Below are 288,358 nucleotides of genomic sequence, written 5' to 3'. Positions count from 1 at the left end.
TCATTAATAGTAAGTAGAAATGAATTTTAGATATACTCTTTTTCTTTAATTCTTACAAGAGCATCACCTTTTCTTAATTAGCCTCATTCTGTAGAAGAGACCAGCCTGGGTGCTGTGTTACATAACTGATTTTATTCTTTCAAATAAGATCTTTAATCTAAAGCAGACTGACCTGGAATGCCGCAAATACTACATTTTGGCTTCAATTTCCTAAGTGTAAAGATTTATATAGCTCATCCACAGATTTAAAATAACACTCATCACAGGGGTATAGTGCCAATATAATTAATATGTATAGAGATTATATTATGATAAAGAATTCAAGCAAATGAAAGGATGCAGGAAAATTGATGGCTGGGTATCTAAGCTGTCATGGTGGTAAAAGGAAACATTTCTCATATGCCCTCTTAGATTAATATGAGTTTTTAGCACCTTCTTCCTGACACTCACTGCAATGAAATTTTTCAGAGGTGGTTGTTAATTTTCATATTTAATTTATGAAGTGTATTCAGTCGTAGTTATGGGCTTGCTGAGTGTTTTATCAGACAATAATTATTTGATAATCTTAATTACTGGAGAAATCTCTAAAATAAAAATAGAAATTAATACTCCCAGGCATCATTGGCTTCATCCCACATCACTGAAGGAACGCTCATTTCTTTCTTCACTCCTCTATGGCCTTGAATTTTCTCCTCTGTCTGTCAAAGTATGTCAAGACGATTGCACAGATGGCATAAGCTAAACAGCAACACAAAGCATTTACTTGAGCTACAGAAAGCATTTCAAGGAGAGTTATAACAATTCCGAGAGGCTGGTTGCATAGGCAATTGCCTTAATGAACGGTAATTGAGGTTAGAAGACACAAGGAGAAAAAAGGTGAGGCCCAGAGGGCAGAAGGGAGACCTCAAGGGAAATTTGGGGTTTCTTCTTAAAATTGTTTTAATTTCCTTTGTCCTGAAACCCTGCAATATAAAATTGTGCTAATAATATGTCCTTGAACCACACAGAAACATTACCACAACTCATGGGGTATTATTATTGAAGAATAGAAACTGAAACATAGAGGTTTGCTTAGAGAAAATATGAATGACAACGTTCATATTAGCTATAGATCCGCTAATAAACAAATGCTACACTTTTGTTTTTAATTGAGAATTACTTAATATTATTAGCAGACTGGGTGATACCTGATGCATTTGATTAATTCTAAAAGAATTTTTTGATATAGTTTATATTATAATATATCATATTTGGATCTAAAAGATACTTATTTTTCTATTAAAATTAAAATGCCTGGGGAAAAATCAACACACAAAGAGATGATTAATACTTTTGTATCTCACATACTGAAGTTGACATTTAGCCTGTTTTTTATAATAATGAAAGCAAAAAAATAAATACTAAAGGTGAAATACTCAAGAAGACTCTAATAGGTACATTGCATTCACATGAAAATAATGACTAAGAAGTCATAATGTACTGAGAAACTTATGTTTATATATTTAGGAATACATATATATGTGTGTGAGTATACATATACATATATGTATGTAACAACCATTCATGTAAAAAGTAGCTATAAATTTAAAAGAGAGTGAGAAGAAGTATATTGGGGTGTTTGGGGGGAAGAAATAAAAGAGAGAAATGGTAAAATTAAACTATAATCTCAATAAATAAAACAAATAATTTTAAAAATTCAGATACCTGTAAGATTTTCACATTAATAGAAGATGAAAGATGTTTTGCTGAATTAGAAATCAAGGATTTAGAGGCTTGTTTTTCTAGTCAATCTTGTGAGCTGGGACATCGCCTGTAATTCACAAGATAGTAGAGTACAGATTTCCTAAACTTCTTCTCAAGCACAAAGCAAGCTTGAGATGGACTTGCAAGTCTCTGAAGGAAGGATAGAACTACCAGGTAGCCTTGGGGAATAGAATTTGACAGCTAAGTCATTTTAAACACTAAAAATGATAACAGCAATGGCCTCAAAAAAGAAAGAATTGGTTCACTGTCCTTGGCTGTCTCCCAGTCTCCTCTGCCTGCACTGCGTATTTAGAATTCTCAAAGTCACATCAAGGTCTCCATGATCTCCCATTAACCCCTAATGCAAAGGTCCTTGGGTGATCTATGACCCCACATCGACACCATCAGTCAAGATCTTTCTTCTGAGCTCAGACGCCTACACCCAATCGGTTCTTCCCGCTGTCCAGATAGAGTGCTCTAAAGGAAATTCAAGGACAGCATATTGAATTTACCATTTGCCTCCAACTCCAAACCCATTTCTTATCTGGAAGTGTCTGCCACATCAGAGAAGTAAGAGTGCTAGCTTGTTTGTGGGTGTAGATATAGGTTTCAGCTGGAATTAGGCAGCTTCCCTCCCTCTCTTCAATTGTTTTTTTTTTTTTTTTTAATCTCATTCTTTAATCTTAAAGGTATTTCCATCTCTTCATCTGTAGCACATCTGCCAGGCTTGTCTGTGTTAGCCTTTCCTCCTAGAAGCTTCCACCTCACATCTTGCCGGTCACTTCTTCCACTCTACTTAATGCTCCTATAATTCATCGCTATAAAAAGGAAAAAATAAGTTTTACTAAAATGAAGATTTATTTCCCTATACTATACACACAAAAAAAAATTTAACAAATGTTCTCGCTGTTGTACTTAAGTCACACCCCCACCACTTTTTCTCACTGCCTTCTTCTACAAGTCCACTTTCTATGACTGGGCCCTGGAAAGCCATGTGATCTCGTGTATCAACACTTGGGCCATGATTTAGCCTCCATCGGCCTCTGTGGCTTTTTTCATGACTGTCTAGCCTTTTTCCACCGATATGCATTTTTCAGACAATAAATCAATTAATTTCTTTTCATAGGAGTATATTTGGGGATCTCAGATTCAGTGAAGTTTATTTCTATTAATCTTGTGTTCCCTTCTTTTTCAATTCTAGTGCTTGTCAAGTGTCTCTTTAATGCATTTGTGAGATCATGTCTGTGCACTGTTGACTCATCCCATTTCCATGCTTCTTGTCCATTGAGGCAAGACACCAAGTTTTCTTTATTGGCTTGATTCTTGACCAGGGCAAGGAAAACAAGTGCAGAAATAAATGAGGAAAATGAGAGAAAACAAATGACGGTGTATGGTCTTCTGGCAAAATCAAGCATGTATGCATCACATGAAAAGACATGATTAAATTCTATTCACTCATAAAATAATGAAGTCTTGCTACATACATTAACATGGTTAAAATCAGTGACCATCAGGTTAAGTAAGTGGAACTACAATCAGAAACACACAGATGAATGGCATGACTTTCCCTTTGCAGAATCCAGAAAATCTGGTCTCAAAAACCTTGAGAGTGGAATGCTTGATCACAGAGGTTCAGTAGAACATGAACAAAGAGGGCTTTTAAAATACCAAGAGCCATAAATTGTGGTTATGTAGATAAAAAAAAATCTGTTGTTCCTTTAGTCAATAAGGTTACCACAGATAATGATAACGTCCTATGTAACTTTGAAAAGCTAGAAGAAAGGGCATCTAACCTTTTCACTACAGAAACATGGTAACTATTTGAGAACATGGGTGGCATATACTTACCTCAGTTTGAATGTGCACATTCACAATGCATGGATATCATACCATAATCATAAAATGTATTATTTTAGTTTGTTGCTGAAAAGAGAACATTGATAGAAAGGATGTGGAGGAAGGGAAACACTTGTGCAGTGGGTTCAGGAATGGGAAGTAGTGTAGCCTTTAATGGACATAGTACAAAAGTCACTCAAAAAAATAAAAATAGATTTATTTAATGAGTAATCCTGGTTTATACACATGCTTTAGAGAATTGAAATAAGTATAACCACAAGATATTTGAACTCCTGGGTTTCATGTGGTGTTATTCATTAGTAGACAAGAGATAGACACAGTCTAAATGGCCATCACAGGTGAATGGGTAAGGAAACTCACACAAACACACACAGACACACAAACATACACATACCAATGCACACAGAAACCATTAAGAGAAGGAAACCCTGTCATATGCTACAATAAGGAACACTGAGGTTCACACACTAAATGAAATAAGACAGATATAAAATATCTGCTATAATAGAAAATGAAAGACTTCATTTTCATATAGATGATGTATATGAGTAGTTGAGCTTCTAAAAATAGAAAGACGAATGGGGATTAGTGGAGTTATGTTTAGGATATATGGAGCCTCTGATTCACAGGATGAAAAAGTTCTCAAGATTCATTGAGCAACAATTCATATATCGTTAACACAATTGAATGGTCCATTTAAAAAAAGCTAGGATGATTTGTGCTTTGTGTGTACAGCACCATGAAAAAAGGTTCGAAAATTGGAACAATGGACTGTGAGATGGCTTAGTGGGGGAGGCACCTGTCTGTAAGCATGGTGACCTCACTTTGATCTGTAGGACCAAGGTGGTGAAAGAAAAGAATCAAAGTTGTCTTTCCTCTGACCTCCATATGTGTGCTTCAGCACGCACATGCCGCCCCCCGAACACTCACACAATAAATACATTTTAAAACATTTTCAATGGAACTTTAACAATACACTGATGTATTTACAGCTCACGGTTTTAGAAATGCAACTTTTATATGGTTGGGCTTAAAATGTCACATGAACTGATTTGCTACACAAGCATTCATTGCTAAGAACTCTTATTTATTTGAGCAAGCATCCTGGATCTCTTTCTCTTCTTTAACGGTGCATATAATCATAAAAAATAAAACAGCAAGCATTAAGTTCAGGGCTTTTCTAACTTCACAACATCCAACAAAAATACGTTTAGCAACATTTGCATATGTAAAGCTAGAATTTAGCTCACCATCTATAGAGGCGAGGGGAAAGCTGTGGAAGAAAAGATTAAAAATAGAAAATAGCAGAGGGCAAAGGATCCTTGAGAGGCATTAACAAAGAGAGTCTCTAATACAAGAACTAGACTAGACTAGAAAGTTTAAAAGGTCACAGAGGTTACTCTGGCTTAGGCTAACCATCATGGGCGCATTCTCGGAGGCAGCAAAGGAAAAAGACTTTTGCACTAAACAGGTTTGAAGTCTTGTTTCTTATTTTAGCTTGAAATCGCATCCCCCTCTGTGTAGGAGAATTCTTCTCCTATGTTTTATAATGCATCATTGATGTTCCACCAAGGGAAGAACAGAATTAAATCAAATTCTAAAGCACAGTGTGATGTAAACTGGGAGATTCATTTGTAAATTCATTTTAAAACAAATAACAGCATTTAAAATAAAAATTGGTTGCTAAAAATTACACAACTTTACAATTCAGAGGAAAGAAACCAGCACTAGAAAGTTAAAATGTGTCTTAAAATGTATGTTAAAACATAAAATTTATGTGTTAAAATGTTGCATAAGGGGGTTTTCATCTAATTCTTAGATAGTTAATAATAAAAACCAATTTCCACATTTAACTGAAAAGAATAAAGCACAAAACATCCAAATGTAAATGAATTTTTTTCTTTTAATAAGCAGATAAGAGTCACTCAAAATCATTGGACACCGGACAAAGAACTATCGGCAACTCAGATTAGCATGTAGTCAATGCCAGTTGCTCTTAAATATGCACTATCATATACGTAGACACACACACACACACACACAAATATTTTATAAAAAGCCATCCAAATGTCATGGGTCTAGGAAAAAAAATGAAGAGTTGGGCCTATCATTTAAACACAGCTGTCTGCCAATTTTGACTACAGTTATATTTAGCCAAAAATTTCCTCTTCTCCACTCCTTAGTTAAAAATTATAACCAGCTGGAACTATATCAATGCTAAGCTGCATGCCAAAAGAGAGAAAAGATGAAACTGAACAACAGCAAAACAAAACAAAGGGTAAGGAATTCAACCTAAAAAAAGCTGAGGCTGGCTTAGTCAATAATTGCTACAAATGTGATTTAGAGACAACTTAGACAGGTTCCAAGTCTCCTTTGCACTGTCTTCTGAAGATTTCTGCCCAGACTATGTGCTCCACTTAGAAAGCTACACTCACTCTCTCACAAAGGAACTCACAAAGAGCAAATGCCTTTGTTGAGATGAAAAGATCAAAATATACATAGAATATGCATAAATATGCATACAAAATAATAAATATAAATATAATAAATAAAAATATACATACAAAATAAGCATACAGCATAGATACTCATATAAGTATACGGCACTTGGTATTTTGTTAGGACATCAGCATCTCCACCCCTATCTAATGCCAGCATTTCTAGTTAGGAAAGTGCCATTCCTGACCTCTCACCATGAAAAATAATAGAAAATTCAGATGGGGGCATCATGTGGTACTCTACACTTACCACTCAATGCATGTGTCATATTTTTCTCTATTCACTAATTTATAAATTCCAGTAGAGTGGACTCCTAAAAGGTAGGGTCTGGTATATCTTTCTGTCATGCCAAATAATAAATCACTCATTTTCAACATGTTGTTTTAACCCATTCCTCCTTCAGGATAGAAAGTAGCAGAACAATTTGTTTTCTTCTCAATCTTGTCCATTTTGGTGATAAGTAGCCTCTGTTCATGGGTAAATCTTGGCTATCCTTAAGGGCTAGCTTTACTCTAAAGTAAAAGAAAAACTGCCTTCCATCCAATACAGGAGCTGCGGCTACAATGTAGAAAATTAAGAACACTATACTTTATCGTCATAGTCCACATGCCCTACATTTAAGAGTTTAATAATATTTGTGGGGGGGAAGCCCAGCACAATATAAGCCTTTTCCTGGAAATATAATTGTTCATTTCATAAAGCAGTTAGCATTTACAAGCAAATGGTAAGCACTCCTATAATCATTTCCCTTTCTTTCGAATGTGAAGAGAGATTACCCAAAAAGGTTTTGTATGATAAATCAGGAAAGTATTGAGGATCAGATTACAGAAGGAATTCCAATCCTTCACATTCTCCATCATGATCTGTAGGTGAGAAGGTGATCATTCCAAAACTGTGTTTTGTCAAAATCTGCAGTTCAGTATGTTTACCTGTGATACATGGGTAAGAACAACAACCACTGTGGAATGTGTTTGTACAACTCTGAAGTAGGAATCCATGTGAATTCCATAGCCACAGTGGGAGCTCAACACACACTAATTGTTGAAGGAACTAGTTATCTTTGAGATGACCAAGAGGAAAGAGTGGTATATGAAATGTCACAAGATACAGTCATGAGAAATTTTGTCTCTGTACTAATTTTCAAAAGTTCCATCGTTTCAACTCTTTAAGAAATATTTAAATCAAAAATAAACTATGGAAAATGGTTAACAACAAAAGATCTTAGAATGTGAAATACTGTTGAAGCCACATAAAATAGGATAAATAAAGCTAAGTAGGGCAGATGCATTGTTTTTTGTTATATACAGTATTTGTTCGTGCCCTGAAATAAATGGCAAAGAATTTTGCATTTTAAAAGAAGGAAGATTAATAACACTACGTGATTTTTCTAAATGTACATAGTATCAAACTGCTCCTTCAATATGTGTCTGCTGGAGCCCACAAGTGCCATACAGCTGACAGACCAATAGGCGGATCCACGGAAAGTGTATACGTACACATCCACGTGGAGAACCCACAGCAGAGTCATGGGAACACTTGTCTTTTGGAAAAATCTCTGTCAAAACTGTAAAAACCTTGTGAAGCTATGATTCTTCCCTTCAACATGGGATTCATTCCCAAAATACCTCAGCAGTATGACTTCTTTAGTAAAGGCAAAGGAATGACCTTCCAGGAGGCCTTAGAGTGATAACATTCACTCTTTGTTCCAATCATCAAATTTATATAGAATAAATCCCCACAATTACCTTTGCTAACAGACCACACAGAAATTTCAAAAGGTTAGGAAGACACCACCCTTACCAGCCAGACAGGTCTGGGTATGAGTGAGTCCAGAGTTCAGGGACGTTTAGTAAGGTTTTCTAATGGTTCGAAATATAAAGTATTCCTTTTTCCCCTTGGATGCAGGCTCTTTCCTGGATGATGTCACCCCCTTCCTGGAGTGTGGCTTTGTCAAGCTGTACCTGCCCTCTTTGTGATTTTGATATGCATATTATCATTGTCGTTGCCTATGGAAATTTTTAAACCATGTCTGGAAAAACTAAAAACCTGGTGGAAATGGCCCCTTCTTTTTCTTCCTCTTTTTTTTTTTTTTTTTGTGATTATATTTTCTATTTTATTTTTGAGTTGATATAAATACAACATTCTTCCTCCTCTTTATTCTCTTCAAATCCTTTCATATACCTCATCAGCTGTTCTTCAAACTCATGGCCTCTTTTTTCACTGATTGCTATTTCATTCATAAATATATACATTTACACATAATTGATGACAAAGTCACAGGTATTTTAAAGTCTGTCTGGAGCAATAGGAGGAAATGCTGCACTAGGGTTATATATGAGTGATATTAAACTATATCTGGTGGCACATGTCTGTAATCCCAGAACTCAGGACACTAAGGTAGGATGATTACAGGGAACATGAGACCAGCCTGAGCTATGTAGTAAGACTGTGTTTCAAAAAAAAAAAAAAAAGAAGCTGCTTTGGGCCTATTGCAGCACAGAATAGGGCAAGTGGTAATTCCAAGCAGATAAAGGAAGAGAGAGTAAACAGAGTCAAAGAGAAGCCATGTAGCTGCCGCAGTAGACAGATGCCAGACGCTGAATGGAACCTTACCTGTAGGCCACAACCATGTGGTGATACACATATTAATGAAATGGGTTAATTTAAGATATAAGAGCTAGCCAATAAAAAGCATGAGCTAATAGGCCAAGCAGTGCTGTAATAGTACAGTTTCTGTGTGATTATTGGATCTGAGCAGCTGGGAAATGAACGAGTAGCCTCTGCCAACAGGATGGAGCAAGGGATTCTATTTTCATTAATACTTAATTTGGGGTTTTTTTTTTTTGAAACACAGTCTTTTTCTTCCTCTTTTATTGCTGTTTCTTCACTCAAGAAATAAAGAACATGGAGAGGTAATATTCATGAGTTGATTTATTCCATTTACCCTCAGATCCAATTACCCAGGTTTTTGCTTGCCACAGCGAGATTTTTTGTATACTAAATACATGAAAACATTTAATAAAAAAGAAAATATTAGCGTGATCCTTTTTGTTCGTGCATGATTATGACTCAAACTAGTCTAGTTGGGTGCTGAGACTGGTTCTCAGAACTCCCAATATGTGTCTCTCTATCATATGCTAGTGAATTTCTCAGACCTTACCAGAGAAGCGTCTTTGTGCAGTAGGTGGTAGCTAAGGCAGAAAATCATTTTATATCAAAGCACAAAGTAACAGTGGAGTGGTCAGAAACAAATGAAACGTCTATGGCAACTCGTAGCTATCACTGGCCATCTCAGAAGAAGACCTGGAATGTTGTAAGATATAGATGCCAGGGAGGAACTGAACAAAATGTTATCTTCTGTTCATGAGAAGACCACTGAGCCCCTGAACTCATAGCATCTGTGGTAGCTTGCACAAGAAAATCAATCCAGTCAACATTCTAGTATAGAGTAAGAAGGGATTGACTAGCCCTACACCTAACTGAGGAGCCATGGACAGTTGATGGTCACAGGGGGGAGGGAAAGTCAGTTTTCTTTAAGAGTATGGCCCTTGGTAGGTCGACCATGATCCAGTAGACAGATGCTTACCCATGAATATATGGGCAGCACACATTGGACTAGGTACCTTATTTAGAAAACAAAAAGGGGGACGCAGTTTGGGGTAGTAATAGGAGTGGACCTGAAAGGAGTCAGAGAGAACAATAAGTCATGCATATGATCAAAAGACATTGTATGAAATTCTCAAAGAATTCATAAACCATTGTATTAAAAATGAGGAATATCTCTAGCTGTTCAGTAGTATTTTCCAAACTATTGATAATGTTGCTCACTCTGCTTATTCAAAAGTAATGCTATACCAATACAAAGGTGGTAGTAACATGCATACATAAATTCATTAGAAGGCTACAGTCCAAGTGAGGGGTTCTGTAGATAAAACCCCTATATAATCCATGACTCTAGTAGATAGATAGTAATACTAAGGGAATGCTAAAATTTTAAAGTTTAAGTTCAGTTCTACTAAGTGCATGATCTTGGGAAAGTCATATCGCCTCTCTAAGTCTCTGCTTATTTATGTAACAGATGAGGACTCTGATGGGTCACGTGAAGTTTTTCTATTTATAAACGTTCAGGTGCTCACTCCTGGGCAGAGGATGAGAACTGTGTGAAACAGCTGCTGTCACTCAGTATGGAAGAGGTATTTGATAATCTTCAAAGACTCGGGAATATGCAGTCTAGTCCTAAACTCCTTTGCCTTCGATTTCCTAATTTCAACAATGGATACAGCAAAAAACTGTCCACAAGTGCACATTTCATGCACAAATGTAAGCAATGGATTATTTTTAAGTATATTGGGCCATTAGAAATGTTTAACAGAGCCGGGCGGTGGTGGCGCACGCCTTTAATCCCAGCACTCGGGAGGCAGAGGCAGGTGGATCTCTGTGAGTTCGAGACCAGCCTGGTTTACAAGAGCTAGTTCCAGGACAGGCTCCAAAACCACAGAGAAACCCTGTCCCGAAAAACCAAAAAAAAAACAAAAACCAAAAAAAAAAAAAAAAAAAAAAAGAAAAGAAATGTTTAACAGGAATAATTGGGGAAATCTGTACTTAGAGTCTTTTTAAAATGCTATTCTAATAATATAGTAGCATATAAATATTGTATGCTCCTATACCAAAATTTTGAACAAGTATCAATCTGCTCAGTAAAGTAAGATGTGAAATGAACATTCACTCATGAAGTCCCAGCATTAGCATTTCTATTTGCAATTTAATGAAAGATCATTTGGATTTATGAAATGTAAATAAGAGGAAAATTTAGTTCACCTCTTCTCCTTCCAACTCGAGCTCATCTGTTTTTAATCTGTCTTTCAAGTACAAATGTTCATAACAAATGAGAGGAATGATCCAGACATTGCCACCACACTTCTGTCTTTGTGAAAATTTCCAGGCTGTGGATTAACCATTGAACTGTTGGGACAAGCCGACCATGACTACTTTGAGAAAGTCTTCTTTTGGATGTTACTTATCTTCATGAAATCATTAATTTAATCATTGTCTTAGGCCATGTTCTATTGCTGTGAAAAGACACCATGACCATGCCAACTCTTATAAAGAAAACCATTTAACTGGAGCTGGCTTACAGTTTCAGAGGTTTAGTTCATTATCAGCATGATAGGAATCATGGCAACACACAGGCAGATATGGTGCTAGGAAAGGAGCTTAGAGTTCTACATCTAGATCAATAGGCAGAAGGAAGAGAGAAACACGGACCTTGGTATCAGCTTTTGAAACCCCAGAGCCTATCCTCAGTAACACACTTCCTCCAACAAGGCAATGCCTACTGCAACAACGCTATACCACCTAATCTCTCTCAAGTAATGTCATTCCCTAATGACCAAGCACTCACATCTATGAGCCCATGAGGGCCATTCATATTCAAACTAACATAACCATCAATTTCACATGAAATTTGAATGTTAATCATTAATTTGGAAATAATTTCAAGATTGACTTTGTGTCATAGCAAGAGCAAGTGAGCACAAAAGCACAATTGTTGCGGGAGGTTCTTCCGCTCCTCCAGCCAATAGCCGCTGAGATACCAGCCCATTGGGGCGTGGTCTCTCTCCCTTTAAAAAAGTGGCCACTTCCCTCCTCGCTCTCTCTTTGCTTCCTGCTCCGTTTCCAGTGACTAGACTCCTTCCTGATTGCACAGAGGGCTGTTGTCTGGGACGGTGATCTGTAAGTTTTTTCCCCTTTTAATAAATACCACCCTATTAATCATAATTCCAAACTGGTGTGGGATTGTTTGTGACTTACGCCTTCACACAATGATTCAAATGATGATGATACACACAAACACATATGCACACATCTGTACACAAGCATGTACACACTTATATATGTGAAGATATGTATATATATATACATGCATACAGACATACATATATATACACACATATTCAAGTGTACACACACATACACTTATTTATGCAGACATACATATACACACATGAATACATCTTATAAGACTAGTTTCTCATTTGTATTCAGTCTTGTAATATGCTACTGTCATAGTTTGGTTTTTATTGCTATAATAAACACCATAACCAAAAGCAACTTGGGAAGGAAAGGGTTTATATGCTTTACAGAGTCCAGGCAGGAACCTGGAAGCAGAAACTGAAGCAGAGACCATGGAAGAATGTTGCTTAATGGCTTGCCCATTCTTCCTTTCTTATATGTACCAAGACCACGTGTTTAGGTACAGCACTGCCTACAATAGACTGGCCTCTCCCACATCAATCAGCAATCAACCAATCCCCCACAGACTTGCCTACAAACCAACCAAACAAAATGGAGGCATTTTCTCAAATAAAGTTTTCCTTCCTGTATAACTCTGGCTGGTGTCAAATTGAGGAAAAACAAACAAACAAACAAACAAACAAATAAATAAATAAATAAATAAATAAATAAATAAAACACTATCCAGCACAGCTACTGAACTCTCACAATTGTAGAAATTTCTGTTTGGCTTATACATACAGCAATATGTATACACACACAACAATGTTTGGCAGGTGGATATTTGTGCTGTGTCATTTGCTAGTTGTGTGTTTCAGTCAAATAAATTAACTCCTCTGAGCCTCAGTAATTCTTCTATATAGGGAGGGCAATAATTTTATATCTACAGCACAGGATGTGTGGAATATATCTAATATGTCAGAACATATCTTTAATGCATAAGGCTATTCTCTCTTTTCCACAGAAGGTAACTGCTGAGAACATAAATTGATTTTCTCCCCATTAACTGCATTTATTGCTTTTGTGTATAACTTGTTACCACTTTCGAAAGTAGAGTCGAACATTGTATTTACTAAGAGAGGAAATAACTAAGTTTAAGCTACCCTGCTAACTCTGCATCATCATGAGAACTATATTAATTATGATTGGTAGAAAGAGACTAAAATAATGAAAGACAAGGACTCTAAATTAAGCAAAATAGTTGAAGTTCCAAGAGACAACTAAAAAATGCACTTGATGCAAGAAGGAAGCGGGTATTAATGTTATGAACAGAGACCTGGAAGGATGTTACACAGATGTTTAGCTATACTGTTGCAGTATGACAAAATGAACATAAGAGCACAGTCGTCAGGACTGAGTTAGGTATGAATACAAATTATTTACTATGAATAATAATTAGAGCTGTCAAAGTCAGGTATTGGATGTCCTTTTGGTAAACACACTGTAGAGATGTCCCTCCATGGACGGAAGCTGCCCTTTATTTCAATATATATATATATGTACACACTATGATAAAATTAATTGAATCAAATTATAAAGTTGTCCTTGTTATTCTATGATGGATGGCATAGCGAACTATGAAAAGAGTCACTGAGTCAAATATGTTGCCTCTGAATATTAGGCTATTCTGTGTGGCTGTAGCAGATTACCTAGGGTTGGGGAGTTCACAATAAGTACACTTTTCTTTGTCATTGCCCTGGAGGTAAGAAATTTCTAGATCAAGATACTGCTTGCATTCAATCAAAGATCTTAGTTGTATGACACAAATTCTCTGCCTAGTTCTTTCCTATAACGGATCACTTGAAGGACACATCTATTGAGGAAATCACTATGACCATACTGTAGCCATGTCTTTAGTCATAGAAACACCACAGGAGTTACACCTGATGCTGGGTTCCAGGACCCTAGGTTCCATGCCCAAACATGACCATCTTCCACAAAGTCTGCGGTTTGTCTCATGGGTCCCAAAACAATACTCCATTCCCAGACCTCCCAAAAGTCCTAAATTAACAAGGACATCAGCCTCTGCATCTGTCACTCAACCCCTTCCCTGTTAGGTCAAACTCAGCCAAGGGAACGTCTTCGCTCATGTGATTTCTTTTCCTTTATTTCCTTGCCCTTGTACAACCTCCCTCCCCCAAAGATCAGTTCTGGTTCTAGTCTCTAAATGAAAACACAGGACCAAAGATTTTGTTGAGTGTAGATTTAGGGAAGAAATATAAAATGATAGTGTACAGGTTATATATAATATTGACAAAGGGAGAAACTTATTTGGTATCAGCTGTCCTAAATTCCTGCTTCTCAATTTTTCCCCCTTAAGAGGAAGGCAACTGATAATTCAAATACACTCACACTGTAATTTCACAGAGACTTTCTTTCATGCACTATAGAAACAGGCCATTAAATTTGCATGTCTAAAGGAACATTTTGGTAATTGTCTTGCTTTAATACAGCTAGCATATCTGTCTCCAAAACCGCAGAAAAAGGGAGGACAAAGTAAATGATCCAGTTTGATTTATACGTGTATAGAGCCGAAGACACCAGTTTCTTTTAACAGCGTTATCTGTGTCACAATCTGACTTTGCAAAAGAAACAGTACATTCCTCCTTCTTTAAGGAGCTTGTCTGCTTGGTATCTGTTGGTTTCCAATTGGAAAGTAGAAGCAATTTCCAGAGTCTCCCTTGGAAAACTACAGAAAAAAAAAAATCAGAATGTAAAATCCTTAGTGCTAACACTGTATCTCATTAGTCTAAAATTATTTTAACCTTCCGGGTTTCTATTTGGTAATTTATGAAGCTTGATGCAAACCTCTCCCTATAAAGTCTCTGGTGCCCTCACCTCTGAATCAACAGGATGGCAGGCTGCTCTCTGTTTCCTACTAAGGTCCACGAGTAAACAACAGCATGCCCTCCTTGCACTCAGTCAAAGGTCTTAGTTTTCTGAACCACAAATTCTCTGCCTAGTTCTCCCCTAAAATGGATCATCTGAAACACTTGAAAGACGCATCTGTTGAGCAAATCACAGGAAGCAGAAAGATGACTCAGCATGTAAAGGTATCTGCCACACTAAACATGATGATGACCTGAGTTTAATTCATGGTACCCACATGAAGGAAGGAGAGAACCTACACACACACACACACACACACACACACACAATAAAAAATAAATTTTAAACTAGGTATTTGGTGGCTAATATGTCATTTTTCTGTCACTACAGCAGATATCTGAGCTAATCATCTTATACGAAAGATGGTTGAGTACGGCTCATGGTGTTAGGGATCTGTTCCATAGGACATATGGTAGAACCAGACTAGAGAGCAGAGCCCATCACCAGCTGGTTGGAAAGGCAAAGAAAAACAATGGAATGGTCAGATCCCCAAATCACTTTCAGTGGCATACTTTCAATGATGTGAAGATCTCCAGCTAAACCCTGCCTCTTAAAGGTGCCATCACTTGCCAAAGGCGCCATGCCAGGAAACAAGCCTTTACCACAGGGACCTTTTGCTGACAGTATCCGAAATAAAATTTCATGCTGTTTTTTAATTTAAAAAATGTTATTATCTAAACCATAAAGAACTTCCTGGACCTAATTGCAGATATGTTTTCATATCTGTTTCTTTTTCAGAGAAGGAAAAGCAAGAACTTACATTAGTTTCCACTATCCTATTCCCATGCAGTTGCATTCAGTAAAACATTTATTGTTGAACCACATGTTTTTACTGCCTCTTGATTCAAAATGTACATTGTGCTAAAGTAAGTTCTGTTGCTGAAACTGTACAAAGCCCAGCCTCTGCTTTCTACCTGGTTTATCAGGGAGATTTGCAGCAGGTTTATCCAGAAGCAAGCTTCCCAGGAACACCAAGATTCAGTTTCTGAAGACACAAATTCTACCTAAGCTTTCAGAGATTCTACCTAAAGTTCCTCCCACAGCCTTTTCTTGGAACCAAATGAAGATAGTGGGTTGAAAAATGCTAATTATTTTAATCAATGTATTATAGTTTCTAAATAGGTCTTATTTGTAAAGCGTATAGCATCCTACCAGCATTGTAGCTTCTACTTTGGAAATAATTTGTATGTATTGTCTCATTTGATTTTCAAAAGAAGCCAGTGAAGAAAGCAAAGATTATTGATACTATAAAAAAGCTGGGATGTAGAATGAACCAGCAGCTTCCTCAAACTTTCACAGTTGGCAAATGGCCACCCTAGGATTTAAGATTGTCAGTCTAGATCTGACATACATTTCCTGTCTTTCTGTCATAATTTTTTTCTCAATTTGAAATTGTGTACAATTATTAGGCACTATTTTTTTCCTTCTCCCTAAACTGATGTGATTATGTACTGGAGTCTTATAACGTTGCCGGAGCAACTTTCAAGTTAAGCATTAATTTCAGACAACTTATTAAGAAGACGTAGGAGGAAGGAAATTAAGAATTAAGTTGGCATATTATTTAAAATGTTGATTTTATATTAAAAATGTCATGCATAAAAATTTTAGAAGATAAAACTGATGTCACATTTTTTATAATCAAATAAGAAACTTTGAATAGTTTGGCAATGAAAAACGAAAGTTGTATTCTGACTATGGCTCGTGTTAACTGGAGAGGATGGGAAGTAACTGTGTATACAGGAGTAGTAGCTACTTAAAAATTAAGAACTGTAGTCAAGTAAGAGAGAGGCTCAGCAGTTAAGAGTCCTTGCTGTTCTTCAAAGGGACCTGAGTTTAGTTCCCAAGACCCAAATCAGGAAACTCACAACAACCAGTCACCTGTAACTCCAAGTCCAGGGACTCTGACACCTATTGGCCACCACAGGTACCTGCATACATGTGTTATGCACACACATAGCCAATACACATAGAGATAAAAATAAAACCTGTTTCCAAAATGAGGTTTGACAGTCATGATGCGCTTCTGAGTTAAGGAGGGACTTCTCATGTGCTAACTGGCTAACAGCTTTGTGATTCTCCTATTTCCCATTTGATGTTACTTTAGTTCCTTCTGGAACTTAGATTAGCAAAGAGAACCATGGAGTCACTCCTGGACCAAGTCAGGACCAAGAACCTCATCACCACCTGCCAGGAATGTCATAGCTGATAGACTGCAGCCAGTGTCCTCTCTGGGAACTGTCCACACCTGGCTGCAGGTGTCTTTCTCCCCCACAAAAACAAACCCTTGCCTGAGGGCCACACAGTGATGGATGTGGTGAAGAGCAGATAGAAAAGCTAAGGCCTGAAACTAAGTTTGTGAAAATCTCAAAGGCTGATTCAGAAAATCTTCCAGTAGAGTCAAGCCTCAGTTTTGATCTCAGAGTATGCCAGTCCTTCATGCTTTGACCTGTATTCCATGCTTCTTTAAATATTTATTTCTAAAACATATTCTTCCATATAGCAGCATGCTGCTCCATGTCTCAGACTGTTTCCAGGAAGCAGTTATATGACCTAGGACAGCTGCCTTTTAAATCATCCAAATCCCATGGTGTGGATTTGACCTTGGCTCAAACAATAAAATAAGTGGGAAAAAAAAATAGCAAGATTCAGAGTACTTAAGGGCAGCAACAAATGTTGGTGAGATCATCAAGGTTCTCAGGGTCAGAAAGGAATATACAAAGGTAATTCTATAAGTTATAATCAAATGTCAGCATCAGAAGAAAAAGAAAATAAGGTCACTAGACCTGGCTGCCCAAAATGAAGGCAAAGCCAGAGCCATGTCACTCAAGTGGAGAGGTGACCTCATGCAGGGGTATTTTCATGGATTCAGAGCTATTGTGTGTTAAAGGTATGACTCATATATAGTCCTGAAGCAAATGAGAAATATTAAAACTTGCAAACAGATTCAAGAATAATACACCAATCTTGTAGTTCAAAGAAACAGAAGAAAACAGCCTAGCCCACAAATGAGCTAGCGCTGATGCTGTCTTAGTTGTTTTCAGTGTGGGTCTCATCTCACCCCTGATTTTTATGGATTTCTTTACTTTTGCCTAAAAGTATTAGAAACTAAACATTCCTGAATATTCTCTTTATGTGATGACAAAGATAAAATATGAGGACATGGAACCAGGCTTCCACATGAGTCAACAGGTCTTTTAATGGTTCTCAGATTATTTAGTCTCCATGAGTCATACCTGAGAAGGAAAATTAGTATCCATGAATCATCCTTTTCTTCTTCGTAAAATGAAGGGGAAGTGTTGGACCTCACAAATGGGACACCTATAACAGAAGCTTTTCCCTACCAATACTCAAGGACCATAATAAATGACAGGGTAGAAGATTATAAGATGCAGAGGTCAGGGAGGACCAGAGTGAAACTGTATCTTCTAAATGTGACCAGACATCAACCCTCATGAACTCACAGCTCCCACCACCAACTGAAGAGCTATGGACAGTTGGTGGCTTCTACGGGAGGGAGAGTTGGTTTTATTTAGTGATGTGGCCTCTGTACATTGTCCATGGTCTAGTGGATAGACACACATCTATGAGTATATAAGCTACAGAAATTGGACTAAGTTACAAAAAAAAGAGAAAAAAACAGAGGACAAATTTAGGAGAGAAGAAGGATGCTATCTGGAAAGAATTAATAAGAGAAGTGGGTTTAACTATGATCAAAACATATACATGCATGAAATTCTCAAAGGACCAATAAAATATTTGTATATTTGTACCAAGTGACTCAGACATGTCATCAAGTTTAAATGAGTCATTACATGTCAAATTTACGCCATCAAATGTGACAAAAATGTTCATCTTTAATCTCTAAAAGAGATTTTTTTAAAAGAGAAAAAAATCAGGTGGGAGAGATATTTCAGTGATTAAGTATATTTACTTCTCTTTCAGAGATCACAGGTTTGTTTCCAGCATGAACATGGCAGCTCTTAACTATCTGTTACTCCCAGTTCCAGGAGATGCTCTCTTTTGGCTTCCATAGAAACTCTACAGTGTACATGCATACGTGCAGTCAAACATTCATACACATAAAATTAAAAATAGCTAAAATTCAAAACAGCCATTTTAATTTATGTCTCAAGAAATTCCAGAACACACTGAAAACATTGTAGGATTAACTGTAAAAGGCACCTTCATAAAAGATTAGAATAGTAGGAATTACTAGGTCAGACATATGGGAACAGGGAAGGCAAAATGCAAGTGAACAGGGATGACATTTGCAAATCATGGTTCATTCAAATGTTCATTTTAATCAGCAGGGTAATTATTTAAAAATCTAACCTAAGGGATTATAGTCTTGGGGCTTCTAGAACAAGCTCAAGGTAATCTGAAACATAAAAGGGCTACATCCTCAGAGATACAGCTCACACTGTAGAAAAACTTTAATATTTTCATTTTCTCTTTGGGTTTGCATGGATCATATCCTAGACTTCTGAGAGGCTTTATAGACAAGCAATCAAACTTCATTTGTCCGGGTAGTCCACAGGCCACAAGAATTAAAGGTGAACCAGAAGTGACAAAGAAACAGTCTGCAATGTTTCCACTGAAATAACAATAAATAAAAACTGCATAAACAAACAAACAAACAAATATGATGTGGGATTCTCCTCTGTACACTGTGAATATCATTGACTAATAAAGAAACTGCTTTGGACCTATAGCAGAGCAATAGGGGATCAGAGCTAGGTGGGGAAAACTAAACTGAATGCTGGGAGAAAAGAGGTAGGGTCAGAGAGAAGACATGTTGCCCTGCTGGAGCAAGATGGAACTTTTCCCAGTAAGCCACTGCCATGTGGAGATATATAGATTACTAGAAATGGGTTAAATTTATATGTAAGAGTTAGGCAATATGAATCTAGGGGTAATGGGCCTAGCAGTGGTTTAATTAATATAGTTTCTGTGTGATTATTTCTGGGCTGAGCAACCAGGAACCAAACAAGTGGCCTACATTCAATAATTGGAGCACTAGCGTGGGTAACTACATTCATAAAAAAACCTGAGAAAGAAAAAAAGTTCCACCATTTTGAAATGCCAGCTTTCTGGGCCATACTGCCAGTAAAAATTCTGACACCTTTAGAAGACCAAGCATTTGAATGTGGTTTGTGAGCAATGTGCTATGGCTTGCTTGGTGGCAACATGGACTGGCTTTGTGCCTAGAGATGGGGCAGTGTGCATGACTCTCAGAAGCAGCAAGCAACTCCACCATGCTGGGCTGCGTGGGGAAAGCAGGAACTTCCATATGTGCCCTGGTAATGCCTCAGCTTAAGTTCATAAGAAAGGCTTAGCATTTTAAGAAGTGCTTCTGGTCAGAAAATAATTATAAATATACAATAAAGACAAATTCAGATGAAAAAGACTTTTAAATGGGACACAGTGTTGGATAAATGTATATAGGCTTGGGAAAGAGAAGAAAAAGAATATAGATAGTTATAAAAGGAAGTAAATGATGTTTAAAAAGATAAAGTCTTTAAAGAGACAGAGTACAGACAGTCATAGATTAAAAGAAGTAAAGAAAATAAGCCACATAAAGATGTGCAAAGAAAATCTGGATTATGTATATTATTGTGTTTTCTTTGAAATTTTTGACTGTGAAAGAGCTAAGTAACCAACATATATACTTTAAAGGTATCTTGACTTCAGAATTTGAGTCTAAAGATTTGTTGATTTGGAAAAGAGGTTCTTGTTTATTGCCACAGAAGATGAGAACCGTGGATTGCTTCCAGACTAATATAGTTTGATGGACCAAGACCCCCTGAAGGTCACCTTGAACACCGCTCAAAAATTATTTTACCCAATAAACAGCAGGACACAGTTTGGAGAAGAGCTATGTCCATATTCCCGAATATTGTCTATAAATGTTTGTTTACATTTAAAGGGGGATATGCTATATAGATTTGCATTGGTATGGATCTTTGTTTATTGATACAAATGTAGGGTCAATTTTGTTATACTGTGTATATGTATTTCTGATCTTAATTAAGGTATTATGTTTATGCATCTCATTTAAAAATGAATGTATAATTAAGAAATATAGCTTAATAAAAAGTCATCTATAATAGTCAAGCTTGTAGTCATGTTAGTTAAATTTTCTAGATGGACTGATATGTATTTTATATTGATAGGCATTCTTCAAACCTTTCAAAGGCTACAGAAGATGACATTTAAAATGTTTTAAGAATTTAGGACTTTTCATGACAATGAGACACAGCTGCTCCTGGCAGCACCAATCTACTTCAATAGGATGATGGGCATTGAAGAGGCTCCTTATGAAGTTTGCTAGCCATTTTGGCAAGAAACTGCTCTTGCCTGGACTGCTTAAGTGGACATGCAGTACCCACAGAGATATGACTGCTGAACTTGCCTCAAGGTGAGAAAGGCCTTCAGGGTTCCTACTTAATGAAAGAGTCTGTGAGACATTCTGCAGGACACAGAAGAAAGAGACTAACAAACTGCCAATATAGGCAGACCTGTCTTTGAAATTTCCTGCTTCATGGAAAAGTTTGCTAGATACTATGGGCCTCTAGGCTGAAGATGGGTGCCCCAAACATGCAGAAGAACTTTGGGTGACTGTCAAGGTAGCGAGATGTCTATGTCAATTCTAGAGTTTTAGAAGTTGCTTAAAATGCACTTCCTGTTCTGGAGTCTTTGATGGAGTTAAAGAATAGATAGTAATGATATAGTTTTCCTTAGTTATGATAAAATAGAAAATAGATATAACTGTAATTCTTGCTTGATAACTGTTTTATGTAATATTACTATGTTAAAGTTAAAACCTTCCTTTTTATTTAAATAGAAAAGAGGAGGTGATGTGGGATTCCCTTCAGTATGCTGTGAATATCATTGGTTAATAAAGAAACTGCTTTGGGCCTATAGTAGAGCAATAGGGGAACAGAGCTAGGCAGGGAAAACTAAGCTGAATGCTGGGACAAAGGAGGCAGAGTCAGAGAGAAGACATGTAGTCCCATTGGAGCCAGATGGAACTTTTCCCAGTAAGCCACAGTTATGTGGTAATACACAAATTACTATAAATGGGTTAAGTTAATATGTAAGAGTTAGCCAATAAGAAGCTAGAGGTAATGGGCCAAGTACTAATTTAATTAATACAGTTTCTGTGTGGTTATTTCGGGACTGAGCAGCCAGAAACCAAACAAGCAGCCTTCATTCAACACAAATAAGTAGTGTTTAGTATACTTTTAAGGTATAATGGAATATATAAGATATAAATGCAAAATTGCAAACTATAGAAAAGCTATCAGGTATTTAAAAACATTCTCATCTTGAGCAATGAAAACAAAAGAACAAAGTGAAACACACACAAAAAAATAAAAAATTAAAGGAAACTCCTTCTAAAAAGACCCAACCATTGATTTATCATTACATTAAGGGTTAGGATCCCAATGCAGAAATTTGGGGACAGCACAAGCATTGAGACCATAGCAAGCATCTAGTGGAGAAGCATTATGAATCTGAACACTCTCCTAAGGCTGGGAAGACAGATAAATTGTATGATGAATTCTTTTGTATGAATGAGCATGAAGATGTGAATCCAGATCCCAGCACTGATGTGAAAAGCCAGGAAGGATGGTGTGCACTGAGAGGCTTCAGAAGCAAGAGACTTCCTGGGGCTCACCTACCAGGTATTTTATTCAACCGTTGAGCTCTAGGTTCTGTGAAAGATGCTGTCTCGAAGATAAGGTGAAGAATGATTGAGGAAGACATCTGTGTCAATCTAGGGCTTACACACAAGTGAATGAATGTGTACATGCACCCATACCTGTGCACCCCCACAAACATATACGTGTATACTTATCCACACATATAAAATAAATTATTTGCCTTTTATGTGGTATTTCATATGATATCCTTTCAAAACACATTTCCCTTTGCATATATATTACAATATTCATATAAATACTGGTAAGGTTACAGTACAAATGAAAGACTGTTTGTAAGATACTCCTGGCAACCACAATAGCCAAAGAAGCAAATAGGTCAGACCACCATTCTACCTCCTCTCCTTCAAAGCCAGTCCCCTAGACTCCCAAGGTTAGGAGCGCACTACTAACTGTGACATCTCCTCCCAATCTGTCCCAATTCTGAGGGAACTAAGCAGATCCTGACAGGGTACCCCATTTTCCTCCTTCCTGTAGAGCTCCTCAACATTATTCTTTCTAGCCCATCTTCATTCCTAAGTATAAGCACCCAATAGCAATAAACACATCCTAACAAAAACCCTCAGTGGCCACACCTGGCAGGGTCTCAGCATCCCCTATTAGGAAACACAGAACCACAACACTTCCCTTAAAACCAGAAAGTGCAACAGAAACTAAGGAACACAATAATCACGCCAAAAAAGATAAGATCAGAGATCAGCACCTAGAATTACAATCACCCCCCCACACACACAAGCTGAAATGTCAATATAAAAAACATAAACAATAACAATCATTACACTATGTCTCCATTAATGCCCAGCAACCCCATTACAGTAGTTCCTGAGAGATGCAATATACCTGAATCACAATCCAAGGACATCAAATAACTTTTCTCGGTGTATTAGAGGTACTAAAAGAGGAAATTAATTATTAAAGAAATCTATGGAAAAACAAACAGTGGAAAGAAATGAAGAAAAAGTTCAAGACTTGCAAATGGAAATGGATTCAATAAAGAAAACACAAACTGAAAAAGAAAACTGGAAAAGAAAAATTTAAGAACTTGAATAGGAAACTTAGAGGCAATATTCACAGAATACAAGAGATGATAAAGAGAATCTCAGTCACTGAAGAAAAATAAAAGAAAAAAATAAGTTGATCAAAAATGCTAATTTTAAAAGAATCCACAAAAAAAAATGCCAAAGAAACCTGGGACACTATGAAAAGACCAAGTCTACAAATAATGAAAAACAAAGAATGAGAAGAAACCAGGCCAAAGTCACATAGAACATTCTCAACAAAATCATAGAAGAAAATTTCCCCAACCTAAGGAAGGAGGTATCTATTAAGGTACAGGAGGTAAGAGAGCTGACCAGAAAAGAAATTCTACATGTCACATAATAATCAAAACACAAAATACACAGAACAAAGGAAGTGTATTAACAGCTCCAAGGGAAAAAGACCAAATGACATACAAAAGCAGACCTATTATAATTGCACCTGACTTTTTGATAGAGATATTAAAAGCCTGCGCATATGTTCTACAAACTATAAGAGACCACAGATTCCAGCCCATGAAATTATACCCAACAAAATTTCCAATCACAATAGAGGGAGAAAGACATTCCTTGATAAAACCAAATTTAGTTTCTATCCACAAATACAGCCCTACAGAAAACTCTAAAATGAAAATTTCACCTGAAGAGGCTAATTACACCCAAGAAAATACAAAGAATAAATATCAGACCTGCAAATTAAAATAAGAGGGTAGAATAATTGACACCAAAACAATAAAATAATAGGAATCAACAAACACTGTTCATTGATACCTATCACACCAGCAGTTCCAATTCCAATAAAAGGACACAGAATAACAGAATGGATTGGAAAAGAGTAGTCATCCTTCTGCTAAAGCCAAGAAACACATATTAGCATAAAAGATAGACATCACTTTAGAATAAAAGAATGGAAGAAGATATTCCAAGCAAATAGACCTAAGAAACAAACTGATGTAGCCATTTTAATATCTGACAAAATATACTTCACACCAAATTTAATCAAAAGAGATGGACTAAAACATTTCTAACTCATAAAAGGAAAAATCCACTAAAATGACACTTCAATTCTGAATATCTATGCCCCAAATTCAAGGACACCCACATTTTTAAAAGAAACATTGAAGGGCATCTAGGTTGTTTCTAGGTTCTGGCTATTACAAACAATGCTGCTATGAACATAGTTGAGCATATACTTTTGTTGTATAATAGGGCATCTCTTGGGTATATTCCCAAGAGTGGTATTGCTAGGTCCAGGGGTAGGTTGATCCTGAATTTCCTGAGAAACCTCCACACTGCTTTCCAAAGTGGTGGCACAAGTTTGCATTCCCACCAGCAATGGATGAGTGTACCCCTTTCTCCACAATCTAGATGCCCTTCAATGGAAGAATGGATGAAGAAAGTATGAAATATATACATATTAGAGTACTACTGAGCAGTAAAAAACAATGACTTCTTGAATTTTGCATGCAAATGGATGAAATAGAAAACACTATTCTGAGTGAGGTAAGCCAGACCCATAAAGAGGAACATGGGATGTACTCACTCATATTTGGTTTCTAGCCATAAATAAAGGACATTGAGCATATAATTTGTGATCCTAGAGAAACTAAATAAGAAGGTGAACCCAAAGAAAAACATATAGGCATCCTCCTGAATATTAACCTTCATCAGGCGATGAAAGGAGACAGAGGCAGAGACCCACATTGGAGCACCAGACAGAAATCTCAAGGTCCAAATCAGGAGCAGAAGGAGAGAGAGCACGAGCAAGGAACTCAGGACCGTGAAGGGTGCACCCACACACTGAGACAATGGGGATATTCTATTGGGAACTCACCAAGGCCAGCTGGCCTGGGTCTGAAAGAGCATGGGACAAAACCGGACTCGCTGAACATAGTGGACAATGAGGACTACTGAGAACTCAAAAACAATGGCAATGGGTTTTTGATCCTACTGCACGTACTGACTTGGTGGGAGCCTAGGCAGTTTGGATGCTCACCTTACTAGACCTGGATGGAGGTGGGTGGTCCTTGGACTTCCCACAGGACAGGGAACCCTGATTGCTCTTCAGGCTGACGAAGGAGGAGGACTTGATCAGGGGAGGGGGAGAGAAATGGGAGGCAGTGGCGTGAAGGGGCAGAAATTTTTAATAAATAAATAAATAAATAAGAAACATTACTAAAGTTTAAATCACACACTGAACTGGACATATAAATAGTGGGAAACTTCAATACCACACTCTCACCAATAGACAGATCATCCAAAAAGAAAACTAAACAGAGAAAAAATGGACATTATAAATCAAATAGACTTAACTTTTATCTCCATAATATTTCTTCCAAACACAAAAGAATATATCATCTTCTCAGCACCTCATTGAACAGTCTCCAAAACTGACCACATACTCAGTCACAAAGCAAGACTCAACAAACACAAGGAAATGGAAATAACTCTCTGTATCCTATCAGACCACCGTGTATTAAAGCTGGATATCTATAACAACAGAAAAAGAAAAAACCCAACACAAGTAAACTGAATAATTCTTTACCAAATCACCAGTTCTAGGCAGAAATAAATAAATTAAAGACTGTCAATTATATGAAAATGAATGCACAGCATACTCAAACTTATGGGACACAATGAAAGTGGTGCTAAAAGTTCATAGCATTAAGTATGCAAATGAAGAAATTGCAGAAATCTCATAATAGCAACTTAACAACACATTTGAAACATCTATAACAAAAAGAAGCAAACATACCCAAGAGAAGTAGATGTCAGGAAATAATCAAACTCAGGGTTAAAATTAATAATATAGAAACAATGAGAACAATACAATCAGTGAAATAGAGAGTTAATTCTTTGAGAATATCAACAAATAAACTGCTATCCAAACTAACAAAATCAGAAACAAAAAGGGGGCTCTAACAACAGACACCAAACAAATTCAAAGAATTATTAGATAATACTTCAAAAATCTATACTCCATAAAACATCATGGTATTGTCACAAAAACAGACACTTTGATCAATGAAATTGAAATGAAGGCCCTGAAATGAGATCATATACCTATGGACACCTGAGTTATAATAAAGAAGTAAGAAGTAGACAGTGAAAAAAGAACAGCATCTTCAACAAGCGGGGCTGGTCAAATTGGATAGCTTCATGTAAAATGATAACAAATCTATACATATCCTGTGGAAAACTACTGCAGATGGGTCAAAAACCTCAACATAAGACGAGATACACTGAATGTGATAGGCGAGAAAGTGGGAATTAATTTTGGACTCATTGAAATAAGAAATGACTTTCTGAACATAACACCAATAGCGCAGTCACTAAAGACAGCAATTAATAAACTACAGCTCATGAAACTGAAAAGGACACCATCATTCACGCAAAGCAGCAGCCTACACGAATGGGAAAAGACTTTTAGCACTACATAGCTAATAGAGGGCTAGTATTAAAAATATATAAAGAACTCAAAAACTGGACATCAAGAAAACAACACAATTTAAAAAATGGGGAGAGAATTCTTAAAAAAAAAAAAAAAGAAGGAAACTCAAATGGCTGAGAAACATCAAAAAAATCTCCAAATATCCTTAATCAGCAGTGTAGTAGTACAAAACTACTTTGAGATTTCATCTTAGACCATCCAGAATGACCATGATATATAAAGCAAATAGCAACTCATGCTAGTAAGGATGTGGAGTAATAGAAACACTCATCTGTTGCAGGTGAGAGTGCAAAGTTCTACAGTCACTATGTATTCATGGTACAGAAGGGTACTCTGCACTTTACCAAAGGTAAATCTAAACACCAACCCAGCTACGAACATATTGGTATGCAATGGTATACAATCTATAAGATATGCTTGTGCAATAATGGCACAAAACTATGTGAGCAATCATCCAATATCTGATTTGGCTAAGGACAACTCCATGAGATAGAACCTATACTCAACAACGCTTGGGTGACCAAGACCCTGAAAGGCCCTAGAGGAAAATGAAATACTACTGTTCTGCTAAAAAGAACACATCACACAATGACTTCTAACAAAATTCTGATATATTCATAGATCTATGTCTTGCTCAGCCATAATAAAAGAAGTTTCCTCCTGCACCAGATGGGAACAAATGCAGAGACCTACAGTGAGACAATATGTAGAGATCAAGAGATCTTGGAACACTCATCAAATTTCTCCCTTCATGTCTCAGGAAACTCTGTGAAAGAGGAGGTGGAATGAGTACCCTTTGTAGATATCTTATGACTTCCAGTTTGGGATTTTTAAGGGATTCCTGAGTATGAGAACATGTGTGTCTCTGCATTTTTATACTTTTCCTTTGGATTATTGGGGAAGTGGTTGTTTTGTCATATTACAATTTGTTTGATTTTATTTATTTTATTTTGGCATTATTCCTTAGATGCCTGTTTGTTTTCTAGGAAGAGACAGAAAGGGTGTGGACCAAGATTGGATAAAAGGTATAAAGGAAATGGGAGTAGTAGGGGAGAAGGGAAATCATAATCAGACTATATTGTATGAAAAATCTATTTCCAATAAATTAAAAAAGAAAACAAAACTAAAAGATGTTTCTATTCAACTTATATTATATCAGGCTTCTAATGCACATAAATTTATGCCCAGAAGTTTGCACAGCAAGGAAGAACACTTGTTGCTTTGCCAGAAGACACGAGTCCACTTAGAGCACCCGTGTCAGGTGGCTCACAGTGGCCTGCAACTCTAGCTCCAGGGGATCTGATGATGTCTTTGGACCTCTGTTGGCACCCATACTCAAGTCAAATACCCATACTGATGCAGTTGTTTTTAAGTTGGGGACACTGATAAACTGCCTATGCCTCAGGGTCAGCTCCCCACTCATGTGCTTACACACAGCACTAACCTGACTCGGCAGGAGATTTAATATATATATATGTATGTATGTGTGTGTGTATTTCAAATTATATATTTCATGTCTCATATATATATATATATATATATATATATATATATTAAAGAAGGACAAGAACTTGGTGGAGAGATGAATTGGGGGTGTGCAGGAGGAATGGAAGAGGCAGAGGGAGGATGGATATTATCAAGATACATTGCACCTTGTATACAATTTTCAAAGAATATTTTAAAAATAAAGGTAGAGGACAGACAGAATTTTAATTATCCTGAATCAGTTTCCTCAACAGTTGTGGGTAGGGGTTTTTTTGCTGAGATGAGTTAGGTTTCTGTATAAAAAGACTCAGTAATAACATAAGTTATTTGTCTTTTTGAGACTGGTTTAACTATCTTACTAAAATTATTCAATTTTATTTTATTTTATTTTATTTTTTTAAATTTTGACAGTTTCTCCTGATTATATGTTTTCTTTTTTTTTTACTTATTTATTTATTTTTATTCTTTTTTAATTAAAATTTCCACCTGCTCCCCATTTCCCATTTCCCTCCCCTCCTCCCAAATATTGCCCTCCCCCCACTTCCCTCCCCCTATCCCCACTCCTCTTCTCCTCCCCCCACTCCATTCCCCCTCCCTCTCGATACTGAAGAGCAGTCCAAATTCCCTGCCCTGCGGGAAGACCAAGGTCCTTCTATCTACGTCCAGAAAGGTGACCGTCCAAACAGGCTAAGCTCCCACAAAGCCAGTTCATGTATTAGGATCGAAACCTAGTGCCATTGTCCTTGGCTTCTCATCAGTCTTCATTGACCGCCATGCTCAGAGAGTCCGGAATCAACCCATGCTTATTCAGTCCCAGACCAGCTGGCCTTGGTGGGCTCCCAATAAATCAATTCCACTGTCACAGTGGGTGGGTGCATCCCTCGTGGTCCTGATTTTTTGCTCATGTTCTCCCTCCTTCTGCTCCTCATTTGGGCCTTAAGAGCTCAGACCGTTGCTCCAAATTGAGACTCTGTCTCTACCTCGATCCATCGCCAGATGAAGGTTCTAAGGTGATATGCAAGATATTCATCAGTATAGGATAGGGTCATTTCAGGTTCCCTCTCCTTAGTTGCCCAAGGTACAAGCTGGGGACATATTCCTGGACACCTGCGAACCCCTCAAGAGTCAAGTCTCTTGCCAACCCTAAGATGGCTCCCTTAGATAGGATATATACTTCGCTGCTCCCGTATCCATCCTTCCTATATCCCAACCATCCCAATCCTCCAAGCTCCTCCCATCCTCCCCTTCTCATATTTCTCATCCCATTTCCCCTTTGCCCCATGCCACCTCACCCGCAAGTTCCCAGTTTTTGCCCTGGAATCTTGTCTACTTCCCCCTCTCCATGCGGATGACTATATGATTTTCTTTGGGTTCACTTTCTTATTTAGCTTCTATAGGATCACACATTATATGCTTAATGTCTTTTATTTTATGGCTAGAAACCGATTATGAGTGAGTACATCCCATGTTCCTCTTTTTGAGTCTGGGATACCTCACTCAGGATAGTGTTTTCTATTTCCATCCATTTGCATGCAAAATTCGAGAAGTCATTGTTTTTTACTGCTGAGTAGTACTCTAATATGTATATATTCCACACTTTCTTCATCCATTCCTCCATTGAAGGGCATCTAGGTTGTTTCCAGGTTTTGGCTATTACAAACAATGCTGCTATGAACATAGTTGAACAGATACTTTTGTCATTTGATGTGGCATCTCTTGGGTATATTCCCAATAGTGGTATTACTGGATCTTGGGGTAGGTTGATCCCAAATTTCCTGAGAAATCGCCACACTGATTTCCAAAGTGGTTGCACAAGTTTGCATTCCCACCAGCAATGAATGAGTGTGCCTCGTTCTCCACAACCTCTCCAGCAAAGGCTATCATTGGTGTTCTTGATTTTAGCCATTCTGACAGGTGTAAGATGGTATCTCAAAGTTGTTTTAATTTGCATTTCCCTTATCGCTAAGGAGGTTGAGCATGACCTTAGGTGTCTTTTGGCCATTTGAATTTCTTCTGTTGAGAATTCTCTGTTCAGATCAGTGCCCCATTTTTTTATTGGGTTCATTAGCATTTTAAAGTTTAGTTTCTTGAGTTCTTTATATATTTTGGTGATCAGACCTTTGTCTGTTGCAGGGTTGGTGAAGATCTTCTCCCAGTCAGTGGGTTGCCTTTTTGTCTTAGTGACAGTGTCCTTTGCTTTACAGAAGCTACTCAGTTTCAGGAGGTCCCATTTATTCAATGTTGCCCTTAATGTCTGTGCTGCTGGGGATAAACGTAGGAAGTGATCTCCTGTACCCATATGTTGTAGAGTACTTCCAACTTTTTCTTCTATCAGGTTCAGTGTGTTCAGACTAATATTGAGGTCTTTAATCCATTTGGACTTGAGTTTTGTGCATGGTGATAGATATGGATCTATTTTCATTCTTCTACACGTTGACAACCAGTTCTGCCAGCACCATTTGTTGAAGATGCTCTCTTTTTTCCATTGAATACTTTTAGCTCCTTTATCAAAAATTAGGTGTTCATAAGTTTGTGGGTTAAAATCAGGGTCTTCTACTCAGTTCCATTGGTCGACTTCTCTGTTTTTATGCCAATACCAAACTGTTTTCAATACTGAGGCTCTGTAATAGAGTTTGAGGTCAGGGATGGTAATGCCTCCAGACGATCCTTTATTATATAAGATTGTTTTGGCTATCCTGGGTTTTTTGTTTCTCCATATAAAGTTGATTATTCAATTTTATTTTAAACAATGTGATTTTGTCCTTTTTTTATGTCTGAAAAATTCCATTGTGTACATATATATTATCCATTCCTCCCTTGTTAGATAACCAGGTGATTTCCTCAATGTAGCTGTTGTAAATAATAATAATCAATTTATCACCGATATGAAAGTATCTCTGTGGTGTGCAGAGTTGCAATCATTTGCATAAGTACTCAAGTGTGGTGTAGTGGTGTCATTTTGGCATCTATTTTTTCTTAGAAACTTCAATATTGATACCCATATTAAATACACCTGAGTTCTCTTCTGTTTATACCCTACCCATCCTCTGCTGTTTTCTTAATGACTGCCCTTCTGAATAGGAAAGAGAGACCCTCATTGTAGTTTTGATTGACATTTCACTGGTAGCTAGTGAAACTGACCATATTTTTCTTATTTCATTGGCTACTTGTGTTTTGACTTTTGAGAGTCATATATTAGCACATGTACTGATAGCTTGTCTGAGGTCTTCAGTTTAGTCTTTGTAGTTGTTTTAAACTATAAGTGTATCAAAGACCTAAATGTAAGGCTGCAACTCAGATTAGATAAGAAATAACCTCAACTGTTAGATAAGAGGGTATGAGGAACAGGTCAAGATGCAAGCACAGCAAAGAACGTGCTCAATAGGTTTCCAAGCCCTCAGGACATGAGGCCAACAAACGATGACTGGTACCTCAGGACATCAAAAAGCTGTTCATTTTTGTCATGGCTCTTATCAACAAAATTGAGGCCTAGGAAGCCAGCCACTTTTGTTTTCCTAATATTAGTTATAGAAGAAAAAGCAGGCTGATGAGAGCGGGGTTGACACCAGGCACTGAGAAAGGAAAATGCACTCTTCTAAGGAGTGAAGGGTTTGTCACAGCTACCCTGTCCCTCTCATGACTCTCTTCTTACTCTCTGTAACCGAAAGGACCTAAGAAAGGGAGACGAGGATTCTTTTTCCTAACCTCTATTCAGCTTGTGAATTCACACATGATCTTGTTTAGTGAGTTAGAGTTCTCCCACAGGTGAGAAGAACATTATAAGAAGGAGCATTCATTCATTCACACATTCATTCTCTCTTCGGTAGAGACTTAATAATCACTTTCATGAAAGGACCCAGAAAAGAACACAAATGAACTTACACTTCATCATCACACCACTTAAGAAGTTTGCACAGTCTAATCATTAATACATGCGCCTTACTAATTAAATGTTAGTTAAGTACAGAAATACTGCCAATACTAACGAAAACACACACAAACGCTTATGTGCCCTTATTAATTCAATTCGAAGCAAAGTGAATCTGTGAACCTATGTCCTATTTTAAAACATTGAGTCATTTATTTCCTTCAACTTCTGTTCTAAATATTGGTTACTCTTGCCATTTTATAAACATTCATTTATTTATTGTATGTGTAGGTGGGTGTGTTCCCACTTTGGTGCATATTTGTGGATGTCAGAGGACAATTTGCTAGATTTAGCTCTCTCCTTCGATTCTGCTGGTCCCAGGGATTGAACTCAGGTCATCAGATCATCAGTCTTGGTAACAAGCTCCTTTACCTGTTGAGCCATCCTGAATCTTACAGTCAAAAACTTCTTTCTATCTATAATGTTATCTTTCAGTTTAAAACTGAATTTTATATAAAGAGTCTGGGTGCTACCTTGATAATTTGAGTTACTTCAATTTTCTATTTTTTTCCTTTTTTTTTTTTTTAGGTTTATTGAGACTAAGTTTCTCTTTGTAGTTTTGGTACGTGTCATGGGACTCACTCTGTAAACCAGGCTGGCCTTGAACTCACAGAGCCTGCTTCTCCCTCCGGAGTGCTTGGATTAAAGGTGTGTGCCACCACCACCCAGCTGTTTTAGATCCCCCTATGAAAAGAAAGATGGTAAATGAGCTTTGAACTATGTCTGTAAGGTGAACATAAACATAAGACTCTCTTAAGCAGCTGTCTATTTGCTTTTATTAAACATGGTTTCTCTTCTAAATGTGTGTGTGTGTGTGTGTGTGTGTGTGTGTGTGTGTGTGTGTGTGTGAACTTATGGGCAGTATGTGCATACAGGTGTCCCCAGTGGCTGAAGATGGTATCCGATACTCTGGAGCTGGACTCACGGGCAGTTGTGAGTTTTGTGAGTATGAGAAACCAAACCCAGTTCCCCTTGAAGACAAACAAGTGCTCTCGATGACTGATCCACCTCTCCAGAGCCCAAATATAGTTTGTCCTGATGTTTTATGCTAGCAGTCCAGGTCTCTACACAATTCAGGGTTGGGTTCTTCTGGCTCTTTTGCTTTAGACCTGAGGCTCTTCTTTCCACCCTATAAATTCAGTAGTAACCCTTGTACCTCTTTTTGTTTGGCTTTATTAAAAGAGAAATTTCAAATAACTAGGTATGTAATAAAATTATCATTTTTTCTAGCCTATAGGATTATCAAAAATTATTTGAATTGGATCATCTGATAAAAAATATGAGTGGAGTCACAGAAATTAATCTTAAAATATATAAAGTTACAATGTTAAAAGATAAATGTGCCCTTTGTCCATAAATATTTCATAGCCCATAGCTGTAGATACTTCCATCATATGTTTCAATATTACTTTCTAGATAATTGAAAATGGTAGATATCTTAGCTATGTGACTACAAACCAATAATGCATTCTTTTAACACTTGCAACACCACATCATCTATTTTGATCATCAGTTTTTAAGACTGTGTGTAATAGTACCTGAAGGACTTTAATGCACGGTGTTTTGAGCTATACATAGGACATGATGTTTGATGATAGAGCTGCAGCTGGTCAGATGATGTTGCCATGTGTGGTGGTTTGAAAGAAAATGGCCACTAAAGAGAGTGGCATTATTAGGAGGTTTGCTCTTGTTGAAGTAGGTGTGGTCTTGTTGGAGGGAAGTGTCACTGTGGATGCATGCTTAGAGGTCTCATATATATCCAAAACAGGCCCAGTGAGACAGACCTCTTCCTATTGTCTGCAAGCCAAGATGTAGGAAGCTCAGCTACTTCTCCAGCACCATGTCTGCCTGCATTACACCATGTCTCACCATGATGATAACGGACTAAACCTCTGAAAATGTAAGCCACTCTAATTACATGCTTTTCTTTTCTAAGAGTTGCTATGGTCATGCTGTCTTTTCACAGCAATAGATGGAATCCATTCTCTTTGATATGTAGCCAGATAGTGCTTCACAAAACAAAGCACTGATGTCACAGTGCTCTTGGGCTAGCAGAGGTTGCCTAGGATTTTCAAGTTTTGGTGTTTTGATGGTTAAAGCCCTTTTAGGTCACTGAATTTTCCAAGAATGCATTATAGATTTACATAATTTTATTATCATGTGCTATATATCTAAATAAATAAATGTGAGTAATAACATTAAAATAAAACATGACAAGTCTTCACTATCATAGATAAATGATGCTTTTGTGGATATGGGGTCTTTTTTAAAGTGAACACATCCTTTCATCTGGAGAGGTAGGTCAGCCATTAAGAGTACTTCTAGAGGATCTGAATTTGCTTTCCAACATCTGTATCAGGTGACTCAGCACCCCTATAGTTCCAGTTCCAGAGGATCTGATAACCCTCTTCTGGCCTCCCTGGGTACCAGGACACATATGGCATACAATTACCCAGCCACACACACATATACACACAGAAATAAACAATTTTTAAAATAAAGATATCCACTGTGGAATTCTGTGTGTGTATAATGTATAACAAATATATAATAAATGTTACATATTTTGTATATTAATATATATTATATATAAGCAAAGTATGTAAATATTCTGCTTTACACTATTAATATGTGTGAATTTTGGTTTCATTGGTGATTCTTCTAAGAAATATATGAGTGAGATAAAGGGAATCTACATAGGATGTGAAGTACTTAGGTATTAACAACTCAAGAAATCAATCACCACGGATAAGGTGGAAGACCTAGGGAAAGAACAATTTTCTTACCAGAACCCTGTGAAAGCATGGCCAAGTGAGGCTTGCATAGACCTGCCCAGCAGAAGCCTGGCCCTAGGCAGAAACATACAGCAACTACCAATGGTAGTATAGCAAAGTAATAACAGTATAGGTGCCAGGAATAAATGACATTCTACAGTTCTGTTAGTGTTTCCATAGGCTAATTCAAACTCATATCCAGTGGGAGAGGTGACCCTATAGCAACCTCCCAATAGTTAGAGCAAGACAGGGAATAGATATAGAGTGATGATCACAGAAATGTGAACTTTGCAGCTTTAGAATGGCCATCTCATTAATAATTACCTACTATATGCCAGGCCAAGAGAATTCAACAGTGTATGAAATAAACACTCCTCCTCCCTAAAATTTGCAGTTCTATCATGAAGGCAAAACAAGCTAACATTTACAAAGTAGTTAGAAAGTGCCAGGCACTGTGTGCAGTGCTTGTATATATTGTCTTAGTAGGTAACTGGATAGCACCTACTTTGCTTCCTTTTTTTCTTTTGTTTATTCTTCTCTTATACAATACATAAAGACCACACTCATCCCAGCCCTCTCCTGCAGATCCACTTCTCCTCCATTTCCCTTCAGAAACAAGCAGGCCTCCCAGTGATAACATCCCAACTCGGCGTGACAAGACACAATAAGACTAGGTACAAATCCTCATATCAAGGTAGGATGAGGCAACCCAGTAGGAGGAAAAGGATCCTGAGAGTGGGCAAAAGAGTCAGAGACACCCTGAACTCCCCCTGATAGGAGTCCCACAAAAACAGCTCCAAAACTACAACTTGTGTACAGAGGACCTAGCACAGACTCATGCAGGATCCATGATTGCCGCTTCAGTCTCTAGGAGCCCCTATCAACCCTGCTCAGTTGACTGTGTGGGTTGAGTTCTCCAGGTACCCGGAACCCTTCTGGATTTTAACCACTCTTGTCTGACTGAACTGGGGCAGCAGCAAGGGACTGCAAACTGAAGCATCTAGATCAATCTGCAAAAAGCTATTTTGCAGATGAAGACAGGGAGTTCTTCGGCTGTGCTTCTTCTGATGAGAAAAGTGCTGTAATACCATTTAAGGACCGTTAAGGAAAAGCGGTTGCCTCTTCACCAAAAGACTGGAATGTATCTCTGAGTGGCGATGATGTCCCATTGTCTGCTCCTTTAACACTTAGCCCAGTTAGGCCAAACATCTTGTCCAAGGGACTCCTTGAGAACAGCAAGTTCACTTTAAGTCATGCTAAAGAGGTTGGAGGAATACTTAATCTTTAATGAGATATTACATTTTTTTTTCTACCAGAATTCCCAGACTCTAGCACAGTCACTAAAAGCCACTGTGAGATTCCTTTGCCTCTACTCACATTCTGAGTCCTCAGATAGATACAACATTCCCTCACATACACCACCCCCACTAGATACTGGTCCAAGGCTATAAATCCTTTCTCCTATCTTTTGGGTTTTCTTCACTCTTCCTATAAACCTCGCCTCCCCATCCTGTGGCTGACTATCGTCACATGGTTGCCCACCATTCCACCTCAATTTAGATGCCATGGTATTTCCTTCTCTCCTCAATTCTACTCTGGGAAGCTGTTAAAAATGTTAACTTTCCTACCCTGGGGTATTTCTACTGAATTAAAATAAAATTGTCCTTGGGCTTCCCTTGAGTACATTCTTAAATTCCCAAGAGGGAAACCCATTTTTCCTTATCAACAACATGTGTGAAAAAAGCCTGTGATATACAAATATCCCATAAAGGATCATGTCCTCATGACCCATAGTTTTTAGGAATCTGTTCTCTCTGCTAACTAGCCTACTGTTATTCTCAGTAATGCTTATCAGCTCTTAATATACTGTTTCTATTTTCCTTTCTTCCTTCCTTCCTTCCTTTCTTTTTTCTCTTTTCTTTTCTTTTATTATTTTTGGCTTATTTTGTTCTTCAAGATAGATTTTCTCTATATAACAGTTCTGGCTGTCCTGGAACTCATTCTGTAGACCAGGCAGGCATCAAATTCATAGAAATCCACCTGCCTCTTCCTCTAGAGTGTTGAGATTAAAGATGTATGCCACTACTGCGCAGGGATAATGTTCTTATACCCTGTACAGATTTGTCACTTTATTGGCTTAATAAAATGTTGGTTGATTAATAGCCAGGCAGGAAGTATAGGTGAGACAACCAGACTAGGAGAATTCTGGGAAAAGGAAAGGCTCAGACTGCAGTCACCAGACACATGCAGAGGAAGCAAAATGAGAATGTTGCACTGAGAAAGGGTACCAAATCACAAGGCTAGGCAAAAATTATGGGTTAATTGCAGTTGTAAGAGTTAGTCAATAATAAGCCTGAGCTAACAGGCCAAATAGTTTATAATTAATGTAAGCCTCCATGTGTTTCCTTGGGACTGAACAGCTGCAGGACCAGAAGGGATAGTAACTTGTAATTATAAATGGCACCCATTCATTTGGCAAGATTTTCAATATAAAGCCTGAGAAAATTTTAAATAAAAAAAAGGAGTCTAGACAGACAAAAGAATAGAGCCAAAACAGCTCCTTGGTAGTAGCATTGTCTCAGGTGGGCACTGTTTACTGGTGGCAAGCAAAGGCATTGCTCCTTTAAGAGAGGTTTCCTTACTCAGCATTAGCAACAAAAACCTTGCAGCTCTTTTAAGAAGCCCAGCCACCAAACATTTGAATGGTATTTATGAGGCTCTAGCAGCATGCTTCTTAGTGATAGCATAGACCTAGAAACTCCAGAGTTGTGAAAAAAGAAAAAAAAAAGTGGTTCCTGCCAGTACCTTAGCCATAAAGCTAATCTCTCAGGAAGTCAAGGAATGGGACAGATCCAGTTGCCAAAGTCACAAATTTAATCTTTGTCATATAGTTTAGCAGACCAAAGGCTCATGTGATCAAAAAAAAAAAAATGACATATACAGTAAAGGAAAAAAAGAAAAAGAGAAAAACCCTAAATTGTTTACAGTGTGTTTAAAAATACATATAGGCTTGGGAGAAAAAAAAGGATAGAGAAAGTCCTTTAAAAAAAGAAATATAATCGGGTGTCATGGCACATGCATTTAATCCCAGCACTTGGGAGGCAGAGTAGGCAGATCTCAGAGAGTCTGAGGCCCAGGCATGGTGGCACACACCTTTAATCCCAACACTTGAAAGGCAGAGGCAGGTGAATCTCTGTGAGTTTGAGGCAAGCCTGGACTAACAAGTGAAATACTGCTAGATTAACCCAACCTATATATTTTGAAAATGCCTTGAATTCAAAGTTTAAGTCAAAAGATATGTTACTTTGGAGAAGAGGTTTTGGTTTTGTTTCTGCAGGAGATGGAAGGCTGTGGATTCAATCTGAGTTAAGAAAAATCAGGTTTGATGGAGGAAGATCCCCTGAAAAATCTCCAACAGGAGTGGATGGCCTACATGATCCAACATTTCAGAGCCCCTCTGTTGCAGTTTCCTCTGAGTTCTACATCTAGAACAGCCTCAAGGCTGCTGGTTGAGATGATTTAGCCTCACAGAATACTCCAGTCAGAACTTCACCATAAACCTGTATTTTCTTTAGGTCTCCACAAGATTATCAGTGCTCCCAATTAGCCAGAAGCAGCCTAGAAAACTATATCCACATTCCCAGAAAATGGATTATAGATATTTGTCTTTGTTTAGAGTGTTGTTTAAAAGTTGTTATGGATAATGATCAGAAAAAAAAACTAAAAAAAAGAAAAGGAGATTAGATTCAGAGTCTTGTTTTGAAAAGAAAAAAGGGGAAAGTGCTATGGGATAATTTTTTAAGTGAGATATTCACAATTCAAGTATTAGGAAAACATGTGCACATGTTTGTGTCTAGTGCTGCCAGGAAACAGAACAATGAGAGAAGCACACATGGTTTCAGTATTGGCAGAATGTCAGGTCTTAACCCATGGCAGGGGAACTCTACCTTCTGTCACCAAGCTTAGCTTATTCTCTGTGGCATTGCTTCTTCTGGCTGCTGCAAATTTTACTTAGTGATGGATTTCGGTTCATAGTTTTTTGACTCCCAGTTTTAAGGTGAACCAAAGATCCTTTCAACTCTTTTATGGTAAGATAATGTAGCAGAAAATAATTTAGATGTCTCTAGCTTTGATTACCTTGGATCAGTAATTGTCTTTTGGAAGATAAATCATCACTGTTAGAAAGAAAGATTCTGTTAATAGAGAAGGAAGCAAAGCTTTCACATGGCTACCATACCTCACTCATTTGAGGTCAGATCAGTTTTCCTTTATAAATTAGGTACTTTATAATATATACACATTGGCATCTTATACACATTGGCATCTTTTTACTCATAGCTAGGTGTCTCCAAGCCACTGTGTATGATGCCCAAAACACCAGAAGTGCCATCTCTTTTAGTCCCCCCCCAACATTGTCACCCCAGGGCAGAAGTTGCAGCTTGTTTCTGATTGCTTCTAACAGTATTGATTTTTATTATGTTCTTCTTGGAGAGTTTATTCCCAGCAACAGAAATGTTATCTGGGTTTAGCTTGGTATTGAAAAACATTTACCCATCCCGCACTGTTGAGCCTCATTAACGAAGGGTAGAGATTGCTTGTAGTACGTTCTAATGGGGTTAATGGTAGAAAATCTACTTATAGTAGGTATTTGTTTGCTTACAAAGCATGTCCCTAAGTATTCTGGGATATATTAAGTTTTTCTGTAATAAACCACATTTTAAGCTCTGCATCTGAGTACCTAATTCAGAAAGTGCTACTCACAGCATGACCTAGAGCCATGGTTCTTAAAGTGAGGCTCAACCACTTTGGGGGTCACCTATCAGATATCCTGCATATCAGATGTACACTATAATTGATAGCAGTAGCAAAATTAGAGTTATGAAGTAGCAACAAAATAATTTTATGGCTTGGGGGTCACCACAACATGAGGAACTGTGTTAAAGGGTCACAGCATTAGGAAGATTGAGAATCCCTGGTGTAGGAACTCCAAGAGGCCAGAGGATTTGCCTCAGATGTGTTGTATGATAGTGATAAATAAGCCTTGGCTAGAGAGACTCTGTCTTAAGCCTAACATCCAGATTATTTTCCTTTGCTATGAAGCTGTAAATACATTGTTTTTCTATACTACAGAAAACATGATTGAACAGAAGTTACTGTGGGGGTTCTCAGACAGATAGGACTGGGTTAATGGTTTCTTTCCACACGCCCACCCAGTGATTTTCCTTGTCAGTTAGCCTGCTTGTCCTACAGACTTCATAGTATAGTATCCTGTAGATTGGATGCCTGATGTTTCTGTAGTACTGATATCCTGCCCATGGGGTATGCATTGCAGAAGCAGCAAGCAGCTTTGAGCTATCCCCTAGGATACAAGAAATACAGTTATTTAGCCAAATTCCAGAAAATTAGAGACTTTGGAAGTGTTCAGGTCTGCTTCATACAGAGGTACCTCACCACATGTCCAGCTAAGCTAATCTCCTAGGATACAAGGGATCCCTTTAAGGACTGGGATACTGTGGGCTGGCAGCCACCAGTGGAGACCCTGCGGTTTGCAGCCCTCTCCAAAGGCATACTGAAAATCTGGATCAGGTTTATGTTAGTGATGCCAACCTCATTACTACCAGGAAGGAAGAAGCTTCTCAAACAAAAGGGAGAGAAATTAGATTCTCTGTCATACCAATCCCAGAAGAGGAATAACAAGAAAAATTACATGGCACTTGAAATTTTGTTGTTTGGAATTTGCTACTTTTAAGTACCTTGCTCATCTATTTAAATCTTCAAAAACAACACAAGGCACAACACCCTCTTTTACTGAGAAATTTCAACGGTTCTGTTTTTGTTTCTGTTTCTTTTTTTCACTCCAATTAGGACAAGAACATCTAGAGTTAACAAGAATCAGAAAGGAATCTTGTTGGAAAAAAACGCCACCTTCAATAACTAGTTAGCAATACATAGGGCCATCAGAGCTTAGTTGCTACACTGAAAGTATTTATTTCATAGTCATGGAACTCCAGTGCTTGCCTCCATCCATGTAGTTGGCTTCTGTTGTCAGTGAAGCTAATGTGATTCCTTGATTGGGAGCTGTGTATCCAGCATCATATGCAGTACTTTGTGTTGGGAAATGTGAAGTTGGTGCTACTTAATATATCTGCAGAAGTTGTTCCATACTTAAGAATGTCATCTTCAATGATCTTAGGTGCCACAAAGGAGGAAAATGGAGCATCCTCACTGATGCTATAAGACTTGCTGGATTCTCTATAAGGAGCTCAGTGACTACAGTGACTAAGCTAGTCTTTGTTCTCCACTTTCTTCATCTGAAGCACATGATAAGGGACACCTTTACCCTCTCCCTCCTTTGTGGCTTCTCTATACTAATTTTTTGGATACCCAGAAAGATAAACTATTAGTGTTCACAGATGGAAGACCATAATTCGTAGAATTTAAAACCTCTCTGATTTGTTTCCCCATCACAACTGGACTATATCAAGTCCCTCTGTTTATAGCAGCTCGCTTCTAAGCTCTAGAGCACAAGGGCTACATCCTATTCATTGCCAAGATATTAGAGGAGGTCAGTGAGATTTTGTTGAATGAGGGCATCCAAAGGTAGATCTTTATAAATGCAGGTTGGCTGGTACCTGCTGTGTAACAGTTTTCTCAAGGGAGGAAGCTCAGTAAATCAGAATGTAAACAACTCAAAATAGCTTGAGGAAGTCCCTGAAGCTGATGAGATTCACTACACTCCAAACCTTCCAAAAGTGAGCAATAAAGACTGCTGAGGGTCCCTCTCAGACAAGACAAGATGCAAAAAAGTACTTAAGTTAAACCAAACTGCAAAGAAAACACTGAGACCAGACAGGCTGCCTAGAAACAGCAGAAACCAACAGAAATGCATGGAAGGAGCTTAGGTCATTGCAGTCCCTTGGAAAAAACACCTTCCAACCCACTCACCTGACTACAGGTTATGAAATATGCTACAGGTTTCAGCTTTTAAGAACCATCACCTATGCTGGGAAGAGGAGTCTTCTATGATGTGACTGCCTCTGAGTCATTTCTGCTCATCTAAGTAACCCTCACCCATATTCCTGTAAGTAACCACAATAAAATTTATTGGTTTATCAAAGTTAGACTTTGGTGGTATCCATATTCAGGTCTGTGGTGAGTAGATGTGTGTTGAATCACCCCAGGAGAATTCTTGTCCAACAATGGCACCTTAGAATACTTCTACTCTATTACCAATCTTTTCATAAATTATTTCTTCATTATAAAGAAATTAGCCTGATATTTTGTTTTGGTTGAATTTATTTTATTTTCCAAATCTACCATTTATCCCTCTTTAAATGAAATATCTTTAGTTTCAAATTCCTTGTCTTTAAGGCAAAATAATGTTGACTTTTAAAGAAGACATCCACAAGAATTACACTAAAATGAAATAAAATTGTTAAAAATTTTGCCTGAATATATGACAGAAATTTCTGCCATATAAACAATAAAATGTAATTTTATATTAACAAGTCATATTCATGAATAGTTTTTTGAATTTTCTTAAATTTCTGGTTCTTAAAAGTATTCATGCTCTACAGTTTAAATGGAAGCTTTCAGTTGTCGAACCATGTGGTTTCCATGGTGACACAGCTGCAAGGCATTCTGAGCAGACAAATTCCTTCTGAATGATCCAGAATTCAAACACAAGTTTGTTTCTGGAAGGTGAACTGAGTGAGATGAGTTCCTTTTCTCTTTTCCCCCAGTGAGGGTCAATGAAGAAAATCCCTGATCTTCTAGGGTTCTTCAGTATTTAAGTTCAGTGACTGCTGTAGTTCAGGTGAGACCTGGGAGAAAGGAGCCTATGAAAGAGGCAGACTAAAGTCTCATGCAATAGCCAAATTTATTCAGAGCATCAGACAATTTCACCCTGAGTCTTAAGAAAAATCACATGAACACAGTTCTCACAAGTTCAAAGCAGGACAAGCTGCACATGGCAAAAACATGCTTTCCCATGGAGGCATATAAATAAATAACAATAGGCAGTTGTAATGAATAATATAAAGGTAAACTCACTCCTGTCTATTACACTTTGGAGGGGTACGAAAGCACATGCCAAGAACAATTTTATGTTTTTGAGGAAACTGGGGTTTTAAGACTCTTGTCTTGCTTTCTTGTAGTTTTCCCACAAGCACTCAGAACTCCCCTTGCACAACTCCCCCCTTGCACAACCCCCCTTGCAAAACCCCCCTTGCACAACTCCTCCCTTGCACTACTTGTGTAAGACCCTCATCCCTTATTCTCAAAGGAACAAGAAGGAATTTTGTAGCAGAGTGTTTTAAAATCAAAAACACCAGGCTAGCTTCATGTTCCCAGAGAAGGTAATATCCTCCCCACTCAGGAAATTCCAAAGCACAAGGATGCCTGGCCACCTGGTGGAGACTGATAAAGTGTCCTGATGCAGGGACAGGATGACCTTGCTCTGAAAACAAAGAACAAGCTGACATAACAAGATGGGAAAGAGCGAAGACCTTGCACCAGTGCCAACCCCCCTGACGGCCCTTTAGGGCTTGTAGTTTTTACCTTTAAAAAGCTAACCCCGCAGAGGGGCACTAACTCCTCCCTACCTTGCTATGACTACTGAGTGCTGGTGATGAGTTCCGTGCTAGCTAGCTCGTATTTATACTTATAATAACAATAAACCTTGCTTTTTGCAGTCTAGATTTCTCTGGTTTCTGGTCGTCTCTCTGGGAGTTGTAATCTGGGCACAACATTTGGACTATATTTCTGATACTGGGTCTCTCTCTAATTTATGGACTATTTTTGAAATCTAAAGATCAAAGACATCAAGTTATCACTTTATTAATTTCAGGGTTGTGGTAAAAGCCAGGTAGCTTGACGTTCAACTCAAACCTGTTCAATATAGAACTATACGTGTCTAGTATGATAGAGTGGCTGTTTCCACACTGGTCATTTCATATCTTTTTACATGCAGATAAAAACAATCTCAATATCTGATTTTAGCGTGTCTATTGTGTATAAAGCCAGTGTTGTATATTTTGTAATTATTGTTTCATCAAAAAAAATCACAAAAATCTTACAATTTGAATTATATTAGTATTACCATTTGACAATGAAGAAATCATTAGAATCAAATAAATCACTTAAGGTTATCATCCTGTAACTCTATGCTGAACTCAAATCATCCTAACACCAAAATCAATGCCGAACCACACCAATTCAGAAAATTGCACGGATATGTTGAATATCTCAGTAGTCTTTAATTAACTCAAGGTTAATTATGCCTTATTCAAAACCTTATGAAAAGTATTTACGGGTAGATGAATGGGGGTTTAAAATCAATGTCCCTTTTCATGATGAGTATCCAGCACTTCCTTAATCTCAACACTTGACAGGTTAATGAGTCTCTACTTTACCATTATGTCCTGTCAAAAGAAACGTCTCTGCCTAAAGCTGAGAATACCAGTCTATGGGTCTAAATATAGGTATTTAGAAATAGTTAACACAACTGCTAAGCAAACCTCAGCTGTAGACTCTTCTCTAAGGTCTGAAATCTCCTCATCCACAGAGTTTTAAAAGGGTTACCACCAGGCATGTATTCCCTCCCATTGAATGAGCTTTAAATACATTTGGGAGGAGTTGGCTGTCTCTGGAACAGTCACACCACTATTGCACCAGGGGGAGTATCTTGTCTCGCCAGTTAGATTGGTGCACATAGGCCCACAGTGTGGCTAGAATAGTGCCACATCCCCCCCCCAGCAGACTGCATTGCACCTTACAGTGCTGCGAATGTTAGTTAGCAAGGAGATTCCAGCTCATTCTAAGCTTGATTTCTCTGGGCCTTGTATTCAAAGAGAGTGGTGACTTCAGCCACAGGATCTTGTTATCTAGTTATGGTGGACAACCAAGGGCAGTGGCCACAGCCTTTGTTGTATGAGGAGTCTCTGCCAGGTCTCTGTCATACACCTCATATGTTTATTTCCCAAAATGTAGCTAAAGTTAGTCAATATTTTTAAAGAGTTTTTTTGACCAATTATAATGCATTAATAGCAAACGTCTATATTATGGAAAATCTTTAAATACTTGCCATAAATTTACCTAGATTTACTCTGAAAAAATCATTTTAATAGAGAATAAAATTATGAACTCTTAATTCTATTTTTGTATCAATTTTTGTTTATATCACTTCAATTTTATTAATTATAAAACGCAGATATTTTTATTAAAGTACAGTCTAAAAGAGTGGTTGTCAGAGCCTGAAAAATATGTGGAGGAGGAAAAGATGGAGTCAGAATATTAGTATAGGAACACTCTTAGATATGAATTCTGTGTTCTCTGGTATCGTAAAATAACTATTAATGACAACAATTAATGTATATCTCAGGATACTAGTAAAACTTATACTAGCCACAAAAGAATATGGATAGGTCAGTTATTGTAATCTGATTATTAGTAAACTATTCATATATCAAAATATCATACCATATCCTACAAATATTTACAGACATCAATCGAAAATAAAAAAATTAGAATGCTAATTATTTACTAGATATCTTTTTGTATTGATTATTTAATGTATTAATTAGCTCAAACTAAACTTGTACAATGTATATTAATGCTATTTTATAATTAATTCATTATATACTTTAATAAGTAGAAGTCGTTATGCTTCTATTATGTGTAGGTTCTTCAAGGTATCCCCAGTATTACTGCACTGGCGAATTTTATGTTAAGTTGAAAGAGTTGTAGTCATTTTGGAAGAGGGAACCTCAATTGAAAAACTGCCCCTACCAAATTTGCCTATAGAAAAGACTATGATTCATTTTCTTAATAGATGGTTGATGTGGGAGGCCCCAGCTCACTGTGGGTGGTGCCACTGCTCGACTGGTGTCCTAGGTGCTCTAAGAAAGCAGGCTGAGAAAGCCATAAAAGCAAACCAGTCAGTAAGCAGCAAATTTCCCCAGCCTTTGCTTCAGTTCCCGCCTCCAAATTCCTGTGCTGAGTTCCTGTAGTAAGGGGTATGGACTGAGCATTATAAACTGGAATAAACCTTGTCCTTCCCAAGTAGCTTTTTGATCAATATCTTTTAGCATAGCAATAGACAATTCAAACTGACTTCATATTTATTTTCCATGCTTGCCCTTGTCACTGGGCACAATTAATTTCATGACATCTCCCATACACTGTGTTCTTTTTGATGCCTGCCTCCTGTACAATTCTTAAAGAGTCAACCTCTAAACTCCTGTCACTGTTGAAGTATTTCTTCTTCAAGAAGCAAAGGAAATGCCTTCTCTTCAGGCCTCCGATGAGTTCCTCCCCTCTTTGCACTCCACCTTATTCTTTTTATAACACTCTTGTGAGATCTCAGATATCTATTATTGATTTGTCTATCTTCCTACCTATGTATCAACCTACTATCTGTCTCAAGTTTCTTGAGAGAAGAGACCCCATCCTATTTATCTTTAAATTCCTAAAACCTGCTACAATATAAGCAAAAAATATTGTAACTACTTTTAAGAAACGTCTTGTTTTCTAGTGTGTGAAATGTAGCATATTTTCGCTTCCCTTTTGTAGGGGCTATTAGATCTAATTCCACAAACAAACAATTATAGCATTAGCCATTCTATCAGTGCACTGCGGAACTCTGTACTTCACTGAGATGGAACAGGTGTCTTCTTCTCTGGCCATCATTACCAAGTAGTTTCTCTGTTCAGCATGAAGAGAGGGCTGTGCTAGAGAGTCAGATGTTCTTAGGTGCTACCCAGTGATGCATTTGCAACATCTGGGTGCAACAGATTTTCTACCACCCATTTTCTCTTTTTTTTATCAAATGTATGCTTCATAGTGTATGTGTGTGTGTGTGTGTGTGTGTGTAAGTATGTAATTAGATAACTTCTGATATGTGCACCTTTCTAAAATCATCAACACACAGCACAGAGAAATAGTGTTTGTCTAACAAGCACAAGACACATTGTTTGGTCCACAGGAGTAGAGGAAAAAAACATAATGAGCATATCCATTAAAAAAATTTCCTTGTGATTCTTAATAATATGCACTAACTACCCCAATCTCTAATAGATCACTAATGCAGACTTTTTCCTTGTAACTGAGTTTATTTTTCTGTGGTTGCATATGTGTGGAATTATACCTATGTTTCCTTTTGGGGTTGGGGGCTTTCAACTTCTTGCATTCAATGTAATTGTTTAGAGATACACCCATGTTGCCATGCATATTAATAGGAATCTCTTAAGTCAGGTCTTGCTACAACCTACTGTGATATCTAGGAGAGGCCATATTTGCCTTTCAGATGAAAATGTTGCCCATATGACCTTCCATTCACAGTTGTGTTATTACCTGAACATACCCTCCTACCCTGTAAATCAGAATTCTTTTACAGGGAAGTCTTTTGAGATCTAAATGTCTAGATTTGGTTACATCTTTTAGAAAGGAGGATTTGAAAAGGCAATCTTAAATATGTAGAGAAAGAAAGTCAGTTTTGATCTGTTCAGTTGCCAATGTCTTCTAGGACTCTGTGCTTGTTGTTCTTATTTTATTACACCACATAGTACACAGTGAGGCCTTCATCAACCTCCTCTCTTCCAAAGGATCTCAGTGTCTGCCCATTTTCTCTGTAATGTAACTCTATTTCCTCTTTTTTCTCTTAGTCCATCAAGGCACCAGAAAATTTCCCCAGTCTTCTAACTAAGTGCCCTCAAGCAGACTCTTCCCATTGTCACCAGCCATGACTCATACCTTCCTTTCCTTGTATTCGGCCTTTATAGGAACATAATACTATCACTCATACACTGACAAAGAAAGTATATAATGCTTCAGCTAAAATAAGTTTTATTCTGGAATGTTCTTTCCTTTTCAGTACATTTTTGTAAACAACTATGCTTCCTTACACTCAATTTGAATTATTTTCCTTAGCTGCTCATTTTTGGTGTGCTCTCATATCAACCCCTGTCTGCTCTATTGTTATATATTATTGGCATTCTTGCACAATAGATATTGCATTTGTCATTTACAATGTAATAATGTTCATTTTAATATATCCATCAATTTTGTGATGAAATGGTATGGGTACAAATCTCTTTTCTGTGACTTAGAAGAACTTAAGCCATTGAGAATGCCTATAACGGATGAGATGGGCAATGAGTTATATTTCATCAGCATGTGTGCCATTCTCTCTTCTTCCTAATGGATGGAAATCTCCTGTGGTAAAGTACTCATCATGCAGACTCCATGACTGGTCATCTCCTCTAGACCAGCTTCCATCTTCTCCAGAATTATTTCATCCTTAAAACAGAAAGATAGAACGAAGTGACAGGGTATGTGATGAGTGTGACTGGGTTTAATATTTTAAATAGGACGAGCAGTCCATTGCTTCATTTCTTCCGTGCCTTGAAACGAAAATGCCACGCAATTGCTTCTTCAGCTTGATAGCATCTGGTCTGGGTATTTTTATGTTGCTGTGACACACACCATGACCAAAAACAACTTAAGAAAGAAAGGGCTTTTGGTTCCAGATAGAAAGAGTCCACAATGGTGGGGAAGGCACAGCACTGCAACAGGAACAGGAAGCTGGCTGGTCACATTTTCATCCACACACAGGAAGCAGAAAACGGACACAGAAAGTGGGATGAGGTAGAAATCCTCAAACCAGCCCCCAAGGCTGGTTCCACCATGCTCCAACTCCTGCCTTTTCTATAGCATCTTCAAACAGAGCCACCAACTGGACACCAAGTATGCAAATATATGAACCAATAGGGGACTTTTTTTATTCAAGCTATAACAGTATCCAACCTCGTTCTACTTTTAGTAATTACAGATTATCGATACATCAATTTATAAACTCCCTGGATGTTACCTTCAAACATTTATTCTACTTCAAGAAGAGGAAAGAAAGGTAAAGAAAGAAAGAAAAAAAAAAGAAACAAAAGCAAAAATTACATGACCGCCCAAGTTAAGAAATGAAACTTAACATTTTACTTTAAGAGTAATTAAAACATAACTCTGTGGCTTGGAATGATTAATCTAACTGACAATCTTACACTCTTTAAAAAGAGCACTTCTTAGACAACTTGTTTCTCCTTTGAGATTTCAATTTTTCATCTGAAAAACAAAGGGGTTTGAAGCAGATGATATCTGAAGTTCCGTTTCTCTCCAGGCCTCCATGAATCCGTGACTCTATAATATGTGCCTCGCAGGAATTCTGCAAGAATTAATGTTTTTGAAATAATTTAAGACCCAAGGATGAAAGGTTTTATGCTGGTGCCAAAAAACTATTTTTATGAAATGAGGCATGCCAGGGAAATCTGTTGTGCCCAGGGACAGCTGCTGTAGGTGGCTTCCCATCATTGCCTGTGTCCAACACAGTTCCCAAAACAGAAAGGCAAGGGAGAATTCCACCAGGAGGCCAGAAACGACAGTGAGTGGAGAACAAAGGCATTCCTGAAATTCAAACCCCAAAGCAACAGCATTCATATGGAAACTTGCCCCAGTGCATTATGAAAACCCTTTCACACTCAAGGTCGAGGAGTCCCCAGCAACCCCATGCAGTTCTGTATAACGTCTAGCCTCAACAGTGCAAACCTATTTGATGCTGCAATTATAGCTACCTATTTAACTAAAGTGCTTGCCCAACCTTTAATTTTTATTGCAAGACTACTTATACATTATTAATCTATTTTTTTCTGATTTTGCCTCAGCTAATAGACAATTAAAAAATCGCAATCAATGTATAATTATTCCATGACTGAGTACCAGGTCTGTGACTCATAACCAAAGGTTCTTTAGCCACAGTTTATTGTTTTAATTTTATTTTTTACATCATTGTTCCTCATTATTTGCTGAGTATAATGAATCATATAGCTCTTTAACAAAAGGCTGCAATGTTTTAGTCTAAGTGTTGATTGATGGTCATAACCTAATACGTAATAAGAAACTGAGCAACAATACTACAAGAGCAGGTATGAATTGCACCACACCATTGTTTTTTTATAATATATTTACTTTACGTTTAAGAGTGTCTGTCTGAGAATGGATGTATGCATGCAGTGCACAAGGAGGCCAGAAGAGGGTACCATATTCCCTAGAGCTGGAATTTCAGGTGTTCTGAGCAACCTGGCTGGTATGAGAGTTAATGGTATTTTGTTTATGTTTTAAAAAAAGAAAACTTGTTTGAAGATCAGAGTGTGGAGCAAGCCACACTAGTCAGCCATAGATGCCAGTCAGTGGTGGCACACACCTTTAATCATAGCACTCTGAAGACAGAGAACTCTGTGAGTTCTAGGCCACCCTGGGCTACGTGAGATTGAATCAGTCTAAAGGAAAACCAAGAGGTGGTGACTCACACCTTTAACCCCAGCACTAGGCAGAAGGATACAGGCACTTAGGATTCAATCTGAGCTTTCTTAGGGACAGCATTCTGTCAGAGGATACCTAGAGAGAGGATCGCCCTTTAGGGCTGAAGATTCGGTAGTGACAGGCTGCCCTTTTCTCTGATCTCTCAGCATTAACCCCTAAATCTGACTCAGGGCTTTTATTACTAAAACCAATTAGAAAGCACCCTACAACTGTAGGGAGCAGAACTCAGGGCCTTAGGAAGAATAATGTGCACTCTCAACTCCCACACTGTCTTCAGGTTCCTGCTTCCATGCTATGTATTGATAATAAAAGAACCATGGTGAGTCTGGGTCTGCTTCAGGAATTGTTATGCTCAGATTTTGAGAACCAAGACTGTACTCCATGGTACCTTCTATAGTTTTTAATTACTGTCATCAATGTCCAAGTGAAAATAAGGCTGCTTTTGCTTTAAGTTTATGGGTATAAAATTGTAAAGATATGAAAGTTCAAAATACATGAATGAAATGAACAAAAATATAAATAAATGAACTTCTTTTCACTGTTTTTCTCACCTAAGCTAAACAATGATGATAATTTTGCAAGGGTTAGATAAATCCCAGTAAGTTCTGATCATACAAACTCTGCCCAAAACTGCTACTACAGGATTTAAAAAAAATAAAATAAAAGGAAGTAGAATATGTGGTTATGGTAGAAGCTGAGTGGCAAGCGTGAGCATGAAAACTTTGTAATAAGTTAAAATTGTGACAATGGTCGTATTTAGGTATCATGGTCACTTTGTCATTTAAAGGACGACTGAACCTACTTTTGTGACTTTATTTCGGGAACAAGAGAAGCAATCAACTCAAGACATAGGTAAAAAAAATGACGAATATTGCAAATGATTTCTTTTAGCGACTTAATGTGTTTTGAACCTACCTTTGTACCAATGCTCATTCTGTATTAATATTACGGTTTGTGTTTCTGAGTGCCTATAATCTGCGCACAGTGATGACAGAGAATTCTATATCCATTGGCAATCTTATTTTATCATGGAATAGTTATTTTCCTCTTATAAAAATATTTTCTGATGCTTGTAAAAAAAGTTACAAGCTTTAAAAGAGACATATTTTAGTTTTGGTGCAGGTACTATTTACCAGAGTGGGTCTTTTTTTTTTTAAATGGCATCAAAAATATTTTCTGAGGGGAGATAGTATCTTAAGAGACAGGTGGAAAGAAAAGAGTAAATAGTGGAATGGGTTCGTTTGAGAGCAGGAGGAAGAGGCTGGAGGGAAGGCGAGAAAGATGATCAAAATAGAGGTATTAGATGTATGTATGGAAATGCCATAGTGAAACACATCACACTGTATGTTAGCTTGAAAGAAAATAAGGAAATACACTGGGAAGGGAGCTGTCAGAGAGAATGAGCACATTCTGCAGTGAGGAGCCCAGTGGATTAGAGCATCCCTGGGAATGACTTTCTCCAGATCAAAACCCTCTAATCACCTAGAAATAACAATTGTTGTCTTGTAAATATTGACCTAAAAGATAGTAGACAGGCAGAAATCAAAGGAATTTTATACGTTTTTGAACACATTTGCTTACTGTTTTTATCACATTTAATTTTTTTCCTAACATATGTATTACCCACTTTCAAATTTAAGCAGGCAATAGCACGAGTTTATCAGTGTAGGTTCATAATTAGCTAATGTATTGATACATAGTAATATGTAATAATATATATAGTTATGTTAAAAAGCAATATGAATGAAATAGCCTCCGTGTAGCAAGTACTGAAATCAAGGAAACCGTCCTGACAAACTAAGAAGGTGGTGATGGGCCCTGAAGGAAGCCAGCCAATTGCCTACTCAGTCACACAGGATTCCACAGATGAAGACCAGGGGAAACAATTGAAGAAAATGATCAAAATAGAAAATGGAAAAATGCAAATAAATTTATAAAAGTCCAGGGTTTGAGCAAGTAAAGCCAGAATCAACATGAAGACATGAGATGGGGGCATAATTTAGATAGAAAATTGCAATTTAAGAAACCAGGAATAGGGATTCCCAAGGTTACTGATAATTGGAACATGTGCTATTACGGTCAAAAAAAAAAAAAAAAGAAAAAAAAAAAGCTTCGGGTATTCCAGATATGACAAGAAAGCAGAAGGGATAATATGGAACAGAAAAATGACCCATAATATAGGGAAGGGAGCAGGAAGGTGAGTCATAGAGGAAGATGAATGGGACCAAAGCATGTTGGAAAATCTCATAATGTGTTCAATCCTAACTGGAACATCTTCATCAATACACACCCCTTCTCCGACAACCATGGGCAGGAGTATTTCCAGACATGGTCTTCTGGACTTGACATGGCTCTTGAAGTCCGGACCTCACAGCAGCTGAGGTTACCTGTAAAGATCAAGCCAATCAGAAGTTCAGCATAGATTTGGGAATGGCCCCACGCCTACTTGAGGAGCTGTTGGCAGTTGATGAGGGGAGGGAATGATAGTCTGCTTTGCAGCTGTGGTTTAGTCACTCAGGCTTCAGTGAACTACTACTGGCACCCATGTACATATAGGCAGCACTAACTGGACACAGTGGTTGGCATGTTAAACACACACACACACCACACATACACACACACACACACACACGTAGACATGAAGTTGGGAGTAAGATTTGTGGGGACAATATGGAAGGAGTTGGAGGAGAAGAATAGGTGTGGTTATAATCACAATGCTTTGTATACTAGATTCTCAAAGAAATAAATAATTCCATAAAATAATTCATTATTTTATATGCTAACTTAAAAAATTAAAAATAGTTTTATCAACTTTGTGTGTATCTACTTTAAATTGCTGACTAAGCAATTCATGTTTATGAACAAAATGACACTTAAAAACAAAAGAAAACAAGACCTATGTGATAGAAAAATTCAACAACTTTTGTGGGTGAATGCTCCAGTTTAATCATCAAGTTACATACAAGTTTCCAAAAGACTCTCCGACATATCTGTAATGAACGACACCATCAGCTGGCTTTTAAATGACCATAAGATTAAATCCATTAATCATTAAAACCTTTTAAAATAGCAACAAAAAAATTTATGTGGGCATAGTTAGAGATGACTCTGGTAAATGGAGATATTCTGACAGGTTTGATTTTACTTTAATTAGCAGTAGTCTATTCTATCACTTAATAAGTGGCCCAAACTGCCTGAAACCCCAAGAGCCAATTATGCAAATGATGAGATGAACAATATTCAATGTGTTCTTAAAACTACTTCTGTGTTGGATACAAGTTGCTGAAAATGATTCTGTTGCCCTGGCATTTAGTTAGCGCTCGCGGTTGGAGAGTTCTGGAGCTGCTGCTCCTCACTGCACTATGTCCTGGCCTTGTCGCCCTTCTGTCTTCAGCACCAGCGAGTTCGCGCCAGTGTGCACCACTCACATTATTCTGAACCAGAGATTCGGGCAGAGCATCTGTGTTGGACAGAAAGAAAGTTAATTTCATCATCGGGAGATCTTTTTTGAGCTGAAAAACAATCTTTTAGTCCCTCAGACATTAAGTGGTATTCTTGGAGGATTTGCTGGATTTTACAGATTTTTCAAAGCACCGCTTTTAAATGACAAGTCACCTTCAATAACTTTGCATTCGCGCTTGTAAAGCCACTCAAATGTAAAAGCGCTCATTCCATATGACGATGCTGTTTCATCTAGCCCACAGCCAAGCTCAGCCACGCATAGTATCCACTGAACAAATAACGAAATGTCAACCTTTTATGAAAATGGAAGCATCACAAACTGTAAGTCACAATTATTTCAGAATTTGGGATTTTCATAAAATTCATTTATCTGAAATTAACATATATTTTGAGTATCTAAATGTGTTGATGAAAAAATAATTAGTACTGAATAAGGAAAGCCAAACTTCCTAAAAGGACACATGAAATGTGACCTAAAAAACTGAAAGTTTTAATGGTTTATCAGATTTACCAACCCTTCTCTTGTTGATGGTCCTATAACGTGGCATGCCCATTCCAAAATACAACTCTGAAATAAAATGTAATCGCTAGCTGAATTTCCAATTTAGCTAGGTAATTATATTCTATACAGTTCATAGTATTGCTGAGAAGGTATTGGTATTGTTATTTTACCAATATTATGTATACATTGTATCCCTTATCTGAAATTTAACTGCCCAAGGTTCACCATATAACCATTCCATTGAGAATGTCGATACATATGTTATAATTGACCACATTTTTCACTTTAAAATGGATGTAGCTTGTTGTATATAAATTATCCCTTAACTAAATGTAAGACTTCCCAATAGGCAGAAACAAAAATCCACCACAGCAATGACAAAACACAGACCACAGCTCACTTCCTCTGGACTGGACAGGTCTTCTCTCGATTGACCCAGGATCTTTTATTTGTACTTCCGTTTTGGGCTTCTTATCTTGATTGACCAGCTCATTATACCTGGGTTATAAAATAAACTGTAGTTCTTATCATAACAAGCTAGTTCTTTTGGACAGTTATGGATTTTCATTTGTCTCATCAGTTTTGTGGGTTTGGAATCTTGGATCCAGGCTCTGCCACCTACCTAGTAGCTTAAGACCTTAAGAAAGTCATTTGTCTTCTTGAAGCCTCAAATCATTCACCTTAGTAAGAGTTAATAATATTGGTGTCTAGGATTTCTGTCTTTATGTGACAATTAAATTAAATAATATGGCATATGTAACATTCTTAACTCTTAAGAATGCTTCCATAAACAGTTATCATTGTAACCAACATCATTAACATTGTTATTGTTTTGTTAATAGACAACTTGGCTCATCAAGTGTTTTTTTTTTTTTTTAATTACTGAGAAATACAGTTACTGGTTTGAAAATGTCACAGGGTTGAGAAGTAGGAAACACAAAATATAGGATTCTTGGTGTTTGGATTGCTATAGGTATTTGAATAGATCCAAGGAATAAATAATGAGGGAAAGTCACAAGATCCTTACATTAAACTCCGTTTGATATTATTCTAGTCTCAGATTACCCTATTCTAAACCAATATTGTATGGCATCATGACATAAATAGACAGATGCAGTTGAAATAAGTTGTCAATTAGCTCCCAAATAAAGACATGGAGGCTTACTATTAATTATGAAAGTTTGACTTTAGCTTTGGCTTCTCCCACTAGCTCCTTAAACATAATTTATCCCTTTTCTATGCATCTATGTTTTCTCTCCGTGTTTTATAAGTTTCATTCATTCTGTATGTCCTCCTTTTCTGTTTCCTGTGGGTTTGTCTGTCTGGCCCCTGACATCTCTTTTTCTTTCTTCCTTTTTCTCCCTCCCTCAACCTAAGTTCCTCCTCCTACTTACTCTCTCTGTCTGAAAGGTCTACTGATACCTCCTCACTTGCTATTCGCCATTTAGCTTTCTATAAGACCAGTCAGGTGCCTTAGGAAGGTAAGGTAAAACAGCAACACATCTTTACATAATTTAGTAAATGCAACATATCTTTAAATAGTTAAAGAAATATTCCACAAAAGACAGGCATAGAAGGGAGAGGAGTAGCGGGTGTTTAATGGGAGAATTGGAAGATCCTTCATGTCTTCCATTTCAGTGTTTTAAATGGCACATTGTGCTACCTCAGTTTTAAGTCCTTTTTGAACAAATGGTGCTATAATATTTAATTTCAGCAATATAATTTCAACAATATAGTAGCTAAAGATTTATAATGCAAAGGGAGAATTTTGTATTTTTGTCTTTTAGAAAAGAACATTTAAACTAGTTGTAGTGGCGTGTACTTGTCTCAGTTAGTCGGAAGGCTCCAACTGGAGGATGCTATGAGCCCAGAAGATCAAGGCCAGCATAGGAAAAAGAGGGAGACTAAGCCTCAAAGCAAAACAAAATAGTGGACAAAGCAATACCAGAACAACAAAATCCTAAGTCAAATTTTAGCAGTTGTGAGGCAACAAAAGCTCCTAGATTCCATATAGACACCTAAAATCACACACACACACACACACACACACACACGTATATGTATATGTATGTGTATGTATATGTGTATATGTATATGTGACATAAAAATAGTTGTAAAAAACTGTCCAGGCCAATCAAAGAAGGCTAATGAGGATGGGGAAGAAGGAAAGAATACATGGACGGAGTCTGTTCAAAGTATATTATTTATTATATTAATACAAAAATAACCCTATTAAGCCTAGTACAATGAATATACACCAATAAAACAAAAATTACTAAATTTACAAAACAGCAATAAAGATTGTATAGTGTTCACATCCCCTCCTGCCCCCAGTCGGTTTGGGAGATAGACATCAAAGTAATAGGCACCAAAGAGCCCTCAGCCAGTAACTGATGGAAACAGATGCAGAGACCCACAGCCAGACATTAGACTGAGCTTGGGGAATCCTTCTTAAGAGACAGGAAGGATTGTAGTAGCCAGAGGGCTCAAAGACATCATAAGAAAACCCACAGAAACAACTAACCTGGGCTCATGGGAACTCACAGAATCTGAATTGACAACGAGGGAGCCTACACGGAACTGACAAAGGCTCTCTACATGTTATGACAGTTGTGTAGCGTGGTCCTCTTGTAGGACTCCTAACAGTGGAAATAGGAGCTGTCTCTTACTCTTTCACCAGCTTTTGGGACCCTATTCCTCATACTCAGCTGCCTTTACCAACCTCAATACCAGGGGATGTGTTTAGTCTTAGTGCAACTTGATATGCCATGTTTTGTTGATCCTGTCCTTTTCTGAACAGAAACAGAGGAGGAGCGGATTGGGAGTGCAGAGGGGAGGTGGGGAAAGGAATGGGAGGAGAGAAGGGAGGGGAATCTGTGGTCCAGATTTAAAATAAATAAATAAATTTAATTAAAATAGATTTTGTCATTTTCCTCAATTGTATAGTGATTCATGATCAATAATTTAAATAATTTTTATATAGAATTTGCTATAAAAGCCAAATATTGGGCTACAAATTGTGATGGAAAAGATATGAACATACTAATAAATTTAAAACTGTTTGGGGCGTTAGAAAAAAAGAATGCGTGGTGAAAACGATTTATTCCTTTTTACAGGCGTTATATTTTTCTCCATAGATATTCTCTCACCTTATTAATCTGAAGCTCACACAAGATTAAAGTAGGAAAAGCTAATGGGAAAAATATGAATGCCACTTTTTATTTATATAATTTTGCTGTTCCCTGCTCATGGCAGACACAGAATTCTTAGTTCATTTATATTGGTCTGGAAAAATAGCTCAATTCTCTTTCCTTTTCAGATTCAAATACCCATTTCGCCATGCCATTGCCCACTGGAAAAAAAATAAGGGAAAAACACTAAATTGCAACCTACAACAGCAACATCAAAAGAGTAGGTTCATGTTTACCTGATTTAGAAGCAAGCCTTCGGCACTGAGACTTCAGATTTAATTTGGCCTCGCAGTTTTATATAAATTATGAGCTAAAAACAGAATTCTCCTATGGTAAATTGATGAAGAAAACAGTTTTAAAGTATGCCACATGAAAACCGGCATGAAATTCAGATGTCAGCACCCATAATTAGGATTCATTGGAGTGCAGCCATACTAGAATTTTGCACATTACCCCTAGCTGCTTGGTGCCACAACCACAGAGCTGAGTCTTGTGACACAGTCCATACTCGGCACTCTAGGTCCTTGTCACTGCTACTTATATGACAGCTAATCACCTAAACACAGCTGCAACTCCACAGCATCCCTGTTGCCATGAGTAACACTTCATCATATTTTTTGTTGTTGTTTTAGGTCATGATAAACAGAAAGAAATAAAGCAGACTCTACATATTATAGTGTTATGGTGCAACAAAATGTGAGCTAATTCACTGTCAGCTCAGAAAGCAAAATAACTTTTTAAATCAGTGGTACCGAAGTGAAGTCAAAAGAATCAAATGTGGACAATTCCAATCTAAGCTCTCACCACATCTCTTAAAAAGCAACGATCAGGACAAGCAGGAATTTTGAGTGGATTATCTCTTTTCACCAGAGTCTTCATAAAAAAAAAAAAAAAGGCAGAAATAAGGACACAACTAAATTTATCAGTTCACTCTGCAGTCACTGAGGTAATCTATTTCCTGGTGTGGACTTGTAAATCATTGTGATGGTGGCAGCTGAAAAATACAAACATAGGGGAAAATTAAGATGATCAACTTTTAAAAGTATTTCTTTTATTTTTGAGATTATAATTACATCATTTCCCACTTGTCTTTCCTCCCTCTAAATCACACCATATTCAGCACCTTTTCTCACTCAAATTCATTGCCTCTTTTTTCATTAATTGTTGTTTATAGACACACACACACAGACATATATATTCCTAAATAAAAAGTATTCCTATTTAGATATATAAATGTATTCCTAAATACAACATGTTCAGTCTATATAATGAAAATTTTATATATATTTTCAGGGCTGACCATTTAGTACTGGAACACCAATTTAAAGACCCAAAGGATCAGGGGGTTTGCTGTGAGATTTTGTCCCCTAGAAATGGCTGACCCTGTAAATGTAGTCTCACCGGCATGACCACCTTAACATGAGCTGAAGAAGGACAGCAGCAATAGATATGGAAACAGGGGAAAGACAATGAAACCTCAACAGTACATGAAGATCTATAGGTAATTTAAATTCCTGAGAGTAAGAGAAAGAGTTTGCCCCAGGGAAGAACATATCAATTATTCTCAACTTCGCTGCAAGATCAGTTTCTCAAAGAGTTGAAAAGATTGGAAGTGGTCTCAGTAGCCAGTTTAAGAATAGGGTGAATAGCCGGGCGGTGGTGGCGCACGCCTTTAATCCCAGCACTTGGGAGGCAGAGGCAGGCAGATCTCTGTGAGTTCGAGACCAGCCTGGTCTACAAGAGCTAGTTCCAGGACAGGCTCCAAAACCACAGAGAAACCCTGTCTCGAAAAACCCAAAAAAAAAAAAAAAAAAAAAAAAAAAAAGAATAGGGTGAATGATCATACTGGTTTTCCTCGGCTCTCATGAAGTAAGATTTTACCCACATACGTCAATTATTTACTGTTGGAGGTCAGTGGAGAGCTTAACATGACTGAACCATTGACTCTTACCAACAATTCTGTAACACAAAAGTGAGGATATTTTCAAATGAGGCTGAGAAAACACTAACTCAATATTGCCTTAAGAGGAATCTAATGAGATGTAAGGGGACAACATATGTGGAATGCCAAGGCTTTGCTACTTATAAGTTTACAAAGTTTACAGAACTTTAAAATGCTTGACACCTGAATTATTCTGATGTTACTTGGCAGAAAAATATATGAATGTATGCTGTTATTGAGTCAGTAACATCACGAGCGAAAGTCCTAAGAGCTCAGCCATTGGATGAGTTGAGCTCAGATCACAGACTAAATCTTCTCTGAAGAATTATTCTCAACCACTGTTATCCAACACTAAAAAAGCTTGATGCCAGGTTTGCGTCATTTTCCTGTGGACTCAGCAATGCTCCTTAATGAACACAAAGAAAGACTAATACTTAGTTTGAAGTATATTTTAGTAATACTTCCACAGAAATTTGTTTTTGAGTCATATAGTGGCAAATGCTGTACATGTCTTGTGCTATCGAAAGTTAAGACAGTTATCTAAGCCTTCTTTCTTACACAAGTTGACAATGGTTTAAGAAATAGCTCTGAGTTAAAATGCAACTTCAGCAGGAATTTCCTGGCTATGATAAAAAGTATCTAGGAATTTTTGTGCTTCATAATCCAGTTAGCCTTGCAATTGAAAAGCTTTCATATAACCTCCAATTGGAAGTGACTAATCTGTATGTTATCTCATCTTACACGTTAAATACCAGAACAGGTATCAAATAGAATAAAGCAATACCTTCCGAGACACCAATGTGCTGAACTCAGGCTTTACACACTGGGTTTAAACAATGTATAAAAGGGTATTTCCTAAATTAGACAAAACCTAATTCAAGATCCCCAATAACTGATGAACATTAGCTATCAACTTGGTAAAACAGAACACTAAATCTGAACCCTGAAATGTGTTTTAAGCACCACTATAACAAATTACCACAAACTTAATTATTTCACAGTGTTATCAATCGTCTTAGAAGAGATTGTGTGAGGCCATCTAAATATATTTGTCAAAGTTTAATATTAAGAGTTTATGAAAGATGAATAAAGACGATGAAATGAAACAAGAGTCCATGGGGGAAAATAACATGATCCATGTGGCATCAAAGCAGAAGGGAGGCTATTGGGAGGAGGAAGGAGTGTAGTTAGAGAGGAGAAGGGGATACAGTAGAGGAGTGGGGGGAAAGGGCCAAGAAGAGCCCTTTTTGATATTAGAAGATAGAGCTTTATTGTGCTATTAAAATGACACAATGAGATCCATTATTTTACATGATAAAGCAATGCATGGAAAATTTTGTTTTGTCCTGTTACATAGAAACATACAATATCCTCAGATTTACCCAACGCATGTACTGCCTGTGCTTTAACACCAAAAAACAACTTTTTTTAGCAAGAAAAATATCTTCATGAAGATATTCTGAAACAAACTTAATAACATGTTCTAAAAACTGAAAAGCAAAAATAAACAAAGCCTGAAAATGTGCCCAAATATACTGTTCTTCCCCTCTAGGAATCTAGATGTATGCTTATACTTTGTAATGGTGTTTATCTATTCTGCAACATTAAGAGCAGTAGAAATTTGGAATGAAGTCAAACATACATAATTAGGGCATGGTTGAATGAAGGAAAGAAATTTGTTCTGCACAAAAAAAATGTTAAGTGATGACTATTTTTAGCATTATTGGTTATAGTTATATGCACTCTGATGATCTCACAACACACATATATTATATTGAGAAGAGAAATATAATTAAAATTAGTTCTATAAAATTGATTGCATTTTGTAGGGACAGTAAGGAAACAATAAAAAATATGGGAACAAAGTGGTGCATCCATAAACAAAGCTCCAGAAGCATTGTTGAGAAATGTGAAGCACTCTTTAAACACAAATGGAGTTTCCGTTCTCTAACTTTGCCTCACCTACTCAGTATACACCGCTCGAAAGTAGCAAGTTCTTCATTTGCTCAGGAAGATTCTAATTGTTCAGTAATTCTTTGGTGACTGTGTGCTACATGAGCTTGGCTTCTAACATCTTCCTAATCTCACATCTGCTCATTACTTCAGAATCTTTTTTTTTTTTTTTTTTTTTTTTTAAATCCTTCCCTTGAATTTACATGCTGGCTACAATAAATTTTTTTCAGATCTCAAAAACCATCAAGAAAGGAACCGGTTCCTGGGAGCACATGGTGCTCAAAACAAGATCATATAAACTGTTATCACCAGAAGGGCTACAGCTGGTGGCAGAGGATCAGCAAAGTCCAAGCAAAGATGGTGGAGAATACAGAGAATGAACGCAAACTGGATCATAAATGTATCATGGGCCACAAGGTCTAAACTTCAAAGTTACAGGTAACTTATCAGGACATTTGTGCTTCTGACATCTTTCTTGGAGTTGCCTAAATGTATCTTCTTTAAAGAGAGCACTTCTGAATGAATTGTGGAGCTATTGTTTTATTATATATTATTATTATCCCAAAATTACCTGAAAAATGAAGGCTTATGCTGACTGACTAGACATTGACTTCATTATGCCCAAGCCACTGTGTTACTTAGACTCTTGCTGCCTAATACCACGGAGTCTATGAGCAGAGCCAGGAACTGAGCCTTTAAGTGCCACTTTACTTGTGGAGAGACAGCAATCTGAGAAGACAGCAAAGTAGCACCTTAATATAATCTTCCATCTCATCCAGTCAATTGTATACAGAGAAAAAGAAGGAAACAATAGCAACAAATCACTCTGGAACTTAGTCCTGCTCTTCTGGTCACGTGATCCGTATTTCTGAGTGTGGTGATGTCTGTGTCTCTCTCATGATCACCTGTACACTAACCCATCATTCAGTGGATGAAGGCGAAGGCGTAAGTCACAAACAATCCCACACCAGTTTGGAATTATGATTAATAGAATGGTTATTTATTTAAAAGGGAAAAAACTTACAGATCACCATCCCAGACAACAGCCCTCTGCACAATCAGGAAGGGAGTCTGTCGCCGGAAGTGGAGCAGGAAGTAAGAGAAAGCAAGGAGGGAAGTGGCCGCTTTTTTAAAGAGAGAGACCACCCCCCAATGGCCTGGTATCTCAGCAGCTATTGGCTGAAGGAGCGGAAGGACCTCCCGCAACAAGTGGATGTGCGAGTTCACGTACTTCTTGACGTATTGGGTCTATTGACTTTCTTCCAGTGTCAGCCTTGTACTACTCCAAGAAAACCTGGTAGTTAACACAGAACAAGGAAACTATTAACAATGCGTGTGGTAAGGAATAATATATAACATATGTGTAGAAGTATGTGCAGATCCCCTTTCACAAAATAGAGTGCAAATGTGTTTTATAAGGCACAGTCCCATCCTTCTCCTCTCCATGTGGAAGATAAGCATAGAGAACATTAGTGCAATAAAGACAGCAATCAATTTTAAATCATTTCAGCAAAGGAAAGATCACTTCCTAAAGATGAGCAGGACAACTCAGCAGCAATGGTGCACACCTTTGATCCCAGGACGTGGGAGGCAAAAACAAATGGATCTCTGCGAGTTCAAAGCTGACCTGGTCTACAAGAGCTAGCCCTAGGACAGGCTCCAAAAACACAGAGAAACCCTGTCTTGAAAAAACAAAACAAAACAAACAAACAAACAAAAAAAAGATGAGCAGGACACAGGAGAGAAAGAAATTTCACTATAATTTTTATCCATGACTATTGATTTTACTCATGTCATCAAGACAACTAAAAATCCAGAGTCTTAGCCTACATGTTTTCTGGAGAAGTGATGTATATATACATGCAAACAGCTATGTGAAGTTTATTTACAAATATGTTTCCACTTGATTATGAGCTGATGTGACTTGCATTGTTTTTCCTGACTACAAGGCTAGATATCTCCCAAAGGTCATTTTAGAATTCTTCCGTTGACTGACAGTCTGAATACCAAGTGTTTGAATGTCAAACTTAGTCTGAGTTTGTCTGTTGTCTAATGTCAAATAATGTCTACTATTTCTGAAGAAATGTTTTCCCCAGCAAGAAAACTCTATTTGAAGCAAAGCCACAGATTTTACACAGGTTCGATTGAACCAGGAATCAAGGTCTTTCATTTCTTCTCTATTTCTACATTCCATGACGGACAAAATCATCAGAAAAGGCAAGGTAAAAATTACAGATAAGAGGCTGGAGAGATGCTGCATTTAGGAGTGCTTGCTGCTCTTCCTAGAGGACCCAAATTTGACTCCCAGAACTCATGTAGGATGGCTCATAACCACAGTAACTCCAGCTCCAGGGGATCTGATGACCTCTTCTTGGAATCACAGATATCTGCACACAGCCATACGTACCCATGCACACATACACACACACACACCACAAACATTTTTAATTAATTAAATTAAAAACAATTTTAGAGGATTGGAAGGGAAAGAGAGAGAGAGATTATGAAAATGTATGCTACTATTAAATGCATATATAATTTTTAAAATCATTGAAAATCATAATGGGGCAAATGGTTTTTTGATCTGACATTTCAAGATTAACAGTGAATTTTACCTTCTTAATAATATGTAGCAGTGTCAAATGGAAAGGTACTCAGAAATCAGTCACAAGTTTTAAGAGCAGGAATAGCCCATGTATGGGGAGGGTTGAACAGCAGAAACACTCCCCACAAGCATAAGTTATATAAAATAAAATAAATAATGAAATGGCGAAAGGGGGGGCTATTTTTATAATAATCCCATGCTTTTATTTCAAACAATATCAATGTTCAAATGTTCTTCCCCACTGGGTTAACCCCTCTGTCTGTGCCCTCTTCTCTTGAAATTACTTTCGTTTATACAGCCCTTTCTTCTCTCCCAAACAAGGGCATATATACTCAAAACTCTCCTACTAAAGTTCTCTATTTACAGTGATATGAGGATGAGTGCTGATATTTGATAAGGCAGCAGCGATAGGGAACTTTGTTAAAAAGCGGTATATCTATAGTAACACAGAATGCCTGTTTAACTGGAGTCTGATGCCTACTTCGATTCAAGCCATAGCTTTGTCAACTTTGCTTTTCAGACTTCAAATGGAGACCAGCCTTTTCAACTGGTAAATATTATTTTTCATGGTTTAGATGGCACATTCATAGGCATCTCATCTTGAAGGAACATTTCTCTGGGCACAGTGAGCACCACTGAAAGCCTCATTTGTCATTCAGTATAACCCAGTCTGAATATGAACTTAAGTTTATGAAGAAAATATTAAAAAATTTTTGTGATATGTCAGAAATGTACACATGAATTCACTCAGAAGAATAAAATATATTTTAGAGCAATTTGAATAAGGTTATGTTAAGCAGAAGAAAAGTGATTTCCTATCATAAAGAAGGAAGAAGGAAAAATATATAAAATATGTTATTTTGAGTACAAAACTGATTGACTTGCATTTCACTTGGATTTAAGAAGTAAAAATAAAAATAAGTTCAAGACACATGTCAATATGTGACCACTTCGTCCCGAACAAGAGGCTGTCTACTTAAGTAGTTGAAAACTTACTGTGGACAAAAACACAGGTAGTCTTTATGGGTTGATCCAGGAAGACTCCACACTGCAATATTATTTGGCAGAAGATTTTAATCTACATCCTAGCTATTCTTCATGTGACTTTATTTCAAGTAATTTTCCTGTCTTTATCACTTGCAGAACAATACCAAAGTTTGTGTTCTTGCATTCTGGGCTACTCTCAATCCTTTGCTATCAGACAAATGTGCAAGTCACCAAAAAATTAAAAAAGGTAGACCAAGATTCAAGCCGAGACCAACAGTTACTGTTCGTTCTCGTGTGGAAAATCCAGCAAACTAATGTAAGAACTCAAACTCCAGATTGTCTGAAGTCAAAGCTGGAGGAACCTTAGTAAGCATCTAGTTAAAGTCCACTGCTTTACACTTGCTTACAGATATAAAGCTGAAATTTAATGCACATGAATTGGTTTGGCCGTGATGATACAGTGGTAACGCAGGACTGGATGTTGATCAGTAAAGTAAAACTACATCTTGATTAACTGTTATTTTTCCTTAACACTGTCCATTTTCTACCTTTAAAAAGTACTATTTTGAGAGATGAGAATATAGGTCATGATATAAAGAGCTTGTTTTGGCATGTGTGATAGCCTGAACATAAGTACCAGTTACCATCACACACACACACACACACACACACACACACACACACCAGTCCAGTGAAAATGTCTGTGCTTACAACTCATGGGTCACTATGGTCTTCCCCCTTTAATAATATCTAGTTGAATACTTGTTATTCAAATGAAAATGGTGTTTAGTTTAGATTTTAAGCACACAGTATGAGTTCCCAGAATCTGTCAATCTCCAGCCCCCTCAATTCGGGGGTTACAATCGTGTGTTACCATGTCTACATTTTATGTGGGTAGTGTAGGTTTGAACTCAGGTCTATAGCTAGTGCACTTACCCACTGAGCCTTCTCTCCAGCTCCAAACCTATCCAAACCTCTGACATACACAAGATATTTTGCAGAGACTTCGTGTATCAGTAAGTTCTAGCTCATGTGATTATGAAAGCTAGGTTTTCCAAGAGAATAATACATTCAACATTATTTAAATAAATAAATTTTCTTTCTATCTTATTATAAAACTTTGCAAAAATGACAAAAGAAAATTAAAGTAATAAATAAATTATTTCTATTTTTTAAAATATATTTTCAATTCAGGAAACAGGAGTTCTTAAAACAAATCTGCTTCATCTAGAAAAATCTGCTCAGAGGTTGTTGTTAGCTGCCAAATATCGAAACATTCACACCATAACATGCCTCTTCCTAGAGAAATGTTGCTCTAAAACAAAACACACCCAAGATAAACTTCACACATGAAAACCAGCTCAGGGATGGAGCTGGCCCCATTCCCAGTCCAGTAAGAGTCCAGACTGGCCTAAGTCAATTACAGTGTTATCATTTCTAGCACTTGTGATTCATTTAAACATAGGCATGGGAAATAAGACTTACTAAGAACTCCACAGGGAGTCTTCTGGGAAAGGCGTCTTAACTCTTTGAAGACACATACAGGCTGAAGCAGTTTCTTCTTCCTCTGAATCTTGTTTCGTCTTTCTGCATGTCTTGCCTGTGAGTAACACCAGTGCAAGATGCCAACCCAGATGAGGGAGAGGACCTGAATTCCTAATAATGCCTTTGAATCTCTAAACCAACTAGCTCTGTGACTGTCGTTCTTTGTACTAACTTATTATGCATGTGAGATAAGAAATATCTTTATTAATTGAGCCAACTGCTGCTGGAAGCATCCAAAATATTGAAGATCAGCATTGTCTCTAAAATACATATATCTCTAGTCTAGATCTCTGGGATATAACAAGTCTTAATAATAGGTACTAATCTTAGGAGCGAACACTCCTTGAAACCACCACTGAAGGTTAAAAGAAAAAGTGGTAACAGGAAGCTCATGGTTCGTCTTGCTCACAAGGCACCTGCCAAACAAGTCCTGGGTGAAATGTCCTAAATGAGTCACATATTAGAATGAGTATACAGCAGAGAGTTGGGCTGGACAAGGCCAGAGAATGTAGGAAGATGCTGGGAAAATTTGTTGCCTGGTCTTTGCACTATTACCAATATCTTTTGGACCCATAGTTATACCGCATATAAAGCCTCCCACCAAAGATTAGGTTCTAATCTAAGTGAGGTACCAGAAAAGATGCTTGACTTGATGTGGCCCTCCATGCTTGCTTCTATTTTATTTGCTTGGCTAGAAAATGACCTCACAAATGACCTTAAATATCACTAGTTGAAAGTTACTGAACCCAGCAGCACGACTCTGTGTTCTCTTTTCCCCTGCCAACCAGGAATATCCACAATAAATATTAAATCTGAGCATCATACAAATTTTTGTTTTATAACTGGCGAGATTTCGAGGCTTGTTATAGTTGCTACTGTTACAAAATCAACTCGGCAGACTTGTGGATCTTGAGTTGAGTGTCAACCCTGAATATGTCAGCTAATGAGATTCAGGTTATAAATAAGGAAAGTGAGGGTCTGAGAATCAAGCATCTCACCCAGAACATCCCAGAAGTGAATTGTGGAAACACTCTGTATCTGCACCTCCCTCCCAAGGCTCTTTCAATAACAAACAAAAAAAAACCCACCAAAATAATTCCATTTGGCTCGAGGTCTTGAAAACTGATATTGACCACTAAATAAATGAAGGCTAAACATCATGATTATTGTGTTGTTACATATACATCCTCGAATACAGCTGTTCTTGGTTTTCTGTTAAGCTTTATTTTAAGACATGTTTGCAAATTATCATGTGATTGATATCCACTGGTGTCTGGTGAAGACTAGCAATCTATAGGTTGATCATTTCTCAACATATAATTCAGCTTTCTAATGAATCTCTGGCATATTTAACATTAGGTTTTCAAAAGTATCAAAACTAGGCTATTCCTCCTTCCTTTAAGCACTTTTTAAAATAGAATTGATACGTTTTATCATAGAGGGAAAAGCAATTTGAAAGTCACCTTAAAAACCAGGTTTTTCACTGTGAAATTCAAGTTGCAGGTTAGCAAGAAAGATGGATTGCAGTGATCTGTGTAGCGCTCTATTATGGCAAGAGGCATCAATGTAAACACAAATGTGTCAATATAAACTATATTAGTTTACATAGTAACAAAGGACATATGTGTAGACTACATATATACATACATCCATCTCTATCTACTGAGAGAGGCTAAAAAATGGTAATCAGCAAGCAAACAGCCAAACATTTGTTTATGATATAATTCTCAAAGCTACATAATCAAAATAAAAACATTCAAGACTTCTAGAAAAACTGGCTAACTCTAGAACTAGTCATGGAAAGATACAAGGTGACCCTGGAATATCTTGTAAAATGATAAAGTAACGGATGCTTTTAAAAAAAAAAAAAAGAGAGAGAGAGAGAGAGAGAGAGAGAGAAAAGGAGCATCCTATAACAATGGGGTATGTCAAAAGGACACAGGAGTCAAGAATCAAATGAAAGTATGATTGAGGGCTAAATTCAGAATAATTTGAGCAATCAAACAGTCTATAATTATAAAGCAAAATATAAAGAAATATATTTAGGCTTGTAACAAGGCAGATAAAAGCTAAATAGAATAATAGTGTGGAACAGACCGGTATCCTGAATAGAAGAATTTCAAATGATTTACAGACCCATCTTCGAGGGAGTGGTAGCTCTCCGCACCTCTGGAGTAGCTACAGGTAGCAATATAACTCTCAAAATATTGTATGAAATATGGTTAATGTCACAATGAAGAAAGCTGGTAAACATAACTCCAGGCAAGCAGTTGGGTTGACATTAGAAGTGGCATTTATAGAACACATCCTTGATGTGGTACAAAAACAGGACTTTATGACTGTGTTGGTCTTTCATCAAATTGTGTCTAATCATGAGGGAAATATCCCATAGTTCCCATTAGGAACTATTAAATTGACCCCATGAACTCTCCTCAAATGTTTCAAGTAGATCAATCAAAAGCAAGGACTGTCTGAGACACTGTCCCAATGAAAAGACACAAAAGGAAGCATGGCCACTAAATATAATGTGGATTTGTATATTGGTTCCTGGGACAGAAAAAGGACGAGTTAGAACCTGAAGAAATAACTATATTGAATATACTGCACCAACATAATAATAATGGTAGACATTAAATGATAATTCTAAGTCGACTTCCTATACTTTCTAAAATTTTCTACAATCTGAAGTATCTAAAATTAAGCCATTTTTATTTGTCATCATCAGTCACATCATCATTATAAACGGAAATTTTTTATTGTCACCTTTATCTTTCAATTCTGCATATATGCCTTTATCTTTCCAGGTGACTTCATATTGTGTATAGTTTTCACTTAACAGTGATTTATACCATGTATCATAAGTTTACAAGGTGTGTAAATATAAGTCATTCAGTTTAGCAAGCTATTATATTTCATTTTTAGTCAATTATGTATTGAACTCTTTCCCCCAAAAATATGATAAATCTATTAGTCAAGGAAATGAAGGAAGGAGAAAGAGAAAGCCAGGAGAGAATGATGATGACATACGTGTATATTATGAGAAGTGAGCAGGGTGGGTGTCTACTGTTGGGAACAGGGGAAACATGGTACACTAAGAAAGAAAATGCCCAATATCAGTTCCATCCTCAGTAATGACTCTGGATGTAGCCTGGAAGTCCCCTAATATCTCCACTGTCTAGGGCTCTTGTTTATAAAATGGAACAGGTAACTTACTCAATAGAGTCCATTCCCAAATCTTACTGTTTTTTTATTATATACACCTTATTGCTTTTAATAGAGCTAAACATTTTCCCCCACTCTCCTTCCTTCCTGCCCTCTCCTCTTCTACCTTCCCCCTGCCCCCAAGCTCTCAATTTACCAAGGAGATCTTGGTTTTTTGTTCCTTACTGCTGTTTTTCTAATGACAGTTTCTTAGAAAAATTTATGCGAAGAATATGACCAAGTATCTTTGATATAATAAAGGGAATCATTGATATTTTTCTAACAATTAGTATTTAAGATTCATTTATTTTGTGTATATATGAGTATTTTTCCTGCATGCATGTATGCATACCACATGCATGCTTCATACTTGTGGAGGTCAGAAGATGTCCTGCTTCCCTGTAGTTTGGAGTTACTGATGGTTGTGAGCTACCAGGTGAGTGCTGGGAACTGAACCCAGGTCCTTTGCAATAATGTGTGCTCTTCATGAGGAGTATTGCAAAGACAATGAGTTCAACTGAATGCAAGGAGTGTCAGTAACAGTGCAGTGATCTTCCAGGAAAATGGGAAAGGCCTTAGATATGAAGAAGTGAAACACAAAGAATACTGCAGACACTACGCCCCAGCACAGTCACCAGGACTGTGTCCAGGTTTATAAGGCTGGAGGTTTTCTGCTATCTTACATTCACAGTCCTTTAAATTCCAGTCCTTAAATGTTATCTTTTCTCCTAGACTAGCCTGTTTCATTCTCTGCCTTAGCTAAGGCATCATATCTAACAAAGAAAAATAAATATACAAAGTATCTGTTGAGAAGATAATTAGCTTGTTTGCGTGCTAGGATGTGGGCCCCTCTAAGTATCTAATGGAAAAGGGGTCCCTGGGTGTTGCCTAAGAAAGTGAGCAAAAGGATCCCTTGAGAATCTCTCTTCTCTATGGAAGTCATTCCACACTGGGAAAATCAGTTCACAATCAAATTGCACAACTTCTTCTCAGGATTTCTTCATCTTGTTTGTTTTTTGTTTTGTTTTGTTTTCCCACAACAAGAACTTTCAGAAGCTCCAGCAGGTTTAAAATTAGGCACGCACACACGTTTGAAACTGATGGGGTCTGCTGGTGGAAGTTCTTGGCCTTCACACTAAGGAACACCAAGCGCAGCATTGTGGGAGCTTTCTCTCTCTATGATGGAGATTTAGTGTTTTCCGCTAGTTCTGCAGTAAGTTGTCCCATGCCACCTAGCTCTTTTTCCTCGGGCGAAACCGCCAGCTGTGCCTCTGAAAGTTTTGCTTTTGAAATTGGGCTGACAGAAAAAAAAAAAAAAAAAAAAAATATATATATATATATATATATATATATATATATATATCCTAAACTAAAAGTCCTGAAGCAGCTGTGATAAAGAACAAGGGAGGGGGAGGGTGGAAAGGGGTGGTGGGAGAAGCCAGTACTAAAAACTTTTAGTCCTGAACCCCAAGCTTACAGAAAGTGGGTATAGTACGCTGCCTGTGTCACACACACAAACACGTGTGAGCACACATACACACACACTCCTATTGGTAAATGCCTCTTCCCGAACCTCCATAGAGATGAGAGGAGATCTAGAGAGCCCCAGTACTGGTATAGATGGGGTCTCTTGCAGGCCTCAGCTTAGGGCTCCTGGTAAGACGACCTGGAAAGTGTTGCAAGGAAAACCTTTTGTGGAATGTTAAAAATGCAGCATCATCCTCTTTACTCTCTTTTCTTTAGCCAAAAGACAGAATTCGAGGGCACAGGGATCTAAGAAGAGCTTGAAATCTGCCCTCTGGAGGAGGTGTGGGGCCCCTCCCTCCAGGTTCTGATGGCCCCTGCTCCCACGGGCCAGCAGCGCCTCCACCCTTTACCTCGTCCATTCACTCCAGCCAGAAAGAGAAGGAAAACAAAACTCTAAAAATAACTGTCAGCATCTTAAAAAGAGAAAAGCTTCGCTGCCACCACCACCCCCCTCTTCTACTCCCGCCCTCCCTCCGCGCCACGGGGCACATGTCTGCTTCTTACAACACCGCGAGGCACATGGTCCCAGTTAGACACCGAACCCCATCGGGACAGAGAGAAAATCCACATCTGTGGGACGCTCTGCACAGAACCGCCACCTCCAGCAAGGAAGGCCGGGGGGACTGCAGCAGCGACATGAAGAAGGGCTAGAGCAAGGGGACGCGGCTCATGCGGTGAGAGGCAGCGCGCGCGCGCCGGCCAGGGCGCGGGGAGGCCGGGGACACCGGGTGGGCCCTGCCACTCCCCGCAGCGCCCGCGGTCCGGGCCCCCCACGCGCGCTCCCGAGACTTGAGACTTGCCGGCCTTGCTGCAACTTGCTGCAGTGTTTGAAAGAGTAGTAAGAGCGCATGGAGGTGGGGCCGGGGGAAGACCGGGCGGAGCGGTTGCGGGGTGTGCGCGGAGAGGGGGCGGGGAGGAGGCGGTAGCAGAGGTGGGGAGGGGAGGCTGATCCCTGGGGGAAATGGGATGGGGGAGAAAGGGGTAGCCCCAACGCTTACACATGTCACATGTGCTTTTTAAGACGGCCGGGAGCGCCTGCGAGCTGGATCTGGTGGAGGATGCTGCGGCAGGTGCTTCGCAGAGGGCTCCAGTCATTCTGCCACAGGCTGGGCTTGTGCGTGAGCCGGCACCCGGTCTTTTTCCTCACCGTGCCGGCAGTCCTGACCATCACCTTCGGCCTCAGCGCGCTCAACCGCTTCCAGACCGAGGGCGACCTGGAGCGCCTGGTTGCTCCCAGCCACAGCCTGGCCAAGATCGAGCGCAGCCTAGCCAGCAGCCTATTCCCCATGGACCAGTCCAAAAGCCAGCTCTATTCGGACTTACACACCCCTGGGAGATATGGCAGGGTGATCCTCCTCTCCTCACCCGGGGACAATATTTTGCTCCAGGCTGAGGGGATCCTGCAGACCCACCGAGCCGTGCTGGAAATGAAGGTGAACCACAAGGGCTATAATTATACTTTTTCCCATCTGTGTGTATTGAGAAATCAGGATAAGAAATGCGTGCTGGATGATATTATTTCAGTGCTAGAGGATCTCAGGCAGGCTGCCGTCTCCAATAAGACAACAGCCAGGGTGCAAGTAAGGTATCCCAACACTAAATTAAAGGTATGCTCCTCCTGCATGCTTCTGCCACTTAAAGAGGCGGCACTTCATTTCTTGCCCTAAACAAGCAAAGAAAATGCAGAGGTCTCATCCTTAAGGCTCAGAAGCTATGGCTTCTTTCATTTCTGGAGGGGTGGAGGGGAAATGATGGGCAACTGAGCAAAGAAAATATGCAATGAATGGTACAACTAGATAAGAAATTCAAAGCCAAATCAAATACCAAAAAAAAAAAAAAAAGAAAAAGAAAGAAAAAAGAAAAGAAAAAAAGTTTCTGAGACCCTGCAGTTACATCTTTGTTCAGGGTTAATAAATCAGTGGATGGAAGGGGGAGGGGGGTGTCCTGAACAATTGGGGGATTTCTTTCCATAATGGGGCTCTATGTATTTCTTATTACTGATTACACATTCACCTGGTGCCATATCCACCTTTTCGCATCTTCAGCTTGGCTTGATTTTTCACATGGGTGGTCATGGAATTTTGCTGCCCTGTGGTTATGTCTGTGGGCTATGAGTGTGGTAGTGATTCTAGGAATTGTGTGTGAGAGGGAGAGCTTGCAGAGCAAAAGAAGTCGGAATTTTTCTACGAACCAGAACAGGGATGTGTGCTTAACTGATGCAATAGTTTGCTCAGTACGCCCTTCCTATCCCATAAAGTATCCTAGACCCAAAGAAGATTGATTGTAGCTGCCAAATAACAAAAGTAAAGAAAAAAGTTCTCAATCGGCAGAAAGTGCAAGGCATTTCAGCATTAAATTATTATGCCATTTGGACTCTCAAATAAAATTGTGTTACTCACTGAGATTCCTAAACTCATCCTACTCTGCCAGGACTAATATACTGCAACCAATGAGGCATGCAGTCTGCAGGTGACTGAAGTCTCAGGGAAGAATGTGACTTCCAAGAGACTCGCTGCACCATTTGTGGGCTTGACCCTGTTTGCGCTCAGAAGCTATTCCTCCAAGAACTCCCAAGACAGGTGTTTCCCAAGAAGAAAATGATATATGCGGGCTGTGTGTGTGTTCTTCTGTGGAGATAATAGAACTGTAAAGACCACTACAAAATATCGCAATGCCCATTTATTTATTTAACAGAGTCACCAGAATATAAAACGCAAATAAATTTCCTCAGGACTTTTAAGAGAAATTGTTTGTTTCCTGAGTCAAGTAACAATTTTGTGTAGTTGGAAACTAAACCTTGCCTTGCCTCCTTTGAGCATGGCACGCTGTTCGCAGGGATCCAGAAGCTGAGCCCATCTCGGCTTTACCAAACTGAGCAGCCCCCACTGAGGTCTAAGGAAAGCGGAAAGATGAGTCATTAGCTTACATTAGGTGAAGGGCTTGCCTGCTTTGTGCTAATGATGGAGCATGGTGGAGACCTGTGTTTGGGCAGCATGCTTTTCATTTCCCCACACCTTTGCCATCACCATCACTGCTTGCTCAGGAAAGGATGTGGTGGAGAGGTAGTCTTTCTCACCTACGGCCCTAACACAGCTTTTTGGTGTCAATCGTGTAAAGAAGGATATGAGCTGTATCATAGTTACTCTTCAGTATGGTTTTCCCTATCTAGACAAGCTTGCAGGTGATTAATATGTGCAGTTAATTAGTTGGGTCTCAATTGCCTTTATTTTACAGTACTCTCCAGGTAGAAGAGCTTCATCCAATCAGCAGCTGTGGATATTTTGTTTGGGTGGCGATGTCATCTTGACATTTGTAGTACCGATCTCTGTGGTATTCTTTTTATTCACCTAATGGTTATTAGTTGTGCTGTATGGTCTGTTAGGCACATGAGATCAAATGATGGCAAGATAACTGTTCTTACTTCCAGTGAGTTTCACGAGAGTAGACGTCAGCATTTTCATTCTCCAAGACAAGAGCAACTTGCTAGCACAGACTCTGCAATTGTGTGCACTCTTGAGCCAAAACATGCTGGCCTATGATACATATGTTGCCTATACGTTATGAGTGACTGGCTGACTGACTGGATGGCTGATGAACATATAGGCAGGACTCTATGAGAAATCATAAAGAAAAGGTGTGACTCATTACAAGCTTATTACAAGAGTAACAGAATTGGTCTGATACCCATAGAAGGGACAGAACTGTCACATGTGGACTGGTGTTCTTATTTAGCTGTGGTTCATCATTCATCTTTCCTCAAATGTGCTGGTTTGAGTCTGTGTTCATGGATTCAATGAGTGGAGGGGTTGTTCTTAAGATGTCCTGGAATAAATGAGCCTTTGAGGTATTCTGAGAACAGCAAATCTTCTCAAGGCTAGACATAATCTCACAGTCCTCAGGCAGTATGACACACAGTTCCATAAGTACCACAGAATTCTGCCACAGAGACTTCTGGGGACCTCAGGAGCAGAACTCTCTAGCAGAGAACAAAGTGAGATGACCTTCTGTTTTGATTTTGTATTGTTTTCGGATGGTTTTGATTCATGTGTGGCAATGCATCTCAAGGTGTATCTCCATGATGCTGGTACTCAAAAGTTTGATCGCTGTTGCTTTTAAAGACAAGAGGGGGAAATTTCACATGTACACTTCAGCTCTTTATTTCATTTTTGTTCTGCTCTACTTTACCACTAATCCTACCTCTGTCCAATATTAAAAACTTCTGTCTTGGTAAAATCCAACAGTAGGAAAGAATCTCAAGCTTAGAGAAATGGCAAGATAAGTAGTAGCAGGCGGACAGTGTGAAAAGGAACTGTCAATCACTTGGCTTCAAAGGGGCCGTAGGTGAGGGCTGGAGATGAATTGAAGATAGGTAAGCACTGACTGAGAGAGAAGTTGTCAAAAAACCTGAATTGTGGTGATCAAAGTATTAGAACAGCTGACTTGCCCTGAACTCAGGAAGGTTTAGATCTGGTGAACATAATAATCCTAAGAATGTGATTCAGACAAACGGGGTCACATAAATTGACCAACATGGAAGAATCCACCTGAGAGATTAAATATACCCAATGTGAAAAAAGTAACACTTAGCCTAGAATACTAGAGAGGTAATCAAATTGATACAGACTTTGAAAATACAGAAAAAGCTGTAAAATCAGAAACACACTATAAAATATGAATTCTGTAATCTTTACTTTGTACTGATCTCTATGGTGTAGCCACAAATGAGCACAAGGGCCATGCCATCCCTAACGACAATATTCATAGTGAATGCTTACTGACTAGTTTAGTAATCCATTCATTCAATGTCACAAAATTATCATCAACTTTTGTGACACGCTTCCATTTTAAGGATGTTATTTATATTTTACAGATGTCTCTAAAGTGTTTTAACCTCACAATTGAAAGACTCTTACCTTTAATATACACATTTAAATGTGTATATGCGACAGTCAGATATACAAATTAGGTAAAGCAGTACAATGTGGCTATGTGCATATACAACAATTAAATATAGACATCATTAGGTAAAGTAGTATTATGTGGCCAGACTGAATTTTTAAGCAAACTTCTTACATATTGTAAAACAATTCTGTTTTTTAAGGATCTGTATTTATGAGCTGATCCAGATTGTAATAAATGCTTTCGTTATCATTCAGGAAGCTTGAGTGGTTACAGATAATATTTCCCTGCTTCTTAGACAAGTCATCGTAATCCCACCTCTCTACCTGTGGAAGTGGCAGTTCCCATATAGTCCCAGTTCCTTACAGTAAAAGCAGATGTAGTCAAAGAGATCTGAGATTTGAGCAACTTCCCTACTACTAGAAAGGAGTAACTCAGATTGGATTTCTCTGCAACCTATCCTTCCCATTAAATTACACTCACTTCCATACATCTGTACACATTTTAAAATTAATATATATCTCAGCATACCACACGATATAGATATAGACAGGAGCAAAGATACACATTCTTGATCATCAATAGAAGACAGGGCTTCTTAAGTACATTCTTAAGTACATTATCTATTTTTGGAAGGTATTGCAGTTAATTAAATAGTTCCGATCTCAATGGAAGGGGAACTTGAGCCAACCTGAAAAGCTATGGTAAGCATTTTTCACTTCCACTCTTAATCAATTCTAAAATCATATATATATATATATATATATATATGTGTGTGTGTGTGTGTATGTATATACATACACGATTTTAGATACTGTGATTTAAGCTTACTTTCTGATTCTGCCTTTCAACAAGGGAGAAAAATTGCAACCATATTGTATATTCTCTTTCTATCCTAAAGGTTTCCAAATGTTATCTCCACCGTGTGTCATTTAGTATATATAAATTTATAAATTACATTCCCATTTTATAGGGAAAAGCCAAGGAGCTTCGGTGATTTCTTTGTGATCCTCAAGCTAGTGCATATACACAGGCCCAGATGTAAGCCCAGGTCTGTCTAGTTCCAAAGCCTCATTACGACACGCTATTGGTCTTATTTTCTGTACTGCTCTCAGTAACAATTAATAGTAGCCATTCTCATAAAGAAAGAAAGGAAGGAGGAAAGAGAAAGAAAGAAAGAAAGAGAGAGAGGGAGGGAGGGAGGGAGGGAGGGAGGGAGGGAGGGAGGGAGGATGGTAGGAAGGAAGGAAGAAAGGAAGGAAGGAAGGAAGGAAGGAAGGAAGGAAGGAAGGAAGGAAGGAAGGAGGCAAGGAGTGGAGTCGCCCTTCCTCAGCCATTTTTGCATCACTCCCCTTGCTTTCTGGGAGCGACTGGCTCAGAAGAAGAAGGCAGGATGACTCTCCAGTCCAGGAAAGCTCCTGCTGTCTACCTAACATGTCAGCTGCTACAAATTTAGAAAATTACTCCTTGGCACATGACTTCACCTTTAATATCATTTCCCCTCAGCTAAGAACAAACTGAAGTTTGGCTTTAAGACCAGCTAAAGGTGAGAAATCTGAAAGTGACCCAAGGTGTTGAGCCAGGGGCTTCTGTGTCAAGAAAACTTGGGCTTTTCTGGCTGACTCTAGCACCAAGGGGAAGAACAAAGAATTGCTGAGATAGCAAGAGCTAATTCAATGCACTTTAAATTGAGACCTATTCAGGAGACCCTGGTTCCACAGTGTTAATTCTTTGAAGACAGGTTAGTGACTGACTGATTACACCATCAATTTAGGTGTCAGCTTTTTTTATGTGGGAAATTGACAGAGCTAAGCCAAGAGATGGCAGGAATTCTTGTCACCCAGCAAAGTTCTCTTATTAGTGTTAGGCAACTGTTCCTACACATAATATGTGTTATCATAATGGATATACATTAGATTTGAGTGATACTATAGAAAAACACTGATCAGAGTTTCTAACTAAATTACTGTATATGCGTCCTAGCTACCATATCAAGAATTTATTTATTCATTAATCTGTGAGTACACAGACTGTGCTCAAACAGTCTCAGTATTGGAGCTTACCTCCTGCTCACTCGATGCAGCAAATACCTACTTTAAGTCAAATTAGATTATTACATTTTTGTGTACTTACACACATTACTGTTTTTCGTACACTGTGCTTTTTCACTGATATTTTTAATCATCATGCAAAGTACTAGATTTCAATATTGCACTTCGAGAAAAGTCTGTTGATGTTGATTCTTCTCTTGCATTTGCTCCCCACACCACATCTACTCTCTGGTGCTCTTCCCTCTGATAGAGTCCTTTCTCCTCTGTCGCATGCGTCTGCTCCCCACCCCCAACAGCCCTTTTCGCTCTCACAGTCTCCGAATTAGTTTTATACTCTATAGCATACTCACACCATCTTTAAAAATCTATGTGTGAGAGATATTGAAATTCTTGTCTTTCTAAGTCCAGGCCACCTTGCTTAGTACATTATTTTAGAGGAAGCTCTTAATGAAGAAATGAAAAACTAGATGAAAGGGAAGGGAGGGAGGGAGGGAGGGTCAATTTCCAACATTATTCTTCTTATTTCCTTACTCTTAGGTGATCTGAGTTGTTCCTTGTGGCTTCTAGATACCAGCAAGTAGGACTAGAAGGGGGGATAGAAGTCAAAATGGTGTGATAGATGGGCATACAGGGCCTGATGCCTCCCCATGCCCCCTAGAAAACACTCTTTGGACTCTTCTGCTACTTTCAGGCATAATTTGCCATAATGAGTTTTCTTTCATCATTTCTAATGCAGCTCTTCTTTACAATACATCTGGGTAACATCTGGAATTTTTCACCCACTGGCCTTTGCAGCAGGTTTGGGCCACATTGCTTTTAATTTGGTTTTAGAATTGATCAGTGTACGTTCCGATTGATTTCAGTTATGTTCAGACATTGATGGGTGTGCTCAATATAAATAATGTTGAAGATGACGTCTGAAAAATCACAAACTTCTAGATTAGCCCCCCTCCAAAATCGTAAATTATACTTCAGTCTTTTCTCTATAAGCTCTTCCGTGTTGAGATGTCTCTGTCTTAGTTCTAAGGTGGGCCTCAATGTTTTTGATCCATGACTTGAATTTAGGCTATAATGTATTTGTTTCAAATCAGAACTATTAACAGAAGATAGATCAGTGGAGGGAAACAGCCAGGGAATGTGTGGCAGCTTACCAGGTAACTATTCTACATTGAAAAGCCCTCGCCTCCATCATGTAAGGTTGGGCCAGTCACTTGGTGAAGCTTAAAGTCATTCAGCAAATCCTGAAAATATTGAAATGAGATTTACCCCTTTTAAAATGTAGCAGCTTTTCATGCTCTTTTACAGGTGCTGAGTAACGGTCTCAGTGCTGAACTCTTGTCTCCTATGTACACTAACAGCATAAGAGAAAGCAACAAACAGGAACCACACATGGGGCAAGAATCTCTGAGGGAGGTGAAACATAAAATCAAAAGGGAATGTGCTTTTTAACAAGAAATGGTAATCTGAGTTCCTCAGTGAAATCAAGACTCATTCTTTGTTGTGCTGAGCAATCCAGGCCTCTGAAAGGTACCTAACGAGCTGCACTAAAAAAAAAAAAAAAAAAAAAAAAAAAAAAAAAAGAGTTTCTGTTTATGCTTAGGATTGGGAATAGAGCAGACGGTGTTCTCTCTCAAAAGCTACCCTGCAAAGTAAGAGGACCCACCTATGATCCTGTAAGTCGCCCCTGCTGTCACAAAAACTACAAGCAGAGTGAGGTCTCTAAGCTCAGAAGCTGGAGATTTAACCAACTACTATTGGAAAATTTTAGATTGTAACACTACTATATACACAGTAGGCGGAGGTTGCTCGTTTGCTTCCAGGCCACCCAGACTCAAAATAATTACACAGGAACTGTATTAGTTAAAACACTGTTTGTCCTATTAGCTCAGGCTTCTTATTAACTAACTCTTACGTATTAAATTAAACCATTCCTATTATTTTTGTATTTTACTATGAGGCTTGTAGTTTACAGGTAAGATTCTGGGGTGGGCATCTTTCTCCTTTGGCAGCTACATGGGCGTCTCTCTCACTTCTTTTCTCCTCTATCTCTGCTTGGAATTCCCGCCTTGCTCTATTCTATGCTGCCATAGACCCAAAGCAGCTTTTTATTCAGTGGTAATAAAACATCTTCACAGCATACAGAGGGGAGTCCCACATCATACATACATAGACTTTTTATTTTCATTATTCCCTAAACAACATGCTTTAGCTATTTATGTGGCACTAACAGTGTGTTCGCTATTGTTAGCATTCTAAAGATGATTTAAAGCACATCAATAAAAAGCAAGAATAAGAATATATGCAGGAAGATGCATTTAGGGTCTGTAAATGCAGAGTTCCATTTTACACAAGGAAATGAGAATTGTGGATTTTGGTAATGGCCAGGGATCCTGGATTTATCTTCCATAGATTCTAAGGGAAGATTGTAGACTCTGGGTACTGAAAAGCCAGAAATGTATTTCAATCATTCCCACAGCTTCAGAAACCCTTGGTGCAGGGTGTTTGCAGCAGATGCAGGTCTCACTGAATGTTTAGAATTTAGCATCAAAGTTTAAACCACCCTTTGAGGGGCAGGATCTTTTAATGACTTAGAGACTAAGGTTGCTCAATTCTGGCTGTCAGTATTGACCGTAATAATGTGGTAAGGCACCTATTACATTGTTCAGGTAAAATTCAAAGCCATTTGAATACACATTCTCTCAAGTAAACATTGCGCCTGCTCAGTGTCAGACACTGTGTTGCCCACTGTGAGTTCAGCGGGAAATAAGTCAGATGTGATGCTAGCTGCTTGAGAGGGCCAAACATTACACATATAATTCATAATTATAGATTACCACGGGTGAAAACCACATGATATTGTAAGGGTAGGTATCAAGCCTTGTGGTGTTAAAAACTACTTTCTGAAGAAATGCCTGGGAGCTGAACTATGAATAGTGAGACGGAGTGTATATGGACAGGGTAACTTAGATGGTAGAGACAAACATTTGATTAGATCTTGGTGCTTTAGAAGCACTAAAAAAAAAAGGCCACCATGGGTGGAAATTTTAGAGTAACAGCCATGAAGGTGTCAGAGACATATTAGTAATTTCTTGAGATCAAGGTTTGTGATCACAGATTATCAAATATATGTATACAATATATTATGTTATATTATAATCTGTCCTTTCTCTGCCTTCATTAACTCTATGACTTGGAGTTCATTTTTAGTTTATTTATAATTCAGTTTTCTCACAAGAACCTATGCCTTAGCCGGGCGATGGTGGCGCACGCCTTTAATCCCAGCACTCGGGAGGCAGAGGCAGGCGGATCTCTGTGAGTTCGAGACCAGCCTGATCTACAGAGCTAGTTCCAGGACAGGCTCGAAAAACCAAAAAAGAAAAAGAAAAAGAACCTATGCCTTTTGGTATTGAGAAAATAAAATGAGTAGGTATAACTTTATGAGCGCTTCATAAAGTATAGTTCTCACCTGAGGATATTGTTAAAGATTCCTCTTCTGCTTCAGAAATCCAGCATGAGCTAAGATCACATGTTTAGCAAGCTCACAAAAGATGCTAAGTGTTTCCCTTTTAAGAAGCACGCTCTGAGAAGAAAGGGCAGAGGCTACTTCCTGAGGACCGTCCTGGGTCCAGCACAAATTCCTAACAAGTGCCATCTTATCCTGAAGACCTGTAGAACTTGCTCCATGGCTTTCTCGAGAAGCAATCACCAAAAGAAACAGCCCCTCTGAGTCCATGTCTAGACATTTACAGCACCTCTCCCTAGCTGTAGTCCTCACCATTGCCCTACTAAGAGAAGTGGGATAGAGCTCTTGAGCCTTTCACACTGCCCATCTGGAGCTCCCCACAAGCCCATCGTTCTGAATGTGACCTTTGCCTGAGGGTAAGAAAGATAAAAAAGGGTACCGTCATACTTGAGACTCTATGTGCACCTAGGTCTGAAAATTCCTTGAGGTTTTGATTTTCATGACTGTCTCAACAAAGCTAGCCTTAACTGCCCTGCCTATTCCTGTCTCCTGCAAGATTATGGCTCTCTGCACCAGCATGACTTACTTTCCATTCTCATTCTCTCTCTCTCTCTCTCTCTCTCTCTCTCTCTCTCTCTCTCCATATATATATATATATATATATATATATATGATTTTCGTTCAGTAAGCAAGTTGTTTTCATTCTCTCTTCTTTCAATCCACCTGAAGAGCTGCTGTATTTATTCATACATGTGACTCTTACCACACGTGTGTCACTTACTGTATATGTGACTCTTACCGTGTAACTCTTACTGTATGTGTGACTCTTACCGTACACGTGACTCCATTCTACCATGAACCGAAACTCAGGGACCCAGCCTTGTATGGTTAACTCTTCTGCCTGCCTCCTCACACCTATTTATTTATATACGCATCAATAACTAATGATCTGATGGCAATGATCACATACGATGAGCCAACAACATTAACATCACTTGGGAATCTGCTACAAATCCAGATCTGAAGACCTCGTTCTGATTTTGGTGAAACTCTGGCCCTAGACCTCAGCGAGTCCTAAAACTGCCTGAACCACGAATCTAGAGATTGAAGTATTGTCTGAGTATAGGGGACATTTAAAACACTTTTTAAATATTCTGTACATACTCTTGAGATAATGAGCAGCCAGGGCATTGTGATCTTGAAAATCTCTAGTATCTATCATAGAGTACCAAGGTTGGGGACCAATGTCATCTTCTCTGTCTTCCTCTTCATAATCATGGTCTCCACCATTGGCCTTCATTTCCTTTTGCCTACTGTATTTCTGTCTCTGCTTTTGCATCAATAACTTCTCAGACAAACTATCCTGCAAACCATGGTTATATGTCTCTCCCAAATGTGTTTTCCTTTAAGCAACCCACACAGAAACTGATGTTATTAAAGTCGTGCCTCTCAGCCACGACTACCGAGAACTTGTACTAAAATCTTCAACCTTACTTGTAGTATCGACCACATTGACTCATCGGCAGCGTAAAAGCAAAGTCAGCTAATGTTTCTGCTTTCTTACTTCACTCTGATGCTTTCTTTTGTTTGGACTATCTTTCACAGTGTCAAAATTACATGGCTCTGAAATGACAAGCCCCCAAGCCATTCTCCCCTGCTCCTGTGGAACATCACTAAGATATTTCGATACATACATAAAACACTTTCATGTACTTTAGGGAATTGTCATCTCTGTCTAATTTGCATTTTTGGTTTAAAGTGATTTTGTATGTGCCTAGTGAACTAATAGGGTTAGGAGACCTCTTTAGATAAATTAATTTGCCTGGAAGGATCTAGACAACAAAATGGAAGTTCCTAAGGTAAGCCCTCGGGGAAGGTTATAATAAAATAGGGAAAAGCTCATTCAGGTCAAGCTAATATCCTGCAGCTATGGGTAAGCTCTGAAGAGAGGTACTATCTGAAACTCACTGAAAATGACCTTCATGATGGATTGCAAGATACACAAAGAATAAACAATATAGTTTAATATTTGGTAAAGGAAGGAGTGCTAGAAAGAGAGAGAGTTACTTTGCCATTCATCTATGTGGCTTCAGCTCAGGAGAGACTGTAGAGAGAATTACATGTATAGAACCCTAGAGGGAATTGCCAAAGTTAGCAAACAAAAATATAGGACAATGGATTAAATTTTATATAAAAGATAGTAGGCAGACATGGTAAACACTGCATCTTCTGAATTTACAGAAGTACATTGAAGACTAGGCACCCAGTTGCCAGGACTAACTCTTTCTTCGCCATGTAAAGGTTTGAAGCCCCGGCTATGAAAACAGGAACAGGCCCTGCTTTGTTTTATCTCTTGCATTGCAAGGGAGTAGGAGAGTCTGGAGCTTTCCATTTGTTCTTATGGAAGAGCTGAGTCTAAGCCAAGGAACTGAAATTTTCCCAACCCAGTTCTAATGCTTGCTAATCAGTAACCATCCAGTGCTACGAAGGAATGCACGAAGTCTACTGGAAATGAGTAAAAGATGTTCTAAAACTTTCCCGAGCCAGGCGGTGGTGGCGCACGCCTTTAATCCCAGCACTTGGTAGGCAGAGACAGGCGGATCTCTGGGAGTTCGAGACCAGCCTGGTCTACAAGACAGGACAGGCTCCAAAACCACAGAGAAACCCTGTCTCGAAAAACCAAAAAAAAAAAAAAAAAACTTTCCCGAAATGCACATGTAAACTTCCGAAAGGACCACACTCTTACTCAGGCGGGGAAGTGAGCAAGTGAAATTTAAGCCACTCATAATATGACTCATTTACATATTTTGGTCTCCGGAAACCCTTCCGTTTCTTGTTCTACTTATTCTGAGAGATTCTACTGAGTAAAGATTCCACTTAGCCCAAACACCTCTTATTATTTAATAGAAATATGAAAAGATGAAAATGCTTTAAAAGAAAGGTTGATTAATGGAAAACATGTGATGGGTGTATATATAAATGAAATTTGTAGATGGAAAAAACTCACTACGCTCCACATTTCTAGAAGGATGGGGTACCAATTCTATCACTTTTACTAAAATCAAAGATGTTACATGCTATGAACATCTTTGCAACAATAGTAATGCATCATACTTCATTTAAAATGTGTCTTCCTTTCCTTAGGACTCTAAATGTCTTAAGGGGAGAAGCCATATCTTGCTCCATAATATTAAAGGCCAGTCTTGCATATATAAGAAATATTTCATAAAATGAAGTAAATGTAAATGTGTGTGTGTTTTTTAAAGAGGACTCTCATTGCATGCTTATTTGGGTTGCCTGATAGTCTTTATCATCCTCTTCTAACACCATCCTAACATTCCATGTGCAGCTCTCTTGTGGTACCCATGCCACCTGGCAAAAGTCCAGCTTGTCATTTCTCCCTTCCCATGACTCACCTTCCCGTACCACTAGATGTGTAGAATGATCACAGCACTCAGAGTAAGATAGATAAGGCATAGACTATATAACAGGCCACAAGTACAGGGCACTAGGTAGGACAGAGGAGGTGCCCGTAGGGATAGACACCCTGCTAGAGCTCCCTGAGGACCTGAAAGAAGCTCAAGGTCTGAACTAGTTTAATGACCCCCTTTCATAGATGGTACACCCTCTCTCAGGGAATAGCACATAAAGCCAATATTAGCAACTTGGTACTTGTTTTCAATTTATTCTTTCCAACCATTTTTTTTTTTAATCTTAGGCATTCTTTCTAAGGAAGTGGATTTCTTCTAGGCTGTGAAACTAGACACATTCCTTAAAAAAATGTCAGAGTATCTTTTCCTAAATGATGTTTAATCTTTATACTTAAAACTTGTTTGTTTGTCTTATACAGTGAGTTATCTTACTCACCAGACAATTCCCTGGTAGAATATTTTAGTAATTATAAGCTACAATGTTAAGTGCTATTCAATTCCAAACTTTCCCTGGGTTCAGGACCCTGACTATTTACTGAAGGCATTAAAGTTGTTGGAATTCCTTAGCAAGCTGACAGTGTACCTCAAAGTAGCCACTGCTTTATTAATGTGAATCCTTTGTCTTGGAGATTCAAATAATAATAATAGATAGCCATAATTATTATAATAACAACAATTAATGATTGAATTCTCCTAATTTCTTTTTGTTTGCTTGTTTGGTTGAGTTGGGGTTTTATAGTCAAGCCTTGAACTCATAACAGACTGGAGGATGACCTTGAATTTCTGATCCTCCTGTCTCCATGTGTATGCAGAAACTGTGGGCATGCCGGGCGGTGGTGGCGCACGCCTTTAATCCCAGCACTTGGGAGGCAGAGGCAGGCGGATCTCTGTGAGTTCGAGACCAGCCTGGTCTACAAGAGCTAGTTCCAGGACAGGCTCCAAAACTACAGAGAAACCCTGTCTCGAAAAACCAAAAAAAAAAAAAAAAAAAGAAAGAAACTGTGGGCATGCACCTCCACACCAAGATTCCCAGGTTAGTTTTTAAAATAATAAAGGAAGCAAATAAGAATCAAACAAATTTATGTTCAACTCCATTTTTTAACTTTTGTAATTTTTAAAGCATTTACTTCTTTATCCTTCAACTTTTCTGTATAAAAGTTAATTCTTTATTAATGCCCACCCTGCATCTAATTTCTAGCACTTAGTTTCTTTGTCAGCTTTGACAATTTTATTAATATAAACTTGTAATATCAATGTCACAGGATTATGAGGGAATCAAAGAAAAAGTCATTTACCATCCCCACTCACCAAGTCAATTTTTAAAATTCCACTTCTAACAATAGAATACATAGTTGTTATTATAGGGTAGATAACCTGTCTAATCCTTCTTATTTCCATAGTTTTGTAAGTGTATTCATAAAATCATTTTATCAATTGTACGAAAAGTTCAGTTGATAGAGCTACTATTCATTATAGCACACTTCTGGGGATTTTTTGTTTCTTTAATAGGAATAATGAAGAAAGCAAAATCTTCTGGCTCATTAATAGGGGATTTAAATGGAGAACATCTTTATATGATTTGAAAAGCTGCTTTTGTAAGTGTAACTATTTGTGCACATCAAATATAAATAGAGGTCAATAGAGTTCTGGGTAGCATTTTTCTAGGAAGAACCTTAGATAGCCATTAGGAAGACCTAACTTATTTCTAAACCAACTTCAAATGCTATATATATTTTTAAGGACCACACCCAAGCCTCTCAGAGTACCTCGTGGCTTACGAAACCAAGAACTAGTTTTCACTACCTTGCAGTTGGTGAAACTCAATGGTTCTCCAGAGAAATACTTCAGACGCTTTCTAGTGACCTGATACTCGTGGTCTCTCTTCAGATCCATGAAGTCAGAATCTAGAGGCAAGGAGTTGAGCACTGGTATTTTCACACACTTAAATCACTCTAGTGAACAATTAGATTGGGGAACTTGGGCCCAAAGAAAACTGACGCTTGCCCAGCTCTTTAGCAGACAAATTGAGAGGATAAGAAGCATTAGCAAGGGCCCAGAATTCTGCAGAAACCAAGCTTTATGTTTATCTTGGAGTTCCAAAAGGGGGATGAGTGCCCTGAACTTAGTGGTTCCACTTCCTTCTTGGGTAAGCTGCTGCACAGCATCTGTGTGGCTAATGGAAGTGATTCTGTCCTCTCACCTAATCTGAAACTGACTGAAGAAAATAGAACATTTTAATCAATTCGTTATGCACCAAAGATGCCCTGAATTACTCATCCCTGGGAAAGCATATCATCTGCACATTGAAAGGCATACTTGTTGCTTAGTGGATTTGTGTAGGGAGATTATTTTGCCAACTGTAACTGTTGGCAAATATACACCGTCCTGGTCATATGCACACATGTGATAATTCATGCGAGTTCACATGAAGCAGACCTTTGAGTTTTTATTTAATTGACATTAGCTCCCCAGTTCACCCCAAAATCATCTAAATCACACAAGCCTAAAGTGTCTAGTGTCTGTCACTTGGAAATGAATTCATGAATACTACTCATTGCTAACCTATGCTTTAACTAGCCACATGATAGGAGATAAAGAAATTTTTCTCTCGTGAAAGCTCGACTGGGCTAACTCTTGGCATTTTTAATTGCCACCTTGAGTATGGGACACTTCATTTTAATAATAAGATTTTAAATGGGACCAGGGTGGAGCTCAGTTGGTACCACTCTTGCTTAGTGTGCACTAAGGGCTGGATACAATCCCATCCTGACCGAGCACCACATGAGCAAGTAGGTGTATACCTGTAACCAGAGCACTTGGAAGGTGAGGAGGAGCAGAAGTTCAAAGTCATCCTATTTACATAACAAGGTCCAGGCTAGCAGGGACTATATGAGATCCTGTTTCAAAAGAAGAAAAAAAGAAAATGAAGTGCTACCAATTTCTATTTAAACAGGAATGAGGAGAAAATGTCTAGCCAAGTTGCACATTTTCCTTTTTCTCTTCACCTGTGAAAATCATCATGCAATCTTTATTCGGTGCATTTACTACTTTAGATGAGTAGCTAACACATACAGGTGCCCTGTCTTCACCAGGAGCTGATGGCTGCACATCAGCCCATCTTACAACAGCTTTTACAGGATGTCGAATTAAAGAAAATGCAAACTCATTAAACTGCAACGAATATTTAAGGTAGTTCAGCTACATAGGAGCATATAATCTAGGCGTTTACCTTGGGTCACAAGAAAGCCTCTCCATTCTTTTACCAGGGGCTCACAAGCCACACACTTGCACTCTTATTATTTTTTAGAAAAACAGCTCCAAATCACTTAAAGCAAGGGATGAAGGGATGGTTAGTTGGCCAAGATGAGCGATGTAGTGTTCACCACAAGTTGTTGACGATTGCCGCCTTCATGTTAAATACTTTATTTTTGGCAAAATCACTTAATGAACCTGATTCCATGGCCAAATTATATTTCCCAGAACCACATAAAAAGTGAAATTATCTCCTCTTCTGTGAACTAATTTCAAAATGTTAAGTAGTTGTGATTGCATTGAAGAAACAACATCTGCATCCTTGCATTTAAATATAGATCCACGATGCTTTACCTAGGAAACTTTGAAACATGTAGAAGTCCCCCCACTGACTATGTGATATCTTTCGTGAAGGATGTTAGTCCTCATATTTATTTAAAACAAGGTATTTCTAGTCATTCTTTCTATGGTAGGAAAAAACCCTATTTCTTTCCCTTGCATGTCACATGGTTTGGTGATATTCATCCTATAACCCCTCCCCACATTGTTCCACCTCCATATCATTAATAAGCACATTTTATTTTGGTATCTTTTTTTCTAAACTCTACATATGAGAGAAAGCATGTGATGCTTCTCTTTGGGAGTTTGGCTTCCATCATGAGACAACAATTGCTGGAACAATCTATTTCCTGTAAAGAATGTGGTTCTTTCTTGAACCATCCTCTACTAGGGATGTTGAAAATGTAGAATTATATTTCCTCATCATTCCCTTCACTGCCTAGGTAGTCTGTTGCACATGGACTCAGTGTTAGTATCTTGCACCTGCTTTCAGCACTTCATGTATAAAGACTTAAGTGGGGCACGGTGATGCTAAGACTTAGCCACATGTGGTATGTTGTCATTCCAGAGATTGGGGCATTTTCCCTACTCTGGCCTTTCTTGTCAGTACATTTACTTCAGTGAATAGCTTTTGTAATGAGCTATATATTCTATACTTACACCATTAGACATTCTGCATTAGGTGCTAATAGTCAAAAGTTAGAGGCTTTTGCCAGAAATACCCCATCTAGTCAAAAGGAAAACATGTTAGTGGGAGTTTAGAAACTCAGCCCCGTTGTTCCAGTGTTAGAGGTTAATCCAGAATGATCCAGAACACTGAGGAACACAGAGCAGATGCAGCTTCAGTTTCGGCTTCCTCAAGAGCTTTATAATCAAATTGGTTTTTGTAAAAGGGTAGAAAATGTCTTCCAAAGAGGCTTATTTCCATTGGTAATGAATGTTTTCCTTTCAAAACGTATTAATTAAAATTGAGGTCAGTGGAAATCTATTCTGTATAAGCAGGGAAATATTTTGCTGTGATCAGTTTCTCTGAAGGTTATGAAGTCAGCATAAAAATCCCAATAATTTTATAGATAGAAAAATGAATAGCAAACAGAAATTTATTATGGGTACAGACCAAGAAACATCAAGATGAAAAATGCAAAGGTTATTAATCATCCACAGGACCTGGCGAGGAGATTGTTTCAGAGTGGAACATTCCATGATTCCCCCGCAAAATCATCCAGCCTTTGGCTCTCCCCATAGTATGTGATGACTGCTGAAATCGCCATGACGTCATTTAATTAGAGAAGCTGAAGCATGTATGTAAGATGTCTTCTGTAAATTGTGATGTGTTCATGGTGGAAACAGAGAAGCTATGAAGCCTCAAGTCGGTGCTTTCTAAAAAAGGAGAGAGCGTAAAAAAATTAATTTCAGCTTGTTTTATGTAATATCTGGTTTCAAAAACATTTCTTAATGTCCACTTGACTGGCAAATCATCACTTTACCCCCACTCAGCAAATGAATAGTTTTTACACTTTTAATAAATGGTCACGCTGAATTTTTTAAATCAGAATGAGTAAAAAATTTCTACAAAAAAAAACCCCACATTTTATCAACTGCAAGGTTTTGTGATGTATTTTTCAGAGAATCCATGCTTATAAATCTTAAGTCTCTGAGCCTCTGTGTTAAGAAATATACTGTAGACAAGTGCAGATTTTCATATGGATTCTTTGATGCAACGTTGCGAGTACATTAAATAGTCAATCATCACAGGTGGGAAACATTCTACTTGACTGTCACATGATTCTTTTTTTTTTACATGTCTCAGTAATTTACTTCTCTGATTACTAATATTTACTTATTTCCTTTAAGATCAACACAGTAAAACTATGGACAGTGAAATCTCTTTCATTAAATATTTTAAAGGTAGAAATATTCATCAAGTCATGTGTGATGCAGACCCACGGAATTAGCTTTACTGTGCAATAGCTGTGTGTGCTCATAGGGACCAAGAATTACTCCCTGTCAGTTGTATCAGGCCTGGCTCTAGATAAGCACACATGAACCAACTTAGTTGTCTCTCAGCTCCATAAAAACAATGGTTTTTAACAATGGGAAACTGAGGCACAGAGAGTTACATAATTTGTCAAAGCCCATCCAAAGTGGATGGAGCCAGCAATTTATTTACTTTTCTCATTACTTCCCATGGGCTACCACATGGGTCTCTCAGTTTTACTTTGGATGACTCATACTGTTTCTAGCTATTGCTAATGGCTTTCGTAGGAAGCTCACATTAGAAGTTGAAAAGTATTCACCAGATCATCAAATTTTCCCACCCCAAGAACTAATAAAACTATGTTCCCTATAGCCTTTTTTTCCAAAAGTAATTTAGTCAGCTTTATTAAGTGAAATTTATGTGCACCCCATTTAATTGATCGGATTCCTGCCACTTTGCTTGGAATACTCATCTACAGAACTCATAATCCTGACTAATACCACGGCACTTCACTATTATAAAACCATTTCTCTTTATTATGATGTTTTATTGTTCCTTTTATCCATGAATGATATAGAATGACCTTAAATAATTCTTCTTCTTCTAATAAGTCATGCTGACTTCTCATTTTATGAAGGCCAGAGAGTCTACTGTGGCTTTGTAGTATATAAACCGTTGTAAAGAAGAACATACTTGTAGCTGTGCAGACACACCTTTCTGACACTCATTGAAATGGCTATCTAAAGTCCCCTAATGTGCAGGTGTCAATCATATTTGAAAACATGGCAATTAAACATTTATGGAGCCCTTCTTTTGTGCAAGGCAATAATGACTTGTGTATTTCCAAACCAATATGAAGTAGTAACCCAGCCAGCAAGGACTTCACAAGTTAACTGTCACACAGATGCAGTGAGTCTACAATGCAATAGATGCTCCATAAGGGATGTAGACACTGCTGTCCTACCTATGGTATCTTCTACTGCAGAGAGGTTAGAGGATAAGGAATCATTTTACTGTCAATTAAGACTTTTAGGATGAAGGGAGTTGGAGCTGGTTCTAAAACAAGACATTGGACTCGAGACAGAAAAATACAAGGAAAGCATTTGTGGTGGTGGGAGAAGCAATCTTTCTAGCATTCTTACATGGGTGGTAAAGCAGCTCTTTTATCTTCAGTAGACAAACAAAGGAGGTTGGTTTTACTTTTGTGAGATTATGTTGGGTGAACGAAGGAGCCTCAGAAAACCTTCAACTAGTTGTTTGTGTTAAGATCCTCAAGTATGCCTTGATTTAAGTGAACTCTAAATTGTGTGAGCTCTTTATTCAGACCAGGGTTTCTTAACCTTTATTGATCCTTGGAACTGGAAAGTCTTCCTTTGAAGGAGATCCAGCAGGGTCCCTGCCTCTGCCCATCTGACGCTGGTAGTGTTTCCTTCCTGCCCCGATTGAGGACAGGCAAAAACAAACCTGAAGATGTTGCCAGTGTTCTCTGAGGTATGAAATCACCCCCTGCAGAGCCTCTCTATTCTCATCCGGTGAACCCTCAGGAAATCCATTCCCTCAGATCTCTGTCCTTCCGTAATACAGACCTCGGGAAAGAATTTCTGGTCCCTAACCCAATTCTCGCATTTTGCCTGTGTCATCTCAGAGGGTATATGCCTGCCATGTCAAGATGATTTAGTCTACTTGGCAGGAGGCCAGACACCAATCTCTGCAGAATTTCTAGGACATCCAGTGAAAGCCACTGAGAAATACTCACAAATAACCTCTTTTCCCCCTGGAGAAAACCTCTCTAGGCTTGTTCACTTGTCAACATTGTACTCCTGTTTAGATTGAAAAGCCATTTCAATTGTAAATCCTGCTGGTGGGGGAAGCTCGGCACTGGGAAGACAGCACAGCTGGTGCTTCCTGGATGGTAAATGATTCATCCTCCTTATCTCGGAGAGTCAGAAAGGGCTAGTTGGGGTGCTAAATCCTCAAGGTAACATTGCAAACCTAGTCACCAGCACCTCAGTAAGGAGGAAAAGGCATACTAATAAATCACAGAGGCCTTCCTCCTCAGACTTGGAAGCCCTAAAAAAAAATGCTATTTACTAAGTTGATTTTCCCCAATTTAGTAATGGGCAAATTAGGTTATCCTGGGCTAGTCTCCTAAAACCCAGCTAAACAGAAGTGATCCTATATACACATTTTAGACGTCAGAATTGTGTCCCTCATATATATAGTTCGTTTTTCAAATGAAATATTTTGACTTCTCTAAAAAAATACTTTTCCTCGGGAACCAAAAGGTGAGCCTGGGATCCGGAGCCATCTGTCCCGGTGCAGTCTGGGAAACACGGCATTTGATTGGCTGCTTGTCACAGGTACTTTTTTCTTGGAGTTTCTGTTTTTACATTTGGCTTTATATTGTACAATTTATTTTAATTCAGATTATCTTTCTGTATGTTTTAAGTTTATCCTGGGTTTCACGCTATTCTGAAATCTCCTCAGCTTCTCTGGCAGCCTGTCTTGGACGTTCATTATCAGGCTTTTAGTTAACTAGTAATTGTAGGATATCTGTGTGACCCTTTGAGAAGAGATTCTTCTGCTCTTACCAAAATGCCCATTTTTCCATAATAATGAGATACAGCTGCAAATGACAGGGCCTGTCTGTGCATTAATATATATGTATGCCCTCTCTTAGTCTCTATAGGCTGCTGTGAGGTCATCAGTAGAGAAAGTGATTTAAACAAGCAACATTTATATCTCATAGTTCTGGACATTGACCATTCCAAGGTCAGTGTAGCTTCCCATCCATGAGGATCCACTTCTTTGTCAGTGGACTACTCTTTCTCTGTGTATGTCCTCACACAGTGGACGGGGTGAGGGTGCACCACCCACCTTGTGACCTAATCAACTCTCAAAGACCCATCTCAAAGACAAACATACATGAATATTAGAATTTCAACATACTCTTCCGGGGAGAGCAAAACTTTCAGCCTGCTCTCTGTTGTCTAAGCAAGGACCATTGGCTGTGTGTTGCAAATGAGAATGTTTTTATATGTAAACTTAGGGAACATGCATGTTTTATGCTAGCCTATTTTAACAGGCGATATCATATAATACAAAATCAAAGCAAACATTTCCATTGGCCAGGCTTTTCAATGTTTGTTTAGCTCTCCTGAGAGTAAATGTAGAGAAAAGTAAAAGAATTCTACACACAGGCAAGGCAATCTGTTATGGAGGTATTTCAAGCTTCTCAGTGATTATTAGGTTTACATCTAGGGAGGTTCCCTGACCCCCAGATCGTCTATATGGATACATCTACAAAAACTTAAATTCTCAACTGAAAACTGTTTGTACAACTGTAGTCTATCAGAAAAATAAATAAATATGCAAACACACACTGTAGTCCTTAGAGTAGGTCAGAAGGAAGAGGGAACATTCTAGCAAACAAAATCTTCCATTTCAGTTCAGTTGTTAAACTCTTTCTTCCATTAGAAGAACAAGAAGGGAAAGCATCCTGGTTATGAGACCCGTGAGCCCTGCAGCTCAAAATGCAGGCTCTGGTAATGAATCCCCGGCACTGCAAGCAATATCCAGCTTATGGTAGTGGTGTTCAGGGGCTTTATGAACACACACACGATTCTCTCCTTTAGATGGTAGTGATGACATGAGAAAGAGCAAAGTCTTAAACGCACAGTTGCCTTTAGTATTACCCCACAGAAGAATATTTAATCCAAATGACTTTCCATTTTATTGTGCTTCCTCTGCAAACATATTTGAATTTTATTTCATTTGAAAAGTTGACAAGCTGTATCATAAACCAGATATTGTCTTGCATATATTACAAGTAACAAAAAAGTTATAGGGGCCTTCAAATGACAGAACAATTGAGAAATATATGATAAAGATAAATTTAGAAATACACAATGGAACTAAATTAGAAATTTCTGGAGAAGGCCGAAATAAATGTCTGTAGAGAAAATGTAGTCTGTACAGTAAAACATGGAAATACTTAGCATTATAGCTAATAAAAAAAAGTTAAAAGAATCAACACATCCTATTAATTATATGTTTGATTGATTTCAAGTGAAATCAAGAGCTGGGAACATAGCAGTTTAATATCTGTCAGAATCCCATTCAAAGGAGAATAGAAGCATAGTTCCAATTTTGTAGAAAAGAGGCTTCCAAACAAGGCTCTTCTTACCTTCAGTTAATTTATTCTATAAAGAGCTGGATAAATGGCTCAGAGATTTAGAGCACTGACTCTTTTTGCAGAAGACCCTCCTTCAATTCCCAGAACCCACAGGGATGCTCACAACTGTCTGTATCTCCAGTTACAGGGAGTCCAACACCTTCTTCTGGCCTTCATGAGCACCGCACATACAGGGTACTTAGGCATGTATGCATGCAGGTGAAACACTCTCACACATGACATAAAATTTAGAAATAATTAAAAGCTATTCTGTAAAGAATCAGCTCCCAGAGAAATGAATGGGGAATTAGGTTGTAAAACCAGGTAATGTCTGGAAGTCAGTGACTCAAGAATACAAACTGAGAAGTGCCTCATTTGAAAGCAAAGATATATTAAAACAACTAAGTTCGTTCAAAGAAGGTCAGTTTTAGGATTTTGTTCTGATTTATGTTTTCTGAATACATATTTGTTTCCTAAAACTATTTTATTTGGGAAATTGATGACGTAAGTGTTGGAGGAGGGTTTGTTTTGTTGATTCCCAGCCACTCAGCTAGCTTAGCCCAGAAATAATCATACAGAAACTATATTAATTAAAACACTGCTTGGCCCATTAGCTCTAGCTTTTTATTGGCTAACTCTTACATATTAATTTAACCCATCTCCATTAATCTGTGTATTACCAAGTAGCAGTGGCTTACAAACAAAATTTCGGCATGTCTTACTCTGGCAGCAGCTCCATGGCATCTCTCCTTCAGTCTTTCTTCTCCCAGCATTCAATCTAGTTTTCCCCACCTACCTAAATTCTGCTCTATCAACAGGCCAAAGCAGTTTCTTTATTCATTAACTAGCAAAAGCAACACATAGACAGAAGTATCTCCCACACCAACTTAAGTCTCCATGTTTTTATTTTCAATGATTTTTTAAATGTTTACTTAAACAAATTGTGACTTTATAAGTCATAAGTCAACCAGAACATGTAAACCATCAAGGATATAGCTTTTTGCTTTTTTTTTTTAAACAAAGTTCTACTATGTAGTCCTGGATTTACTGGGATTCATTCACCACTGTGCCCAACTCTATAGCAAACATCATGATATAAACTTTAAACATCTTAACATATTTAGACATTCATTCGACATACGTTGCAGTGATAATCTCCTTTTGACCATAACCTATTACAGACCCTTTCTCAATGAGGTTTCAATTGCTGTGATAAATATCAGGGCCAAAATTAATTTAGGGACCAAAAGATTTGTAATTTTTTTGGAGTCTGTCATGAAGGGAAGTCAGGGCAGTAAGAAACTCAAGGAGAAACCTGGAGTCAGGAGCCAGAGAAAAGACCATAAAAGAATGCTGCTTACTGACTTGAACTCCATAACGTGCTCAACCTACTTTCCTATGAAGCCAGCAGCACAATCCCTACTCATAGTGTGCTGGCCCCTCCTATATCATTATTAATTAAATTAATTCCCCCATTGTACCCCCCTGGAAGCAATCTGGTGAGTATATTCTCTTCGGTTAGGATCCCTCTTTCCAGGTGACTCTAACTCATATTAACAAAACTCTTAACCACCACAAGCCCTAAAGGAAATGAAGATGCATTTGATCCAACACTACTCTTTAAGCTTCACTAGTTAATGGGTAAAATTCTCATCTATGGAATCACACAGACCAAAAGATTGCATTATGAACTTGTGGTGGTGGATGCAAGACCTGGAAGCTAAATACATCCATCAACGGTGTATCCCCAGTGACCTACTAATACAAACCTGATGATGCTTTCAAACTATTACAGCTTAAACATTTTAGATGTGGTCATTTCTTCTGAACTAGAAAAAAGAGTGGACTTGTACTGTAGTGAGGAATCAGGCCTAAGGAAAATTTTCTAATGCCAGAGGTTGTTAGTATAATTCATCTTCCAAAAAAAGATATTTTTAGAGATATGGCATGTAGCTGTCTCCTCTGTATGATTTGGATGCAGAGCTGATGGGAGCCAGTGGGTGAAATCTTTAGAATCCTCCTCTTCTCACATAATGGATGAAGAAGGGATGGAACGCAGAGTTGACAACTCATAATAAAGGATGGGTGTAACAGCAGGTCAAGGGAAACTCGGCTGTATGTCTATAAGGAATGCTGAGTATCCTGTAATGTGGGGAGTTGGGTAGCTTTTTAAAGGTTTAATATGGGAACATGGAGATGACTTTTTCCAGAAGCTGTGCTTAAAACCACAATTTCTTATTCTTACAACACTGTTGCGTTGACGGCCAATGATACTTTAGCTAACAAGACGTGATTTGCGAGGATTTTGGAATCCTCGCTTACCATTTGGAAGGCATCACAAAGTACATTTGGAGACTTGAACCTTAGTATTGTATAGGCCATTCATTTCAGTAGAGGACATTTTTAAGCACAATGAAAATAGGGGTTGATAAAACTGAGGCACATGGGTTTTACTTTTGCATGCTATTCATCAGCTATCAGTAGACTCTCAGGAAAAGGCAAAGGAATCAAAGCAAATAATCATGGCTGTCTCCCATTAAGACTTTAGTTTTTTAATGGGGGGGGGTGCTAGTTTTATTTTTGGCTGTAATTTGTTGAACTTGCTTTATATTTTTAAAGGAAAAAATAAGTATTGCTTTCAAAATGTTGAGTGATTTCTTTTTTAAGAAGCATAACTTTTCTATGAATTCCAATGGATAATTCTTAAATACTTTTATAAGGTGTCATATATCGCCTGTCACAAATCAGGTTTCTGTGTCTATCTAGGTTTCCCTCCTATCTTTATAATGCACATTCTATAGCTAAACTTTAATAAGAACAAAACCTGCATAGAGCTGTTGGGTAAGCCATGGGCTTATCCCTGGTAGAGACTTATTCTCCCATAGCAGTTATATAGTTAATGATACTAATCAAAGAAAAAGAGGCTACCAATAGAAGGGAGCTGGAGGGAGGAAAGAAAATTAGGAAGGTAATGTAATAATATCTTATTTTAACATGTAAAGAAAATTAGTTTTAAAAGAAATGCCCTATCTATAGAAAATATTTGACGAATGCAGGCTATTATTCCAAATTCTTGTGTCCAGTTGAGAAGTTATTTGTGAACTGCAAAAGGATGAGTATGAAGAGAAACATTACAGAATGACATGAAAATACCTTCATGGGGATGTGTTGTGTTAAAATTTGGGGGCAGAAAAAAATATCATTTTGATGTAGATGGGTCTTCTTTCTATATGTTGCTTTCATTGGTTAATAAAGAAAACTGCTTGGCCTGATAGGTCAGAACATAGGTAGGCGGGGAAAACAGAACAGAATGCTGGGAGAAAGAAGGCAGTGAGGCAGACGCCATGATTCTTCGACCCGAGACGGATGTAGGCTAGAATCTTTCTCAGTAAGCCACCACCTCTTGGTGCTACACAGATTATTAGAAATGGGTTAATCAAGATGTGAGAATTAGCCAATAAGAAGCTAGAACTAATGGGCCAGACAGTTTTTAAATGAATACAATTTGTATGTAATTATTTTGGGTAAAGCTAGCCAGTGACCGGGAGCCAGGTGGTGGTAAATGGCCTCCTGCTCCTTCTACATCATTTTTTTCTTATTTATATTAAAAATACTTCTATCTTGAAATTGCCATGTTGGAAAGAGGTCACTTGTTGGTTTCCGGCAGCTCAGTAGCTCAGACCCGAAATAATCACACAGAAATCATATTATTTAAATCACTGTTTGGCCCATTAGCTCTAACTTCTGATTTGCTAATGATACATCTTAATTTAACCCATATTCACTAATCAGTGCATCACCAAGAGGTCATGGCCTACCAGCAAAGTTTCGGCACATCTATCTCCTTTGGCAGCTCCATTGCTTCTCTCTGACTCTGCCTCCTTTCTCCCAGCATGCTGTTTAGTTTTTCCTACCTACTTAAGTTGTGCCCTATCAACAGGCCAAGGCAGTTTCTTTATTCATTAATGGTAATCACAGCATACAGAGGAAAATCCCTCATCCTTGCTTAGAGATACAAGCACAGAAACTAAAATATTAATGAAACTACGTAAAATATCAGCATTCAGCTACCAAGAGGAATGGTCCCTATAATAAGACTTTTGCTGGGCCCTGTAAAACAAAGCCAGGAAAAACAAGGATCCCACTCTATTCCTTTCTCCTGTACTCCCCTCCACAAATCTCTGCAGCTTTACATCAGGCATCCCATATGTTGGATCCAATTTTACTGTAGATTTTGGATCAAAGGTGTTTCTACCTCTGGTTTAAGTGGCACATCTTCTTTGGATCCTCTGGAACCCTATGTAACAGCCACAGTCCATATAAGCTTCATTTCCACCCACCTGCTACCAGAAGACAGACAGCCTCAACTTTATAAATAGTTGGCATCTGGAAACATGTTTTCATTTATGAATATTGTTATGAGCTTAGCACCTATTTTGGGGTGACATTTTGTAGAGTCACTGTACATAGACCAGCAATCACAAGCATTTGAGTTGAGAGTGATGATATTTTTAGGTTTGAGATTCTATCAATGTCTTGGTGTTCAGATGATTACCTTGTAGTAAACCTGTAGTGTATGCTCCTCCACTAATGGCATCAACTAAGACTAAGGAAATGCAGTCAGGGAACGTGTGCATGAGGGGTCACTTGAGAATGAAATGAGTAAGAAAGTAGAGTCTTAATGTTCTGAGTCAGGTTCTTTCTATTATGAAGTAAAAATGCCATTTCTCATTATAAAAGTGAATAATTAAATACTTTTATGAAGAATGAGTAATGTTTATCAAATGAGTTTGTCTCTCAGTTGGCATTAAGACACTGCTAATACTGTAGGCATAAAAAAGAACAGTTCACACAGGAAATTAGAATTTTGGCATAAGTACTATGAAAATTTATAAAATAACTATAGGAAAAGTTTTGAAGGGCCTTTGTGTGTTCATCTGTGTTAAAGCATCATTCCATACCTTCCTAACAGTGAATATCTTTAATATGCTTATCTCTCTTGATCTTTTCTAGTAAGACTGTGCTTCTCTAACCACACTCTTGAGTTTGTTTCCCTATAATATTAACTAAACCACTGTCTTAGGGTTTATACAGCTGTGATAAAAACAAATGACCTGGGGAAGGGAGGGTTTGCTTTATCTTATAGCTTGCAGTCCATCGTCTAGGGATGTGAACACAGGAACCCAAGACAGAAACCTGGATGCAGAAATTGGAGCGGAAGCCAGGAAGGGATGCTGCTTACTGGCTTGTTCCTTCATGGGTTGCCCAGCATCCTTTCTTACAGCACCAGGACAACTAGCCCAGGGGTGGCACCCACACAGTGATCTTGGATCTCCCATTTAAATTACCAATTAAGAAAAGTTACAAAAGGCTTACCAAGCTGGCACAGGCATTTTCCCAGTCAAACTTCCATCATCTGCAATGGCTCTAGCTTGTGTCAGGTTGACATAAAACTAGCCAGCACGGCTACTATTACTTTCTGTCCCACACATGGTAGAAAATCAGTATATGTGCTTGGCATGTCTCGTAAGGAGCTAGACCCATGACCATTGGCATGCATCATTCTAGTCTTCTGTGTGGCTCTATTTATTTCTAGCTACTGTTTTATGGTAACAAGCAAGCCAATGAGAAAAGTCAGTCATCTGATTGAAGTGCTGGGTTTTCTTGTCAGTTGTTTCTAATTAAGCACTTTGCTGACTGATACATTTACTACATTCCCTGGATGTCAGATATCTTCCTAAGGCTTTGAGTTACGCAAGACCTGGAAAACACAGAATATATTTGCAGGGTAGAAGGAGGAATCTGCAGAGCAGTGTTAGGACACGATGTCTCCAAGATCAGCCCAGCACATAACCTCCAGAAAAACAAACTGGGTCAGAGAATTGGTCAGAACGGGGCAACAGCAGTGAACATTCCAGTCCCTTTCTCTGTCCAGAGTGCTGAGCTGAATTTCTGCAGCACCTCTCAGCATGTCTAATGGACTCAACTTAACAGAGAGTTGCAGGGCAGAGGTGTCTTTCTCCAACTAGGGGTGAATTTTACATTTATGTTCATTTTGCATGGAGGCACACTGGACTATTCCTTGTTCTGTCATACTGCACTATATTGCAGTGGTGTCACTTTACTGATTGAATAACAATGAAGTCAGGAGTTGTTTCTTAAATGGCACAAAGGCGAGACTAAAACACAAAACCTACTCTATGTTTATGGACGTCGCCCTTATACACACTTCATGGTGGAGGTGTAACAGAGTCATTTTTTCCTGCCATGTAGAAATCCACAATTTGGAGGTCAGGACACGGATTCCAACTCAAATTCAGATATCTTTTCTAGATACATTATGAGACTAAGAAAAAGCACAAGTACAACCTTCTCATTAGAAATGACTTTTTCCCCCACTATTGAATCATAGACGTTTAGTATGGTGATTGAAAACAGCCAGGGACATTTTTGGAAACACAGAGGTAAATTATCTGCAGTCAATAATCTAAGATAAAGCCAGAGATGACAATAAGGTGTTCTCTGAGAGGGCTAAGCTGATATGGATATTTGTGGAGATCTCTTGTGCTTAAATTGGTGCTAGAGAGGTTTTAGCATCTCCCATAGGGTGAGTGTGCAACACGTCCTTTGATAGCCTTGCCACAGTTACTTTATTTAGCTGCCACTTGGTAAGAGGCAGATTTCTAGATGCTGGAAGTTAACTTTCTGGTTTGGCCTAAGAACTACTATCCTCTATTGCTGAGTGAATGTATCAGTCTATTTTCTTGCTGTTGTGACATCTGACACACAGCCACCTCGGGAGAAAGGATGGCTTCCTGTCACTCACAGTTTGAGGGCACACTCCATCACAGTAAATAGAGCATGGCAATGGGAGTTGAGGCAGATGCATCTACAGTCGGAAAGCAGGGAGAGATGTAAGGTGATACTCAGATTGCTTTCTCCATTTTACTCAATCTAGGACCCCGGCCCACCGAACGGTGTTGCTCACCTCTCTGCTCTGTTAAAGTTTTCTGGAAACATACTCATAGACACACTCAAAAGTTTGTTGCCATGGTGATTTTAATTCTAGCCAATTGGCCTGAAAATTAACCCTCACACCACGGGAGATAAATGTGAAGGGAGTAAAAATAAAGCAGGCAGTAATAAAATCGATATACCATTGTGAAAAATTAAGCTTTGAGCTTATTTAGGTACTTCCTGGGTGGATACCAGTCTCCTCTGTATATTCAATCCTATGAATTAGCTTTTCACTAAGTTGAACTGCTGCTGCTCTTTCATAGGAATTGGTTTTAAAATAAAACTTATCTCACCATAATCCATAGAAGCTGGTAATTCATAAGTAAAGACGTTGTCTTTTTTAGGGTTTCTGTTGCTATGTAAAAAAGTAAAAACCACCACAACCAAAACCAACTTGCCAGGGAAGAACTTAGTCAGTTTCACAGTCCATCATTCAGAAAAGTCAAGGCAGAAACTCAAGGCAAGAACCTGGAGGCAGGAACTGATGTAGAGGCCTTAGAGGATCACTCATTAGCATGCTACTCATAACTTGCTCCTCATGACTTACTCAGACGACTCTCTTATAGTACACAGCCTAGGGGTGGCATGGCTCACAGTCAGTTGAGCCCTTCCATACCAATCATTAATCAATAATAATAATAATAATAATAATAATAATAATAATAATAATAAGGCTTCATAGGTCAATCTAGGAGGGGTATTTTCTCACTTGAAATTTTCCCTATTCCAAAATGACTCTAGCTTGTGCAAAGTTGGCATAAAACTAGCAAGCACATGAATTCTGTGTGTATGGATTCTAGTAAAAGCTGATATTTACAATCAATATTGTATATTTTTATATATAACAAGGAAGTAATTTTGCTATTATGTGGTGGTAATAGGGATTGAACCCAGGTCTGGTGCATGATCGATAAGCACTCTTGCACTCAGCCATAACTAATCCCTAAAGGCATGGTTTTAAAGGCATTTCTGAATTCCCTTAAAGTACCTGTTATCTTCACTCATGTGTCAATAAAATGAGACCTTTCTTTTGTTATATGTTGTACAAAGTGGCAGGATGGTCGACCAATCCCAACCTCAGGCTTACAAGTGAGAAGGCTGAATTCTAAACTTGACTGCTTCTGTTATGAAATATATTGCATTATAAAATCCTCTTCATATCGTCCTGAAAATATGAATAAGAATAATACCTATATTGCAGAAATACCAAGGCAATTAAAGGATTTCAACATCTACCAAAGTATCTGGCATACAGAAGACACTTAATAAATTGGTTTTATTTTTGTCGTTCTTACCATTTTATAATATTACTGATAAAATACTCCTTCATAACTAGCTGCTCCTCAAAAATGTAACTTTTATCTATAAGTCCTTATAATTCACTAATTATACAGATAACCAAAGAAAATGCAATTATTTCTTTCTTCCCTTGATTTCGCTGAGATATATCATCCTTAAAGCTGGGTACCACTGAAGGCAAGAGCAAACTGCCTTAACAAAAGTGGAATGCTAGACTATGTTTTTTGCTACTTTATAAAAGAAAAGAATTCTAGGTGGGTAGTTAATAGGACCAGTTATCAAATTTCATGATGGAAGAACTACATCCACTGTAGTTAAAGATGGAGGAATGTAAGCAAAGACGTAAACATGAATGCAAATGAAGAGGATTGACAAACGTTCCTTATAAATCTGTGTAGAAGAGTGGTATGGCATCAGAATTATAAGATGGAATACTTATATCCCTGAAACAAGAATTGGAATCATATCATTAACTTTTTAGCTCATGAAGGTCCTTAACTATCGTCCATACTATATTACTCAAAATGATATGTACTCAGTCTGATGAGATGTTTTGGGTAAGTGTTGTGCAAGCATAAGAATTTGAGTTCTGATCCCAGAACCCATGAAAAACAGAAGCTAGTCATGGCTGTGAACATTCTTGTAATATCATAATATAGGGAGTGGAGGCAGGTGGTCATGGAGAATTGTTAGCTTATTTCCTGTCTAAGGAATAAGGTAGAAACTTACAGAATAGGACACCTGCTGTGCAGCATACACACACACACACACACACAGAGAGAGAGAGAGAGAGAGAGAGAGAGAGAGAGAGAGAGAGAGAGAGAGAGAGAGAGAGAGAGAGAGAGAGAGAGAAAGAGAGAGAGGTGATACCCATAGCCTCAGAATCACCTGTAGTGTATTAGAAATGCAGAATTGAGCCATATCTAAAACTCACAAAACCATAGTCTGCAGTCCTGCAGGACTTGCTGATTATCCTTCAAGAAACAACACCTGACATCATTGTTATTCAATCAGTAAAGTAGTACTACTGCAATATAATGCTCCCTTGAGTGAGAAATATAATTGTAAAATTCCTTTTCTAAATAATTTAAAGACAAAAAGGAAAAACAAGAAACATGCGTGCAAACACCAAGCCCCTACTAAGAGCTCAGCATCCATCCTGCGTTTGTCCTGCCATCCCCTCTCCTCCTCTCTAGTCACATGACAGACTATACCTTTCATGATAACCTTTTTCTTGCTTTCCTCTATGGTTTTTCTCTACTAATATTTGGCTAAATAGTATGATTGCAGTCATGCATTCTTGATCAATTGCATGAATGGGATTCTATGATATGTCACTGGTTCAGCTATGTGTTATTTATTCATGTTGATTTGCTTAGCTATATATAACTGATCCCTCTGCTTTGTTGTGCGCTTTTTCATCAAGTTATAATTTCAAAACCTGATTTTTTTTCTCATGTTTATGAGCCTTTATGTTCTTTGTTCTTTGGATATCTCTCTCTCTCTCTGTGTGTGTGTGTGTGTGTGTGTGTTTGCGTATGTATTTGTGTGTGTATGGTGTATGTGCCTGCATGTCTGTCTATCTGTCTGTCTGTGCCTCTGTCTCTATCTCTTCTAGCTAATTTTCTTATATCATACAACCCAGGACTACTTGTCTGAGCATGGTGTTACTGACAATTCTTCATCAGTTAGCAACCAATACTATGCCCCCAACATGCCTGTAGGCAAATCTGATCAGGACATAAATCGACATTCCTTCTTCCCAGGTGACTCCAGCACATATCAAGTTCATAATAAAAACCAACTAGAACAGTCGGTCAACCAGGTTATGTTCTCATGTGAGGAATGACAGAACTGTCACTGTCCCTAAGAGCCCTTTTCAAATGTGGCTTTAAAAAGATATGCTGGGTGTTCCTCTTTCAAAGGACATCAAAGTAAAAATTATAGCTCGAGTAATATTTTCATTTATGCTTACTTCTCAGTTTAAGTTGTCAACCAAGCCTTCCCTGATATTTCTAAGTCACAACAAAATTGGTCTTTACAGACAGATGAAAGAAATTCATTTTATAACACCGAAATTATACCTGATTATCTCCAAGCACCTGTGGCTTCGTTAATACCACTGTGGATAACTCAGTATCTCCTCAGGTCTCCTGGTCAAGTGTGTGGACAATTAACCCAGGAAAGATGTCTGTAACATCTTTTACCAAGGCTGGTACCACCTTCTGATATATTCTCAGCTTCAGTTCTGCATTCCTCACCGCTCACATTTTGTGTGTGTGCATATGTGCATGGGGTGCATGAATGTGCTTCGAGTGAACGTGCATGTGGAGGTCAGAGGTCAACCTCAGGCATCATTACTAAGGAACTATTCATTTTGATTTTTTGAGACAGGGTCTCTTAGTATCCTAGAGTTTGACAAGTAGGCTGGGGTGGCTGGGCTGTAAACCCCAGAGATCTGCTTGTCTGTACTTTCTCAGGTCTGGAATTATACGGATGTAGCATCATACACATCTTTTAACATGTGTTCTGGGAGTTGAATGGAGGTCCTCGTGCTTGAATGGTAAGAAGCCTACCAACTGAAATACTTTCCAGCCTCACATCTTGTGTGATTGGAAGAGAAAGGAATTAAAAAAAACCTAAAACACAGTTTTCATCTTTAGTTTTGCCTTTGCTTAGGCACCATGAGCAATATTCTTAGTTCAATCCCTGAGATTATGTCATCTCTAACCAAGCAAGGGGAAAAAGCACAAAATAAACCTGAGAAACAAAGAGGGGAAAAAGCACAAAATAAACCTGAGAAACAAAGAGTAATTTTCCATACTTTTAGCACATAGTTGCTTGTTCTAAGTATAACCTTTGAATACTATTTGTATAGACTCACAGTGTTCTTTAAATGTGTTTCAGTCTGTTCTCTGGACTCCCCATTAAGAGTTAAGTTCACCGGAGACGCTGTGGGTCAAAGGTTCTAGAGGTTGTCCTACTTTCTCTCCCTCGGTGAAACTCCTTGTGTTCGCACAACGTGAACAATGTTTTCAAGACACCACCAACCTTTGGCCTTCCATTTTCTGTTATACAGATCCATGACAACATTTTCTTTTTAAACTTCCTAAATTTCCTATTCTGAAAGGTCACAATGCCATGTCTGACTAAGCCCAAGCTTGATCGAAATGAGATTTTTAAAAAGAGGTGATGACAGGACAGACGTCTGTGTACATGTCCTTTATGAAGAAAAGGACCCCTGGCTTCTGGAGTCTGACTAATATTCTGCTGGTCCCCAGCTTTGTTGACTACATATTTTCATGCACCTGCCTGCCCTATTTTTTCTCTTCCTGTGGCACCATCACAATGCCCTGAGAAAAGTAGCTTCGAGACGTAGGGGGTTGTTCTGATTCACAATTGCAGGTTACATTCTACCTTCAGGGAAGACAAGGCAGGAACTTGAGCCAGCTAGTCACATTCATAGCCAAGAGCAGAGAAAGAAATTAACCCATTCACGCCTATTGATCACTTCACTTTCCCTACTCTCCTCTGCTCCTGGACTTAATCCCACATATTATCTATAACTGACTGGATCTTGCCCCTTCAATTAATGTAACCAAGACAATCCCTTCCAGACATGCTCACAGACCAACTGGTCTAGGCCCTCTCTCTGTCAAATGCTCTTTCTAGGCATCAAGTTGACAGTTCCACCTTGTATCAAGTTTACAATTAAAACAATCACACTGCCGCAAACTTCAATATAACTTCTCTGTGGAATCTCTTCCTCCTGTACCTTGTGCTTATTTCATTGGCTTCTCTTGCCATCTCTCCACTCACCTGTGCATTTTTAATGTCTCAGGAACCAAAGCCAATTACTTTGTCATGTTTCTCATATCAACTTTGACTCATTAACATTAAGCTGATATTGCAAGGACTGGAGAAAATTACCCAACAGCTGTGATCCTCAGCCTTGAGTGTACATCTGCTAAAGACACTGCTGAAGGATGGAGAGACAGACTGTTTCAGCGGTGTCCTAACCAGGTAGAGGGACATTCGCATAGTGGTAAACAGGAAGAGCAGAAGGACTGAAATTAATTCTAAATATCGCACAGGAAAATGAGGGTTTACAAATCAAGAGAAAGGATTTCTGGGTAAAAATCACAAAGCAAATCAAGGAGCAAGAGAAAGGATTTCTGGGTAAAAATCACAAAGAAGAAATGTCAGGAGGGCTAACTGAACTGACAAGGTAAGATTCTTAAGAGATGGTGGAGCATGAGGAACCCAGCCAGACATCTAGAATGATCATATGTTTGAGGATAGGATATTCTAGATCAACTAACTTTCGAGAATTCTTAAAAACAGCATGTTAGACATTTGTAAAAATCCTACAACAGTATGCATTAACATAGAAAAAGGGTCAGCTTTCAAACATTGTTCAGAACAGAGGCTAGGATACATACAGTTTTGTTAAGGACAGGATCTTTGTCACCACAAACTCAACTGACAGCTCAATACACCAGTTCTCACTGGATCTCATACCCTGAATTTCTGATTCAGAGAATCAAAAGTCAGTGAATTTCATATCATATTAGGTTCCCAGTTAATATTAAGGCTGTTGGTCCAGAGAACTTTGTTATACAGTGGATAAAATGCAGGGTTAGGTCATGCTAGGGAAGCCTTCTGCACCGAGCTGTATTCTATCCTTACAGGCACCTTCTGAAAACCACTATATTAGAAATATCTACATACTGTGGCATATTAGTTTCCCATTTCACAGTGACCAACCTCATCCTCATAATTTTCTATTATAAATAATAGAGTTTGTACTGTTGGTGTGGATTTGTGTCCTACCGTCATTTAGGCTGAAATTTCTGTAGTGTATTATATGAATGAGGCATGGTGTCTGAATGCATTTTTCTGCAATATGAAGAAATTCTTACTTATCTACCACAGAGATAATGTAGGCAAAGAATATGAAATAAGGTAAAATAACTTACATTTTGTACTTGAAATGCACTGTAGTATGCATGAATCATAGAGCATTGCGATGATGGAGCTAGAATTTGAGAAATTCATTAACTTTTTCTGTGATATATGAATGCAGATTCCTTGTAAGGCCAAAGGGTTCTGGAGGGAGCAGTGGTCTATGATCCCTGCCAAGGAAGCTCACTCTCATAGTCCATCAACCAGAACTTGCTTTTTTACTGGTCAAGACTTTTCATCTCTTAATCATCACTTGAAGAGTGAGGTGGTTAAGAAGTAAGTGTAACCTTTTCATTGATTGCAAAAAGAATTTGTTCTGATAAGGGATGGTGCCTGTGGCAATCATGTCTGGAGGAATGGAGCTGCTGACAGATGTGGAAAAGTCCCGGTGTGGTTCAGGTGTAAATGAACAGAACTGCATCGGAACAGAAAGGCAGTAACCCCGAGAATACCATTCCCCCCACCTCAGCACTCTCTTGGCCATGTATCTGAAATGGATCTGTGTAAGATTTCCAAATTCTGTTTAAATATTAGCACTCAAAATCTACAAGATCCTAAAATATAAATATTATTTTTAATAATTTCCCATCAGTCAGCTTTGTTTTGTAAAAGTATTAGCCAAACTCTTCTCATATAACCTTTGCTTTTCCAAACAAAGGAGAAGTGCGCAATAGTAGTCAATCGTTAATCCTTACATCTACCCTCTTATTCTGATCTCTCATGATGATGTCCCATACCAACTTTGACAACCGCATGTAGCTACCTGGTAATGTCTGTCCTTAGACATCTCTTTATTTACACATCATGATTTAGTTGTAAACCTATATTTATAGTTGGAAACTATATTTATAGTCTTCCATGGTAAAGTAGATATACAAGTTTGTATGAAATAAGTAATACATATACATATATATAATATTATACATATACATATATAATATAGAATTATATATATATGACTGAAATGTCAAATATAATGGAAAATTTTAGTCAGAACTCTAAAATATACCCAAGGTTCCTTTGGCTTTTGGAGTTTCCTTAAATGTTCAGTGACCATGATGCTTCATATATCATGTATGACTTTTCAAAATCTATTTCGTAAATAGCCATTTCCAAAGCTCCTGTGAGCAATCCCGCTCATGGGAAAGATGCGGCATCCACACCAGTCATTCCTGTTCAGTGATATTCTTAACAGTGATTTCTCGGGGACTGTTGTTGTCTGCTTTGTCTTCCTAAGGGAGAGTAGCACCTAATTGTAAAAGTTTCAGGGACAAATAAGAGGTGAGTGCAAAGTTATGGAAATCAGTGCAAAGGGATTTTTGCGAAAAGGCAGAAACCATGCAATTATGACTGACATCATTCCAATTACCAATTTTATATACAAATTTTAAATATCTGGGCCCCACCCATCTGCTGCGAACTTTCATGCTTTTCCGTTATATGTTAGTGTGAGGTGGCATTTCCGCATGTCAATATGTAGACTTTTCAGTAAGTCCTTACATCTTAATACCTATCATCACTGACACACTCTGTGAAGTTCAGGTCTGGGAGCTAGAATGGTTTGTAATCGGAGTCCATAAAACTCACTGTAAGTCCAAAGAAAAAGATGGAGGCCTGTGATACTTGATAAAGAGGCACAGCCAGCACAGTGTTTGTGGAGATATTTGCTGCTGCTGTTGAATGGAGGCAGGCACGCACATAGCTGATCTTAAAAATCAGGGCTGCAAAGATGACCACACGGGATGGAAAGAAGACAGACAACACAGTTTTTTTCCACAGACTCTGTGTTGCCCCAGCTTCCTGAAAGCTCCCCAAACTAAAGGCAACAAATTCTCTGAATGACAGTATTTCAGGCGCACAAGTTCGGGTCAATGGTATTTCTATAATGATGGAAGGAGGTTCTGCAAAGCACCTTCTACAAGATGCTCTGCAGCCATGATGCCGGCAGATTTCACACTTTGAAATTACATATGCTAATTGGAAAGACAATTGATTTCTTTATGTACTCAGAAACTGTCTTTTCTGTTCAGAACAACATATACCATGCAAAGAAAATACTTTTAGCTAATGAGACATACATGTCTCTTTGTTTAATAACTCTTGAGAAGGTTCGTTACAATAGACGATTATAAAACAAAACCACCACTCTTTTATTCTGCCTTTAGGGAGTTTCCAGTAAAGACAGAAAGGAAAACTTTAAAATATCATGTAATAATTAAAAATGTCATAGGAATGATACAGAAAATAGCCTAGTACCAGAGGAAATAGGTTTCTGTCAGCTTAAATTTATTAAAAAGGTTGCTTATTTCTAACTTTTCTTACTTTCGCATACAAGAAATTCTCTGGCAGAAATGCTGGAACTCTCATGCTCATATTGATCCAACTTGAAAATCTGTTTTATTTTCTCCAGCAAATGTATTAAGTTGTCAAATTGTTCTCCACACAATATGCCATTGTTTCATAAACAGGAGCTCTTTGTTTATTAATTTCTCATAGCTTAATTTTACTTCTTTCTATTCAAATTGTTCTCATGTCCATGTTTGGATTTTGGAAGTATTTTCTCCCAACCCAAACAAACATACACACATGTATGCACAGAGAAAGAGACGGGGACAGAGACACTGCCTTTCCTGCTTACGAGCCACCGTAGACTCAAGTGACCTGAATAAGCAGGCTGCCCATTTACAAGTAACTCTCACATATTCCACACCTCATCTTACACCATTTCATTCACCAATAGCCCCATCTTTCCAGATACCTGGTCATGAAACAGGAAATCCGAGCAGTCGCTTCTAACAATTTGCTTTATATTGCACCAAGAAGAATACATGTTCTTTTTTTGGATATTCATTTTCTTTTAACTTTTTTAAAAATATCTAAGATAACTTTTTTCAGAATGTGTCCTTACTATACACTAAGCACAGGATCCTGAGGAGACCTTCCTTCTGCGAAGAGAAGCCCCGTCAAGGACAGAGGAACTTCCTTATAATGAGATGCAAATTTCTCATTAAAAGGCAAATCCTTTTTTCTCAAAAGGCTGTACGGATACTACTTAAACTTGACTGGTGAGAATTCCCTGTTAAGAGTACTGGAAGAATGTTCCAATTAGAGACAATGTAGAGTCCAAGTTACTTTTATTTTAATGAATTAGAAAATGCCAGTGCATTTCCAGCCGAGAGCCAAGAGAAAATTATTCTGAGATAGCTCAGCACATGTCAGCCAACGGGCTGGCACCCATCTCCATTGCCTCTTTGTTTATGGCATGGAATAGTTCACTAATGAGGACTCTCTATGAGACAATACTAATTTGAAAAATTATTTTGTTATGAAATTTCTCAGTGGTATGCTTCTTACTTCTATCAGTTAGAGTCTTCTCTTTATCCCTGGAGAAGCATGTCCTCAGATGCTGATATAACTTAAATTTTTTCTTAACCTGAAGTCAGGTACAATGATGCATACTGGTAATCCCAGGACTCGGGAGGCTGAAGAAAGAGGAGCATAAGTTTGAGGCCATCTGGGCTGCATAATGAGAACTTCTCAGGGATTTAAAAAGAAAACGTTGAGCTTGGGATGTACCACAAGGACATATGTGAGGACCTGGCTTAAATACCGAGCTGTTATAAAAATTCCACAGGATTAACTGTTTGACCTGAATCTCAGCTTACATTTTCATGAACCCACCAGTATTCTCGTAACTCTGGAAATCCTCACTAGTCTCCTTGTTTCCAACATTGTGAGAGGCTTGTTTTTCAGATTACATGGTAGAGTATTTTCCAAGAGTCTCTTTAAAGACAGAGCACTCAAGTCAGAGTTCTTACCAGGGTACCCAGAAGAGAAAACAACAACAAAACACTATCTCTGAAAGTTAGAGTCAAAATGATTGAGAATAGCCAGGCGGTGGTGGTGCACGCCTTTAATCCCAGCACTCGGGAGGCAGAGGCAGGCGGATCTCTGTGAGTTCGAGGCCAGCCTGGTCTAGAAGAGCTAGTTCCGGGACGGGCACCAAAGCTACATAGAAACCCTGTCTCGAAAAACCAAAAAAAAAAAAAAAAATGAGAATAAAGATCATATGAATAAGACTTTATTTTTATGTGGTATGCAATGTTTGGAATAATAACTGAAATTATAAGTAATAAAATGATATCAGCATATATCAAATTTTTATTCACTGAGTAATGACTAATTTCCTGAGCAATAAAAAAGGGACCTTTTTCAACTTTTTCCTTTTCTTTTATGTTCTGGGGATTGCAACTAGGGCTTCATGCTTGCAAAGCTAGGGCTCCATTACTGAGCAACACTTCCATTCCTGTTTTATTCTTCCATCTCGTATTTCACACATTCAGTTAGTCACCATATTCTTTCCATTGGACTTTGTGAGCATCCCTTATAATATATACAGCATATATAACAGATAATACACATATGTATTATATGTCACATATATAAAAGACACACAGCAATGAAATATTTTGTGGAAACAAATATATTAAAATCAAAGTTTGCTGGAAATTATTCTGATAAAATGCATTTCTCTGAATAATCCAGTACAGTGTTCAAATCATGGAGCTCCAAGCACAAGGAGAAACTGATAAGTCCCTCTGATTTTAGCATACTCCATCTTATCTATGAAACTAAGATAGGTATTTTATCTTTTTGAGACATGATCTCACTACACAGTCCCGCACACTGCTGGGATTAAAGGTGTGCACCACCACACCTGACAAAATAGGTATTTTTAAAGGAAAGCGTGAGAGTCTCCTTTATGCCTTGTGTAATATTTAGTTACAGGACCTCCAATAGGGGAACTTTCTTTCTTTCTCTGGTTTTTAATAAATATATTTTTATTAAATTTACTCATTAATTTTACATCCCGAACACAAGTTTCCCCTCCCTCCTCTTACAACTGTAGAGTCAGATCTGTGTTTTCCGTCTTGCTTTCTGGCTTCCAGAACATTGCACAGACTGCAGATACTTCCTCTCTATGGAACCTGTCACACCTTGAAGGCCCATCTGTTCAGCACCTGGAATAAAGCAGATGGTGATGCTGACAGGTAGCTCTGATGCTAAATCCCAAGGGATCCTGGGATCCCTGTCATGGACGAGGGAAACATCCTAACTCTCTGAGTTCAGTTGTATCAGCATTGCCGGGTTTGCTCTGATAATGAGTTATCTTCCATATTTGTGCAGACCCAAGGCCTGGTGGTCACCCAGAGTGACTTGCAGAGGCATTTGAGCTGACTTCTTTAGGTTCCCCTTAAAACTTGTCCTGGAAACTTTCACTGACCTAGAAGCAAACTCTAGGTGGTAGTGAGAGCAAATCTCCAGGCCTGCATCAGGCCTGGTTTTGATCTTTCTCTCCTCACTTTAGCTGAAAATACCCCACATAAAGAACCCTGGAAACATTCTTTATATTGCAAGCTGGGCTGATGGGGGCAGAGTTATTGTCAAGCGTCGTGGTATTTTTAAATTTATTTTTATTAAGATCAGTAAATCACTCAGCCACCCTTAGCTAATTATATAGCAACTGTTGATAAGGTTTCACAAAACACACACACCCAGGATGCCAGCCCCCTTCAAATATCAAACTTGACTCTGATCATGAAGCATATGAGCCCTACAATCCCAATTGCTAACTGAAGAAGGACCAGAGCGTGTGAATGAAATTAGAAAAGCCCAAGTAGTAACACACAACCAAATGAGCATTGCAGCCCAAATTTCTTGAATTTAATTTCCAGTCACATTGCTTGCAGGACAAAGTGGCCACCTTTCCCACTGGAACCAGGTCCTGGGAGCTTATTGTGTACAGTGGATCTTCCTTCTGAAGGATAGGGAAGCAAGCTCGGTGCATTTCCTAGAATTTTATAAAAGAAGACTCGGGAGAATTCTTTATGCTGATGTTTTATGCTTTAAAAAGAACAGCAGTGATTACTGAAAAGAAGTATTGATCATCGGATTATGAGAAATTAAACTCCTAAAACTAAAGACAAATGGAAAGAGGCTATGGAGGTCAAAACAGAGGCTCCAGACCACATGCGTTAGGATGGGGTCCTAACCCTCGGCCACAGGGCAGATCGGTCTGCTAAAACTTGGCCTCGTTGTGATTATAACTTCCATAAGAATTGTTTTCAATCTGATGTAACTGTCTAGCTTAGTATTTCCTCCTACTGCTTAGAAATATAAATAAATCCAGTATTAAAACTTCGGAGTTATCCACCACTATTTGGGGTTACCCATCTGTTGCCACCGGTTGGATTTTTAAGGCTATTATATTTTCTAAGTAAATATGTGGATGCATGATCAAAAGGAAGATGGAATTTGTGAAGATTAATAACTGAAAAGCCTCACAAAGATACAAATTTAAACAAAAAAAAAACTAGGGAATTTTTCTGTGAACTATTCTCATTTAAACAATACAATGATATGAAATTTTGTCTTCTTCACTAAAGTTAGTAAACTGTTATTATAGTTTCTGACCTAGTGCCCAGCTTACAACACACTCAGTTTGATGTAGCCACTTCTCTGCTATATCAGACAAGTGACTATAGATGGAATAAAAACTACTTTTAGTGTTAACCTTTGCAGTTGGTGGCTACTTTTTCATTCCCAGCTGCCTAGACCACGAAATAATCACACAGAAACTATATTATTTAAATCACTGCTTGTCCAGTCACTTAAGCCTATTGCTAGCCAGCTCCAACATCTTTGGTTAACCCATTTCTAGTATTCTATGTTTTACCATAAGGCTCGTGGCCTACTGACAAGTTCCAGCGGCTTGTGTCTTTCCCCTCTGGTGGTTACATGCCGTCTCTTGACTCTGCCTTCTTTCTCCCAGCATTCAGTTTAGTTTTCCGACCTAGCTCTATTCTGCCCTATCACAGGCCAAAGAAGTTTCTTTATTCATTAATCAATAAAAGTAACACATATACAGAAAGACTTCCCACACCAGACCTTAAATAAAAACAACCAGAAAGAGATTTGTTTTATCTCTGAAGAAATAAAAAAGAGTAATTTATTTCTTAAATCTTTAGTGTGTTTTGGTTATTCTTTTGCAATGAAGCAAAATATCATTTTTTAAAAAAGAAAAACACATGTGCTTTGTTTTAGAGTGTTTTTTTAATTCAAATATCTACATGTTTTCATTGTAATGTTTACTTTTCTGAGGCATTGAAGTATTTCTCTTCCAGATAATATTTAAGACTGTTTTCTAAAATATACCTCACCAGCCAAGGAAAGGTTAATACAGTGGCAAAGCTAATCCATTACACTCTCTTTCCCCACGTTGAGAAAAATAATATTTAGCTCCCACATGGAGCTGCATGATAAGAGAATACCTACCACTTTGGCTTATCAAATGGCATTCAATTATTTTCATAATTGAGGCAGAATATCTTGGTCATAGTAAGGATCAACTGTAGGGATCTCATTAGGATGTATATCGCAGACCATAATTTCAAAGCCTGCCTGTCCTCTGGGGGATTACAAAGAAGAAGCAATTCAGTGGTGATAAATTGAACTTAATCAAGTGTTGCATCCTTTAGCTAGCATTTTGCTGACTGAGTTCAATAATGATGCCTCATTGTGAGTTTAAGGTAGTTAACTTTCAGATAGCAGAAGGACAGATTCAAAGGGGAAAATGTCAGAACATGTGGGGGAGAATTCTGAGAGAGTTAAAGAGAAGACAAAAGAGAGGGGGGAAGGAGAAATAAGTGATGAATCAAGAAAGAGATGAGAAGTGCATGATGGAAAGACAATTAAACTTTGAAGTCTGAATTGACTTGGTAAAGACCCGCGACTGGAACCCTTGTTTTATCAGAGGAATAAGGCACAACTAAACTCAATCACCACTTCAGATAAAGGCTGTATTCTTGACTTCACATTCGCTCACACAATCTCTATTTTTTTTTGACCTAATGAAAGGTACAATTCATATTTCCTGTCTCCATTAAATCAGAAATTTAGTGGAGATATATATTAACTATCCAAAAAGGTCTCTTTGAATGTACATTTAATTCAATAAATTTGAAAACAAAGTAAAAACAAAAATTATAAAACTGCATTTTTTAATTTCTAACATTACATCAAGATTACATGAACCAATGTCATATCTCCTAACAGCTTTATTTAATTTCATAATTCCAGATCCTTATCATTATAACAATTAGAGTTCAAAACTATATAAGCCATATTCATTTTTCAAGATGCTTTATGCATAGTAACTGCTCAGAAAGATAACTATGATTGGACCAAATAAAAAAACAGAAAGGGGAACAGAGTCATATGAAGATGTATTGCGAACTCAGTCAATACAGAGGTGACATTGAGAGCAAATTCGTGAGTTTTTTTTTTTGTTGTTGTTGTTGAGAAAATGCTATTTAGCCAAGTGCAAGGTCAGAACAGCTCAGAGACTAAGCATGTTAGGATTTTACCCTTAATAGTGGGAATCTACTGACACTTACCAGTAACTTTAAATAGAATGATTTACTCATTGTACCTCAGTGGGCAAAACTACAGTCCATCATGAAGAAGGCTGAAATGTCCTGATGAGCTCGTTGCTTAGAATTGGGGGAATGCTGGTTCTTGGTCCTCTTATCTCCTCCACTGCCATTCTTTTCAATGTAAAACTTGATGAAGTGTCACACCTAATTTATCCCTCTCATCTCAGACTACCTCTGCTCTGTTTCAATGACACATTTCTCTATTACTATTGTAGATAATTCAAGAGGGGTAGGTTTATAATATAAAATACCCTACAGATAAAATCAAAAATGACCTGGAATCTGTACCAAGTACAAACCAGGGCTTTTTTTTTTTTTTTGGAATGCTGGTGTGTGCGTGCATACCTTCTATGAGTCATACTGCATGCTTGTGGTTTTGCAGCACTTACACGGACTTTTGAGCCATCTTTAGTCCTGCAGTGTTTCTCGTGATTTATCCTTTTGTCATTGTATTTATGTGCTTTATTCCTGTAACAAAAGCATAAACTCTTGTAAGGGAGAAAATGTGTTTCCCTTTTATTTGTCTTTATCTTGTTTTACATACCCAACAATCTACCTCCCAGGACACTTAATACAGATATTTTAAGGTGTTGGAATGATTGGAAATCTGTATAATTCCCAACAACTCCTACACCTCAAAGAGGCAAAATTTTGTTAAAATGCCTTTAACACGCCACACGAGGTAGTTCTTGGAGAAAAAACACAGGTGTGGAGACATTTATTTTCAGAATGGTGTGTATTTCAGAAGATGTTTAAAAATATCTTTCTAAGGCTCACACAATGTTAGGTAAGATGCTTTAGAGGAAGCTGTGAGGAAGACAAATATGCATATGTTCATATATATATATGGTATGTGTGTCATCTCTGCTCTCCAGTATACAGTTCTATCACTGATGTTCTCTAGCAGTTCAGTCCTTTACAGCACAATCAAAGAAAGCTTCGGGGAACTACTCTACGCACTCTCTGTTTCATTTTCATTGCAGATTCTAGTCATTATGGATGTTCCAGAAATACAATGTACTTACACTCTTGTGGAAGCATTATACATACTATTGTTCTCTATGTACCTGGGCCAGGAAAAAATTTCATGATTATTCCTCTGAAAAGCCTTCTTAGTATTTCCTAGGCCAGATGATTCCTTCTTAATGTTCTCTTAGCACTTTATGTTAACCAATATCAGATAGGTAGGTATATAAATGATAGTGAGAAAATGATGATTTTGATGATGATAGATGATAGATAGATAGATAGATAGATAGATAGATAGATAGATAGATAGATAGACAGATAGACAGATGATACCCCTAAATACTTATTACTCCCACCTCAGTCTTCTATTCCATCCCATAGCCACAAAATCTCTGAAATAAATAACTACTGTTCAGCTCAGCACTTTATCCTGGGCCTGCCTATAATGAAAGTATATCTAGGTATCCACGTGGAATACCTAGACATGTTCACCACACTCAGGTCTTATATACATATCAGCATAATGTTCGAATTTTTCTCATTTTCTTAACTTCCCCATTGCTTAAATGATATTTACATTTAAATAATTTTTTATTAAAAAATATAAATACAGCATTATCCCCCTCCCTTTCCTTCCTCTAGCCCTTCCCATGTCCCCTTACTTTTTTTCAAATTATAACCTCTTATACTTTAATTTTTTGATACATACAAACATATATATATTCATACAATGTAATCACTACTGAGCCCATTTAGTGTGTTGCTGGTATATGTACATTGTCAATGTTGACCACTTGTATTGGATAACCTATTTGGGGACTCATTTCTGGAGAAGACAATTTCTCCCACCCCCAGTATTCCTTAATTGCCTGTAGGTTTTTGTTTAAGGATGGGGCCCCATAAGATTGCCCCCCTTTTATGTTTGTTGATGTTGTCCTTTTTCAGGTCTTGTTCAGGGTTATCATGGGTGAATACTCCCTGTCATTTCTAATGACACAATCTCACATCTGACTTACTGGTCCTTTGACTCATTGTCTTTCTGCTTTTCTCTTCTGTGATGCTCCCTAAGCCTTGGGTGCAGGAGTTATTGGGGATGTGCACCCCATGAGCAGTTGGTAGTTTTCTGTGATGGTCTCTGTTATTTACCAGAAACGTCTTTGATTTGGAGTAGGAACAGCTTACCTCTGGGTTTATGGATACATGGTTGGAATGCAGTTAGGAATGATGCTGGTCTAGTAACGTGAGACTCTATATTCTTCTCTAAGACCCATTAACTCACTAGCCCCCAAGTAGTTGGCTAGGTTTCTAGAACCAGGAGTGATTTCTTCCCTACTAAAAGGGCCTTAAATCCAAATAGATGGCTGTTGTTTACCATCAAGATATTAGTGCCACTATTGAGCCAGAATGGATATCTTGCCTTGCTGGTCGCTATCGTGATTTGGAGGCTATGTAGGACTATTGGTAATTTCCTTCTTCTGTCAGTATGTATGGAAAGTTCTGGAAATGCAAAAGTTAGTCCTTGGCAGGCTTTTAGAGAAGGTGAAGTTTAGATCATGTGTACAAGGTGCATAGTATTTCAGAAACAGGAGCTTATCTTTACCGTGATCAAAGGATGTTTTAAACTCTACTTTGAGGTTTCCCCTGTAGGTTGTCAGTATGACCTGTATTTCAACTCAGGTGCTAATAAACTAAGTGCCATATTTATTATAGGGCCTGTGGTTATTAACAGAATATTTTAAGGGAAAATATTCTTACTCCAAAAAAGGATTATAATGGCAAGGCTTTCAGTACTTCTACCAGACATAGGGACTTGCAGTATTCCTCAAGTGCTCATTTAGGTGGCAGTGAGCTCCCTTAAAGCAGGTCAACATCATAGCTATGTACTGTTTGATGTAAGATACTCGTCCTTGAGTAGCCGTTATGATTCCTTTGTGAACATTTTAGGTAAAAGAATAATTATACCACTTTTAATGGAGATGGTGGAATAAGATCACTAATATTAGCTACAGAGGAACAAAATATTTATTTTCATATCATATCCTAGTCTCATTAATAAAGATTTTAGAAACGGATTTGAACGAAAATTTTTAGAGTGTGGAAAAAAGTAGGGCTGGGAAGATGTAACCCTGACAACTGCGATGAGGAGGGATAGGGAGAGTGGGGAAAGAAAGCAGGAAGATTTAACAATGGAACAGCAAACAAGACAGGTCAACATGGAATTGCAGAAGAAGAGGGAGCCACTATAGAAAAGGATTGTCAATGCCCAGAGTATCTCAAAAGCATGTAGGCCAGTGTTGAATGGCAGAAGGAGAGGAAGCCTCTATAGAAAAGGATTGTCAAAGCCCAGAGTGTCTCAAGAGCATGCTTAGGCCTTGGCTTATATCCAAACAACAATGAGATAGAGAAAAGCAGAAGTTACTTTTTTTTTTAATAATACAGAAAGCTGACCGACCATGGTACTGAAGTTCTGAGAGTGACTGTACCAGGCGAGGAGAGGGGTGATCTGGGAAATATAAACACATTATAGTATTAAAGAGATAATTTTTTCCCTTCTTCTTTGCATAGATTTAGGTGAACTGGCCTTTCTAAGGGGTGATATCTTGTAAGGCCAGTTAATTGGAATAACTGTTAAGAGAGGAGACACTGATATGTGATGTTTTAATCTTTGGAGCATGTCTCCATCCAGGACATGAAATATATTTTATTCTTTTGATCAGAAGACAATAGCTTTTCCTCAGTGGGGCTAACAGAACCGTAATATCCACCATCAGATGCCCTCAATGCTTTGTAGCATTTGTTGTCCAAGGGTTGAATCCTTAAGATCACTTAAGAGATGGGTTGAAATTAGAAAATAGGTCATCACCATTTCCATCATGAAAATTCAAACTACTGTTCCTGAGAAGGGATTAGCATCTGGACTAGAACTTTAACCACACACTGACATATAGGTAGTGCTGCTTAGGAAAAGAATGATAACCAATTAGAGACAGAGATGGGAATATATCTCAGTGGTTGTGGAACTTGCCTTGCACATTTTAAACCATAAGTTCAATTATTCATACAGAGAGAGAGAGAGAGAGAGAGAGAGAGAACCAGAATTGTCTTCTGAGACCTCAACTCTCCATCCAAGACAGGACTGAGAACATCTGTACCGTTTGGCTTTGGCCCTGGACGAAATACAGAAATGGAACTGCTATCTTTAGGTTCCTCATCTTCCCTATATCTGTCTCCTGTCTTCACCAATATAATTTTCATTTGATACAGGTGGATAATGCTAGTTCTATTCAGTTTATAAATTCATGGGAACATTTAGCAGGAATGGAAAAAATCCATTGTATGTATGCTAATGTGTATTAAGCAAATACATATGGGAGAGCTGATTTGACAGGGATCTGAAGAACAAATGGCTTTTACTTCTAAAGAAATTGATCAGTTCCACTTCGGTTGCTGACTATTTACACACTAGAAAAAAGGGACACATTTCCTTTTGTTGTTATTTAAGACATCTTTCTGGAAATTACAGAAGGGAAGAGAAGTGGCTTTGTTCAGATTTAGAAAGTGATAACACTTCTTGTTGCTATGGAAATGAGTATAGGTTATGTTGTTTTTCCATTTTATCACAATAAGGCAGACTGATCTAGCTGGTCTTCTAACATGTATTGTCTTCACCACTGAGGAATCATTTGGTTTCTATTGCTATGATAAACTCCACGACCTAAAGCAATTTGGGAAGAGGTTTATTTCAGCTTTAGTTGTAGCTCATCTTGAGGGCAGGGTTGAATTTAAGGCAGGAATTTGGAGGCCAGAATTGATGCAGAGACCAGGGAGGAGTACTGTTTACTGACTGTTTCAGCCTGCTTTCTTATAAATCTCTGAACCTCCAGGCATAATCTCTCAGTGAACTGGATCTTCCCACATAAATCAATATCAAGAATATGTACTATAGATTTGCATCCAGACTTATCTGATGGTAGCATTTTTCTCAACTGAGGTTCATCTTCCCAAATAACATTAACTCTGTAAAGTTGAAAACAACAACAAAAAACCCAACCAAACAAAGAAAAACAAACGAACAGAAAACAGGATACCATTTAACAAAGAGTGGATCAGAACTTCAGAGATAATAGAAACTAAATTTTTTTTGCTTCACTTGGAGAAGAGACAAACCAGGAAACACCTGCTTATTTTAGCAGAAGTAGAAATTAAACTCCTATGACTTGGTCCTGTGCCTACAAACTTCTGTCTGTGCACATTTTAGACACCTGCTGGGAAGTGGAGAACAACTTTAAATGACTAAATGAATAAACAATATTATATAAATATCCCATGTGTTGCATACTAATAAGAACAATACTCAACCCTATCTGAGCACTAATCATACCTTATATTAACATATATGACCTTTGCAAGACCATAAAGGTTTTATGTTATGAACTATAGAAATGACCTTGGAAAGTAAAGCCTTCAATTGTGGTGTTAAGCAGTAATAAATCTTACTATGGACAATGAGCTTAAGACACTCGTGCTCCTTGTCCTGTTTGTGGGTGGAACCATAAGCATAGTAGGTGGCCACTCAAGTCTTTTCATATAGCCACCATTTTGCAAATTCTCTCTTTCAAGTACATTTACAAATTATCTCTAAGCATGTGAGCGTTGGAACCTGAAACAGGAATGAAGTTACCACCACTGCCTCTGTAGGTAGCTGTAACCTTATTTTTGCTTGTTTACTTTCTTTTGAACTCATTGGTGCCTTGAAGCTATGGCAGTATAACCCTTCCTCAAGAATAATGAAATACTTGCCTAGGACAACCAAAATGAAGATCCTCTGTCTTTGAGTCTATTAGTTGGATTAAATCATTTCAACCAATCTTGGGCCACTGACATGCTAACATGCTCTGTTAAAAATATTTTATATTCTGGTAGGTTAATATTTTGTTTTATTTCAGCAGCACAGAAATCTTGTGTTTATTGTTTTAGCCTTCCTCTGTGGAAAACAATCTGAACTACTACACTTTCTGAACTTAAAATATGACAAAAGGAATTGCATTTATTCTCTCTTTGGGGCATTTTAATGCTTTAAAGTCCTCATCTAAAAAATGACTTTTTTATTTTTCTTTAATCAAATACCTTGTAGGAAGTTGTTTTCTTATTACTTGCTTATTCCTTCCAAATATGAAACCCTGTGATGGAAAATCAAGATAAGTGATGGTTTCACTTAATCCTATTTTGTATTTACATTTAACAAGGGGAAATGAAACAAAGAAATATGTTAGGAAACAACTGCAATGGAAGTATTATGCAAAGAAAGAAACAAAATCCCATCATTTTTTAAAAACTCTTACTAGCTCTTTGGTATGCAGGAAGACTTACTCTTCATTAATAAAAGGCAGTTGACCATCTAGAAGTTCATAATATGCTTGCAGCATCTACCTCATTGAAACTCAATAAAATCTGTTTTACAATTGCCTTGACCAGGGGCTGTGCTGACAAAATTATTTCATAGTCATAAACTATCTGGATGTTAACCCAGTATCCAATGAAACAAATGCTCAGCTTGCTTCCTTACCCTATCAAAACATCATTGAGTAGTTCAGCTGTGCACAGTTGTCTACAGAGTATCTCCACATTCTTTTATCTCGGTGAGGACATCTTGGGTCTTTACTCTGAGATTAACTCTCCTACTGCTGTAGAGGTGTAGACTGGATGGAAGTAATTTGAAGGGTATAGAACAGTAGCTTTTAACACAAGCTAAAGAACCCAGGAATATTTCTCCTGCATCGCTGTCACTAAACAGAGCCCATGATGTGCTGTTTTATGGCTGGGAGACAGCATTGTGACCTATGATTTTATTGATTCACCTTGCAATAATTTACCTACTGGAGACTGCCTCTGCTGGCATTTTCTTATGCTGCATCCAGAATCTGAAAACCTGTAGGATTTCCTGATGTTTTGCTTCGGAATCATTCTGACCCCCAAAACCTTTAATCATAGTGCGCTAGTATAAGAATTCAAAAAAGTACATCAAGTCTTTCTCCTGAATACACTCACCCATATTTTCATACTGAACTACCAACCTTTCCCCTTAATGAGGCAGTGCTGCTGGAGCACTATTTCCTCTCTAACCTCACATCTCACCGCTCCCTCCGGTTCTTTGAGCATCCTGCCTCCTTTGCCTTCAAGCCTAATACATGTGAATGCTTCTTCACTGGCTGTCTTGCACTCACTGAGGCCCCCTGTCTGTTGTCACTAGTAGTGACTTATTGTCCTGCATGGGCTTGATGCACAGCGAATGATGAAAAGTAATATATGCTGGGGACATGATACGAGAAACTAAAGAGATTGGGGGGAAAAAGGGTAGTTCAAATTACCCAATTTTAGCAAAACAATCTCTACAATGTAATGTGATTAGTGGTTTACACGTAAAGGTGAGTTCACTCAACTAACGAGCGTTATGCAGAGACTGGGCTTGTTTAAGGCTTCAGGAAGTTATTAGTGAGCAAGCCAGGAAAGGTCATGAATCTCAGTGAGTGTGAGCTCTAATTGAAGATACAGAAAAGGAGCAATTGAATGACTATATACAATTATCTCAGGTAGATGTCATTAACAGGAAGCTCATAAAACAAGACAATGCAATGGCCTTGGGTAACAGGGTGTCCAGTGTAGGTTAGATTTAAATAGTTTGTTGTTGATGTTGCTGTTGTTGTTTTAAGCTAAGACATCCATAACAGGAAGTAGTCTTGGATTTAAGAAGAATATAGGGAAATATTCAAAGCAATGAGAACATCAGATACAAACCTGAAGATGGAAATAAATGTGATGTGTTCAAGGAGGAAGAGGAACAGAGAGAGCAGGAGGAGAAAAAGAGAGAGAACAGTAGGCAGGGTCAGAAGACATCTCTAGCTGTGGCCATCCATCATTCTGCAGTTCTGCCCCTGTTGCAGGCCTAGTGCAAGTTCAAACCAGTGGAGGGTTCAGGTATAGAGATGATGTGTTCTCATTTGCAAATGTCTGAGCAGGCCATGCCTACGATGTGAAAAGTACATTAAGGAACAGCAGAATCAAACCATGATTTAACTGGAGACCTGATGCTATCTTGTTTTGGTGACATGACAGCTGAGCTCAGCAGAGCACTGAAATAGAGCAACACTGAAGTCAGCATGCTACCATCCTACCATTTAAAAAATTAACCAATATTTCATAGCAATACTCACCTATACTCACAGAAATTTCAAAATTTGTGTGAGAAGTTACTATGAGTAATGAGGAGGCTGAGTCAAATTCCAGGCATAATTTTACCTGACAGGCTGCCTACATGAAGAGGAAGACAGTTGGAAAGGAGGGTCTACAGTTAAAGTTTCATATACGAGTCAAAGTGGTTTCTCTGCTTTGCCTCAATGAAGGTCTAGAAGGATTGGAGTTGGTGTAGATCTAAGTAGAAACTAACAGGCATGCCTTTTCTACGCATCCAGGCTCACTCATCTAGCAAATAAAACAGTTCTACCCATGACTAGTTAGATCTTAGCCTGCTGCTGAAATAACCAATGTATCGCACAAATAGTTGTAGGAACAGCATTACTGACATTCAGGTCTCTCCAAACTCTTTGTGTAGGTAGTTTTTTCATAGAGTTAGAAAGCTGAAAACTTTCTTCTATATCCTATAATCATCACTTCATATATTCATATCTCTTGTTGAGTTAAGAAAACTGGAGATGACACAGACAATGAACTACATTGAAGTTCTCCCTGTTAGTTCTCCCAATTAGAATGAGTTACATGGTACAACTCAAGTCACATGATCTTCTGAGTAGTATACAGCATTAACTTACCTGAGTATATTATGAGTTCAAGGAAGTTTCTCAAGAAATAGAATATTTGCTGCATTCATTCTCAGTTTCTCCTACTTAGAAGTATCTAATGATTGATTATCTAAAAGTAGGATGTTGTCATGCCCATAATGCATATATCTGGGTTTCTAAAGAACCCACTACTACTATCTGTAGTGGATAGGTTGGCTGAGCCAAGTGCATGTACATATTGTAACCATCCAATGGAGTTTTCATGTGGGATGGATGTCAAAACACCTCATTTATATTGTTCAGGTGCAGAGATTTAAACATTGACCAGTAATTCATTGTTATTTACTGAAATATAATGAGGGAAGATACACTGACGGCCTATCTTTTATAAGGTACTTTTATTTCTTTAAAGAAATGAATATTAGGCAACTTCAAAAGGAAGGTTGGCAGCTGGTCAAACTGAATAAATTTTGACTATCTAAAAATCTATACATCTTTAAAATTTTGATTTTTGTCCAGACATGTGATCAGCGCCTTCCTTATCCACTATAATCTCCAAGTAAGACCTGAGAGCACCTAACTGTCTGCACTGCTGCCAAAGATCCCTAGAGGTCTTTTTTTTTTTTTTTTTTTTTTTTTTTATAGAAAGGAGCTAAGACAGAACAACACATTCTTAAAAAGAAACAGAGCTTCTGGGATATGCCTTTCTCAGATGATCAGATACACATGTTTAAATAAAGACAGAATTTCAGAGCTATAGAAAGAAAAATTGAACCAAAACATTATGTCAGTATTTAGATAAAATACATCAAATAAGTGAGCAATTTGGATCTGGTGAGCAAACACAAACTATACCCACAGTTACTCAGTTCTGAGGCATGATTCACATCGCTTTCCTCAAATCTTGCCAACAATCTTTGCAAGATCCAATGGGTTTAAACAAGGAAACTTATAATCAGACTTTCAGTTTGATGTTATGCTTTTTACTTTTTATTTTTATTTCTATGGGTATTTTGCCTGCATGTATCTCTGTGCACAAAATGAGTGTCATGTGCCTGTAGAGACCAGAAGAGGAGCCAGATTTCTTGGAACTGGAATTATAGATAGTCATATGCTACCTTCTGTGTTCTGGGACTTGAACCTGGGTCCTCTAGAAGAGCAGCCAGGGTTCTTAACTGTTGAGCTATCTCCCCAGCCCCAGTTTAGTTTTAAGAAAGAAAAGAAATAGTAAGATTACAAAGATTCATTGCAGTAGTCAATACACCAAGGAGAACCCACAAATCAAATTGTTGTTAGGAAATAAGTTATTCATTTGGGTTTGGTCAAGTTTGGCGTCTTTCCTTCCTTCCTTCCTTCCTTCCTTCCTTCCTTCCTTCCTTTCTTTCTTTCTTTCTTTCTTTCTTTCTTTCTTTCTTTCTTTCTTTCTTTCTTTTTTTCTTGGTGGGTTTTTTTTTCCAGACAGGGTTTCTCTTTGTAGACCTGGCTGTCCTGGAACTAATTCTATAGACCAGGCTGACCTCAAATTTACAGAGATCCACCACTTCTGCCTCCTGGGTGCTGGGATTAAAGGAGTGCATCATTACTGTTCAGTAGTTTGGATTCTTAAGGTGGTTGTAACTATTTAGCATGAAGGGGAAGGTACACAGAGTGACTGTGATATCGTTCTCTTTCAATTCTCCAAGTTGAGTTTGCATTCTCTAAATATCTCCAACTTCTCATGTTTGCAATACATGCTGAAATATTGGGGACACTTGTGCATGTTAAAACAAAATGCAAACAATTGCCTCATATCTAGGTGTCTGGATTGAACAAAGTATCTCAAATGCTAACTAGATGCCTGGTAGTTCCATGTAAATACCTATGGTCAACACACTGGTCAGTGTTCTGCTGCCCTTGCCTACTGCTCTCTAGAGAGAACTGTTCCTTGCTTGCTAAGAATCAACTCTTTTATACCCTGTTGAGAACATGTTTCCTGACTCCATTCACACACAAACTACTTGTAGGATAAACTTTCTTTTGTGCCTACATCTCACCTGATACCAACAATGTATTCTCAGCCCTATAAATCATCCTGAAACTTACTTTTGGGCTCAACATTCTATCAGCTATTACCACCAAAGTGTGGAGACATCTTTGATAAGAATAATATTTCCAAATAGATTAAAGTTTTGTGATGGCGATCAGAGAGCACCCTCATTGGATGAGAATAACCGGCAATTCTAAGTGAGTGTGCTTTAAAGAAGGATGACTGCTTTGTTTACCCAATTCCTAGTATGATGGTCTTATCTACACTTCCTCAAGCTCAACACTGAAGCTTGGACACCATTTGGTGATACTATCTGAAAATTTTATCAGCTTCCTTTGAGAATCTACCTATAGGAGAAGATAAGACTAAGACAGATTCAGGTGTTGTCAGGGGAGGGGGAGATTGTGCAGACCCAGGAAGTGCTGGTACCACACGCAGGAAGTGTTTCAATACCACACTGGCTTTTAGAAACGTATTTATCCTGTTCTGAACTATTCACCTGACCACACAAATGTAAAGATGTAAGGCTGTTCTTGTCTGCATGTTGGTGCTTATGTTGATACTGGAAACCTTAGCATATTTATATATAGGATGATTACATGTTAAGTTTTGAAGCTCAAAGACAATTTTCTTAGAATTGAAAAGGAGACCACCCAGGCAATCTAAATATCAGAGACTGGTAGAGGAGGAGACTAGAAAAAGAAGGAAGAAAAAAAAAACATGCCATTGAGCTAGAACAAAGGTCAGATATATAGCAGGAAAGGAGGCTCTACAGAAAATAAGGAAGCCCAAAGTATCAAGGAAATAAAACTAATTTACATTCTGGTCAGCATCTGAAAGAAAAAGGCAGAAAAGGGAACAAGGACACTGTAGAACTTGTGGTGGCTTATTAGGGCAGGACTAGGGCCAGGAGTTCTGGGAAGGATATATGTAGTATCTCTTTGAAGGAAAATTTACTCCATCTTTTTAGCATGGCCTAGGGTGAGCCTCATGCCTTGCTCTACTTACAGCTAAACATAAATCATAAACTTTATCTGCTCTTAAGGAATTGGACTAGATTTCTATAGAAGAAAATGTACTGAGGGAGAGCATTTGGGAAATCCAAATGGATGAGCCTTTTCGCATGAGGCTTTTTGACACTCTCTCCACCGTCTTTATTCCTGTTCGTCCTGCAGGGGTTCCCACGTAGTTCCAAAAGATTAAGACTAAAATCCCGACTCTCCTCTCCACCCACATCAATTCCACCATCACCGACACCTCTCTTTGCATTCCTGTGCTTCTTCACTTAGAATAAGAAACTGTTCCTTGGAATGTGCATCCTTCTGGTAACTGAAGTCTCCCCTCTTTCTGTTTTCAAGGATGGGAGGAACAGTTTTATTGGACACCAGCTGGGCGGGGTAGTGGAAGTACCAAACAACAAAGACCAGCGGGTCAAGTCAGCCAGAGCCATTCAAATCACCTACTACCTCCAGACCTATGGTTCTGCCACTCAAGACCTCATAGGGGAGAAGTGGGAGAATGAGTTCTGTAAGCTTATGAGGAAGCTCCAGGATGAGCACCAAGACCTTCAACTGTACTCTCTGGCATCTTTTAGCCTCTGGAGAGACTTTCATAAGACCAGCATCCTGGCCAGAAGCAAGGTCCTGGTGAGCCTCGTGCTGATCCTGACCACGGCCACCCTGTCCAGCTCCATGAAGGACTGCTTGCGCAGTAAGCCCTTCCTGGGCCTCCTGGGGGTACTCACAGTATGCATTTCCATCGCCACTGCAGCTGGGATCTTCTTCGTCACAGATGGGAAATACAACTCCACCCTGCTGGGAATCCCTTTCTTCGCCATGGGTAACTATCCATCCTTGTGGTAATCAGATTCTTGCTGGTTTGGGGCAAGGTAGTACTTTCTTGACTTCTCAGGTGGAAATCTGTTTTAGTTTTTGCTTTGGTGTGTGATATTGTGTAATTTTTTTCCCTTAGAGTTTGGGTTTTTCTTACCTTTTTGAGGCCTTCAAATATATTACACAAAAATCAAATCATCCTTCCCTTTCATCTAAGGATGTCAGAAATCTTTAAATTGTATAATATGGGAATTCTCTACTCAGTTTCTTCATAACTAATACATTGGAATTGCCTGCTATAAAAATAAGGAGAGTCGATGCTTATTTCAAACAGAATTTTGTGTCCCCCATCATAGCTACCCTCAGTGATAGTGACATGATAGTTAATGATACTGGAAAATGAAAGAGAACAACTGATGTGTCTTAATTTCAGAGATCTTCTAAAGGAAACTCAAACTCATTTAGTAGTGTTGCACAGAACCTACTGTATTCTTTTACCTGTGTAAAAAAATCTTTTAAAATTTAAAAAAAAAAAACCTGTCTGATATGGCATAGATATATTATCTAGCCTATATATTTATCTCTAGTGAAAATAATTAGTAATCATCCATAATTAAGATAATAAATATTCTCCCAGCCAAACATAAATCATGACCTAAATATAAAAATGACACGTGTGTGTATGCATGTATGTGGTGTCTGTGTATGGATATTTTCTGGGAATAGACATGAGTGAGGACTCAGTGACAGGATGGGTATGACTTACCAATAAAGCGGAGACGATGGTGATATTTGTGGTATTCAAAAGGCTCTATTCTATGTGGTATAACTGTGTGTGTAATAATTCAGAAATTGAACCTCCAGGTGGTGACCTAGTGACCTGACACAAGCAAGAGATCCTTAAGTTACAAAGAATGGCTTTGGATGTACTAGCTTAAAATCAGTTGTAGCAGGGTAGTGGTGGCGCACACCTTTAATCGTAGCACTCAGGAGGCAGAGGCAGGCAGATATCTCTGAGTTCTGAGTTTGAGGTCAGCCTGATCTACAAGAGCTAGTTCCAGGACTGATTCCAAATCAACACAGAGAAACTATGTCTTGAAACCCCCCCAAAAAAATAGATGTAAATAAGTTTTATTATTAAATGCTAAATATGAATGCAGAAAGCTCTCTAGATGGCCCAAGCACCCATTTCTTTCTACCTTCACAAGCAAATTTATAAATTAACAAGGGGCATGCAAGTTGTACAAACTGAGGTCATGTGTCAGCATTGGGAATCTAACTTAAGCATTACTTCTTTCATAATATAATAATGGAAGCTCTGCAAATTATTATTTTTTAATTTAAGAGACTATAATGAAAGATTCTCGTTTAAAGTAAATGCTCCACAAATAGCTACAAATGTTAGTGTGTAACATTGTATGAAAGTGTAGTGAATTCCACAATGAAAATGAAACAGCCCTTGGCTTCACACAATTGAGTCTTTAAAACTTTGCAAATCATCACAGATGCATATTAATTAGGTAATAAAAATATTTTATCCAAAACTATGTAAAATATTTTGGCACTAGTGATAAAATGAGTCTAGGACTGTATTTTACTTTTTCTAAATATTCCAGTTCTTCTCAACTTGAAAATTGACACAAGATTTCTAAGAATCACAAAGTAAGACTCACAAGTAAGACATGGCTTGCTCCAGCCTGGTCAAAACCAGTGGCATCCTAATCATGGAATAGAAAGATAATTTTCAGAAAAGGATAAAATTACACACTCTATACAAATAAGGTGAAAATCTACCTATAGTAATGCTCGAATATAATGCCAGCACTATAAGGACAAAGTGGTGTTTTCATTCCTAATAGCAAGAACACTAACAACAGTAGTGATAGAGAAATCCAGATGTATGGCACATACTGTGTCCCTATCCACTGAACTTTAGAACCACAAATCAACTCTGGATACCATGGGCATGGACTGTAAGCAGACAGGTCAGTGTATACTCAGGGTGCTGCTGCAGTTCTGAGAGGAACGTGTCTGCTGTGCTCCAAAGGCATGGCAAAGAAAAACCCACACACAGATGCTTAAAAGTTCCACTTCACCAAGGCTGTGTTTCCATCCCAGTATTCTGCTTGCGTTGTGTGCTATACTGAACACTCAGTAATATCAGTTTGATCTGGTTCTTCACATTGACAATGAAGAATTGGGGCTACTCAGTAGTAAAATTGAAGATGCTATGAAATTACTTATTTCCTCATCTGTTGAATGTAGGATTTTGTCACTCTCAAATTGCAGGGTTTATATTAACCTCCAGACTCTAATCCTAGAGAGGAACAAAGAGACAGAGAATGGGACAGAGACAGAGACTAACTTACTGATAGGAAATATCACAGTCTTGCATACAGAGCATCAGATAAGCAAAGACACGACTCACAGAAAACACATGTTGTGAAGGTGGGAAGGAAAATGAGATGTGAAATATAAATTTTATTTGTTAAATATGTATTTATCACTGGCATGCACAACGTTTGCACAATGCTGGTTGGTGCAAAGCCTTTGGTAAATTGTGTTAATGAAATGTCCAAGCTATGTTATCTAAAATCAGCAGAATATAGGAAACAGCTCAACAACTCTTAGAAATCTCTCTTTTTCTGTCCTAGTTTTCTTTTTGTTGCTGTGATAAAGCTTGACCAAAGGCAATTTGGGGAGTAACTGGTTTATTTGGCTTATATTTTCACATTGTATTCCATCATGCAGAGAAGTAAACCTAGAGGGAGAGGAACTGGAGCAGAGACCATGGAGCAATGCAGCTTACTCACTTGCTCTCCAGAATGGCATTTAGCTACAGCTACCATTTTTAATTGATTTTATTGAGCTATATATTTTTTCTTTGCTCTCCTCCCTTCCTTTCCCCTCCCTTTCTCTTTTTTTTTTTCTCTTTTTTTTCCCCCTCCCTTTCAACCCTCTCCCATGGTCCCCATGCTCCCAATTTACTCAGAAGATCTTTTTTTTTTTTTTTTTTTTTGGTTTTTCGAGACAGGGTTTCTCTGCGGTTTTGGTTCCTGTCCTGGAACTAGCTCTTGTAGACCAGGCTGGTCTCGAACTCACAGAGATCCGCCTGCCTCTGCCTCCCAAGTGCTGGAATTAAAGGCGTGCTCCACCACCGCCCGGCTACTCAGAAGATCTTATCTCTTTCTATTTCCCATGGAAATTAGATCTATGTATGTCTCTCTTAGGGTCCTCATTGTTGTCTAGGTTCTCTGGGATTGTGAATTACTAGTTTGGTTTTCTTTGTTTTATGTCTAAAAATCACTTATGAGTGAATACGTATAATATAGTATTTGTCTTTCTAGGTCTGGGTTACCTCACTCAATATGATGTTTTCTAGATACATCCATCCATTGGCTTACAAATTTCAAGATGTCGTTATTTTTTTTCTGCTGTATAGTATACATTGTGTAAATGTACCACATTTTCTTTATCCATTCTTCAGTCAAGGGGCATTTAGGTGGTTTCCATGTTCTCACTATGACAAACAATGTTGCTGTGGACAGAGTTGAGCACATGTCCTTGTGGTACAATTGCGCATCCTTTGGGTATATACCAAAAGTGGTAATGCTGGGTCTTGAGGAAGGCTGTTTTCTAATTTTCTGAGAAATCGCCACACTGATATCCAAAGGGCCTGTACCAGCTTGCACTCCCACCAGCAATGCAGAAGTGTTTCCTTTACCTGACAACCTCTCCAGCATTAGTTGTCATCAGTGTTTTTGACCTTGGCCATTCTTACAGGTGTAAGATGGGATCTCAGTGTTGTTTTGATTTGATTAAGGATGTTGAGCATTTCCTTGAGTGTCTTTCTGCTATTTTTGGTTCCTCTTTTGAGAGTTCTCTGTTTAAGTCGTATTCCATTTTTTAATGGATTATTTGTTCTTTAGCTGATCAATTTCTTGAGTTTTTGTATATTTTAGAGATCAGTTCTCTGTCTGATGTGGGGTTGGTGAAGATCTTTTCCCATTCTCTAGGCTGCCATTTTCTCTTATTGAGCATGTCCTTTGCTTTACAGAAGCTTTTCAGTCTCAGGAAGTCCCCTTGATTACTTGATTCTCTCAGTGTCTGTGCTACTGGGGTTATATTTAGGAAGTGGTCTCCTGTGTCAAAAGGTTCAAGTATACTTCCCACATTCTCTTCTATGAGGTTCAGTGTGGTTGGCTTTATGTGGAGGTCTTTGATTCATTTGGACATGAGTTTTGTGCATGGCAATAGATATGAATCTATATTAATTCTTCTACATGTTGATATCTACTTATGCCAGCACCATTTGTTAAATATTCTTTCTTTTTTCATTTGATTTTTTTTTTTTGCTTCTTTGTCAAAAATCAGGTGTTTGTGGGTGAGTGGATTAATAGCTGAGTCTTTGATTCGGTTCCATTGGTCCTTCTGTCTGTTTTCATGCCAATACCAGGCTGTTTTCAGTACTGGAGCTCTGTAAGAGTTTGATGCCTCCAGAAGATCCTTTATTGTACAGGATTGTTGTGGCTATCCTGAATTTTTTGCTTTTCCATTTGAAACAGAGTACTGTTCTTCCGAGGTCTATGAATAATTTTGCTGGGATTTTGATGGTCATTGCTTTGAATCTGTAGATTGCTTTTGGTAAGATTGCCATTTTTACTATGATAATTCTACCTACCTAAGATCATGGGAGATCTTTCCATTTTCTGCTGTCTTCAATTTCTTTCTTCAAAGGTTTAAAGTTCTTGTCATAAAGGTCTTCCACTTGTTAGGTTAGAGTTACTCCGAGACATTTTATGCTATTTGTGGCTTTTGTGAAGAGTGATATTTCTCTGATTTCTTTCTCAGCCCATTTATCAACTGTGTACAGGAGGGCTACTGTTTTTTTTTTGTTGTTGTTGTTTGGTTGGTTGGTTTTTTTTGTTTTGTTTTGTTTTGTTTTAGTTAATCTTGTATCCTGTTACATTACTGAAAGTGTTTATGAGTCATAGAAGTTCCTTGGTAGAATTTTTGGGGTGGCTTATGTAAACTATCATATCATCAGCAAATTATGAGAGTTTGACTTCTTCTTTTCTAAGTTGTATCCCCTTGATCACTTTTTGTTGTCTTACTGCTCTAGCTAGGACCTCAAGAACTATATTAAATAGATAAAAAGAGAGTAGAAAACCTTGTTCCTGATATTAGTGGGATGCTGTTAGTTTCTTTCTACTTGGTTTGATGTTGGCTATTGGCTTGTTATATGTTGCTTTTATTGTGTTTAGGTATGTTCCTTGTATCCCTGCTCTCTCCAAGACCTTTATCATGAAAGGATGTTGTATTTTGTTGAAGGCTTTTTAGCACCTAATGAGATGACCATGAGGTTTTTATTTTTCAGTTTCTTTATATGGTGGATTCCATTTACAGATTTTTATATATTGAATCATACCTGCAACCTGTAGGATGTAGCCAACTTGATCATGGTGGATGATTTTTCTGATATGTTATTGGATTTGGTTTACCAGTATTTTATTGAGTATTTTTGCATCAATGTTCATGAGGGAGTTTGGTCTGTAATTCTCTTCCTTAGTAATGTCTATGTGTGATTTGGGTATCAGGGTAGTTGTAGAGTCATAAAAAGAGTTTGGTAATGTTCCTTCTGTTTCTATTGTGTGGAAAAATTTGAGGAATATTGGCATTAGTTCTTTGAAAATCTTATAGAATTTTGCACTGAAACCATCTGGTCCTGGGCTTTTTTTGGTTGGGAGACTTTTGATGACGGCTTCTATTTCTTTACCAGTTACAGATCTATATAATTTGCTTATCTGATCTTGATTTAATTTTGGTAAGTGATAATTATCCAGAATGTTGTTCATTTTCTTTAAGTTTTCCAATTATGTGGAGTACAGGTTTATGCAGTATGACCTAATGATTCTCTGAATTAACATCTGTTGTTATGTGCTCCTTTTCATTTCTGATTTTGTTAATTTGGATATATTCTCTCTGCCTTTTGATTAGTTTGAATAAAGGTTTGTCTATTTCGTTGATTTTCTCAAAGAACCAACTCTTTGTCTCATTGATTCTTTGTATTGTTTTCTTTGTTTCTATATTGTTGATTTCAGCTCTCAATTTGATTATTCAAATTTGCAGTTCTTCTGGATGAGTTTACTTCTTTTTGTTCTAGAGTTTTTAAATGTCTGTTAATTCAGTAATGTGGGATTTTCCCCCACACTTCTTTATGTAGGCATTTTTGTGCTATGAAGTTTCCTCTTAACACTGTTTTCATTGTGTCCCATAAATGTGGGTATGTTGAGTGGTCATTTTCATAAAATTTTAGGAAGTCTTTTCTTCCTTTATTTTTTTCTTGACCCATTGTTGCTTCAGGTGAGCATGGTTTAATTTCCATGTTTTTGTGGGCTTTCTGGAATTAGTGTTACTGTTGAACTGTAATTTTAAGCCATGGTGAACCGATAAGATACAAGGGGTTATTCCAATTTTTTTTTTGTATCTGTTGAGGTTTAGTTTGTTACCTAGTATGTAGTCAATTTTTGAGAAGGTTCCATGAGGTGATGAGAAGAAGGTATATTCTTTTATGTTTGGATGGAATGTTCTATAGATGTCCGTTAGTTCTCTTATTTCTCTGTTAATTTTTTGTCTGACAGACCTGTCCAGTGGTGAGAGTGAAGTGTTGAAGTCTCTCACTATTAGTGCGTGAGGTTTAATGTGTGATTTAAGCTTTAACAGTGTTTCTTTTACATAAGAGGGTGCCCTTGTATTCGGGACATAGATGTTCAGTATTGAGACTTCCTCCTGGTGGATTTTTCCTGTGACTAATATGAAATGTCCTTCTTTGTCTCTTTTGACTGATTTCAGTTTGAAATCTATTTTGTTAGATATCAGGATAGCTACACCAGTTTGTTTCTTAGGTACATTTGATTGGAAAATTTTTTCCTAAACCTTACTCTTACGTGATGTCTGTCTATTAGGATGAGGTATGTTTCTTGTATGCAGCAGAAGGATGGATTCTGTTTTTGTATCTAATCTGTTAGTCTGTGTCTCTTTATAGGTGAGTTGAGTCCATTTATATTAATAACCAGTGATTGCTATCTACTGTTATTTTAGTTTTCATTGTTGTTGTTGTTATTTTGTGTGTTTCTCCCTTCTTTGGGATTTACTGCTGTGAGATCATCAATTGTCTTTGATTTTGTTGATGTAGCCAACTTCCTTGGGTTATTGATTTTCTTCTAGTAATTTGTGTAGTACTGTGTTTGTGGCTATGTATTGGTTAAATCTGGTTCTGTCATGGAATATCTTATGTTGTCCTTCTATGGTAATTGAAAGATTTGCTGGGTATAGTAGTCTGGGCTGACAACCATGGTCTCTTAATGTCTGTACAATGCTTGACCAGGACCTTCTGGCTTTTATTGTTTCCATTGAGAAGTCAGGTGTAATTCTTATCGGACTTCTTTCTTGGGGCTCTTTTTCTGAGGTTGTTGCCTTGAGCCTGCTGTGGTAGAGGTTGCTGGCCCAGGCCTACTTCGGCAGAGGTCACTGGATTGGGCCTGTTCCTGCAGATGTCCCTGGCACAGGACCTGCCTCTGAGGTCGTTAATTCATGCCTGGTCCAGTAGAGGTCTATTGTTCTGGCCTGGTCTCTCAGGAGTGGCTCCCTTGTATATGCTCCTGGTCCTGCAGAGTTCTCTGGCCCCAGCCTACTCCCTCAGTAGTAACTCCCTTGTACCTGCTTCTGTGGAGTTTGTTGCCTCAGGCCTGCTCCAGCAGAGGTCACTGGCTCAGACCTGTTTCTGTAGATGTCCTTGTCCTGGGCCTACTCCCACAAAGGTCTCTGGCTCCAGTCTACTCCCTTGGATGTCCTAGACTTGCTCCTGGACCCACAGCGGTCTTGGCTCAGGCCTATTCCCTCAGCAGTTACTTCCTTGTGCCTGCTCCTCTGGAGTTCACTGTCTCCCAGCTACCTTTCTTTACACTTCCCAGGGCCAGCTGCCTAAGGGCAGCTCCATGAGGGTTGACTGGGCCCTCCTACATTAGTTTAAAAATGTTCCCACAGACTTACCTGCACACCAGTCTGATGGAGGAATATTTTCAACTGAGGATCCTTCTTCCCAGGTGACCTAAGTTTGTATCAAATTGACAAAAAGAGAAAAAGAAAACAAGCAAACAACAACAACAAAACTATGACAATTTCTTCTATATTTCTGGAAGAATTCTTATGCCCCAATTCAAAATCCTTCACCTCATCAAGGCAGGATATGTCATTTATGGTGCCTATTTTATAAACCAAAGAAGCACATACCTGACACACCTTTACTCTTGTATTTTCCTTTTGTATTCATTATGTATTTTTGATCCACTTGATGCCCCTAGTGTTATTTCAGAGACACATAGAATGTATTTAAATATCATTCCTTTTAAAAGCTAATTCCCATTTTCATACGTTTTCTTGATGCTTCCTTAGGCAAAGTTTTATTTGTCAAGTTACATGCTCCATATTTGGGTTTATAAAATATGGCTATAGGTAGAAAGTCTCTCACACTCAACAAGTCCAGAATTGTAATGTTTAAGCTCCAAAATGATTCAAGCTTAATATCCTTTCTTTATTCAAGAATAAACCACCGAGAATTCTACCAATTTTAAATTTAAAATTCACTGTTTCCCTTTTTGTTTTAAAGGTTTTCATTTGCTTACCATGCATACATCCCCTCTTTATGGAGGGGGAATTGGAACTAAATACCTCAGAAAAGTGCTTTGCTCTGCCTTTCCATAGATAGTTACTGGACTATGTGTAATCTTGGTTCACTATTATTTCTCTGCTCACTCTGAATTTGTGCATTCTCACATTTGTCCTCTGCACACACTGGTCACGTAAAGGGAACTTGGTTTCTGCAGATAAGCTCAAGGTTTATAGATATAAGCTTGTATGTGCCTCAAAGCCCACCTTCACTTACTTATCAGTTGTTACTTATTGAATACTATTATACTCAAAGTGTTTAGAATTATAGACTCAAAGGTTTTTAATAGAATAAATCAAGTCTTTACTCTCACGGATTTTACACATAGGTCCAAGAGAAGGGAAAGATGGGAAAACAAAATAAAGAAATATAAACTTTGCCATATTGTTGAGAAATGATACAAAAATATAAAAATTAAATGGCCTGTGAGATAAAGAGCATGGTTAACCAGAAAAAAAAAGGCTTATCTAAAAATTAAAATTGAAGTAGAAAGCTAAGTGAAGTAAAAGAAAGAGCCACCTAGAAATCTAGAAAAGTGCTTTGGGAAATGAGAAGAGGGACTGAGAACAAGAAAGAGTGGATGGGTGGAGTGGAATGAGCAGCTGACTAAAGAGAAGGGCTAGAAGGGGTACAGAGAGATTCCATGGGGCACTGAGCAGGTAACACTTCAGACTTAATCTGGTGAGAAAGAATACTATCAGAAGAATTTTGTCACAAGAAGGTGTGTTCTGACACAATTTTAAAAGACTCTGATTATTCTGTGTAAACCAGTCTGTAAAAGCGCAAGAATAAGGCAAAAAGTGATCCCAAAACTCTTCTGGGATGCAGTGATGGCATGACAGAGTAACAGAGCAGTGACAGGGTAAAAATGGATTCAATACAGAATATGAACCCAAAAGCCAAGTAGACAGGATTCACTGAAGAACTGCATATGCCCTGCAGGAGAGAGAGGTGTCAAGGGTAACCCCAAGGTTTGAGGAATGAATAGATTGCAGTTGCCATTGCCTGCTAAGAAGGTCAGGGAGAATGAGCTACACGTTAAGCGGAAAGTAATCAGAAGTTTACTTTTGTATCTGTTAAGCCAGCGATATCCATTAGGCATCCAACTTTAAAAATGTGGGTTGGACCAGACGTATAAAATTGTGTGGAATCCAGGTTCAGTGATAGCATCTCTAAGTTGGAGCTGGAGATATTAGAGACTTCTCATGGCACTAATAATATTAAATAGTTTGAAGGATGATTTCATCTTGGACTATTGAACTGAGTATGTAAATGTGTCCTTACCACCATGGTGTTCTTTGAATAGTTAGACAACTTCTATGGTATCAGGAGCTCCTAGAAAATGTATTTCAAGAAGTCTATGCAGAAGATGCAAGTCTGGCCGGGCGGTGGTGATGCACGCCTTTAATCCCAGCACTTGGGAGGCAGAGGCAGGCAGATCTCTGGGAGTTCGAGGCCAGCCTGGTCTACAAGAGCTAGTTCCGGGGCAGGAACCAAAGCTACAGAGAAACCCTGTCTCGAAAAACCAAAAAAAAAAAAAAGAAGATGCAAGTCTGGCCTGAATTGAGATCTTGCATCACATCAAACCCATCATTTTCTCCTGGATGTGTAACAATAACTAGGGCCAGACAGGATTCAAGAATGAGACAATAGAATCCCACATCTTCTCGGGAGGCAGAGGCAGGCGGATCTCTGTGAGTTCGAGACCAGCCTGGTCTACAAGAGAGAGTTCAAGGACAGGCTCCAAAACCACAGAGAAACCCTGTCTCGAAAAACCAACAACAACAACAAACAAACAAACAAAAAAAAAGAATCCCACATCTTAAGGTGATTTTTGGCAGGATAACATTTCAGGAGAGGGCGTGGAACAAGAGCTATTGTTCTGGTAGTCTTTGGAAGATGTGGTCCTTTTAGAATCACAATAAAAATGAGCAAGAAGGATAAAGTAGAGTCTAGAGGTGTTTGCTGCAAATGTTTTTCAGGAGAGGTTATTCTAATGAAAATAGCTACACTCTTTTCCTTCTGATATGGAAAACAAGTGTGGGACTGAGGGCATTGGGGTTTCATCAAACCAAATGGTCTTAGTATACAATGGATTTTATCCCAAAGCAAATGAGATCACCAAAAACTATGATAGTAGTTGTGGTGGCTACAGGTACACTGAATTACTAACAAACCCTTAACCAAAAGGAAAAACTGTCCCTGGGGTCTGTAAAGAAGGCCAATACATACCAGGGCAAATTTGTACAAAATGTAATATGTACTTCAGAAGTGTGGGGCTTTCATACAGGATAAAAAAATGACATCTGTGACCAATTGTGAGGATGAAGAGTGATATTTGTAAGACCTTTAGTCTCAGTGGCACAAGGAGAAAGACTAGAACTAGAAAATGATTCCTAAAATCACTGTACATACACAAAGAGAAAACCAGTTTTCACTAAAGCAAGACTGTAAAACAGTGGTTCTCAACCTTTCCAGTGCTGTGATCCTCAAGTACAGTTCTTTATGTTTTGGTGATCCACAATCATAGAATTATTTCATGGCTATTTCAGACCTATAATTTTGCTACTGTCACAAACAATAATGTAAATATATGATATTCAAGATAACTGCTCTGAAGATGGTTCACCCCCCAGAGGGCTGGTGACCCACGGGTTGAGAACCACTGCTCTAGCGATATCTGAAAAGGGAACTTGGAAAGTAGGGAATTTTGCAGATGCAAGTATGTCTTCAAGAGTACTTTTAAGAGATTGGGAGGAATGAAAAAATAGATCAGGAAATATATAGTACTGTATGAAAATATTAGTCCCAAGAAGAGAATTGAGTCTCTTATGCAATATTTCTTGTTCCATTAGACATGTATGGCAATAGTAGTAATGCCTCCCCAAAGCTTCTCACATAGTCAAAGTAAAAGATTCCAAGTTCCAGCAATCTCTTCCTCTTCCTTCTCCCTTTTCTTACTTTTTCATCATTCTCCTCCTCTTTCTCTCCCTTTACTTCTTCCTCCTCCTCTTCATCCTTCTTTTTCCCCATCTCCTCCTTTTCTTTCTCTTCTTTTTCTTCTACCTATTCCTCTTCCTCTGTTTCTTTCTTCCCCTTCCTTTTCATCGGGTCTTTGATTATATTCTATTGTTCAATGTATCTGTTTTTATGTAAACGTCATGTGACTTTTATTACTATAGTTCTGTAATACAGCTTCAAATCAGGAATAGTGATCCCTCTGGAAGTTCCTTTATTGTACAGGATTGTTTTAGCTATCCTGAGGTGTTTTTTTTCCATGTGAAGTTGAGTATTAGTCCTTCAAGGTTGGTAAAGAATTATGTTAGAGTTTTGATAGGGATTGTGTTTAATATATAGATTGCTTTTAATAGGATGGCTATTTTTATTATGTTGATTCTACCAGTCCATGAGCATGGGGGATCTTTTTATCTTCTGCTATCATCTTCAATTTCTTTCTTCAAAGACCTGATGTTTTGTCATATAAGTCTTTTATTTTCTTGATTAGGGTTACACCAAGATAGTTTACATTGTTTCTGGCTCTTGTGAAGGGTGTTGTTTTCCCAATTTCTTTCTCAGTCCATTTGTCATACATATACAGGAGGGTTACTGAAATTTTTTAGTTATTTTTGTATTTTGTCACTTCACTTTTCCAGCTATAGGAATTCCATGGTAGACATTTTGGGGTTGCTTGTGTATACTATCATTCTATCTGTGAACCACTGTGCTTTGACTTCTTCCTTTTCAATTTGTATCCATTTGACTTCCTTTAGTTTTGGTGTTTCTCTAGCTAGAATTTCAAGTATTGTATTGAATAGATATGGAGAGAGGTCACAGCCTTGTCTTGTTTTTGATTATAGTAGAATTAATTTGAGTTTCTCTCCATTTAATTTGATATTGGTTGTGGCTTGCTGTAAATTGCCTTTATTGTGTTCAGGTATGTCCCTTGTCTCTCCAAGTCTTTATCATCAAGGGGTGTTGGATTTTTATCAAAGGCTTTTTTGGCATCTAAAGAGATGATCATGTGGGTTTTTTTTTTCTTTCAGTTTGTTTATAGAGTGGACTACATTAACTGATTTTTGTATATTAAACCATCCCTGCATCTCTGTAATGAAGCCTATTTGATCATGGTGGATGATCTTTTTGATGAGTTCTTAGATTATGTTTGCAAATATTTTGTTGAATACTTTTGCATCAATATTCATAAGGGAAATTGGTCAATAATGATATCAGGGTAACTGTGCCTCATAAAATGAATTTGACAACATTCCTTGTTTTTCTGTTTTGTGGGATAATTTGAGAAGTGTTCATGTTAACTCTTCTTTGAAAGTCTGGTAGAATTCTGTGATAAAAATTTTTTGGCCTTGAAATTTTTTTTATTTTTGGTTGGGAAACTTTTAATGACTGCTTCTATTTCCTTAGAGGTTTTCATTTTGTGTGTGTGTGTGTTATTTATCTGATCTTGATTTAACTTTGGTAGTATGATTCTCTACTTCTTTTAGATTTTTCCAATTTTGTAGAGTACAGGTTTTTAAAGTGTGACCTAATAATTCTTTGGATTTCCTTGACATTTGTTGTTAAGTTCCCCTTTTTTGTTTCCAATTTTTGTCAGTTTGGATATTTTCTCTCAATGTCTTTTACTTAGTTTGAGTAAGGGTTTGTCTATCTTATTGATTTTCTCAAGGAACCAACTCTTCATTTCATAGATTCTTTGTAGTTTTCTGTTTCTATTTTATTGACTTCAGTCCTCAGTTTGATTATTTCAGGCCATCTACTCCTCTTGGGTGCATTAGCTTCCTAATGTGGGATGGCCTTCTGTATATGGGTTGCTTTTTATTGGTTGATGAATAAAGCTGTTTTGATCAATGACTTAGCAGAATAAAGCCAGGGATTTGGCATTGAATCTCAACAGATATAAAGAGTATGTGGAGTCAAAGAGATGTAGCCACCAGAGGAGAAAGATGCCAGAACATGACCAGTAAGCCACAGCCTCGTGGTGACACACAGATTGAACTGGGCTAATTTAAAATATAAGAGCTAGCTAGGAATATGTCTAAGCTATTGGCCAAACAGTGTTGTAATTAATATAGTTTCCATGTGATTATTTGGGTCTTGGTGGCTGGGAAACAAAAACACAGAAACTTCCATGTTACAGCTTCCTTTTGGTCTTAAGTTTTCTGGTGTGCTGTTAAGTTGCTAGTATGATATCTCTTCAATTTTTATGTTGGTACTTAGTGTTATAAACTTTACTCTTAGTTTGGGTATGTTGCACATTTATTTTCACTGAAATATACGAAACTTTTAATTCCTTTCTTATTTCTGACTTGACCCAATAATCATTCAGTAGAGAGTTGTTCAGTTTCCATAAGTCTCTAGGGTTTCTATCTTTTCTGCTATTGTTGAAATCCATCTTTAATCCGTGGTGGTCTGATAGGATGCGGGGAGTTATTTTAATTTTCTTGTATCTGTGGAAGTTTGCTTTGTGCTTGAGTATGTGGTTGATTTTGGAGAAAGTTCCATAAGCTGCTGAGAAGCAGGTATATTCTTTTGGGTGTGAGTGAAATGTTCTATAGTTATCTGTTTGAATCATTTGATTTCTAACTTCTGTTAGCTACATTATTTCTCTGTTTAGTTTTTGTCTGGATGACCTGCCTGTTAGTAGACTCAGCTATTTTCAGTAACAAAAGGGGCTCAGTATGGAAGAAACAAGACAAATGACCCAGTTCATCCGCTAAAAGTAAATAAGATTACAAAACAGGGAGCCAGAGAGCACAGAAGGGCTCAGCCCCTGTTATTTGGCAACTATGACGGTGAATGAGGTGAGGACCCATTTTAACACCTTGACTGACTGTTGGATGCACCCTCTAAAATTCTATCGTGTCTCCCTTTTTCTCCTCTCTGGGATCAAAGGACATTCTGTCTTTGTTTGTTTTAATGCTATTTATTATAATGCTTAAATTATGATTCATCCTTAACAATTAACTGTTTTATTGTTTATTTCATTATTTTTGAAGATTTCATACTTGAGTACTTTGAGAACATCACTTCCACCCACATTCTCTCCCCTCCAACATTTTTCATTCCTCCTACTCTCTCTCATCTACATGATTTCTGCCTTATTTAGTATTGTAACACATGTGTGTGTGTATATAAACAACCTGCTGAGTCTACTTAGTGTTTAGAGAAGACCAGTTCCTACTGGATAACCAATCAGGAACCTCCTCCCTGGGGCAGACTGATTCTCCTTCTCTCAGCAGCTATTAGTTGTCTGACTGCATAAGGAAGGCCGAGAGCTTGAGAGATTTTTCCCCATCCTAGTTGGCATATCAAGTTGTCGCTATGTAGGTCTTGCTTAAGTAACCATTTTGTTAAGGTTTTATGGGTTTAACGCCCTGTTGTTTATAGAAGACATTATCTCACAGCTGAGGTACTGATCCCCTTTCTCTCACACACTTGCCTCTCACTCTTCTGTGGTGTTCCCTTAGCCTTAGGTGTGGGGTTGATATTACAGGTGCATCAGTCGGGACTTGGAACCCCATAATCAGATTTCCTCTGATGATTTTTTTCCAGTATTTCAGTGAGGTCTTTGTCCATTGCAAAAATTAGCTTCTTTTTGATGATGGCTGACAGCCTAGATTCCTCCTCCTACTTATTCTCTCTGTCTTCCAGCCCTGCCTATCCCCCTACTGCCTAGCTATTGGCTATTCAGCTTGTTACTGGCTATTCAGTTCCCTTAGGCAGGCAAAGCAACCCATCTTTACATAATTAAACAAATGCAGCATCAACAAATATAACACACGCATCTTTACATAGTTAAAGCAATATTCCATAACAGCTGAGAGGTACACTATACCTCTACACGAGGTTAGGTGTTTAGGATGCACTTGGGAATGACACGGATTTCAGAACGTGGTCAGTTCTCCTCTAAGGCTCATGACTTCACTAACCAGAGAGAGGTGAGGTTCCCAGTACCAGGTATGAGTGGGCCTTACGTCCAATTAGGTGACTCTTGGTTGCCTCTGTGAAAAATTACACCTGGAATAGATGTTTTATCATTTCACTCGTTCACAGGTGTGGGCTTCTTTAGGCAGGGATAAAACCTGAGAATGAAACTGAAAACTCACTCAAAATTTTTCATTTACTTGAAAAATCTTTGAAAGCATTAAGGCAATTCCGGATTCTAAATATGAAAGTTGGGTTTAAAGATTTTATCTTTTCTTTGGTGCCTCTTTTGGTACAGAAAAGTGTTCCGCTGCCTGTTTTATCATGCAAATGAGTTCCTTATTTGCCTAAATGTAAGGACTGGCATTTCTATTTAATAATGAAGTAAAGCCATCAGATCCTTTCTCTGCTCTGTTATGGGCTAAGGATCAGAGCCTGTGTCTCTCCACTCTTCTCCCAGCCTTCACAGTCGGCAGCTGTTCTCCGCAGAGCCTTGGAGGCTTCTAGGGGCTCTGAGAAGCACTAAGGTAGCAGAATTTCCAGTTGCTCCCTCATGCTTCTGACCATGTTCCTCACGTTGTCCACATTGTGACACTTCTACGTTTGTTTACAGGAAACTGACTGCAGGTTTACTTTTGTTTGGAACTGATCGCTGGTATCACAAAGGAAGGGAGAAGGAAACATGAAAGTTTAGGAAAGAAAAGGAGGGACAAGAAAGGAGAACTATGAACACACACAGGGACATGATTGCTCCTTTCCCATTCTATGCTGCCTCCTTCATAATATAACGGAATGTAGGCACAAACTAAACGTGCTCCTAGCCTGAATGCCTGTGCTCTAGATGACTGTTGTCTTCTTTGAAGCGTTTCTACAGGTGTGATGTTTACTTCAGACCTCAAATTTCTCTCTTACACACGAACGAACTTCATTTAAAGGGCTGCAGGCGATAAAAGCTCATGGTTGCCAAGAAGAATGTGTGAGAGAGTGCCAGGAGATTCGACTATGACCTCATCTTTAGCCTCAGTGTATTCCAATGTCTGTCTTATAGAACAGGATAAAGACACGGTGGCAAAATTGTCAATATTGTAACTTCTCAAACCAAGCTGACAAGAGATAAAAATGGGATCCGGAACTTGTGTTCTGAAAATCTTTCCAAAAAGTGGGTTACATGTAACTCCCAATAAGGCTTCCTTTTGCTTACAGTGTGTAAAACACTGATTATTAATAAGAAGACTTTGTTGTGGCCATAAACTACAGCAAGGGAACAAAAAGTAATCAGTATTAACTCAGGACCCCCCAAGTTCAAGTTCTCGACACAAAGGAGATTTATTTGCTCCCACCCACCCCCAAGGGACAAAGGGCAGGAAACAGGAGACAAAGATAGGAGATAGACCATAAGGAAAAAGGGGAAAGGAGGCAGGGGCGTTTGTCCTGGAGGACAAAGGGCTGGCTCTGGATAGAGAGGAGACAGATGTGGCCCATAAGAAAATGGCGGTTTATTAAGGTAAAAAGGGAAACCCCAAGTTAGGTGTAAATTTTACTTGAGCCTATTAATTAGGTAAGTTTAAGAGGGCATTTGATTGCTGGACCTCAACACTTTGCTAGTTAGACCTTGGTAGTCAGCCTCAGGAAGAGGACGTCGACAATAAGAGAATAGACCTTGAGGGCTAGCTTTAGGAATGGAATCTCATGGTTTTCAGCAAGGCAGAGGGATGGGAAGAAGGGCAAGGCCTGCCAGTGCCATATTTGCCAGGCCCGCGCTGGTCAGAGTCCCTTAAGGGACATTTTATAAATATCTAAGATCTCAAAAATACTTTCAAAATCCCTTCCTCTGTGTCTCCCAGTTTCGTTACTCTTTCTGGGAAATCTCTCTCCATGCTGAAGAGCTTCTTATCTTGTTGGAGTCTACCAGTATATGGCGACCTCCCTTTTGTGTTACGAAGTAGTCTCCAAATGGATTAGTATGGCTTGCTATGAACTAAACAAGTAAAATTCCTGTTGAGACTGGGAGACAGTCTTCCTTTGTTGCTCCCATACCGATCAAATATGTTTAATCTTCTTCAGTGAGTGACCTTTTCCCATTTCAGAAGCCCTGGGGTTTTCCCCCATTGCCTCTCCCCATAATCTCCGGGCGACAGTTTTCTCTGGATTGTGTTATTTCAGCTGGTTTATTACTTTGGTCACTCTTAATTCTGAGGGCTACCCTAAAAAATGAAAACCCAGGCATGTAGCATGTGGTGAGAATCTTGCTGAATCCCTCCAATCCTCTCTCAACAGTGCTAGCAGCAAGCTGTAATTAACACAGCTCGGCCCTGCTGTGCTCTGATAACTGTCTGGCCCAGGCACCGTGGTTCATCCAAGGAGGAAGCAAGGGTCTTGCTTGCCTCTATCCAGCCTCAATCACCTTTACATCCATTGCTCTGATCGAATAAAACCTTTGATGCCCACAAACACAAGGCTGTTTCCTGACTCGTGATGTTCTCTTTTCTAGAAATTCTCAGGGTCTTTCATTTATTTTAATTTTCAGGACTCCTTCTTTGTGGCTTAAATAAATAAATAGCTTCCCAACTCAGGCACGGCTGAGTGGCTTCCATTTCTGCTTTCTCTGCGTGATTGTTTACATGAATGCTTCCACCTTCCCTGCCGAGTTTCAAAGCCAACATTATTAAGAGATTGAGACTATTTTTGCATCCTCGGTAAGTAGCGCAGGGCCTAGCATAGCATAGGAGGTAATCTGCAGTTATTTTGTGCTGCCAGAACGGAGGGCTGCTCTGCCATTTGACCCACTGTGTTCCCAGGGCTCAGCGCTGAATTCCCAGGAATACTGGATTCTCATTAAACTATTGCACCGTACTTTCTATCTTTTATCTTTCCTGATCCTTGCTCTGGATTAGTGATTTACTTCTAGGGATGGGCTGACCGCTTTCTCCTTCACCCTCTTCTTCAAGCTCTGTGTTTGATTTGCTCAGCAAGACTCACTAACAAAGAGGAAGACAAAAGGAGACATAGAGCTCTCTTTCCAGTTCCTGCCCGCCTTGCTGTGGCACTGTGTCTTTGTCAATGACTGCAGAGGCAGGCTCACTCAGACACGGCCTTGTGTATGGGAACAAAAAGCTTTTATTTGATCAGAGCAATGACCATAATTGTGATTGAATTTAACTACCTCCAGCTCTCACTGGTCCCCGGTCACACTATTTATTCTCACTGGTCCCCGGCCTTTATTCCATAGGATTTAACAGTTCTAACAACTTCCTGCTCTTGATAATTTTAAGATGGCAGCATCCTTAGCTGGGTGGTGGTGGTACACACGTTTAATCCCAGCACTCAGGAGGCAGAAGCAGGAGTATCTCTGTGAGTTCGAGACCAGCCTGGTCTACCAGAACTAGTTCCAGGACAGGCTCTAAAGCTTGTTTCTTTTGGTTTTCCTTTGGCTCTGACCATATTTACAAAAATATTTTCTTAATATATAAGTGTAAAATCCTCCACCTAATCGAGTTCTATGTCCTTCCAAGCATCTTAAAGTGTGCTTGCGTATGATAAGGGCACCTGAGCAACCTATAGGATTTGAAGTATTTCTCAGGAACCCATTCACTTACCTTAGATGTTGTCAGCCAGATTTTAAGAGCAATCATTGCCAATCACTACCAAATCCTATCCTGACCATCAGCAGTCTTAACAGCATTGCACCCAAAGTCCAGATTCCCAAAACATCACAAGACTGTATCCAATGCAAAAGCAAAGAGCTTTTATCACTAGTTAACTCAGCTCCCTCCATCTGCCTGAAGGGGCAGCAGCAGCAACAGAGGCAACAGGAACAGTGCAGGAGAGACCCCTGAGCAGCAAAAAGATTGGGGTTTATATAGGGGAAGAGACGTGGGGAATTCCAAGCCTCTGGGCATGTGATTGGCTGTCCCCTATGACATAAGGATATTTCCAGGCCTGGGGTGGATTCCCAACAGCCAGTAACTGCATGACGAGAATTCCAAGCACTCTAGGGGCTCAACAATTGATCCTTTATCCCTGCTCAAGGATTTTTTTTTTTTTTTTTTTTTTTTTGTGAGGGGCAGAGATGGCTCTAATTCTGGGGTCACACTATGCTTTTTTCTTTGGTTCTTTTTACCTTTTAGGCTCGAATTTTTGGACCAGGGCAATATCTTTGTTATGCTCTGAATCTAGGAACTTAGTGCGTTCTTTTGGTTCTAGTTTCAGGATCCAGGGACTTTTCTCTGGCTCCAGTTTCAGGGACAAAATGAACACAGAGCCAAGCTGCCTGAGGGACTGTGCTATGTCTACAGACTGACTCACTGAATCTGTGGGGGCCAGGGTTTCTCAACAGAAACCTGATTATCCACCTGACATTGCCCACTCAGCACAGGGCACATCCATCTCAAGTTCACAACACCCTTATTCATTGCACATTGTATCTCCTTTCAGAGACCAGCCTGGAGACACGATGCACTTCATTCCCTTTCATAATCCTTGGGATATGCTTCGTATAGTAAGATGAGATTTCCAGGCCAAAGCTTCCATTTAAAACTTCCATTAAATACTTTTTAAATGGTCTCCACTATTGTGATGAATCTGCTCTTTGAGAAAATGTCTGTGTTTTCATCGTCACTCATGGTAAATTTGAGATGAGCATTAACAGCGACTGTTTTCTCTAAGAAGTAAGAATAGAGGACAATGCCTTGAAGAACACTGTGTCCCGGGGGTCACTTTTAGATCGTGGCGGCTATTTTCTCCCAAATACCTAGTTGAAGTTAAAAGTAGTTGGATATAAAAATGTTGCCTTTAAAGTGAGCGTTTCCAGATATATATAAAAGAAACTGTCCTTGTTTTGTGCCATGATTCCGGTGCTTCCGCAGACAAAAATAGCGCTGGCACTCACTCCTGGCACGCTGCACTGGAGGCTTCTCTTAATTTGTTGTCCACCCTCATCCTGAAGGCCTCTTCGTGTTGCTGCTTTCCAAGCATTTCCTTCTCATGAGTATCCATGTCCGACGCTACACAAAGTCGTCCATTTCCCAGGTCGACCTCCACCCCTCCACCAAGCTCTGCTTTTCCGCAAACACTATTTTCTGTTCCTAAACAGTAGGGCTTAATTTTTACTTTACTTCTTTAATTATTTGCTTTATTTTTTGAGATTATACCATAATTAAATCACGTTCCCCTTCCTTTGCCTCCACCCAAACTTTCCTACGTCCTCCTCCTTGCTCTCTTTCAAAATCAGGGCTTCTTTTTACGTTGATTGCTGTTCTATACAAATATATAGTCCTAAATATGTAAGTACATCCTTCTCCGCCTGGATAATGTTATCTGTCAGTACGGTAGATTATTTTGAATTCATTTTTGCCTTACTGAAAAATAATGCACATTTGTTATAGGAAGACAGAGAAGCAGTATAAACCACTGCTTGAGACAGTAGTTAATGAATATAGCCTTGGCCTATGTCAACTGATGCTTAGATAAAAGTACCAATATAGAGAAATACAAAACAAAAATGAGGTGATTTTTTTCATATGTCCCATATTCAAGCTGCTTTCCCATTTAATGCTAAATTTCTATGCATGTAGAAAATGGTCATCTTTATCCACCCTATCTTTGCTAATGTTAGCATTTGGATACATGTGAGAATCCTGCTCAGTGGAAAAAGTAGACTATTAGAAGTGTCGTAGCAGCCTCCGCAGGGTCATTCTAGGCACACCCTGCTCCCTCCGATCACTGCTGTCCTGGCTTTTATAATGCCCACCTTCAGCTGTTCCCTGTCACGTCACTATCTACCTCATGGTACACATGTAGATCTATGAGTTTTCTATCTTTACGGTGAGTAGACTCTGTTATCAGTTTAAAGTTCTTTTATATCTAGAAATGATTCGTGTCTTCAGAACCAAATTTGTCATTAATCTAGTTCCTGAGATTTTCTCTTCATAAATATTAAATATACACCTTCCATTCCACTAACATCAGGCTCTTAGGATTTCCACATCTCTACTGTTAATTGTCACAGCCAAATGTGAAGAATGTTCTCCAGGGAATTATGAGAAAAGCCTATTTCTTTAGTTGCTAAAATATAATTTTGACAATAATTAACGTATTAATTATTGTCCATATTTTCTTATTAAATTTTAATTAGCATGTAAAATAATGAGTTTGATGCAGCATTTCTTATATATTCTCACACACATATATATGTTAGTTTTGGTGTTACAGTGCCTAGGATTCATTTTTATATGTATATACATATTTTCAGACAGCTTTTACCTTGTTATCTTCCCTCTTCCCACTGCCCCTTTTCTGCCACAATAGCTTTCTTCTATTTGCATGTCCTATGTACATACATATTCTAAATTTAGCATTTGAATAGAAAACCAGCAATATTTGTTTTTCTAACAATGACTTACTTAGCTTATCACTTCCCTTAAGTTCCATCCACTTTCCAGAAAATGACATAATTTTGTCCTTTATGTCTAAGTAAGATGCCATATGGTATATATCATACACATTCTTCATCCATTTTGATGGTAATGAACATCTAGGCTGACTATAACTTGCCTATTATGAAAGATGCCAGAATATGCAACAGAGATAACAACATGTCTATGTTTATCACCTGCTCCCAAAGTTTCATGCTTAATTTAGAGATCACACTACACATTGTCATGCCCACCCTCAAGTGACCCGAACATATATTTTTTTCAAAACTTCATGCATGAGTATGGTCTTCACACTCTTTTTTCCTCTTTTTTCTCATTCCTTCACCACTCCTTCTCAAATTCATGATTTTTTACTCTATAGATAGATAGATAGATAGATAGATAGATAGATAGATAGATAGATAGATATAGATATGTGTGTATATATGTTAAATATAGATATAGTGTGCATGTATGTATGTACATGTATATATTGTAGTAGGGAGGCCACTTGTTCATTTCCTAGCTAGCCAGATTCCTGAAATAACCACACAGAAACTGTATTAATTAAATTACTGCTTAACTCATTAGCTCTGGCTTGTTATTGGTTAAGTCTTACATATTAATTTAACCCATCTCCATTAATCTGAATATTGCCATGTGACTGTGGCTTACTGGGTAAAGTTCCAGCTTCTGTCTCTGGTGGAGCTACATAGCTTCTTTGACTCTTCCTTCTCCCAGCATTCAGTTTAGTTTTCCCTGCCTAGCTAAGTTCTGCCCTGCTATAGGTCCAAAGCAGTCCTTTATTAACCAATGGTATTCAAAGCATACAGAGGGGGAATTCCACATCACCTCCTCTTTTCTGTTTAAATAAAAAGGAAAGTTTTAACTTTAACATAGTAAAATTGCGTATAACAAGACAGGTATCAAGTAAGAATTACAGTTACAATATTTATATATACTGTATCTTTTATCATAACTAAGGAAAACTATAACTACATATTCTTCAACTCCATCAAATTTCTTAATTATACATTACATTTTTAAATGAGCTGCACAAACACAATATGTTAATCAAGAGGAGAAATACACATATAACAAAATTGACCTGAAGTTTGTATCAATAAGCCAAGATCCATACCAATGCAAATCTCTATGGAATATCTTCCTCTAAATGTAAACAAACATTTAAAAACAATATTTGCGAATATGGGCGTAATTCTCTCCAAATTGCTTCCTGCTCTTTGTTGGACAAAGTAATTTTTTTGGTGGTATTCACAGAAACCTTTTGGGGGGTCTTGGTTCATCAAACTACAGCAGTCTGGAAGAAATCCACAGGTTCTCATCTTCTGTGGAAACAAAAGAAGAACCTATTTCCCAAAGCAACATATCCTTAGACTCAAATTTTGGAATCAAGATACCTTTGGGTTGATTTAACTTAGTGGTCCATACAATAAAATATCACTTTCTACTTAGCTCCTTCACAGTCAAAAAATTCAAAGAAAACACAGTAATATACATAATCCAGGCTCTCTGTGAATTTCCATCTTTATGTGGTTTATTTTTACTCTATTACTTTTTAATCTATAATCTGTCTCTTTAAAGACTTTACCTTTTTAAAAAAAAATTTAGTTCTCTTTATAACTGTCTATATTCTTTTTCTTCTCTCTCCCAAGCCTATGTACATTTTTATACACACTGTGACTTGTTTAGCATTCTTTTGTGTATCTGTCCTATTGTGTATCTGTAATTCTTTGCTGTTCAGAAGTGCTTCTTAAAATGCTAAGCTCTTCTGATGAACTTAATCTTAAAATGCTAAGCCCTTCTTACAAACTTAGGTGGTGGCATTGCTAGGGGAAATACAGCCCTGCCTGCTTGCTCCACCCAGTCTGATATGGCAGGGCAGAGATCTGTTTAGTGTGAACCAGGGTCACAGCCCCATTTTCAGGCACACAAGGGTCTATCTTGTCATTAAGAAAGTTGTAACACTCTACTCACAAACCCCATTTAAATGCTCTGTAGCTAGATCTCTTGAAAGAGTCAGAGTTTGTGCTGACAGCATGGCCCAGAAAGCCATTTCAAAATTGCTCAGTTTTTTTTCTGCTACCACTGAATCAGAAAAACCTCTTTTAAAGGAGCTACAGCATGCCACCAGTTGAAAAAATGCAGCTAAACTTTGTTTTTCTGTGTCTAGAATTCCTTTACATGCTTTCTCCGGTTTTACATGAATGTCTTCAGTCCCACGTTAGAGTGCCAATTTGTAGTAGGGAGGCCACGTGTTCATTTCCTGGCTGCTCAGACTCCCAAAATAACCACACAGAAACTGTATTAATTAAATCACTATTTAATTATCTCTAGCTTCTTATTGACTAACTCTTACATATTAATTTAACTCAGCTCCATTAATCTGCGTATTGCTACATGGCTGTGGCTTACCAGATAAAGTTCCAGTGTCTGTCTCCAGTGAGGCTATATGGCTTCCTTTTTGATGCTGCCTTTTTTCTCCCACCATCCAGTTTAGTTTTTCCTGCCTAGCTAAATTCTGCCCTGCTATAGGTTCAAAGCAGTCCTTTATATAAGCAACGGTATTCAAAGCATACAGAGAATCCCATATATATATACATACATACATATATATGCTATATACATACATATATATATATACATATATATATGCTATGTTTAAATACAACCTGATGATTTAATTTAGTGTTGTTCATAGGTATATGTGCTTACAGATGACCATTCAGGTTTGACTACCTATCATGGGGAATCATCCTTGAAGAATACTCATTCCCTCTCCTTTAGTAGCCATCAATGGTCTATAGCTCTTCATCTAGAATTAGGACCTGATGAGATTTCTCTGATCTACAGTGGTATGCCAATTGTTGTCATTCTTCAGGTCTTGTCAACACAGACAAACTAATATTTTGCCTCTAACAGTATTTCTGTTCCATCTTCAGTGATGCTGCCTGGTGCTTAAATACTAATTGTATATGGATCTGTTGGGGATGGGTACCCATTATCAGTGGTTCTCTGCATTTTGACCAGTTGTTGCTTTCTATAATGGTCTTTGTCTGCTGCAAAAAGCAACATCTTTGGTATGAGTGAGAACTGTACTCACCTGTAAGAATAAGAGTGAGTATTTAAATGCAGCTTGAGGTTATAATGGTTTAGGAGAATTCCAGTAGCAGGTTCTCATCTGTGTCCTCATCAGGCATGACTAGTAAGCTAGGTTTACAGCATTGAATATAAATGCCCACCAATTGAGCTGTTCTTATGTCTGAATAGATGGCTGTTGGTTACCCCAAGGATATGAGTGCCACTATTGGTCTTTCAGAATATCTTTATTGTGGTCATTGTTGAGGTTCACAGACATTAAAACTTGGTAGGGCTATTGATTACCTTTCTCCCTTAGCAATTTGCATACCTTCTTCCAATAATGTAGAGAGCCTCTCAAGAAAGAGACTTCTAGACCAGTTCAAGTTTGATCCCTCCAAGTACTCTTTCTTAAGTGTATAGTAGCTTCAGGAATAATCTGATTTTTGATTTCTGAGAGATAACCAAGGGCTGTGCCAATATCCTCTATTGTTTGGAGGATTACTTGGACTCTCCTGACCAACAAACAACTCAAAAGGATACCATGCCTGGTATTATGGGTTGTTGTTAGATAGTCTGTGGCTTTTTGGAGTAGTATTATCACCCCAAGAAACATAGCTTATATGTTATATATGTATGTGTATATGTGTATATGCAGGTATATGTGTATACATAAATATGTAATTTAAGTAATAAAATAATATGACTCCCTCTGACTTGTTCAATCATCACTATTGTTATTTATTCCTCCTCCCTTCATTTCTATCTTTGTACCCTCCCTCTTAACTGCTTTCAAGAACACAATTATTTAATGTTACAGTTTGATGAGCCCAGATCTACAGAAACCACATTTAGTCCCACTAGAGGAAACAAGCCCAGTGACTTCATGAGATTAAGACATTTCATGTCATGTAAAGCAGTTTCAGACAGGAATGAGCAGTGATACAGTAATCCATTCAAAGGGCTCTGAATTCCTGTGTGTTAGGCTCACAGCTGCTAATCAGTCTGCATAACAACTCTCACAGGACACTAGGAGCCGGAAGGGATCTGTTTCCTGAAGAATATATGCACTCTCTTGAAGAAAGCATTCATAATTATTTTCTAAACATGGTACCTATTTTGGACACACCTGCAAGCCAGATTTTGTGGTCCAGGAATCAGAGCACTACCAAGGATGCAGACTTTGCATGTGATAACCAAATTTCTCACAAAATAATATATGGAAATTGATATACATCAAGACAATGATATATTTAAATTTTAATGATTTTAGAAGGACTTAACAAATGCGGTTGGATTCAAAACCCACATCTCTGGCTGCACATAAATTCATGCAGGCAAAACACTAATACACATAAAAATAAAAGAGAAAAGGTAAAATAGGAAATAATGTAAATTCTGAAAATAAAAAAAAACTCTTCTCAGCATAAGATGATCAAGTTTTCCTCATAATGTACACTCTATGGATAAAACAATTACAAAAGAGACACATTTTAAATGAAAATCTCTATACTAAAATGACAGCCTTTGTTTCTTTAAATTAACAGTGAAAAAGGGGCTGAGGAACAAAAACTCATCTAGGATAGATACACAATATAAATAGTTATATCAGCATGAATTCGTTTAATTAAAATGAGTTTCTTCACCTTCCACCAGATGATTTATTCTAAGTGGGAAAATTAAATACAGATATTTATATCATGAATTGCTCCTTTTATTAGTTTTAACTAATTTAATGTTAAAATATTTTAAGACTAAATAAATGGCTTTCATACAGTGATTTGATATCTATGCATATGCTTTGCTACTGCAAATAATTTTATTGCCAGCATGAAATACTAGACTATCCTAGCTCGTTACTGCATGTATTTCCATCTGTATCTTCACATTTGTCTTCATCTCATTTATAGATTTTAGCATGTTCTTTACTTGGTGCTGTGGTCCCTGTGTCAACATTTATTCACGGCTTAGAAATCCAGTCCTTCACATAGTAAAGTGTTCAGTTACACCAGTTAACAGGAACAGAATGGATGGGAGCTAAGCACACAGAGGGCAGGAGTCTGACCCTAGCAAGTGACTTCACACAATAATCCCAATGACTCACAGGAAGAGATCCATCGTGCTTGGTGAGCAAAAGTCATTTCTTGACATAAATGAAGATTGGGGAGATGGTCCTCAGTGAAACACTTGCTATGCAAGCATGAAAATTTGAGTTCAGCCCCCAGCACTCAGTAAAATAGTTAGGGCAACACTTCTAATCCTGTTACAATCTTGACAAAGCTAGACAGATCCCTCCAGCTTGCTGGCCAGCGAATAGCCAATCTAGTCATGCCAGTGAGTCCTAGACCATTGAACCTAATTCATAAAACAAGATGAATAGTAACTGAGGAAGATACTCAAGGTTGACCTCTGACTTCACACATATATATGCATGCACCTAAACCTTCATATATACCATCACACATGCACATACACACACACCATCACCACCAACAACAGCAGCACAGAAACAACTCAATGAAAATTTGTTGTCATAACCAAATATATTTGAAATTCCCATATTATGCCTGTTGTTGAAGAACACTGAGGTGTTGACAAGGGTTTCTGTCCCACCCTGTCCCACATCTATTTAGTCCCAAAGAATCACACAGAAGTCTACATTAATTATAAACTGCTCAGCCTATTAGCTCAGGCTTCTTATTAACTCTTATAACTTATATTACACCGTAATTCTTGTCTGTGTTAGCCACATGGCTTGGTAACTTTGTCAGCAGGACAGTCACATCTTACTTGTTCTGTGTTTGGCTTCTTCTGTGTCTGGGTGGCGACTGTGGACTGAGCTTTCCACTTCCCAGAATTCTCCTGCTCTCATTGCCCTGCCTCTGTTGTCTGCCTGGTTGCCCCACCTCTACTTCCTGCCTGGCTACTGACCAATCAGCATTTATTTAAAATCCACGTGACAGGCTACAGACCATTGTCCCACAGTACTGATGTAACTTTATGCTCATTTTAAGAATTCCAGAAAATCTTGACAAAATATATGGCATGAAAGTTGAATTAAAATAAAATTTTTACTCCTAAATTATCTCTTGGTTTTTCACCACTTTTGGAACTTCTCCATCCCTAGTTGCAGCATATACCATTTTTATTTTAGATCATAGGCACAATTATGATAGATTGCCTGGGTATTTAAACTAAAGTTATAAAGTGATTTATTAGCACACAGCGTCCTTTCAGGTATAGAATCACAAGTAAATCTCTGCTAAATCTGTGCTCATATAAAAAAATCTTAGTTATTTACCCCTCCCTCAGTTCTTGAAAAAGCACTAGTGCCTTCCTGAACAGAAAAACAAAAATCTTTAAAAAAAAAAAAAAGCCACAACATTTTATTGCCTTGATTTAAAATTTAAAATTTTTAGTTTGAACTAAATTGCTCCTCTGTCTAAACAGAGAGAAAATTAAATATTTAAGCCACCCAAAGCCAAGTCTTTCTCTTTTGAAATTTGGGGACACAGTTTGAGTCACACATAAGCTTTGCACTCACTTTCCATAGGAATCATAAAAAATTTCTTCAGTCTCATCTGTTTAATATAATGAAAGCTCATTTCCCATCTGGAGAAACAAGCCAAACCTCCCGTGCTTTAGAATCCAATAAGATTCTTCCCCCCATCATTGCAGCCCTAGCACAATGCCCTTGGCTCTCACCAACTTTCATTTGTTCTGTTTTGATGTCTGTTTTGCCGTTCTACTGCAAACTTCCATAAAAATAACGTCTATGCAGTCAATCTTATAAAGTTTTTCTGCACTTATTACTTGGATTCACTCCTGTTACCCAGGCACCAAGAATTTATTCACTTTCTACTTTTCATGCAGATAACATGCATGACTTTATGGACATTTTAAAGAAATTAAAATTACTTATATTCGTAGTGCAGTGGCCCTGTAAGATGACATACCTTTCTTTGGAGGCCAGTATGCATTATACCCATGAGTTAGTTCATCCTTTTATTCAAGATTCTAGTTGAATGACTGTTATTTCCTAGACACCATGCAAACAGAGAAAGTAAAGAGGGTAACATGTTTTCCAATGATAATAAGCCCTTACCTTCCACATATATAAAAGATATGGGTGATTAGGATATAAGTTGATATAGGAAGTAATATTTAGCACCAAAAAGAGGCCGAAAACAGTATGGGTTGGGTCATGGTTTATTTACTGGAGAAAATTCACAAAGAAATGAGTCTTGATATCAACTTGACCAGTAGCCATGCTTCTTCTTAGACATGTTACCTCAGATCATTTCAATAGCCCCCTTTTTAAATTAAGATTTTTAAATACAATCTTTTGTTATTTTACATAGCTATCCCTGTTCCCACTCACTCCCCTCCTCCCACCCCAATCCCCTATCCACTCCTCAGAAAGGGTCAGGCTTCCCATGAGAAGTCAATGAAGTCTGACACTTCACTTCGAGGCAAGACCAGGCCCCCACCCCTCTTATATAGGCTGAGCCAGGAATCGCTCCAAAGAGAATGTGTTTCAAGATGCCAGTTAAAGCAGTAGGGATAAATCTTCATCCCACTGCCAATGACCCCACAAACTGCACAAGACTCACAATTGTCCTCTACATTCAGAGGGCCTAGTTTGGTGCAATGTAGGTTCCCCTGATATCAATCAGAGTCAGTGAGCTCTCACTAGCTCAGATCAGCTGTTTCTGTAGGCATCACCATCACAGTCTTGACCCCTTTGCTCTTATTACGGCTCCTCCCTCTCTTGAACTGGTCTCAAGTAGCTCAACCCAGTGCTTTGCTATAGGTCTCTGTACCTGCTTCCATCAGTTGCTGGATGAAGGTTCCATAATGACAACTTAAAAAGTCAATGTTTGTTGGTCTTCTTGGACTGATGTCAGGCTGGCTATTTACCAGCAAGCAAATGTTCTGGTTATTAAAATCACATAAAGTCATCTTATTAACAGAGGTGTGAGATATAAGAGGCAAGGCACAGTTTGAGAGAGATAGCATAATGAAATGTAAAATGTTTGAAAGATTAGATGGAAAGTAAAGTAGTCTTTACTAACAAAGATGACCCTGGATGAGAACCGGAAGAATGGCAATATGGATTGCCTCCTGATCTGAGGAGCACAGCACTTAGCGGAGATCTCCTGAAGTCATAATGACTCACACACCACCAAAAGTTGTGTGTGGTAGATGCACCATTAGCAAGGAAGTCAGGAATCAGTAGGTCCACTGCAGGAGATTTTAAGTGAGCTGGACCCAAATTTAAACATGAGGACCAAAACACCTTTCCCCTGCAAACATCCTTTTGATGCTAGCCAAGTCACTGGAGACAAAACTGCATTCAGGTAATAAACAAAGAAACAATAGCACACAAAAATAAGCAAATAACACAGGTAATATGCAAGTGAAGAAATTCTACCAAGTGAGCTGTCTGCTCTGAGAAACAGAAAGCGAAAAAAGGATACAGACCATAACCCCAAGATCACAGAAATTCAAAGAGTAGACACAAAGGAAACCAGGAAAGCTGATGAGACAGCAAGAAGAAAGCCTTCAGAGCATATAAAAAAGTAGAAGAAAAAGAAAACATTACTAGAAAAATGAGTTACTTTGGAAACAACGTAATATAAGCTTGAGTAGAAATAGGCTTCGAAATGGGAAGACTGATGAGAAAAATCACACAAGAAAAAAAATAGGAAAGCAAGTGGAGAAGCCATTGTTGATATGGAGACAAAGACATGGGCACAAGAACAAAATGTGATTCTGAAGAAAGTCAGGAAATAGGGAATCGAGTGCCACCACCCCAAGTTGCCTTGCAGGCATCAGGAAGAAAGCCAGGTGATATACTGTGACATCTCAGAATGGAGTCCATGTGACTGTCCCCTAAACAGGAAGCACTTTTATTTTTTAAGTGCAGTTATAAAAAGAAGAAACTCGGACAAGAAGCTGTCATAGAACTGTCTCAAACACAGAACTAAAGTCAACAATGCTGAGCCGTGGAACAGGATGCCATTATTATGATGGGTAAATGTGTGAGCGTGTGTGTAGCATACACACACGCTCACACACCTATGTGTACATCCATACCTATCTATACATACACAAATATATACACATACATACAAGAATAATTAACAGAATCAAGGAGGAAGAAGGGGTAATTGACACCAATATACCTTCATTCTGCTATGGGAAAGAATAAGCAACTATTAATTAGCATTGAAATATGAAGCTAAACTTCTGTTCTTTCAATTCTTTATAAACTTAACATTTTTACTTTGAATTTTCACTTAGAAACTTTATAGTCATAAATAGGACATATATAAAATATGTGAACTTTAATAACTTATTTTGATCAACTTTATTTAAAGAACATGACAATATTTCTCCATCATCAAAGTATTTTAGTAGTCAACGTTTATAGTACACTAGTGTATTCAAAGCAGGATTTGGAAAAGTAAGGTTACAAATTCATTTTCTTTGGGAGAATTGCTTAGTGAGTGAATGGCCGTGGGATATTTTTTTTATAGAACGAGGGAAACATTTATTAAAAATATTTAACTGTCTAATACATTATACTTTAACCAATATTTATAGTAAAGGATTCTTACAAGGAAGAATAGCCGTGGGATTTTAAAGGAAGATGAGCAGTATTAGAGCAAAGAAGGTTAAGGATGGAAGAATAGAACTAAAACAGAGAGGAAGAAAGGAGTGGAAGTGATGCATTGACCTCTCTAGATAGCAGCATGATGTGTCTTCTTCACAGTAAGATAACCCTTATAACATGCTGACATGCTTACAAACCGTGATTCTGTTAAGTTTGGAGTGGTGGTGGTAGTGGTGGTAGTGTGTGTGTGTGCGCACGTGCATGTGTGTATGAGAGTATGCTTATATATCTAAAGACTAGAAGTCATAGGCTTAACTTTGTTTGATGTGAGGACCCTGAGGAATCTTTCTTTCTGGTTAAATAAAAATAAAAATAGAAGCATTACCCTTTCTGGCTTAATATTTCTCTGTGTGAAAATAGAATAATTTCTCAATTACATGTTTGAGTATTTAAACATTATTGAAATTTTTGCTTTAATAGGAAATGTTATTGTCTTAACAAGGTTGATGTAACTGAGCTTTTAAATTCTTAATGGAAATACAAACTTGTATTTCTTTTGTAAGTTACCAATTCATAATCTTTCCTATTTAAGTGGGAAAATTGTGAATATATAATAATCTGCTTACATAAGCTAAGCATCTCCAAGTATGTTGTTGCAGTGATATTCTAACAGACTGCTAGCCACATGGGAAAATTCACAGCCCATATGGGAGTTGAGATCTGTGAAGGCTCTAGGGAACTCTTCTGGGAAAATAGAATTGGGCCTTTGGCCTTACTCAAGAGAGAGAAATAGAAGTAAGCTTGCTGCCTAGCTGACTTATGCTTAGGGAAGGCTTCCCAAGAGTTTAGGATCTCCATTCACAAATTGAGCAAAGAGCATCAATAAGATTTTTAGTCTTGGAAAGTCCTTTACCAGAAGAAAGACTGTAAAAGGTTTTAGAGTGATGTGGTCTATAACAGTCTTTAAATGACATCACCAACCAGAAGACAAAGGCAGGTGAAGTACTCAAGTCTTGCAATGCCCTTAAAGCAGCAAGCAAAGAAGAAATGCTGGAAGGCTTCCTTTAGGACCAGTCTTGGCAATGTTACCCATTTCCCCTGGCATTTGTCTTGTATGAAAATGGTTTAAGATGTGCAGGCAAAGTTGAAGCATGGGCCACACTATGAACTCTCCAGAAAAAACGCATCCCCATGCTAAGAAGAGTTTAGTAAAATGGATCAAGGAAGACTCTTGGTTTAACTAAAGAATGAAAGTAGTAGCATAATTAGAAAAAGGGGCATATTGATGCAACAAGGATTATTACTTGTGGATGTAAAAAGAAGGAGACAGAGTTTATGGTAGAGAAGACAACTTCACTGAACAAAAGTGATAGATCCAAAGCCAAGCAGTATAATTAGCTAGAAAACCGCCAGGAAATGACAAATCCATGGAACAACAAAAAAAAAATGCTATAAATCCAAATGTCAAGAAACCAGGAAGGAAGCCCTTAACATTTGTATAAACAGCTGCCTACATCAGGATAAAACACTAGTGTTAGAAGCCTTAATGGAAAAAAATTCCCAAGTGGATTAGTCATTCATGTACTTATTCAATAACTATACAATTAGCACATAATATGGGAAAAATATGCTTCCAGAGGGTAGATGGTAGAAACAGGAAATACCCTATAACTTCAAGAATAAAGGCCATGGTGCAATAAGGAAAGAATTATGTATGTGGGTGTATATGTGTGTATTCTTGCATGTGTGTGTGTAAGTGTGCATACATGCATGCATTCATGTGTGTGCATGTGTATGATGAACTAATTTTTAAAAAACTTTTCTGTTTTTGAAAATTTGAAAAAGAACATATAATATGTTTTGATCAAATCCATCCCCATTACCTCCCCTCTAATTCCTCCTCACTACATTCCTCTACCAACTTCTTGTATTCTTTTATAAATCCACTGAGTCCACCTAGTGTGACTGTATGTGCACAGATACCATATAAAGGACCATATAAAGGAGCATGGTTAGGATCTCAGGGGCCACATTCCTGAAGAAAATTGACTCCCACCCCCAACACTCATGAATTATCAATAGTTCCTCAGGATTAGTGCTTCATGGCCCTCTGCACCACACATGCTAAAATTTGGGCAGACTTGGTCTTGTACAGGTTTTCTGTGTTTAGTCCCAGCTGCTATCAGTTCACGTGTGCAGGTGCCCTGTCACCTCCAACTATGAACTCACGTGTGCAATTGTCCTCTCACCTCCAGCTATGAGCTCACCTGTGCAATTGCTCTGTCACCTCCAGCTATGAGCTCACCTGTGCAATTGCTCTGTCACCTCCAGCTATGAGCTCACCTGTGCAATTGCTCTGTCACCTCCAGCTATGAGCTCACCTGTGCAATTGCTCTGTCACCTCCAGCTATGAGCTCACAGTGCAATTGCCCTGTGATCCTCCAGCTATGAGCTCACATGTGCAATTGCCCTGTAATCTCCAACTATATTTGTTTTCTTGAAAGAATATCATAGGAAGCACAGAGGAGTAAACAGCCTAGACCTGGAAACAAGAACACAGGAAGGATCAGCAATTGCCTGCTGCTAGAACCAGAGGAAATGCTAAGCCAACATTTCCTTTGTTTTCCTTCCAGAATAGAGCCTGGGAAAAGTTAACAAATGCAAAATGGTTGTCCCTGGCATTTCTCCTACATAGTCTGTTATTATTGATGCTCCCATTTCTCCACTTCTGTCTTCTCTTCATGAGTTATCAGCTCATCCATAAGAACCTACATTAATGGGGCTGGAGAGATGGCTCAGAGGTTAAGAGTATTGCCTGCTCTTCCATAGATCCTGAGTTCAATTCCCAGCAACCACATGGTGGCTCATAACCATCTGTAACGGGGTCTGGTGCCCTCTTCTGGCCTGCAGGCATACACACAGACAGAATATTGTATACATAATAAATAAATAAATAAATAAATAAATAAATAAATAAATAAATATTTTTAAAAACCCAAAATTAAAAAAGAGCCTACATTAATTATATTTTCTTCTATACCATTCCCATTTTTCATAATTTCCATGCCTTATTCTCAATAACCAATTTAGAAAAGAAAGTCCAGCAAAAGTCTCTATAGCCGGTCATAGCTTTACTGTTATTGCTGCGTAACTATGTTCATTTTAAAAAGACAAAAATGAAAACACTTAACTCAAAGTAACTGAAGCATGCTGCTGAGATTTTTAAGCAAGGGCCACTGTCTACCTTTAATTTGGTCTGTACTTTAAGATTGGGCTGGTATGTATTTCCTGTACTGTGGCGATGGCCGGGTATGCAAATCCCATGTCTCTTTGGTGAAATGTTATAGGTACTACAACCAGGATTGGTCTTTACCATTTGCTTTAGTGCTGGCTACAGTTAACCCTTGACAGCATATCTATGAAGTCCTAAGATGTTTCCACACTATTGATACTTAACTGATTTTCTATATATCCTTGAAAACCTTGCCCTAGTATAGACTCTATTCCAAGTTCCTCAACAGTCTACCACAGTGTTAGTGCTTAGACCCACTAGTGCCTACTCCTTCCTTTCTTCTGCCTGTTTAATAGTTCTGATAGAGTTTCAATTATATCTCCAGCCACAACCATTGCCCCCCAATACATATTGTCACCATTGTTAGTGGAAGTTGAGTATCTGCATGGATCCAAATAAGTAAGCATGAGTGAGAGATTCTCCTTGATAATTCTGTTCTTGTTTGAGTGTTTGAGGAGATACAGAAGATTCAAAATACAACTCCAACATTTAGCTTTCCATAATAATCCTTATGAAAGGCCTAAGAGTTAATTCATTATAAATATAGATCCATCTAACTGAGGAAAATTGAAAAATATGGCCATTCTGTTGATATCCATTTCAAAATGCACATTACAAATACAATGCTAGAAATAACTATAAGAGTTAAACACAACTATAAAGATAAAATATAATGATGTGTACATGAAGAAAAATAGTAAGTAAAGGAACAGCATGAAACAGGTGGCATGATTGGAAGAGTACTAAAAGCATGTAGTGAAATCATCACACAAAATGATGCTGAGAATATAACCTCATCCAACAGGCAGCAGCAAAATCCTTAAAAGGCAGTCTTTTAATTTCAAGTCTTTACAGATGCATTAGCACTATGATCGTTATATAAAACTGTATGTTCTTTTCATTTCAAATCTCTACAGATGCTTTAGAACAGAGATTATTATAATATAAAATCCTAACAAACACTAAAAGAGTTGAAAAATAACTCCAACTCTCACGTCTTAATATAATCATCATTGACCTTTTATGAATCTTAGTCTGAATATTTCTCACTTATTATTTATGCAAACATCATAGATGTATGTATATATGTATGTATGTTTGGATGGATGGATGGATGGATGGATGGATGGATGGATGGATGGACTGATGAATGAATGGATGGATGGATATTTAGACGAGAAAAATGGTAAATTTAAAACTGAAATTATTTTGGATATTTGGACATATTTTGTTTAATGTATATTTTGAAAGCTAAAAAGTTTGAAATAAAAATATTCCACTATAAAGTCCAAAACACTTAGAGAAAATTATTTCTAGAATTTTTTATGGATAAGAGAAAATGACTGGGCAAAAAATTATGAGAATAGAGATTTTCAAAGCCAGTCTTCTCTTCAAGGTTCCTTAATTCTTCTTCATTGGAAATATTTTTGAACTAGCATGTTACTCTTGTATAGTGCCCTTTCACAGCTGCTGAACCTTGCTGTCATAGGCCTGTTTACAAACATTTCCAGTTAATGAAGCCAAGCCAACTATCATTCCTTCACTGAATTCATACACCGTCCTTCTTAGTTTTATGACCTATTTAAAAATATTCATTGTTTTTCAGCCATTTTAGATTCCTCTGTTGAGAGTTCTCTGTATCCCATTTTTATTGGATTATTTGTTCTTTTGATGATCAATTTCTTGAGTTCTTTATATATTTTGGAGATCAGGCCTCTGTCCAATGTGGGGTTGGTGAAGATCTTTCCCATTCTGTACGCTGCTTTTCTATGATGTTCGATGTGGTTGGTTTTATGTCGAGGTCTTTGTTCCCTTTGGACTTGAGTTTTGTGCGTGACGAAGATCTCTTGAGTAAATTGGGAGCATCAAGATCATGGAAGAAGGTAGGAGGGAAGGGGAGAGGAAGGGAGGGAAGCAGAGAAAAATACGTAGATCAATAAAAACAATTTTAAAAAAAGAAATAAATTGAATCTTCCGAAATAAAAAAAAAAAAAAGTTTATTGTTGACTTCCCCTGCTGGCCTGTGACAGCTTGGCGTGATCACATCGTTTCTAGTGCTCAAGTTTCCTGACTCTCATTGCATCTTCTTTTAAAATCAACGATTCATGTTCATATTACTGTGCCCATGAATTTTTCAGAAGATAAATAATAATAATTAGAGTTCCCTCTCATTTATTGTGTTCCTCTCAGTTTAGTAGATGATTTTCCTTTTACGTCATTCTCCCTATTCCTTCCCAAAATTAATGTTATCAAGAGCCATTTTTCCTTCTGTGATGTTTCTGGCCCCTCTTTCTCTTCAGAACCCTCTACTGTTTGCCCTAATTCTATGAAGCTGTCCTCACCCTTACCCTTTGAGGGCCCTCTTCTCAGTCCTGTAATGGTGGCCCAACTCCCATGTGTTCTTGTTTAGAAGACATTTATTATGTAAGAAACAAGATATTTTGGTTAAATAGAAAATGTTTTGAGTAAAGGAGATAGGTGTGTATGTATGTGAGATCCTGTGTATCTGTAAATTTTCAAATTTCTGTTCTTTGGGTAGGTTGGCTAAACAATAGTCAAAATATTTTTTTAGGGCTGGAGAGATGGCCCAGATGTAAGATCAAGTAACGTTCTTTCAGAGGACCCAGGTTTGGATCGTAGAACTCAGAAGGACCTGAACTCCAAATCCAAGATGATCCAATACCTCGTGGCTCTTCAAGCATCTGTATCACAGACATGTGCATACACATACATAGAGACATGTGATTAAAATAACAACAATTTAAAATCTTTATATGGAGCAGAAAAACTGTTATTTCTGAATACAGGCATTTTCCTGTTGCCACTGTGTCTGTTGTAGTGTCAAAGCCATTTGATTTCAAAGACTGTGCACATTACTTTCCATCATCTCTCAAACCAGCTTCTCCTGAAGGTTCAGGTTCAGAAGAGATGCCAGCACTTTTGTCTTTTTATTGAGTTTTATGCTGAGCACACAGGAGGCCATTTGAACTTGGATGACACAATTTTTCTTAAGGGCATAGTTTTAATGTCAGCAATCATACTTTCATTTCCTGGAGAACGCTTTGTTGCCCACTTTAACCACCTGATCAGGATACAAGAATTCAATCTCTGTGTGTCTTCCTTGTGAGATCATTTAAGGTCCTGAAGGTCCCCATCAATGTCACACCTTCTCCATGCCCTTTGATTATTTGGGTTTCAAACTCCAAGACTCTCTTCAAATCTCTTGTGATTTTCTGTGTGGCAGATGTTTAAGCACCACATGTTGTTTTCTGTGCACATACTTAAGTTGAGCCAGTGGGAGGGCTTCATGGCAGAGTCATCTGTTTGATAGTGGGCCTCTTGGACAAGTCAGTTTCTCTAGAACAGCCCTACTTGAATTTTAGTACAGGATTTAAACTTCTGGAGGGCCTGTGCAAAGGAGTCAGGAGTTACAGCTCAGAATTTGCACAACAATCAGTTTTTAAGCAGTGCTTGTTTGGCTGGTACTGAAACCACTGGAAAACACCCTTTCCTTTGCCAATCGCCAGCAGTGACTCTCCATTTTCCTTTGTTGATATAATAAAATGATTTCTTTTTTATTGAGGTCCCAGTGAGAGAACAACATAAATACATGGACCTACTCTGCTGTCTTTGAAACCATCCTCCACCTTTGCCTGCCTTCTATTGGTTTCCTTAAATCAGAAGAAAACCAACCCACAGGCAGAGGACATCACTGTAGGCACATGGGACTCCTTCCCTCTTCCTGCACTTCACCTGTAAAGTTGAGACAATGTTTTTTTTCTCTTGAGGAACCAGTGTGAGCTACTAAAAGTTTTGGAAAGAGGTTTAGGTCGACTTTCTCACCTTCAATTGCTTTGGTCTCTATTTGACAGTATTTTATTCCTAGTGTATTGTTTGGGCTGTGAAATTGTTCCTATTCCACTGAGGATAAGTTCTTTGTCATTTAATTTGTTCTTAATATTGGTAATTTCAAAGAGGATTAGAGTAGAAAATTGCATTGTGCCAACTTTAATTGGAGATTCCCTTTCTGAGGATTTTAAGTTTACTGAATTTTTATTTATACTGGCTTGAAGTAAAACGATAATTACTCATTTGGAAATTCCTCAGGCTCTTTGAAAAAGAAATCTCCTAATACCTATATAATTCTGTTTAATTTCTTTTTCTTTTTTTTTAAATTTTTTGTTCTTCTTCTGTTTTCATGCTAGTGACACTTGATATATATTTAATGTAATTACCTTAGTATTCAAGTCTACTAACTTTAAATTTAATTTGTTGAGAATTCCACGCATGAATACTATACTAACATCACTCACTTCATTCTTCTGTACCGCTCCAATTCCTCCCATGGTCTCCCTTGGTGTCTCTCAAATTAATGACTTCTGTTTCTGTAATTGTTACAGTTACATATGTGTTCTTTATAAATAGTCAAATCTACACTACTGAATCCATGCAGCACTGTCCATCTGCCAGGGTTGACTGGGACTAGATAACCTATCAAGGAAGCTAATCCCAGAGAAAAACCTCTCTCTCTCTCTCTCTCTCTCTCTCTCTCTCTCTCTCTCTCTCTCTCTCTCTGTCTCTCTCTCTCTCAGAAAACGTTGATGCTATAGCTAGTCACGTAGGATGAGACCTTTGGAAATTTCCCCATCCTCAAGTATACCAGCAATTGAATTTAAATGGAATTTTTATTTACATACAGATACATCTATGGCAAGCAGTGACTGTTTTGTTTATTTGTCTGTTTGTTTTGAGACAATGATCTCACTTTGTAGTTGAGACTGGCCTAGAATTTGCAGTTATGCTCAAGCTGGCCTCGAACTCAGAGCTTCAGCTACTCCAGCACCTGGGTTAGTCATATGAGCTATCATAACTGGCTCAATTTAATGTCAAAGGAAAAAAGAATAACTCCTCAGGATAAGTCACTAATCATTCAAGAATTTTGTTTTCAGACTTTCTGGTGGGTGCCCAAGGGTATTATTTGAACCATTAAAACTGGATCCTATCAGGTCGTGAATACTCACGGGGACAGAAGCCACTTTTATAGGTATCACTGTTATCAGATTACTCTCAGGTGAAAACAACATCCAGCTCCTCTGTACCCCTAAAATTTTGATACTTAGAAGCTAGATGTATAAGATGGTTGGTTACCCTAGTTTTATTTGCCTACATTTTATTCATAGATGTTGTCTCTGTTGTCTTCTTCATGGTCCAATGAAGTAGTTTACATCCTGTCTATCAATCTGAAGTATAGTCAGACCATGAGAAATGAGCATTTCTTGACTGTTGTTAAGTATATGCACGTATCCTTGATCAATATTTAAAACCGGTAGGTTAACTTTAAAGCAAGATTTTTCTTGTTTAAGATTATATGAGGGGCTAGATACATGACTCAAAGGTCAAGGTAGCATATAGTTCTTTCCGAGGACTTGAGCTCAGTTCTCATCCCCCAAGCTAGACAGTTCAACAATCACCTATAAGTCCAATTTCATAAGAGATCTAATTCCTCTCTGAACAAAAGCTATAACCAAAAACAACTTGGGAGGAAAGGGCTTATAGTCTATACTTCCAAACCACAGACTGTTACTGAAGGAAGCCAAGACAGGACCAAGCAGGAGCAGAGCTGTGGAAAACTGCGCTTACTGTATTGCTCTCCACACTTACATTCAGCTACCTTTCTTTTTCTTAATCTGTTTTAAATTTATTTTATGGGTATGTGTGTTGTGTCTGCATGTATATATGTGAGAAATTGAAGCTCAGAGGCATCAGCTCCCCCAGAAGTGGAGTTACAGATGGTTGTGAGCCACCATGTGAATGTTGAGAAGTGAATCCCAGGCCTCTGAAGAGCAACAAGTATTCTTGACCCCTGAATCAATTTTTCAACGCCTCAGCTACAACACACAACTAAAAATAATAAAAATAAATCTTTTAAAAAAGAATGACATAAAAGGCTTGTTTTTTCAAGTCTCTTCAAAGGTAAACAGTTGTCTTATAGACAAGAATATCAGTTACGAGCCATAATTTCAAGCCTGTGAAGCTACAAAGGATCCTTTTGCTTTGCAAATGATTTTCAAGGAAAACGAAATCTATGTTCAAATGTGTTCTGGCATGTTTCAATTAAAAATCACCCTCATTTAACACATGTTCAGAACCATCAAAGTTGCTTACTGAAGCGTGCGTATTGATAGACATTGCTCCAAAGCACAGCTTTTCATTTAAAAAGTTTGCCCATTAGGGCTCCATTAGATAAACCTGAACAGCAATGGAAGGAAATTGTTTTCGAGCTAATGACTGACAGGAGTGCTTTTGTAATCAGAAACGTTTTAATCACTGCTATCAATCCTCCAGAAGGTATTTCATTTGAACAAAAGGAGATATTTGAATGTGCTGTTGTCAATTCCTCACATGGCTACCCAACACAGCATTAAGATACTGCATGGAAAATCGAAAGCGATTCCAATTGAACTTGGAGTAGAGTATGTTCTGCTAATTGCTGAAAAGTTCCTGCTGCTCTCAAGCAATCAAATAAACCATTCCACAGAATGCAGAGCTTATGGTGTTGACACAACTGCGACATGATTAAACCACTCATTTCCATCATAAAACTACTTTGTATAAATGTGCTATTCTCGATACTGAAAGTTAGAAGATTTCTGTGTATTTGAGATATTTAGAACTGTCTATCAATATTTCTTCCCCAAAGGAAACAAATAAAAACCCTCCTGGGAGTGGCATGGGCTATCATTCACGGTCCATGGTAAACACTTAGATGCCTACTGGGGCATTCCCAGTTCTGTAATTGTCATAGTCAATTGTGTCCATGTGCTTAGACCTGTCCAGTGCACTTAAGCAAGACTGAGGTGTGCTCTGCTTATGAGAGGCTACGGGAGACCATGGGTAACTCCTGCACTGACTGCAACAGCAAACAAAGGGTCCTCCATGGCTCAAAGCAGCTGCTTCTGATTCTTAATCTCCAGAAAAGACAGAAGGCCCATCCCCTCATGTGGCTTATCTGAAGAATAAGTGTGTAAGTGTATGTATGATATAGTTCAACAAGTATCTAAAAGCTATCCTCTCAGCTCTCAGAAGTGAAAGTTTGTGTCTACTGAGGGGTAACAGCCTACTAGCTCACCACTGCACTCATCTTCATGTCTATACGTTGGCTGTTAAAGATAATGCCTTTTGGAGGAATTGTGCACGATTTCCTTCACTGACTGGCTGGTTTTACTTAGAGGACGTCCTCCAGGTTCATCCATGCAGTCAAATATGTAAGCACCGCATACATTTCAAGGCTGAATAATATCCAATTGCCTGTGTATACCAATTCTCCTTCTTCATCTATCCTCGGACAATTAGATTTCTTTCCCCATTTGGCACCTAAGAATAAAACTGCTATGTACAGGGAGCACAGGTATTGCTTGAATACTAATTTCCTTTTCTGTCAGTGCAGAAGTGAGATTGCTGAATCATAGGAAAGTTCTGTTTCAAAGTTTTCTTTCAGAGTGTCTGAGCAGCTGTACCAAGTCTTCCCCCATTTGACATTCCCATAAATGGTTTACAAGGGCTCAGGTTTTTCCCATCCTAAAAACACTTTCTTGTTTATCTAACTCCATGCATGATTAATGCTTTTACTGTAACATTTTATTTCCTTGCTTAAGTCATGAGTTATAGTTCTCATGGTTTTTTTATGATTGTTTAAGTGGGAACTTTAGAACTTTAGAATCATTGCACATCTATAAGCTACTGTAGTCTATTCTCGGGGAGCTTATACCATCTCACCATCTAATCTTACACAGACTGTTCCAATTCTTGGCCTTGTTATTGTGTTGGTCCTGCACTTTACTTGTTATAAATCCTACTTTATGCTATCATTTTTATTAACAGCCAATTATCTTTGAAAAATATTTATGTAAAAAATCATAAGCATTTTCCATATAACCCCTATTCCCCAATCCTGTTTTCAATCCTATATTCCTTCAGCTATCTTTTTTTTTTTTTCTGTTCTCGATTTATCCTATTACTGTGATTAAGAAAAAAACACTTTGGTCAAAGCAACTTAGGGAGCGAAGGGTTTATTTTAAATTACACTTCCTCATCACAGTCCCTCATTGAGAGAAGTCAACCAGGAATGCAGCAGAAACTCTGGGGGATTGTCACTCACTGGCTCACTCATTGGCTCAGCGTATTCTTATACAGCCAAGCCTACCTTCCTAGGGATGGCTCTACCCACAGTGGGCTGAGCCTTCCCAAATCAATTATCAGTGAAGATAATTCCTTACAAAGACCAACCACAAATCAATCTGGATAATTATTTAACTATAAGTTCCATCTTCCTAGATTGTGTCAAGTTGACAATAAAAACTAAACAATACATCATGGTTTTGGTTTGGTTTGGTTTTAACCGTAATTATTTTTATTGATTCTTTGTGAATTTCACATCATGCACCCAATCTCACTCATTTCCCAGTCCTTCCATATCCACCTTCCACACTTATAAACTTCCACACACGAAGAAAAGAAACTAAAAATTTAAAAGGTCTCACTATGGAAGCTGTGGTGTGTCATGGCAAGTCACACAGCAGACCCTTTTGTCCAAGCGGCTTTACTTGCAATTGTTCATAGTAATAAGTCACTGGTCTGGCTCCAGGCCTGTGGCTTGTGCTATAATTGATACTGAACTTTCACAGAGACTCCTCTCAAATACTCTACTGTTGCCCTAAGTCATGGAGATCCGGCAGCTTTGATTCTACAGAACTGATCCCTTTATGTACTCCAGTTCTTAGATTAGGTAGGTATTGGTGATGGGCCAGCCCAAAGATCTGAATATGGGCCTGGGTGGTAGCTGAGTTGGTCAGCCAACCAGCTCTGCCACTACTACACCACCAGGGTCAGCTCTCCCACACTGTCCAGGCAAGGTGCAGGGTCAACCCTACAGAGACCAGTACACCTTGTAACATTTTCTGTGAGAGTTTTGTTTTTGTTTTCATTCTTGTTATTTTCTTCAGGTACAGAATTCTAGAATGGCAGATGCTTTTTTTTTTCTTGTCCCTTCAAGTGTGTGGCAGTTTGAAAGAAAATGATCCCCAAAGGGAGTGGTACTAACAGGAGGTATGGCCTTGTTGGACTAGGTGTGGTCTTGTTGGACAAAGTGTGTCACTGTGGAGGTCAGCTTTGAAGTTTCATGTCTGCTCAAGATACAACCCAGTGTCTCAGTTCACTTCCTGTTGCCTGCAAGATGTAGGACACTCAAGCTAATCCATCATCTGTACTACACCATGTCATACCTTGATGATAAAGGACTAAATCTCTGAAACTGTAGGCCACCCCAATAAATGTTTTCCTTTATAAGAGTTGCTGTGGTCATGGTGTCTCTTCACAGCAATACAAACCCTCACTAAGACAAAGTGGTTCAATGATATTTCTGCACCTTGTTACCATTTTTCCAATAAAATATCATCTTAATTTTTTTCATTCTGTATGAAATAACCCCTTTTATATCTTTTAAGATTTTCTTCGTTCCTGATTCTGACTACATTAACAGCAATGTAACTCTGTGTAGTTTTCCTCATGTTTCCTGTATTTGAGTATGTTGGATCACTTGGTTTATAACTTAGAGTTTTTATCAAATTTTGGCCATTGTGTCTTCAAATACTTTTCTTCTTTGCACTCTTATTCTGGGACTCCAATTGCATATTGTGCAATTCAGGTTGTTCAGCTGTTAGCTAATGTAAGCATTCACTTTTGCCTTTTTATTTTTACTTTTAGTTTCTTTTGATATTGTGCATCTTGGTATAGCCCAGGTTGATTTTGAGTTCTTCCATCTCACTCTCCTGAAAGCTGAGATTACAGGAATACACATCATTCTCAGTAGGGTTTAGCTTCAAGTAATTAATTTTAAGCTCATTCATTATAGAATGCATTTTTCTACTTCCTTTGATGCCTGGTAATATTTTTATTAGATTGCCAGAGATTATCTTTGCATTATTATAATCATTGCAGAGATTTATATGAAGACAGTACTTATTTACCAGAATTCTTTCATTCCTTTGATTTTGCATTAGCGTTGTTAGGTAAACCCAACATGTTGTCTGTGGGCCACATGCATTTCAGGATAACGATGAATGTTGCCCAACACATTGGCCACTAACATACTGTCAAAAATCTCAAAAGGCAAGACAACCCTGATAGAACTGACCATTCCCCACCGGGAACCACTACCTTTAAACCATGACCATCAACTACAGTTTTCCAGCATGACTGGTGCTTAACAGACACTATTCATGAGCCTAACTTAACATAGGCTGAGCTTCCTCTATTTCTTCTGAATGACCTCCCCCCCCCAATTGAAAGTGATTATCTTACATGTATTCATTAATAGCTTGTAGATTCTCAGAGTTAATTCTACATTAGCTTTATTCTCCAGGATTTTGTTTTGCAAATGCTAGCCAGCATGACACCCCTATCCTCTTAGTATCCCCACAACTCAAAGAACATGTCTCCCTGAAGTTTTCCCCTCTGCACTATGGTCTGGAATTTCTCTCGGGGTAGTATGGTACAAATATTAGGAGTCACACCTTTTGCTATCCATTTCTCAAGAACCACTGTCTTAAATTTTCTAATGTCTACACACTGAAAACAATTTTCTGCACAGCTTTCCTGTATGAGAGCCTTTTTATAGTGGCATCTGTTTTATGTGAAGAGAATGGGAAATCAGGTCCTTGTTACTATGTCTTTGCCTGAAGTAAAAGTCCAAATCACTGCAATTTTTAGATTTATGTTACCATAGTGTAAGCCACTCTGGCCTGATTAATACACACTTGATAGCCCTACCTATAGCAGAAATTCCACAAGCAATGTGTCTTAGGAAAAGATAATTTACGACCTATAACTTCTCAATTTGTTATAAAAGGTTAGATTTTTCTATTAAAATTTAGAGAAGAGTATCTGAAATATCAAATGATATGATTTGTGATTTTGAACATCAGTGTGGAATTGGTCCTTTTCAGCTTCCAGTGGGCAGACCTGTTGAGACTTGATGTAGACAGATGTAGTCATAATCCAAATGGCAGAAATCTACTTATTCTTGAACCCAAGAAACTACTAAGATTCAAATTACCATCGGACCAACTGCCTTGCCTAAAGACTGAGTGTGAAAATCAAGTGAAGACATTCTCACTCACATGTTGGACAACTGTTGATGAGACGATGGCCAGGGTGAGCAGCCAAAATACCTCCCTTTCCCGGGAAGCTTGGGTTTTCTCACAGCATGACAGCTGGTCTGAAGGTAACCCCAGAGAGAGAAAGCCAGATGGAATCTATATTACATTGTCTAATAATCTGCCGTAAGGTATTGCACACTGTTGCTTCTCTCATGTCTTTGTTTTGTTTTGTTGTTGTTGTTTCTTTTGATTTGGGTTTGGGTTTTTTGATGTAGGGTTTGTCTGTGTAGTCCTGGCTGTCCTGGAATTCACTCTGTAGACCAGGCTGGCCTTGAACTCAGAAATCCACCTGCTTCTGCTTCCCAAGTTCTGAGATTAAAAGCATGTACCATTATACCCAGCTCTCTGTTTTGAATTTTAAAGTCACCACAACAGCCCATCCAAAGTCAGCAAGAGAAGAAACAATCTATATGTTAGAGGAAGGAGTAGCAAAGTTCTAGAAAAAAAGTGTGAGGAGACAGCTCTGTGACAAATTTTGGGAATACAATATAGCACAATGACACCGCTAGTATTGACAATACTGATGATAATATCAGATTCCGGGAAATACCGTGAATTAGAGTTGCCGCAACAATACAAATGCTCCACTCCTGTGGGGATGTCTGTGGCTTTTTAATCCTTTACACATGCATGTCCACCTCTTTCACTAGACACAGCTTCTCTGAAAGCATAGTTTGCACCTTAGTCATTCACTTGGTTTCAAATCTTTAGCAATCAATTTTCACTGAACAGGCTAAAACAATCGTTGCATGAATAAGACAGGAGTTATTCCAATAGAAAACAGATAAACAAAATCTATACATGCCTTTCTTAACAAAATCCAATTCATTAGTAAACCTCCAAGTACAGTCTTCTTCCATCATAAAATGGAATAGAGTATGTCAAAATCGAGAGCATGGGGCTGAACTGTAGCTTTTTATAAATGTTGAATTAGAATGCAAATCAAATTTGTAACAGAGTGTAGGGGAAAATATGTTGACAGATTTTCTGTTCGCCTGGTCCCACAGTCATTCAGTCCCAAAGAAACAAACACAGAGATCTACATTAATCATAAACTGGTTGGCCTATTAGCTCAGGCTTCTTATTAACTAATTTCTACATCTTAACTCATAATTCTTTTCTGTATTAGTCACGTGACTTGGTACCTTCCATCACTGAGGTGCTCTCATTTTGCTTTCTCTGCATCTGGTTAATGGTTGCAAACTGAGTCTTTTCTCTTCCCAGAGTTTTCCAGTTCTCGTTGCCCCATCTAGACTTCCTGCCTGCTCACACTGTCTATATTTCCTTCCTGGCTACTGGCCAATCAGCATTTTATTAAAATACAAGTGACAAATCTTCACCAAGTACAAAACCATTGTCCCACAGCACTTCCCTCCCCATACTTTTTTTTTTCAAAACAAAAGCTCTGAATCTAAACTCCCTTACTTACCTTTCTATTTGACCATTATTCATAACAACTTGTAACCAACACTCTAAACAAAGATAACTATCCATAATCCATTTTTTGGGAATGTGGACATGGTTTTCCAAGCTACTTCCTGATGATTGAGGATGCTGATAATCTTATGGGGACCTAAAGAAAATTTAAGATTATGGTCAAGTCCTGACTGAAAAAAATCTATGAGGTTTGATCACCTCAGCCAGCAGTCTTGAAGGTGTTCTCAGTGTAGAACTCAGACATCAGGGCCATCTGTTTCTATCAGAGATTTCTTAAGGGTTCTTCCTTGATCAAACCTTATTTTTCTTGATTCAGAATGAATCCACGGCCTCTCATTTCCTGTGGAAACAAAAGCAAAACCTCTTCTCCAAATTAACATATCTTGTGACTTAAATTTTGAAGTCAAGATGTTTTCCAAATATATATGTTGGATTAATCCAGCAACATTTATAATCAAATGTCTTTTAACAGCTGTTGCTCCTTCCTCAGCATTCAAATAATTCAAAGATAAAACAATAACATACAGTATCAAGACTCTTTGTGTATTTTTCATCTTTACATGGCTTTATTTTAAACTCTATTTCTTTTATTTTTTTATTTTTAAGCTTTTGTTTTTTTGAGGCTAGGTTTCTCTGTGCATCTTTGGCTGTCCTGGGACTCATTCAAAAGAGGCTGTGGTCTTGAGCTCATTCAGCTTCCTGGATCTTTTGCTCTTGCGTTTCATTTTGCCAGACAGCATTCAAAATTAAATGGAGGCTTCATTTTGGAACCGGTAACATTTTGTGTAACTATTAAGCTAAGCAGCACTATTTGCCTGGGAAATTATTTCAGCTATAAGGAACATCAGAATATCACCATACTACTTGTTTTTTAATGGTATACATACAGATCACTTTGGATAAGATAATCATGGTCTTGCTTATTTTCAACAATTCCTTTTATGCCCTCTATTTTGTATACTTTAATTCTAATTTCTCAGTGACTATTCTAATTTTAATCTAAATCAATATAATACCATCTTTGTATTCATGCTAGACTCACGCCTTTAATAATATCTGGAGCAGCCGGGCGGTGGTGGCGCATGCCTTTAATCCCAGCACTCAGGAGGCAGAGGCAGGCGGATCTCTGGGAGTTTGAGGCCAGCCTGGCCTACAAGAGCTAGTTCCAGGACAGGCACCAAAGCTACAGAGAAACCCTGTCTCGAAAAAACCAAAAAAAAAAAAAAATCTGAAGCATTTTGTACAATAGAAAATCCTGTCTGGGATACGTAATGAAGAGGTGGTTTCATTTTACCTGAACAAGGATAAAAGGTATAAACTCTAAAATGATGCTTCTTAATTAAAAGTTCATTCAAACTTAATAACAGAGTCAGCAAAAGGCAGACCCAGCACGTAGGTGTACTTAGCTCTTTCAATACAGTTTCTTCTGAAATGTAGAGGTTTTAGCTTTTGGCAATTACCCTGACCTTTATGAATTGCTGATTGACAAAATTCCCTAGACTTTAAGCTCATTCTTGTCATTTTGAGCTCTGAAATAAATTTTGTCGTTGTTTTATATAGTCAATGTTTACTATTTATCAATAAGTTCATGCAGCCCTCATACCCATATTTGTCTTAATTTGTTAATATAATACATTTGAGATCATTTTTGAATTATTCATCATCTATGTTTTAGTATTATTTTATTAAACCTATTTAGTCTGAAATGCCATTATTTTATCCATATTTGAGCAACGTTTTTGTTGGTGGTATTGGCTATTTTTAATTCCATGTCATCTGGCTTTTTTCTCCATGCACTAAAGTTTCTGGAAACCCTCAAAAGGACCATTTTCCATAACTGAAGTTATTTTGGGGCATCCTGATCTGAAAGGCATACTTCAGTGTTACCATTTAAAGCATTCCCTTTCTTGTCACAAATCACTGCATGCTGTTTTCTAGAGTAATAAAATAAGTATAACTGCAGCACTCATGTTAAAGTTCTGTGTGTGTACACATATATATTTGCATTCATGTGCATGTGTGTACATATTTATTACATGGTTATTTTAAATTTTTACTTTTTGAAATTAAAATATAATTACATCATTTCTTCCTTTTCCCTTTCTTCCTCCAACTCCTCCATAGGGCCCCTCACTCTCTTTCAAATTTATGCTCTCTGGCCTCTTGCTTTGATTGTTATTACACACACACACACACGTGTGTGTGTGTGTATGTGTGTGTGCATAAATATAATCTTCTCAGTCCATCTAATGTTACTTGTATGTATATAATTTCTGAGCATCTCTTTGTGTCAGGTACTTTTATAGACACTAAGAAGAAAAGGAATGAGCATCTCCTGGAGAAGGGCATCTTTCATGCAGATGGAGTCACAGCAGATAATTACAAAGAGATTGGGTTCCTAATCCAGGCAAGGTAGTAAGATGCCATTGCAGTGCTGCAGCCCAGGAGACAACTAATTGTGCTTTGTGAGAACTCCACTATGAAAGTTTATATCCAAACAGGTGTAGAATATCAATGTTCTTATAAATGTAGACGGGTTGATAGCTCATCCAGTAAAGTGATTTCACCAAGCCCAAGAATTTGAGTTTGATCTCCAGAACTTCTGTTAAAAAGTCAGGTGCAATGGTCTGTTCTTATACTCTCAGCACTAGGGAGGGAGAGGTTTTCCAATCATCCTGGTCAACTTGTTGGGTTCCAGGATGATTCGAAATCCTTTCTCAAAAATAAAAAATAAAAATAAAAAGCAAATGTGAACAGCTACTGAAGAAACATACTGTAGGTTAAAATCTGGCCTCCACACCTGTTCACACACAATTGTTCTGCCAAGGAAATAAATATGAATTGCCTTGCCACACAACCACTCAATTCCATCAACCCGTTCTTACAACATTTTCTTTCTGGTCCATGCTAATCTTTTTTTTCAAATTCATGCTTGTGATTAGCCTCTCACACCTACTGTACCTCACTCTTGACTAAGGAGATCATGGTATATTCAGACATCTTGCTTTGTTCCTACTCTAAATGCCTTTGTTTGACATTCAGTGCTATGTTCTAGTTCACAACTTCTAAGTCACCATAAGTCTTATATTATTTTCTGCTAGCTATGCAATATTTCAGACTCATTTTTCCCTTTTTCATTTGGCCAACTTTTCCCAAGGTTATTATGACGTGCAGGTTCATCACCCGTTGTCTTTGGCATTCATTATCATACAACTTTTTTATTCTTCAGTTTCCTGGCAGATAAATACCTGATCAAATATTATACCAGAAAATAAATATGGATGTCTAGAGAGACTTTTTTTTAAAAAAGATCCAGATTAGAATCAAAAAGGTAAAGAAATAATCCTTCCTTTCTTGGGACAGGGCTATTTTAGTTACTCAATGAGTAGTTCCTGACTGAAAACTCTATGATAATTTATATAATTTATTCCCAAATAAAAGTCAGGGATGATGAAGCTCCTTAATCAAAAACTGAAAAACTTTTTAATCAGAAAAAATAAGAAACTCTTCTAATGTAGAAATCTGGGTGTCTTCACATGGATGAGGCCCCTGCTTTGCATATTTAGTTAGTGCAGTTATCGTGAGTGAGTATTGAGACTACCAAGTGAATTAGGAAGGCATCATGTGGATGAGAGAAACAGGGAACATAGAAAGACATCCACGATAGTTTAGAGCTACTAAGTCCAGACAGTACAGCATCCCAATCAATGGGGATATTACTCTGCCATCTGAAAAACAGTTGTAGATTTCTACTGAAATTTCACCAAAGTGCCAAAGTAAATTCAGAGAAGAACACTAAAAGTTTTGTTTTACTTTGATGTTTATATTCTAAACTGTATGAGATCTTTGTAAGCCATCTGTTTTATTGCTCATTCCCCTAAAATCACAGACTACAGAAATCCCAGAATCCCTTCAAACAACATATCAAACTTATTCTTTAGTGACCCTTTCCTCTCTTTTTGATTTTTTTTTACCTTTGGGATATTTCCCTCTGAAAAGATATTATTTCTTGGCCCTTCTAATAAAAATCAATCTAACTGTCTGTGGTTTTCCCAGTTAGCCTTCTCCTCTATCCCTATAGCCAAGAAACTTCTATTTAAAAGTGTTCAGGAAAAAAATGAGAACAACACAGAAAAAATATTCAGCAAGTTGAAAGAAAAGGTAGAAAGGAACGTTAGAAAGGTTTAATACATACACGGCTGCATCTGCATATTTCTCTTTTCTGTTGTACCAACACAGAACCTACAGCCCAACACTGTCATACAAACACTGTGTAATATAGCTCTCTGACTAATAAACACACAAGCTCTATAAAGTCACCACAATGATATAAAATGCCACTCAGCATCCAGGACGACCTCTTATCAACTTCCCTTCAAGCCTAAGGATAAAGGTCACTACAAACTAGACTTTGGAGTACTGTACTTTGATTTACCTGTATTTTAGCTACCTTTAGCTCTTACTTGAAAAAATAGAACAATGGATATTGTGCCTGACTCCATCTCTCTGCAGTACCACACTGGGTTAGTTCATTCCCGTTATCCAAACTTCTTGGAATTTTCTCTTTTCAGCATCCTTTGATTGGGGGTCTGTGCCTATCATTCCACCAACAATATCGACAAGGTCAGCAATGAGCCTAACCTTGCCTAATCCAATCAATTAGCATGTTGAGCATTCCTTTTTCTTTTTAACCTTTGGAACCCAGAGTCTCCTGACTTTTCTCGTTCAACTCTGTCTGATACTTCTCATTCTCTTCTTATTGTTTTTCTTCACTTTCACAACTTTTAAAAACCAGCCCTTCCTCTACAACCTCAGTCCCTATGCAGCGTTTAGTCTTTTATATTCCATTCATATTTTGGAAGCTTCCAAATTTAGAACTGTGTTTCTTACTTCCATTACCTAGATATATGTAGACATCCTGTCTATCTATCATCTATCTATCAAAATATGTTTTTATCCACTTCTCATCTACTTGCTCCACACTTATGATATTTCTGTCATTAGTCATCAGAAAGCTTAGATCCCTGAAAGCCAATGTCCTGAGTCCTGCTCACGCAGCTTCTGTTCTTTACATGGAGCCAGTGATTTTAGAGCTGAGATTGACACCATGCAATGTACCACCTTCATAGCCTTCAGAGGCTTATCAAAAATCATTATCACCACTGCAAGTTATTTACGGCATTGCTTAGGACCTCCCAGGAAAAGACTTTTCAGACTTGGCTTTGGGGTAGATTTTGGTGAAGAAGCATTAGCAGAATGTGGGACCTCACAACTGATTGACAACCAGAGTCATTAGGTAGGGAAGACTGTGGTACGCTGGTTCTGTGGGGATCAAAGAAGGATCTGCAAATCATAGAGAGAAAGAAAAGAAGTTGCATGCAATGAAGTGCCTGTCAGGGCGTGTGACCTTGAGTGAAGGACACAGCCATCCGTAGTGACTCCTCAAACAGAGGCAGTGCAGAAATTTCCCAGACACCTTCCCCCTCCCGCAGATTTACTGCCTGTGGCTCTGTGTTTCCTGCCAGGGAACCGTGGATTCAATCTCATCAATGGATCTTCTGGGCAGAGAGAAGAAGGAGGTAGCCAGAGAGCACACAGAGAGTTTAGAGGCCACTGATGGAAGCTGGAAAAAATCATCTTCACTACTTGTCATATCTGCTACAACCCTTCTCTTCTCTTATTCTGTCTGGGCCACAGAGACTTGTCAAGTGTTAATCAAATCCTAAAGCTATCTCTTCAGTCTTTAGACTCTGTTCACTTCCCTCTATTTGCAACCTGAATCACCCTCCCCACCATTCCAATCTCCTCTTCACTCTGTCTCTGCATATGCCAGCCCCTGACAACTCACCTAAAAGAGTCAGAGGCCAACCAATCCACAGTCACTCTACTGTCCTCAACCTCTGATGTCATCATGCCCCTTTCATGATCTCAGAATCTTGAAATGATTGATCTAGTAACCTGTAGTGCTTTGATAACTCACTAATTTTCCCTTTTCTTAAATATGAATTGGATTTTCAGGAATACAGGAACACTGTTAACTTTCTATGAAGCCATTGAAAGGGGGCAAGCCCAGCCACCTCATATGTGAGCACACTATTTTTGGAGATGGATGGAGCTGTAGTGTGGAAGAACCTGTAACCAGAGAGAAACTAGATTCAAATATGAGACCAGTCAGGCACACGCAGAAGCCTGAAAGAAGACACAACCGATGAGAGAATGAGGAACTCCAAAAGCTCTTGAGTGGTGTAAATAAAAAGATATTTATATCCCATTACTGAAATTACAAAGCACAGAAGACAGAAAGAACATTTTGAAATCAAATAGATACAAAGAAGACATAAAGTGGACCAAGATTTAAGTTGATATTTGTACAACAGACAGTAGAATAGAATTATCTTTAGTAGAAGGAGGAAAGCACTGCCTACAGGGAACTAAACAGCCAACAACCAGAGTCTCTCATAGATGGCTAAAATAATGGCATTTTCAGACTAAAGAAGATTAACAAAAATAAATTAATACTAAAACAGAGCCGATGAGTAATAGCTTGAAAAAAGAATAATCTCAAATATATTATATTAACTAATTGAGATGAATATGGGTGTGAAAACTGCATGAACTTATGGATAAATAGCAAACATTGAATATACAAAACAATAACAAAATTTATTTTAGGGTACAAAATATCAAGATTGAACTAAAAGTCAAGGAAATTTTGGCATATAAATGGGAAATATCATCAATATAAAATATTCTTTAACTGAGAGGAAAGTAAGTTATTGATAAGTTTTAGACACTTTTGAATGAAACATGCAAATTAACATTTTTCAAATAGTCTTTAGCAGATTTTTGTGTATAATTTTAGCTACTGGAAATTATTTGAAGAAAACAATAAAAATAAGGCCAAATATAATTAAAATAAAAAACAAGATAAATTAGATATACCAAGTAAAAGGATAAAATAATTAAAATATTTAATTAATCATAACACTGATTATCTGAACCATCCACGTAAAACTGTCTGATTATATCATTTTAAGATGTAATTACAGGATCAGAAGATATGGCTCAGTAGTTAAGAACAATTGCTGTTCTTTCAAAAGACCCACGTCCAGTTCCTAGCATTCACAGGAGAGTTTACAACCATTTGTGACTCCAGTTCCAGGGAATTGAAATCTGGTGCTCTCTTCTGGCCTCTGAGGTCACCTGCATACACATGGTCCATGTACTTGTGCTGAGGGTGCACATGTAGGTAGTATGATACTGATATGCAGTAGAGTAAAAGACATCCAGTTGAAAAACTTTCTTAGTGAAGAAGGGAAAGTACTGGAAGGAATGGGGACAAATTGATGGGCATAGAACAAGTGATTGGTTTAATGAAAACACATTATACACATGTATAGAATTCTTAAACAGTATTTTTGCCCTTCTAAGTGCATCAACCTAACAGTCCTGTTCACGGTAGCTATTCTGAGGCCGCCAGTGTGTACTGGGGATGGTGCCCTTGTCTGGGATGTGCTGGCAGCTCCTCATTTGGAATCCCTTTGCATTCTCAACTATGCTATTTTGAACCTCTTTGAGGGTAGAAATGCTTCATCCTTTGAGAGTGTGCCTGGTTCTGTATGAGCGGCACTGAGTCACCCAGAGCCAATGCCTATGAACTGGGAGAACGGAGGAGTGACAGAAGAGTATGTCACCCTCAGCTGAGGTGGGCTGCTAGACAGAACCTGAACTCAGGAGCTGCCTGTCCTGAAAAAGAAGAAACTCGAGGCCTAAAATTGTTGCTTTCCTGATATGATTGTCACATGGGTCGCCAACACAGTTTCAAAATGTCTTACATTCCTGAATGTAAAGCACAGCAGCTAGAGTCTAGCTGTCCAGGACACCAGTGGAATTTTCAATGTGTGCATTTTAGCCTATGTTTTATTTTTATTTATTTTTCTAAATTTATATTTACTGACATAAAATATTTAACATACATATCTAGTGTGTGCCATGTAATGTTTTAATGCATGCAAAAATTATCTAATGTTTAAGACACAATCTACACATCCATCTCCTCAGACATTTGTCATTTCTCTATGGTACAAAGCATTTGAAACTCTTTTTCTGGCTTCCTAAATACACAGTAAATTATCATCCCTGAATATTCTAGAGTATCAGAAGTTATTATTTAAATCCAACCATAAGTTAGTGCATTGGCTGATTCCCCTGGTCTTTCCTTTCTCCTCCTAATCTTCCCAGTCCTTAGGAACAATCATTCTATTCTCAATGCTTATGCGATCAGTTTTGCAGAGTTGACATATGAATGAAAGCCTGCAGTACCTGTCCTCCTATGCCCTGCTTATTTTACTTAATACCATAATCTCCAGCCTCATGTTACTGTGAGGGATAGGATTTCCATCTTTTCAAATGGAAGAACAGTATTCTATTGTGTTGATGTACCACCTTTTCTTTATTCATTCTTTAGTGCATGGACATTTGTGGCATTTTCACTTCTTGTACCAAACATATAAATATATGTGTATATTAACCAATACTTAAAGAAAATCATATAGTACTACCCTATCTCAGTCCTTTCACTATACACTTTATAAATATTAGTTCCTTAAATCACATACTGTCGCTATGAGGTAGGCTCTGTTTCTAACTTCCCTTTACAGATGATCAGAGTGAACTCATATAACTTCTCCAAGGTCAAACAGTTTCCAAAACCAAACATCCTCCTAGGCTAGGTTGAATTTTCTCCTGCTCAGTTCAAATTCCCAAGCCCTTAGTATCTTTTGACATGAGTTTTTGCCACTGTTTAACTTTGCCTCTTAAAGGCCAGTCTATTACATGCTGGGTCCTGATAGTCCCCTTCTGAATCCAGGGTCATTTCTTTCTACTCAATCTGGGTGTACCCACAGTTTCTCTCAATTAGAATGGGTACATTAAGAAAAAAATGAATTTAATTCCCTAGTAGGGAATTAGGAAATTGGAACCATTATGAAAGCAAGAAGAATGCTCTTCGTGGGCTTCAATAAGTAAGGAGATATTCCAACTTTACCCAGCCACTCCACTCCAAACAGTTCACCTGCCATAATGCATCAAATATCTCTCCTGTCGAGGTGCATATCCAGGCATCTCTTTCTAGAAGAACACAAATAGTTTTTTCTCTCTTTCTTCTTCCTCCCCAAATCTCAAAAGTGGCTATCATTGAAAGACCAAATCATCAAACCTGCTAGCAAGGCCTCTGGGAAATATGGTTCCTGTGTATAGACACTGCCCTGCAGGAGGGAGCAAATAAAAATGATAGTGATGTTAAATGTCTGACAGTGTGGTACACTAAGAAGTCAGGGAGGCTTTGCTCTAATAAAATCTTCTGTGTCAGCAGGCCAAGGGGCCATGTATGTTAGACTCAGTGTCAGGGAGCCAATATCTACTAGCGATCTTCTATGGAGTAGTCCTGGAAAAGATGCTCTAGAAGATTCGGCCTTGCAACCTCTCCCATACTGCAGTATTGATTTGTCTGTTAGTGTGGGTGACCAATTCCTTCCCCCTTAGAATAGACACAGGATCCCGTGAGTTCCGAGACTAAACAGGAGTAAGTGGGTAAGGAAAACAGTAGCATGCTCATTGTTTCCTTGTGTGACTTATCCTCCTAGTGTCTCTGCTTCCAAGCCGTATTTTTTCAAAATGCTGTTTCTCCAACAAATGAGCACAATAAAGTAGCCGAGGAAGTCGTCGATTTAGCTTGCTTTGAAAGGCTGTAGAAGTAAAGGCTTTAAGTATTTATGGTTTTAATTTTAGGCTGAGTTGCAGTGCAGTGACCTAGAAAGGCTAATGCTTTGTGATATAAAGCCTGAAAGATAGCCAGCTGAATAACTCTGGGGAACACCCTTTGGAAATTAAAGGAGAATCATTTCTTAAATTGCTTCTCTCTTTCTTTATGAATTTTTTTTTAGAAAGTCATCCAGTAGAGGGGAAATACGTGAGTAATGTACAGCCCACGCTGACTGGAGCTAATGCTTCTTCCTAAATTATAGAACAAAGTACTGGGAACATCTGGGTAATTTAAACTCAATATTCAGGTCAGTTGCTATCACTACATGCTCAGTGAAACTGCAGTGACATTCAAGAGGCAGTAGAAATGGCTCTACGTATTCCTCCTGCTGGACTATTTAGTATTTTCTCCATGGTCGTAAATGAATCTAAGATAAAAGGACAACAGAAAAATCTATGGTCCAATCGATTTCCACCATGTAATAAGAGCCTTTCACAGAAAGCATTTATGAGCACAGTTTCCAGTTCCTGGGCATATGATGTTACAGGCAGTTGTGAGCCACCTGACAAAGGTGCTGGGAATCCAACTTTGCAAGACCACTCCATACTTTTAACCACTAAGCCACATGGAATTGCTTAATTGTTTTTAATACACCAAACTTAGAAACTTTCACACTCCATATTCCCTCTACCGAAGTTACTCTCCTGTTTGATTCAGTCACTTCCATAAACCTGTTTGGACCATCTCTGCGTTAAAACTAGAGGTTGACACCTTAAATGTCAGAGGCTGTGGAAATATACAGCATAGGGACATTGATAATTCATGTGTCGACCCACCAGACCCTACTGGAGCTAATCCTGTCCATCAAGGTTGACAGGATCACTGACTCTGTATCTCTCTTTTTTTTATATATATATTTATTTTACTTATTATGTACACAATATTCTGTCTGTGTGTATGCCTGCAGGCCAGAAGAGGGCACCAGACCTCTTTACAGATGGTTGTGAGCCACCATGTGGTTGCTGGGAATTGAACTCAGGACCTTTGGAAGAGCATCTCTGAGCCATCTCTCCAGCCCTGACTCTGTATCTCTAATTTCTCTCATGTGCCACTTGGCTTCTTCCCTAAGAACAGCTTTGGGTATTTTCCCACTGCTTCCGTGTTTATCTCATAAAAATATTCGATCTACTAGGTCCACATCTATCTGTGGGTGGTCAGGAAGATGACTTTTCTTCCTATATAATTTTGATATATAGAAAACATACTAGGACATGATTCATAACCAGATTTATTATCCAATGAGGAATGTAAACACTTAAAAGCCTCTTTGTTCCTTTTGCTCAGACTAACTGCACAAAATTAGTTCACTTTTACCTCAGAAAAAGTTCAAACTAGACTAAAACTTTTTGTAAATAAATCATAAGTTTAAAACTCTACAGCTATGCACAAGGTCAAAGTCACAGATGTCCAACCAAGGCGCTACACTAAGCACCCCTAGAAAAGCATGCCAATTCTTAGCTTGCCAGGTCTGCTGACAATAGATTTATGTCTCAAAGTTTGTCACTTGGCACTGTGCCCACCCCCTGTCTGGTCAGTTTTCTCCTGAAACATTGAAACCCTTCTTTCTGTTGCTATGATAATGTGCTTTTGATCAATAAGAAGTAATTCTTGCAATTTTTTATCAGTTCAAGGCTCCTGTAAGAGAGATAGTTTTTAGGCTAGAGGAGAAGCAGGGAAAAGTTAGAAGTAGGACAGGAGAATTAGAATAGAGGCAGAAGAATAAAGAGACTTGTTCAGAAAAGTACAGTGTGAGAGAATTCATTTGCTCTTAGATACTGTAAGTTCCTATTGCTTCCTATACCCTAAAGTGAACCTTGCGGCTGGACCCCAAAGGCCACTGATATTTAATATTAAGCAAAAGGTGATCTCAGCTAGGCATGGTAGACCACATGCAATACCAGCACTTAGGATGTTGAGGTGAGAGGCCCACCCTGAGTTCTAGGCCATCCTAGGCCTACATGGTAAGATTTTGTCTAAATAATAAATGATAGGTAGGTAGGTAGGTAGGTAGGTAGGTAGGTAAGTAGATAGGTAGGTAGGTAGATAGGTAGGTAGGTAAGTAGATAGGTAGGTAGGTAGGTAGGTAGGTAGGTAGATACATAGATGATAGATAAACAGACAGACAGACGGACAGATAGGTAGATAGATAGAGTGTAAAAGCTAGGTAAAAAGAGAAAAAGAGCCAGGACAGTCTTTCTGTATGTACCAAGTACTATAAAAATATATCTTCAAAATCTAACTCAGATTCTTTTAATTCTTTTCATTTTTGCCACCAGTGCTATCTTTCAAGTCATTTCCTTCCTTCATTTAGCCATGAAGCATCTCCTATCTTGTCTTCTATTGCTCCCTATACACTGTTCTCTCCATCCTACCTCTGATTACCTTCTTAAATAAATCCAATCAGGTCAGTTCCATACTTCAAATTACTTAGTGACTTCTCTCCCATTCAAGGAAAGATCTTAGCTTTGTAGTGTACCAGATAGGTACCAAGATCAACTTCTCTCCTTCGACAACTCAGTGCCTGCCGTATCAACATTTCCAGCTGTTTCTGTGTGTCCCTAAAATATTTCTTAACTTGGGCATTTTACTTACTGTTTCTTTTAATAAGATTTTCCCCTTTCATACTTGCATGTCTTGATCTCCTGAGACTCCCAGTTTCTTCTACCCACACCGCTTGCTCACTCTACCATCTTTATCTGCTTCATTGGTTTTCTTTCTTTCCATGCACTTATCACACCTACCACTATACTCTGTCTGCATCCATCAATTATCTGCCTCATACCTTAGCAGTAAACAATATCACTTAGAACAATAATGCTTTCTCTCCCGCTGCTGTGTGATGACCATCTAAAACAATGCCCAGAACCTAAGTAGCAATGAAAGCATTTATTGCAAACATGAATGGATGAGGAAAGCTGAAGATCCAATACAAATGAACTTGTTTAAAGCAGTGGCCATTGAACTAGATTTTTCAAGCATGTAGATTCTGATTAATCCCTAGCAATGCTGTTCCAGTATTTGAGCTTTCCCATGATGCAGTTCAGTGAGAATGTGTAGCTTAGCCACAGTGTGATCTAACCAGAGCTGACAGAAAGCACAGTGTGAGCCAAGACATGATACTCCTCTAGCGTCCATGCAGGCATTTGAACAATGAAGGGCCCCATGACATAATTCTCATTTTAAAAGACTCATCATATTAATTCCTTCCTGAGTATATGAAAGCTTTTTATATACAACCTAAAGCTACAGTAAAGAGTACAGAGACAACATAGATTTCAACTGATGTAATAGTTTCACTTCTTTAACCTAAGCCTGGAATTACTTAGGTTTTTGTATGTGGAAATACATAAAGGAATATGAGCTTATTTTTCTGATGAAATTCTTTTTAAGAATATGATTTCTTGATCTGTGACTAAACAACTTACAGGAAATGAAATACTCAATCAAAGAGATCAGGTAAACAAATGACATATTTTCAATTGAATTTACTTGGCTATTGTAAAGACAATTTTATTTAATTTTATACATCAGCGGAATGAAACATTCAAAAATTTAATAATGTAATACATATCCAATAACTTTAAGGGCTTTATAAACTCTTATAAGTTTGAAATTTTATTTAAACTCTCTCTCTTCAAAATTGACATAGGCTTTACAGTCAAATATGAATAATATCCCTCACCAGGGGCTGAAGATAACAGAATCAGAGTGGGCGAGGAAGTGAATGAAGGTATAAATTTAGAATTCTGCAGGGAGAGGCTCTCTGAAACTCTGCCACGGCACTTCAGTTCAAATCCAAACACTTTATGAAGAGAGTTTATGGAGGACATTTAAGAAGAATTTTGAAAAGAGAACCAAAGAGGTAGCCAGTAAAGCTAAACTCCTCATGTGCTAACTAAATCGTGTATAAATGTGCTTGTGTGTTTGTATATGTCTGTGTGTGTACATACATAAAGTCACTAGATCAGTAGTGTATTGCTGAAGATCAAATAGAACATTCTTGGCTTAATATTCAGAAAGTTTACACCAATAGAATGAAGTGCTTTTAGGCGGAACTTGATAACGTGGGTATGCGTTATATACACTAATGTTTTAAATAAGCAAATAACCTTACAACTCTACAAAAAAATGTATACAGATAGAATTCTATATGCTTGCAGGCAACAATCAGCTGAATCATGACTAGTTAACCAGTTGGCACATTTTACAAATAATCCATTTGTTTTGTGGTGTCTGGTAACCAAAATAAATGGTTAGCAGTTGAGAAAAAAATGATGTAATAGTTTGTGTTTTAAAATTGAACAGAATGAAGGTAATATTATGTTTGTCATTTTAGATAATGTATTTTTGCATCATCAATGATGTTTGGCCTCAACCAGTTTTTCATAGAATAGATTTATGTCAACTATGCTGACAATAAACCATGATTTCTCAGGATAGTACTTGTCAACTCGTGCCTTTCCTGACTGTCTACCAGGACAAACTCAGCTACATAAAGGTTTAATTGAATTTAATCTGAATTAAGGATCTATTAGCCATTTGTTTCACATCACATTTTTCTGGTTGATTCCTTATTGAGATTCAAGATCAGGGTGGGGTATGTTCAGTACACATAACTCACTTTGAAAAACCCAGGTTAAAATTATCTAAGCCCACCTCTCTGTTGCACAGAATTCCAGTCCTTAAAAGTCTTAGTGAATCCCGGAACTCTCTTGCAGAAATATTTAATTACACACCAGATGACTATAAAGACCTAAGAATACGTATAATGTATTATGTATATCTATACTTTTTCTTACAAGTGCATTTGAACAGTGTTGCACAGATTCTGGAGACTGTCTAGCCAAATCAGTGAACTTAGGTTCAGTAGGAGTCCCTGTCTCAAAATAAAGCAGAGCAAAAAAGGAAGACATAGACCTCTGCAGAGCCTCCACACGCTCACAGACGCAACTGTAGCACTCTTCCAAATATGGACGAACTCAAAAACTTTAAGTTTTACACACAACATAACACACACAACACACACACATTGCTATCATGGGAGTGAAAGAAAGTATCTGGAAGTAAGAGAACATTTACTGAAAAGAAAAAAAAAGGAAGCTAAAACAAAGTCCCAGAATAAAAAATAGAGAAAGGACATTGAAAACGTCAACTAAGATTAATTAAGAGAGAGAAAACTGGGAGAGAAGAGTAATTGAAGTCTATGATACATGTGTTAGGAGCAATCTGGCTCCATTCCATCTGGAATTGTGTTACAATAAAACTAAGGCGATGTGTGTGTGATGTCACTGTAATGTTACTGTAACACAATATTTATTTATGAGATACATACATGTGTACGCACATAAAATTGTTTTGTTACAAGTATTACATTATTACATGCTAACAAGGAGTAGTTTCTATGCTATGTGAAAATGGAAGCCTACATTTCCTTCTATGGAGCTCTGGGCTGGCAAATATGTATAGGAGAACTGTTTCAGTAGATGACTCCCTGTGCCTTTAGACCTCAATTTCCCCAAACTGCGATATTGTCTGGTTTTTTCATCTCCTTTAAAAAACACTTGAGAGAATTTATGACATACTAACTGGAAAACTTTTCTGGCCCCTAAAAGATGGGGGTTATTATTATCCTTCTATTGTTGCTCCAGCCTTATGCTATCAGGAGCTAAAGCGGTATGCCTTCCCACCTCAAGATCCAGACTACAGGTCTGATTTCTCATCTCAAAGTTCTGGACTAGAAGTGAATTAACCCACCTCCAACCAAGCAGAAAATCTCTCACAGGTGAGCCTTCCATTTCTTGACTATACTTCATTCCAGATATAGTCAAGTTGACAACCGAGAATAGAATCACAAAGCCTATTGTTTCTTCATTTTTAAGCTTGTTCATACTTGGAAAATATGTTTTAAAAGTACAGAGCAATTTAAAATCAAGCAAAAGGAGTGTTTTGTTGCTTTGCAAAGAGTAATGACTGCATAATTGCTAGGTTTCTCCACCTGAAATCGGCACAAGTGTGGTTTTAATCATGCATTTAGTTCTTAGTCTTTTAACCACCATTCATGATACTTGGCTTCGCTATGTTTGTTCATGTAGAAATTCTTTCCAAAATGGACAACGGTGTCAAAGGCAAAGTGCCTCTTGCATGTTTATGTTCCACTGGCTCTTAAGGACTTTTGTATGTACCTGGATACGGATAAAAAAATCGGGCTATGGCAGCACACACCTTTAATCCCAGCACTCAGGAGGCAAAGGAAGGTGGACTTCTGTGAATCTGAGGTCATCCTGATCTACAGAGAAAGTTCCAGGACAGCCAAGACTGTTACACAGAGAAACCTTTTCTCAAAGAAGAAGAAGAAGGAGAAGAAGGAGAGGGAGGGGGAGGGGGAGAGAGAGGGGGAAGGGGAGGGGGAGGAGGAGGGCTATCACTTATGCCAGAAACAGTGGCATTGAAGTAAGACTGGTAAGAATTTCAGAGCCTGGATGTAACCCCTCTCTGTTTGTGATGAACAGATGCTGCAAGAAAGGACACTCAAAGAAGTTAGTTGATTAATGAACTTGAGCTATCTGAAAGGAACTCTATCTTTCATAAAGGAAATGTCAAATATATCAAAGTACTCTTCATAAATCATGTGAAGTAAGAATGTGACCATTTCCAATAACCTGGTAAATTTCCCACATGGCACATCAGCTCTTTGTCCTGTTCAGTTAACAAGAACTCCCCAGAGCAAACTCACTGGATACTCAGAGCAGAGCATGCTCACACTCTTGTCTCATCCGCATCTCTTGTTTCCAGACCTTCATCACTTACTCCTTACCGAGAGTGTAATGACTTACACCGACTCAAACCTTCCCAGCATTCACATGGAAAGATCTGGTAGCTGCATCTTTATAGAGTGACAGACACAATTAAATTATGACTAAAATAATTTCACAACTGAGGGCTTTTTTTTACTCAATGTGAATCCTATACCCTTGTATCCATCCACACACACACACTTTACAACTTAAAAGTCATTATTTTCCTAATAAGAACAAATAATAGATGTTTTGAATCAGTCAGAGAAGACCCTTTGAAAGATCAAGAGAAACTTGGCTAGGAGGTTAACTGAGACACCAGTTAGCTTAGAGATCAAGGTCTATAATTTGCCTGTACATAGGGAAGAATATGGTATTGGTCCAGTATTTCAATCCACCTTCCACAGTGGAGTTTATAACCTTCAGTTATCACCAGCTCTTACAATCAGACACTGCCTTACCCATGATTCTGGGCCATGACTTCTCCCGGGATCCCTTCTCCCTCACATCTAACCCAAAGCTCATCTCTGGCTTCTGATTCCTGGCATTCTGTGTCATGGACACAAGCACACTATAGTTTGTATATGTAGCACTTTACTGATTTCATAGTTTAGAGCCAAATCTCTGGTAACAGGAAATGCTATTCATGACACACATATTTCCTATATGCCTGCTGAAGGAAAGTTGGGGAGTGTTCCTATAAAGAGTACTCTCTTTTTTTTTTTTTTCTTTTTTTTTTTTTTTTTTATTCTTTTTTAATTAAAATTTCCACCTGCTCCCCGTTTCCCATTTCCCTCCCCTCCTCCCAAATATTGCCCCCTCCCCCCACTTCCCTCCCCCTATCCCCACTCCTCTTCTCCTCCCCCCACACCATTCCCCCTCCCTCTTGATACTGAAGAGCAGTCCAAATTCTCTGCCCTGCGGGAAGACGAAGGTCTTCTGTCTACTTCCAGGAAGGTGAGCATCTAAACAGGCTAAGCTCCCACAAAGCCAGTTCATGTATTAGGATCGAAACCTAGTGCCATTGTCCTTGGCTTCTCATCTGCCTTCATTGTCCGCCATGCTCAGAGAGTCCGGAATCAACCCATGCTTATTCAGTCCCAGACCAGCTGGCCTTGGTGGGCTCCCAATAAATCAGTTCCACTGTCACAGTGGGTGGGTGCATCCCTCGTGGTCCTGATTTTTTGCTCATGTTCTCCCTCCTTCTGCTCCTCATTTGGACCTTAAGAGCTCAGACCGTTGCTCAGATGAATCCTAGAGGGTTTATCGTGGAGGAGGGGGAGCACCAAAGAAAATGAATTTTAAATACATCCATTGCACTGAACTATAGTTCATGTACAGGGACTATAAATGTTGGAGACAGATCATTTCCAGTGATCTCACACTCAACAGGAAAGCCAGTCCTCTTTGAAATAATAAAATAACAGATAAATAATAAAAGGCTGATAGCTAGGAAATTTTGAATGTTTTAAATGTCCTGTACTCCAGAATGTCCAAACTCAAACTCATCAGCATCTTTATATTCACACAGGATAAGACTGTAGAAAACAGTGCTAATCTTCTACTTCAAAATAAAAAATGAACATTCCATTTAAAAAAAAAATAAAGAGTACTCTCTTATTCAATAGAAGCCCTATAAAAACACCTCTTTTGGTACACTTATTGAGCCTTTCTGTCTATCTCTGTGTGAAATTCAACATGGGAAAAGGCTGGAGTTTCTTTCTGTAAGGAATTTACAGTTTTAGGGCAGCTACTGAGCCCCCACATGATGCTATTAAAATAGTATTTCTGGTTATCTCTGCAGATTTGCTTCACTAAACAGAAAAGAGGAAATGGTGCCATTATATTCAGGGGGAAATCAAATTGCGTTTGCTTTTGCTTGAGTCCCTTAGCTGGTGTGAACCAGTATAGGATATGCCCTGAGTTACTCAAGTAACTGCTGTTATGTTTCCTAAATATTTACTTATGTTTAAATACTGGAGTCAAAGAAATCGAGTAGAGAAACCCATGATCAAAATCCAGTGTATCTTTAACTTATGTGTTCCTTAACAAAGAGCTGCAATAAACAGCAGAAAGGCTGATGCATACTTCATTGACTACGTTGGCTCCTGTATGCTACTGATATTTAAAGGATGAACACAGAAATGTTTCTAGGGCACGCCCTGGTAATGTGAATTTTTAATGCTCAAATGCTAAGCTAGTGCCAAAGTAGCACCTAGAATATAAATCTCAGTAAGCGCCTATGTACTGTCAAAGCACACATAGCTCTCACAAATGCTTCATTGATGCTCAAAAAAATTCAAGTATTTGCTTTAATGTAAGAAACCACAGGGATGCCAAGGATGCCCAGAAATCTGACAGCCTCATACACACAGTTGCCTAAGATTTAGTGTGAGTTTCCATGCTGCAGAGAGACATATTTTGATCATCTGTTCTCTTTCACCTTTTCAAAAGCCTCCATGCTTACCCTGATGTGTCGCGTCTCCTCTCACCCACGTCTTCTTCTTCTTTTCCTTCTGCAGAAAAATCTTATTATTTTCTGACACCTGATTTAAGGCCATTGACCCAGTTTCAAACACAGGTCACGGTGATCAATGGATTAGTCAAAAGAGGTTTAGTATGAGGAAGACCTCATACCATGTTTCTTATTCACTGGGTGTGTTCTGCTTCACATAAAGGAGGGCCAGAGTTGTAGGTGAACTGAGAATCTAGCCTCAGCATCACTGCTTCTGCCAACCCAGCCTCAGCTGCCTGGGCAGTGAGGAGAGCACCCCATGGTGAAATGAACAGCAAACAGAAACTGGGGGTGTGCAACGTACAGCCACAAACACATACGCGGCAGAGAGCAGAATCGTCATGGTGGCCTACACTGCCATACAGTCAGTACAAACAGTGCGCGTGACACAGGTCATCCATGCAATAGCATCAGGGTGTGGCCGACTCCGTTTCTAGGCAATGATTCAAAGCCCTCGTGAAAGCCTGGAGTTCCTTCCTGGAGATTCACAATTTCACTTTCATGGTCATATATGACACCACAGTGCCAGGAAGTAAAACGCTGAGGTGACTTTTGTCTTTCAGTTTGTGTTTTTATCTACAGAAAGATGAAAATGCTTGAGTCATTTTCTCTTAAAAATAGGAGAGGAGGGCTGGAGAGATGGCTCAGAGGTTAAGAGCACTGACTGCTCTTCCAGAGGTCCTGAGTTCAATTCCCAGCAACCACATGGTGGCTCACAACCATCTGTAATGAGATCTGGTGCCCTCTTTTGGCCTGCAGGTATACATGGAGGCTGAACACTGTGTACATAATAAATAAATCTTAAAAAAAAAATAGGAGAGGACTCAACATGCTTGCAAGGCTCATGCAGAAGAATGACCCCACACTGCAGCAGAAGCATCCTTTTGGGTCTGTCTGACATACTTCCCTCTTGAGATTTTAACTATGACTACGCAAAATTAAAAATAATAACTTTCTACCTGAGTGTAGGAAGGCTTTTGACATTCAGTAATGCATTTTAATTTTTATAAGTAGATCTTTTCTGCTAAATCTTCTTCCAGAATTAAAATCCTACATTCAAAAAAAAAATCTACATTGTGGAATGTGATTTGCCATTTCTGTGTAGATTTACTTTACTTACCAACTTTTTTAAGAAAAAAATTCCATAATTGAGTACTTATATAAAGCAATCTCAATTAAATTTTTCTAGTTGTTAAAATTAAGTATGAGGTACCAATTCATGACTTTAATAGTAATAATAATTCATTCTAAATACAGTCCCACTTAAAGCTCTCCTATTTTAAAGTATTTCTCGCACCGGAAGCATAACTAGCTTTAGCTCAAATTGTGTTTTAATTTAGAAATTCTCACCACAATGTGATGAACCCAAGATGACCTACAATACCTTGCTTCTACCGAATTGCTAATGAGTTCTCTCATTCAGCATCAGCAACATATTCATTGATTATCACCTGCACCAGGTCCTAATGTTAGTCATGTGGCAGGACAAAAATGATTACTGGAACTCGCAACCACGTAGGGAACCAAGGAAGGCTACAAATCAGAATTATAGTATTTTAGGCTATGTGCAGTGATGTGCTATACAATTATGTATAATTCAATAGTATGCAGCTATGCACAGAGCTAAAACAAAGATGAAAATATACATCATCAGAATAGAAAATGATGTAGGAAGAAAGTTTTCATTTTTCATAGAATTTCTTAAGTGCCCCGACCCAGGCTGTCCTTGAGTTCATTGCACAACTCAGGAGGGCCTGGAACCCATGGTCCTCCCAGTTTTGGAATGATATACTTGTCCCACCATACTGAGCTCCCATTGATATGATTTAATTTAAATATCAAAGACAAAAGAAAATGCTAAACCAACTCCAAGCATTTTTGTTCCTCGGCGTTTAGAGAAAACTTTATTTTTTTTTTCATTTCTCTCACTAACACTCCTATTTAGAGAAATAGCTGTGAGTGCCAACCACACAACCTATTCCTTTCTAGAGTTGGTGAGAATGTCTTCATTCATCTCTGACACAGAATACTCTTTTCATAGTTACTAAGAGAAGCTTCCTTTACTGGTACAGGACCCTTTCTTTAAAACTCAACCACTGGAAATCTTTAAGGATGTGGGTGCTCAGGAAACTTGATATTTAGAAAACCAGAGTCAAGGCCAGGCGGTAACATCACACACCTTTAATCTTTCACTTGGAAAGCAGAGGCAGGCAGATCTCTTAGTTCAAAACCAACCTGGTCTCAATCTGAGTTCCAGGATGGTCAGAGCTACACACACACACACACAAAAAAAAAAAAGAAAGAAAGAAAGAAAGAAAGAAAGAAAGAAAGAAAGAAAGAAAGAAAGAAAGAAAGAAAGAAGGGGGAGAGGGAGGGAAAGAGGGAGGGAAGGGAGGAGGAAGAAAATCAGAAATCAGAGTCACTGCTGTGCAGGGGAGATCCTCCCTAACCTCACAATAGCTACAAGTTATTTGCATGAAGAGTGGGAAATGAAAGACTCACTAAGTACTTTGAGATTTTATTTATAGCATCAAGATAAAAATCTATTAAACTTTCAAACAAATCTTATAATCTGCCACTTCTGTATACTAGGGATAAAAAATTTTTAGACATAGACTTTTCATTTGTTAGCCAATAAAATTGTTGGGGAGGGGCTCTGGCCAACAAGGACAGCATCGTTTGGAGCAAGCTAGAACGTTGGTCAACACCATCAACAATAAATATGTACCTTGCCAATTTAGCATCTTTCTCAAAGGTCATAGGAACTATCTATCTGACAACATTTTATCCCTTCATCACTCACATTTTGCCATGTGTAAAGGGCTGGGAGAAAGATAAGAGCCACTTAAATATTCTTTCCCTTATAGTTCTCCCTTTGTAATGGGACAAGTAGGTGGTAGAAAAAAGGCTACCCAATTACAGTGAGCTCAGGATGTGAGTAGTTGAACTTACTTCTTTTTATTAAATATTGAGATTAATCAGTTTATTTTGGTTTGAAAATGAAATGTCCCACATGGTCTCATGTGTTTGACAGCATGGTCGTGAGATTGTAGGTTTTTTTTTTTAAGAGATGTAAGACAACTTTATTTAAGTATAAGGCATAACCAGGAAAAGCAATCTATGTTAGGAAAGACTGAAATGAAAGGTTCAAAGTAGAGAAAAAACAAACTTTGTCCTTAGACTAAACCTCACTGAACATCACCACTGGCTTCTCTTTCACGAATTGTCCACAGGAGTCCTTAAATTGGAAGCCAAAGACTTCAGACTGATAACATAACACTCACAGAATCATCAAAGCTGATGGCAGAGTCCATGCTCAGGGTATTCTAGGGCTTAAATGTTTGCTTATAGTTCTGTCACTAGCAGGAGAGTTAAAGTTAAATTATTTTGTTATTGCTTTACAAAAAGCACCATTCAAAATTTTCACTTCCCCACTCTACTCCCATTTCACTCCTGCTCCCCAACTCACTCTCTCCCTCCCCCTCCCGTCCTAAGGGAGGGCAGGGTACCCTGCCCTTTGGGAAGTCCAAGGCCCTCCCCCCCTCCATCCAGGTTTAGGAAGGTGTGTATCCAAATAGACTAGGATCCCAAAAAGCCAGTATATGCAGTAGAAACAAATCCCAGTGCCATTATCCTTGGCTTCTCAGTCAGCCCCCATTGTCAGCCACATTCAGAGGGTCCAGTTTGATCCCATACTCATTCAGTTCCAGTCCAACTGGTTTTGGTGAGCTCCCATTAGATCAGGCACACTGTTCCATTGAGTGGACCAACTTCTCATGGTCCTGACTTCCTTACTCATCTTCTCCCTCTTTCTGCTCTTCAACTGGACCTTGGCAGCTCAGTCCAGTGCTCCAATGTGGGTCTTTGAACTTACTTCTTTAGCGAAGTCCTGGAAATGAGTCTTGTGTATCACTGGTCCCCAAAGAAACTGAGGTGAGACTGGCTTCTGCTGAAGGAGGTTACTCCAGTCCCGAGGGGCTCTCTGGGTGAGCCACTGAGAGCAAACTCACTGGCCAATGCTTGACACATCTCACAAAGTAAACTTTAAATGAGAAGAAAGTGTTCCAAGAATTCTCTAAATATATATATATATATATAATATATATTATATATATATTAAAGGGTTATGATAGGAATAAAAAAAGTTTAAGGCCAGACATTGTACGAGAATATATGTGAATGTGTGTATATATGTATGCATGCATGAATGTATGTAAGTATGCATGTATGCATGCTATAACACTTTATGGAAGATTCCTCACAGTTGCATATGCAATATTGAGGTCAGAATGTCTTTGAAATGCCCTTTGCAAACAAGGGTGAGTTGAGCTGCAGCACCTTGGAAGACAGTGGTATTTTGTGTTCATTAGGCCTGGCAGGTGAGGAAAATGAATGGGTGCTTCCAATGCATGATTCCTGGCAGCCTTTCCCACCAGCCCCCAGGGAGAGCTGCAGTCGCTGCACAACAGAGTGCTCGTTAGTGTGGGAAGCACCCACAATCAATCCCCAGGAACTGTTCTCGCGGCTGAAGAATGATGAGATCAAAAGGCAGAAGAAAGAAGGCATGTGCAGATGGAGACAAATCTGGAAATGAGCCCTAATAAATTTCCCCAGGGTCTGGGGGACTGAGCAGCACGTGTAAGGGCACTGGGCAAGGGAGAATGACTAAGAGCAAGCCAGCGCACACAGCCACGGGTCTGTGAAATCACACCTGCTTTCTGGTTGTCACCACAGGCCATGTGCTCTGAGAAGTGAGACAGTGAAAATGAAGCTGTGATGTTCCTGGCCTTCTTTACGGAGGCTGCAAGCAGCAAAGACCTGCAAGTCTATTGGAGCAGACACGTCACTTTGGCAGCAGGGGTGCTGACCAAATATTAAGGAATTTTCATGCCTTCTTTTTTCCTGACATTTTCCTGAGAACTACAATACAGCAGAGAAGCCCATAAAGCCTTGTTTCCTCTCAGCTTTAACAGTAGGGAGGAGACCAGTCCATACTAGCAGAAAAGAGACAGATATGGCAGAGAGACCAAAGTGGGGAGAGAGAGACATGTAGCAACAGAGACAGACAAAGGCAGAGAGTATGGGCGGATGGATTGATGAACAGAGAAATATTATTTTTAAATATAACGGGGAAAGCAAACTCAAACAAACAAAAAAGAAAAAGAAGCAGATCCTACGTGTTATTTCATATGAGGTGGTCTGGGGAGTTTCTTTGAGGAGACAACATTTGAACAGATATTTGAATAGATTGTGTAAAAGGAAAAGGGAACAATCCCTTAGCCTCAGAGGCTTGTATGTGTGTTCTTTGCTTGAACAGGTACTACCATTTTCCTCTAGGTGTGGTTTGAACAAACCCACTGGAAATTCCTCTGGAACATAAGAACAGAGTTCTCCTGAGCTTTCAGCTATGAGATGTATGTTAGGGGATATGACATCTGACTTATCTGCACATGTTTGTAAGGGAAACATCATGGTGTCCATTCTACACACACAGTGCACATATATACAAACAAAACACTTGCACACATTAACTAAAAACAAATATAAAAATGAAAATAAAACTATATTTTTAAAACACGTAAGAAAGACTATCAAATATTTTCTCCTTTGAAAACTTAAATACGAACGGTTGTTTTAAAGGTTGCTTCTATAATGAACATATTTCACTAATAGCTGTGAATTTGATTAATTTTCCAAGTTATTATATGTGGCATCCACTCTCTCTTATGTCTCTGTCCACACCAACCCATAATTTGGGGGATTTGGGAAGACTATGAACATTATACAATAAGCATCAAACAGATACAAGGGCTTAGCAATGTAAAATAAATGTCTAATAGGACTAGCTTGGGAAGCTGAAACTAACAAATGTTTATCAATGATGGTGGTAAATGCACCAACAAAGGGTCCGTGATAGAATTCCAGATATAACTGGGAACAAGATAAACGAAGAGAGTCAATATTTAAGCATAGAATCCAGTAACAAGACTGACACTTGCTATGCGTCCAAATGCCTGCGCTCTGAGCAAGGGCACCCTCATCTATTTCCATGAGCCAGGCCTGTTATAGGTGAGCCAAGCATACAGGTGAAGGACTAGCCTGCTGAAAAGATATGCATAGGGTTTATTGTACAGGGCACACAGCCAAGAGGATGAATGGGAATTGAAACTCAGCCCAGGCTCTGCCGGCCAAACCATATGTTCTGTGAGGGGCTGGATCCACCTGAAAAAGTGCACCTTTTGCTGAGTCTCTCAAAGCCTCTTGCCAAGTTATGAACCAATGCAGCTGCAAGCACCTTAAGGGTGTTCTCATTCTAACTCCTCCAAAGGAACCAGTTGTGCTGGCAGCCATCGTGATGAAGGAAAGCAAAGACTGATATTTAGAATGGAAGGAAGTGAAGAGACAAATGGGATGGGATGAAAAAGAAATGGAAAGGAAGGGTCAGAGAATCAAGCAAGTTCAAGAAATATTTAAGGCCGGGCGGTGGTGGCGCGTGCCTTTAATCCCAGCACTTGGGAGGCAGAGGCAGGCGGATCTCTGTGAGTTCGAGACCAACCTGGTCTACAAGAGCTAGTTCCAGGACAGGCTCCAAAACCACAGAGAAACCCTGTCTCGAAAAACCAAAAAAAAAAAAAAAAAGAAATATTTAAGGAATGTCGGGTCCAGGCATTGCACAATGATGGGGGACAGACCACCAAAGTTTATTAAATCAGAAGCAGACTGTATTCCAGAGAAAGAAAAAATATTTACCATGGCGCACACAAAGCTTATCAGTCAGAGATCTGACACAGTCAGAGATGGGGTTTCTGAAACTGTGACAATGGGGGCTACTTTGGGGCTTTGTCTTACAGTAAAATCAAGCACCAGATGTAGGCCAAAGAACTTTTACAACCTTGAAGTCAGGCTTAAAGTCACATTACATTTTAAATTTTACAACTTTTGGTTATAGGATGTTAACGTGTGGTGTTTATGAAAGCCTGTGGCTGACACAGTTGCTTTTCACTGTCCTTAAAAGAATGCAAGGCAGAGAGTAGAGTCACATAGGGAATAGTTAAAAATGAAGGGAATACAAGCAGAGGGTCCCATAGGCAATAGTTAGAAGCTTACCTTTGTTCCCAGTACCTGCCTAGCTGGGAAGCTGGGAGGCAGGAGACAGTTATCAAAAGTTTACCTCTGTACACAGTGCCTGCCAGGATGTCTGCCCTTAAGGCAGAAAGTGTTTGTTAAAGGTTAGCAGTGGCTGCCAGCTTTATTTTTTTCTCACAAAATGTGTTTGGGCTTACAACTTTATGTTTCTATATTCCTGGACTCTTTATTTCTATATTCTAGTCCTGGACTCTTTAAGGAAGTTGTTCTGTTTTGTGCTGTTTTGTTTTGATTCCAGTAAGTTTCATCATTCCTTCTGATATCTATCTCGAATACCTCAAAACCAACATTCATTTGAAGATAAAAAGTTGAAGTTAGCAATGACTGTGTTAATTCTGCTTTCCATCTGATATAAAATATTTGAAAGACATGATATTAAAGGGAAAAGGTTTGATTGGGCTCCTGTTTTCCAAGATTTCAGTGCATAGTTAGTGGTGGAGTAGAGCATTATGTCAATGAGAGCTTGGGGATAAGGAGGCTATTTATCTCATGAATTAAGACAGCAGGAGGAAAGAGAGACAGAGATGGAGACAGACAGACAGAAGACAGATACCCAGGGTCAAAATATGCCCCAAATTAACTCCTTCAGCTAGGTCATTAAGTTAAGAAGCCATCAGTGGGCTCCATCAGAGAGGTTAGCACTCTCGGGACCTATTCCCCGCTAAAGATCCCACCTCTGGACATTGCTCTCCTTGAGATAAAGCTGTTAAACACGGGAGCTTTGAAGAAGCAATTGAAAAATTAAACTGTAACATGTATGTTAAGATTGGGCTTATCTCTGGGTAACAGATAGCTGTAAACTAGCAACTTCATTGGGATCAAATTCTAGTCCTCCCTCATGTCAAGATTTGAGTATGAAAATAGGGAGTCCAAGTCGGGTGGTGGTGGCACACGCCTTTAATCCCAGCACTCGGGAGGCAGAGGCAGGCGGATCTCTGGGAGTTCGAGGCCAGCCTGGTCTACAAGAGCTAGTTCCAGGACAGGCTCCAAAACCACAGAGAAACCCTGTCTCGAAAAACCAAAAAAAAAAAAAAACCAAAAACAAAAAACAAAAAAAAAAAAGAAAAGAAGGAGTCCACTGACAACTGGAAACCAGTGTGTTTATAAACAGACAAGCACAGGGGATGTCCTTATCCTAAGGGCTCAGATGAAGAGCAAACCATCACACCCATGCATTAAGCAGGAAGTAAAGAGGGAGAATGAAATAAAGTTACCAAAATCTGTTGAACAACTTTTCAGCTAATACAGCAACAAATAACAGCAATAACAACAACAACAACAATAATAATAATCTTACCTTGCTATAAAAAAGAGTTGGAAATGCTATCATACTGTATATGGCCTTAAACATAGATAAAAGTTAGGGGTCCTAAAACTGGGAAAATGAATCTGGGGATGAAAGAGTAAATGTAAATTAAAACAGATGGATTCGATTTTCTCGTATCATACTAATCCCTCCCACGAGGAATAAATGATAATTTGTATAATATTATAATAATAATAATACCAATTTCATATTGGCAACATTTGGACTAGAGTATGCTCTCAAAGTAGCATGTTTTAAATTGAGAACATGTTTGTTATGAGGTAACAATAGTATTCTTTAAGTGTTACACAATATTTAGTTTGGATGGTTCTTTTTTTAACCACAGTTTCCAATCAGCTTTTCCAGCAGACACTTTTAGTCCTTGTCTCGGCATCCAAAGCCAACAGTGTGGTAAATGGAATCACCCTTCTGTGATCATCTATCCTCCCTTCCTCTTTCTATAATCTCAAGAACAATCAGCTGAAACTATTTAGCTGTACTTAGGAGGTCCACGTCTTCTTGTCTTTCCTTTTCTTTGACACTTGGGTGGTAGCCATCATTCTGCAAGGAATCCAATCTTAGCTAAAAGTCAGTGTCTCAATCTGTGGCTAATTCTTCACATTGGTTAACTTGCCTGACTGGACTTGTGTCTTTCTGAAAATTCTCTCCAATATGATTCTGTGTGGGTATCTTTATAGGTATTATGTCCCAAACTAAGAAATTGCTAAGATTATTCACAATCTATTCTGTGGACAAAGCTTTCCAAAAATATTTTTATTTATTTGTGCTTATGCCTCTGCCTGTACATGTCTATGCATGCCTCTTTGTGTGCATATCTCTATCAGTGTGTGGTGGGGCGGGGGAGAAGTTATTGCAGAAGGTATAAGAGAGTATTGGGTATTTTCTTCTATCACTCTTTGCTTATTTCTTTGAGGCATGATCCCTCCATATACCTGAGGCTCATGACCTCTCTCCTAGCCTGGAATCCAGAAAATCCTGGTAATTGTCATGTCTCAGGCACTATCAGAGCTTTGGTAACAAACAGGATATATTGTATGTTACATGCGTGCTGGGATCTGAACTCTGGTCCTCATGATTGTGGAGCAAATGCTCTTAACCACTAAATCGACTCTCTGCTGTACTAGCTTGTTTTGTATCAACTTGACACACGTTAAAGTCATCACAGAGGAGGGAGCCTCAATTAAGAAAATGCCTCCATAAGATCCAGCTATAAGGCATTTTCTTAGTTAGTGATCAAGCCATGACCTCTGTATCATCTGCTGCCTCCAGATTCCTGTCCTGTTTGAGTTCCTGCCCTCACTGCTTTTGATGATGAACTGTTCTGTGGAACTGTGAGTGAAATAAACCCATTCCCCACAGCAAGTTGCTTTGGGTCATTATGTGTTATTATAGCGATAGTAGCCCTAAGACAAGGTGGTGCCAGGAGTGGGGTGTTACTGGAACAGACATGACCATGTTATTTTGGGGAGGATTTTAGAAAAACTTTGGAACTTCATGCTAGAAAAGTCATGGAGTATTGAGAGTTCAGTGAGCTGTTCCGTTGGCTTGGAAGAGAGGAATATAAAGAGCAGTGTACATGAGAGAAGCCTGGCTTGTGATATTTCAGAGGGACGCAAAGACTCTACAAGTCCTCTTTTTGTGAAGTGTCTGTGGTTCTGGTTAGCTAGGGCTGAAGAATCAACTGTGATTAGCAAGCTACTGGAACTATTAAGGTGAAACCTTAGTACTTGTGCTGGGATACTTGGTGCTGGTCAGCTGAAGCTGAGAAATTAGCAGTGATTAAGAAGAGACCAGCTTGGCTGAGGTGAAGTCTTCTGAAAAGTGTTTCCTGAGAGTCAGCACAGGAGCTGTGTTCCAAACTTGGCCAAGGTTGTACCTCGTGCTGGCAGCTGAATTTGGTAGTGGAAGAGTCACCCAGGTGGTTCTGGTTTTGAAGGTGTGAAAGGGCCATAGAGAGCAGTGAAGGTTTGGCACTGTGTGCAGGTCTGAAGTCCCCGAAGAAGGTTAAGAAGAGACTCTTGGTGAAAGTGCGAACCAATTTCAGCAAGGGACCCCAACAGTTTTGGAGATGCCAGTTTCGTGGAATGGTCACCAAGAATAGCAGCAGCAGTGGAGTGGAGTCAGCCAGAGTCTAGGTGACGAGATGTGTGTGCTACAGAGGGCAGAGCTAGAGAAGTGACCCAAGACCCTTAGAGGAGCCCAAAGGATTGTGAGTGAATCTCAGACAATTGGACCCTGAGTTATTAACACTTTTGGAGTTTTTCTTTGCTTTGCTCAGATTGCGACTGTTGTGACTGTGCCCTGATTCTCCCCTCTTGAAGAAAGTACTAACTTGATTTTGATTTTTGTAGGAGCCCACATCAGAAAGACTTCCAAATTTTAAAAGACAGTTTGAATTTTTGAAGATAATGGATCTTTTCAAGAGCCTGAACTTTTAATGTGCTTGAATTTGTAAGGACCATGGGGCTGTTAAAGTTCTTACGTTTTATATTGTGATATTCATATTAATGTCGAATCTTTGGGATAAATGAGAAAGGAAATGTTCTAGTGATGTGCTCATGTGTCAAGTTGACAGAACATCAGTTGTACCGTCTGGTTTTATTCCAACTTGACACAAGCTAGAGTCATCAGGGAGGAGGGAGCCTCAGTTGAGAAAATGTCTCCATAAGATCGAGTTGTAAGGCGTTTTCTTAATTAATAATCAGTTGGGGAGAGCTCAGCCTATTGTATACAGTACCATCTCAGGGCTGGTAGTCATAGATTCTAAAAGAAACTGCGCAAAACAAGCCATGGGAAGCAAGCCAGGATGCAGCACTCCTCCATGGCCTCTGCGTCAGCTCTTACTTCCAGGATCCTGCCCTGCATGCCTTCACAGGTTTATATGATGAACTGTTATATTGAACTGTGAATGAAATACCCCCCACACACACCCACACACATACAAGTTGCTTTTGGTCATGGTGGCTCATCACAACAATAGTAGCCCTAACTAAGATACCAGCCCTGGACAAATCTTTTAAGTGCAAACATTGATTGATCTAGAATATCTGTTGGATTACTATTTCTAATTTGTAACTAAGAGCTTGTAACTAACAAATTGTAGCAAACTGTACAAATTTTAACTAAGAATTACAAATTGAAAATAATCTTTCCAATTGTTCCAAGCACTTTTAAACACTGAGGCCAGACCCTGGCCACTAGTAACAAAGTGATTCAGAAAAAAAAAAATAGTAAATAAGGTAACATTTCATGATTATCGATACTACAAACAAACAAAAACATTGGAATATAATAGAGACAATATATTATATATATTGGAATATAATAGAGACTGGGTGAACAGGGGGACTTCTAATGATGAAGGGATGACAAAGGGTGAAGAAGTGGCAATTGCGATAAGATCTAATCAATGAGTTAAATATCTTACAACATTGCTGACTGGAGAAGAAATAGCTTATTAAAGTATCCTGGGTAGGAAAGGGTTTACTTCATATTTTAGGTTACAGTTCATCATCAAGGGAAACCAGGGCAGAACTCAAGGCAAGAACCCAGAGGCAGGAAGTGAAGCAGAGACCATGGAGGAATGCTGCTTACTGGATTGCTCCTCGTGACTTGCTCAGGCTGCTTTTTGATACAAACCAGAACCACCTGCCCAGGTATGGCACCATCAATAGTAGGCTAGGACCTCCCACAAAATCATTAGGAAGAAAATGTCCCCAAGGCTTGGCTGCAGGCTAGTCTAATGAAGACAATTCCTCATTTGAGATTTCATCTTCCCAGATATGTCTGCAAACCTGCCCATCTCCAAGAAACCAAAATGGAATTCTCTGTTAGACTTTCAAGATTCTACATATAAAGCATGCATACTATGCACTCACTTTTAAATATGTGGGTCTTTGGATCTCCTTTCTCCATCAACTGTGTCACTTTATTTGTGTTTGAGAAAATTTATAATAGGATACAGATAGCAGAGTCCAGATGTTTGATGGTCTAAGAGAATTGTGGAATATGTACAGAAGGAGGGATGAAAAGACTTTAAGACTAGCATGATGTGGCTTATGACTTCCTCTGCTCTCATGGACCTACCTACATAGTACATGTGTAATCCATATGTGTAAGAGTGATCATTTTTCCCACTCAAGATTTCCCCATCTGGCTGACTTTTGCTACCTGAACTGTGTTGGGTTTTTGGTGTGACACCTTAGCTTCCAAATTAGAGTCAAAGAGTAATTTTGTGAAATTTACATAACTTCTCTGTGTCACAAGAATTTGGGTAGGAACAACTAAATCCTTTATTCTTAATCTTTAATAACATAGCATTACTTAAAATTGGCACCACAAACAGTATTAATATTAACTGAGTCATTGAAATGTATTCTATATGCAGTAAACTTTACTTTATATGGTGGCTTTAGTTTGTAGAAGGAATCTCTGCCAGATAACAAGAAAATAATTGAACTTTATTTAAAGTAAGGATTTATTTTTATCATCTGAAGTTTTTCTCTAAAATATCTGTAACATTACAATCAAGGAAAACGTAATACAAAGCAATTTTATTGTATTTCTAATTAATGTCTTCAATATAAGCCTTTACTCTTTGGACAAATTTTATCATTTCAGGTAAGTTTCAAGCATTATAACAGTCATTTTCACTATAAATCTTCGATCATCTATCCCATTAGACACCATCAAGTAGACTTGAACAAGGAAGCAGGATGCATCTGTGCTTCTAACCTTCTGGAATGTGTGTGTGTGTGTGTGTGTGTGTGTGTGTGTGTGTGTGTAAAGGTGAGTGGAAGGTTTTGCCGAGGTGTGTCTATTTCTGTTCCTCTGTAATAGGGAAAGGAAAAGAACAATTAGGAGAGACATAGCTCCTTAAATGCCGCCTGTGGGTGGTGGAAAGGAAGGCTTTTTCTTGCTCTGACTGAAAATAGAGCCACCTACAGCTAGAGGCATCCACAGTGTCCACGTGGAGATGAGGGTGGCTTGTGAGGATTCCTACAAAGAGGGTCAACAGTCTAGCTCCCCAGCTTCACCAGCATATGCTGCTGGAGTGTGAATCTGAAATGCCCCCGACAGACTCGTGTTTTGAATGCCTCTTCCCCAGCTGGCAGAACTATTTTGAGAGGCTGGGGAACCTTTAGGAGGTAGGACCCAGCTGACCAAAGTAGGTAACTTACAGAGGAAGCCTGTCCCTAGGGTTGACTCTCTGTTGTACCACCATGTGGGAACTTCTGCCACGTGCTTCCGAACCGTGAGCTTGATTGTGGTGTTCCCTCATAAGGAACCAAAGTCTCAACATCCTCTCCTGGCCTTTATGGGCACCTTCACATATATACATGCCCCCCACACACAACCATGCCCACACACATTCATGTGCACATGCGTACACACATACACACTTATCAAAAATCTTTTAAAATATAAATAACTAAAATGCTTCCTGCTTTACATCATTTCTCTCAGATACTGTGACTGCCTGAGGTTCAAGACACTTGGCATGTGCTTTTCTGAGTGCGGTGCAACCTCATTGGGTCTGGTTTGGTCTTGGCAGTCTGTGCCCCCTCTCGTCGTTAACCTCCTGTTCTTTCATAAGAAGTGCATAACATGTTAGGTTCTGACAGCCCAGTGTCATAATTATCGCTGTGATAAAAAAAATTACCAACATGCAACTTAGTGTGGAGAGGGTTTATATTAGCTTAGAGTCCCACATCACAGTTCATCCCCCAAGACCGTGGAAGCAAGAATCCAAAGAAGCTAGGGGGAAGAAATGAGGTGGAGGCCAGGGATGAATGCTGCCTACTAGCTTGTTCCTCATATCTTACTGAACTTGCTTTCTTTTAGCACCCAAGAACACCAACCCAAGGATGGTACCATCCACAATGAGCTGGGTCCTGCTACATCAATCACTGATCAAGAAAATGCCCTAGAGACTTGCCCCCAGGAAAATCTGGTGAAGAGATATTCTTAATTGAGGTTTTCTCTTCCCAAACAACTCTAGCTTGTATCAGCTTGACAGGAGACCAGAGGAGGATGCTTCCACCTACACTATCCACTAACTATACTTCAGTTCCAGTAAGTTTGCTCCTGCCAGGGGCTCTAGCTGCTCTTGAAGACCTGAAGCAAATACGGGTCTGTTTGCTCACACTCACACCATCATCCTTGCTCATCACACTCTTTCAGACACACCAAACTCTGGAATAAACCTCAGCTTCCATAGCTAAGAAACCTTGCAAATCCATAGAGAAGGATTTGAAAACATCACCAGGCACCCAACTCAACAGCATCTTTCATACTGTTACAAATCTTTTTGCCAGTCAGGTATTCCCCTGGTACTTTGTACTTCTTTCTGTGAATAAAGGACAAACCAAAGGCATCAGGGAAATCCCAGTAGGTGTTTTAATCAACAAGGTAATTACAAATGCCAAGTCTGTAATTGACTGTATTTACAAACAGCACTATGGCTGGGTCCTCAAGCTTTTATTGCTGGATGCGACTTTCTTCTATGCCAGGTAATCTCCTTTGATTTGGGTACAGTCTCTCAGAAGTTTTTGGAAGTGCCCTGCTTTTACTTCAGCACTGATGAAACTGTTATGCTTCCATAAAAGTTGATTAGGACTTTCAAAGCCAGTGCAATTTGTTCCACAATCAGTTGACCTCCAGAAAGAATCTTTCTCAACTTTGTCATACACGTAAATTCTGACGACACTTCAATAATGGTTGCTCTTACAGTATATGCCTTATCATAAATCAACATAACTCATAATACAAAAAATGCTGACAGGTTAAATATATCAAATGTATCATGTTCTTCAATAAGTACTTAAAGATTTACCATCAGCCTTTGAAATCCATATTGACTATCGGATCTGGAGCCTGGGGCAATTCTTTTCTGCCTTTACTTTTCAAGCAGAGAGGCGGTTAAGCATCCATGACATTTAATTTTGTCTGTTTTCTTTGGAATTGCCATTGTAGACTTTTCAACATGGCTAAGCACCACCTGAGGCAGATGTGTTTTATTGTCTCAAATATGAAGTGAATACTAATGAGAACCCAGGCAGTATCTTTGGGAAACTGGATAAAGCTGATGAAGATAAACAGAGGAAAGTTCAAGAGAGTGTCAGCCTTCTGCTGACTGGTTTTCATGGAAGTATGTCTTTCTTCTTTTTGTTGCGTGCTGTGCCTTTGTGTGTATGAGTTTGTGTGAATGTGTACCTATGGGTGTGTGTACTCGGGTGCACATGTGGGTGGAGATCAGAGATATTGTGTGACTGTCTTCATCACTGTTCCTCTTAGCTTTTGGAACAGACTCTATTGCTGAATCTGGACCTCGCCAAGTCGGCTAGCCACGAACTGTCAGGAATCCTTCAGTTTCTGCCTCCTCTGCACCAGAATTATAGGCACGTGCATTGCACCTGGTTTTCATGTGGGTGCTGAGAATCTGAACTCAGTTCATTGTGATTACATTGAAAGCACATTGTGCGTTGTCTTCCTAGACCTCTTCATTTTCTATATTGTTGCCTTCTGAGGATTCCCCAGAGAAACAGAACCAAAAGGATGTGTGAAATGTTACATGCATTCACTACGTAAAATTAAACATATCTGTTAGAATAATTAAATGAGAGATAAGTATTTTAAAGGATTTATTTATTTTATGTATATCTATCTGTATGTGTACCTTTAGACCAGAAAAGGGCATCTTGTCCCTCAATAGATGGTTGTGAGCCACTATGTGGTTGTTGGGAGTTGAACTCAGGACCTTGGGAAAAGCAGCCAGTGCTCTTAACCTCTGAGCCATCTCTCCAGATCCTGAATTAAGTATTGTATTATAATGAATTCTTCCATGCGGTTGCAGAGTTGAGAAGTCTCTAAAATGTCTTCTACAAACTGTAGACTCAGGAAAGTCAGTCTGATTGTAGTCCTGCCTTGACATTTAGACACACAGCAAATTCTTCTTTATTTTGAGCTTTTAATATTTAAGCTTCAACCGAATTGAATGAGACATAACTATGCTGAAGATGATAGACTCAATTCAGTGATTTAATCTCATTCTGAAACACTCAAATAAAAGTCTAACAAATATCTGGGCACTCTGTGGCCTGGTTAAGTTGCATACAAAATTATCCATCACATGATGCTAAGAAGATATTTTACATGTTATCTGAAAGAAACATAGAATACACTGCTGAGAATATCTATCTTCCAGAAGCTATTTCATGAGCATAAAATTCAGCTTTCAGATATTTGAATATATTCATTATATTGACTGTCTCCATTATTATTCATAATTTTGATATGTCATGGACAGAACAATAGATAGGAACAAATTTATCAGTACATCATGATTACTGATGGGGAATCAATGCCATGTGAGCAACTCATGAATAAGGGACATTCAGAACCAGTCAGAGCAGCAATGAAGATAAGGGGTATTTTAATATGTAGTCAGGAAAGAGCTGGCATCAGAATTTCCTGGATACCAGATAAAAATGCAAGTCTGAGAGTTACAGCTCAAATTACTGAAAAGTTAGAATGCCTGATGTCTGTAGCCCCTGTCCTCCTCAAGCACACCAAGGTCTAAAAATCTTGACTAATAAGCTTTTCTTTGTTGTAATTTGAAAGAACTATAGCGTTAAAATGAGTTATTGGCCGCTGAGCTACTCTGTTTGGAGGTGTGGCTGTGGATGGCTGTGCACTCATGAGTAATTGGCCTCAGGGAGTTACAAATAGCAGTTTTCTTTTTTTTTTTTTTTACTTATTTATTTATTTTTATTCTTTTTTAATTAAAATTTCCACCTGCTCCCCATTTCCCATTTCCCTCCCCTCCTCCCAAATATTGCCCTCCCCCCACTTCCCTCCCCCTATCCCCACTCCTCTTCTCCTCCCCCCACTCCATTCCCCCTCCCTCTCGTTACTGAAGAGCAGTCCAAATTCCCTGCCCTGCGGGAAGACCAAGGTCCTTCTATCTACGTCCAGAAAGGTGAGCGTCCAAACAGGCTAAGCTCCCACAAAGCCAGTTCATGTATTAGGATCGAAACCTAGTGCCATTGTCCTTGGCTTCTCATCAGTCTTCATTAACCGCCATGCTCAGAGAGTCCGGAATCAACCCATGCTTATTCAGTCCCAGACCAGCTAGCCTTGGTGGGCTCCCAATAAATCAGTTCCACTGTCACAGTGGGTGGGTGCATCCCTCGTGGTCCTGATTTTTTGCTCATGTTCTCCCTCCTTCTGCTCCTCATTTGGACCTTAAGAGCTCAGACCGTTGCTCCAAATTGAGACTCTGTCTCTACCTCGATCCATCGCCAGATGAAGGTTCTAAGGTGATATGCAAGATATTCATCAGTATAGGATAGGGTCATTTCAGGTTCCCTCTCCTTAGTTGCCCAAGGTACCAGCTGGGGACATATTCCTGGACACCTGCGAACCCCTCAAGAGTCAAGTCTCTTGCCAACCCTAAGATGGCTCCCTTAGATAGGATATATACTTCGCTGCTCCCGTATCCATCCTTCCTATATCCCAACCATCCCAATCCTCCGAGCTCCTCCCATCCTCCCCTTCTCATATTTCTCATCCCATTTCCCCTTTGCCCCATGCCACCTCACCCGCAAGTTCCCAGTTTTTGCCCTGGAATCTTGTCTACTTCCCCCTCTCCATGCGGATGACTATATGATTTTCTTTGGGTTCACTTTCTTATTTAGCTTCTATAGGATCACACATTATATGCTTAATGTCTTTTATTTTATGGCTAGAAACCGATTATGAGTGAGTACATCCCATGTTCCTCTTTTTGAGTCTGGGATACCTCACTCAGGATAGTGTTTTCTATTTCCATCCATTTGCACGCAAAATTCGAGAAGTCATTGTTTTTTACTGCTGAGTAGTACTCTAATATGTATATATTCCACACTTTCTTCATCCATTCCTCCATTGAAGGGCATCTAGGTTGTTTCCAGGTTTTGGCTATTACAAACAATGCTGCTATGAACATAGTTGAACAGATACTTTTGTCATTTGATGTGGCATCTCTTGGGTATATTCCCAATAGTGGTATTACTGGATCTTGGGGTAGGTTGATCCCAAATTTCCTGAGAAATCGCCACACTGATTTCCAAAGTGGTTGCACAAGTTTGCATTCCCACCAGCAATGAATGAGTGTGCCTCTTTCTCCACAACCTCTCCAGCAAAGGCTATCATTGGTGTTCTTGATTTTAGCCATTCTGACAGGTGTAAGATGGTATCTCAAAGTTGTTTTAATTTGCATTTCCCTTATCGCAAATAGCAGTTTTCTAAAGGACATGAAATTGGCAGCAGGAAGGCATGAAGAGAACTGGAGGAGGTGGAGGGGGGAAATGGTGGGCGGACATGATCAACGTTCGTTGTATAAATGTTTAAAAAAAACTTTCAAAGAATAAAGAACTTTTATGAACCCAGGGGAAATTTCAAAGAGGGGGCAGCAAGATTGTATGAGCCAGAGAGTAAGGACTCTCGACTATGTGGTTGCCTGAACAAGACCAGCTTCATCACAGTACCAGATGACAGATCAATGTGGACAGATGAAAATCTGCATTACGTCACCTTTAGATGGAGCACTGCAGATGGCCAATGGTTGCTGAGGAAATGAGAATCAGTTTCGTCTGAGGATGACCTCTCACATAGGTCATTCAATCCCAATGGGTCATCCCGGGATACATTCACACAGGAACAACACAAAATGGATTCAGTAGTCTGTATATAAATGCATGAGTAGGGGTGCGTGTGTGTGTGTATGTGTGTGCAATAATGAAAGAAGATCATAAATTTGGAAAGAAGAAAACATGGGAGAAGTTAGAGAGGATGGGTGAAGGACAGAAGTGATGGGATGTAGTGTTGTTATATAAAGTTATCAAAATATAAAATCAAAAAAGTTTTTTTATTTTTTGGTTCTTCGAGACAGGGTATTTCTCAGAGCCCTGGCTGTCCTGGAACTAGCTCTTGTAGACCATCTTGGCCTTGAACTCACAGAAGTCCCCCTGCATCTGCCTCCTGAGTGCTAGAATTAAAAGTGTGGGCCCCTACTGCCCAGCCAAAACACTATTTTTAAGAAAGACTAGAAGTAGCTAGTGGGCTGAAGAAAGAGCTCAAAGGAAAAACATATAAAATTTTGAATATAATTCTGCACGTAATGGCTTTGTGGGAGCCCAGATAGTTTGGATGCTCACCTTAATAGACCTGGATGGAGGTGGGTGGTCCTTGGACCTCCCACAGGGCAGAGAAACCTGCTTGCTCTTTGGGCTGAGGAGGAAGGAAGACTTGATTGGGGGAGGGGGAGGGAATGGGAGGTGGTGGCGGGGAAGAGGCAGAAATCTTTAATAATTAAATTAATTAATTAATAAAAAAAAAAGAGAAAAAAAATTTTGAATATAAAAAATGGTTACCTGGGCAGTGGAGGTACATGCCTTTAATCCCAGCACTGAGAAGGCAGAGACAGGTGAATCTCGTAGTTCAAGGCCAGCCTGGTCTACAAGCAAGTTCCAGAAGGGCCAGGGCTACACAGAGGCACTTTACCTAGGAAGAAAACATGGTTAGTGGTAAGGAGAGAATTTAGGGTCTCTTGGCTCTCTACATTGGACACACAATTCACAGTAACATGCTTTCAAAGATGCTTCATTTTATTTGTCTATGCCAATATGGTTCAGAGTTCCACTCTGTTTCCAGCAGAATGCCAGTGTCTTCAGTACCAGCTCACCACGAGAGTGCAAAGTCTCTTCCCTGTCCACTGTGTGTCATTCTTTCACCTCTCAGTAGACTGGAAAGGGGTGAGACATAAGAGAACAGAACATTGCTTCAATTTGGAGAAATAAAATGGGACTGCTTGGCACCCAGACTGAAACAAGCTGGGCAGTGTGACGAACACCTTTCTCTTAAAGGAACGAGTAGGTCATTTTCTTGTAGAGAAGAGACAAGAAACAGTAACCCCAGTAGGAATTCACATGAAACAAATTCGTGGAACATGCCACCAGGGTCCACCATTAATGAAAAGCCTACTTTTGCTAAGTGGGAGGAAAGAAACCCACAGTCCCAGAGAAAACCAAGCTAATTATTACATATTGGTGAAAGAATTATTTTTTCCAAATTGTGCTTGCTGGGTCTGAAATTTAGCTCACTGCTGGGCAAAAATACTTCCCACATTTTTTTTTTAATTTTACAGGACAGAGGTTTCCAAACCTATTCCAATGGATGATAAAATATGAGACTTTATGTACAGCCAAAGGTTGTGCCCTAAAATTCTTGATACATCCCTAACTGCAAAACCATGCAACTGTGTGTGAGACACTTCCCATACATATCATCTCTAACACAGTCAACATAAATATCTCAATGTGAAATTTAATGCAGGGAATCAAGCATAAAAATATGGCAGGAGCTAGGAGATGAAGGGCAGAAGAGAGTCTGGAGGAGTTCAAAGTGGGAAAGTTGGTATCCAGGGATGAGAGATTATTGTCACTGCTAAGCAGGAGCTGTGGACTTGTATGTACCCGCTATAACAACGCTGGACATACTGTCCCAGCTGGTTCTGAATTTGCTCCCATGATGAGAGATGATACCATTGCTAATGCTCACATAACTATCAAGTCGATAGCCACTGGTGTGTTGCAAAATTCCTCCCAAATCATCAAGGAAGAAGAAAGTTGCTTCTCCCCGCCCCTTGACTCTTCCCTATTCTTGCACTATTTCGTACATTCTCCTGTAGAATATAGCCTGGAGCCAGCTGCATGGAAGCATAGGAAATAGAGTTTCAAGACTGTCAGCTTCAGACAACACACAGCCAGGTACAGAGGAATAGGGACTGAGAACAAAGACAAATGACAGGCATTCGAACTATTGATGTGACGTAGAAATCGTCTCCTGGGACTGTACAAAATAAGAGCAGACAGAGGCATAGTGAGAACTGACAAGAAAGTCTTTATTCACCCTGAATCTAATGACAGCTAATAGAGGAGCATTAGAGAGTAATTTTACCTTGAGAATGACTTGTAAATTTGGAGATTATACCCTGTTGGAAAATGCCCCAATTTTCAAGAATACATTTTTTTACTCCATATTATGCTCCTGAAGCCAAGCCTGTTAGGGTTAGCACTTTTCACTACAGTGAGCGCAATTCTCATATATAAAATACAGTTTGATTTCTCTATTCTTTAGTGATTAAACAAGCTGTATCTATAGACATTCAGCAATCATGGGTTCACCTGTAAACTTTGACTTTTCTATAATGACTGATGTGAACACTTTAAAAAAACAAACAAAACAAACAAACAGGAGCTGGAGAGATGACTCAGCAGTTAAGAGCACCGACTGCTCTTCCAGAGGACCTGGATTTGACTCCCAGCACCCATATGACAGTACATAATTGCCTATAACTCCAATATCAGGGAGTCTGACACCATCTTCTGGCCTCGATGGATTTTACACATGCACATGGTATACATACAGACATACAGGCTAAAACCATATGACTTAAAATACAAATTAAAAAACTAAAGCACAAGAACAATCATATTAAATAATAATAAATAATAATCTTATGGATACTTTAATGATATTCAAAGATACTACCAAAGTCATTATTAGTAGCATCTTATCAAATCTGCATGGAAATCTGATGAGTTAGGTACTACTGATGAATACTCATTCGCAGATGGGCAGTAATGAAGGGCAGATACAAGTGCCTTGCTCAAAAAGATAGGACTAGGAAGGATTGGACTTAGAGCCCAGACAGATGTCAAGCTGAACTTTTACCAAATCTGTGTTGTAGAATTAAAGCTAAATGAGTAAAGGTTAATGATGGGAACACAGACCAAGAGGCAGTTTGTCTAAGACGACTTACACAGACATGTTTCCAGTTTTGCGTGTGGTAGGGTAGGCATTTGCTACATATTACTAACATACTTCCTCTGAGGCAAACAAAATATTTGATTAAATGTTTGCCTGGGATTACCCAGCACGCATGATTTTGTAAAATCCATTGTCTCTAAGTATCTTATGTTTATTCCTTTTGGTGTTTAAACGGCCTCAAACCACATTACTAGAATCTCAGGATTGCATTTCGTTTTCAGAATTCGTTTGACCGTCATTATTGAAAGGAGCATTAAGACTGTGGAGTCCTGTGAATGAGTCATCCCAAACATAAATGGTGGTTTTAATTTTGGGAACTGTGCATTCACACCCACTGTATACCAGGCCCCCTGCTAAGTGTTCCACATTTAATTTGTTCAGTACTCTTAAGAGGAAGGCTTCCGACTGAAGGACGCACTGTGCCTTTTCTATGTTCGTCACTATTATTATGTCATTATTCACATATTGTAATCTCAAACAGATCATTAGCCACCTGCAGCTTAGATTCACTCTGAAGGAATAAGGTTATTAAACAGCATATTTGTTTCATCATTGAAGTTGATAAGAAAGATGAGACTGAGGCCGGGCGGTGGTGGCGCACGCCTTTAATCCCAGCACTTGGGAGGCAGAGGCAGGTGGATCTCTGTGAGTTCGAGACCAGCCTGGTCTACAGAGCTAGTTTCAGGACAGGCTCCAAAGCCACAGAGGAAACCCTGTCTCGAAAAACCAAAAAAAAAAAAAAAAAAAAAAAAGATGAGACTGCAGGGGATGAATTTAGAGTCGTGGCAAAATTAGGCCTGACCAAAAGCCTTGGTGAGTTAAATTTTCCAGTTTGGATAGAAACTATGACATTTCTTCAGAATACTGGCAGAAATCAGGGTGAGATATCCATAGCCATAGCATGGGTTATGTAAACTGTAGAGTACTCTTACCCATTGGTTCAGTGACACCAGAATAAAGGAAAATGACCTAGTTCCGCCTTGATTGTATACTCATGACATTCAAAAGGCAACTCCCCCAATAGAGTGATACTATGTTGATGTTCACAAGCTCATTTACAGAATTACTAAGCACACAAGACAGAATCAGCTGCATCTCTTCGGAGGGTGGGGGAGGACTAGCCACAGTCCCAGAAGAGGATCCTAAAGAGAAAAAGACCAAACTCCAAACCATTCCTCATACCAAACAGGCACCTAATAGAGGGTGAGATGGGAGTGTGAAGCTAAAATTAGTAGTGACTATTTGCCCACTGCTTGCCCCAATAATAGCAACTGGACCCTTGAGGTGTGTCATAAAATTTGATTCCCAGTCTCTTTCCTAGAAGAGCCCAGTCAGGTCTCATCAGGCACTCCCTGGCCTACATATGTGTCCAATGGCATATGGTTCTCACGTATTTTGCTTCACTGTTATTATCTACTGTGTAGGCTACTCTAAGGCCACTCTGGCATTAGAACTATTTTGCGGTGTCAATCCCAATCAGTTTCATGCATGAGTTATTAAATATCTGCCTATATAAACCCTCTCCATCTCTCAAACTGGTAAAGAGTCAGCTTCAGATGACGATAGGGAGTGCACACTCTGCTATAGCTACCACCACTCTCCTAGGTCCAGGAAAGCTGAAAGCCGACTCCTGCCATGCCATGTACTATTTCCAGAGGCCTTATTACCTCCTGGAACGTGTCGGGCAGCTCCCTGATTCATTGCATTTACCAACTTCTTTACTTATCGCAGGCCATATTTCAAGTACAATCTTTATCACGATACTTACTGGCATCTTATTAAAGATGCTCTGAGCTGAGAATGGTGAAACAGAACTCTAACCTTGGCAACTCCCGAGGTTGAAACAGGAGAATCATCTGAGCTCTGAGGATTAAGGCCAAACTAGGCAACACAGTGGGGCTCCGTCTCAAATACGAAATAAGTAAAACAGAGTAGTCATCTAGCCCTATCCCCAGACACTTTGAATTCTCCCTTTCTGCCTAAGTTTTCTAACTTATCAACACATAACACACTGAGCTTATGCCTTTTAGTATTATTCTCACTAGAATGTGAAGTCCAACAGCAAAGGCACTCTCTGTCTTGATCCCTGCACTCTCCCCACTATGTAAAATCATGTCTAGTTCATATTCTCAAGTCAGTGAATACATGCCTACTAAAACAATGAATAAAAAAGGTCTTCAGTTACAAGTATTCCTAAAATAAAACATTAATATAAGCAGTTCATTTTCTTTCAGTATCTAAGAAATTGCTTCCCTTTTTGCCTGCAAAGTCTGTGCTCCTCTTTGTAATCGTGAAGAATGTTTGAGGGTCTGCAGGGTCTGTTCATTTTAGCTCAATGGCTGAGTTCTCCCTAGGCAGGTAAGAGCCCTGGGCCCTATCTTCAGTGAAGCAGAAACAAAACGCTTAGGAGGTGCATTTTGAAATGCATCTTCCCTCTTTTTTTTTTTTTCTTTTATTTATTTTTTTATTCTTTTTTAATTAAAATTTCCACCTGCTCCCCGTTTCCCATTTCCCTCCCCTCCTCCCAAATATTGCCCCCTCCCCCCACTCCCCTCCCCCTATCCCCACTCCTCTTCTCCTCCCCCCACACCATTCCCCCTCCCTCTCGATACTGAAGAGCAGTCCAAATTCTCTGCCCTGCGGGAAGACGAAGGTCTTCTATCTACGTCCAGGAAGGTGAGCTTCTAAACAGGCTAAGCTCCCACAAAGCCAGTTCATGTATTAGGATTGAAACCTAGTGCCATTGTCCTTGGCTTCTCATCAGTCTTCATTGACCGCCATGCTCAGAGAGTCCGGAATCAACCCATGCTTATTCAGTCCCAGACCAGCTGGCCTTGGTGGGCTCCTAATAAATCAGTTCCACTGTCACAGTGGGTGGGTGCATCCCTCGTGGTCCTGATTTTTTGCTCTTGTTCTCCCTCCTTCTGCTCCTCATTTGGACCTTAAGAGCTCAGACCGTTGCTCCAAATTGAGAATCTGTCTCTACCTCGATCCATCGCCAGATGAAGGTTCTAAGGTGATATGCAAGAAATTCATCAGTATAGGATAGGGTCATTTCAGGTTCCCTCTCCTTAGTTGCCCAAGGTACCAGCTGGGGACATATTCCTGGACACCTGCGAACCCCTCTAGAGTCAAGTCTCTTGCCAGCCCTAAGATGGCTCCCTTAGATAGGATATATACTTCGCTGCTCCCGTATCCATCCTTCCTATATCCCAACCATCCCAATCCCCCGAGCTCCTCCCATCCTCCCCTTCTCATATTTCTCATCCCATTTCCCCTTTGCCCCATGCCACCTCACCCGCAAGTTCCCAGTTTTTGCCCTGCAATCTTGTCTACTTCCCCCTCTCCATGCGGATGACTATATGATTTTCTTTGGGTTCACTTTCTTATTTAACTTCTATAGGATCACACATTATATGCTTAATGTCTTTTATTTATGGCTAGAAACCGATTATGAGTGAGTACATCCCATGTTCCTCTTTTTGGGTCTGGGATACCTCACTCAGGATAGTGTTTTCTATTTCCATCCATTTGCACGCAAAATTCGAGAAGTCATTGTTTTTTACTGCTGAGTAGTACTCTAATATGTATATATTCCACACTTTCTTTATCCATTCCTCCATTGAAGGGCATCTAGGTTGTTTCCAGGTTTTGGCTATTACAAACAATGCTGCTATGAACATAGTTGAACAGATACTTTTGTCATTTGATGTGGCATCTCTTGGGTATATTCCCAATAGTGGTATTACTGGATCTTGGGGTAGGTTGATCCCAAATTTCCTGAGAAATCGCCACACTGATTTCCAAAGTGGTTGCACAAGTTTGCATTCCCACCAGCAATGAATGAGTGTGCCTCGTTCTCCACAACCTCTCCAGCAAAGGCTATCATTGGTGTTCTTGATTTTAGCCATTCTGACAGGTGTAAGATGGTATCTCAAAGTTGTTTTAATTTGCATTTCCCTTATCGCTAAGGAGGTTGAGCATGACCTTAGGTGTCTTTTGGCCATTTGAATTTCTTCTGTTGAGAATTCTCTGTTCAGATCAGTGCCCCATTTTTTTATTGGGTTCATTAGCATTTTAAAGTTTAGTTTCTTGAGTTCTTTATATATTTTGGTGATCAGACCTTTGTCTGTTGCAGGGTTGGTGAAGATCTTCTCCCAGTCAGTGGGTTGCCTTTTTGTCTTAGTGACAGTGTCCTTTGCTTTACAGAAGCTACTCAGTTTCAGGAGGTCCCATTTATTCAATGTTGCCCTTAATGTCTGTGCTGCTGGGGATAAACGTAGGAAGTGATCTCCTGTACCCATATGTTGTAGAGTACTTCCAACTTTTTCTTCTATCAGGTTCAGTGTGTTCAGACTAATATTGAGGTCTTTAATCCATTTGGACTTGAGTTTTGTGCATGGTGATAGATATGGATCTATTTTCATTCTTCTACACGTTGACAACCAGTTCTGCCAGCACCATTTGTTGAAGATGCTCTCTTTTTTCCATTGAATACTTTTAGCTCCTTTATCAAAAATTAGGTGTTCATAAGTTTGTGGGTTGAAATCAGGGTCTTCTACTCGGTTCCATTGATCAACTTCTCTGTTTTTATACCAATACCAAGCTGTTTTCAATACTGAGGCTCTGTAATAGAGTTTGAGGTCAGGGATGGTAATGCCTCCAGACGATCCTTTATTATATAAGATTGTTTTGGCTATCCTGGGTTTTTTGTTTCTCCATATAAAGTTGATTATTGTCCTCTCAAGATCTGTGAAGAATTTTGATGGGATTTTGATGGGGATTGCATTGAATCTATAAATTGCCCTTGGTAGAATTGCCATTTTTACTATGTTGATCCTCCCTATCCAAGAGCAGGGGAGATCCTTCCATTTTCTGGTATCCTCCTCAATTTCTTTCTTCATTGACTTAAAGTTCTTGTCAAATAGATCCTTTACTTCCTTGGTTAGGGTTACCCCAAGATATTTTATGCTATTTGTGGCTATCGTGAAGGGTGATGCTTCTCTGATTTCCATCTCTGCTTCCTTATCCTTTGTGTATAGGAGGGCAACTGATTTTTTGGAATTGATCTTGTATCCTGCAACGCTACTAAAGGTGTTTATCAGCTGAAGGAGTTCTTTGCTGGAGTTTTTGGGGTCGCTTATGTACACTATCATATCGTCTGCAAATAATGACAGTTTAACTTCTTCCTTTCCGATTTGAATCCCTTTGATCCCCTTATGTTGTCTTATTGCTATTGCTAGAATTTCAAGCACTATATTAAAGAGGTATGGAGAGAGTGGACAACCTTGTCGTGTTCCTGATTTTAGTGGAATAGCTTTGAGTTTCTCTCCATTTAATTTGATGTTAGCTGACGGCTTGCTATAAATTGCTTTTATTATATTTAGGAACGACCCTTGTATTCCTAATCTCTCTAAGACCTTTATCATAAAGGGATGTTGAATTTTGTCAAATGCTTTTTCCGCATCTAATGAAATGATCATATGGTTTTTTTCTTTCAGATTATTTATATGATGGATTACATTGATAGATTTTCGTGTGTTGAACCAGCCCTGCATCTCTGGGATGAAGCCTACTTGATCATAATGGATAATTTTTCTAATGTGTTCTTGGATTCGGTTTGCCAGTATTTTATTGAGTATTTTTGCGTCGATGTTCATGAGTGAGATTGGCCTGTAGTTCTCTTTCTTGGTTGTGTCTTTGTGTGGTTTTGGTATCAGAGTAACTTCAGCTTCATAAAAGGAATTTGGCAATGACTTCTCTGTTTCAATATTGTGAAATACATTAAGGAGTATAGGTATTAGGTCTTCTTGGAAGTTCTGGTAGAATTCTGCATTAAAGCCGTCTGGACCTGGGCTTTTTTTGGTGGGAAGGTTTTTTATAACAACTTCTAATTCTTCGCGACTAACAGGTCTATTTAGATTGTTCGCCTGGTCCTGGTTTAACTTTGGTATATGGTACTTATCTAAAAAAGTGTCCATTTCTTTTACATTTTCCAATTTTGTGGCATACAGGTTTTTGTAGTAAGATCTAATGATTCTCTGAATTTCGTCTGTGTCTGTGGTTATGTCTCCCTTTTCGTTTCTGATTTTGTTAATTTGCGTATTCTCTCTCCGCCGTTTGATTAGTTTGGATAGGGGTTTATCAATCTTATTGATTTTCTCCAAGAACCAGCTTTTTGTTTCATTGATTCTTTGGATTGTTTTCTGTGTTTCTATTTTGTTGATTTCAGCCCTCAATTTGATTATTTCCAGTCTTCTACTTCTCCTAGGTGAGTCTGCTTCTTTTCTTTCTAAAGCTTTAAGGTGGGCTATTAGGTCTCCAATGTGTGCTTTCTCCGTTTTCTTTATGTGGGCACTTAATGCTATGAACTTTCCTCTTAGCACTGCTTTCATAGTGTCCCATAGGTTTGAGTATGTTGAGTCTTCGTTTTCATTGAATTCAAGAAAGACTTTAATTTCTTTCTTTATTTCTTCCTTGATCCAGGTGTGGTTCAGTAGTTGACTGTCCAATTTCCATGAGTTCATAGGCTTTCTGGGGATAGCATTGTTGTTGAATTCTAACTTTAATCCATGGTGATCTGATAAGACACAGGTGGTTACCGATATTTTTTTGTAACTGTGTAAGTTTGCTTTGTTACCGAGTATGTGGTCTATTTTCGAGAAGGTTCCATGAGCTGCAGAGAAGAAGGTATATTCTTTCTTATTTGAGTGGAATGTTCTATAGATGTCTGTTAAGTCCATTTGATTCATTACCTCCCTTAATCCTCTTATTTCTCTGTTAGGTTTCTGTCTGATTGACCTGTCCATTGGTGAGAGAGGAGTGTTGAAATCTCCTACTATTAGTGTGTGTGGTTTGATGACTGCCTTGAGTTTTAGTAACGTTTCTTTTACATAAGTGGGTGCTTTTATATTAGGGGCATAGATATTCAGGATTGAGACTTCATCCTGGTGAATTGTTCCTGTTATGAGTAAAAAATGTCCATCTCCATCTCTTTTGATTGATTTTAGTTTGAAGTCAACTTTCTTAGAAATTAGTATGGCCACACCTGCTTGTTTCTTAGGTCCATTTGCTTGATAAACCTTTTCCCAGCCCTTTACTTTGAGTAGATGTCTGTCTTTGTGGTTGAGGTGTGTTTCTTGTAAGCAACAGAATGTTGGATCCTGTTTTCGTATCCAATCTCTTAGCCTGTGCCTCTTTATAGGTGAGTTGAGTCCATTGATATTAAGTGATATTAATGACCAGTGGTTGTTAACTCCGGTCATTTTTCCTTTCTTTCTTTCTTTCCTTCTTTTGGTAGTAGAGTTTGTGTGTTTCCCTTCTTCAAGTTGTGCTGGTGAAGGGTCATTAGATGTCTGAGTTATTGTGGGCATTGTTGGACTCCTTGGTTTGTGATTTTCCTTCAATTACTTTCTGAAGGGCTGGATTTGTGGCTACGTATTGTTTAAATTTGTTTTTATCCTGGAAAATTTTGTTTTCTCCATTTATAGTGAATGAAAGCTTGGCTGGGTATAGTAGTCTGGGCTTGCATCCATGGTCTCGTAGTTTCTGCAGTATATCTATCCAGGACCTTCTGGCTTTCATGGTTTCCATAGAGAAATCAGGTGTAAGTCTGATAGGTTTACCTTTATAGGTAACTTGACCTTTTTCCTTTGCAGCTCTTAATATTCTTTCTTTATTCTGTATGTTTTGTGTTTTGATTATTATATGACGAGGAGATGTTTTTTTTTGATCCAGTCGATTTGGTGTTCTGTATGCTTCTTGGACCTTCAAAGGAATATCTTTCTTAAGGTTGGGAAAGTTTTCTTCTATAATTTTATTAAATATATTTTCTGGACCATTGAGCTGTACTTCTTCTCCTTCTTCTATCCCTATTATTCTTAGGTTTGGTCTTTTTATTGTGTCCCAGATTTCCTGAATGTTTTGTGATGAGAATTTGTTGGTTATGCTGTTTTCTTTGATGAGAGTGTTTATTTTCTCTATAGTATCTTCAGTGTCTGAGATTCTTTCTTCTATCTCTTGTAATCTGTTGGTGGTACTTGTCTCTGTAGTTCCTGTTCGTTTATTCAAATTTTCCATCTCCATCCTTCCCTCGGTTTGTGTTTTCTTTATTACTTCCACTTCATTCTTCAAGTCTTGAACCGTTTCCCTTACCTGTTTGATTACTTTTTCTTGTTTCTCTTGGTTTTCTTGGGTATCTTTGAGAGATTTATTCATTTCCTCTACCTTTTTGTTTGTAATCTCTAATTGGTTGTGGCAGTTTTTCACCTCCTGTTTAAGGTCCTCTATTATTTTCATAAAATTCACTTTTGAGTCGAATTCTTCTAATTCTTCTGGATTAGGGTGTACACTTCTCATTTCGGTATTCCTGGATCCTGGTGATGTCACGTTGCCTTTCAAGTTGTTGGGGGAATTCTTGCATTGGCGCCTGCCCATCTTTTCCTTCAAATGGAGCCAGGAGAGGCCTGATGTCTTGGACCAGTCTTTGCTGTGACTAACTCTCTAGGTGTATCTCCTCAGTGTAGGGGCAGGAACCGTTCCCTTCCAGATGAACTCCTCAACACCAAAACATGGATGCGTGGTATTCCAATGACCCGCGTAAAGAAGGCCGAATGCAAGGGGTCGGGCGGGGTCGAGTAGAACACAGGCGACACTGCAGTACAAGCTGGAGGTGCCTGCACTCCCTTTCGGGGGTTGCTGAGGCCTGCCCGCTAGGCAGGCACTCACTGCTCTGGTTGGGTAGCCTTAGTGTAGGGGCGTTTGTGCTCTCTACCGGGACCGTCCGCCCCAGGATAGTACACACTCACCCGTCCCGATGAAACTTCTCGGCACCTACACAGGAACTCCTGGATGCCACAATGAGCCAGGGACAAAGGGAAGTAGGGTGCAGGCAGAGCAGGTCCAGGAGATCACAGCAGAGACTGCAGCCCCAGCAGCAGGGGCCCGCTTTCCCTGGCGGGGACCTTGAGGCCTGCCCTCTAGTCAGGCACTCACTGCTCTGGGCTGGTAGCCTTAGTGAAAGGGCAGGAAACTGTTCCACAGCTAGGGACCTTGCAGACAAGGCAGGCTTGGGGGTGGGGGTGGGGGGCGGGTGTGTAGGAAAGAAAGCCTTGCAGCAGGAGCTGGGGGGGGGGGGCGTTTGTGCTCTCTACCGGGACAGTGCGCCCCAGGATAGCACACACTCACCCATCCAGATGGGACTTCTCAGCACCTATGCAGGGATTCCTGGTGGCCCCAATGAGCCCGGGACCAAGGGAAATAGGGGGCAGGGAGAGCAGGTCCAGGAGATCACAAGCAGAGACTGCAACCCCAGCAGCAGGGGCCTGCTTCCCCTGGTGGGGACCTTGAGGCCTGCCCTCTAGTCAGGCACTCACTGGTCTGGGCTGGTAGCCTTAGTGAAAGGGCAGGAAACTGTTCCACAGCTAAGGACCTTGCAGACAAGGCAGGCTTGGGGGTGGGGGTGGGGGCGGGTGTGTAGGAGAGAAAGCCCTGCAGCAGGAGCTGGGGGAGGGGCGTTTGTGCTCTCTACCGGGACCGTCCGCCCCAGGATAGCACACACTCACCCGTCCCGATGAAACTTCTCGGCACCTACACAGGAACTCCTGGATGCCCCAATGAGCCAGGGACAAAGGGAAGTAGGGCGCAGGCAGAGCAGGTCCAGGAGATCACAGCAGAGACTGCAGCCCCAGCAGCGGGGGCCCGCTTTCCCTGGCGGGGACCTTGAGGCCTGCCCTCTAGTCAGGCCCTCACTGCTCTGGGTTGGTAGCCTTAGTGAAAGGGCAGGAAACTGTTCCACAGCTAAGGACCTTGCAGACAAGGCAGGCTTGGGGGTGGGGGTGGGGGGCGGGTGTGTAGGAAAGAAAGCCTTGCAGCAGGAGCTGGGGGGGGGGGGGCGTTTGTGCTCTCTACCGGGACAGTGCGCCCCAGGATAGCACACACTCACCCATCCAGATGGGACTTCTCAGCACCTATGCAGGGATTCCTGGTGGCCCCAATGAGCCCGGGACCAAGGGAAATAGGGGGCAGGGAGAGCAGGTCCAGGAGATCACAAGCAGAGACCGCATCTTCCCTCTTGAACTGGTCCTCTCTACTGGAAGGATAGACCAAGAGGGAGGAAAACCAAGTTGCAAGACTGAAAACGGTACTTTTTGTCCAAATACATGCACAGAAATCGTGTATGGGGACACTGGGCTCAAATGTTATGGGTATTTGTAAATGTACTGACAAGACCTCTTGCCCTGAGCTACAAAGATGCCAGAAAAATTCTTTTCAGCGAGTCCCAGGGTAACAGTTCACTTTGTAATGTTAATTGGAATGGAGGGGATGAATATGTTTCTTCCTTGACAATTTGGAACAAAGATAAACAAGTGTTTTCTCATATTCTCGGGTGTGCAGAGCTTACCTATGAGCAAAGGAAATTGGCTCAAGACATATTTACAATGTCCCATAAGAGGAAAAAGGAATAAAAAGAAAGATTAGAATTTGAATTTGCTTCTGTGGAATCAAAAGAAAATTAATTAGTAGTTTTTAAATTGGCTTCTTTAAAAGAGAAAGGGAACCCTTAATCAATCATCAAACTCATCACTAGTATCTGCCATTTTTGTTGTTAAAAATTATTTTATTTTTATTCATGTATAGGAATGTGTGTGTGTGTGTGTGTGTGTGTGTGTGTGTGTGTGTGTGTGTGTGTAGTTGCTCACTGAAGCCAGGAGAGGGCATCAGATCTCCTGGGTTTGCACTTAGCTGAGTGCTGAGAAGACAAAACTCCATTCCTCAGCAAGTGCAGAAAGTGCTGTGAGCCTCTGGGCTCTCCTTCCTGCCCTGGCCATGGCTCTTTCAACCTGCAGCTTCATCCCTGAGTTTAGAATCACTTATATCACTCACCTCTACACGACCTGAAGGGTCTTGTTTATTAACGGCCAAGACTTGTGCCCTGGGATTAATGTGTCTTTAAAATGTTTGAAATGCTTATTTCTTCCTTAAGTCGATGTCTCCTGCTACCCAGACTATACATCTCTCAAAGTAGAAACAACAGAACCCCCTTCCCTGTAAACATTCAGAACATGAATCACGCTGAGTAAATGCCGGTTCAACTTGATACTTCTTTTTGAAAATTTGTGCTCATCAAGCATGGAAATGAGAGGGTTGCATTTTCACAGTGCTTAAAAGAGAACTTGCGTGCAGCCCGTGCAGAGGACCGTGAGGACACTACTCTGTTGTTCTTGTCCTAAGGTCACTGAACCCGTGTGTTACCGCTGTCCTCAGTTACCAATGAAAGTCAGGATAGAAAAACAACACCTACTCTAACTTCGGTGGCTCCTTGGGAAAACTGCCTTCTTGTTATTATTATTTATTGTTGTTGTTGTTATTATTAACTTTTGTGTGTGCACGAGTGAGCACATGTGCCAAGGTGAAGGTGTGGGGGTCAGAAAAGTTTCTGGAGTCTGATTCACTCTTTCTATGTGTTCCCCCTACTGAACTCACACCACCAAGCAGACATGGCAACGCTTTTGACCCACAGCCTTCTCATCACCTTCTTTGTGTTGAATACTTTAGCTAATTTATCTCAATCTAGTTTTGAAAGGGTAGAGAGAGAGAGATAAAGATGGTAGTGGGAAGGTGAGGAGAAATCAGATGAATTTTGAAAATTCTGAGGATCACTTTGCAAGAGTCCAAAAAAAAAAAAAAAAAGAGGAAGTGCGGTATGGTGTGGTCATCGCCATCTGTGAAATATCATTATGCCCAGGTCCTTCAGGCCTCGGTCCCTGTGCTTACTACACACATCTGCCACACAGCCTCTCTCCCTCTTCCCCACCTGACGCCTCTCGTGGGAAAGCTAAATTGGTTTAAATCATGTGGGAGTATTATAAACACTGTTTAGTGATGAGAATAAATTGGTTCAAATCACATAGGTACTTCGCTAAGTGCTGGCTGATGAGGAAGTTTGGATGTGCTGTAATTTATAAACAAAATGAAGGAGGTTGTCTGGAACATTAGAGTTTCTATGTTTAAGATCTTTGAAGTGAAAGGGAAGACTTTAAATTTTTTATCCTTATTTAACTTTTTGTGTATGATAGGTTGTGCCTGTCTGTGTGTCTGTCTGTACACCACATGCGTGCCTGGTGCCCACAGAGGCCAGAGAGGGCATCAGATCCTCTGGATATGGAGTTGCAGATGGTTGTGAGTCACCTGCTTATGTGGGTGCTGGGAATGGAAGCAAGGTCATCACTCTTAACCACTCAGCCTTCTTTCCATCCCAAGGAGAAGACTTTTTTTTTATTAATTAATTAATTTAATTATTAAAGATTTCTGCCTCTTCCCTGCCACCACCTCCCATTCCCCCCTCCCCCAATCAATTCTTCCTCCCTCCTCAGCCCAAAGAGCAAGCAGGTTTCCCTGCCCTGTGGGAGGTCCAAGGACCACCCACCTCCATCCAGGTCTATTAAGGTGAGCATCCAAACTACCTGGGCTCCCACAAAGCCATTACATGCAATAGGATCAAGAACCCATTACCATCGTTCTTCAGTTCTCAGTAGTCCTCATTGTCCACTATGTTCAGCGAGACCGGTTTTGTCCCATGCTTTTTCAGACCCCAGCCAGCTGGCCTTGGTGAGTTCCCGATAGAACATCCCCATTGCCTCAGTGTGTGGGTGCACCCCTCGCGGTCCTGAGTTCCTTGCTCGTGCTCTCTCTCCTTCTGCTCCTCCTTTGGATCGTGAGACTTCAGTCCAGTGCTCCAATGTTGGTCTCTGTCTCTGTCTTCTTTCAGCACTGATGAAGGTTAATATTCAGGAGGATGCTTATATGTTTTTCTTTGGGTTCACCTTCTTATTTAGCTTCTCTAGAATCACGAATTATAGTCTCAATGTCCTTTATTTATGGCTAGAAACCAAATATGAGTGAGTACATCCCATGTTCCTCTTTTTGGGTATGGCTTAACTCACTCAGGATAGTGTTTTCTATTTCCGTCCATTTGTATGCAAAATTCAAGAAGTCATTGTTTTTTACTGCTGAGTAGTACTCTAATATGTATATATTCCACACTTTCTTCATCCATTCTTCCATTGAAGGGCATCTAGGTTGTTTCCAGGTTCTGGCTATTACAAATAATGCTGCTATGAACATAGTTGAGCATATACTTTTGTTGTATGTTAGGGCATCTCTTGGGTATATTCCCAAGAGTGGTATTGCTGGGTTCAGGGGTAGGGTCCAGGGGTAGGCTGAACCCGACTTTCCTGAGAAACCGCCACACTGCTTTCCAAAGTGGTTGCACAAGTTTGCATTCCCACCAGCAATGGATGAGTGTGCCCCTTTCTCCACAACCTCTCCAGCAGAGGCTATCATTGGTGTTTTTGATTTTAGCCATTCTGACAGGTGTAAGATGGTATCTTAATGTTGTCTTGATTTGCATTTCCTTGATTGCTAAGGAAGTTGAGCAAGATCTTAAGTGTCTTTTGGCCATTTGAAAGGAGAAGACTTTTAAACCATTCTATGAGAACAATGTTAGCAGGATGCCAAAACCAAACAAGACAACAGGAAAGAAAACTGCAGGCCAATACCACTTCTGCAAAAACTAAATGCTTCACCAAAGTACCAACCAAAAAAATCCAGCAACATGGGAAAGTATTGTCTACTGTAACAAAGGGGCTTACGCTGTACGCAAAGGTATCCACCATGGATTATGTTAACATCTAAATTAATTAATACACCGTATCAGTAGAGTAAAGGCCAAATACACAGTACTCTCTCCACACAAACAAAAAGCATTGGACTATTTCAGCCACCATTTATGATTTACAAATGAAGCAAAATAAAAAGGCTACAAGCTAATAACAGAAGGGAACTCCTAGATCAGTGAGATGACTCAGCGTGATCCTGGCCCCTTCCACATCGTAGAAAGAGAAAACTAGCTCCCATAAGTCAAAGTGTTCTCTCTTCTGCATGTGACACACAGACACACACACAAACATGCACACACAGACACACACATACACACATACACACACAAGGAGACACACAGACACACAGAGACACATAGAGATATACACAGATACATACAGAGACACACACCCACACGCGTGTGTGCACATACACACACACTAAATGAATGAATGAGTAAGTAAATAAATGTAATAAAAAGTTCAGAGAATTTCTGGGCTTCAAGGAAACGTATCTTTAAGAAAACCATGAAAGCCAGACATCCTTACAGACGGCAGGAAAGACTGACTGTCGCTCCCTGAAGGTCAAGCCAGAGCACAGATGGGTGTTCATTGAGTCCAGCCACAGGCTTCTTAAATTTTTTCTACATATGAACCTTTTTCACCCACAAAACTTTCTGGTAATTCTTGGTGCAGAGAGATACACAAAAAATGTACAAGTCAGACATTTACTAACATAAATACCTTAAAGAAATTTGTTTTAAAATAATTTGCTTGTGTATAGCTTATATGATTTATGAAAGACAAAAGCAAATTTACAACTAATGATGTAGACATGATTTTTAAAACAAATTTGATTGTTTGGGTTTTTTATCCTAAAAGACACAGCACCTCTTCAATTTATCAGAATTGATCGATGTCTTGATTTTGTATTCAATTTTGAAAATGTCAGCTTTCATAAATGCATAGTAAAAATGGAAAAAAAATGTTTAGGGTCATTTCAGAAATTCTGGTTTAATCCTAATCAAAGATTCATTTAACAACTTTGTATGAAAATCAAGTTGTCAAATTAACAACTCAAACAGTAATCTTAAAATTCGAGCATTATTTCCTAAAAAATGAGATTATAATTTAATTACATTTATCCCTTCCCTTTCCTCCCTCCAAACCTTCTTACCTACTCCTCCCCCATTTTCTCTAAATTCATGGCCTCATTTTTCACTAACTGTTATGGCATGCATATATGTACATGTATGCACATTTATGTTTAAAAAGATAATGTTACTTCTAAGCATGTTTTTCAGGAGCGCAGGAGAAGTGGTCTTCTACAGGGAAAAGCACACCAATGGGTTGTCCAGCCCAAAATGGCCAGCCCTATAAACATACATATAGACAAACTAAGCATTTCAACAGAGCAAAATCCAGAGACTCCTTGAATATTTATATGCTGAGGAATAAGGGGAGTGCAATGCTCAAAGTCTTGGTTTTTTATGATTAAATTATTTTTTTCTGCAAGAATATAAATACAAGCACTAACACTCCAAACATCCAGAGTTGACTTGTTTTAAGCAGCATTTATCAGCACTGCCTGCAGGCATGTGCACCACAAACCCAAACATATTTTGTGTTGTGTTCAGAACTGAGGTTGTGACGAAGTTTTGTGATGCAGCCTGGGGAAGGTATGCTACAATCATCTCAACCCGTTGCACCGCTCTTAGCAAGTTTATTCTTGCAGATTTTGTTGTTTAATGTTGTCTTATCTTTTCATCCTTGCACGTTCAAAAACATTTCATTTTTATCAAATTTTACAGAACCCCCATATACAGTTAACCTTATGGAGGGTCCTGCAGGACCTAGACAGGGTCATTAGTCAAGAAAATAAACTAAAGGGTATCCAAATCCAAAGGATGAATTTAAACTATTATGTGACTGTGACATGACTTTTGCAGAAAATTTTTGAAGAATACTCTGAAAGGACATTAGAACATGTCTGAAAAGACATGTGTGTTGCTCTCAAGATACAATATCAGTACACTGAGATGTGTTTCATATGATAACAATAAACAATGCCAAAATGAGGTTAAGAAAATAGTTGCACGGTCTACAAGAGCTAGTTCCAGGACAGGCTCCAAAACCACAGAGAAACCCTGTCTCAAAAAAAAAAGAAAGAAAGAAAGAAAGAAAGAAAGAAAGAAAGAAAGAAAGAAAGAAAGAAAGAAAGAGAGAAAATAGTTGCACATATTGTGGCATTAAAGAGAATAAAATCTGCTGGGATAAATTCACAAAAAGAAGCATACCACTTCTACTCTAAAAACTAAAACAAAACAAAAATTAACAAGCAAAAACTCTGCTGAATAAAACTAAAATATGAATAAGTAGAAAGGATGCTTTATGTTTATAGACTAGAAGACGATGCTACCAGTAATGGTACTTGATCTCTGAATTCTGTGCAGTTCTTGTTGAGGAACTGAAAATCATCTTAAATTCCATATAGAAAGGCGAGTGTCTCTGGCTAGTTGAATCAATATTGAGTAAAAGAAAAAAGTTAGAAAAATTGTGCTTTCAGATTTCAAATTTTACTACAGAATTAAGGTAACAGGAACTGGAAGAATTGCTCAGTAGTTAGAGTCTGTGATGCTCTCCCAGTGGAGCTGAGTTTGATTCCTAGCACACAAGTTAGGTGCTCCCAGCTACCTGATTACACCTCCAGGGGACTCTGCCCTTTCTAGCCTTCTCAGTCACACATACACATACGTACGCCTTGACCTAGGCTTCTTCTCTGTTGCTGTGTATCACAGCACCAACCAAGACAAACTCATGAAAAAAAGAACTTATTGCATCTTACAGGTTACACTTCCTCACAAAGAGATGCCAATGCAGGAACTCAAGGCAAAGGCTTACATTCCACAAAGGAAGGCTACTTACTGGCTTGACTTGCTCACAGACTCACATTTAGCTACCTTTCTTTTTTCTCTTCTTCTTTTTTTTTATTAATTTTATTGAGCTATACATTTTTCTCTACTCCCCTTCCTTCCTCTCTTCTTTCCTTCAACCCTCTCCCATGGTCCTCATGCTCCCAATTTACTCCGGAGATCTTGTCTTTTTCTACTTCCCATGTAGATTAGATCCATGTATGTCTCTCTTAGAATCTTCATTGTAGTCTAAGTTCTCTGGGATTGTGAATTGTAGGCTGATTTTCTTTGCTTTATATCTAAAAGCCACTTATCAGTGAGTACATATGATAATTGTCTTTCTGGGTCTGGGTTACCTCACTCAATATGATGTTTTCAAGCTCTATCCATTTGCCTGCAAATTTCAAGATGTCATTATTTTTTCTGCTGTGTAGTACTCCATTATATAAATAGACCACATTTTCCTTATCCATTCTTCGGGCGAGGGCCACTTAGGTTGTTTCCAGGTTCTGGCTATAACAAACAATGCTGCTATGTCTTTGTGGTATGATTGAGCATCTTTTGGGTCTACACCCAAAAGTGATATTGCTGAGTCTTGAGGAAGATTGTTTCCTAATTTTCAGAGAAATCGCCATACTGATATCTCAATGGTTGTACCAATTTGCACTCCCACCAGCAATGGAGGAGTATTCCCTTTATCCCACATCCTCTCCAGCATAAGTTGTCATCAGTGATTTTGATATTGGCCATTCTTACAGGTGTAAGATGGAATGCAAATGTTTTAATTTGCATTTTTTGATGGCTAAGGATGTTGAGCATTTCCTTAAGTGTCTTTCAGCCATTTTAGATTCCTCTGCTGAGAGATCTCTGTTTATATCTGTACTCTATTTTTATTGGATTATTTGTTCTTTTGATGACCAATTTCTTGAATTTTTGTATATTTTGGAGATAAATCCTCTGTCAGATGTGGTGTTGGTAAAGATATTTTCCCATTCTGAAGGCTGCCATTTTATCTTGTTGACTATGTCCTTTGCTTTACAGAAGCTTTTCAGTTTCAGGAGGTCCCATTTATTGTTTTTCTCAGTGTCTGTGCTACTGAGGTTATATTTAAGAAATGGTCTCCTATGCCAATGCGTTCAAGTGTACTTCCCACTTTCTCTTCTATGAGGTTCAGTGTGGCTGGCTTTATGTTGAGGTCTTTGATCCATTTGTTTTTGTTTTTTTGTTTGTTTGTTTGTTTTGTTTTGTTTTGTTTTGTTTTGGTTTTGGTTTTTCAAGACAGGGTTTCTCTGTGGCTTTGGAGCCTGTCCTGGGACTAGCTCTGTAGACCAGGCTGGTCTCGAACTCACAGAGATCCGCCTGCCTCTGCCTCCCGAGTGCTGGGATGAAAGGCGTGCACCACCATTGCCTGGCTGATCCATTTGGACTTGAGTTTTGTGCATGGTGATAGATATGGATATATTTTCAATCTTCTACATGTTGATATCCAGTTATGCCAGAACCATTTGTTAAATATGCTTTCTTTTTTTTCATTTTATATTTCTTGCTTCTTTACCTTCCTTACATAAGCCCAGGTCTACCTGCCTAAGGATGGCACCACCCATAGTAAGCTGGGACCTCCTACATCAAATAGTTATTAATAAAATAACTCAAAATCATGCCCACAGACCAGTCTGATGGAATAAACTCCTCAGATGAAGTTCCCTCTTGTCAAATGTGTCACGATGATAGCCATAATGAGTCATCTCAACTCTACGCATACACATAATTACAAAGGAAACTAAATATTTAAAAATGAATGCTGCAAATTTTGGTCACTGAAACATGATGGTACTGACACAAAGACAGATATATAAATCAATGGAATGGAAAGAAGACTTGGGTATAAAATCTTTACATATAGAGTCAATTGACTTTGACAAAAATTTAAAAATTATAGGCTCAATGTCCTTTATTTATGGCTAGAAACCAAATATGAGTGAGTACATCCCCTGCTCCTCTTTTTGGGTCTGGCTCACCTCACTCAGGATAGTGTTTTCTATTTCCATCCATTTGCATGCAAAATTCAGGAAGTCATTGCTTTTTACTGCTGAGTAGTACTCTAATATGTATATATTCCACACTTTCTTCATCCATTCTTCCATTGAAGGGCGTCTAGGTTGTTTCCAGGTTCTGCCTATTACAAACAGTGCTGCTATGATGGGTTTTTGATCCTACTGCACATACTGGCTTTGTGGGAGCCTAGGCAGTTTGGATGCTCACCTTACTAGACCTGGATGGAGGTGGGTGGTCCTTGGACTTCCCACAGGGCAGGGAACCCTGATTGCTCTTAGGGCTGACCAGGGAGGAGGACTTGATCGGGGGAGGGGGAGGGAAGTGGGAGGCAGTGGCAGGGAGGAGGCAGAAATCTTTAATAAATAAATAAATAGAAAAAAATTTAAAAATTAAACATAAACAATCCAATTTGGAAAAGTAGTCCTTTCAACCAACCAACATTGCTGAAACAACTGGATAACCACATTAAAAAGAAAAACTAAATTGGCCCTCTTGTTCAAACTCAAAAATAAAGCATTAAAATAAACTGAAATATTGAACATGATGATGCACACCTGTAATCCCAACCATTGGGAAGTAAAGGCAGGAGGATTGCTGCAAGATCAAGGGCAGCCTAATCTATATAGCGAGTTCCAGACTATCCAGGACTCCATAGCAAGACCTTGTCTCAAAACCCAAAATCCTGGTATTGACCAACATGTAAGAGCTAATACCATAAAACCAGTGGAGCAGAAAAAGAACAACTCATAATGACATTAGCTGTGCCAAGTATTCTTAGAATCCTACAAAGAAAGAAAAAATGAGCAAATTGTATTTATCAAAGTCAAAAATTTTACATTTCAAAAGTTACGAGCCACCAAAATTAGAGAACATAGTTGCAGATCATATATATACTCAGATATTAATGTGAGAACATATTCGCAGATGCTAGGCTATGGTTTAACCTGGAGCGGTTTTATAGTTCAATGGTAGAGTGTCTACTTAGTGTATGCAAGACCCTTAGCTTAATCTCTAGAAAACAGATGACAGACCACAAACAGACTATCTAGGCTATTAAAAAATTACAACATAATAATAAAAAGACAAATAATTCAGGGTCAACAGTGGGAAATGAACTCAAATTGGCTTTTTGTGCTTGACAATTTACCCATAAACTATTCTATCAGCTCGAGACTCCATGAATACTTCACCAACAACACTCCTGGGTTCTAGTGGGAAAACAAATCAGGACAGTCTCAGATGACAACAAATAGAATATTATGTGGGTGTCATCTGGGTTACAGTGAAGCCAGAACCTGGTGGACCTGAATAAGGCACTAAGCTCCAACGCCTAAAATATGGGATGTGGCAGAAAAGTTAGCACACAAGCATTCAGTTGCAAACAAATATTGGCAACTTTAAGGTGATTGATTTCTATTCTAAATATGGAAGAATATTCCAAACTTCAGATAGTACTGGGTCATGACATACCATTTGGGAGGATATAAAATACATACATATACATGAGGGAAGACTGAAAGTATTCTCAGATTGTGCCATGATTTTATATGGCAAGTTCTTAGTTGTTACTTGTCCGTTCATTGGCTGGTTGCTTTGAGAGGTGATCTGTTTTATTGGAGACTCTCATGGCAGCATGCAGAAGGAATCTCAGAAAGGCTCAAAGAGAAATAAATGTGATAAACTGCTGTTGTACAGTTGATAGCACTCAGAAGCACTCTGCTGTTTTCTAGGTTCCGTGTATTGTTTTCAATCAATTATAGGTGAAAATGTGGACTGGGTTTAGTCTATCCTTTAACTGCTGAAAGCCCTGGAGTTCACACATGTTTGTAGCAATCTTTGATCCCTTTCCCAAACTATCTTGTGGTCATGTGGTTAAGGTCATCCTTCCCCGAGGTCCAGTTTGCTGTCTTATAGGATGGGATGGCAACCCTGGCATGGTTTCCTTCTGACTCTTTATTATACTGTTTTGAATGAATCTCTCCCTAATATGAATGAATAGGACAGAGTCTGTGAGGATTATCAAAACAGAAAGAATAAATAATATTTACCACAGGAAAATCTAGGTGGAGTTGTAGTGGGGTGGCTATTCTCAAAATACATCGTACGTGTGCCTGCAATTCTTTAAAAATAAATAAAAATATTATGTGTTTTTAAAAATGTTCACTCTGAGAGCTTGATAATTATTTTTATGTATTAATATAATTAACTATCATGTCTGTGGATATGTTCAAGACCTGATGTCAAAAGTATACATTAGTGCCCTGGGAACATACAGCTAACACCTCCCAAATGAATACTGACCCGTCAATAAAAATGCTGGCTAGCATGAACTGAGCAGTTGATTACAATGTACAAAGGGCAGTAACAAAGGTATTATGTGACTCCTATCAATTATTCTCATCAGTACCGCAAGACAGAAGCTTGAATCTGTTTCTGAACATGAAAAAAACTAAACATATGGTAGCTTCTTGTGGAAGGCTATCAAGTGAGGAGTAAATACAGCTGGGGCTGGAATCCGGGTTTAAACACTCCGATTTGAACTTGATGCCCCTTTCCACACTGCTCTCTGCCCCCACCTCTTATTTCCATCCTCTACCTTTGGCAATTAGCATGGAATACTTTCTCACACATCCTCTGCCTCCAAACTCCCATTGCAACAAGGCCAGGGTAATCAGTGGACTTAGCTGCAGACCATGGCGGCAGACTTCAGAAAACTGTGCTGAGAAAGGGCCTTCTTTCAACGGACAAAGAAACCTGCACTTGTCAGAGGCACACCAGATGTCAATACTCCACCATTTTAAAGGACCTGCTGAACCCACAGGCTGTATTCTAGGAGTAAGGCTGGTTTGCTCTGGGAGAAAAAAAAAAAAAAAAAAAAAAGCTCAAAATCCGAAAAGTTCCCTTTAGGCTTGCCTCCTGCCAGAGAGTAGTTCTTTGCACTTTTTCTGCATAGTCGTACACGTGGAAATACCTAAATAGTTGAATTCAGCCAACTAAAACCCATTGTTTATCATTATTTCCCCCCACAACTAACTTCTAAAGACAAAAATAATCTAAACAGAAAAACATGTAAACCTCCTCTAGGCCTGGTTCAAATACAACATTCTGCCTTTGGAAATCAGCACCAAGCATTTTTGTTTTTTTTTTTTTTTTCTTTAATTTTTGTATTTATTCTCCATCCTGATTGACATTTCCCCTCCCTCTTTTCCTCCCACTCCCTCCTCTCACCTCGTCTCCTGCCCTCCAACCCTTTTCTCCTCCATTTCAGTTCAGAAAGGGACAGGTCTCCCATAACAATCAATAAAACATGGTATGTTAAGGCGTAGTAAGATTAGACGCCTCACCTTGTGTTTAGGCTGGGTAAGGCAACCAGGTATCGGGAACAGGGTCCCAAGAGCCAGTCAAAGCATTAGGGATAGCCCCTGCTTCCATTGTTAGACAAGTCCCACAAAAAGACCAAGCTATACAACTGTCCCATATCTGTAGAGGGCCTAGGTTGATCCCATGCAGGCTCCCGGGTTGTTGGTTCAGACTCTTTGAGTTCTGATGAGCCCAGGTTAGTTGTTTCTGTGGGTTTTCTTGTGATGCCCCTGACCCTTCTGGTTCCTACAATCCTTCCTTCCTTGCTCCAGCAGAATTCCCCCTGCTCAGCGTAATGTTTGACTGTGGGTCTCTGCATTTGTTTCAATCAGTTGCTGGATTAAGGCTCTCTGATGGCAATTGGGGAAGTCACCAGTCTGATCACAGGTTATATATCCTCTATTGATAGGAGCCTTAGCTGGGGTTATTCTTATAGATTCATAGGCGTTTCCCTTGCATAGGGTTCCTACCTGACCCCCAAAAGCATGCCTCCTTCCAGCAATCTCCTTCAGTGCTCTCCCTATCCACCCACCCCCAGAACCAAGTATTTTCTGACACATCTATTAATAAACTCCCTTTGCAGTAAGTGTGGCTAAGAAGTCGGCTTGAGGACAGACCTCAAGAAGCCGGCAGAATGAGAGCCTTGCTGGTGAAAGGGAAGCTTGCCCTTGGCTGAGATGCACCCAGCGACTCCCACAGGTCACACCTTTATCAGTAACAGCTAACATTCTGAAGAACACTATGTGCCAGGTAAATTTGTACTATCCGAGTCTTGGGTAACACTCCTCCTAACGCACCAACCTTTCAAAGGTCACTGCTCTTCTCTGTCTTTACAGCTTAGCAAAGAGAACCACAAAATAGCCTGCTTGCCCAAGGCTGCACATTTGAGTGATCACAGTGAGGGAACTTAAATGGACAAAGCCCTGTGGTAAACCCCCAAATTCTGTTACCTCCTGATTGTTGGTGCACGGAAAAGTGGCGACTCCTCTGTGGATTGCTTTCCTTTTCCTAGAGATGGATACGAAAGGAGAGGACATGGGTCTACTGTACTTTAGAAAGATCTTCTCCAATAAAGTTAATTCATGCATGAAAGGAAAACCTAAAGGAAGTTCCAGTTCACTAGTTTAACGACCACTCAGATGACTTGAGGTACGTCAGGCATGAGCTTCCTGGTTAAATGAGTTTTCATGGGCAACAGGCCATACTGTTCAAAGGTGATTACCACGATATACTCTTTCTTCGTGAAGAAGAAATGTCATGAAACAAAACTAAACCGAAAAAAAAAAAAAAAACCACTCTGGAATTACCCCAACATGCTTGTCCTCGGAAGCACGATGCTTTTCGCAAACATGCATGGGCAACTCTGAATATTTTCTCTCTTGAGTAATATATAATAGAAACTGAGATGGTGCCTAATTTAAATTTGCCAAGTAATATTTCTTTCATTTCAAATGCATTTTCTAATGATTAGATCAGACACTTTTAAGCACTCTGTAGCTTTTGGTTTTACAGAAATCCTAAGTCATCACCCGTTTTACTCTTTAGAGAATAAAAAAAAAAAATCCCCATAGCCGGCAATTAATGAACTGTTAAATTCAGACATATGGATGTGCTATGATTTTTAAATGGAGCAAATAGCAGTTATTAAACTTCAGAGTGATGGCATTTTCTGTGCATTCTTAGTGGGAGGCACTCAGGAAATAACCTTCAAATGAATAACTTAAATTTTCTAATCAATTTCTGTACTTTAAATGTCATTAGCTCAATAAACGCTAGCACAACTTTAATTTTTCATTCATCTAAGTTCTTTCTTATTTCCTATGGAAAATGATCCTTAGCTCTGGGTCTTGGCTTTCTAAAATGCATGTCTTTGTTTAGCTTGAAAACCTCCAATCTGTCCCTCTTAAACACTGTATGTTTTTGAGTTGTCTGCCTCACCTTAAATTTCTCCATCCACCTTTTTTCCTAAAGCATTGAGTCTTTGGTTCCAGTTGACTCCCAGTATCCTCCCATAATAACGTCCATGTGATTGCCAGGTTCTTCTCCGATCTTCCCTTTTTTCATAGGCCCAGATTGCATTCTTTTTTTCAGTGAGAACAAACTGCAACATTTCTTCTCTGGTCAGCCCTGCCTCTTCCTTTTGGTACGCTTTAGATAGGTCAATAACCCTGGGCTTGCCTCTCACCGAATGTTCCTGGTCATAACTCCTATACTCAAAGAAATCAGCTTATAAAACAATAATAAATTTTAATATATTTCATTTCCTCAAAATAAGATTCATCACAAAGTATCAATGCACTCAAGCCAAAGACCACCAAATATACCAGGATAATTTTACAAGTTTAAATCTTCGGAAGATGGTACTGAGGAAAACCGGCCTCACTGCGGCATAGAGGCATTTGAGAAGGAAGGTGTTTGAATGGACTCAATTCATTATTTTTGCAAGTATTACAGGATTTGAACGAGTGCTCTAAGGAGTATAGTTTGTTACTGTTGAGAAGGGGAAGTCTCTGCTCAGTTATCTTCATAGTTCTTATGCTTGTGCCTAGGAATTGAGAACAGCAGAGCGGAGCTAAACTATGGTTGGTAAAGAATCAGCCCCCACTCTCATCCCTCTTCCTAGGGGACGTTTGGACCATTTCCTACTTTGGAAGTACTGTCTTGTTTGTATTTATTTGTGACTGTAGAAGGGATTTATTTGGCCTCAATCTATCAAGTCACAGAGCAGCCATGCTTGGTGCTGTTTTCTGAGGTTATCATCAACAGAACAACACTAAACCCAGCTGTGAGCACCAGGCCAGCTCATGGCAGAACGGAGTACCCAGCTGCCAGGCCTTCTGTTTTGCACTCATAAAACACTGTAAGTTTGTTTTGTACAACTTGGAAGGTATAGAGGTACTGGGAAGAAAGAAAGGTTCCATGACATGCTTCTTTAGCAGGTAGAACAGAGTTTTCATGGGTGCTGTTTTTTTGGGAAGAAAGCTGACATGAGAGTACCAGGCTCCCACCCAGCTCAGCTGTGACCATAGAGTTACCCATAACCAACACATGAATAAACCAACATGGTATCCTAGCTCCAAGGGTTTGGAACATTTCTGATGGCAAGCACCAGTGTCAGGACCAGCAAAATGGTTTTCCTTTAAGCACAGTGTTTAACAGGATCCGAACAATGTACACATAGGCCCTTCAAGGAAAGCTGCATTGCTTCCCATTTTACAGATGAGGAACTGCAACAAGAAGAGAAAAAAAGAATAGCAAGGTCATAAATGTAAGAAGTGGGAGATCTGGGACACAGTCGTTAGTCCACTGTGGACACTATGCAACTAATTACTACATTATATAATATTACCAGTCTAATAATTTAAATTTTACCAGTTTAAGTATGAAAGTACCTTTAGCTATTAATAATACATACATAAATGCAGTGTATGTATATGAAAAACACATATGTACACACTGTATCTTAGCAATGTTTATACAAATATAAGTAGTCCAAAATGATGAAATGTGAACTGTAGAATGAGACTGTTTTTCTCTTATATATTAATACATATAAAAATTAGATATATAGAAAACACACAACAATTTTGAAAACTACACAGGACTGTTAAGTTCCTTCTTTGTATTATTAAGGAGCTAACAAAATCCAGTAACCTCCCTTTACATGGCTAGAATGAGTATTGTTCAGATTTGCGCTGATTTCCTCTGCCCTCTGCGCTGTCATGACAATCTCACCGTGTATCATTCATGCTAGGACAATGACATTCCAAGAGAAATGTACTTCTACTACTTAAAGACAATGTCAAAAGAGACCGTCACTCAAAAGTCTCCAGGTAAAACCAGCACATGTCCCTGACCATGGCAGCTTGAAGAATGCCTGCCAAATTGCTTTCTACCTTATGTCTTCTGAGTTTATAGAAGCACCAAGAGCTTTAAAGCCCTGTACATCTTTTGTGAGCTGAGGAACCTCGTGAGAACTGATGATAACTTACTTACTCTAGATGACAGTTAATGAAAAATAGAAAAATATATATTGATTATCATCGTGAGGTGAGATACCACATTTTAGGTGACAGAACACCTAAAATGCCACCACTTATATCGAAGTGGTGTACAGTCCATTTCCCTTGGGTCTAGTTTGGTCTGCAATGGTTTGGTTTTTGGAGATACGGTCACATTCTGTAGCCCAAGAACTCACTGTAGAGCCCAGGATGGTGCCAAACTCATAGTGATCCTTCTGCCTCAGTCTCGGAAATGTCAGAAATGTTAGTGTGACACACAGTGCCCTGGGCTTTCCAATTGTATTTATAACTAAACAAAAAGCAACAAAGACGTTTCTTCATTTCAGATCCTATTTCCGGTCATAGTAACAAGTCAGCAAGATTAACGTATTATATGCTAATTTTCCAATTGGGACTCACTGGCATCTATCTCCAGCTCTACCACAAATCATTAGGCAAAAGTCAACAAGTGTCCAGTTTAGTAAATTCAGGCAAATCATTTCTACGTAATCCTGCACTGAATATAGGGCTGTTAGTTAATAATCAATAATAAACACTGCTTATTATTAAAGTAATTATATATAGTATTAATAACTCTATAGTTCAAAAATTCATAAAATATATAAATAATTATGTAAACAAAACATAACTAAACCAGTTTATATTAATTGAAATAATTTTTAATTTATATTAATTTATAATAACACAATTTTTTCGATGGAGATATGTTAAAAAAAGATGTCAATCCTGGTCAGTTCAGTTTCACAGACATTTTGTGAATGCTTACTATATTCTAAATAGTTTAGTATAACAATATAAAGGGTAAGTGCTTGCCCAAGATCATGAGACTAATCATCATTGAGCTCTTCCAGCTGAGTGGAATGGAAAGCCTATGATACTTGATAACACAGGACAGACTTGTAGCTGCCCAAGTGCAGTGATGTAAGCTAGAAAGTAGACCCCTGACTTAGCTGTTAAGGTTCTGCTGAAGCCCACATGAAGAACTGTACATGGGAGATAAAGGTAGAGGCACCTCTGTGAGCTTGAGGCCATCCTGATCTAGAGAGATAGTTCCAGGCCAGCCAGGCTATACCCAGAGGCTCTGTCTCTAATAAATAAATGAACAAACAAATAAATGAAATCACCAACTAAAAAAAAAAAAGGAAGAGTAAACATGGCCACATGTATTACCTAGCAAATGAAACGTAATTCAACATGCTAATGAATTATCTAAATTTTCTCAGCTGCTTAGCTATTTTAATTGGGATGTTATCCTTTTGTTCATCATTCACTGATTTATTTGAAGTCAGGATGTTGCAATACCAACCTCAACATAAAATAAAATACCATTTCCTATGTATGTTTAGAGGTGATTTTCTGCAAACTTAATTAATGAAAGAGTAGCTGCCATAGTTAGGTTTTCTATTGCTCTGGTAAAATATTTTGGCCAAAGCAAGCGTACAGGAAAGAGTTTATTACATCTTGCAACTTTCAGGTCATACTCCATGACTGAGGGAAGTCAGCGTGGAACTCAAGGCAGGAACCCAGAGGCAGGAGCTGAAGCAGAGACCATGAAGGAACCCAGCTTACCAACTAGCTACCCATGACTTACTTTGCCTGCTTTCTTTTACTAGCCAGGACCATGGGCCCAAGAGTGGTACCTCTCCCTTGTGAACTGCACCCACCACAATCAAGCATTATTCATCAAGACAGTACTTGATTACAGGTTAATCTATGGAGGAATTTTCTCAATTAAGTTTCCCTCATCCCAGTTAGGTATTGGTTTGTGTCAAGTTGAGAAAAACAAGTCCAGTAGCTACCAACACAGAAATAACCACTAAGGTCTTCCTAAAGCATGCTATAGCAAATTGCATTGTTTTCAACCTCTGTTTCTGCATCTCTGATGTAGGTGTAAAAAGTTTTCATACCCTGCTGAATGGTTTAAGAGGTCCTTTTATCCATATGTTGATTTGTAGTTGGTTGGTTGGTTGGTTGGTTGGTTTTGTTTTTTGAGACAGGGTTTCTCTGTGGAGCTTTGATGCCTGTCCTGGAACTAGCTCTTGCAAACTAGGCTGGCCTCAAACTCACAGAGATCCACCTGCCTCTGCCTCTGCCTCTGCCTCCAGAGTGATGGGATTAAAGGCATGCACCACCACACAGCATCAGTGAATAGTTTTTAAGAGGGAGGAACTTGTTTCTGCCTGAACTTGGTAAGCCAAACTTTGTTGGCTCCCCAAGGGAGGCTTTACCCCCCTGAGGAGTAGATGGGAGGATGGGATAGAGAAAGTTATGGGGAGCAAGAGAAGGAAAGGAGAGCTGGGGCTAGTATCTAAATTTTAAAATAATAAATAATATTGAAATATTTGCTTTAGTACTCTTTCACTAATATAGCCAAAAATAAGATCCAAGTTCTCAATTTTTCATATGTTCTATTGCAAATAGGAGAATTTGTTAAATTGTTGTCAGTTATTTGTACTAACAGAAAAATAAGTTTTATTATTGTGTGTTACTTCTATTTGTCTTCACTTAGAAAGAAGTGTCCACAACAATATTCCTAAGACTTTCAGGACATTCAATACATATGTATGTAAACACAAATCTGCTGTTTTCATTCATCTCCCTCCTCAAATTATTCTCCTATTTCTCTCCCACTCAACTCTAAGAGTGCTCTGGCTCTTCTTCCATAAAATGTTGTTAAAGGAAATGTCAGCCATTCAACAATGACCCAAGTGTGTTACTTCTTAAAGTATCCCAACATGCTTTTCAAATATGTACTAACATAATTCAAGAAAATCATGATCAAAGTTTGCCAGTATTAGATTTTTTACCTCTGTTTATTAATAATTTGCTATATGAACAAACTGATCTCTGATGAGAAGAAAGTAATCATAATTTTATGTACACATGCACACATATTGTCTTAGTTTTGTTTCCCGTTGCTATGCTAAACACCCTGACACAAGGAACTTTAAGAAGAAGAAAGGTAATTGGTCTACAGTTCCAAGTCATGGTCCATTGTTGTGGGGAAGTCAAGCCAGGAGCTTGAGGATGACGATCATATTACAGCCACAGTTAAGAGTGCAGAGAGAACAAATGAAAACTTGCTTGTGCTTACCTCAATTTCTCCACTCATAAAGTACAGGATCCCAAGCCTAGGCAATGCTGCCACCCACAGTGGGCAGGTCCTCCTACATCAATTATCATAATGAAGACAATCCCTCACAAGCCAACTTGACTTAGACAATTTCTCCTTGCAGCTTTCTTACCAGGTAAAGATCATATAAAGTCAACAACTCTCTCTCTCTCTCTCTCTCTCTCTCTCTCTCTCTCTCTCTCTCTCCCTCTCTCTCTCTCTCTCTCTCACACACACACACACACACTAAAACTGCACTACCTATGTTTTTTTAAGTAGTCAGAACCTTCATCAAAGTTGCTCCTAATTAACTATAGCCTTAGATAAGGATGCTGATTTTAATAGGAAAGTAAGACAGACCTACTACTACTCAGGACTGGAGTAGCAGAAAGAAATATTCAAAGTTCAGGTCATCATGTAACAAGGCAAGTCATATATTTTATTCATATATTTTCATCTGAGATAATAGTGTCTTGGTCTTAGGTAACATTTAAAATTTAAAGACATTCAGAGTAAGGGGAGAACATTAAGAAGTAAGGCATGGTCATATAAACAAAGAGAGGGTTGCAACTTCTTTTAAGATATGTAGCACAAGAGTAGGGACTAACTGAAACCAAATAAACAAAATTTACCAGGGTTTTTTTTACAAAAGGAAAATAAGGCAAACAGACAAATAACAGAAAAGAATGGGCTATTCATTGTTAACAAAGGTGCTAGACAGATCATCAGGTCAACAAGAAGAAATAATCTCAAGTCCTCATTTCACTTTTTCAAAACCCCAGTTTTATGTGGATAAATGGATAGGTTAGAGATATACTGATGGAAAATTTGTTAAAATAAATAATTATGAGACTAAGATAAATGCTCAAAACTGTTAAGAGTAGTTTTCTGTGTTACAGGATATAAAAAATTATAAACAATTATTGTTTCTTTTATAATTTTTCACTGGAAATGTATGTTATTTTGTGAACTGGAATGGGTGGTTAAGCAGGTATGTGTATAAATAATTTGCTTTTCTTTATGTTAAACCAGTAATTCTCAATTAAGGGCAGTTTTGTTCGTAGAGAGTATGTCTCCATGTATGGAGAAATATTTTATTACTATGACTGTGGGCATACTGTAGACTGGGTAGAAGAAAGGGACAAAGCTAGACTTCCTACAGTGTAGGTGACCTTCTCAAAAGTAAAGATTTACACAGACAAAGGTGCTAATAGTTTTAAGACTGGTAAATCCTGACATTAAACAAACAAAAGATTTACCAAGTGCTCATTCCTCCATGTAATAAGTTCTATTTACATTACTTAATATTTGTTTTAGAATTTGATAAAATGTGTTTTGATCATTTGACCACTCCCCCAGCTCTTTCCATGCTCACATCCCTCCTTTTCTTATCACCCAACGTTGTGTCCCTTTTTCCCTCATCATGGCCAATGTGTGTTACCGTGTGGTCCTCCCCTGGAGCATAGTCAACCCACCAAGGGCTATACTCTTAGGGAAAACTGACCCTTCCTCTCCTAGCCACCAACAATTGCCAATAACGCCTCAGCTAGGGCAAAAATTTGGAGTGGCTTGGGCTTGCACAGTTCTTGTGCATGCTCTCACATCTGCTGTGAGTTCATATGCACAGTTCATATCTGCCTATTGGTTTAAACAGTTTATTTTTAAACACAAAAATTGAATAAGCTCTTGAGCTATCATAAAGGTAGTTCACACATAAACATATATAGATGTCTTTATAATAATATATACTGTTTGTGTTTAAGATATATATCCAAGGGCTCAATATATTCAGGCTGTTTCCACTTATATTTCCTCAAGAATTTATGGTGCCGGGCAGTGGTGGCGCACGCCTTTAATCCCAGCACTCGGGAGGCAGAGGCAGGCAGATCTCTGTGAGTTCGAGGCCAGCCTGGTCTACAAGAGCTAGTTCCAGGACAGGAACCAAAAAGCTACAGAGAAACCCTGTCTCGAAAATCCTAAAGAAAAAAAAATTTATGGTATTTGACCTTTGACCACAAATCAATTTGACCTTTGACCTTTTCTTATCTTGATTATGTTTCTGCATCTCTATCTTTTACAGAAACATTAATGGTTTCATCATAGTGCCACTATTTTTTGCATGTATATATTCCTACTTTTAAAACAGGTATTTTAGAATATGTGATATCTCTTTCTCTCAGGATCATGCAAGTCAAAATGGACTGAATTGACTGACAAGTAGAGAAAGATTTTCTTGTTTGCCATTACATCTTGTGTGTTGGCTATTTAAAAGCCCTATGTAGGTATATATTGGTTTATATAGTATTAAACAATATGCAGCTCTTCTGGATAGAACTGATACTGGTGTAATGATATTTATATTAACTTGTAGAATTTATGATAATTAATTTATGATAAAAAATATGTTTGATGGCTTGCTTATAGTCAAGAATTCAGAGGTAAATGGGCTGGAGTGTAAGCCGGTCAGTAGAACATGCACAAAGAACTGGGTTTGATCTTTGGCCCTACTTAATGGTTTACAGAGTGAGTAACAGTACTAAAGAGGTGAGAAAAAACAGGCTTGGAATTCACAGTAATCCTTGGCTTTATAGATAATTCCAGCCAGGCTTTGTTGCATGAGACCCTGTCTCAAAAATAAAAGATGCTAATTGGTATTCTAGATGTTTCCAATGTCTAATATATTCCACATAAAAATAATATTTTCCAGAACAAAGTGACATGCAATTTGTTTCCCAACTTTGAATATGCAGCCTAACCAGAATAGAATTTATCCTGAGAAATTTTGTTCCATCACAAATGAGCTTGTGGCTGAGATCTTAAATGAATGGATAATTAGTCAGATAACATTTTAGAAAACCTAAAACTGTCTGTATACCTGGGACCATCCAAGACGGTTCTGTGACAAAGAGGACTGAGCTGACCTTGAACAGACTGATAAGAACAAGAAGCAAAGAGAGACACAGAAAAGAGGATGAACAAAACTGAGAAGGTGAGACTGGTCACAGCCATAATCATGAAGCCATTGCTGGGGCAGTCGATGAGTTTGGGCTGCTAAGAAGTGACCAAATTATGGGAGAATCAGAAGAGAGAATTTCATGGGAAAACCCTATAAAATACCTACACAATATCTACAAATAAGGTAAAACATGCCATGCCCAGAGACCACATTTTTATTCTCAATGAATATGTAAGCCTAAGAGGTTGCCCCATACATAGAGACCTTTGTACTACATAAAGCAAAACCTGCCCTATATAGGCTATTGAAAGCTCCATTAAAATGACCATTAGCAAAGGCAAGCCAAATTTATACTCAGCACCATGTGGTTTTCCATCCCTAGTGACTACAAAGAAAACTAATGTCCTCATTTCCAAAGAGAGGTGCTATAATTAAAGTCTTATTTCAATGACCCTAACCGTTATCATAATGGATTTCACTGTCAAAAGAGTAAGAGAGAAAGAATTCCTTTTGGTCAATGAGTTGTTTTTTATCAATATTTTTCTAACACCCATTGTTCTGCTTATGATTATATGTCAGAAGTAAGAGATAAGTTCCTCCAAAAATATCACTAGTCCTGCCTTCTACCAATCTGCAGTTTTGTAACCCTTCCTGCATGTTAAAATAACACCTTTCCTGACAGGAGACTCAGAAAAATCACTCTTTATGTTTGAGGTAAGACCTTTACTGTTTAATTCCCTTTAGTAGTTACCAATTAATTAAAATTAATAAAAGATCTCCAAAGAGTCAGTACGCTTTAAAAATTAAAGATTAGCCTTGTATATACTTAAATTATACACATTATCATCAAATGAATTTATGATCATGATTTGTTAGTTATCTATGAAAAGGGCTATAGATGCTCACTCTCCAGCAAAACATCACTGTTCTGGGAAGAGATTCAACAAATTCACCTAACAGACTCACAAGTGGCCTCAAGGGGAAGCTGACAGCTCTTCCAGGTGACCACATGATACCATGATGCTTTTTAGGATAGAACATGTTTTGGTTTTACAATTGGCTCCTTAGATGATTTCCACTTACACTGAATTGTCTAGCACAGTGTCGTATTGACACCATAGTTGAAAACCACCCTGAAAATAAGTCTGAGATAAAAAGAAAGAAGGAAATAAATTTTGTGGATCAAGCCACAAAATCTACCACCAATACAAACCCAGATGTGCTAAGACATAACAATTGCAACGTCTTCACTAAAGCACTGCTAACTGAATCGTGTGTGGAACTCTTAATTAACTCCAGTATCTAGGTAACATACCAGGTTTGTTGTCCTGATTTTTGTGAACTAGGTCACTCTGCATTCTTCAATGGCATCAATGTCTAGCACATTTCTTGGAGAACAATCCAAGCACAGCTTGTGACAGTTCACAGGAATAGTTCATGTTATGCTTACAACAGGAATAATAATCTATGAAGATTACCAACTACACAGAAAGTTACTAATGCTTATATTCTGGGTGATGATTGACAGGTCAGATTAAAGGAGTGGTGTGGAAAAGTGGGGAATTACAATTATAGTCTAATATCTTTGCTCTCACAGCTGCTTTCTTCTTTTGCTAGTAAGAAAGTAATTCTTTCTTAAAATCTCTCAGTTTCTTGAAAGTAACTGGACATAGTCAAGACCAAATATCAAATACCAGATTTTCTAGTAATAAGTGTTGACTAAATCATTTGCCCGTACACTCTTTTATACAATATATATCAGAGGGTACCCAGAAATTGGTTAGGAAGAAGTGTTTTTTCATGCACAGATATAAAAGATGTTTGTTCAGTCACAATTGAAATAAAACCTTCTGAATAAAAATAAAAGATTCAGAAGAATGATTTGCAGTCATCTCTAGACCTGGGGTCTTTTATGTGAACCAGGGAAGTTTTGTAGTTGCATCCAGTGTTAATTGATAAAAGTCCTGCGGCTGGAGAGGTAGCTCAGAGATAGTTCAGAGCATATAATACTCTTGCAGAAGAGTATTTGATTTGATTCATGATTTGGCTTGGTGCTGGTTTGATTCCCAGGACCCACATGACATGGCTCACAACCACCTCTAACTCTGGTTCCAGGGCATAATGTGCCTCTGTTCACCACAAACATATATGCACATACATAATGAATTTTTATTTATTTTACATTTTAATTCATAAAAGCGGTCTGGGAAGATGGCTCAGTGCCTGATGCTCAAGCAAGAGAACCAGAGTTCAACTCAGGTCCTCAACACCTACTTAAATGCCAGGTTGGCATGGCAACCCACTTATGATCTAGCATTGGAAGGTGGAAGCAGGATCCCCAGGACAAGCTGGTCAGTGAGGTCTGCCTCACTAGTGATCTCTGGGTTTAATTAATAGAGTAATTAATAGAGTATGCCTAAAACTAATAAGGCTGGAGAATTATCAGAACAATTCCTGACATTGTCCGTAAGCCTGCTCATGCACCAACACTCATATGCACATGCACTGGCACACATATGCACATGCACTGGCACACATATGCACATGCACTGTCATACATATGCTCATGCACCAACACTCATATGCACATGCACTGTCATACATATGCTCATGCACTGGCACACTCATATGCACATGCACCATCATATATATGCACATGCACTGGCACACATATACACATGCACTGTCATGCATATGTACATGCACCAGCACACATATACACATGCACTGGCACACATGTATACATGCACTGGCACTCATATACACATGCACTGTCATACATATGCACATGCACTGGCACACTCATATGTACATGCACCGTCATACATATGCACGTGCACTGGCACACATATACACATGCACTGGCACTCATATGCACATGCACTATCATACATATGTACATGCACTGGCACACTCATATGCACATGCACCATCATATATATGCACATGCACTGGCACACATATACACATGCACTGGCACTCATATGCACATGCACTATCATACATATGCACGTGCACTGGCATACATATACACATGCACTGGCACTCACATGCACATGCACTATCATACATATGCACATGCACTGGCACTCATATGCACATGCACTCTCATACATATGCACATGCACTGGCACACTCATATGCACATGCACTGTCATACATATGCACATGCACCGGCATACATATACACATGCACTGGTACTCATATGCACATGCACTATCATACATATGCACATGCACTGGCACTCATATGCACATGCACTATCATACATATGCACATGCACTGGCACACTCATATGCACATGCACTGGCACACATATGCACATGCACTGGCAGTCATACATATACACATGCACTGGCACACTCATATGCACATGCACCGTCATACATATGCACATGCACTGGCATACATATACACATGCTCTGGCACACACATGCACATGCACTGGCACACATATGCACATGCAGTGGACACATAAGCATATGCATCAGCAAACATATGCACACACACCTGCATGCACCCACAAGAAAGAGAAAAATGAAAAAAAAAACCTATATGAATTGATGATGAGCATGTTATAATCAATATTTTAAAAGGTAGTCATTTAAGTGTTTAATCTCATCTTGTAATTCTATAAATCAACACATGAATCTATTTAAAAGGACTGTGGATGAGTTATCCAAGCATGTGCATTGATAGTAAAGATGCAGGTGACAGCTTCTGCTCTTGACAACTAAGGAAGACTGAGCATACAGGGAGAAAATATCATGTGGATACAGCACTGTATCTACAACTTTTCAGGTAAATAGAACAGAAAATGAATCTTTTATTTCACCCAGAATAAGCACAGTTTTTGCTTGAGTGTAAACAGGGACGAAGTATTTCCTCTGAGTTGCTAATAAGAAAAAACCACTATTTCGAAGAATAGAGCTTGAACATTAAGTAGCAATATCTATGTGAAATCCACTTGAATCATGAGTGAAAATAAAAGCAACTATTCTTTTTCTTTCTTTTAACATTAGGTCATGGAACTAAAGGAGTATTTGAACTTCTGTCTGGATGGCGGAGAACCAAAGAGAATTTACCCTTCAAAGACAGGGTAGCGGATGCCTATTCTGATGTGATGGTCACCTACACCATGACCAGCTCCCTCTACTTCATCACGTTTGGTATGGGTGCCAGCCCCTTCACAAACATAGAGGCAGTGAAGATCTTCTGTCAGAATATGTGTGTCTCTATTCTATTGAACTACTTCTACATTTTCTCTTTCTTTGGCTCTTGCCTGGTCTTTGCTGGGCAACTAGAGCAAAATCGATACCACAGCATCTTTTGCTGTAAGATCCCTTCTGCAGAATACCTGGAACGCAAACCTGTGTGGTTCCAGACAGTAATGAGTGATGGGCACCAACAGACATCCCATCATGAGACAAACCCCTATCAGCACCATTTCTTTCAGCACTTCCTCCGAGAACATTACAATGAGTGGATTACCAATATCTACGTGAAGCCATTTGTGGTCATCCTGTATCTCATTTATGCCTCCTTCTCCTTTATGGGGTGCTTGCAGATCATTGACGGAGCTAGCATCATCAACCTACTAGCCAGTGATTCCCCAAGTGTGTCCTATGCCATGGTTCAGCAAAAATACTTCAGCAACTATAGTCCCGTCATAGGATTCTATGTTTATGAGCCCCTTGAGTACTGGAACAGCAGTGTCCAGGATGACCTGCGGAGGCTCTGTAGTGGGTTCACCACAGTTTCCTGGGTGGAGCAGTACTATCAGTTTCTGAAAGTCAGCAACATCAGTGCCAATAACAAGACTGACTTCATCAGTGTCCTACAAAGCTCATTTTTAAAAAAGCCAGAATTCCAACACTTTCGGAATGATATCATTTTCTCGAAGGCAGGAGATGAAAACAACATCATTGCTTCTCGCTTGTATCTGGTGGCCAGGACTAGTGGGGACAAGCAGAAGGAAGTCATAGAAGTCCTGGACAAGCTGAGGCCCTTGTCGCTTTCAAAGAGCATCAGGTTCATCGTGTTTAACCCTTCCTTTGTTTTCACAGACCATTACAGTTTGTCAGTCACCGTGCCTGCTCTGATAGCAGGCTTTGGGGTTCTCCTGATGTTAATCCTGACTTTCGTCCTCGTGATCCACCCTCTGGGAAACTTCTGGCTCATTCTTAGTGTCACCTCAATTGAGCTGGGTGTTCTGGGCTTAATGACCTTGTGGAAGGTCAACATGAACTGCATTTCTATCCTGTGCCTTATCTACACTTTAAATTTTGCCATTGACCACTGTGCACCACTGCTTTACACGTTTGTACTAGCAACCGAGCACACCAGAACACAATGTATAAAACGCTCCCTGCAAGAGCATGGGACAGCCATTTTGCAAAATATTACTTCTTTTCTTATTGGGTTGCTCCCCCTCCTCTTTGTGCCTTCAAACCTGACCTTCACACTGTTCAAATGCTTGCTGCTGGCTGGGGGTTGCACGCTTCTGCACTGTTTTATTATCTTACCTGTGTTCCTAACCTTTTTCCCCCCTTCCAAAAAGCACCACAAGAAAAAGAAACGTGCCAAACGAAAGGAGAGAGAGGAAATTGAATGCATAGAAATTCAAGAGAACCCTGATCACGTCACCACAGTTTGAAGGTGGAGACTTTTTTTTTTTTTCTTTCCAGTGTTGCACAATGATACAGGGCAAGGAAAGCTCAGACCTCAGCTGCTTGGGCTGGCCAGGTGTAACAATGCAAGTCAGATCAAGAGTACTTTGCTCATGATACATTCAAGGGTCTGCTTCCTGTGGGGGGAAGAGGGGATAAAAGGAGGGAAAGTTCTTTGCAACCTTGTTCTCCATGAGAGATACATTTCCAGACATTGATTTAGAGCTATAGATTTCCAAGAATGGATGGATTACATGTTAAGACAAAAGGTTGAAAGAGCTAAAGATGCAAAAAGAAATGCTTAGAAGAAATGGAGAAGAGAGAATAGGTGGTTTCCAGATAGGGGGAAAGACATAGGAAATGTCTCAATTGACATGTCACTTTTCATGTTTGCTTTTTGAACAGGTCAGTCAAAGGAAACCTATGCACATGGGCAGTATGTATTTAACCCTGTCTAAACCAAAGGACCACCCAATCCATTTTGTGTGTACATATAAGTATAAAGATACTTATATTTGTCTTTAGTGTACATTGGTGTTTGGGTGAAAAAAAGGTGTCCATTTGCAGATAGGCTGGCCTTTCTTTGGAAAGTCAAATCAGCTTTAGCCAAATATATAAGCTCATTAGAGGTGATGCAAAATATATAAATGGCCACTTAAAATCAACTCGACTGTCTAGACAGCGGGAGTGTTTTCAACTGTGTGATAACAAAATAAACAGAAATTTGAATCCATTAAATCCTACATGTCATGTTATTGGTCCTCGGGATTCTAGCAAGGGATGACATCACAGAGGCATCAAAAGATATTTGAGTGAATTAGAATGTGGACAAATGTTTGAAACCTAAAATAGTTGAGATGGCCTATCATGAGCCTTTAATATTTCTGTGTATTTGGAAGGCCAGCACGACTGCTTTTGGATATCTCACCCACCTGCAAATGAGCACTTTTAGCGTATTGTCCTTGCGTACCTATGTAAGAGCACAGAGTATATGTGTGAGAGGGGAAGAAAGAATGAGCTAACATCCCACAGTTACGCCTTCTTATTTTAGATGGTGAAAATCCATGGCTGTGGCATATAACAGTTAACACAGGAGAAAGAAAATACATGGGAAACTCGGAAAGTAAAATGGACCAATGCATCATCCATGCATCATACAGTCCTTAGCATAAGAAAAACTTTCCAACTCTATAGACTCTAGTGTGTTCCTTGGAATAAATCTGGAGCATTAACCCAGGCCACGATCACTATGATGGTGGTCATCATAGCCGCTGCAGCATCGTCTTGTAGTTTCTTGCAGTTATCAGTGTCTTGTTAGCTAGAAAGTCAGCTCCCACCACATGCATAGATCTCTGTAGGGATCATACTAATCATGTGTAAATACTGCTGGATTCTTTACATCAAACAAAAGTACTGAGGTAATGTTTCCATTGAGTTAGAGTTTAAATCTGTGCCCTAGGCAGGTACTCAGCCCGCTGGGTACTTATATGGACTAAGGTTGTTATTTATGTTGGAGAACATACCAGACAATTCCTTTCCCTTGCCAAGTAGGGACTTAAGGAACAGTTTATCTTCAGGTAGAATAAAAGTTCAATGATGGCACAATCTGCTAACAAGCCCTTTTTTTTCTGAAGAAAGTTGATATTTCCCACCAATTTGGGTTGTATAATTTAATCGCATTAAAATATTAACAGAGTTAAAAGGCCAAACATGACAGAGCTCTTAGGAAGTCCCCTTCCTTTTACAGTGTTTGGGAATGATGTTGACATATTAGTGAAGCAAGAACTCTGCTTTCGTGAACCGCACAGATTCTAAAAGGGACATTAGTTAAAGACAATTTCAGTTTATTGAATGGCATTTGTTCTGTTCTACCTTAAGGCCACTGTGTTTCAGTGTTCCCATGACTGTAGATGCAATAACTGTAGAATTAGCTAGGAAATCTAACTGCCTGTAGCCACGTTTGATGCTTTCTCTGTTTCTGTACAATCACTGAAGGCCAGCCTTTCATCTCACGAACTTCTGTACTAGGGAGAACTGGCTCTCAGAACAACTGACCTGTAGGCCATGATCTTAGGTTTGAAGTTGAATTTTCTGAGCAGTCCTTGGAGCAGAAAACCAGAATTCCTCTTTCGCAGTTACTCATCATTTGTGAAGATTGCTGTCATTGTACCTGTTTGTAAAGATGGCCACAGAAGCTGAGGATTCCGTGCCATCCCACTTCTGGCGATATTCAGTGGTACTCCGTTATTTCACCTGTTTTGAAACTACAGTTAACTTATTTGAGTTTTATAATTATGATCAATCATTTCAAGATGCAAAAACAAACAAAAAAAGATTGCCATGCTAATTGACAATCTTGCCAATTGCCAAATTTATAGGAGTTACAGCTACATATTCTGCCAAACCAACAATTTTAATCCCCACAAAGCCCTTTGATAGGAAAAAACTTCTGCGTTAGGTAATGTCTTCAAGGATCAAATGTGTAGGGCAAATAGGAATTTCTCGTTGTCAAATTGTCTAGAGAGATGGCATTTTAGAAGAGATGTCATCAACTCCAGAACGCCATGATTCTCTCTAAGGACTTGTAGCAATAATTTACTGGAATGAAACTCCATGTTCTGGATGAGTTCGTGGCACACCCCAAATGCCTTGACTTGGTCTTAGGAAGTGATGTAAGCCCCAGAAGGATCTCGCCAAGCACCATCCAAACCTTCCAGTCTCACTGTGAAGCAAGTATTTCCAAAAATTCCTCCAGTGAGTACCAAGATGTACCCTAAAATCTGAGGTCATGATTTGGAGGTAACTCACCATCTTTAACCATGTCTGGGAGCTTGTATACTCCTCTCTGGCTTTGCAAGTTTACTCTCATTTTGTCCATTTGTGAAGTATTGATGGCATTCAAGTTAGGAATTTCTCTACTGTCAAACAGAGGACCATTCAAACCCTAGAAGGAATCAGTGGGAAATCTTAGGTTTGTGGAATATTTTATTTTACTGTAATTTTGATGGAGGAAGGTCACTGGTTAAAAATAAAGAAACTGCTTGGCCCTCATAGGTTAGAACATAGGTGGGTGGAGTAAACAGAACAGAATGCTGGGAGGAAGAGGAAGTGAGCTAAGATGCAGGGCAGCTCCTCTGAGAGACAGACGCCATGCTCTCCTCCCCAGAGCGAGCGCGATGAAGCTCCGATCCAGGATGGACGTAGGCTAGAATCTTCCCGGTAAGCGCACCTTGGGGTGCTACACACATGAATAGAAATGGGCCAAGCAGTGTTTAAATGAATAAAGTTTTTGTGTTGTTATTTTGGGGCATAAGCTAGCCAGGACCAGGAGCTGGGGTGGCAGAAACGCAGCCGGTAGCTCCCACTACATAATTTGTTTTCTCTTAAATTGGGAGATTTTAAAGAACTTGTGAACCCCACACCTTTTTTTGTTTAAACTGGATTGTGTCCCCATCAAAATGTGAAACAGAGAGTGTTGTATATGTTCCACTCTCCTCAAAGAGGAACTCACCTAAATTATCAGACAAGCTTTGTTCAACTATTCCATGGGCTAACCTACATCATGTATAAGTCTGTTGAAAGGATGTGTACTTACATTGTCCCTTGGGTCCTTGCAGTGATCACGAACCCCTTTGAAGGCTGTGTGCGAGTAGTCTGTGAGAGCTACTCTCATCTAAGTTTGTCTTTACGTGAATGTCTTTCTCCCAATTTATTTCCGTTTAATTTCCATAGAAATAAATTCACCTGTTGTATCTTGTGTTGTGAAAGGAATAATTGTGGAACACAAAGCTTCTAAGATGTTAGAATAGCCATTCTTGTATGTTGAACTTGAATATAATAGCTACGTCCACTCTGTAATTATCCATTGCTCTTTACCATAACAAATTAATCCTTCTAGACTTGTGACTGGAGCTGGGGATTAACTATTGCCATTGAAAATTTGTGTGTATTTTTATACATTCAGTGTAAATATTATCATTACAATCATATATTTTTTATAACCAAACAGTTATATAAATGCATGGCACAATGCATGCATGGTTAATAATAGTATGTAGATTATTAAGACACTATTTTCAGAGTCATTACACTTTTTATTAAAATTTTCATATTCTCTATCATAAATGTCTGATAGGGTTTTGGTCACAAAGGCCCCAAGTCTACAGAAAACTTCATACTAAGGGAAGCAATCAGAAAATTGCCTTCTCATATGTCAACAGCAGCCACCTGTACTAAGATGACACTGGGAAATCCCAGGAACTAAGTCTGGGCTCCTTGGGTAAAGGACCGGGCATTTGTCCATAATTAAACATATGAACATGCCTTGGGTTTGCTAAGGTCATAACCAGAAGTTGTTGTCTCCTAGAACTGGAGAATTCTGTGAGTTGCTCACTCTTCCCAGGGGGGAGGTCTATGTTCACTTGGCTTTGCTACTGTCTACATAGTGTTCTGAAAATTCTTTCAAAGGTGGCCCTGGAACTTTCATTTATTTCAAGAGAATGTCAAGATCAACTTCATTCTGTTTTTAAAAAACAACAAATTCTTGTTCTTCCTGTTTCAAACGAAAAAGCAAATGAACAGGGAAAAAAAAAGTAACAGTTATGACCATGTTTTATGGCATTGAGTCAAAACATTTAAGGCTGAATTAATATGCCCTTGAAGTCTCACCATCTCCAATCTAAACACAAAACTCTGCATCATCTCGGTGGCACAGGCCCTTATGTCAGCTTTTTTTTAGCAATGATTTGCAGATACACTGCACAGAAAATAATTCCATTTTCTTTTCAAGCTTTTTCTTTAGAAATGCCTGCAGTGATGGTGACCAAAAAGAAAGGTCTTTGCATGACATGCAGCACACAGGCGCTGTGGATGAATGTAGTCGTACTTCTGTTTCTGTACCAGATGACCAGTGTTCATCTACGTTGTGATGTAGACAGGAAGGCAGGAGGGAGTGGTCTGTGCTCCAAATGTTTTGGAATTTGGGAAGGTGACCTTTGGATGAGATTGGAAGATACTGAAAGATGGATAAGGGTGCATCTAAGAAGTCATGATGATACGGAGAGTGGCATCATGGCATCAGTACACCCCTTACATGCTAGACTTTACAGGTTAGAAAATAGCACCGAAGATCGGATGGTGCATCCAAACTAGAGGTTCTTGACTGCTAGCAAACCTAGCTATATGCAGCCACATCCCACTTGAAGATCATGTTCTTGTTTATAAGATTCAGTCATTGAGCCTGCTTCTGGACTTCTAAGCATGGCCAGGAATGTAGACCCTTTTGTGAGTGAGAGTAAGAAGCTAACAGACTCTGGAAAGAGTTCAAATAAATGCCCAGGGAAGTCTTCATTTTCAGCATATGCTGTAATATATATAATAACTTTGATCATTCTTATGCACGTAACAAGGGCCCCTCTCTATTGTTGATGAAGACGTCATTTGCTTTTCTTGTGAAATGCAAAACAATTCAAAGAGAGAAATAAATGAAAACAGTAAGTGCAGGGTATGTAGCTGTTACATCGGCCATATCTTAGCTCTTCTACATCCTCAAAGAGATTGTCAGGGTAATAGGAGCTTAGACCACACTGGGCACCTCTGTCAGATAGGTATTTTTAATCCAATAAAATATTTATAAATAAGATCATTGATAGTTTTGCACTTTTATAAACTAATGGAATCCAGTCCCTAGTATTTCACCCAGTTGAATTCTCCCTAAGAAAGCTGTTATAGGTCAAACTAATTATGAAATCCTAAAAATCAAAAAGAAAGTTGAGGACATGGGAGTAGGAACGACTCACAGACGTTTGGCGATTCTTGCTCCATTTCTTGGGCTCCGGTTAACCAATCTGAAGCTGGTATTAGTCTTTTGTAGTTGTGTTCCAGTTTGCTGCATGGCTCCTGGCATGCCTGATACTTCCTTTCCCTTTGTTTTTACAGTTACTAAAGCGACTCCATTATCTCCAGGGCTTTCTCAATCAAGTGGAGCAATAAGAGTTTTAATTTTTTGGAAGATTTCATTGAAGTTGTTTCCTGGAAAGTATTAGGAGTGACCACCATGGGTTAAAGATAAGTGGAGCTTATTACAAACATGTCTCTTTCCAGTCCTGAACAGATTTAGCCTGTGCTCTTGGTCAAGATTGTCCACAGAACCCTGTGAGAAACATCACATTATCTAAATGTGAGAAGGAAGTAGAATCTCCCGCTGGAAATTGAAATCACTTCCGCCATCAGAGTTGGTAGATTGCTAAGTACTAGCAGCCATAGTGAGAGACCTTGAAAAAGAATAGGGCGGTTCAACCTACAGCAGCAGCGTCTGTATAGAATCAGGATATCCCAGCATGTTTTCTCTTCCAAGATAAAAGTCAGCTACTGAAAACTCTGACCTTTCGCTCACCAGGGTGGTTATCGCGAGGTAGCCAGAGAGCTAAGGCGGCAAGCTTATCATATGTTCTCCCATTAATTACACATCTCCTTTCAGCAATAGACTTCCTGGCTCTTAAGTAGAAAATGTGTCACTGTTTGAAAAGGGCAGAGAGCTCACTAAGCTCCCTCACAGGGATACTTAAAGATAAAATGGCATACAACCTTTAAATAAATGGTAATATATTATATTTATTGCCCTTTCGCTTTGTAAACTTACCAAGCTAACTACAAAATGAACACTCCAACGTGCAGCTTTACCTGCTCGTACCATTAACTGTAAGTATTCGGCAATGACATCATTTTGTGCAGTTCTCCAGTTATCTCTTCATGGACAATCCCGGAGAATGAAAATTAGCTCAGGAAATGTATTAGTTTAGAAAGACTATTGCCTGGGATTAACTTTGAGACAGTGGTCCATCAGGAGGTGTGTCATCAAATGCTCTATGACTAACTTTAATGACCAGCCCATGTGCCCTTCCTTTCAGTGGACAGGAAAAGGTATTCATTTGTGTCTTTAATAATGTTAAACAAATATGAAAAGATACATTTATATCCTAAGGTCCCCGCTCCCAGAAAATTTCTGTTTTCACCTCAGTTAGGATTCTGAAACACTGGCTGATAGAATCAGTGTAGAGAGAACAGCCATGAAGGACCATTGCACCCACGTACTTAAACAAGCCACAGGCGTGAAAATAGAAACTGGGTGTTTTATTTCCTTTTCTTTCCCAAAAGAAATACCCTCTGGTTCCCATCATGGCTCAGTGAGATACCAGTCTTTGCAACAAAATGAAGAAATTTCAATACACATAAAATTGTAAGATCCCAGCCTCTTAACGATACAACCCACATGGCAAAATACCACTGTCAGTCGACGGAGGCAGGCAGATCTCTAAGTTCGAGGTCAGCCTGTCTACAAGAGCTAGTTCCAGGACAGGCTCCAAAGCTGTCTCAAAAAGCCAAAATAAATAGATAAAAAGAAGGGATTTTCAATATGATGGTTTTTGTGAAAAATAGATTCATATATCACATCCAAGTTCCAAGGAATAGATCAAAGACCTCTGTTCCAGAATTCTGTAATGTGGTTCCACCCCTAAAACTACCTTATTTATAGAAGTTTGGAGGAAGCAAATTTGACACCAAAAAATATGACCTAAGTTGTAGTTCCGTGTCAATACCTTTTCCAGAATAGTGGACTGCTCAAATACACGTCTTAGATCTTACTAAGATGAGTTTAAAAACTCATTCCAATGTTTTCGATTTGCCCAAATTTGGTCAATTGTCAAAATTTATTTGCATTTCCATTTTAGGCAAGTAAAATAAAATAATTTAAAAGTGAGGTTTTGTAACTATCATAGTAATAAATAAATAGGATTCTTTCTGTATTTGCACATGTAAATGTACATTCAATAACTGACTGAATTTCATATCTCAATGTATACAAACTGTATTCTAAATATTCATTTCATTATTATTTTCAATTTTTGGATGTTTTTGATTCACAGTGTGACATAGCATAAGTCATTATTCATAATATATATATACATATGCATATACATATACATATGTATGGTCTTGTTTTGTTGTTTTGTTTTATTTTGGTTTTTTATGATGCTGGATCTCATTGTGTAGCCCTGACTAGCCTTGAACTCAAAGAAATCCCCCACCTCTTGCTCCAGAGTACTGAGATTAAAAGTGTGGACTGCTACATACAGCCAGATGTTTTATCCCTATTGGAGATTTGTTTTGTTTGTTATTTTGCTTGATTGTTAAATAATTTGAGATAGGGTTTTTCTATGTAACCCCGGCTGACCTAGATCTCAGTGTGTATCCTAAACCTGGCCTAGAACTCATATCCCCCTCCACCTCTTGACAACCTCCCAGAGTCTAAGATTACAAGTATACACCACCACTCTTAGATTTTTTTCAAACTATTAAGGATATCATTTATTGGGGCTGGAGAGATGGCTCAGCAGTTAAGAGCACTTAACTGCTCTTCCAAAGGACGAGGGTGTAATTTCCAGCACCTGTTTGGCAACTCATAACTGTCTGTAACTTCTGTTCTAGGGGATCCAGAACCCTCACACAGATATATATGCAGGCAAAACACCAATGCATACAAAATTAAAATAAATTAAAAGAAAAAAGAAATAATATTATTTATTAAAATAATACTGTGATATACATCAGCTAGCTCTACATAGTTAAGATAATTCACCACCCAAAGCAAATTAACATGTCTTGGCAGTCTTACAAGACATTTTTATGAAACCCCAACTCCATAAATATCTCTATGATATGTAAACTAGGGAATCTATTATGAAAATAACCTCAATCATTGTACTAATTTAAAATTTGAAGTAATGTGCAGTTGGCACAAATAAATTCTACCCAAGATTTATCATATGATCTGGGCCAATTTTCTCTCTCTGAAATGGATCACATTGTAGTGAACTCTTATAGAGACACAAGGTCTAAAAATACTTTAACTCCTCATTTTTCTCACAACTTGAGAACACCAACAATAAATAAGACAGTGGCCCCCAGGCAGCATGCAGGTTCAGAAAAGAAGATCTATTACACTCCACAGTATACAGCTCCACACCTGGAGGAAATCATGGGCTGTCAGCAATCACGCCTATCTGAAATCGTTCAAATCAAGAATCTGAATTTTCGAGTTTCCAGGTCTGTTGGGTTGTGGTGATTCGTGTAACCAAAACAGTATGAGGAAGTCATAGCTAACCTAAGGGTAATAGTCACAAAGGAATACTGAAACAAACCAAGAGCACACAGCCCACAGCAAAGGCTGACTCTGCTGAGCCTGTGTCCTCTGTCACTGCATTTTCATAATTAGAGCCGTGTGCCTTGTAACGCCCCATGTGGGGCAGTTTCTCACAGTGTTTCAAAAGCAAGCATGCTCTTGTTACCCTTGGGGAAATGTTTTTAATTTATTCCTTAACTGTTTTCCCATTTGGGATTTAATATTTTCATTCTTGATTTATCTTCTTTTTCTCTTTGAGTAAAAATATTTTTCCTTGTAACAACTAAAATGCATTTCGCTTGGTTAAGAATAAGCATGTCTAGCATGATGTGAAGTCAGAACTTAGCAAAATCTAAGATGGCTATGCAAACATGTTTGCAAGCACACAGTTCAGAGAAAGTCTGCTCTTTGATACTTTGTGTTAAGCAGAAATCCCCCACATGTTTTAGTCTTGGAAGGTGTCACAACACAGGACATTCTTCTTAGGGAACATTCAGCAATCATATATTCAAGATAATTTTTTTAAAAAAAAGAATCCTGCAGCTTTTCACTTGTGTCCTATATGAAAAATGAATTTTTTTACCTGAGTCTATCTGTGAAGAGCTATACTGAGAACATATTTTTTATTTCTTGTTTTCTCAGAATAGTCTCTTACAGCCAGCTACACAGCAATAAGGAACAATTTTATGTTGATTTGCATGGTGATTTCTGATGAGTTGAAATGCTGCCTCATAGAGCTTTACACAGTGTGATAGTTAAGCATTTTTTTTAATTGTATTGGTACAAAAAATTAAAACAAATACAAAAATTTTTAAATATCTGAAAAAAGATTTGTTTTGGCATCTGCTTCTTAGTTCACTTTGGCATTTGCGGGGAAAGATCGGAAGTGATGAGAAAATCTTGACATAGATGAATCTCTAATAGGTCTCCAGCTTCCATCCACTGCTCCTGACCTGTGGCTTATTTGTTTACTCTCCTTGTGGCTTCGATCTTGTTCATTTACTCAACAAATATTAGGGGTACCTGCACTGGCGTCTGAGCAAAAGACTCAGAAAAATACCAAGGTCAGATCTCCCAAGGGGGTGACTAGAAGAAATTCCTGCATATGATATTTAAGGAAACTGGAGAGTGAATCATGAACACCTACGCTAAGTAAGAGTTTAACATGTGGAGTCAGAGTAGGGAGAGCACAGAGTGGGGGGAAGGTGACTGGAAACATGGTCCAGGCTGAGGCTGTGGCACCACCTCACAGAGTGGGTACCAGTGAAATAGAAAGCTGGACTCGATTGTGAGGACACTATACATGATTACCAGGATTTCAGAAGGCCATTTATAATAAGAAATGTATTCATGAAGAAGACCTCTTTCTGAGAGATGTTTCTAGGCTTGAAGGTATGTTCTTACACAATTTAAACACAGCAGTCCTCATTTCTTTATTTCTGTATTTGCTATTAAAGTCAGGTACTCAGAACCTCAGCAACATCACATAAGTTTACATTTCTGTTTCTTAGTAAGCAGCGGTGACAGGAGTCAGTTTATGGTAGGAGCTTGTGCATATACCAGTAGCTACCTGGTCTTATCAGACACAGCATCAGACGGTTCTCAAAGTGCAACCTAGAAATACGGACCTGGATAAACTGGATCCCAACTCTTCCAGGAAAAGCAATTCAGGCATTACACTCAAATTAATCATCTAATAGAGTAGGATTATTATCCTAGTTGACAAACTGCTTCAATATTGTAACCAACACTGTGTTGCTATGGTACCATGGCTCATCTTTTCATGTGGACCTGTATAAAAGTTGTCTATACAAAGACGACCAAATACAATGTCATCAGAAATAACTGCACCGTTTGCCCGTCCACCTGCACATCCTCTTCCACAAGTGAAATTTAAGACAAGGAATTGGTTAAAGTGCTCTAAATCATCTTTATAATTCTATGATATTTAGTTATTTACTCTGTATGTAGGAGCAAATGCATGTCACCCCGTAGGTGTGGAGATGAGAGGACAATTTTTAGGAGCAGGTTCTCTCCCTTCATCGTGTGCATCTTGAGGACTAAACTCAAATCATCAGGCCTAGTCACAAGCACTTTTATCTGCTGAACCATATCACCAACCCTCAATCATTTTTTAAAAATCATTTGCATGTCATTCACTTTAACATTTTGAAAAATCATGGTGAAATATATGTACATAATTTTAAGTACAAAATAACTCATTTGAATATTAACAACTTCCTTTTTATTGCTGAAGTGTTAGTCATAATAATTGGTATTTCAAATAAAACATCAACCCCAATTGGTTTTTGCTACTGTAATAAAGGAGGCTATGAGAAGGACGTTTGAACCTTTAAATCTGAAATAAGCACTTGCCAGTGATATCAGAGTTATAGATAAGGCTGCAGCTGGTACAGAGAGGCTGTCTTTAGAGTGTTTGAAAAGGTGCTATGTTCCTAGAATTGGGGTAGACACTAAAGTCACCTACCAAGTGGCCAAAGGAGTTGGAAGTCAACAGATACACTCCAAAGGATGATTTCAATTATGTCTGAATGAACACAGCTAGTGATTTGCAAAATCTTGTGGTAATCTGTATGACCTAGAGAAATTTTTCAAAGTCCTTAATGCCCTGACTGGATATCAGACAATGAAGTCAGTAGCTCTGGTGGAGCATCAGTGCTCTGTAAGTCCCCTAGTGAGACAATATACAACTGAATTTCAAAACTAGTGGCTTAAGCCACAGGTCCAACACGTCCATCCCATGAACACTTACAAGCTGATGACACGAAACAAAGACATCTTTTGAAGGTCACAGACCAAGGATAATGAGACATATCTACAATCATTTAGGACTCGGAGGCCCGATGATTCTAAATTTCTCAAAACCATTCTTGATGATATAGGCAGACCCTGATACAAAAACATTAACACAGCAAAATAATTCGTGGTATCCATTATAATGCCTGATAAATTTAAATCCCCAAGAGCATACCCAAAGGTAAAGAAGTGATTCTAGTAGAGGCAAATCCAGTACATTATTCTTACATTATTAAACAGGGACGCTTCCAGACTGAGCGTCCCATGTGACAGGATGCTAACAAAGTCATGGGAGCAAAAGGCAGGATGTGTTCCTGGATCTACAAATACAGTTTAGCGTACATGTTTATTAGAAGAAGAATTGAGAGTTTAGAAGATATTATATTTGGATTCCCTATCCAAATTATTATTACCAGAGTCAAGGTGTACTGATATTATCCTTAATGATATTAATATAGGATGAATGAGTGGTAAAATAAAAACCTTGACCCAAGGACATAAGTAAGCAGAATATTTTAGTCACCAGTGGAAAAACGTAATGCGAATGGCCAGAAATAAGGACGTGACCGTGAGGAATTAAAGGAGAAAAGAGGAGCAAAAATGAATACAACACTGTGGAAAAAAAAAAACTTCTACCCATAACATAACATAGATTTCAAAAGTTTGTTTCTGGTGTCTAAAGCATGAGAATATAGTGTCACACAATTAAAATTGAGCATCTGTGCTAATTAAAATTAATAGAGTACCTTACAATTGTCTATTCCAGTCTGTAGTTTGGTGGGTACTCCAAAGGACCTTCTATAAATAAAAGTTTAATTTTATTTTAATAATCATGCTTATGTGACCTTAGCATGCAAAGCAATGTGTTTTTGTTTATAGAGCTCTTAAAACAAAATATCAGCTTGAAAAATACCAGTCTTATATCTGCATAATGGTTGATCTGATCCTTTTACATACTTACACCATGGGAAATGCTTTATCAAAGCTCTTTAACTACAGTATATAAACGATGAGTCAAAAGAGAAAGAAAGAAAATATTAGAATAAGTAAGTATATCTGATGTTTCATTGTTAGATACTCAGGCACATGATTCAATCTTATATTCATGTCTTGTAGCTAAGAAATCTACACCATCTAGATTAATCTGCAATGTTTACAATTGTAACATTTATGTTGACTTGTTAAACAAATTATTCTTAAAATTTATTTGTATTTTAGGGAGTTTATCATTGCAACCACTTTATGCTTTAGATATAATATTATTGGCCCTTGCATGATCTGAGATTTGGTCATTAATCATCTCCTCTGGAGAATTTGTATAAAGCATATGTTCTTATTCTGCATGTAGATATTGTGTTTGGAACCACCATACATATTTGAAAGGTTGGTTTCACAACATATCCCTGCACAAAGCAGTTACATAATTCAAAGGAAGCTTCTATTTACTGCAACACTTTTCTTGTCAATAGCAGAAATGTCAAACAGTGCTCATTTATAAGTATATGCTTTTCAACATAGCACTTAATCATCCAGGGGTAATTTGTACACTCTTTGTTCTCCTCGGAGAGCAAGCGGATAGATGAGGACAGTGTGTGTGGGTGGCATCAGAAGAACATAAAGGCTTTGAGATTTGCTAGCCCTGTGCCACAGAGAATGGTGGCTGCATAATGGTCATCCACCTACTTTTGTACTGTACCCTTTGAATCACAGTTTTCACCAGCTAGCAAAAATTACATAATTGTCCATAAACTCAAATACTCACCAAGTCTTTGATTCCCCAATGAAAAATTTTAAATATTTCTAATGTGCCAGGGTCTGAGAGGAAATTCAGAGAGGAGAGGAGGGAAGATGCCCAGCGAGGAATTTTAGAGTAGTAAACTAGTAGGCAAAACAGCTGTCTAGAGCTATGAGAAATTACGTGGCACCAGTGAGTAAATCACAGGCTGTATCACGCTCCAGACCACCTTGTAGACAGAAGTTTCTATCCCACCTGGTCCCACAGGCATTCAGTCCCAAATAAACACATAGAGGCTTATATTAATTATAAACTGTTTGGCCTATTGCTCAGGCTTATTACTAATTAGCTCTTACAACTTAAATTAACCCATAATTCTTATCTATGTTTAGCCACATGGCTTGATACCTTTTCTCAATAAGGCATTCTCATCTTGCTGCTTCTGTGTCTGGTGGGTGACTCCATCTCTGTTTTTTCTCTTCCCTGAATTCTCCTAGTCTTGTTAACCCACCTATAGTTCCAAGCTGGCTACTGACCAATCAGCATTTTATTAAACCAATATGAGTGACCAGTCTTTACAGTGTACAAGAGCATTATCCCACAGCGCCACCTGGCTAACTAGTCAGACCTAAATGCTTGACTTCCCCATTGAGCTTCAGATTCAGTAGGTCTGGGGTTAGCCCTGAAATTTTTCATGTCTAACAAGCTCCCAACAGATGCTGATGTGACTGGCCTATAGAACCTATATTCACTTTTATGTCACATATATAGAAGTTGGGAAAGAGCAGTAGTTTAGCGAGGCTTGTTGATGATAAATCTGAAAGACTACATGACCTAAGTGCTCGATGGAAGGCATTCTAGACTGCAGAAAGGAGTCCACCTCACTTGAGACAGTGCTTGTCACATCAACCTGATAATGAGATTAATCTGGCAAGCTGTTAATACCTCTGGGTATGAGACTGTGCTTGTAGCAAATCTGCCAAGAATTCTCCTATTAAACATAAAATTTGTATACTTTAAATTAAGGCCTAGAGTATGAAAGGTGATGATTTTAGAGACGTTCTGGTATAAAGGATTTAACTAGAGCATGTAAGATGTCAGATAAAGCACAGGATTTGACTTGAGCCTAAAATTAGATAACAGTGGATACTCTTACTACAGTATATTCCATCCATGCAATGCTCCTCGTTGTTTATGTGAAATGCATACTTAACACTGTATATTATATTTTAATTTGCTGAATCTGACCACTCTAAGGCCATGGTGTGTGTCAGATGGGCAGTAGGAGCACAAGAATGAAGAAGAAAGAATACTATTAGGCTAAAGAAGCCAAAAGTTATTTTTCATGTGGAATGGAGGAGATTGAACACCCAACAGCTTCATTGTAAAAATCTTCCTAAGGTTCTGAAGTACCCATAGCAATATTATACGAAGTTTGCAAAGGTCAAAAATTATTGTATTATTCTTCAGACAAAGAAACCACCTCTCAATTCAGTTTAGCTGACAGCCAATATTAACCAAAACAGACTCCAGGCATACACTCTAGCTTTCAAAAACTATTCAATCTTCACCTCTATGTGAAGCATAGAGTATATGTACAAGATAACACACACAAAAAAAAAAGATTAATAAACCTAAGGGGGAAAGTTAAGTACAATAAACTCCAGAGCATTTGAAAATTTCTCTGCTCCTGCTTCATCAAGAATTGCTACCAGAAACCTAAATGTCCTCAACACTGGCAAAGGGTGGCCTCCCCCAAAGCACTCTGGCACCACACCAGAAACATTCCAGTTCTCAAATATATTTGTCCCTGGAGCATCTTAACAGACTAGTGTCCATGCATTTAGCAAACACTGAGTCATGCCTTGTTAGAGAAGCTTGTCCTTGTCGCCAGAGTATTGATAAGTATAGATTAGAAAGCCAAGGGAGAAGGTATTCCCGGGTCAGGGTGAAAACCAGTCATTTCTTAAATAATACTGATGTTGTGTAGATTCACCCACAGAAGAAGAGACTACTTGAGGGAAAATTACTCATCAACTTGAGTAATTGGAATGAGAATCTGAGCCTCCACAAACACAACTCAGATATGACTTCCTCTTTTGTTCCCGAAGCTGGACCAGACCAAAGGAAGTCTGAAGAAAAGATTACCAAGCGGCCAACTATATGAATAGATATTTTAATATTTCTATAAAGGGTTATGGCTTCATTATAACGTGATTGGAAAATCTTTGTTTAAACACACTTGGAGTCAATGATTCCTTTGAGAACTCTAACAAAGAGTAAAAGAGAATTGCCTAGTGTCTTGAAGATGGCTGTGACCAATAAATGCTTTTTTAAACAGAAGCGATGCTTGGAAATTTTAGTTCCTAGGTCATCAAAGGTCAATGTGGACATTCCAAAACAATAAATAATTGTAAATAACCTTCTATCAAGTGTTATCAGAGATCCCCTGCAAATGTTCCAGTAGTATTTTCTTCATTTACTATTGAGGTATTATAACTAAATACAGCTCTTGGTTCTTTTTAATACCGGGAGGTCACAACCAAAGTTTAAGAAACAGAAAACCTATTAATTTGGAAAAAATGTTCATCAATTGAAAATGTGGAAAGTCACCTAAGACAAGGGAAAAGAAAATACAACAGTGGGCTCCTATATCATTCACTTGCTCATGCATCCAGAAAATATTTGTTAAGTATCTGGATTGTGCCACAATATCCACAACTCTGTGCAGCAGACAAAGCTATATTCAAATTGTTTACAAAGCTTAATTAAGGTTTTAAAAGAAGATGTAACAGCAAATCATTTGATTTAACTAAATGAAACATTTCCCAAAACAGAGTCTTTATACACCTGTTTTTAACCTAACATAAAACTCAACACAATTCCCAGTTGATATTTGTTTGCCATAGTAAATACTATGTTTACTATTTAAATTTCTAGTTTTTCTGTTTGTTAGAAGCAAGCATCAATAAGGGTTGGATGTATTTGAGCAAGATGGTGAGGTTAAAGGCAAAGATACCATTCCAAATAATAAATGTATTAACAATGCAGAATAGTTAAGGCATAAATCTGTGTGTTTGAAACTATTATGCCATGATGTATCAGTTACTATGAATATAAAAGTTTCTCTGCGTGGCAGCAAACCTGCAAAGAATGTGAAGTGAGGTCATCTTCTCACCAGTTGCCACTTCTGCTCAGCGTGCCAGTGACTAAGGGAGGATGACTTAAAAAACAAAAGAAAATGTAACTAATTTGGGAAAGCAGAATTCCTGTGTGGACGGAGAAAATAACCTGGTGGCTTTCTAACTGGTGTTTGTCTGGTTTGGGTGTGCACAGAGGTGAGGGGTGGAGAGGCATCAAGTGGCTTGCTTTCTTCTTCATTCGGTTTCGCCATGGAGGACATCAGTTTCGTGTTGTGTTGGACTATATTTTGCATAAAAACTGAAAAAATGTACATAAAACTAATTCAAATCTAATAATCTTAAGATTTTGTCACAGATTAAGAAACTCAATTTTGTGAACATAATTTTAATATTTTAATACCCACTTGGATACACCTCAAGAAAATGATTTGAACCAACTGGTAGACTTTTACGCTGTCATTTGTCTTTCTGGGTATATTTATAACCGCTTCACTAATAATGGCCCCTGACCTGTGTGTAAGGTAACCAACAATATTCTGGGAAATTGAAAATATGAGTTTAGAAATTAAGTGAAAAATTGAGAGACTGAGTAGAAGTAAAAGTAAAAGAAAGAACGTTGCAGAAAGGGTGATGAAGTCTACAAACACATGTCTACAATCTCTAAATTAGTATAAACAATGACATAAATCATGAAATATTATCAGAAGAGAAAGTCTCTTGACCATTGATTCCCAAGTTAACGTATGTTTTCACGTCTAAAGTGCTCAATCATTTTTAAGTTGAGTTATTCTTTACTCTTCTTAATAGATGAGTTTATGCATCTGTGCCATATGACCACATTGAAACATGGAGGGAATTGAAAAAACAGTGCTCTAGGGTGTGGTCTCTACCATTAAGTGATATATTGGAAGATGCTCATGGGGGAACTGGACCAAAGGTGATTCATGATAATTTGCTTACTTGAGAACTATGAGGCTTGATAGTAGATTGTCATTTTGTAAAGGAAGTGTACTTCAGGTACCTTGAAGAAGATGTCGGATCCACCCAAGCACTCTGCAGACCTTAACTTGGAGTGAAAGACTCGTGAAGGAGGGGAGACATTACTCAAGTCTGCCTTCCACCTTCTACTTCCTGTCTCACTTCCTTTTGGATTTCCCTATATATCAGATAAATAAATACCCCTCAGAGAGGCTCTGCTTCCACAGTGCCGAAAGTACAGGCAACTTCACAATGAATTTGAAAGTTCTTTTGTCTGTGAGTTCTTTCCCTGCAATATTAGCTTATAGTCAACCATCCCTTAAATATTTATTGGTAGCTTAAATATTAACAAAAGCCATGGTCTCTTTTGGCAGCACCGAGATGGTGTTTGTATCCTAGTTTGCCAATGGGAAGAAAAAGAAATCGGAAGCAGGAAAAGTAAACCCGCTTCCGCAATAGTAAAACATGGGTGATTACCATCCTCCTTCACAAGGACATAAAAGACCCCACCCACCCTAAGCCATTTCCTTCTGGAATTTTCGGGATATATACACAAGCACACAAAGCCAGCCTGGCATACGCGTGAGTGAAATATGTCATCCAATGAGAGTATTGCCTTTTTCCCTCAATGAATAATTTATTGGTACTGTACCTCTTATTTCCAAGTGCACAGTAATGATTTATTTATTAGTCCTAAAAACAGACGCTCATAGCTAAAATGCAAGTTTTCTAAAACTGTTAATTAGTCCTCTAGTGGCTGGAAGAATCGAGGGGAAAGTGGTTGGTTTAAGTCCTCGGGTATAAGGTTGAATAGATGTTTCCTGTGCAAACTGTACTGGTTTGGTTTCCGTTCTCTCACAGAGAAATTTCTCCTCTTGTAAGTTTTCTCTCGCGAGATCTCTGCCTCGTTTTCTTTAACCTTAGTGAAATTGTTAAATTCTATCCAGAGAAACTCTGACTCAGACAGCGAGCAGAGCTTAGCTACTGTCCATTCAGGTTTTTATGGCTTTTTATGTTCTATGCCATAGTTCCTAGAATTTCTCCAAAATAACAAGTGTTTGTGTTGAGGAAGTGGCACTGAGTTGTTTGTTTTAAAATGCATTCTTAATTACATGCGGTTTTCAGCATGTAGACAGTCCGGTGAGTCCATGATTACATGTAACAGTGTTCTGGGATATGTGATAACTTTTATTTCTACCGTTTTCATTTTTGCCTTGCTACTTACGTTTTTACCTGCTTGAACTTCGAAGGCGTGGTGATCCGGATACATCTGCTATTTCTGTCATACACACTGTGTGTCCTAGATAAGGAATTAGCTTGTGGAGAGAGGTGACCATGATAGGACAAAGTCATTTTCTTCTTGCATCTGCCCCTGCATCTAAAATTAGAGCTGCCTGCTACCCAACCACGCATATTTCTCCCTGAGAGTCTTTCCTTCTCTACAAACATGGGGTTCTCCCCTGGTCTCTCCTCTGGAATCATTCCAGGCGACAGCTTCTAGAGAACATCCGGGAGACTAGGAGGACAAAGCTCAATTAAATCCGGAAAGGAGCCGACCCTGAAACCCTCCTGCTTACAAGCAAAAACCAACTGAAATGCATTGAGGACTGTTTGTGATGGATTTGGGTCTGAGACATGAGACTGTGTCCTTAAGTCTGCTGGCCTCATTCCTCAAGGTACCAATACCGAATGCACATAATTGCAGGTTGATGAAAAAGCTATTATAAATGAAATAAACTTTAGCGACTTGCGAAGAATGCTTAATGGCATCTATTAGCGTATTTAATATCTGTGTGTTCAGTGTGGAGCCTTCGTCATTGTGTTTTTAACTTTACAGCTTTGTCATTGCTGCCTCCCAGAGGAAAGGAAGGAACCGTTAACTCATTCAGCACGCTTTACCCTAGGAAACACTATAGATTAAGGTGGCATGAAACCAGGCCAGCCATGCAAGGCAATACTGAAAAACTTAGAACGCAATAAAGAAATGTAGGTAATACAGGTGACTACTTCATGCTATCTGGATCCTTGTTTGTTAACTGGATACACAAGGTGTTTTTGCATCTTGCCATTCAGACAGTATGATGCCAACACCATCCAGGACAGAAATTTTGAGAGGTGAGGCATTTTTAAATGGTATAGTGACCTATTAGATGGCATTAAAACTCTATATAGTGAATGCCTATCTATTCTTACTAGTCTAGGGAGAACATTCCTTTTTTTCTGCTGGATCGAGATTATTTTCAAAGGCTATACAGCACACCAGCACACAGCAACCTTCTGGGGGAAAAAAAGAAAACTAACAGAAGAAAAGAAAATGTGGTTCTTCTGGAATCTTCTAAAACAACAGCGACAATAAGTAGTGTACTCAAGGCGGAGCACCACAGTGTGAGTTACATCTAGGTTTTCTCTAAAAGATAATTTTGGTCAGACCTAAAAGACTCAAAAGTTTCTCTACGCAGCCTCGATCATAAACTTTGCTTCAGCTGTGGCAGCTTGGATTCATTACCACTTAGTGGTGGCACTATTTAAACATGAATATTCCTGATATGAAAAGCTATTATAAGTATATACGGATTTATATAAAGGTTGATGACTATAATGCTTTTTGTATACTAGAAAAACCATGTGAAAAGAAAATCAATCTGATGAATGCTGTCAATTATTTTAACTTTTTTATTAGGTATAAAATGTTCATACAAATATTCTCTCTATAACTTACCAGAATTTATCAGCTTGTATAATTTTTGTAAGCAGAAGAGTCTGGTTTTCTAATTAAAGTTTTGTCAAGGAAATATGAATCATGTGGTCCTTTCTCCAAGGAAGCATGCTATTAAAGCGTCAAAAGTTACTTCCAGATTTTCTCTTCTCTTGCCTGCATTCTGCAAATGAGACCTCATGCAGCCAGTCATGCAGCTAGTATATTTGGATTGAGGTCTTGTTAAATCCCTACTACTACGGGAACAATGCAAACATATCTCTCTGTTATTACAACACACTAACACCAAACTCTCATCTATCTAAAAGCTGATTAGAAGAAAGACATAATCATATTTAAAGTTCTTCTTATCGGGTCCCTAAGTGGACAAAAATGGTAATACCATATCCCAAACATTACCAGGCTTCCTCCAAACAACTCAGGCTTCCTCTGCCCAGATGACTCCAGTGTGTATCAGGTTGACAAACATAACCTGCTCACCAGGCATCTGGAAAGTTTGCTAAATACTGTAAGTTGACAGTTGATGAGAGTTCAGTGATCCATTACCACTTCTGTAGGACTTAGCAAGCAATATGAATCATGCCCCAAGGAGCAAGGTATTATTGCTGGAATAAAGTGTAGCTTGAAATAAGTTTCGACTCCTCCAGAATCTGCGGAAGTCCAAAAACCAGTTTTTACACTCAAACAGTTGCAAGTCTTTGCAATAGAAATTCCACGTGTCTCAAAATATCCTTAGCTGAAAGGAAGTTAGATGTCATAACAGACTGCGAAGTAGTGTTACAGTGAGCATGAGGGTTGGCGGGTGGTTTGTAGGTAGAATCACTGTGCAACCCAAGCTAGTTCAAACTCAACATCCTTCGGTAGGGATTACAAGTGGGCACCATCATGCCCAACTCAGTAGATATTTTAACATTAAAAGAAAAATGGGAAAGTTAATATCCCCCACGATGACGAAGAACTAAGCTATCTGTCTCTGCTTTTAATATTGACATTATAACCTCTGGGTCTGTACTTCTTCATTAACTGGTTCACTTCTCAACACTGACAGTCTAAAAGACAATGCTATGCAGACTACACTGGGAATGATGTATTCCAATCTCAGTGTGAATACTAAGTTCTTCTTGGAAGTTAGCACAAGGAGGGGGAATAAAGACAGCACATTGAGATACCTCAACAAGCACTGTTGGTTAAAGTTACCAATAGTATTGTGAAAATGAATACAATCAGAAGGAGAAGCTGGGGAGACAGCTTAACCTATAAAGACCGTACTGTGCAAGCATGGGGACTTTAACTCAAGCTCCTAATCCCCGACAAAAGCTAGACACAGTACCTTGCCTCTGAAACCGCAGTACTGTGGGTGGAATGAGACAGGGAGGTTTTTGGATCTAATTGACCAACAAGACTGACTGAACAGATGAGAAGTCCTGTCTCAAGAATTAAGGTTGAGCATGACTAAGAAGGGCATCTAATATTGACTTCTGGCCTACATACACACACGCATGAACATGTACATATACACAAAAAAATTGTAAAAGGGAAAATATCAGTGAGTATCTAATTCATCTCAAAAGAAACTGCAAAGATCACACTTTAATAAAAAAAATCATTCAATATGGAACAGGAAATGAATATATAAGGAATGTGTTTGCACCGTCAGATTTCAAAAAGCATTTTAGACAATGTTCCTGAATCCTTGCTTGCAAATTCCTCGGGTTCTGCATACGACTGGAATGCTGACAACATCAGGAAATGATCAGGAATGAATCTTGCTGCAGAGAGGTGTCACCCCTACCCCCTAGAGTCAAATATTGTTTTACATCTTCACTGTCAATTCTGAACCACTGAAAATTTAAATCTACAACTTATCCTACAGACAATGTTCCTAAGCCTCAAAGAGAAAAAAATTAAAGTACAGGAATAAAGAGGCAAGCATGGAAGAAATCAAACAAATTGAACTGAGAAATTACATGGAATTTGACCAGAAACCTGGGTATACAGGGACAGTTAGGAAGAGCACTACAGAGAAGGGATTGGTTAGAAAAACTAGACAAACATACGAGAGGGCAAGCTAAGAGTGTTTTGTAATATTAATAAGAAATAAATAGGTCAGTGCTATTTGGGGTGACTTGCAGCATCAGTCAGAGACAAAAATAGTTTTTATATACCAATGAAATGAAGAAAATTGGCCAACTCCAATGCCAAAAGAGTTTGGGGCAAATTGCAAGACTCAATAGTATAAGAAAAGATTGGACGTGGTTAAATTAATACACAGACAGAAATAGACAAAGCTGGGAACGCTAGAACAGAGAGAGACACAGTAGCAGTGCAAGTTGGGAGGAAACTAATAGATCTGAGCCAATGAACACAAAATATGCAGCGCTAGTTCATTCCCTGTTGGGTCCTCATGCTCACAGGTGACTGAAGAGGCAGCTGATGATATGTCTGTAGCCAGAGTCCGTGCCGTTAGCGCACTGACTTGAAGACTGCGACAGGCAGAAGCATGCTAAGCAGGGGTTCTGAATTTGCCACTGTAGAGCCCTGTCTTCAAAGGCAGAAACTGAATGCCTAGAGCAAATGAGAACCACACCCAGAACACAGGGGTCTGCCATTGCTCTGACTTTATTTCCAAAGCCCCAAGCTTTCTGGAAAGTTTGGAAACTCATTGGTGAATGCAAAGCTTGCCCTGGAAAGCCTCCCCCACCCCCCACCCCAGTATCCACCTCACGGGTGCTCAAATTATAGGCAGTCTGTACACCCGTCCAGCCTTTACGTGGGTTTTGAGGATTTGAACTCCAGTCCTTATACCAAAATAGCTAGCCTTTGCTTGCTTATATCTTTCTTTTTTTCAAGAAAGGGGTTCTCTGTGTAGCACTGGCTGTCCTGGAACTCACTCCATAGACCAGGCTGGCCTTGACCTCAGAAATCTGCCTCCTGAATGCTGGGATTAAAGGCATGCACTAACACTGCCCAATGCATATATCTTTGATGGAAAGCCTACTTCCTCGAAAAGCAATAGCTTCTCTCAAGTGATTGTTAGAAACTCCTGCCTTATGCTGGTCTGATGTCTAAGTTTACTCCATCCAATCAGAATAAACCTACCCATGGTTCACATAAGAGATCACCAAATATTTGAAGAGAATCCTCTTGTTCTCCCTTAAAGATTCCTAATGATAAAATGAAATTTCTAGCCCTTCCAACCTTATTGCTGAGATGATATGATCTGTGTCACCCTGGGGAACCCCGTCACACTGGTTACCCTATCTGAACATGGCCTGGCTCTTCAGCGGAGCTCTGGAAATTCTAGTAAGTCAATATTGTCTCATTCAGGGGAAGCATTTATGGCCTCGCTCATGAAGCCTGTGGTCACACGAACTGTCTCTGCAGCCTCATCGTATTGTTGAGCTAGGTACCATGATCTACAAGGGTCTTATTAACTGTCTGTTCCTCTCTGATCACCTTCTTGCTGGTTAGACTCGGAGAACTCTCACCTTGGTGATTTACTGACAGGATTCAGGAAAACAAAAGACCTGGGTGGCCAGGCTCCATCAGTGCACGGCTTCTTGAAGAACCCCAGAGGCTCCCCCTTGACAGTTTCCCTACTCGGGCCTTCTGTGATGTCCTCCAAACATCTGATATACAAGTGCTTTCCACTTCTACTGCTGTATCAGAAGTGACTCCTTCATTCATTGAGACAGTCTATGGTCATTGTGTACCCCATCGTATTCTTTCAGCTTTGGAGAATCAGTCCATGATATGAACAAGGACTTCCTTTCTAGGCTATTAAGGGGGTTCACTAGACGGATCTCAACTCGGATTCTTCTTGTGTGTTTTCAAAGTCACAGCACATTCAGCCGGTTATTCTTATAGCAGTAGTGTTTCCCCCCTTTCTTCTCCCAGTAAGGGCATAGTTATGTATCCTGCCCACCACATCACAAACATGAAAGTATATGTTCCAAAGGGCTTATTGCTTGACACCAGTAATCATGTGCTGTCCTGCATTTGAAAAATTCCTTTTAGAAGGTTTCTGCCTGGTATGGTATTGGTTTTCTGAGATATTAGTTGATCTCAGACCTCTCTGCACAGCCTGACTGTACATAAGCTGCAAGCTAAGGATATTTGACAAGTTGCGTAATATAGAGATGCTTCTTTTCCTCATGAGTAAAAGCATATTCAATAACTATTATAAATTATGAAGCTAGATAGAGTTCAATGCTAGTTTGCTTATTTTTTTTCCCTGTGTTACATGAAATTTTATTCCTGAATGGCATTCAGCCTGGTGACCTGAAGATGCATCATTACATTCCACATGGCTTCCAAGTCCTTCAACCCCCTTGAGGCTCATCTATGGCCTTTTATCTACAGCTCAGGTGGCTATGGGATGTTGAGAAATGCTGTGCGGATTTACAGGACCCATCATTCTTTTCCAAATCCGTTCCTGGTTCCACCACACTGAAATACCATCCATTCTTTCATTCCGTTGTCCATGCTCAGCAATCTTTAGTGTAACAACTACTCTATGGTAGACTCTGAGATAAACAGCAAGATAGGAATTTTCTGTGGAAAGCCATATGCATTTTAGTAAGGAGAGACTGACATAATTTTAAAGGCAATAAATGGGATAGTAGGTTATTTATTTGAAGTCCAAACAAAGTAGAAAGAACAGAAGGGAAAAAAAGGAAAAGTCACATCTCTGTGAATGGAGAAAGGATTATAGGAATAAGAAAAACACCATACAAAGTGTTTGTAGGCTTGTGAGGAGAGAGACCTGCCTGCCCTGTTTGCTATTGTCCTTCACGGAGCCTGACAGAGGGTCGGTCAAACATCCAGTCCCTGAGGGAGACTGAGGCATTGAGTTTTTTTCCAGCTCCAAAGTTCAAAGGAGAAGTTCTCTTTACCCAGAGGCCAAAAGCTATGACTCTTCCTACAGGGAAGGTCTGGGGAAATAGACTCCGGTCAGGGGTTGGTCAGGACAAACCTCTACGGTCTCTGGCATTGATTCCAGCCTGACTGATGTCATCCACTGAGCACCGCCTGCCTCCTTGCCCCCTGGTTATCTCTGGAGCCAAACCTTTCATATTGAGCACAGATTCAAAAGTGACAATATTGTGCAGTGGTAAAGATTATTTCCTCTGGATATGACAGAACCTGGCAGGCCATCATCTGTCACTCAAAAGACAGGAAATCATTTTCAGCGTATCTGCACCCCTTGTTCTCATCCATGCCAACATTGAGTTATAGCTAAACACACACTTGCAGTCTTCACAGAAAATTTTTAATTGCTTACATTATAAAATGAATGAGGATAAGACTGGGCTATGTTTAGAAAGGGAAACAAAGATATTAAGAAGTAATCTAGCTCTGGGAGACAGAACAAACAAGACCTAAAGGACAATAAGTGATGGTAGCCTCTCCATCCAATCAGCTCAGGGCCCCCGAGAGAGGATACGGAGATATCGAATAGTGACTTGTCTTAGCAAGTCGGCTTACAGACCTGAAAGCAACATGTAAAGGACAATTGGTGGTGGTGGTGGTGGTGGTAGCAGTGGTGGTGGTGGTGGTGGTGGTGGCGATGGGAGCGGTGGTAGTAGCAATGGTGGTGGTGGTGGTGGTGGTGGTGGCAGTGGTGGTGGTGGTGGTGGTCAACTCTAGCTAGTTCATATCAAACAAACTTCAGGGACCGCCTCACCAAGGAAGCATGTTCAGAAAGCTTAACCTTCTATGCATATTCTTGTATCCAATACACCAGTTTATAGCCATCTGGACTCTGGGTAAAATGCGGTTCTGAGAAATGCCACCTTGGGGAGCCATTAGCCCGGAATAACAGAGAGCAAAGATAAACCTGCCCTGTGCCTCAGAGCTCTGGGGCTGTAACCACTCTCTTCTTCCCACTCTTTCTCTTTTCCAGAGAATGTGTTCTTGCTTCCTTGCTTGCCCCAATTAAACCCTCAACTGCTGGCTTCGTATCCATCTGACTTCTGTTTAAGAACCCAAGAACTGAGATGGCTGTTAGGTTTGCTTCTAGAGGGAACAGGAGACCTCCCTGTAACAAAGATATATCCTTGTCATGCCTTAAGCTTCCTTACAGGCCATTACCCAGTAGGGCCCCATGTCAATTCTGGTCTCCTTCAGATAAGGGTGTATCCCTGTACCATGACCTCCACCCCCATCCACCTGTTCTCTCCCAAGCACAGACCTTAAGAAGAACTTCCTAGCCCTTTCTGAGGTACCAACCACATTAGAGGGAATCAGAGACCATAACTAACAAAATGTGAAATACCTATTTACTTCCTAATTTATTACCAAGTTACAGTGAAACTTTGCATTTAAAAAAGGTTTTTTTTTCTCATTTCTTGTTACTATTTTTCAAATTTAACACATTCATGCTAATGCTCTTGTACAGCCTTGGAATTAACCATGTGGTGTTTGAGGTTTGGAATATTTAGATTTCTTTGAAATCTTCCATCTACCATTCACTTAAGTCTGAGGCTCAGGGGGTTACTTCTCTTCAATGGTTAGGCTTTCTTAGCCCTTATAATTGTGAATATCTAGGTGCAACAGATATACATTGAGAGTCAATTATCTTCCAGTTTCATCATTGGTTCACTCATCCAATATCTACTTAGTGTTCTCATACTGCGCTCAGACATTTGCACCAAAAATTAATGCGAAGTTCTTAGAGTTTTGCCACACACTTACATAGTAAGAAATGTTACTGGTATTGTCTTCCATTCATGAAAAAAGAAATTTTCGTTACAAAAACTATATATTCATGTTGATTTCTAAATTCATATGAGCTCATCAACAACAACTTCCTGCTGCTTCCCCGCTTCTGTGCACCCCAGCTTATTACTGAGAGAATTAGAAATATTTTACACCTAACTATTGAGAAATATTTTACACCTAACCACCTATGAGCCTGTTGTCTTGTCTCATATTTCCGGAGTTAGGGAATAGCAATCTAAACTTCTTATCAGCACTCCATTAGTTCCATGGAACAATATTTCTTCAATCCCTTGAAGTTATAAACCAAATTCCTGTTCTTGTCTTGGAGAGATGAAAAAGATAGAATTTTTGGTATTGACCAAGTTATAGACTAGGTTATTTTATTATTTATCACTGATGATGAAATATATTTTATCAGTTCTTATAAACTGAGTAATAAGTGAAACAACTCCAAATTTTTGGTTTTTACTTCTTTTTCTTCCAACTTCATCTCACGGATACATCATGCCAATCTAAATGGTACTAGAAGGAATGGCTTTTGCAGAAAGCAAGAGCTAATTTCTACAAATTGTCCCCTGGCCAGCAGAAACACAGAGCGCATACAACATGTACATGCATGCACACACCAAATAATAAACGAATCAATAACAAATAAGATTTCAAAATAATTCAAAATTAATTTTGATTCTAGATAAATACATACCAAATGGAATATTCTTGGAATATTAATTTTAACTATTTTCAACTTGGTCATCTAAAGTTATAATTGATCCAGCCATCATCACCCATATCAAGGTAAAATTAAAACAATGGAGGGAGGTCTTTGTTTTTCACACAGTTTCCAGTCAGATATTTTTCACCCTTAAGGTAGGGCCATAGACATGAATATTTCGTTTATCCTAGTTAGGAAAGTGTTTGACATGGCTGGGGATATGGGGAGGAAGTAAATATTAAAGATGTTTCACGTGTTCTACTTTAAAGAAAAGACACCTGGGAAGACAGGCTCGCTGTGAGCCACTTAGCACCACAAACAACGAAGGAAATCAACCAGAGAAATTCATTCATTTCTCCCTTCAGCCCTTGCTGGCTCCTGAAGTCAGACACTTTGAGCCTTGAGAATGTGAAGGATTGAATGAGCAAGTCATGGTTTAATGAGATCTGGACATCAGGCCCAAGGGACACAGAGAATCAACTATTGGCAGGAAATAGCCAAACCCAAACCTCCAGCAGTCCATTCCGTATGTGACAATTGGTAACTAAATGTTTATGAATCCAGGGACCAAACCAGACCATCTATTCCATGACAGGATTCAAGAAGACATTGCAGGTGTCTGATGCAGTTTTTTCTGTCTATGCCTCCAGATCTTCTTACCAGAGAGGAGAGACTGACTATAGCAATGAGTTTTCTCTAGAGGTATCTGTTGTTAGTACAACTTACCTAACATAGAATCCTTTCTTGTTACAATCTCATTGTGCTATCAGTGACTATGACAGAAAGGCAAAGAAGTATGACCTTCCCAGAACATTATGACTCCACTTGGTGAGTTATTTGTAAATTATCTTATGTATAGAAATTGCCAACTGGGCACAATGATACACACCTTTGATCCCAGCACTCCAGAGAGGAGGCAAGCTGATCTCTGTGAGTTCAAGGCCAGCCTGGTCTACAGAGCTAGTTCTAGAACATCCAGAGCTACATAGTGAAAACCTGTCTAAAAAAAGAAGAAAGAAGCCGGGCGGTGGTGGCGCACGCCTTTAATCCCAGCACTCGGGAGGCAGAGGCAGGAGGATCTCTGTGAGTTCGAGACCAGCCTGGTCTACAAGAGCTAGTTCCAGGACAGGCTCCAAAGCCACAGAGAAACCCTGTCTCGAAAAAACCAAAAAAAAAAAAAAAAAAAAAAAAAGAAGAAAGAAGAAAAGAAATTCCCACCCTCACTCAATCCCTCCTTTCTCTCTTTCTCTTCCCCCTTTCCATACATAATCATCTCATTTAGTCTTCACAAATGCCTTATATATGTGTGTGTATGTATTATATGTATGTATTTATATATAATGTTATGCCTTGTATCTATGTGTTTATATATAGTGTCATGTATTATGTATGTAGATATATTATGTATACACATATTATAAATGTGTGTATGCATTTTATAGTCTATGTATAGATATGTGTGTATATAGAGAGAGAGACATGAAATATATATAAACTATTTCTAGAGATTTATTTACTTTTCATTATATGTTTATGTGAGCATATGTGTGTCGGCATATGCACATGCATGTTTGCAGAGACTGGAAGTGTCAGGATCTCCTGGAAGTGCACTCACAAGCAGTTATGAGCTGCTCATTGTTGGTGCTGGAAAGGAAACTTGAGTCTTCTGCAAAAGTAGCACGTGCTCCTAATAGCTGGACGGTTGTTCCAGCCCAGAGGACAGGTAAACAGAAGGAAGGAAGTATTGGGAAATTTTACATTCTCAAGCCTGTGAATAGTGGCATATGAGCATCTCAGTCATCAATATCAAAGCAGCAAGTGAAAAGTATGGAAGGAGAATAAAACAAATCCACTCTCAAACGCCCCGCGGTCCTGCCCTTCACAGGGACAGTGGGCAGGGAGGACTCTGAAATGCTTGCGGTGACAGGAGTGAGATGAAGGCTGACCTGCAACTAGACAGCTCCTTAGAGAGCAGAGAAGAAAGGACAGACCACATTCCAGCCGTCCCTCTCATCAAGTTATTTGAACTCCAATGTGTGCACTCTGTCTTGAGGGAGAATGCTAAGCCTTGGGCTCTGTGGTAAGTGGTGCTTTCTTCTGAAGATCCTGACATGATATTTGTCATCCCCACCTTGTCTCAGGGTCCACTTCCCAGATCCAATTAGTTCAGGCCTTCAAAGACAAAAGGATTCTATCTGGTCACTGAATATCTAAAGTCTCTCTCTTTTCCTCCTTCTCCTTCCCTCTCTCTCTCTTTCCTTCTCTCTCTCTCTTTCTCTCTCTCTCTCCCTCTTCTCTCTGTCTCTTTTTCTCTCTCCCTCTTTCTCTCCCTCTCCTCTCTTTCTCTCTCTCTCTCTCTTTCTCTTTCTCCCCTCACTCTCTCTCTGTCTGTGATTTTAATTAACAAAACCATATTGGCATAGTTTGATTCTGTATTTCTGATAAACGGTAATCAAATCCACTGTAAAAAGCAAAATTTCAAAGTTTCAAAAATCTTGAATTTTTCCTCTTTATATCATAATAATATTTTTTAAAATGACCTCTTTTTTCTTATGGAAAATAGATTTTCTTGATAGAATATATATATATTCTGATTATGGTTTACCCTCATCCAACTTTTCTCAGATCGTTCCCACATCCCCACCGACCCAAATTCACACCCTTTCTTGCTCTCTTTAGAAAACAAACAGGAATCTAATAAGATAAAATAAAAACAAGCACACCAGAATAAGACAAAACAAACAACCAGAAAAAAAAAAAGAGCCAAAGAACAAGAAACACATAGAGACACAGATGATGGAGGAAGGTCATTGGTTAAATAATAAAGAAACTGCCTAGGCCCATTTATAGGCCAACCCTTAGGTGGGTGGAGTAAACAGAACAGAATGCTGGGAAAAAGAAGCCAAGTCAGGAGTCGCCATGATTCTCCCACTCCAGACAGACGCAGGTTAAGATCTTTCCTGGTAAGCCAGCTCGTGGTACTACACAGAATATTAGAAATGGGTTAGATCAATATGAAAGAGCTAGCCAATAAGAGGCTGGAACTAATGGGCCAGGCAGTGATTAAAAGAATACAGTTTCCATGTAATTATTTCGGGTAAAGCTAGCCGGGTGGCAGTGGGAAGCAGCCCCGCCGCTCCTATTTCTACAGAGTGGCGCCCATATTACAACAGAGTGGCGCTCTTATTACAACAGAGTGGCACCCAACGTGCTAATGAACTCCACGTAAAACCTGAGAGGGCTTAAAAAGGACACAGAGAGAATTTAAGACAGCTTTTTGCTGTTTGTGGGTTGCGTGCCGCAAAGAAATTGTCCTGACTCAGCAGCAGGAAAAAACTGGCTGTTTTAAAATGCCGGCTTTCTGGGCTGTGCCGCCATTGCCATCTCTGTCTGGCTCCTGCGGGAGACAGAGCTTTTGAATGGAGCATTTGGAGTAAAGTGCTACGATTTGTTTGATGGCAACTAGACTCACTGTGTGCCTAAAAGGAAGTCATTTTGTGCTGCGGCTCAGAGGCACAAACAGCTCCACCATGCTACTGGTGCAATGTGCAAGGATCAGAGGCAGGAGCGGCTCCGCCATGTTGGACTGGGCGGGGCAAGCAGGCAGTACCTGTTTTTGACCTAGGAATGTCACAGCTTAGATTCTTAAGCGCTTAGCGATTTAAAAGCACAAAACAAAGTGCTCCTGGATACTAAAAAAATTACAGATTCACAATAGAACTGATTCAGACACTGTTGGATGAATATACGTAGGCTTGAGAGAGAGAAAAAATATATATAAAGAATAAAGTTAATGTCTTAAAAAAAAGGGTAAAGTCTTTAAAGAGACAGAGTACAGATAGTTGTAGATTAAAAGAAATAAAGAAAAATAAGCCACGTAAAAATGGAAAATTCACAGAGAGTCTGGATTCTTTGTATTATTGTGTTTTCTTTAAAATTTT

General features: G+C 38.7%; 1 protein-coding gene across 2 annotated transcripts; it reads left to right on the top strand.

The window, feature by feature from the left end:
* Nucleotides 1–72,468: 72,468 nt before the first annotated feature.
* Ptchd4 (patched domain containing 4) lies at nucleotides 72,469–256,399 on the top strand. Of its 2 annotated transcripts, none has more exons than XM_057751829.1 (3): nucleotides 72,469–72,894; nucleotides 128,974–129,454; nucleotides 254,766–256,399. In XM_057751829.1, exons 1-3 carry the CDS (start codon nucleotides 72,469–72,471, stop codon nucleotides 256,397–256,399), a joined length of 2,541 nt encoding a protein of 846 aa, XP_057607812.1. The 2 variants fall into 2 exon arrangements, with proteins under 2 accessions (XP_057607812.1, XP_057607811.1); XM_057751828.1 differs by having other exon boundaries at nucleotides 72,469–73,068.
* The last annotated feature ends 31,959 nt before the right edge of the window (nucleotides 256,400–288,358 follow it).

The sequence above is a fragment of the Chionomys nivalis genome, chromosome 19, assembly GCF_950005125.1.
Source record: "Chionomys nivalis chromosome 19, mChiNiv1.1, whole genome shotgun sequence".
NCBI classification, from domain to species: domain Eukaryota; kingdom Metazoa; phylum Chordata; class Mammalia; order Rodentia; family Cricetidae; genus Chionomys; species Chionomys nivalis.
The sequence above is the reverse complement of the archived record's forward strand: the minus strand, read 5'-3'. Positions and strand labels throughout refer to the sequence as shown.

Bases quoted from the DNA above. Each gene is read 5' to 3' on its own strand.
- Ptchd4 (XM_057751828.1), top strand. From the start codon at position 72,469: ATGTGCTTTTTAAGACGGCCGGGAGCGCCTGCGAGCTGGATCTGGTGG. The intron at 73,069-128,973 runs GTATGCTCCTCC...TCTGTTTTCAAG, and splicing joins ATCCCAACACTAAATTAAAG to GATGGGAGGAACAGTTTTAT. The intron at 129,455-254,765 runs GTAACTATCCAT...TTTTAACATTAG, and splicing joins AATCCCTTTCTTCGCCATGG to GTCATGGAACTAAAGGAGTA.